Here is a 237858-nt window from a genome sequence, read left to right as displayed (position 1 = left end):
ACTCTAAAGCTGGCGCCACTAAAATGAAGCCGAATAAAGGAATAAAAATTGCATGCTCCGTATGATAATATGATTACACATGAGCGTTACCCTATAGCGTGTCCCCAATGTCTATTTAATGGGGCTAAACAGCTTCTGGTGGCAGTGTAAAAACCAATGGACCATTGTTTATAAATTTAGATTCCCGTCAAGTTTACTTCCTCGAGTTCCATCACTATACGCTGCCGTGGATATATGATATTCAAAAGTGAGATGAAGGGGTGTGTACATGAGTGTTCATCTACGCCTTCGCTATGTGCTGCCGCAAAACTATTTCGAAAGTATAGTAGGAGCCTGCATATCAGACTGACTATAGCTCGGTGAGTTACATGTAATTGTAATGGTCATCATAATTATCATCAGCCTGTTTTATGTCCCCTGCAGGACGAAGCTCTCTCCCTGCGATCCCCAATTACCCCTGTCCTGCGCCAACTGATTCCAAGTAGCGACCGCAATTTTCCTAATTTCATCGCTCCGCCTATAGTCTTGTGCCGTCTTCGACTGCGTTTCCCTTCTCTTGGTACCCATTCTGTAACCCTAATGGTCCAACGGTTATGTAACCGGCACATTACGTGACCTGCCCAGCTTCATTTTTTTCTCTTGATGTCAATTCCAGTTGGCTCTCTGATCCAAACCACTCTCCTTCTGTCTCTTAACGTTATGCCTAGCAGTCTTCATTCCATCGCTCTTTGCGCGGTCCTTAACTTGTTCTCAAGCTTCTTTGTCAGGCTCACAGTTTTTGCCCCATATTTTAGTACTGGTAAAATGCACTGACTGTACACCTTCCTTTTCAATGATAATGGTAAGCTGCCAGTCAGTAGCTGACAATGTCTGCCGTATGCGATCCAACCCATTTTTATTCTTCTATGAATTTCCTTCTCGTGATCAGGGTTCCTTGTGATTAGTTGACCTAGGTAAACGTACTCCTTCGCAATATCTAGAGGCCGAGTGGCGATCCTGAACTCTTGTTTCCTTGCCTGGCTGTTCATCATTATCTTTGTCTTCTGCATATTAATCTTCAACCCCGCTCCTACACTCACTCTGTTAAGGTCCTCAATCATTTGTTGTAACTCGTCTGCATTGTTGCTGAATAGAACAACGCCATCGGCAAACCGAAGGCTTCAGATATATTCGCCGCCGATCCTTACTCCTAAGCCTTCCCAGTTTAATAGCTTGAATACTTCCTCCACGCACGCAGTGAATAGCATTGGAGAGATTGCGTCTCCCTGTCTGACCCCTTTCTTTATAGATATTGACACGTGTACTTACATTTATCGGGCGACCAGGTTTCGCCGCCTAACAAATCTTATCGCACAGCGCGGGACGCGCCTGCATGTATCCGAAGTTTCTGGAAAGTTATCGATGCTTCTATCCGCACTCTGTTGTCGCCGAACCTTGTGTTATCTGATTTATTCGCCTGACGCGAATGGTGTAGAACTTTGTGGAAGGCACGCGGGTCCGAACGATTAGTCTGGAACATTCGACGACTGTCCTTTAAAAGCCGACGCGCTTGACCCGCTGATCAGATTTCCGACGATCGCCGACCGTGTTCGCCGCTATCGTTGTGCTATAAGTGTAGCCTGTTTTTGTGGGCACAGGTTCGCCCAATAAAAGCTAGTTTTGTATTTCACCGTATTGCTTCTTTCTTCACCGTCACTACCACGTGACAATATCTTCCTGCTTTTCTTATGTAGAATTAAGGTAGTTGTGGAACCTCTGTAGATATTTTCCAAGGTATTTACGTAAGCGTTCTGTACTCCTTGATTACGTAATACTTCTGTTACATGCTCGTATATCTACTGAATCAAATGCCTTTTCGTAATCTATGAAAGCCATATAGAGAGGCTTACTGTACTTTCCGGATTTCTCGATTCAGTTTCAGTTATTAATGACATAGATGTGATCCTTTGTAGAGTATCCCTTCCTGAAACCTGCCTGTTCCCTTGGTTGACTAAAGTCTAGTGTTGCCCTCATTCTATCGGAGATTATATTGGTAAATATTTTATATAATACTGGGAGTAAGCTAATGGGCCTATGATTTTCCTATTCTTCAACGTCTCCCTTTTTATGAATTAGTATTATGTTTGCATTCTTCCGGTTTTCTGGAACCCTTGCAGTCGATAGACACTTCGTATAAAGAGCCGCCAGTTTTTCAAGCATTATTTCTGTTCCATCTTGGATTAAATCGACTGTTATTCCATCTTCTCCTGCCGCTCTTCCTCCTTTCATGTCTTGCGAGGCCCTTCTGACCTCATCGCTAGTTATAGGAGGAGTTTCTGTATCCAACTCATTACTGTTTCTAATGGAGTTATCCTGACTCCTCTGGGTTCTGTACAGGTCAATATAGAATTCTTCCGCAGCTCTTACTATATCTTCGAGATTGCTGATGATATTACCCTGCTTATTTTTCAGTGCATACATCTTGGTTTGTCCTATGCCAAGTTTCTTTCTCGCTGATTTCAGGCTGCGTCCGTTTTTTACGGCTTCTTCAGTCTTTCTCACGTTATAGTTTCAAATTATCACGCATTTTCGCCTTGTTGATCAGTTTTGACAGTTCCGCGAATTCTATCTTATATCTTGAGTTGGACAGTTTCTTTCTTGGTCGTTTCTATATTAGGTCCCTTGTTACTTGGGGGAGCTTGCCTACTTGTTGCCTTGGTACCTTGCCTCGGACTTCAATTGCTGCCTCTGAAGTCAGCCTAGCTACAGTTTCATTCATTATCTCTATGCCATCATCATCTCTCTGTTCTGATGGATTTGTTTGCAAGTACCAGCCTGAATTGTTCTGCTTTTACCCTTACTGCCTCTTGGTTGACCTGTTTCTTTTTGACCAATTTTATTCTTTCTCTCTTCAAATTGAGGTGAATCCTGGCCCTCACTAACCTACGATCACTGCACTTTACCCTACCCATCACTTCTACATCTTGCACTATGCTGGGATCAGCAGAAAGTATGAAGTCAATTTCATTTCTTGTTTCACAATTAGGGCTTTTCCAGGTCCACTTTCTGTTGCTACGCCACCTGAAAAAGGTGTTCATTATGCGAAGCTTATTCCTTTCTGCGAATTCCACCAGCATCTCTCCTCTTGCGTTTGTAGAATCGACGCCGTAGTTGCCAATTGCTTGTTCACCAGCCTGCTTTTCCCCCACTTTTGCATTGAAGTCGCCCATCACTACAGTATATTGAGTTTGCACTGTTCTCATCGCTAATCAACATTTTCATAAAACTGATCTACTTTATAATTATTGCGACTGGATGTTGGAGCGTAGGCTTGTACTACTTTACTTTTAATCTATGCCTCTTATTAAGTTTGATTATGACTACAGCTACCGTCTTATTAATGCTGTATAATTCGTCAGTTTTGCCCGCTAGGACCATATGGATTAGGAATCCTACCCCGTAATTCTTGTTATATGGGAGACCTCTACAGCAGAGGGCATGACCGTTATTCAGCAATGTATAAGCCTCACCAGTTCTTCTAATCTCACTAAGGCCGATGATATCCCAAACAATGCCTGATAGTTCTTTAAGGAGTCCTGCTAAGCTAGCTTCACTCAACAGAGTTCGGCAATTAAAGGTTGACAGGGTCAGTTTCCAGTGGCGGCCTGTCCGGACCCAGAGATTCTTAGCACCCTCTGCTGCATTGCAGGTCTGACCGCCGCTTTGGTCAGGTGTTCCGCCGCTGCTGGGGTCTGAGGGCCATGGGTTAATTGTAGGGATTATTTGGGAGGTAATGGCCGGATACTGCACCAGGGAGGCCAATTCCTGTTCTGGTGAGGGAGTGTCTTTGTTGAAGCTGAGTGGGCCTTAGTGAACGTAGTAGTTCTGTGGAAACCCGCAATGTGGAGAGAAGTAACTGATGAAGGCAAAATACGGAAACGGAAAATGAGGAAACCCTACAAAGGGTTTCCTTTGTAGCAATTGCTACGAACGGGTGGATGTCTGATTTTCCCTTTATAATTCAAGATTCATTTATTTCTCCAAGAGAAAAAGGCCGGGGACAAAAAGCGGCCTTGAAGCAGCTTGACGGGGTCCGGGGCCCATTTACAAAATGGCAGCAGTGAAGGGAAAAAAGTACAATTTGATATACATCATGAAACAAGGAACCATACACAATGCAGAATTTGAATTAAGCTTAATGCAATACAAAGTAAAAATTCAAATATACAATGCACTGAGAAGTAACAAAAAGCATAATACAGCGGTATAGCAGAAACAGAAGGAGTAAAACGTAATTGCATTTCAACATTACGATATAATATATCAAGTTCAAACAATAAATAGCAGCATTTCTTTTTATACAATGGAAAGAAAAACACTATTAGCCTAATTTGGGTCAGAACCCACCACATGCTCAAAAAATTGCTGAACAATTGTTTTTCTGTTTAGGTTCATATTTTCTGTGTACCATTTGTTTGTGTTAAGGGTGTTCGGAACCAGGAAATGCAACATTTGGGAGCCATACGTCGTGCGAAGTCGAGGTAGATGCCATTTCTCTTTGCGTCTGGTGCTTGTATGAGAGTGCGTTTCTGTCACCGATGAGAGTTGGATTATGAACTTAGCCCGAGGCAAGCTGAAGTTATTCAAGGCGCGAAGAATGGTAAATGACACTAGATGATGAATGGGGGATATTCCATGTTTAATAAACAGTGGTCTGGTGTGAGCTAGGTAATCTGTGCTAGAAACTATGCGGATAGCTTTTTTTTGCAGAAGTAGTAGTTGGTTTAGATGCACGCGAGCCGCAGTTCCCCCACACAAGATGGCAGTAGCTTATTTGAGAGTGAAATAGTGAATGATATATGAATTTTTTAACTTTCACGGGAAACAAGTCGCGACCTCGTGAAAGAGCTCCTACAGATTTCGACAAGCTTAAAGAAAGACGACGGAAGTGATCAGCCCATTTAAGATGTTCGTCAAATATTACGCCAAGAGATTTATATTTACTTACGATTTCGATAGCGTAGTCTCCAATAAGCAGTGGGATTGATATGGTTACTTCCCGATTTATCGAACGAAAAATAACCGCCTTTGTTTTATTATGATTAATCTTTAAACTGTTTACATGTGACCAGTTATGGAGGCTTTCCAATATGACGTTCGCTTCAAAGAGGAGTTCATTCGATGAGTTTCCAGATAAAAATAAGCTAGTGTCGTCGGCATATATTATAAATTCAGCCTTCTTGGAAATATGGACGAGATCGTTTATATATACGTTAAAGAGGAACGGACCTAAGATACTGCCCTGCGGTACTCCGCATCTTATATACACAAAACTGGAGCTACAACCATCAACACATACGGATTGCTGCCGTTTTTCAAGGTATGACTTTATCAACTTAAGCGGATTGCCTCTTATACCGTATGCATAAAGTTTATCTAAAAGAATGTTATGATTAATGCAGTCAAATGCTTTGCTGAAATCGACAAAAATGCCTAATGTTAGAAGTTTATTTTCAATGTTTTGCAAAATTAGTTCTTGTTTAAGTAGCGCAGATTCCGTACATAAGCCTTGTCTAAAACCAAATTGGGAATCTGTAAAAAGGCGATTATCGTTAAAGTAAGTTTCCAAACGCTTAAGCAAAATTTTTTCTAGTGGTTTCGAGAAAATTGGCAGAATCGATATTGGTCGATAGTTGCCCATGTCTTGTGTCGTCCCAGATTTATGGATAATAATCACTTTGGCTAGTTTTAGTCTGTCTGGGAAGGCAGATGAAGATATCGATAGGTTAAATATATACGATAAGTGAGGTGCAAGAAGGTCAGCTACAAATTTTATTGGTTTTACTGACAGACCCTCTGCGTCAAGGCTGGAGATGTTCTTTAAGGCCATTAGTGTAGCAAAAACTTCGAATGGGTGCGTAGGGGGGAGAAGAAAGGAGTCAGGTGTCTGTACAGAAATTAGGCAGGTAGCATCTATGTTGTAGTCTGTTTTAGGGAGACCAATAAAATGTTTGTTAAAGCTATCCGCTAGTTCAGTACCCATTAAGGTTACACCGTTCATTGTAAGACCTCCTATAGAATTGGAGGGCTTGGGCCTGTTAAGGACTGCGTTTATTGATTTCCAAACTAATTTTGCGTCACAGCGGCCGTCTTTCTCAAATATATTCGTATAATATTCCTTACGTGCCTTGCGCAACTCGCTGTTTAATTTATTTCTGAACTGTTTGAAGGCAGTCAGATCGGCCAAATCTCGGCTGGATAAAAATTTTTGAAACATCTTGTCTTTCTTTTTTATCTGTTTATAAAGAGACGGCGTAATCCATGGTTTTCTCATTTCTTTAGATTGGCGCTTTGTGGACCACGGGAAACATGCATCATATATTTCACGAAATTTATTTATAAATATATTGTATGCTTCATCTGCACTTTTATTAGTATAAATTTCGGACCAGTCAGCACTGTTTATCATTTCTCTGAATTTATTAAGATTTGTGTCATTAATTGACTGATAGGTAGTAAGGGCTTTTCTAGTGAAAGTTGAAAGTTTTTGTACAACCGACACAAAAATTGGACAGTGGTCGCTAAGGTCGGACGACAATGTACCAGCGTATTCGACAGTAGTGTCTGCATTCACGACGTATAAATCTATAGTTGTCTGGCTGGAAGCCGTAATTCTTGTGGGAGACACTATTACGTTTGTAAAACCATTGGATTCAATTATGTTGGCAAGACTAAGTGACGTGTAATTATCTTCAGCTATATTTATATTGAAATCGCCACCCATGACCACTATATAACGGTTACTCGAACAGAATTCTAGAAATTTGTTTGCATAATTGAGAAAGTGGGCACTGTTCCCGCTCGGGGCCTATACACTACCGATAAGATTTGATGGTTGTGACGTAATGTGAGAATTTCATAGTCATTTGTTATAACTGAAAATTCATCAACAAGCTCGAATGCGTAACAAGATTTAATATAAACTGCCAGGCCGCCCCCGCGGGTCCCTCTCTTCAAGAAAAAGCGCGAGAATGATTCCATCGAAATGAGATCATTTTCTTGTGCGCACCATGTTTCAGTAAACATAAAACAATCAAAAGATACCGGAAGATTATGTATCAGCTGATCTAGTTGTTCGTGTTTATGCCTCATTGAGTGAATGTTTAAATACAACGCTGAGAACAAGCCTTTCTTTCTCATACTAGATCCCAGTTCACAGGGGCAAACACGTTCAAAATACCGATTGACTGTCATCAAGAAATGATAAGAAGAATAAAGTACGTGACCATACGGAAAATGGCTGGCAAACGCAACATGTTTAACTGCAAGGCCGAGTTCTTGATGACATATGCAGATATCCCTGGTACAGTAACAATAACTACGTGGGATTGTTAATTTGTACGATATAAACTTGGGCAATCAAACTGGATACTTCATCACGACTGAAACTGTTTAGTGCCACAACCTTAAGCATGGCGACACAACAACGTAACACGACGCAATTCATTTTGGGTATAATATACTCACAAGGGATGTACGAGGGTATGACAAAACTTCTACAGAATAAACATGTCGCACTGTAAATGCGCTTGGTTTCAGAAGCATATACATGCGACATGTTTTCAAACGTTACCATTTCTGAGCCAGTGACACCTTTTGCTTTAGTCACTATCTGATGACGCAGAGAGCCTCGCAATGTCCTCTCTGCATGCAATTCTGATTGTGGGCGTATCGTCGGTTTGAAGAGCAAAGATTTTACCCTTGCGCACCCAAGCGTGCTTCCATTTGGCTTGGCGCTTCTGCGCAGTTGCCTCACCCAGAATGCGCTTGAGTTCAGGGCAAAGGTGCTCATTAACAAAAATTCGCATGTCAGAATCAAGACCAATGTCAGAGCATACCAATTTTGCAGCGCGCGCTTTCTGAAGAAAAGCGTCACGGACCCGCCTCCGATTGAACTGCACAAGTATATGTTTTACTGCCGAGTTGGCTGTCGGGACGCGGTGAATTACGTCAATGTCAGTTGGCAAAATAGAGGCATTCACTTTTGCTGCAATTCTACCTATTATCTCGGTTAGGTTCTCTGGCATGTTGCAAGGAACACCTTTAATTTCAACATTTGTGTTTCGAGAGTATTGTTCGGCATGGAGGAGACGACTTTCATGAGCCTTCAACTGCTGTGCAAGGTCACTGCACCGACTTTCAAGTTGAACGTTCGCCTCTTTCAGTTCTTTGTTCTCCACTTTCGTTCTATCATACTCTTTACTAATGAACGTGAGGCTGTTCTTCACCTCCCTCATTTCTTTCCGAAAATCTCTCAAATGTATCTCTAAAATCTTTGAACTCTGCATGAAGTTCATGTTTCAGTTCCTCGAAAAGAGCCCTGATTTCTTTAGACATTGCAATGCAAAATACACCGTGGCAGCAGCAGCAACAGCAGGAAACCAAACGAAAAATAAATTCAGTAAAACAGTGCAGCACAGACCTGCGTGGAAGAAGCACACGATTGTGAGTACGTCGTCGCTGTTTTCCGTTGCCGCTGCTACCAAAATGAACCTTGAGCGGGAGCGCTCGCAGCTTTTGTAGTAGTCTTCTCCTCGAAGAGCCAATGGGAATTACTGTCCAGGTTACGTCACAGGCCTCCAGCAGCACGTGTCATACGGCCAGGTGACGAAACTTTGCTGATATGACGAGCTAGGTGATCAGCTATGTTAGGCCGAAGAAACTTGATGTAGAACAGGCCTTGAGCGGGAGCGCTCGCAGCTTTTGTAGTAGTCTTCTCCTCGAAGAGCCAATGGGAATTACTGTCCAGGTTACGTCACAGGCCTCCAGCAGCACGTGTCATACGTCCAGGTGACGAAACTTTGCTGATATGACGAGCTAGGTGATCAGCTATGTTAGGCCGAAGAAACTTGATGTAGAACAGGCCTTGAGCGGGAGCGCTCGCAGCTTTTGTAGTAGTCTTCTCCTCGAAGAGCCAATGGGAATTACTGTCCAGGTTACGTCACAGGCCTCCAGCAGCACGTGTCATACGTCCAGGTGACGAAACTTTGCTGATATGACGAGCTAGGTGATCAGCTATGTTAGGCCGAAGAAACTTGATGTAGAACAGGCCTTGAGCGGGAGCGCTCGCAGCTTTTGTAGTAGTCTTCTCCTCGAAGAGCCAATGGGAATTACTGTCCAGGTTACGTCACAGGCCTCCAGCAGCACGTGTCATACGGCCAGGTGACGAAACTTTGCTGATATGACGAGCTAGGTGATCAGCTATGTTAGGCCGAAGAAACTTGATGTAGAACAGGCCTGCGTGGAAGAAGCACACGATTGTGAGTACGTCGTCGCTGTTTTCCGTTGCCGCTGCTGCCAAAATGATTAATTACTTTCTTCTCTCCACCTTACGGGTTTCCGCACAACTACTACGTCAAACAATTGCCTTTGCTTCGTGTTGTCGACAAATTCGACTTCGCCCTGCCATCTGCTAGCCGCCTGGTTAGCTCAGATGGTAGAGCGGGCTGCCCCGGAAAGGCGGTGGTCCCGGGTCCATGTCCCGGACCAGGACGAATTTTTCTTCAACTCTGAGGCTTTTCTTTCGACGAACCTGTATGGGTTTCGTTTGTAGCAATTGCTACGTACGGGTGGATGTCTGATTTTCCCTTTATTAGCATACAGAGCAGCATGCATTTCAATAAAGAACAAGCACAAAACAAGCTTGCGAACCACATAATTGTCGATAAGGCGCTCCTGATAACAATGCCAAAGACAGCGCTCCCTGCGTACGTTTCCCGGTAAATATTGTGTTGAGGAAGCTGCCGCGGCGATGGCAGCTTGCGACGTGGAGAGTGACGTCACTAGCTCTTCACATATAAAAGAAGCAGGCCAGCAACTGATTTCATTGTTGTTGCAGCACCGCTACGGGTAGGCAAAGCGCGTAGTTAGCACTCCCGAGGAGGAGCGTGAATACGAGGAGCGGAAAAGGGAAACGGCAATACGGGCAACGGTGGCGTGCTGTCGAAATTACCATTACTACGCTTTCTCTAAAGCACTGCATGCCTACCCGCCTCCCCTCAGCAGTTGCAGTTTTCAACAGCTTCGCTGGACATCCACTTTCGCAGGGTCGGAACGGCGAGTCGATCTTTTTGAAAGACTCCCGTAGAGTCAACCTATGATTGCTATCTTTGCAAGCGTTTGTCAGCATGCCATGTTATATACAGCTAGGGTGTTTTTTATGTATTACACAATTTTTTTATAAAACAATACTGTAAGCGCAGCGAACGTGGCGTTTTACATACTACTACGTTTTACATACTACATACATACTTTGCTGCCGTGGGATAGGTTTTCTTGCCGGATATCTATCCAAAAAATGTGGGCTGAACTCCTCAAGGTAGCGCATTCTAACAACCTTTAAGTTATCTCTGAAGCTGGGTGGGAATTTAACCCGAGTCACACGGGTTCCTCAAGCACAGCAGCCCAGCGCTTTGGCGCACTGCCCCAGTTTTTTTCTTTATTGGCGTCGCAAATGCCCACGGAGAGGAAGGAATTATTTCCAAGTGTTCGCACGCACCGGCGCGAAGCGCATTTCGGAGGCCACGCCCGGACTCCGCAGGTGCGCCGATCAATGGCGCACCGTGTCCAGCGGAAAGCGCGACACAGGAACGCGGCTGCAGCACAGTGTAGCCGCGTGCATGAGGCGTGTCGGGTATTCACACACTATGATAGTCATCGAAGATTAGTTCGGCCCAAGAATTTTCTATGCCTCTAGGTTTAAATAAATCGGGAGTTCCAGATCTAACATAAACCGGAACTGAAACGCGAATGCGTGAAACGAATTGAGACCTGGGCCTGGTAATAACTTGGGCGGGGTGCCGTTCGGAACACTGACAAAGAACGAAAAGTAATAGCGTTGGAGTAAAATCGTTATATTGTCTCGTCCGAGCGCCTGTGTGTGATCGCTCGAAATCGTGATACATTATATGTGGTGGTAGCCCTGCTGTTCGCACAAAGTTCGGCATCCCTCGAGGAATCAATCAGCGTCTCACGGACATAACTACGTAATACACGGGCAAAAAAAATGGAAAAAAAAGAAAGGAAACATTTCCCATCTTTCTCCATATTTTTACTCTGTGTGTTTAATGCTTCACGCATCATTCTTCTGCCAATACCTGCAGCAGCGGTAAAAGCGGCCGTGAGGTTCTGCTGCTATAGACCCCAATTTGATGATGATACTTAAATACTTAAAGCACAAAATATCATAAAATAGAAGCAAACACATCTTAGAATATCTTAAACACTATAACACATTTATGGTGCCAACGCGCGCAGTCTGCAGACCGCGCGTCGGTCGCATAAAGAGTATTTGTAGCATTTATGATATTCTAAGATGTATCTACTTCTATTTTATGATATTTTGTGCTGTAAGTGTTTGTTGTGACTTTATGATGAATACGTCCTGCCTTTGTAGCGGTCCTGTGACTGGTTATACTTTTCAATGTTCCTCACGGGACCGTCTTCTGCTGTCGGCACTATCTCCTGGTGTCAACGTCTCCTGATTTAGTCGTTGTTGCTGTTGTCCTTAGCGGCTGTGGCAAATACCCGCAGTGGGGGATTGGCCATGAATCGGGTGGTTAAATTATGTGTATAAAAAAACAAAGGAGTTAACAATTTGAACGTCGGAGCTTAAGGAAAGTAAGCTTTCTGTGTGTGAAAAAAAGAAACAATCAGAAGAAAACCGTGTATAAAAAATCTAATAATAGATAATAAATAAAAAAAAGCTATAGTGGGCAGGGAGGACTATCAGTCTAAGATGGTAATCGATTGGTTTCAATTCGGTAATTTTGGATTGCCAAAGAAACATTTCTGTGACTGAAACCAATAATGGAGGCTCCAAAAGATAGAATCACGCGCACTGATAAATTTCGGCCAATATTGCGAAGCGGGATTTCGAATAGTTGTTTTCTTATCGACGTAGTAGTTCTGCGGAAACCCGCAAGGTGGAGAGAAGTAATGAAATAAAGGAAAAATCAGACATCCACCCGTTCGTAGCAATTGCTACAAAGGAAACCCATACGGGTTCCTCGAAAGAAAACGCCTCATTGTTGAAGAAAAATTCGTCCTGGTCCGGGACCAGGACGAATTCGTCCGGTCCGGTCCTGGCCTGGTCCCGGACCAGGACGAATTTTTCTTCAACAATGAGGCGTTTTCTTTCGAGGAACCCGTATGGGTTTCCTTTGTAGCAATTGCTACGAACGGGTGGATGTCTGATTTTCCCTTTATTTCAGTTGTTTTCTTATAATAGAAGAACGCCCGCAGGACAACAAGAAATGGTCTATTGTCTCCGCTTCGTCACAGAATGAGCATAATGGTGAGGAGACCAGAATAGACCTGTGCAGGTAGAAGTTCAACGCAGGTATACGGCAGCGCAGCCCCGTGATGTACACTTCACTTTTTCGCAAAAATGTCTGTGCCAAGGGTATAGAAGATGTCGGCAATCCACAGAGTTGGCAATTGCGGAGCCTGATACTGCTTGCATAGTGACACTCCTGCGAAACCTAGCAGCAGTAACATGAGCAGCCAAATGGCAATAAGGGAGAATCGGGCCACTTATTGATGCCCTGACAAGAGAATCAGCAATTTCATTTATAGTTAGTCCTTTATGAGCAGGCACCAACTTGCCCTCCCCCCACCTCTCAAAGGGGGGCGGGGCAAAGTGCGTCATTTGCCCCCCCCCACTCTCAAAGACGGGCAAAGAGTATGTCATTTGATCCACCCCCCCCCCACACACACACACAATTTTGAGAGCGGGCACAGGTACTTGCGGCTGCGCGCTGGAAAGTCTATTAAAACTACAGCTGAAGCTAGATTTCCTTCTTGGTCGAGTGACCATATAGGTAATGCTTTTTGTTTACTACGCTTACCTCTGTTTGGAGAACGACGATTGTTATTGGGCGTGCGCCCCTCTAGGGACGCCCTGTAGCGGACGCCGCGCGTGATTCTCCATACACGCTCGCGTTGCGGATAACGCAGCTGGCACAGGGCAGCTCCCGCCGTGACAAACTGTCAGCTTGCGCAACTTGCATCCTGCCCAGTTTTGGGGGACCGCTATATCCGTGTTCTAAAACACTATCAGCTGGTTACATTCAATCAAGTTCGGATAAAGTGTTATAATCAACCGCGCCCAACGACTGGTGTGCCTTACGGCATGAAATCGTTCGGTTATCAGATGCTGGAACTATTTAATCTCTGTCCATTGCAACATTGCAGTCTCAGTATCTTATCAAAATCGGAAATCTGATCAAGCCTCTAACAGGTATAGCTGTTGAATTTCATTATGTAATCACGACTTATCGTAAATACGCTCGTGAAAAGAACCTTGGTCGAACTCGCAGAGTCATTTCAATACCAACAGAACACTGACTTGATTTTTTTTTCTAAAAAGATGGGTCACTTCTGACTGTAGATATAATTTTCAGGCCGTTTATAAATAAGAGCTACACTACAACTCGTTTCCCGACACGAGCAAACAGAGCAGATATTTCGTATTTTGAAAATATGAAGGCCACTATTTGGTGATGTGTACCGAAAATTTGCACTGTGAAAGTTGCTTATGTACTCTGAAAGCAATAACTGACTGGTCGCTTTATCCAAATTTTTATGCGTTACGCACGGCATATCGTTGTTTTTGCCCATTATTAAAATATGCGGGGCACGGTGCTTATATTTATTCGACGTACGAAACAATGTTCCGAGTGACGCCCGATTTATGTTTACTCTTTGTATACGTCCATTACGGCCTTTGCAGAAAGTTACTCATTGAAGCGTTCCTGGGTGTCATACTGCCGCTAATCTATAGACGTTTTATAGACTCCTAAAACAACGCACAAGATACGGTCTTGGAATTCCGCGAACATAAGAAAATGTGAAGTGCAATGCGTTGCGAAACTTTCACTTTCTTGCTTTAAATGCGAGCGTCGCAGATAATTACTAGACCCTCGTTTTTTCATGTATTTTCGTGAAATACCTTCAGTCACGAATTACGATCGACTGATCGATAAATGCGTGAAATTTACATAATTTTATCCCAAGGTGTTCAAGACTCCATAAAGAAAGCAAGTCGAAGTGGGGGAATGACTGTGCATTTTATAGTGACCGATCATATTTACATAGGAATTAAATATTCATTTATTGTACAGACAGTCATGCTACGTTTCTTCATTGAAAATATTGAATCACCCGCTCGAATTACATGCACAGGCTAATTATTGGGCACAAGCATTACAACCAGCGAAGAAAAAATCTTTCGCGATTACTACCGAAACGCCCCGCTTCAAACCCGTCCCGTCGGTGGTGCCTTCGCGAAAGCGGTTGTGTGAAGCGATACATTTTGCTTAGAAGTGAAACGGGTATACTTTGAGAAAGCAGAATGTTCAATTCACTCAAAGCTTAATGTTCGTTGCCTATTCCTTGCGCCCACTGCACAGTAATGGCAGAGTGAGTGAGTAAAGACTTTATTTGAAAACAAGGTATTGACGGGTGACCTTGTTGTTAGGCAGCCACGAGCCCTTGAGCCCGGGCGGCTTCTTCAGCTCTCTTGAAGACCTTGGCCTGCAGATCAGGGTGGGAGCTGAGCAACACGGCCTCCCACTGCTCAGCATTACTGATTTCGTGATTTGCGTGATTTTCCGCTGGGCACTACCGCATAATATGGAACAGATTAGCTTTTTTCTTACAATGGTTGCATGTATTAGGGTATTGGTCCGGGTAGTAGTAGTGATAGGCTATGTGTTCGTTTGAAGTAATGGCAAAAATAAGTCGCGTTTACAAACGTGTACGCCGTCACTGACGGGGATATTACGAGATTCGTAGTTTGTTTCTCCGGTGTCCTCGGCGAGCTAAAGAAGGCACCTTGCTTATATCTAGAGAAAATTAGAGGCATGGTATGGATAAGGTGCAGGCAATGTTCCAAAGGGGTGGGTTAAATACGCATTTTCCAGCAGAATACGTACGCAAGTGGTTCATAGCGTGATTAGTCTATTTTACGAGCAGTGTAAGGCTTGCACGGATGCGCTGGCATAATTACAACAACAACGGAGGCCAAATTTTGCGAACATAAGGGGAATAATGTGCTAAATTTATGTGTGATAGTAAATACGAGTTGAGCAAATACGGCGCTAAAAAAATTGTAAGCGAGTGTTCGAAAGTAGCAAGGTGCTGCTACTATAACTAGGTTTCCCAACGTCCCAAGAAAACTCTGTGCTTCAGATATTTTATACTTTGAAGAAATAGGCAGCATTTTAAGGGCAAGGCGTCGCGTAGTTTTAACTTCTTTTACCTATTTAGAATCGTTGCGAACAATTATTGAACCGTCATATTTTTTCTTCATACTTTATCATGCGTGACACGTGAACTTCGTCTGGTGTCCTCATTGAACTAAAGGAGGCATCTTCGTTATGTTTGGTGACTGTAAGGACAAGTCAGTGGGTGATGTGGAGGTGAGGTTCAAAACGTATGGCGTAATTGGGGCTTTCACGATAAATTACGTATGCTAGCACTTCACAGTCTTCTAGCGTGTCTAACGAGCGGTAAAAAAAATTGAGCCCATTATAAAAGTCGCCAAGACCAAATTTAGCGAACATTGGTGGTACATTATGGAAACTCTTTGTGCGAAGTTAAATGCGGTTGGATCAAACACAATCTTGGTAAAAAAAAAATATTATTTGAGTGTTAGAGCATGTGATATGGGCTCTATCGGCTATGCTTCCCGTTGTCACGACATAACTGTAGTTTATAGCAGGTTTACATTTTGTGGAAAAGGGAGGGGGACATGGTAACTGCAATGTGCTACAAAATTTTTACGTTCCTGGTCTGGTTAGAAGCGTTGCGAATAATTAATCAGCCGCCGTTTTTTCCCCCCTATTTTCAGGCGTCATAACACGTTCCGTCTTAGTTTTAGCGATGTCCTCAGTGAACTGAGCAAGACATTTTTTCTCATATTTGGAGAAAATAAAGGGCGCGTCATGGGCAATATCCAGGTAAACTTTGATGAGGGACTAATTAAGACATTTGTAGTAAATCACTCATGTAAGCTATCCCGAGCTTTATGAATGTGTTTTGTGAACAAAGAATTTATCCCGTTGCCCTGGAAGAACCGTGCGCAGATATCACATCTAGCGGAAATTGAGGGAGGTGTTAGAAAGTACTAAATCATTGCATACCCCCCCACCCCCCCCCCCCCCCCCTCAGCAGCTGTAGTTATGGTTTTCAACAGATTCGCTGGAGATCCACTGTCGCAGGACCGGGGGGATGGCGAGTCAATTTCTTGTGAATATTGCAAGTAACTTATGTTGATTTTACTTCGCTGCGTATAACCTCGACAATACTATTACCTAAACTAGCGATACATTTATGCTGCAAAGATGCAAGAGATAAATGCAAATTCGCAACATTTTTCGGGCCCCCATGGTTCACCATGTGAGTGATAGGTCCCTGTATGTTGAATATAACAGAAGAATTTTCAGATAATTTATTTATAGAAATAGTAATTCATCCTCTCTCTCTCCCCCTCTCTCTCTCTCTCTCTCTCTCTCTCTCTCTCTCTCTCTCTATATATATATATATATATATATATATATATATATATATATATATATATATATATTATATATATAATATATATATATATATACAATATATATATATATATATATATATTGACACGTGTACTTATATTTAACGGGCAAGATGGGGGCGAAATGCGAAAACACCCGTGTGCTTAGATTTAGGTGCACGTTAAAGAACCCCAGGTGGTCAAAATTTCCGGAGTCCTCCACTACGGCGTGCCTCATAATCAGAAAGTGGTTTTGGCACGTAAAACCCCAAATATTATTATTATTATATTTAACGGGCGACCACGCTTCGCCGCCTAACAAATGTTATCGCACAGCGCGGGACGCGTCTGCATGTATCCGAAGTTTCTGGAAAGTTATCGATGCTTCTATCCGCTGTCTGTTGTCGCCGAACCTTGAGTTATCTGATTTCATCGCGTGACTCGAATGTTGTAGAACTTTGTGGAAGGTATGAGGGTCCCAACGATTAGTCTGGAAGATTCGATGACTGCTGTATAAAAGCCGACGCACTTGACCCGCTGATCAGATTTTCGACGATCGCCGACCGTATTCGCCGCTCTCGTTGTGCTTTAAGTGTAGCCTGTTTTGTGGGCACAGGTTCGCCCAATAACAGCTAGTTTTGCCTTTCACAGTATTGCTACTGTGTTCTTTGAAGTCACGACCACGTGACAATATATATATATATATATATATATATATACATATATATATATATATATATATATATATATATATATATATATATATATATATTGTGCTGCGTCACAATATATATATATATATATTGTGACGCAGCAGTTATCACGACGTTTATTCCGCGTCAAAGACTGGGCGAACCGACCACGCCCACAGCACGTATCACACTCGAGAGCCAGCCCCACAAGCGATGATGAAGAAGAACCCCATATGAACCCCACATGATGATGATCATGTACAGATGACAAAGAATAGCTTATAAATTCCCACACTAATGTCCCCTCGCGCGAGAGCTGCCATCCTGGCCGCAATTCAAAGGGGCGGTGAACGTGTCGTGAAAGGCTTCATACGGGAAACGTGGACAATCTCAGCGGCGCGGCAGCGGCGGTCATTTGGAACAATAACTGGTTCCACGCGATAGTTAACCGGAGAAGTCTGCTCCAAGACTTTGTAGGGGCCGATGAACCAAAGCTGAAACTTGTCACACAAGCCAGGAGTACGAACTGGTGTCTGGAGTAGCCCTTCCTCGCCAGGGCGGAAGCACACGACGCGATGAGAGGCGTCGTACTGCTGCTTGCGGTCCTGTTGCCGTGTTTCAGTGTTGATGCGGGCGAGCTGGCGACAACGCAGAATGCGGGACACATATTCTTCGCAGGAGGAAGGCAATTGATGGACAGTTGGCGCGAAGAAAGAGACGTCAAGATAGGAAGAGGGCGAACGACCATAGACAAGGTAAAATGGCGAGTAACCGGTCTTGCGTTGAACGGCGGTATTATATGCAAAAGTCACGAATGGCAAAATTGCGTCCCAGTTTCTGTGATCCGGGTTGATGTACATGGCTAGCATGTCTGACAGCGTGCGATGAAATCGCTCTGTGAGGCCGTTGGTTTGCGGATGGTAACTGGAGGTGGTCTTGTGGGTGGTTCCGGAGGCTCTGAGTACTTCGTCTAGTAGTTGCGAGAGGAATGCTTTTCCACGGTCGCTCAGGAGGACGCGAGGAGCACCGTGACGCAGCATTAAGGATTGAAGTATGAATGCAGCAACTTCAGAGGCTGAGGCAGAACTCACACAAGTTGTTTCGGCGTAGCGTGTCAAGTGATCAACGGCTGTCACAATCCATCGTTTACCGGTGAGAGTCACAGGAAGAGGACCATACAGGTCAACGCCAACGACCTCAAATGGTTGCGACGGACAAGGAACCGGTTGCAGTTGTCTGCTTGGAGCTGATGTAGGGAGCTTTCGACGCTGACATAGGGCGCAGGAAGCGACATATCTCGCTACACTGGCAGACAATCCAGGCCAGTAGAAGCGACCTTTGATGCGGTCATAGGTTTTCTGAAAACCGAGGTGACCAGCAGTCATGTCGTCATGAGAAGCATGCAGGACATGAGCACGTAGAGAGCGTGGCAGGACAGGAACCCAGCGTTGACCGTCAGGGTGATAGACATGACGGTATAGGACGCGGTTGTCAATCTTAAATTGCGTCAGCTGCCGACGAAGGCGGGCGTTAGGCGGGCGCGAAGCTCCTTGAAGGTGGTCTATGATGCGCCGACAGTAAGAGTCGGCAAGTTGATGAAATTGGAAGGATTTGTTGTCGTGTGGAGGCATCTCGTCGACAGTGGCCAACAAGAAAGCATGTGAGGAGGGATCGTGCGAAAGCTTGTCACGGATGGTAGTTGGAGGTCCATTGCATGGTGTCGTAGGAAGCGGACAGCGAGAAAGCGCGTCTGCATCTTGGTGTTTTTTTTCGCACTTGTAGGTAATAGTGAAGTCGTATTCTTGCAGACGAAGAATCCACCGACCAAGTCGTCCAGACAAGTTCTCCAGCGTTGAAAGCCAGCATAATGCATGATGGTCTGTAACGATCGTAAAGTGGCGGCCGTGAAGATAAGGTCGAAACTTCTGCATAGACCAAATGATAGCTAGGCATTCCTGCTCCGTGATGGTGTAATTCTTTTCGGCCTTTGTCAGAACGTGACTTGCGTATGCAACGACCCTCTCACATAGAGTGTCGTCTCGCTGTAGGAGAATGCCACCAATTCCGTGACCACTAGCATCCGTATGCAGGAGGGTAGGAGCAGCTTCATCAAAATGGCGTAGTACTGGTTCAGATGTGAGAACGCGCTTCAGATGGGCGAACGCAGATTCACATTCGGGAGACCACACAAAGGGAACATTAGAACCCAGTAATTTGTGCAGAGGTGACGCTATTGAGGCGAAGCCTCGTATGAATCGGCGAAAATAGGAAGCGAGGCCTAGGAAACTACGCAAATCTTTGGTCTTTTCGGGACGAGGGAAGTGCTGAACTGCCGAAATCTTGTCAGGATCAGGACGAATGCCATCCTTGCTCACAATGTGACCTAGTATTTTGATCGCCTTGCCCGCAAAATGGCATTTCTTGGTGTTTAGCTGAAGTCCGGCTTTGGCAAGGCACGTGAGGACTTCATCCAGACGTTGCAGGTGCTGAGAGAAGGTTGACGAGAAAACAACAATATCGTCCAGGTAGCACAGGCAAGTCTTCCACTTCAGGCCACGAAGAACGGTGTCAATCATGCGCTCGAACGTTGCGGGCGCATTGCAGAGGCCGAATGGCATGACATTAAACTCGTAGAGCCCATCCGGTGTTGAAAACGCTGTTTTCTCCTTATCGTCCTCATGCATAGGTATCTGCCAGTAGCCGGAACGCAGATCGATGCTGGAGAAGTACTCGGCACCCTGCAGGGAATCCAAGGCATCGTCTATTCGCGGCATAGGGTATACATCCTTGCGTGTGATCTTGATAAGTGCTCGTTAGTCGACACAAAATCGAACAGAGCCGTCTTTTTTCCGAACCAAAACAACGGGGGAAGACCAAGGGCTAGCAGAGGGGCGTATTATGTTTCGTTGGAGCATGTCGGTGACGTTCTCGTCAATGACTTTCCTCTCGGCTAGCGATACGCGATACGGTCTACGGCGCACGATGGATGTGCCATCTGTCTCTATCCGATGCGTCGTTATCGAAGTCCTTCCCAACGAAGCTGAATGCGCATCAAAAGAAGCTTCATGTTTTTGGAGCAAAGCAAGCAATCGTTGTGACTGCGAAGGTGTGAGATCGCAACTGATGGCAGCTGCAAGAGCTGAAGAAGATGCGGCCCGTCCGGTACAAGGAACTTCAGAGGAAGCTGGTTTAAAGGAAACGACAGATATAGACTCCGATTCAGTGGCGCAAGCCAATGTAATGCCTTTAGGGATGAGAATCTTTTCGGATGTCGGGTTTGTAGCGTAGCGAAGTGCAAAGCCATGATCAAACCTAACAAGCCCTGATGCAAAGGCTATCCCTCTTGCAAGACAGCGTGCAGATGGTAATACGAGCACGTCGCCGCAGTCAATGACGTCAGACGTGATGGTAACGATGCTTTGATGGCGAGGAGGTAGCGCGGTATCTTCTGCAGCAAGTGAAGAGGTGCGTCATCTGCACGAAGTGAATAGGTCGTGTCGGTCATATGGAGAACGCGTTGCCCACAGCAGATGGAGGCGGAGGCCGTAGAAAGAAAATCCCATCCCAATATGAGCTGCTGGGCACACGAACTTAGCACTGCAAATTGTACGTAATGCAGAAGTCCATCGATGGAAATACGAGCAGTGCACATGGCGATAGGTCGAATGGAGGCCCCTTGAGCAGCGAGTAGCATAGGTCCATCATAGGGGGTCGTAACTTTCCGAAGTCGCGAACACAATTCACGGTGGATGACTGAAACACTAGCACCAGTGTCTATTAAAGCTTCTACTTGTACACCTTCCACTACAACCAATATCACATTGCACGGACGCGATGGAGGAATTTGTACTGTCGTTCGATGCAGCTTTTCCTCCAAAAACTGCATAATTTAGTTTTCCGGACGACGCTCGGTGAATTGAGAAGCAGGTCTCAGTGGGGACGTAGAGCGGCGAAGGGGTGACGGCGAGCGGCGTCTTGCAGGACGGTACGTCTGAGCCGTCTCGGATGTTACAGTAGGCGATGGAGAGCGTCCGCGCAGTGGACCATAAGGACGGCGTTGGTCATGGAAGCTCCCTAGACGTTGGAAAGTAGCTCCGGGCGAAAAGTCATCGCGTTCGTATACGTCATATCCGCGACGCTCGTCTTGCTGGCGCTTGCGGCAAAAACGTGCTATGTGGCCACGATAGCCGCAGTAGTAGCAGATGGGACGAGGAGGACGACACTGCGGATAGCTGGTTTGGGTAGGTGCGCTGGTAGTCATGGAAGCGATGTGGGCCGGTGTTGGTTTAGGAGGCATCGGTGGAACGATGACTGGAGTAACTGCGGCTACTTGTGCGTACTTTGATGGGGCCCTAGGGGTTAGAGGGTCCGTGTACGCTGCACCAGCCATGGACGCCAATTCCTCCTTGATGACGTCTCGCAGATTGGTATCGGAGGCATGAGAAGACGTGGGCCCTGCGGCTAAGCCAAGATACTGGAGCTCTTCTCGAATTATTGCGCGTATCATTGCTCGTAATGTAGGGTCGTCGGCAGTTGTGTTTGCAGTGGTGTCTGGCTGCAACCGTACTGATTCGAGTTCGTCAAGGCGCTGGCAAGTAGCGACGCTATCAGCGACGGTAACAGGGTTCTGGATGGCTAAAGCATTGAAAGCAATAGCTCCGATGCCTTTGATGACGTGGCGAACCCTGTCGAATTCGGTCATGGCCGTGTTCACGCGTCGACAAAGAGCAAGCACATCCTCGATGTACGACGTATAAGATTTACCGGGTTGTTGCTTGCGAGTGTCGAGCGTCTTTTTTGCGAGGGCAGAACGAACAGCCGGTGTGCCGAAGATTTGGCGGAGCTGTTGTTTGAAAGCGCCCCAGTTCGTGAAATCAATCTCATGGTTGAAAAACCAAGTCTTCGCTACTCCTGACAGATAAAAGGCGACGTGACGTAGCTTGGACGCATCGTCCCAACGGTTAGCCGAACTCACACGGTCATAGTCGTCCAGTCAATCCTCGACGTCTTCACCGCGAAGTCCAGCAAACAGATGGGGATCACGCTGGTGCCCACTGACAACCCAATTCGGAGAGGCTGGGGTAGCAGAGGCCGAGATGGTGGAAGTAGAAGTGCCTGTTGGCTCGTCCTGCGACATGCTGGCGGACAGCTGGCACAATCAGCGACTCGATCGAAGCTCCAGGAGGTTGAGCGGGGAGTCAGAGGACGGAGGACCGAAGAGCACACTCCACCACTTGTGACGCAGCAGTTATCACGACGTTTATTCCGCGTCAAAGACTGGGCGAACCGACCACGCCCACAGCACGGATCACACTCGAGAGCCAGCCCCACAAGCGATGATGAAGAACCCCATATGAACCCCACATGATGATGATCATGTACAGATGACAAAGAATAGCTTATAAATTCCCACAATATATATATATATATATATATATATATATATATATATATATATATATATATATATATATATATATATATATATATGCATTTTTAAGTGCGCTATACTGCTGCTACTGGTCGGGATCGGGGACCTCTGCCGGCACTCTTTTCGTTTTGTCCTTGTATCGTCTTGAGATTTTACGTAGTTTGCAAGAGATAAATGCAAGGGATATAAATATATATATATATATATATATATATATATAGAGAGAGAGAGAGAGAGAGAGAGAGGGAGAGAGAGAGAGAGAGGCGAGATCGTCTGCGGTTTGCCCCCCCCCACTCTATAAATACTTGATATGCCACTGGCCACATTGGTTCGTCAGGGCACTCATCACTGGTATGTGTATAGCACACAGGGTCCACTCGATTCCAGCTGGTAATTAAGGTTCCCAGTACTTTCAAGACTGCTTTAATTGATGAGGCCGTAAAAGGTTTTCTCGCGGGAAAACAAGAGGCAGCACGAAGCGTTCGGTTTTTACTGCCGTCGCTCTTCGTCACGGCAGCGTTGTGACATCGAGTGCTCGTGGTCATCGAGTGAGACATGTTTATATTGGCCTGTGCACCTGTGAGGCCATGCTTATCATATCCTTACCGGGCGGAGGGCAGCATGCCCCCCTCCCCTCCCAGAGTTAGAAGAAGGAAAAAGTAGGACATTTGCTTGCCTCTCACACGCCCCCCCCCCCGCACACACACTCACACACGTTCGAAAGCGGGCACTGTCGGCTGCATATTGGCCAATTCAACAAAACAGCTGGTGCCAAGCTTTCTATGAGAATTGCGCCCACATAAGTACGATTCTGTTATTACGTGTCCCCTGCTCTTGAATGAATGAATGAATGTTTGATGTTTTATGGCGCAAGGGCCAAGTATGGCCAAAGAGCGCCATGTCCGTGGTAATGACTTCGCACTGTAATCATGAGTTCGATGAAGTTGGTGTGACGTGGCTGTAGAGGGGCCTTAAAAATAGTCGCGCTAAAGTGCGTAAAATCTGTATAATAAGATTATGGCGATGACTTATGACGTGTGCTATGAACATTAAGATGCATTTAAAAAGAATGATACGATGTGTAAAAATATATAAGGTTATAAGATATGCTAGAGCACTACTGCCTCCTTACAGCCCTTGAAAAACAAGGGCCTGGAGGCATGTGCTACGCAAAACTGTTATCGCAGTGGCATCCTCTGGGGCGAGGATGCTCTACGAATTTAATGGGCGTATAACGTGTAGAACTACATCCTTTAAGAAGTCGAGGACTGCCTTGGTATTAAAAAGCGGTTCCTTACCAAGAAACATAGCCGGGTGTAGAGGGATGTAATAACGGTATGCAAATGGAAAATGTTTCTTTCTTTCAGGTTCGGCTTTCCGACACACCAACAGGACATGGAGGACGGTCAGCCTCTCACCACATCTACCACAGGTTGGAGGTTCCCGTCCAGTAAGTAGAAATTGATGGGTGCCAAATGTGTGTCCTATTCTGAGGCGACAGAATAGGACATCTGTTCGCCGAGATTTTGTTGGGGAGGGCCAGAAACCTAACTGTGGCTTTATAACGTGTAGTTTATTATTTATTTCTGCGTCCCACATGCGTTGCCAGTGGTTTCGCAATTTTTTCCGTATGTAAGGTTTCAGATCTGTGAGAGGCACCAAAGCAGTATTATTACCAGCAGGGGGTGCAATTGACGTAGCCATCTGGTCTGCCAGAACGTTACCTTCGATTCCCCTATGGCCAGGGACCCAGCATATTATGATATTCTGGTTAGATGAGTACGCTTTACACAAGACCGAATATAGTTCATTAAATACGGGATTTTTATGTTTGCTGAGTGACATTAAGGCCTTCACGACGCTTAGAGAGTCTGTATAGATCGCTGCTTTTAAAAGTTTCGATTTTCTTATATGCTTCACAGCAGAGAGTAATGCGTAGGCCTCGGCCGTAAAGATACTTGTTTCCGGGTGCAGTACATCGGATTCCGAAAATGATGGGCCGAAGGCTGCATAGGATACCCCGGTATTTGACTTCGAAGCATGTGTGTAGAACTCTGCGCAGGAGTGCTTGTACTGAAGTTCTAGGAAATGCATTCGGATTTCGGCCTCAGGAGCGTGCTTTGTAACTTTTGTAAAGGATATGTCACATTGAATCACCTGCCACTCCCAAGGAGGTAAGAGCTTGGTTAGGTGGATTAAGCGATGTTCGAGGAGTGGGACATGCATTTCGTCGCTAAGCTCCTTCACACGCAACGAGAAAGGCTGTCTTATAGATGGACGATTGCGGAAAAGTGTAGCACACGTCATATCGGTAACGGTATTAAAACATGGGTGTTCAGGATTGGAGTGCACTTTGAGGAAATATGTAAAGCTGATGTATGATCTCTGCAAGTGGAGCGGCCACTCATCCGATTCGGCATATAAGCTTTCGATCGGGCTTGTTCTGAAAGCGCCAGTGGCTAGGCGGATACCTAGATGATGAACAGGATCCAGCATTTTTAGCGCGCTCGGGGCGGCAGAGTTATACACTACGGCGCCATAATCCAATCGTGACCGTATTAGGCTCCTGTAGAGATTCATTAGACACTTTCTGTCACTGCCCCACGTAGTCTTAGATAGAAGTTTCATTATGTTCATTGTTTTTAGACATTTTCCTTTCCGATATTTGATGTGTGGAATGAAAGCGAGTCTATCGTCAAGTATAATACCTAGGAATTTGTGCTCTTTGTTTACAGGTATCTGTTGTTCACGCAGTTCTATGCAAGGATCTGGGATAAGTCCTCTCTTTCTTGTAAAAAGAACACAAGAGCTTTTGTTAGGATTGATCTTAAATCCATTCCTGCCTGCCCACATTGACACTTTGTTCAGGCCATGCTGTACCTGTCTCTCGCAGACTGCGAGGTTACAAGATTTGAAAGCTATTTGAATGTCGTCCACATAGACAGAGTAAAAAATGGCCGGTGGTAATGAAGCAGGAAGCGTGTTCATCTTCACGATAAAGAGCGTGCAGCTGAGCACGCCTCTTTGTGGTACACCCGTTTCTTGCGTAAAAGGAGGTGAGAGTGCATTGCCGACTTTTACCCGGAAGGTACGATTGGACAGGTAGCTTTCTATTATGTTAAGCATATTACCGTGGATGCCCATTTCTGACAAGTCTCTTAAGATTCCGTAACGCCACGTTGTGTCATACGCCTTTTCCATATCGAGAAATATCGATAGGAAGAACTGTTTATGTATAAATGCGTCCCGGATATTCCCTTCAACACGTACGAGATGATCGGTTGTGGAGCGTCCTTCTCGGAATCCGTACTGATAAGGATCAAGCATTTTCCTCTGTTCAAGGAAATGAATGAGTCGCCGATTTATCATTTCTTCAAACACCTTACAAATGCAACTTGTGAGGGCTATCGGGCGGTAACTTGCCACTGAGGAAGGATCTTTGCCTTGTTTCAAAACAGGGACCACAACGGCTTCCTTCCACGCGGTTGGAAGGTACCCTGCATCCCAGATGGTGTTGAAAAGTGTGAGTAGTGTAACTTGCGTGTCATTGTGTAAGTTTTTGAGCATTTCATACATGATTCTATCAGATCCTGGTGCGGAGCTCTTGCATGCGCTCAAGGCAGCTCTCAATTCGGCAATACTAAAAGGACGGTGTAAGGCTCATTCTCTCGACATTTTCTTGTTAATGGCTTACGTTCTTCTATTTGTTTATACTTCAGGAAGGATTGCGAATAATGATTGGAACTTGATACGCTCTCAAAGTGCTCCCCCAGTGAGTCTGCCTGATCTTGCAGTGTATCGCCCTGTGTATTTACTAGAGGGAGTGAATATGTCTGTCGCCCTTTAATTCTATTTACCCTGTTCCAGACTTTGGCCTCATCTGTATAGGAGTTTATGCTTGATAAAAACATCTCCCAACTTTCTCTTCTAGGCTGTCGGCGGGTTCTCCTGCCTTCGGACTTTACTTTTTTAAAGTTGACAAGATTTTCTGCAGTGGGAGAAGCGCGTAGCAACACCCATGCTTTGTTCTGACTCCTACGTTCGATTCTGCATTCATCGTTCCACCACGGGACATGCCGTTTGCATGCCGAGCCACTTACTTCACGTATGCATTTAGATGCAGCATCTATTATGAAGGCTGTGAAGTACTCCACAGCAGCATCGATTTCTAAAGAAGACATGTCATCCCATGATATACTAGTTAAATTTCGGAATTGCTCCCAGTCTGCTGTGTCAATCTTCCACCTGGGAGCCTGTGGTGGATATTTGTTTTCTTTAAGTGTTCTTAATAGTATGGGGAAGTGGTCGCTTCCGTAAGGATTGTTCGTAACTTCCCATTCGAGTTCAGGCAGTATGGACGGCGAAACTATGCTCAGATCAATTGAAGAAAAGGTATTGTTTGCAAGACAGTAATTTGCAGTAGTTTGCAGACAGAAGACAGTAACAGTAGTTTGCAGACAGAAGAAGTGGGTTTCTTCTTATTCAGAAGGCACGCACCAGAAGAAAAAAGGAACTGTTCAACAAGACGACCTTGCGCATCTATACGAGAGTCGCCCCACAGGGAGCTGCGCGCATTGAAATCGCCAAGAACTCGTCACCATTTCCTCGCTTTACGTAGTGTGGGGGTACGTAAAGCGAGCAAATGGTGACGAGTTTATTTAGAAGAACAGCTCGAACCGCCACTGCTTCAAGGGGCGTTTGTAGCTGTAAACGCTGACAGGCGATACTTTTATGAATAAGAATGGCAACACCGCCTGATGATACGACAGCATCATCGCGATCTTTGCGGAACTTGACATATGGTCGGAGAAAGTTTGTCTGTTGTGCTTTTAGGAGTGTTTCCTGTAGACACAGCACTTTTGGATTGTGTTTTTGGATAAGCTCTTGCACGTCATCAAGGTTCCTAAGAAGACCTCTAACGTTCCATTGAATAATTTGTGTATCCATATTGAAAGTAAATAAGTGCTGTGTATATGGAAACGGAGGTGATGCCTTAGGTTACAGAGCTCTTTCGAGGCCCTGTAACGGGAGTGCTGCCCTTTTTGGAGCGTTCGAGGGAGCCTCGCCGCTCCTTAGGCGCTTGGCGCCCCTTGAGGATAGGTGTAGTGTCCATTGCCTCTTGTGAGGCGCCGGACACGTGCTCTTGCGAGCTAGAAGTTACCAGGGAGGGTCCTGCCTTCGAGGGCAAGACCCCTGCGCCCACCAGCCCGGAGGTCGATGGGGCTCCCTGGGGGATTTGGCTGCGCCGGCCGTTGCCAGCGCTGGAAGAGACCTGGGAGGTTGAGGCAGCCTCGGCTGCGCCCACCTTGGGGGTGGATGGTCCCTTCTCCTCGGTTGACGTAGCAGCGCTAGCTGCAACCGCCGCGGGGGCAGGAGGCGTAACTGCTGACTCAATGCTTGTGGGTCGGACAGCCGCCGGAGGCCGTTGTGACGCTGCCCCCTGACGCGCCACATCGGCAAAGGTTTTCTTGGGCAGGTATGATACCCGCCTGCGTGCCTCCTTGAAAGTTATGTTTTCCTTGACTTTGACTGTAACAATTTCCTTTTCTTTTTTCCAGGAAGGGCACGACCGCGAGTACGCGGCGTGCTCCCCATCACAGTTTACATAGTGGAGAGCGTTCGCACAAGCTTCAGTGCTGTGTTCGTGGGCACTGCATTTCGCACATGTTTGGCGGCCGCGGCAGCTCTGCGAACTGTGGCCGAAGCGCTGGCATTTGAAACATCGCAGTGGATTTGGCACGTACGGCCTAACTCGGAGCTTTATGTACCCGGCCTCGATTGTCTCGGGTAGGACACTTGAATTGAAGGTGAGTATTAGGTGTTTGGTTGCAATCTTTTTACCATCCCGCCTCATCTTTATTCTTCTCACATTGACAACATTCTGCTCGCTAAAGCCCTCCAAGAGCTCTGCGTCTGTCAGCTGAAGCAAATCATCGTCTGAGACAATGCCGCGGGTAGTGTTCATAGTGCGGTGCGGAGTCACTGTCACTTGAACGTCCCCGAATGACACGAGACTGGGTAACTTTTCAAATTGTTTCCGATTATGGAGCTCCAAGAGGAGATCTCCACTTGCCATCCTTGTTGCCTTGTAACCTTGACCAAGAGCCTCAGTTAAAGACTTTGAAACTAGAAATGGGGAGATTGTGCGTACTTGTGTGTCTGACTTTTCCGAGTGAATCACATGAAATCGTGGGAAGTTGGGTCTTTGTCGTCCAAAATACCGAAATACATCTTCGGTGCGCCCTCTTTTCTGAGGGCGATCTGGGAGGGGAGGGAAGGAAATAGCCATAGAATTATGTAATGTTCGGCAATAACGCCAGCCACCTACCGTGGAGCCCTACAAGGGGACGTTACAGGGACTGTAAAACAGGTCCTGCAAACGCCAGCTGTACGTTATGACTATAACCAAATATGAGATAACCTAGGTTGGTTTTTCACACAAGGTTAACCCCCTTGCTGCCAGGAAAAACTGGAAGTAAACGGAAGCTAGGAGAAGATAGGAAAGATGAAAAGTGAGAGAAAGACGAAGGCTAGAGGGAGAGAGAGACAGGAAAGGGCAACTACCGATTTCCCCCGGGTGGGTCAGTCCGGGGGTGCCGTCTACGTGAAGCCGAGGCCAAAGAGGTGTGTTGCCGCCGCCGGGGGGCCGTAAAGGTCCAAACACCCGGCATTGGCTCAACCCCCAGGATCCCCTTTTCCCCGGACACGGCTAAGCCGCGCACGGCTACACGCGGGAGGGTCCAGCCCTCGTGTGCTCGTGTACGTGGTGTCGCAACACACCAAACGCCTGCTGACGCAGACGCCCCTGCGGGGTCCCCTGCTCTTGTAGCTATAGGATCGTCTTACGAGCCTCGCCGCCACGTGCTGCGGCGAATGACGCTCAGCCGGCCGCACCAAGCAGTTGAGAGTACGGTACTTTGCGGTGCGAGTCGCCTGTTGGACGCGCCTTGCAAATGGGCAGTTCGAAGCAAGTTTACCATCCTTTGCATCATCCAGTGCTTTTTGGGGCCGTCTAACCTAACGATCTTTGAAAGCACATCAGATTTGTTTTAATAACTTACCTATATTTAATTACTGTTGCCATTCTAGCGATGTTGTTAGATTTAGTGACGTTTTTGTCTGTTTATGGCAAACGTTTCTACTTAGTATTCAGCGACATATTTAGTAACTTGAATGGACAATTGGCGATATTTTACTGACTTAAAAGCTAGAAAAGTTGCTTCAGAAATGGCCTTCTAGAACATCGTTTATTATTCAAAAGCTGCATGTATGCGGCCAAAACTTGCTGTACGATGCATAGTTAGTAACCGAGCTTGCAAAATTGATGTTTCTTGTACCATTTATAAAACCTATTTGAATGCGTTTAAATGCGGCAGGTTCAGTGGTGTCCCTAATGCATTTGATTGCATGGTGGACGCGCTCAAGCGTGTCAGTAAGCGAATTTACCAAAACCAAATAGAATAAATTTTATGTTCAGATTTAGAACACAGCATGTGAATAAGGCATATCAACTACATAAAAAAGGCGTAGATATCGGAACAGTTGAGCTCGTTTTCGCGGGTTTGATAATATCGCTTCCGTTTCTCATGTATTCGTATTCCGCGGGTCTGATAAATGCTTCCGTATTTCATGCCACGAACGTCGAGAACCACAAAAAAGTTGAGGGATATAATATGCAGACTAAGCGCATTTTCATGCTAGGAAAACTATATAACTTGTGTTCTTTTAAATCGAGCCGTATTTGTAACCTGCTTATCTGATCGTAACAAAAATTTAAGCTGTGATCATTTGTTATGTAAAATATGGGGTTTTAAGTGCCAAAGCCACTTTCTGATTATGAGGCATGCCGTAGTGGGAGGCTGCGGAAATTTGGACCACCTGGGGTTCTTTAACGTGCACCTAAATCTAAGTAGACGGGAGTTTTTCAATCAATCAATCAATCAATCAATCAATCAAATGTTTTATTTCCAACAAACTTGTTGGAGGTCCTCCAGGCGAAAAGCTGCGACATACAGCTTGAATGTGCCTGAAGGCCCTCACATGGCAGCAGTACAAATGCAATATACAATGCAATGGGTTACATTTACAATAATTACAAAGATCACATTTCAAAAATTTCTTTACAAAAATATGCCCTAAGCTGTTTTCGAGTCAAGGTATTTCTCATAACAATTTCTTTCCCAAATTTATTAAACAGTGAAGGTAGCGTGTGTCTTAGCGACTGCATGAGGTAATTTGTACGCCTGTACGGTACTAACCACCTGTCTTTGCTGCGGGTACGCGCATCACTTTTGTCATATTCAAGTCGTGACGTATTTTTTAAAAATATTTGAAACTTTTCGGAGCCGACGCAAAAAGAATACAGTAGCCTGTATTCGTAAATGTTAGTTACTTGTATTATGTTATAACTTTTTTAATATTTGGGGTTTTACGTGCCAAAACCACTTTCTGATTATGAGGCACGCCGTAGTGGAGGACTCCGGAAATTTTGACCCCCTGGGGTTCTTTAACGTGCACCTAAATCTAAGCACACGGGTGTTTTCGCATTTCGCCCCCATCGAAATGCGGCCGCCGTGGCCGGGATTCGATCCCGCGACCTCGTATGTTATAACTTTCAAAAGTTGCGCAGTAGAATGGAAATAAGGTACATTCGCTACATGTCGAAGTGCTCGTTTTTGAAGTTGAAGAAGTGCATGAAGATTACGTTTCGTGGTGGTAGCCCATACAAGCGCACAATAATTCAGATGTGATTGAAACAAGGCATAATATATGTACAACTTTACTTTCTCTGGGAAAAAATGACGGCAACGGAACAATGCACCTGCGGCAGATGACAATGATTTCATAATTTGTTCAATGTGATATGTCCAGTTCATATCTTCTGACAGCGTCACGCCCAATACTTTGTATTTGGTTACAATCTCAATGGGCGCGCCATCCAACAATAATTCTTCATTTAAGTAAGACTGCCTGCCTCTTGCCTTGAACAATATGGCCTTTGATTTGGAGCTATTAATTGTTAGAGCGTTATCACGAGACCAACTCAACAATTTAGAAAGGATACTGCGCGATCTTTGTAACAGATCATCAAGATCATTGTCAGAGACAAACACGCTCGTATCGTCAGCGTATAGTACAATACATGTGTCACTTACTATTTCAGCAATATCGTTAACATATATATTAAACAAAATCGGGCCTAAAACGCTACCCTGGGGCACACCTGATTTAATTTCCCTATATGAAGAGCAGTATTTTTCGATAGCAACGCACTGCGTCCGCCCAGACAGATAAGATTGAAAGAGCTGATTTGCCACGCCACGGATACCATATCCTTCTAGTTTACTTATTAAAATTTGATGACTTAAACGATCAAATGCCTTGCTATAATCAATAAATATACCCAACGTTAGTTTTCCCGCATCAATATTATTAATTATTAGTTCTTTTTGGCGTAACAAAGCTGTTTCGGTTGACCTGCCCGAGCGGAATCCGTGTTGACATTCAGAAAGAATGTCATTCTTCGCAAAGAAATTGTTAATGCGTGCAGAAATCAGTTTTTCTAAACCCTTAGAAAAAGCGGATAAAATGGAAATAGGCCTATAATTCCCCAGGTCATTTCGGTTCCCACCTTTGAAAATAACTGACACCCTTGCTTTCTTCATATTTGTTGGAAAATGTCCCGATTCCATAACAAGGTTAAACACAAATGCGAGATGAACTGCGATGACATCGATTACAAATTTTATAGGCCTGATTTGAATGCCGTCTGCATCAACATTTTAAGCCCAAAAATATACGACCAATTTCGGCATCGTCAGTCGGCTCGAGAAAAATGCTGTGCGTACATCTCTTAACAGTAGTACCACTGACCGTGTTATTTGATGATGTCGTCATGTTCACAAAGTGTTCATTGAAACGTTCGGTTAAGAGGATGCCCGACACCTTTTCATTATTCACGGTTATCTCACGTAAACTGCGATTCACATTCCCCTGTCTGATTGCATCATTGATAATTGTCCAAGTCTTTTCTGGATTTTTTCTCTGCACGGCTGCAAAAAGGCTCTCGTAATAGAGTGCCTTAGCTTTTCGCAGTTCTTTATTTAGTGTATTCCTTAACTTCCTAAATGCAACGAGATCACTTTGCTGACGCGTACGCAGAAATTTATTGAACATCCTATTTTTTTTGTTAATCATTCTAACATGCTGTGGTTGCACCCACGGCTTTCTAATGCGTTTTTTTACCTTTCCTGTTTTAAGCGGGAAAGACAAATTGTATAGGAGACTGAAAATGGACAAATTCATCGTAAGCTTGACTAGCATCTTTATTGTTATAGAGAGAAGACCAGTCTGTGCGCAAAGCAAGTGCGCGAAAGTGTTCCATATTTTCGCCTGACAGGCATCTGTAGCTGAACGTGGTATCAGGTAAAGTTCTTTCGTGAATATAAAATGAGCATATTATGAATATCGGACAATGATCACTGATATCATAGATGATAGTCCCGGCTGTGTAAATCTCTGCACCAGCGTTAACAATGAAATTGTCGAGACCTGATTGACATGGTGTCACGCGAGTAGGTGTCGTAATAACGCTGCAGAAAGCGGAAGAATTGGTTACATTAGTCACTGCACGAGTTGGAGCGCTTTCATCAAGCACGTTAATGTTGAAGTCACCACCAAGAAGCACTTTGTAATTGTGAAAAGTAGCATGCTCTAATAGCTTTTCAGTAAATTCTAAGAAATTAGATATATTACCAGTAGGTGGTCGGTACATCACAACAAACAGGTTATTGTCAGATTTAACGCTTAGCACTTCGTAATGTGGTGTGACGCAGGTGAATTCCTCAAGCACATCACACTGTATGCCGCGCTTGACATGCAATGCTACACCGCCCCCACGTTTATCGGTGCGATTAATAAAGAAATGTCTGTAACCATCTATGATCAGCATTTCACTGTGTTCCTGATACCACGTTTCAGAGAACATGATAATGTCAAATGGAAAAGTAAACTCGGCTAGAAACATAGTTAGTATGTCGTGCTTATAGGCAAGTGAACGCGCATTCACGTGAAGCGCGGAAATGTTTTTTGCGTGTGCGGGCAGAGCAATTTCGCTTGGAAAGCTATACTCACGATACATCATGTAGTCAAAAGAGAGCAAAGTTGAAATTCTTTAGACGCTGCAGTTTAGGCGATCTTTTGAAGGTCAGTCTCTGAGGCAATGTGGACAACACTACTGGCTTCAGTCTTGCGTGCAAGTACTTTCCCATTTCGCGTCCAGACAAAGCGCCACTTACATTCGCGCTTTCTTGCTAATGCCAGCGAAAGAAGACGTTTCAAGGTCGGACAGAGGTGCTCATTAATAAATACTCTGGTATCATCAGGAATTCCAACCTGATTGTTTCGCAACCTAGCCTTCCGCGCTTTTTCCAAGAACACTGTTCCTCTTCTGTTTGCTCTTAAACTGGACAACTATATTAGATTTTCCAGCTTCTCGGGTGGGCACACGGTGACAGACTTCAATGTCAGAAGAAGTTATGGGCTCAGCTAGCGCATCGCCAATTTTCCCAACAAGTTCAGTAACGCGTTCATTGTCCTGTTGCACAAGTCCCTTAATTTCTATGTTGGACCTGCGCGAGTATTGGCGGCGAGGAGTTACGGAGTCGCCATCTATCGGAAGCGCCTCGCTGGCGTAGTATGAGGGATCACGTGGTGCGCTCCTCATAGGTTTTGCTGTCAGCGCTCACTGAAAACACCACGCGCGAGCTCTCCCGGACATTTCTGTAAGTACTTTCGAAACGAGAGAAGTTTCTTACTGTCTAAATAATAATCTTTGGCAAACTGAAAGCACACAATCGTTTACAGACGCTATCTCTTTACCGAATACGTACAGTGAACGCCACTGCGCGCGGTCGCCGCGATGGAGTCTCCTGAACCGGCTTCTTGCGTGAAAGGTAGGTAAACGCTGAGAGCAAATTATCTGAAATATGTTGTTATAGTGTTTGTATAACTAAATGGAGCGTAATAGAATGAAGCCTCAATGAAGCGATCGCGCAGATTCGCAGCGACCGACTGCGCGTCTGCATGCTTGTCCGCGCACTGTTTCGCTTTCTCCGCGCGCGCGTTTTCGCACCGTGCCATGAGCTTTAGGCCGCAGAATATGAGCATTTGACAGTATACAAGCAACCATTGTTGCGTGGGCGCTATCAGAGCTGTTCAAAAATAATTTCATTGTAGAGACTTCGATGCCTACGGGGACTGTGATGTGCCGTCGCGACGATTCAATCTTTTTTTTCTACTAAATTCTTTGACCTTTCAATACTATTTCTCGAGTTGCGTCGCACTGTATGTTTATCGGTGTTCTCAGCATGCAATTCCCCGCTGCTCCTTTTTGTAATCCAGTGCATTATTTCATAACACAAACATGACCATATGCCATGCTTTTTTTAAATGTGCTCCTTACCGCTGCCTTTCCACTCCACTGAACTTGCCAGTATCTATAGCGTCGACAAGTTCATAGACCAAACTGTCATGACATTAGTCGGGCAGCGGACTCGGGCGAGCGTCTCAGTGCGCGTTTTCAGGACATTGCAGATGGGGCGCCGTAGCAGAAATCTTCCTCGCGTCTGTGCTTGCTGCATACCCGAGTTGTAGCCGATGACTGTTTGCCGGTTTTATGTTTCGCGAGCCAAGCTTCACACAGCTTCTTGTCCTGCGGCTGCGTGTGAATAAGGCTGACACCGTGCTCCGTTGCGTGCGTCCGGCATTGCGGCACCGAGCAGTAGCCTACCATGTTGTGCGCCTTCAAAGGCAGCCACTACTTATTGTAGTGCTTTCAAGCGTTGTAAAGGAGACACTCGAAGCGGGCAAATCTCGCCACTAAATGAGAACCGCAGCGCACGAGGGAATTTATATAAACTCTCGTTTTCAGCTCGCTTCGGCGCGCCCGAAGCAGCCGACGCGGCCGCTATGTCCACGTGATCCCTCCTAGCACGTCACGCCGACGGTGGCGCCAGCTTTTCCAGTGGTGGAGCTCGAGGACAATTGCTCCGATTGAACAACTCTCTTCTGAAGTTGTTGAATAACGTTTTCATTTTCCATGCACCTAGCACATAACTTTTCATTCGCCTTTCTCCAGGCTTCCCTATCTTCTGTGGCTTCTCTAAGCTTCTTTTTCATGTCCTCAAATTGATCGCTCATAAATTTAACACTGTCCAGGAGAGACTTCATTTCAGCACGAAGTTCTCGGATTTCGCATCGGCTTTCTCTTTCAGCTGTAGATTTGGTCATGTTTTCGCAAAGGAACAGTACCAATGGACGGAAGGTATAATAAATATACAATAGATACACAGCAATACAGAAAGGCAGCAGCGACAGCATAAACTGTCTAGTTACAAAGCATGTATAATTTGGACACCAACCTGCAGTACAGGGATCAAGTTTTTAGCGTTGCGCCGATCAGCTGTCACTGCTGCCAAGTGTTGGTCCAGCGAAGGCAGCCGGCTTTTGTACCGCTTCTCCTGATGACGTCCTCAGCGGAAGAACCGTCAAGGAAGTGACGCAAGCAGACCAAGGCTCCTGGTGGTCAGCAAGATTCGCGATATCTGCAGTACAGGGATCAAGTTTTTAGCGTTGCGCCGATCAGCTGTCACTGCTGCCAAGTGTTGGTCCAGCGAAGGCAGCCGCCTTTTGTACCGCTTGTCCTGATGACGTCCTCAGCGGAAGAACCGTCAAGGAAGTGACGCAAGCAGACCAAGGCTCCTGGTGGTCAGCAAGATTCGCGATATCTGCAGTACAGGGATCAAGTTTTTAGCGTTGCGCCGATCAGCTGTCACTGCTGCCAAGTGTTGGTCCAGCGAAGGCAGCCGGCTTTTGTACCGCTTGTCCTGATGACGTCCTCAGCGGAATAACCGTCAAGGAAGTGACGCAAGCAGACCAAGGCTCCTGGTGGTCAGCAAGATTCGCGATATCTGCAGTACAGGGATCAAGTTTTTAGCGTTGCGCCGATCAGCTGTCACTGCTGCCAAGTCTTTTGCATTTCGCCCCCATCGAAATGCGGCCGCCGTGGCTGGGATTTAATAAATATTAGATGTGGGCGAATAGTAACGTTTTCGAACACGAATCGAATATGGAATGGACAAACACAGGCGCACATTTATTCAGCATGGATATTTATTCTGGTATAATAAGGTAACATGCTTGTATATACTGAATAGACAGTCAACTATCACGGACAATTAGGACCGGTTTAAGCTCGATGTCACTAAACCGCCGTGGAATGAACTGCAGGAACAGCCGCTTGACACCGTTAGAGCCTGGTCGCCAACAAGCTTTCCAAGAATGACAAGCTGCTATATGACTAGCTTTCCAAAAGCGCTACCTAATCAGTTGTTGAAAAAATATCAGAAGTTATCGAAAAGGAAAGAAAAAGAACTAATGGGTGTACTGTGTGTCGTAGACAAAATACAGGGTCTGTTATACGGAAATCATCAATGGTTGTAACGTACAAGATAAAAATTCAGCATGACTAGACTGCAAGAAAGACTAATTGGCAAACGAGAAGCAAAAATAACCGGTTGCCGTGTAATGGATGAGAAGAAGGGGAACGGAAGGACCTGATTCATTGTTAGTGACAACCATATAAGCCATTGCATATTATGAAGAAAGGAAATGATTAGAAGAAACTACATGTAGTTTTTGACTGAAAAGTAAAAATTAGAAGATAAATGGAGGAAAAAACAACTTGCTGACGGTGGGAGCCGAACCCACAAGCTCCGCGTTACGCATGCATTGCACTACAGATTGTGCTACAGTGACGACGGCGGCTCTCACGTCCATGTGTTCCTGGGCATTGATGCGTGTGCTCATGACGTCACCCCAAGTAATGTTAGGCAGCGCCACACTGCCGCCGCAGTGCCGAAAGCAAAGCGTATGTTACCCGTTTTGTTTCTGCATTACTCTCAAAACTGAGCAGAAGGGTTGAAATCTGGGCCAGTTGGTTTATTATTTATTAAGTTTATTAGGTGATGATTAGTTTATTAGGTGATGACTGCGTTAGTACAACCTCGGTGCGCTTACTTGAAAAAGAATTTGAATTTCTAAGTCGGTCACGATAGAAGCGTTTTCTGTCTTTTCATGCTATGTGATAAGCGATGATGCAGTTGCGCATGCTCTGCTGGCCTTGCTGGGACTACACCGATTCTAATAAACCTCAGTTGATAGTCCAGTCGTTGTGGTGTGAACCTCTCCTCTTGTCCTTTGTGTTTTTGACTGGTTTTTTCTCTCAAAACTGTGCCGTTCTTGCGATAATTCGCGATACTTTGTTCAGCGGGTGGGGAACAGTAACTTGACTTTAACAGTCGGTTGTCGCGAAATGCTCGGTTAGCGTCGATATTGGAAAATACCGAATGGTTTATTTTCAAACACAAATAAAATATTACTCACCAACTCTTCGTGTTCGAAGCATTTAATATTCGCCCGCTTTATGGTAAATACATCTGCGAAGTTAAAGTCCTCTATAGCCTGCTGATAAATTCACCATTTTCCTTCACCTTCACGGACATTAAACCAACGTGGAACGTCTAGGTAAGTGATTTAGTTCACGTTAATTTATATTATAATGTCCCAGAATACCTATGTTCTTAAAATCACCTTGACAATTCTAGTGAGAATTATAGTGAACTTTTCTGTCTCACTTGAGCGACACGTTTCAGAAAATTTTGGCAACCGAAGACTGGAATGGTTCATCATGTGTGATTGATGACCAGATCTGTCCGTGTCAAAGACAAGTTTCACTCAAGCATTCTACGGCCTTTTATTTTTTATTGCAGTGGTAATCAGGTGCACGACCGGAGATCGCGCCGCAGGTAAGGGAGGCTATCTTTGCAGTACGTGCCGCCTGAGCCCGGTCACAGTATGTTCCGTCCAGTCATGAACATAAACTTCTGTATAACCTCCAATGAATGTCTTACAATGAATCTATGTGTCATTAGCACATTAAACACGTGTCCATTAGCAAATGGACACGTTGTTGAAGGCGCCCTTGAGGTCGAGGCCGAGCAACGCTTGTGTGTCACGTGCGTCGCTCGGTTCGATAATGTCTTCTTTGAGCCTTAGCACGACATCCTGACAAGAAAGAGATTTGCGAAAGCCAGTCATTTCCGAAGGGAACAAGTGATTATGTTCGATATATTTTGAGAGGCGTAGGTGGATTACGTGCTCCAAGATCTTCCCTACGCATGAAGTGAGAGAAATTGGACGGAAGTTATCAATGTGAATTGGCTTATTCGGCTTTGGAATGAAGATCACTTTGGCTGCTTTCCAGTGTTGAGGTATCTCCCCCTCTTCGCGACAGTGGTTGTAATACTCGGTGAGTTTGCGTATGGATTGCTCATCGAGATTGCGAAGCGTTTTGTTGGTCACAGAGTCCGAGCCTGGTGCCGTGGTGGTTCGCACTTGGTTGAAAGCATGTCGAACCTCCGCTTCTGTGATGGGACTGCAAAGCTCCTCATTGGGTTCACCAGCATGGTCGGGCGTGGGTATTTGCGTAGGAGGGGGCATATATTTGGAGGCCAGGTTGCTGAACATGGTCGGCAGGTCGGCTGCATGTTCATGCAGCAGTTTATTCATCTGGTAGTTATTGTGCGTCCTAGACATGGTGGGGTCGAGCAGGTGCCGGAGCAATTGCCATGTCTTTTTAGTGCTGAGATTACTATGCGCTCCATCGCAAACCTGAGTCCATTGCTGTGCCGCCAATTTTATAGCGTGTTGTTGGATCTGAGAGTCTAATTTGGCGATTCTGATTCGGAGTTTGTGCTTGTAACGTGCTATTAGGCATTTCCTAAGTAAAGCTTGCTTCGCTTCCCACATGTGTAGTAGCTTGGAATCAATTCTGGCCAAGGGTGCGTCTAGCGGGTGAGTGGTGGTATGGGCCTTGCATGCAAGGCGTTCGCCCATGGCTCAATGTCGGTAATGGTTCCTTCGTTAGTGTTGCAGCGAGATTTTTGAATTCCGTCCAATTGGTAAGCCTTAGTGGTTTCGTGGCTAGCGGTCTGTGCTTAAAATCTACACGGACTTCGAGGATGTAATGGGCGCTTCCCAAGTTGTTTTGGAGGTTTTGCCACGTCGCATGAGTGATGCGGTGAGTTAGGGTGAGGTCAGAGGATGGATCCCTACTGACGCTATTTCCTAGCCGGGTAGGAAGAGTAAAGTCATTTTAGATGGTGAAACCTTGATTTTGTATGTGCTTCCATAGAGCTCTTCCCTTAGGAGTGAATGCGGAGTGGCACCACATTTGATGGAGGGCATTGAAGTCGCCCGTTACGTCTAGCGGCTGTTTATTGGCGTTAGCTTTGGCCTGGGCAATCATGTTCTCAAAGCGGTGTTGTCGAGCATTGGGAGGGCTATAAACATTTAACACGCATAGGGTGGGTTGTGTGTGGCTTTGAGGTAGAATTTTGATGAAATCGTGGGGGATTTCAGTACTGCTGAATGTGTCCCGTTTAACAGAAAGATTTCGCCTTGCAAGTATGGCAGTGCTGGGCTTGTCTATATGTGAGGGTCTTGAAACGTGTTGTATCCAGGTAGCGTGACTTTCCCGTGTGTTTCCTGTTTCCTGTTTCCTTCCGTGTGTTTCCTGTCAGGGAGCTCGTTACGACTCTGTAGAAATAGTGTTAGACATGCGCGCTTGTTGCGGAACCCCCTGCAGTTCCACTGCCAGATGACTAGACTATGGGCTGGCTTCATCATTATTGTCGTTTTAAAGGATGGGAACTTGTGACGTCGCGGAGCGTCTTTCCCAGTTGTCAATTAGCTCTTGGAACCGGCAAAACTGTGCAGATGTCTCACAAATAAATGCATCAAGCTTGCTCTGTAGCGGATTTTCAAGGGCAATAAGTTTGTTTTCGAGGACGTCCATGCGGCCAGTGAGTACAAATATGGCGTTTTCTACGGTGATCTCGGCGTCTGTTATTTCGGAATTCTTCCTTTTTGCGGGTGGGAGGTGCGGGTGTGATGAAGGCGGCATTGGAATTGCGGCTTCCGTCGTAGCAGTGGATGCAAGAGTGTCCATTTGTTCTGGCAGAGGACTTCTGAGTGGTGGCGCAAGCGTTTGTGGCAGTGGTTTGGAAGTAGCAGCAGGAGCGTCACTAATTTCGATGGGGGGTGGGGGTGGAGCATTGCTTTCAGCTGCTTGATTTCGTTTTTAAGCATTTCGTTCTGATTTAGCAAGTATTTGATGAGAGAGCTATCACCATTTTGTGAGGAGCTGCAATTGTGGGAGACTACTCCTGCCCAGCTCACCTTTGTATGGTTGATGGGCGGTCTTTCCTCGTTGCGTGGAGTCAGCGGAGGCCAAGCTTGCTTCGATGATGGGAGCTGCGCCGCTTTTGCATTGTTCTTGCGGCCAGAGCTGCTCTGCGGCTTCTCTTGTCCAGTGCGTTGATTAGGGGCCTGTACAGTGTTCCTGGCCGGAAGTGTCAATTTAGACTCTGGAGGTGCGGGGGGCGGTGTCCTTGGTTTGTAAAGAAGTTTGCACTCTGAGGAACCAGTCTCGTGTGTTCCGTTGAAGCTGGTGCGAGTGGGAGTACAGCTGTGGTCTTGAGGAGGATCTGGCGTGCCGCATTTTGGGCAGAGACATATGGTTACATTGGGGCAGACGTCTTGGCGATGGCCAAGCTGCCGGCACTTACACGCCTCCACTTTTTGTCGATATGGTCGGCAGCGGAGGTCTGTGCGGAGGTAGTCAATGCAGAAGGTGACCTTTGTGCCTTCGAAAGTGACCAGGATGGAGTCTGTAGAGCCCATTCTTCGAGCAGCAAGGATATGGATTGCTGGATTGGACTCTCGAAGGTTAGCCAACACGTTCCCTTCTACCAGGGAGGCCGGCAGCTTGAGGATACCCCTACATGAATTTTTGGGGTCTGCCACGTGCGTGGAGATTTGGTAGCTCTTGCCCATGATGGTGAGGATGGCGATCTTCAAATAGTGATCAACCCTGTCCATGCAGGGAGTTCTTATGATGATCGTGTTGTTAATGTCGTTGGCCCGGAGTCGATCTAGCGATGCTGCAGCCGTGGAGAGACCAGTGGACTTGATGACGATGTCGCGCAGAGAGACTGGATGTATGTTGGCGCAGTTGACGCCACCGTGTACACGAAGAATTATTTTGTATTCTGCGGCTGGAAGTGGAGGAGGACGAGGCAGAATGTGACTTACTTGCGCTAGAGTTTTGAGGGAGCTGGGCGAGGTGGGCGAAGGCTGCTTGGTGTCGGAGTAAATAAATTTCTCGCGCCAATTGAGGATCTCCTCCGGAGTCATGTCGACGCTGTCGACGACGCCGTCCTGACTCATGGCTGCTGCAGCTGCTACCGCCGACGCACGCTGCCGGCGTTGCGAAGCAGGGGCGCGGGGGTTCGGATGTTTCGAATAATCGGCGATGAACTGAAGATGACAGGTCCGATTTCCGCTGAAGAGGTGTCGTTCGACAGCGTGTCGCTTACAGCACCAGTGATGCAAAAATCACAAGAGTCGCGGCAAAAATTTGGACACAGCACACGAAAAAAGACGGAGCCGATCCATCATGCAACCACAGCGTTCCACAGCGAAGAAGCCCCTAGTCTGAGAAGATTTAACATAAAAGGCATGCGCTGTCGGTGTTTCGTTTCAGGGCATTTGTTTGTGGGCTGCAATTCCCAAAATCACGAAGAATGACTTTGTATAAAGAACAAGACATGCTATGAGCAACTACAGTGATAGAACAACTTCAGTGCTGTATAGAATATGCGTGTTTCGGCCACGGACGCCGGTGCGTACACCGACAACGCCAACGCCGACAACGCCGACGCGGGATTTTCTGCGACACGGGCTCCTTAACGCTATCGCGTTAAAATGTAGTCGATTCGCATCCTCGGGTGCAGGCTGCAGCAAGCGAGTGGCAACGACGGGAGCGCACGGACTGGCACAGGTCTTCAGGATGGATGGATGGATGTTATAAGCGTCCCCTTGGGAACGGGGCGGTGGGTTGCGCCACCAAGCTCTTGCTATTATACTGGTTAATGTCCTACCTAAGTTAAACAATAAAAAAATTGGAGGCTTATCAGCGTATCCTTAGGCTTAGCGTATCCTTAGCGTTTGGAGGCATCTTGACCGCATACACGCCCGGTGCAAAGACGCTGGCGCGGTTGCGGGCACAGAGACTGACGCGACGGCGGGCGCGCGCCGCTTCATCCCTGGCGTGACGTCACATATCACGTGATGCAGCGATGGTGGCGACGGCGTGAACCGAAGCGTGGAGGCCTCCGCCGGGCAACGTCCGACGGCGCGATATGAGGCCCCATCTGCAGCCGGTTTGACGTCATCACGTGACGTCACATCATGTGATCTCACTTCAGGGTCAATGGTGGCCACCGCCGGGAGGCAACCGACGGCGCGACATGAGGCCCCATCTGCAGCCTGTGTGACGTCATCACGTGACGTCATGTCACGTGACCCCACTTCAGGGTCAATGGTGGCCACCGCCGGGCGTCGCGCGAAGGCCCGAAACGTACGTTAATATGCTTCGCATAAAAACACTATGAACTCCCACAAACAAATTTTCTGATCCCCTATTGCGAACTGTGCTTTTGTACGTCTCCGTTTTTTGTCGTTTCCCTACTTTTCTTCCACCAATCCTTTAATCACCTCTTACAGGACCGCGGTGGAACCAGCTCAGGTGGAACCAGCTCCAGCGCCCCTAGCGGCGTCCGCTAGGGGCGAACCGGTAGGCCAAACATACGCTGACACGCTAAACTACTTCAGGGGCGCCAGAATGAGATACCCGGCACCAGACAAACAACTCAACAGAGAAGAAGCCGTAATCTGGCGGCAACTACAAACGGGCACATACCCGAACTTATACATTCTAAACAAAATTTACCCTACCCAATATGAGAACACATGCCCCTGGTGCGGGGACAAGCCCACGCTATATCATATCACGTGGGCCTGCCAAAAAGCAAAAGAAATAACCGTAATAGAAAACCCGAGTGCGGAACAGTGGGAGAGGATGCTTTCCAGCGACATCCTGAAAGTCCAGCAAGGGCTAGTAAGGCGTGCTCGCACGGCAGCTACCCTCAGTGGGGCCCTGGACTAGGGGCACCAACCCTGCAAATCAAGATGGAAGAAGCCATCTGACGCACCGCTAACTCCATATGTAAATAGAGCAAATAAACGTTTTTCACCACCACCACCACCTAGCAGCATGTACATGGTGAGGATGGAGAGGGCGCTAGAAGGAAGTAATATCGGGTTTAATCTATCATACAAACAGGCAGGTACAGTAATAGAGCAGCAACTCCCAGGTTTATTTTATGCGGACGACATTGTGTTGCACGCAAACAAGCAAAGTGATTTGCAACGTCTGGCTAATATCTGTGGGCAGGAAGGCAACAATTTAGGTTTGAAATTTAGTGTTAGAAAATCAGGTGTTATTGTATTCAATGAAAACAGTGAACAGACAGTGGAGATACAGAGCCAAGAAATACCTCGGGTAACAGAATATAAATACCTTGGTATATGGATAAACGAAGGCAACGGATATATGGAAACACAGAAAAAAACCATAACAGTCAAGGGGAAGAGAAATGCAGCCATAATGAAGCACAGAGCGCTATGGGGATACAATAGGTACGAGGTCCTCCGAGGTATGTGGAAAGGGGTAATGGTTCCAGGACTTACTTTTGGAAATGCGGTTGTTTGCTTTAAATCAGGGGTACAATCAGGACTCGACGGGAACCAAAGGTCAGTGGGTCGCCTCGCATTGGGCGCTCACGGGAAGACTACAAATGAAGCTGTGCAAGGGGATATGGGCTGGACTAGTTTTGAAGTGAGGGAAGCTCGCAGTAAAATTGAGTATGAAGAACGGCTGAGGAATATCGAGGAAAGTAAATGGGCTGGGAGAGTGTTCAGGTATCTGTACAGGCAAAACATTGATTCACAGTGGAGGAAAAGAACTAGGAAGCTTACCAGCAAGTATGCGGCCTGTGGGGTGGGCAACACAGCAACAAAGAAGGTCAAGCGGAAAGTCAGAGAGGCTGAATTAATCTCATGGGTGGCGGCAATGGAAAAGAAACCTGCCATGAGTAACTGCTTAAGGGGAAAAAACGAAATTAGGAAAGAAACCATTTATGATAACTCAAAGGGAAGCTCATTACTTTTCGAAGCGAGATCGGGATGCCTTAGAACACGCACCTATAAAGCGAGATATAAGAAGGAAGAAGAAGCATGTGCTTGCTGCGGTAAAGCTAGGGAAACGACGGAGCATATTTTATTAGAATGTGAAGACGTCTATCCAGCGGTCGATTTAGGCACCACTGGCCTCCTTGAAGCCCTTGGGTTCAGCGGGAGCAATGGTAAAGCAAACAGGTCCGCAATAGACATCAGTAAGAGGCGATTGGAGGATTGGTGGAAGAAAAGTAGGGAAACGACAAAAGACGGAGACGTACAAAAGCACAATTCGCAATAGGGTATCAGAAAATTTGGACGTGGTAGTTCATAGTGTCTTTTTTTTTGTTTCTCATTGGTTAACCTAGGTAGGATATTAGGCAGCATAGTAGCAAGAGCTTGGTGGCGCAAGCCACCGCCCCGTTCCAAAGGGGACGCTCATAACATCCATCCATCCATCCATCCAGCTTCAGCTGGAAGCGTGCGCCGCATAGGGCAGAGACACTGCCCTACACTGCCAACGCTTGGCGCGCCATAGGCGCCAAAGTCGGAAGTAATGGCGTCTACATGAACATCCAAAGTCAAACTTGAACTGCGTGCCACGGTGACGTTAAAGGGACACTAAAGCGAAGCAATAAATCAGTTGAGACTAATAAAGCATTGTTTTAGAACCCTGCAGGCAGTCATTTCAAAGTAATAGTTTGATTATTAGATGAGTAAATGAAGGTCGAATATCAGTATTTGAATTTGGCGCGAAACCCCTACGCCGGTACGTCAGTGTGACGTCAGGGATTCCAAAGTATGTTTTCCCATTAGGGCCACGTTGGCTGAGTAAAGGTTCCCGAAACTTGCCATGTTTAATATTTGGTTCCTTTAGAACACAAGGTAGTCAATCTGTACCGCTACATATTTAAGTAGGCCCTAGAAGACCCCTTCAATATCCATGACGTCACAGCGACCAGGTGCGGGAACTTCAAGGAGGCGTCGCCACCCGTCTTTCGTTCTTGCGCTTTTTCTGGCTTGCCGAGCGTCTTATCGTGGTAAGAGTGATGTTTTTGGTGTCATAGAAAGGTAATATACTGATACGGAACAAATATTTTTTTCTCTTTAGTGTCCCTTTAGCTAGGCGGAGCATTGTGGTCACGCTTCGCTTCACCGTACCCTTGGCAGTGCAAGTCATTCAAGAAGTAGTGGAAGCACCACGAATGCTGTGTTTGAGCGCCAACAACTGCGCTTCTGCTGAACGCATTGAAGTATTTTTTGCGGCAAAGTATTTCTGAAATAGCCTAATGTAACTTCAAATGCATTTCTCTACTTCGATAAAAAGTGGCTCAGGGCCCCTTTAATTCTTCTAGTAAGTACTAAAAACATCCTTCAACATGTCTGAAGATGTCGAGGGATGCGAGAGTCACGCACATGAGACAGCGTTTGGGAAACGATAGAACACAGACTCCACGTATATTATTTGGCAGCAGACGAAGGCAAGTATGCAAGTCTGGGTCAATGCGTAAAGGATGGCAGGCGATAGCCTAGCAGTGTCCAGCCGACAGCGGCGCCTATTGGCAGAACCAGGAAGGAGACGAATGACAGGAAGTAGCCTACGGAAGGCAAGTGCTTCTCCATGAACGTGTCCTCGAACGGTATCTCGGGGATCACCTGCAGGGTAACAAAATATAGCGAGGCGTGTCAAGACAGTCACCTGCCTCCGCACAGAGGAGGCAGGTGGCACTCGAAATAAATGCTGTGACAGAATTTTTCACACCATTCATGGGTTAACTATTGCGAGCACGGAAGGCGACGCAAACAGGCAAAATGATACGAACGAGCGCTGGCTTAGTTTATTTTACATAAGTCGATCTAGTTGGTAGCACACATAGTCAAGTGTTCGACGAAAACTCGTCTGCAGTTGAAGGGACCAACAACCGAGGACGAGACCGTTGCAACACAGGCTACCAACTGATCTTTGTTCATAGACGCACACGCCTTATTGCGCGCATTCTGCCCTACTGGCACAGTCAACTCGAATCACGACGGCATAGTTTAAGAAAATTTAAGTATGATTGATAAGTAAGGAGAGATACCTCAAGGAAAAATTCTGCTTCGATTGAAATGCGGTCGCACAAAGAAGGACAACAAAATTAAGAAGGATCGCCAAGCATTTGGGAAATTGAATTATTTCAACTTCCGGCAGTTAGGGGCCAACTTCAACGAAATTTGGAACCACGTAAAAAGGTTAGCTTAATATAGTGTAGATAAGCCTATGCCTCGATCGGCACAAAACTTGATGTTTGAAAGACGAACGGGAGCGCCACTACAAGTTCTCATATACAGGGTGTTTCTTTTTTTTAGCTGCACCAAATTTCTTAAACATCATCTTGGATTGTAGCGCCCAACTCGCCCAACTTTCTATCCTTTTGCATTACATTTCTTAAACATTGTCTATGGCAGATAGACCAATTGATCTAAATTACTCGATGAGGCGGCCATTACTTCTACGAGAAACCAAAATGTTCAATTGAATGATTAATCTAATTACGCTAATTGCCGTTTTTAATTAATTACCTTAAGGCACATATTTCAATCCACGAATTATAGCCGCTGAGTTCGCACGGCGTATCCAATTGCAACGCATTCTGTGGACCACACCAGTTCCGAGGTATTCATTTTCAAAGCCTCCGACGAAATGCATTGGCGTTCCAGTCACATTTCTTCTTAACTGCTGTTCCATGCATTGAAGCACAAAGTAACTCGAGCACCAATGCATTCCGACAGACGCTCTGAAAATATCCCGGAATTGGTACTGGCCATAACACTTGGCCATAACAGCCCAACTGAGAGCCCGAAAGAAAATTTACGTGGCGGCCTCTGTGGTTTCGACAAGAAATTCAGAAACAAAGTTTGGTCTGAATTTTTTTCTACTATTTACTGATCATTTTGTCACAGAATGAAAAAGCAGTTCTGGGAGAATACCATTGTTGACTGCTTTCAAGTGGCTCGCAGAAGAGAATCTATACTTACGACTGCTCCATTCCCACTATCTCGCATGTCTAAAGGCGCCCACACGTTTGACCCATAGTTCTTTTGCGATCGCGAACCCGCAACATGTAATTGAGCACGCCACAGCCGCAATCCGAAAAACTAAACACCTCCAGAAGTGTGCAGACAGTGCACTGGCGTTCCCTACCTGTAATAAAGCGCTGCTCTCACGGTCGCTAGATGAAAATTCTGAAAGCTACGAAGAAAAAAAATAAAAAGGGGGCAGGGGTTCCTTGTTATAGAACGCAGACACCTTGCCGTCACTTTGGAAACTCGTCTTTGTCGTGCACTCTCGCCTGCTACTATTCATACTCCCCTCTGCTTTAACAGGTTAGGCTTTTTTTCTCAGGCTTTCTAAAATTTTCGGAAAAGGAAAACTAGCTTTTTTTTTTCGTGGAACACTAGGGCTTATGAAAAGGAAGCGAACGTAGAAGAGAAATACAGCTCTATATTTTCTTTTTTCTCAGTTGTTTTTTCAAGCTTCCAAAATTTCCGGAACATTTAGATCTTTACCTATACTCAAGTGATCTCGTTCGTTGCGGATTCGCGTTGCCCAATAACTGTGTGGTCCCTATTCTAACGTTTCTCAGCAACTACAGATAAACGTCGTTTCCCCAAACCACCCTTGTAGTTATGATTTCCCTTTCTTGATTCTTCTTTCCGTCTTAGCGCATTTCAGAAGCAAATCGCACGCTTTCCTCAAACTTACGCATTCGCATTGTGAGATTTCAACGCTCTAGATTGATTCATCATCATCATCGTCATCAGCCTGGCTACGCCCACTGCAGGGCAAAGGCCTCTCCCATACTTCTCCAGCTACCACGGTCATATGCTAATTGTGGCCATGTTGTCCTTGCAAACTTCTTAATCTCATCCGCCCACCTAACTTTCTGCCGCTCCCTGCTACGCTTTCCTTCTCTTGGAATCCAGTCCGTAACTCTTAATGACCATCGGTTATCTTCCCTCCTCATTACATGTCCTGCCCATGCCCACTTATTTTTCTTGATTTCAACTAAGATGTCATTAACTCGCGTTTGTTCACTCACCCAATCTGCTCCCTTCTTATCCTTTAACGTTACGCCCGTCATTGTAGTTTCCATACCTCGTTGTGTCGTCCTCAGTTTAAGTAGAACCCTTTTCGTAAGCCTCCAGGTTTCTGCCCCATAGGTGAGTACTGAAAAGACACAGCTGTCATACATGTTTCTTTTGAGGGATAATGGCAACCTCCTGTTCGTGATCTGAGAATGCCTGCCAAACGCACCCCAGCCCATTCTTATTCTTCTGATTACTTCAGTCTCATGATCCAGATCCGAGGTCACTACCTGCCCTAAGTAGATGTATTCCCTTACCACTTCCAGTGCCTCGCTACATATCGTAAACTGCTGTTCTCTTCCGAGACTGTTAAACATTACTTTAGTTTTCTGCAGATTAATTTTTCGACCCTTTGTCTCTCCAGGTCCGTGAGCATGCAGTGCAATTGGTCCCCTGAGTTACTAAGCAAGGCAATATCGTCAGCGAATCGCAAGTTACTAAGGTATTCTCCATTAACTCTCATCCCCAATTCTTCCCACTCCAGGTCTCGGAATATTCAGTCTGCGCTTATAAAGTATACGCGTCAGGCCTGGAAGGCACCCACTGGCGATGAACTCACATCGTCGACGGGCGGTTCGGGCTCCCAGATGCGCTCCTCGCCGATCAAGCCCTGGGCGTGGAGCACCTCCTTGGCGGCCCGCTCGCCCGCCTGGACCGCCCCGTTGATGTAGCCCGACCACTGGCTCGCCGTCTCGGTGCCGGCGAAGTGCAGCCGGCCAATCGGCTCCCGGATTAGGCTGCGCGCGCGAGAGAGAGGAGCGGCAGTCCGCACACCGGAGTCCACGTGCGTGCGGCGATCAGATTTTCACGTGATCGAGCTCCAAAATTGGCGCAGCATGTGGGCAGAACGAAAAGTGGGGGCAAAAAACATTCATTTTTTGTTGCAGATCGCTCGATTTTGATTCGTTTGGTTCTTTCTCAACCAGACACGCATCTCTACTGAATGTTTATCTTCAACACGAGGGCAATGAGGATATACACACCCTGCGTGCCGGATCTAAAACGGTTGTCCTAGACGAATTTCGTGCGGACTCGCATAACGAACCAGCGCATGCAATTTCGCGTTGATACAGCTCACTGGTCTCACTTGCTCAACGACATCTTTATTATAAAAGGAGACTGCAGTTTCGCACAGAGTGCGGAGCATTAAGACAGACGCAAATCGCCACCTGTCGCCCTTCACTTCGTGGTTCAGCTGCGCTGTTGATGTTTAAACGGCGCACCATATCAAGGTATATTGTTTAGGTTTTTCCTGCGCTATCGTCTTCTTTAGCGCATTACGATTTCTTCAACAAACACACGGGGGAACGAGAGCTACCTGCATACTTATAAAACAACACCTAGGGTAATTGTCGATAACTTAGATTGTCGATAAATTGTCGATAAAATTAGACAGATAAAATAGGTGTTCCGTCTTCCTCTCTACTACATCTATATACAACGTTTTTAAAAAAGTTTCGAGGCCAATAGTGAAAGCAAACAGTAAAAACTGGCGTCAAGCCTTGTTATATATGGCGCTTTTGGTTCGAATCTCACAAGAGGTAACAACGCTGTCCCTCTGAACCTCAGAGTCTCCGTCGCAAAGAGATGTGCGGGGTTCCCTTACGAGGTCAAACGACAGGTCTTGCCGCATTTGCAGGGACTTGTAAATTTCCGATATTGTCTGTAGCCATGTGCAAGAAAGAGTACAACGGATGACGACTTACTTTCTGAAAGTGGTGAGAAATCCGGGCGCCATCATGCACGTGTAGCAGCCTCCCGCGTACTGCTCGCCTGCCCAGTTATACTCTTCGTAGTGGATCGGCTGCATTCAGGGAGAAGGGCGTGGCTATAAAAAAACCTTTTACATCCGATTTAGCAAATTTCTGATAAGCCAAAAGCCATATATACCGCGCTAACCCTCAAGAGCATCGCACACTTTCCTCCGCAAAGAAAAACGCGCGCCAGAGCATCGTCTACGACTTTCCTCGAATATTGATCATACGAGCTTTCGAGCAGAGCGTATACGTAACCACGTTCTCTGCGCATTTGCGAACGGTGTCGAAAGATGCCGGCGTTTCGGTCGCACCCGCTTTACTCAGTGACCACAGGGACCAAATTCTCTCCGGGACCACATAGCACCCATTACACGCCAATGCCGAGTCGAAGATGCTGACTTATAATGCTTAACTCCTCAAAGTACAGGGATTAATCTCGACCACCTCGGTTTCTTCGACGTGCGTGCCTGCGTCCCTGCGCACTGCCACCCATCGGGATCGGACGCCTGTTCTTATATGTGGGCTGCTGCTTTATTGTGTGGACTAACTGGAACGCGAAGCTGGCTATTAGAGCAGAAATGGTAGCTGTCGGGCGAATGCTATGCTAAAATGCTCTAAATGGCTCTCTGCATATAGTCGGCGCTCCTGTTCATGCAAGTTCGGGCACATACAGATCTTTTCAAAAGGGAGGCATGGACTCACGTGAAGTGCCTCGTCGGTCTTCATGGCAGCAGCGTACGCCTTGATGATCATCTGTTTCCGTTCTTCAGGCAAAAGATTCACCAGGCTCCTCGCCTTACCGGCAGGCAGAAACCTGCGGCAAGCATATATGGCGCGTGCACCACTGACACGCGAGCTGCTCGGTGGTGCTACGGTTGGCGTGTAGCACCCCGTGCAAAAAGGATGCTCTACCACCATGCCTCGTCGAAACGAAGGGTGCATTCCCAATTTGTTGTGGTTGTCTCGAGTGGATGCCGGTCAGGTGGGCGCCCCGCAGTGCTCACGGGTCCCATTGTGTGTGCGCGCGAGAGCCCTTTTCACAAACGGTGCGACTCAAAGAGGGACCCCTTCCACGAACTGTCAGAACTTTCCGAGAACCAACGTCGCCTAGAAGAAAGGCCCACCGAAAGTAGAACCAGCTGCAAAACCACGACGAATACTTGCAATGTCACGTGCTGAGTGCTACCTGTGGAGGCGAGCTCGTCTAGGCTCACCGGAGAAAGTGGGAGCAGCCACCCGTCCACAACGAGACGCAGTGCGGGTCACGTGACGTTGACGTGAGCAAGGTCCCGCCTGCAATTTTAGGGGGCCTATTTAAGGGGCCCCGCAATGTACTTTTCACTTCCTTCTCTTCTTCTTACCTTTTACCAACCATTGAATAAACCGTGCAAGTTCCGCACTAGAAATCGTCTCGTCCCTGCCTGATCGCCATGGTCTACAGGATGACGGCAGCCAGCCGACAACGCCACGCTACCCAATAGTAACGTCGGTCGAGATTCGATAAACTGGCTTCGCAAGAACTAGGCGGCAGCGGTGAGGTACGCTACCCTGGAGAGCACAACAGTGGGCAAGCAACACGTTCTCATCAGACACACGTTCTGCACAATCAGCCTTTGGTGAACGTGGAACCGCCAGGCTGAATTGCGCACTTAAGAATCTTAATGGAAGCTCTGTCGCTTTGAATACTCCAATGCAATAATACCTCACTACGTAGAGTGAAACGGAGTCACACGTGTTCAATAGCAAGTAGGAAACCAGAGATTGAAAGAATTCTCAATATACATCACGGTTTAAAAAAATTCCTCTTGGCTGGTGCGAGCTTTCGGGTTCACGACCAAAATTTTAGCCAAGCAAAGTTCGGGACAAAGAGGCCAGTGTCGAGCGAAAACGACTTTACGGTTCCGTTAGAACGTTCTTGCAGCCCTCCTACAGTCTGTTTATCGCCGGCCTTAACGTGTGATCGGTTATAACTAATGCTCCCAAATTGACACTTCTGGAACATTATTATATGGTATTTCGAAAATTCCTTGCTCATTATAAGAATATGTCTGCTAATATAAAATTTCTCCATTACATCTCTCCCACCACGAATTTTATTTTTTAATGTTGACAGGCCTTAGAGCTCTGAGGCACCATTGTCAGTATCTTTGTAATTTTTTAACAATGTCCATAATAACTGCACATATTTATAGCTTTGCCAGTACATTACCCTTGACATGCCCAACGTACTCCCTAAATTTTCTTGCGCTATCTTGAATGTCCTTTTCGAAAGAATTACCGTCGTCATTTTGAGCGGGCAGAATGTTCGCACGTTTTCTATGGCATGTGGACGCACTGCCGCTATACAACTCAACGAAGGCAAGTCTTCGCGACTGCTGCAGACACATAATAGATTCACTGATGTAATCTATCGACTGACGCAGCCTGGCCAGTTAGTTAGAATCGCCAAATAGAGAGGGTGCAGACGCTCACCCAATGATGGCCGGAAACTGTCCGTCCGGTTTCGTGTCATCGATTGTGTAGACGACGGGGCAGTCTTCAGCCAACGTGAACAGCATGGAGCCGGAGTAACCTAAGGGGAAAGTGAAAAAGTAACAGGCCGCTGCGCTCGGTAGTTCTTTCGAACGAATAGCCTTTCGAAGCGGACATACGTTGGGCACACTGATGAAATTTGTTTCTCACTGATTTATTTAGCAGCTTGCGGTTCGAATAAACCTTTTAAATTGAGTGGTTAACATGACGAGCTGTGCTATGCATACCCTGCGTTGTATCTGTATTAATGATTAACATAAATGTCGCGCATACGTCGCATCGAAGCTGTTCTAAATGTATAGAAAGCAAATGTGAGCGTCACAGAGAGCCCGAATATTCCCGTGCGAGCAAGATTGCAAGTGGCTAGCCCGATCAAAAAGCACGAAATTCTAGCGGAAAAAGATCGCACGACGAACATTTACAGGGCAAAGGACATTTACAAATGACAAAGGACATCTTCTGGCCGGCAGTGTCACGTGGTAGAGTGATTGCCGTGAGATGTGCCGAAGCATTTGGCATGTATCGCTGTATGTTTCTTACTTCTGTGAACTTACACGTCTACTTCCCTCACCAGTCGCAAAGCGCGTCGTATTAGCCTGCAGGTCATTGAAGCACCCACGTCGCATAACTGTGGGGTCAGGTGAACTTGTGTTTGCACTCAAGTAAAATGTGTAAACTTAATTTACATAGGTTGAAAATAATATGCAATTGCACGCATCTTGGGTCTCTTTGAACGCCATTTAATTAAAACAATTAAATAAAGTTTCACTTAGCGTCGATCCCAACAAGCACATTGGATCTAACGGGAATTTTTTTCATCTCTTGCTTTCTCTGCTTTCTTTCCAACTCATTTTACCTCATGCCGGTGCAGCTTAGGAAACCAGTAATCCTGATCTGGTTAACCTCCCTGCCTTCCCACTATATCTATTTCGCTATCTTTTCATCAGGAGCATAAAAAAAAATTTCTTGGACTTTCGCAGCTGCACGTAAATGTATTATGAAGGAACAGCACCAACTAAAACGATCACGAGAGGGAGAACGACACAGGACAAGCGCCTGTGTCGTTCTCCCTCTCGTGATCGTCTTAGTTGGCGCTGTTCCTTCCCAATTCAAGTAGTCACCATCTAGCCCGAATGAATGTTGTCCTGAACGTAAATTTTTGCCAAGCATGATTTAACACTACATTATCGACAAACACGCTTGTTAAGATCATTATATGTCACGGTCATGAACTATATGTTGAAAGACACATGTTACGTCGCATCATGCTAGACGTTGATCGAAGTGTAACATTATTATTTTTGTTTGTAAGCTGCGAATTCCCCAGGTGTTGTATTGCAGGACTAATGCTCCGCAGACAGAGAGATAACTTTTCATTGCCCGGCCATGGCGGCCGCATTTCGATGGGGGCGAAATGCGAAAACACCTGTGTACTTAGATTTAGGTGCACGTTAAAGAACCCCAGGTGGTCGAAATTTCCGGAGTCCTCCACTGCGGCGTGCCTCGTAATCAGAAAGTGGTTTTGGCACGTAAAACCCCATAATTTTTTTTAAACTTTTCATTGATGAAACAAGTCTAAACTTTCAGTTGTGGCTGTATCCTCTGAGGTCAAGTTCGCAAAGCTTTTCGTTCGCAAGTGTTCTTTGCCACTGGCCGGTTATCGTCGCGAATGATATGTCCATCAGCATTCGGTGACATTTTCTCTTACAAAAACTTCTAGCGTAATATAATTTTGTGCATGCGGGCCCTGGTTCGCCGCCGGAATTCCTGGCAGCCAAAATTTAAATTTTAATATTGATCTATAATGCTATGATCCGATTTCACATAGCAGTATAAGTAAATAAATAGATAAATAAATAAATATTCGCAGAGTTGCATTAAATCATACAAGAAAAATAAATGCTAACGAGTGTTCTTAAACGCTGCTCGAACACGTCCTGGTCCCCTCATAACGATTAACGGAACCAGACTTCATTTTTCAGTGGCGTCACCATGCTTCATTTTTGGTGTCAGCGCGCACAAACAAACATGAACACTGTTGCGATTGTCAGCACGTCCAAAGTTCCGTGAGGTCAATCCCAACGCTGACTACCACTGTTACGAAGTCGGGGGTCCGTGCGGTCAACGAATTTTTCATTGGTGGTGCCGTGCCACTAGCCGGGAGAAAGCGTTCCGAGCAACGTTTTAAGAAAATGAAGAAAACGGAATATATTGAAAAGGCACATGATTGAGATTACAAAACGGCTCCAACCATAGGAGCACACTATGGTAGCGTCTTAGCATGTCCAAGCATGGTAGCATGTCTGAGAGTCCCTCTCAGCCATCCGGATCAGCTTTTTCTGCCTGCGTCGTCATTGTTCCTGGTTTCCACCAATCCGGCGTCAGGAGACCAATCCCGGCGGTGAGCTGGTTGCGCCTTTCGGTGCGCCCTGTCGGAAACGAACGCCCCTCCCTGGGCACCGAGAAGGAAAGTAGGAAGAACGCACGCTGACTCCGATCCCCGGCGTGGTCATGCCAATTTGGACTGCTGACAGGCGTGTAATGTCGTAGCCGTGCACTGACCTTCACTCCGGCGGGGACAGGCCAATTTGGGCTGCTGACAGGTGTGACGAATGGAGGCGTGACAAGAGCATGTTGCAGGTGTAGCATCTTCCCCGATCTGGAGTGCCTCCGGGCACCGGAGGCACTCGTCCCAGCCGCTGGCCCAGCGCGCTATCGCCACTTCGAGCAACAGAACAAAAGCAGAGAGCTTTGCGTTGCACTGTCCCACTGCAGGTTATAGCAACTGCTCTTGGAGTGAAACCAAAACTGCCAAAAAATACTTGTAGACTAGTTCGCCAGTCAACAGAACGCCAATCCGTAGCCTGTACTTCCCATTATTCCCATGATGGTCGAACGATCGCAGCGCCAGATTTTCCTCTAGTTATACTAATATGAAACTCTATTCCCGCTAGGCTCCACCCACCCTCACCGCGTCGCTATGCTGCGCCATGTTACTTTTATACCCTGCTTTAACTTTCTCTCTCTCCCAGCTAGGCGAAGCTGCGAATGTCAAGAGAAACCCAGCGAGGTTCCAACAGCTCCACTGTAAAATGCGGTTGGAGTGTCCATATGAATGCTATCGCAATAAAAGGTTTCAGCAGGCAGGGAAAGTCACGCTACTGCAAAGTGCACAAGTTCTTTTTTCTTGGTGCCGCCACTGTACACGCAAAGCGGCGGGCCCTTGACTTCACAGAAGGAGGCTCACTCACCGATCTTCCTCCAGAAAGCCTCCTTGTAGTAGACGAGGCACTTCCAGACGGAGCCCATGGGCATTCGCTGTAGCAGTTGGTTGCGCATCGCAGGCAGCGGGGGAGAGTAGTGGACGCGCATTTGCATAGGGGGAGCCATGGCCATGATCACGTGACTGCCCTGCAGTTTCAACGACAGGCAAAACATAGGCACGGCCGTAGTAAAGAGCCTTAGCACAATTTTGCGGGCAATGAGATGGCTCGCATGGAAAGTCAATGTCGTCAGCTAGGAACACTTATAGGACACGGTGAGACACGGGACTCTCCGCATGCGAACATAAACATGTCCTCCGGACGCAACGATACCATGTTGTAGCAAAGCTGCATGTCATTTCGTTGCGAAGCCTGCCTAAGCGTACAGGTTTCACCAAAAGGCTAATACTGGGAGGCACACATATTTGACCCTCACGTGATACCACGTAACACGTTGAAAGAGATGTCCTACGCAAGCACGTGCAGGAAAAACTGCACAGTCGGTATATTTAAGCTACAATAAGTTATCCATGATGCAAAAAGCGCTAATGAAAACAGTAACGCTTTTTCCATCATGAACGTTTACCAACATGCCCACTTGACAGCTATCCTAAAAATAAGTTATCCCTCATTTGTGGACCGCTGACCAGAACGCTACAGTTAGGGAATTGAGACATTTTAGGAAGCGGATACCTATAATTTAGAGAAGCAGAGGGAGCGGGACATCACGTGTTAATTGCTGACATCGAATCAGTAGCGTTGGTTAAGTGGTTCATCTATTAGGCGGACATTTCTATTTAAGATGCCAGCCTCTCATCCCCCCCCCCCCCCTTTGTGTTTGTTTCGCGAAATTGAAGCATTAATAAATTAGGAGTTTCTCATGTTCACCTTGTATTCTTTGCCGTTGAGAGTTTGGACGACGACGCCCGTGCTGCTTTGCGTGATGCTGACCACTGGAGAATTGAGCTTCACCCTGTCTGAAAACACGGAAGGTGAGACCACGGTGAGTCGGCGCAAATTACGGAAAGGTTTACAGCAAATCGCAGTATCGTCCCTTAAATTCCCGCTTTACGTCACGTGCTGCAGCGCCGCACGGCAGAACTTCGCGGGCCGAGCAAATTCTGGAATAAGTCGCTTCTTAGTTGAGACGAGGCGTATTGAAATTACGCCGGCACTGACAACATGAATGTTCAGTGAGCCGCCCTTCCCGTTTCGCTACATCGACCGACAAGCGCCTTGTCGCGAAACAGCAGCGAATGATCGAGGGGTCGAAAAGGACAGGACGCGAATGCAAGGCTCGATGATCGCATTCTCTCAGCGATGCACGACCTGATTCGAAGGGATCTCTTTAAGAGGGCCACTAAAGTAGCATGTAAATTAATAAAAAGTATGAGTGGCGATACAGAGGTAAAGGCGAGCGAAATGCGTTTGATCTCCATTGTTCCCATATACCTTCTCCTTATATATATATATATATATATATATATATATACCGCTTTTCACCGGATGACAAATGTTAAACCTCATCGCTCGGCGCAGGCCGCGCCTGCTTGTATCGGAAGTTTCTCGAATGTTATCCATCCGTGTCACCAAACCTTGCGTAATCTGATTGTACGCGCAAAGCGAATTGTGCAGTATTTCATGGAAGGAACGCTGGCCCTAGTGATTAAGCTGGAATCTTCGCCGAATCATGTATAAAAGCCGATGCGCTTGACCCGCTGATCCGGTGTTGACGATCGTCGACTGTGCTCGCCGCTATCGTTGTACTTCGAGTGTCGCTTGCATTCGTGGGCACAGGTTCACCCAATACACAGTTTTGCTATACTGCGTTGTTCATCGTCACTTCAACGTGCCAATATATGACTAATAAAAATCGGGCAATTCGGTTTCCTTTTTTCTCGTTCATAGCGAGGGTCTCGAATCTGGTAGTTTTGGCATAGCGAAAGCAATTCAACAAGAGGGGACACTCGGCGAAAACTGGCAACAGGAAGCACGCCATGACTATAATAGTGTTAATCCCATCCGTTAGTTGACGCGAGCACCGGGAAAATAAAAGAATGTGAAATGAACTTACAGACTTTTTTTTTATTCTTTCCCGCTAAAGCTACAAGGTTTTGCGTATACACTAACTGATACTTTGCGACTCACTTTTCTTGCGTTACCTAGCAACAAGCTAACGGCACGCCAGGCGCGACAGATGCCTGCGTCATGCGCCAGACCCGAAGCCAGCGAGGCCGGTTGCGCATGTGAAGTTCGCCTGTTCGGCGACCCGTCTCTTTTGGATGTAGCGTGTTTGTTGGGCTCCCCATAGGCTCCCGGCGTATTCTTGAGCTCCTTCTGCACATCGACATGGCAGCACTGCAATATTGGACTACGGCAAGGTGAGAAATTTTGATTGACAGTCTGCGACGCATTTCAAGAAATTTTGGCTTTTACGGCACGGAACTGAGACTTGTGACGCAGTTAGCGAAAAACAGTTTTATAACTTATTTCGGTAGTTAGCGAAAAGCACCTCGGCCATGTGAGGCAATTTCGCGTGTACTGAATCTTACCGGGACAAGTTTTGCCGCTTTCTCTGACCCACAACATTATTTTAACTAATTTCGTTACTTTTCGGGATGCTTCTTATGCACAGTAAAACAACGCAGTTAGCGAAAAGCAGTTCGGCAGTTAGTTTCACATGCACTGAATCTCACTGAGACGTTAGTGACGCATTCTCTGACCCCCTGAATTATTATAATTAATTTCGCATCTTTTTTGGGATACTTCTCAGGCACGCTCGCCGCGCCTGGGGTTGTAAACCAGTTAGCAGAAAACAAGCCGGTCGTGGTGACAGTTTGGCGTGTACTGAATCTTAGTGAGACAAGTTTGTGACGCCTTTCTGCGGCCCCGCAACATATACATTCGGTAATCACGCTTGTCGAACACGGGACGAGCGATTGCCAAGACTGATAACACTGGAGTGTGTTGCTTGCACCGGCAGAATACGCAAAAGATAAGGCCGATGAGCTCAAAAACGAAGAACTCGAAAATTCTATTTTCCGGTCAACTCAAGATAGGCTTTGCACCCACGCATTTCTCTCGAGTGCGAGTAGAAGGCATTCTGCGAGTCTCTAGCATGGTCTGGCTGAGAGCCTGTGTTGTGGCTACCTATGTATGTAGCATACTATCGGGTCGGCTGGTACCAATTCGTTTTAGAAACGCGCAGTCGCACATGCATTTCTGCTATTAAAGTGCAGGAAATTATGCCCGGGAATGCATGGGGGAATGCTTGTAAATCAGATGTTTTCTTCATAATTTATAGTGCGGCTTGGAATGGGGTCGGGTATTTTCGACGCCATGTATGTAAAAGTGAATTGCTTTTGTTTTTAATGTCACCCATTCATCACTTTCGCACGTTTTCTCTACACGCAGCATTCCATCATCATCATCCTCATCATCATCATCATATTCATCATATTCATGTCCACTGCAGGACGAAGGCCTCTCCCTGCGATCCAATTACCCCTGTCCTGCGCCAACCGATTCCAACTAGCACCCGCAAATTTCTTAATTTCGTCGCACCATCTAGTCTTCTGCCGTCCTCTACTGCGTTTCCCTTCTCTTGGTACCCATTCTGTCACCCTAATGGTCCAACGGTTATCTCGTCTGCGCATTACATGACCTGCCCAGCGCCATTTTTTTCTCTTAATGTCTATTAGGATATCGTCTGTACCCTGTTTGTTCTTTGATCTAAACCGCTCTCTTTCTATCTCTTAAAGTTATGCCTAGCATTCTTCGTTCCACCGCTTTTTGCGCGGTCCTTCAGTTGTTCTCAAGCTTCTTTGTCAGCCTCCAAGTCACTGCGCCGTATGTCAGCACCGGTAAAACGCACTGATTGTAAACTTTTCTTTTCAATGATAACGGTAAGCTCTCAGTCAGGAGCTCACGATGTCTGCTAAGGCTAAATACCAAAATGACACATGCTTGTAATTTACTTCTTTCAGGTGATGCCGTAAGGTGGAGTTTCGTACGGGAACTAATTCTGCTTGCCACAACGTTGGATGAACGCACAAAATGCCCGGAACGAGCATTTATGTAGAGCGAAATAAACATTTCCTCATTTAGAAGCCGTTCTGCGTCTACTTTATTAAATTGCACGTGCCACGGATTCGATGAAGGCTTGTAAAGATCGTTCGCAGTCATTATAATCAAATACACGATTCCTCACTAGCATTGCGCGCGACTGAGCATCAGAAGCAAAAACGAAGAAAAGGTGCCGAGTAGCGCAGCCGGCGTAGCGCACGCCAGCTATAGTTTAAAACGCGCGCGCCCAAAACCGAAACCGGAAGGAGTCAACACCATCCGCTTGGTGTGCTACAGTCAATTCGGCCGCTGGGCTCTATGGGAGTGTCCGCTCTTGTTGAATGTCTTTCTTTGTGGTTTTGGTGCCTTCAGGTAGCATGAGTGGGTTTGTTAACCCACACATAAGGGTCATTACACCAACATGGCCTTCACCCAAAAAGTTCATGTAGACGTGACGCATGCGGCAGAAAGGATGTTCCACGTCTGCCGCCAAACCCGTGAGTAATGGCGCTGGCTAACATTCCCAGGGTTAGTCCCACTAGATAAATGCCCCAGAGAGTGTATGGGAAAACGGCGCCAAGGTAGCTCAATTGGTATAGAGCGTCGCACGTATAATGCCAAGATGTGGGTTCGCATCGCATCCGCGGCAGCTGTTTTTTCATCTACTCGCATTTCTATTTATTTATAATTTCTTTTGTTAAGAACTGCAGATAATTTCTCCTATGCTGTCTTTGATGCCATTGTTTGTAGGCTTCTTATGATATATGACTAATATAAGTCGGGCCCCTCGGTTTCCCTTCTTGTCGTTCCTTATATATATATATATATAAGCTCTCCCGTCTACTCTCTACTACGTGGTCGGCTTCCCACACTTCGTAGACCTTTTTCCACTTCGACACTTCTAATGGCAAGGCAGTAAACATGATTGTGTGCATTCATGAAATTGCGAGCATGTCAACCTTACTGCGAGCGAAGATACCAGAAAAAATACATACAGACAGGTGACCCTGAAACAGTCGCAGGCAGATATTCGCATTTTGCTTTCTTTTTCAGACCGAGCGTACATGGATTTACGAGAACATATTAAGGGGATATTCCGCTATCTGCATTTTAGGCTGCGATTATTATTTTATTATTGGTTCACATCACTAGAATTTCGGAACTGTTCATTTCTAAATTTCGGAACAGCGTTTTTTGTCTCCTTCAGCAACGCTGGGCAATGCGCGATTATTTACTTTCGTGTTCGTGGTCGCGTATCTCTCTGCCGGAAGACCAAGTGGCTGAAGCTTGCCGGACCAATCCTGCTCGAGCCCTCATTTGGTCACGTAATTCGGTACAGGCCTCCATCCGAGATGCCCTGAGATGGCCGCGCGCGTGAATTTTCGGACGCCTTCGCTATCCACAAATAGCACACTCCGCATTCCCGCAAAATTATGTACCAAGCTCCATCACGCCGTCAGAAGCGCTCCTGAAAAAAAAAAATTATTTGAAAGGTTATGGAAACATTGGTCCGAATTCTGAGAACTTGTCTTACATTAGAGCGTTTCCAATTTGTTTGACTCTCGGCCATCTGCCGATGACGTGACAGGTATGGGAACGAGACGACGACGATGGCCAATCACGGGCGGCATTTGCGTAAGTTAAGGTTCGTCAATACCAGCCTTGCTGGGCATATTTGCGATTAATAACTGTTGCTCTATTTGTATTAACTGTATTTTCGTTAGTTTCGCGCTAATACGTCGAATATTAGAAGAGAAATTAAAATCAACGTTCATTTTTTTTAAATATCGCTCAGAGACTCCAACGCCGATATAGGTCAGTGTAACGCCACGGATTTCAAATTATTTTCTGATTTTGGGCCGTTGCAGGTCAGTAAAAGTTTGTGAAACTTGCTAAGTTAAGTCTCTGGCTGTTTGAGAGTCCTGCTTTACCGATGACAGATTAATTATGCCCTGGCATACGCCGTCGAAGTACATGATGTCACGGCGAGTTGTTGCCGGAAGGGGGCGTCAGCAGTCACCTTTCGTTCTTGCGCCTTTTCTGGCTAGTCGAGGCTCTTCTCGCGTCAAGAACGGCTTTTCTGTCATCGCAGTGGGGCAATTTACTAACACAGCCCGAATAATATTTCTCAGTACTGTACCTGTAAGATCGAGCAGAGTGTAGTGCTTTCATTTTTTCCCTCTTCTCTTTTGCTTTATTCTATTATTGTAAGTTCCCTCAACCTCAACATCAGGCTCCCTCAACCTTTATGCACAATTAAGATGACTAGCCAACTAGAACGAATATTCGCAAATTATTCTTGGTGGAATGGTACCGGGAGTAAGTGAACAGAGAGGGCAGGCGTCGTCGAGCGCTCTGCGCGACATTCTGAAACTGCGGTACACCACGTGGGGGCGCACGAGGGCTCCACGTCGTGCACAAGCTGCACGCGCGTGCGGCTCACCAAGCTTGGACGGAGCAGTTCGGACGTATCGCGTCAGTGTGGGCCGTCACGGGTACGCCGCGGGGGCACGCCAAGCGAGAGACAGTCAATTCAGGGGAGTGCGTGTGCTGCGATTCACGCGATGCGGCGTTAAATAACACAGGCGCCAAAGCTGCAATAGTATTGAACTGAGCTAGTTGCTTCATGGATAAGACGATGTTGAGCAGCTGAAGGGGACAAAGGGAGACAGACGACGTCTTTGTCGGTCTCCATTTGTCCCGTGTTCCAGTTCAGCTGTTCGTCTGCGCCGAAGCTGCTCTCAGAAGGGCAAAGCGTTAGAAAAGGCGCCAAGAATCCTGATAACTAAGCAAACGAACGAACTTTTACCAACCTCCCAAGGACTCGGCCATCTTGAGGCTGATCTGCATCATGCCACCCTTCATTTTTCTTTCCTGCAGAAATCACGAAATAAACGATGGCGCTGAAATATGAATTATTTCGGTTGCTTTAGGATTTACGACTAGGCGTGCAAGGGATGGCACCACAGAAGAATTGAGATCACGAAGTTAGAGACGAATACATTAAATAAAGGTTTAAGTATCTGTCTCTCCCACACACTTTATTTTCCTTTTTCTTTTTACTTTTCAGAACACCCGGCAAATAAAAAACAACAAAAATGCTGGTCCATTGGCATATCCAGAGGACCTTTCTCCCCTCCCCGTCCCATTGATATATGTAGAGCATAGTGCACGAAAGCACAAATGACTATCGTTAACTGCAGAGCCCCATTATCCATCCAAACACTTTATTGGAGCAGCAGGAAAAGGAGGAGGAAAAGGATGGCGCCAAGTATACGGGTGGATTTAGCCTTGTAAAGGCATGACAGTAATTTCTCCATCCTAGTGTGTCCTTTTAAATTGCGATGATCAGTATGCCATCGGGTTAAATGTAGTGTGAGCGGCTAGGTCGACGTAGGTCTACCAGGACAGACTAAGGTCTATAAGGAGCAGAGGTCCAATCCGCAAGTTTTTGCTGTACTCAATGAAATTATCTACTACATCAAGTGACTGGTAACGCTCAGCATAACTTGCTAAGCTCACAACTCGCTGAATAGATCGACATAGGTCGACATAGGTCGACATGCTCTTGCAGAACAGAAGCAAATAAGTATCCGCTCCATTGTCTCGAACGCTTTGCACAAATTGCGGTCTGGCGAGCGAGCGCGTGGAATAAGTAGCTAATAAATAATTGAACTATATAAGAACAGCACCTGTCCTCCATTCTTGATGGAGATTATCCTCTTGACGCCTCCGCACTGCTTCACGTACCAGAGCATCCAAAGAAGAGATCCCTCGTACGACTCCGACGTCACATTGATGGCGATGAAAAACTTCGCCATGGCTTTGGCCACGCTGCGGCGAAGGAAAAAGCTAGAAGCCTTGTTTTTTTTATGGATTCAGTGATATTGTGGGTAATTAAAAAGTAACGTAGAACATAGCAACATAGCTAAACATCTCAGTGGGCACAGGTATTTTTTCCAGAACCAGCATGGATTTCGCCAGGGCCTCTCCTGTGACACACAACTGGCTGAATTCCATTTCGGCATTGTGTCTGCAATTGATAAAGTATTGGTGGTGGATTGCGTATTCTTAGACTTCACGAAAGCGTTCGAATAAGTCAGTCATCGTTGCTTATCCTACAAGCTAGCCCACCTTGGTCTTCCTTAAAATGTGTTTAAATGGCTTGAGACCTACCCTCCTTTCTTCTCGTAGTCAGCTTACCATTGTCAACGGTTCGAAATCGTCATCAGTTGCTGTCACGTCTGACACACCGCAGGGATCGGTGTTAGGCCCTTTGATGTCTTTAATCTTCATCAATGACATATCAAAAGGAATTACTTCGAAAATACGGTTGTGGGCAGATGACTGCGTTGTTTATCGCCCAATGAACACTTCAGCTGGTATCGAAATTCTTCAATCTAATCTGAATATGATTTCTGAATGGGGTAGCACCTGGCACATGGCTCTGAACACAACTAAATGCAATTACATTCGTTTCTCGAGGAAAAAGCTAGACTCGCCAAACTCCTATGTTATCAACAATGTCAGCTTACCGCATGTAAAGGAGGCAAAGTACCTTTGTGTATACATTACGGATACCCTTTCATGGAATGAACACATAAGAAAAACCGCAAATAAAGCCAATAGAACCCTTGAATTCTTGGCTCGCGCTTCCCACGCGTGCTTTGAAGGCGTGAAAAAGGTGCTGTACACGTCACACGTTCGCCCTATTCTCGAGCGCGAGTTTAATGTGGGATCCTTATCTACAGAACGTGATAAATTTGCTAGAGCGCGCACAAAGTCGAGCAGTCAGGTACATCGTCGGTGACTATCGCCGCACAACTAGCGTCACCGCTATGACGACTAGATTGCAACTGCAGACTTTGAGCGATCGTAGGCGTTATCTTAGGCTGAAGTTCTTCCATAACATTTCTTCACGGGCGCTCTGGCACAGATAAAACGAGCTACATGCTCGCAACACATTACATTTCGAATCGCCGCGACCATGCTTTCAAAGTTCGGGAGACAACTTCCAGAGGCAATTTGCTGAAGTATTCATTTTGTCAGCGAACGGCATCTGAGTGGAACAAGCTTCCTGAAACCGTTGTAGGTATCGCATCGAATGCTCAGTTTTATGTGTGTGTTCAAGCTCTATAGCGCTGCTTTTACCAGATACTGTACTTGTTTTGTTTTCTGCGCTGTACTTCTGTACTTGTTTTATACGGGCATGATACCTAGATACTAGCGATCTATTGCTTTTGTTTACCTGCTTTATAAAGCCTTGGTTCGCTTGTGCGACACTGTGTTTTCTCTTCACATCCACAAATGTGTATATATGTGCATACCGCCGCCCCCCCCCCCCCAGTAATGCTCTTGGAGCGAATGCGGGTTTTTGTAAATAAATAAATAAATAATGTGAAGGATATATATATATATATATATATATATATATATATATATATATATATATATATATATATATATATATATATATATATATATATATATATATATATATATTCATTACCTTATTTTATTTCGCTACATACTGTCAGTCTGTTTCTGGGGCTTGCAGGAGGCGGGTAAAAAGGTTTCCTTTTATTTAAATCTGTTTTGTGGCTACACCTATATGACTTTATGTTTATTTTTCTCTGCCTCCGTTATAGTTGCTGCACACGGCGCGCACTGCATTTACGCGTTTGGATTGAGTGTTGTGCATCGAGGCCGGAGTAAGCCACACTGGTTCTCGTTGTTTTTTAGAGGGCAGCTCCCAATAGCGCGTTCCTGCGGCGAGCGTCGGCATAACCGAGGGAACGAGCGCCGCGTAGAATGAAAGCGAACGCGGAGCGCAGTGGGAGATGAAAGAAGGCCGATAGCGAAGAGAGAATTAAAGCGCAGGAGGAGGGTGCAACGGAGCCATGAGGCGGAAAGCGGAGGAGGAGCGGAGGGGAGACGGGCTGCGCCAACACCCTCTAGTGACTTAGAGTACTGAAGTCACTCTTTCAACTCACCTTTTTTTTTCTTTTGTGTTATTCCCGCACTGACGGCGTACTCGTCACTCTTTCAACTAATGTTTTTTTTTGTCTTTTGTGTTACTCGCGCACTGACCACCTGACCGGCTCTTCTAAAGCCACAATAATATGCCGCCAACGACACCCCTCAATGCTCCCTGAATGCTTCCTGAATGGTACCGGGTTCGGGACTCGAACCCGGGACCACCGTCTTTCCGGGGCAGCCACTCTACCATCTGAGCTAACCAGACGGCTAGCAGATGGCAGGGCGAAGTCGAATTCGTCATCAACTCCAAGCAACGGCCACAGTTTGATGTAATAGTTCTGCGGAAAGCCGCAGAACTACTTCTCTTTACCTTGCGGGTTTTCGCAGAACTATTACATCAGTGCTACATGTGTGACTGTTACTGCTGGCTGTGATCGGTCGTGACGTGGCCAAAAGGATTCCTGCTCACTGATTTCGTCTATTGAGTTCTTTTCTGATGCCACCGGCTCTGCTCAAGATCTCATTGCGAATACGTGATGAAGGTCTGAGCGCCACTTTCCCTTAACTTTAATGCGCTCCTAAATTTAATGTCTTTGTGTCGTCTGCGCTTCACTGACCCCCTTTAACAAAACATAATTGGCATTGATAGACACACTGTGAAAGCGAAAATGAACGAACGAACGAATGAATGAATGAATGAATGAATGAATGAATGAATGAATGAATGAATGAATGAATGAATGAACATTCTCGACGTGCTAGTGTTAGATTCAAAAGTGACCGGGCGCATGCTCCCCACCTGGTCCAGCAGGTGCGATCGATGAAGTCTTGGAATGACATCTTGTCCCACTCCTCAGCGTGCGGTGCGTCCCAAGGTGCGTCGATTGGAATCTGGGACAGCGCATAAAAGCAGGCTGCCTGGTGACTCTCATTGGAGCTACTGTACAGCACAGGCTATGAGCGAGAGTGAATAATTATTTGTCCCCTGTTATTCGTCCTTCGTCAGTTTTTGCGCTGTGTATAGTCGCTTTTCATTGGCAATTGGCAGAACCATGGATAAGAAACACACAAAACAGAAAATATCAATGTGAAACACCAAGAGAACGTAATTAAGACTTCAACTCAAACCGCACCCATGCCCACACACGTATTCATTAACGTATTTGCTCTAAAGGCGCCCTTCAGATAGAGGAGAGGTAATGATGCACTCGATAAGAAAAATATGTCAGGTGTACCTTTTCATGAGGAACACTTATGAAAATAACTCTCACATAGCCAAGCGGCCCCGCTATATAGGTAGACATCAGCAGCACCAAAATTTCTCCTATAATGTCCCTGATTAACATATTGTGCTAATTCACTTTTTATTTACTAACATTAGCGCACATGTTATATTTTCGAATTTGAAGCCGAGGAATAGTGAAGTCATGTCTGCTTCGCAAAAATCTCAAGACTATAGCACCACTTTCGAGAGATCTGCCCCAAAATCTGGTTAAAGAATCCTCAACGTTGTAGTTAAGGTCCTCCATAACTGTTAGGGACATGCATGTTGCAAAATATTGACTGGAACACTAATGTATATTGTAGCACATCCTAAGGTCTCACATATGCAGAGTGGTGCTAGTGTTGTGATGATTTCTGCTTAGCAGACATGACTTCACAACTGCTCGGCTTCAATTACAGTATGTCCTCTAAAGCTATCAATTAAAATTTAATTCGCATAATCTAGGTCATTAATGAAACCACCGCTGAACTTTCTTTTGCTCTAATGTCCGCCTAGTCACGTAGAATATCGTAAATACGGCAGGGAAACTATATGTGACAGATTGTGTGTGCTCAACATAATATCAAGCACTCAATTGGTATAACCGAAAATCAGCACGTACTCGGGGTCTCTTATTTTTAGTGGAACGAGCATTGAGTAACACTCTTGTTTCTTGCGCAGCACTTCAGGTTCACCTCGTGAGACGACCGAGGAGGAAATTCACAATAAATTAGAAAAATATAGAAAAAAATAGTGTAGTACAAGATTCACTGGTTTCATTATAAAATTATATTAGAGCATAACTTTAGTTACAAGTTTAGCTACTGAAGTGTCTGGAATAATTACAATTAATTAGAAATCGCTGATTACGGCCCGCCAAAGCACAGAATCGTAGACTTTAGAGACCCGCCAGGTGAGCACGACTTTGACGAAATTCCAGGAAACCCTGAAGTATAAAGCGGAAGTAATGAGGTCACTAATGACGCCAAACACAAGAAAGTGGCATGGTATTAAGCCGGCAAATAATGGGAAACAGTTCCGAGTTCGGTTCGCGCATTGCGCTCGCCTACAGTTAACCTAAAAAACACCAACGCCGAGGTGCGAGTGCCGCTGAGAGACACCTAAGTCAAAGATTAGGGTCGCGTACCATATTTTTTTGTTTACACGCTAGCGTTGTGTTCAACAGCGCTAATATTATGGTCCCGTGGAATGTAAACAAGACAGAAAACTGCAGAAATGCGTTTGTTGTTTTGGAAACGTTGGAAATGCATCCATGTGTCAGTGGTGATTCAATTTCACAGATGCATATTGCCTGCTTTTTTGACAGCTTTGTTTTAATACTGCTCGCAATTGGCTGATAAGAAAAAAAGTGAAATATTTAGAAAAGGAAGTAAAAGTTGTTGACATGCTTCCCTAAATTTCCTGCGCAGCGAAGCACTCATCGTTCCTTCAATTCTATTATATAGTCGGCAGTGGACGTCGGGCTTGTCTACTTTTTTTTTTTCCACATAGCGTCGGTCCTTTTTTTCGTGTTGCTCCTTTCCCTGTCTGTTTAGCTGACGTATATACTGTTCCATTTCTCAATGCACCATTGTCATTTAGCAAACCACTAGTACAGCGCCGGCGTCACTCTCACCTCTTCTCCCATCTTGTCCAGACGGCGAAAGAAGTTGTTGACGTCCATGTTCACAAACGGATTCCAGAAGGAAGGGAAGTCTCCGCCGGTGGTCACGTACCGTCGACCCTGTCCGCGAAACGAAGACAGACGCAAACAAATGCTTTAGCTTGGTGGCAGATCATAAAAAGAACTCGCTGCGCATGAGTTGTATTAGGATGATGCCGTTGTTGGTTACTTATCGACCGAAACTTTCGCATGCCGTTGAACGTGGAACGGTGCCCGATGCCCCATAGATGTACGGATATTATCTTAGAGGGCGTCAGTAAGGGCTTTGCGGTCCTGTTTGTCTGATACAGAAGACGGGTTTATAAGATAAGCAAATAATTTGCAAGGTTGTCTGTAGGCAATTAGGTTGACGTTAAGGTGGCTCGCCGGTGAGCTATAGGTTGGCACCTTCAACTTGGTTGGAAACTTCCAGTGTGCGTGCAGCTGGTTCTCTCTATTTCCTTCTTTTCATTCCTTTACCCCCTTCCCCTAGTGTAGGTTAGCAAATCAGGCCTGTGTCTGGTGAACTTTCCTGCCTTTCTCTGCCTGCCTGCCTGCCTGCCTGCCTGCCTGCCTGGCTATCTATCTATCTATCTATCTATCTATCTATCTATCTATCTATCTATCTATCTATCTATCTATCTATCTATCTATCTATCTATCTATCTATCTATCTATCTATCTATCTATCTATCTATCTATCTATCTATCCATCCATCTAATCTAATCTAATTTTTGCTGCTTAGGCACGAGAATTCATACAGGACGGCTCGGCTTAAACCTTACGACCTCACAAGCTTCCTTGTTGTGCAGTGCGAAGCTCGCAAGAAATTGAAATGCTCCATGAAACTATACAGAGTGATACGGCACAATTAGAAAGGCAATTATGTTTCAAAGATACGTAAGTGCTGCAGAAAACCGCCCTTTTGATAGCACGGTTACCAGACGATACCTGCACAGCAGACAGATAGAAAGAAACTGAATTTAGCGGCCCTGCAAGACATAGTCCAGAAAAAGCGTAAGACTGTATCTAAGAAACCGAAAATTCAGGCATATATTTCAACAAAAATTATGCTGGCGCAGAAGATATCCACACATATCGTAAGAGGCCCTAAAACACTTCTTTAGCGTGATAATAATAATTAAAGAAAAACACTGCCGAACGGTAAACGAGACACTTGCATACATGCGAGACAAATATTATTGCATTGCATGCAGTAGAGAATTTACAATCTCGTGCCAAAACCACTGTAAGCTTGTGCAAATATAATTTTTCTAGTTCGAAGCGTAGTCGCAGCGAATGTTAATTGTTGTCGAATAATATTGAAGTAAATAGTTCAAACAGTTGTGGAATTCGCGTAAGACGTTCACAAAAGAAAGAGCCACAGAGGCGGACAAACGAAAAAAAAAAAATTTTTCGTTTACTTGCCAAAAAGGAAACAGGTTCATCTCTGGAGTCAATTTATTCTTTGTCGTTATCCGCATTATTAAGATTTTTATGCAACATTGCAACTTCAAGATTTCTTACAACTGCAGCAGGAGGAGGAGGAATAAACTTTATTTGTGCAGAGCAGGTTTGAGATTTAGGCCTCTCTACCTGGATCTCGAGCCCTTGGGCCCTGGCGGCACCTTGGGCCTGCTGGACTACAGCAGCACCGAAAATTTGTTTACAGACGCTTGGTCACTGTGTTACGCTTTTAGTCCGTGGCCGAGGTGACAGCCGAGTGACAGTGTTTTATGACTCGCTGCTGCCATCCCGTTCAGGCCGGAAGCGAGGAACGTGGAGATTCAGAGAAACGCAATGGCGTCGCCTAACTATAGCGCTTGAAATCCCACGACGTCTGCATTGATTGTGCGTTCCCTTGACGCACTACTCTTTGCTCGGACTGGGTTTGGGAGAGTTCATTTTTAACGCGACAGTGTTAAGGGACCCGTGTCGCAGAAAATCCGGCGACGATGTCCGTATAAGAAAATTCATCCCGATCCACGCAGGTCCTCCGCGCGGCGCAAAGGCGTTATTGAACTAACTGGATTTCTCAAAGTAAAATGCGTCAGAAAATTCGAAAACACAACCTACAGACATGCTAGCGTTGTACTGTAATTTGAATATACGAGAAAACATAATTTTGTTGCACAGAAACTCAAACGCGAACCCATTTCCCAGCTGCCGTTTCAGGTCCGTCATACGGTTACATAAACTGCTGTTTCAGGGAAATTTGAGAAGCAGTCAGGGATCTTTGAATGGAATGCCCTCCACAAGGCGTCGGACGTCGCGTTGGCAACAAGAATTTCGGAGCAAGTTCCGAACCACGCATACCCAACCACTTCTCTACCACCAAAGTTGCTCATACATTGTCTTGCATTCTTTACAAAGTTATTCCTCGGAATTTCGAGAACGGCAGCCTTCAAACAAGTTTAATGAAAGAAAGCACCGACAGCGCATGTCCTTTATGTTAGCTCTTCTGAGACTGAAATATTAAAAGTGCGAGACAATAACAGGTGATCGATCCGCGAAAGAAGTCGCGTTTCTACCAGAAAGCTCGCCTTCGTGCATAGCGTTCGCAGCCAGCGTTTCCCGGTAAACATTACAGTTATAAGCTGCAGTTGCCGGGAAGCATGAAAAGCAGTAAGGAGTCTTTGATCGCTATCGCTTTCAGCTCTTAAAGGCGAAGCTTAAGCGTCCTCCAATTTTTTTCTTTACTTTATCCCTCGAAGGTGTTGTGTTCTCCTTGCGCGTACAGGCAATGGATGCGGCGCACCTGGATGACGTACCAGGATTGTGAAAACGGACCGGTGCTCGTAGTAGACGCAGTACAGGTGCTTCTCCAGGCCCAACTCCTTGAGCACGCGTAGCAGGTGCCGTTGAGTGGCGCCGATGTACGCGCCGCCGATGTCCAGGTAACCATAGTGATCGCCCTGCGAGTGCCCGAATAGCGACCAGAGGTCACGCAAGCACGACTCCGTTGCACGCCTGTCGTTCCCACGAGTCGCAGGAGTAGACGTTCATGTCGTAGTCACCCTCGGGCATGTTCTGTCGTGCTGTCTTGAAGTTGAAAAGGGACCTTTGAATGTTCGAGATGCTTTAAAAGCTTGAAAAGTTCGCACGGTGAGTACATACCCTGGTGGGGAAGTTTGGTGCTTTCTTTTCACATTTCAATAATCAGCCGAAATTTGGCGTCAGCGTACGTTTATTAAATAAAAAAATAAATAATGTTATATAATTCACTCATTTATCAGTTTCGTAAATATTGGCAGCATATATGCCACTGGCTTCTGCACAACATTCAACAGAAAGGACAGAAGAGAAAACGTTAAACAATAAACTGCTATGTACATGCGCACGTTTGCCGTCCTGTATATGCGCCCTGGAACTGCCACTTCTGCAAAGGAATGCACCAACTATAGCGAGTGCTTTTTTTTAACAAGGTAAAAGGTTTTTAAATATTGCCTGTGGCAGATAGGACAATTCAAACCCTTGATCTAAATTGCTCGATGAGTCGGGGCCATTAGTTCTAAGATAAATCGAAACGCCTCATTAAATAATGAACGTAATTGCGCTGATTTACTTTTTAATTAATTACTTTACCTCACATATATTTCAACTTACAAACTATAGCCGGTGAGTTCGCAAGGCGTATCCACTTGGAACGAATTCTCAGGACGGCACCAGTTCCGAGGTATTCATTTTCAAAGCCTCCGACGAAATGCGTTGGCGTTCCAGTTAACAAGACACTGTGTTATGCACTGAAGCACTAAAGTGACAGGGACACCAAATGCATTTCGTCGATGAAGTGACGGAACGTAGCCGGCGGGTAGTGGCAGATCAAAGAACGCTTTATTGCTTGGTGTTGCAAGTTTTATAACGAAACAGAAAAGGGTCACATGACTGGACATGATAGCAAGAGTGGGACACGTGTAATCTGTCTTGCTTATGCTATACATCAGCACGCGGGCTTGATAACGTTACATCACGCGTGCTTGACAACACTACATCCCTTCCCCCTAAGCTGGAGTAAGTGAGACGATCTGGGGGCTTCCGTAGGCGAGTCGAACGACGTGGTGGCTGTTGGTCTTCGGCTTGAGAGCCGACATCCCGTGCGTCCGAACCTTCATGAGCTGCAGCCTGCTCGGCGCTACACTGAGCTTCGCCGCCGGTCTGGACTTCGCTCGGCTTGCTGGGTGACGACCCTGTGCCAAGCCGTGGCCGGAGTTGCTCTACGTGGCGCCGCTGTGGTCCCTCCGGTGTTTCCAGTGTAACCATGCGTGCTCCCGTCGTGGACACTACTGTCGCCGGCATCCACTTCCGAGCAGACTGAAAGTGGCGTGACCATACTTGCCTGCCAGGTTGATACCGTGTTGGTTCTTTCGCTGCTCCTAAAACAGGTCATTTCCTGACACCTATTTGTCTGTCAGTGAAGCTGCCAGCCTGGTTCGGGGACGGAAGCCCAACAGTAGTTCTGCGGGCGATTTTTCTCCTTCCAATGGTGTCGTTCTATAACGAAATGAAAACTTGATTAGTCGCTCCTACAATGTACCTGCCTGATTCTTTCGAAGCCCTTCCTTTACTGTCCGTACAGCCCGTTCCGCCAACCCATTTGACTGAGGATGGTATGGGGCTGTTCTGATGTGGTTCGCTTGGCTTTCGTTGAAGAAACTGGACATAGTGGCACTTGAAAACTGTGGTCTGTTATCAGATACTAAGCAGTAGGGCAGGCCAAAACGTGCGAAAATACCTTGAAGTACTTGAATGGTCGTCTCCGCTGTGGCGGTCTTCAAAGGTATGGCCTCAATCCACTTCGTCTCGGCATCCACCAACACAAAAACTTGGCAGCCACTGATAGGGCCCGCGAAGTCCATATGCAATCTGTACCATGGTTTGTTGCTCGCCGGCCACGGAGACGGAACTTCAGCAGCCGGCATGGGCCAACATTGTATACACTGAGCGCAGCTTTTAACCAACACTTCGATGTCCCTATCTAGTCCAGGATACCAAAATAACGCTCGCGGTGTGCGCTTCATGGCACTGATACCGGGGTGACTTTCGTGCAGTTCCTTTAGCATGCATCCTGACGCCGCCTCTGGCAGCACTACTCGATGGCCCCAGTAAAGAAGATCCTGGCAGGCCGTGAGCTCGTTACGGCGAGAAAAGTACGGCATCAGGTGTTGCCGTGCTACCGATAACTGCCGCGGCCAGCCATGTGTGATCCACCCCCTGATCTGACGAAGCGTATCGTCCGATCGGCTCAGGTCCGCTAATTGCTCAGCGGAAAGGGTCATGGAATTTAGGCTCCGCGTATAAGGTACGTATTCCATGGGTTCTTGCTCTCCTCGGTCACCTAAGCACGGCAGTGGTAGGCGACTGAGAGCGTCTGCGTGAGCATTTGGATGTCCTTGGCGATACTCGAGGTCATAATGATAAGCCGACAGTAGCAATGCCCACCGTTGACTTTTCGCTGCTGCCATGTGCGGAATCGGCCTCTCCGGGTGAAACAGTCCTGTCAGTGGTTTGTGATCCGTCACCAGAGTAAAATGCTTCGCCAATCAGTAATCTCTAAATTTAGTAACGCCGAACACCAAGGCCAACGCTTCTTTCTCCAATTGCGAGCGATTCCGCTCAGCAGGTGTCAGTGCCCTCGAACGGAACGATGTGGGATAGTCTGTGTTCCCAATTCGGTGTGACAGCACTGCGCCAACTCCAACTGGCGAGGCATCGCATTCAAGCTGCAACAGCTTTTCGGGGTCGTAGTGCAGGAGTAGTTCCGCTGCCACCATAGCGCGCTTGGCTGCATGGAAGTCTTTCTCGTGTTCGGCTTTCCATTGCCATCGAACTCCTTTAGCCAGCAGCCTATAGAGTGGGGCTAACGTGGTTGCAAGGTTAGGCAAAAACTTGGCGTAATAAGTGAGCAATCCCAAAAAGGATTTTAGCTGGCTCACCGTCTCCGGTCTTGGTGCGTCGGTGATGGCTTCCATATTCTCAGAAGGGTGTAGGCCAGTTGCGTCGATCTTGTGGCCCAAGAACGAAACTTGCTTCTCGCGGAACCTGCATTTGTCACGGTTCAACTTGAGTCCATTGTCGCGCAGCCGCTCGAGGACTTGCCGGAGAGTTGAGTTGTTCTGCTTTTCGGCTATAATGATGTCAACCAAGTACACCTTGACGCGAGGGAGGCCTTGCAGAACGGATTCGAGGCGGCGCTGGAACAAAGCCGGAGCCGATGCAATTCCGAACGCGAGGCGGTTGTATGCAAACAACCCTTTGTGTGTGTTCAACACGGCCATTTCTCGTGCCTCGTCGTCCAGTGGAAGTTGATTATATGCATGCCGCAAAATCAAAGTGATGAACAACTCCCCCCCCCCCATACAGAGATGCGAAGATGTCCTCAATTTTAGGCAATGGGTACTGTTTCAGATGTGTCGCCTGATTAACGGTTAGTTTGAAGTCGCCACACCGTCTAATATCACCGTTTCGCTTCACTACGGGCACGACGGGCGTAGCCCACTCGGAAACTCTCACTGGTGAAAGCACTCCCTCCTGTACTTGGCGGTCAATTTCTGCAGACACCTTTTCCCGAAGCGCGTACGGCACTGGTCGAGCCTTGAGAAAGCGTGGTACAGTGGCCTCCTTTTTGTGTAGTTTCACGGGCGGCCCCTTACAACACCCCAACTTCTCGAAAATTTCTGGAAATTTAGCCAAAAGTTTCGCTGTCGCTGCGTCGCAGTGAACCAAATTTACGCTCTGCGGCGCGCATACTTCTAGTAGCGCCATGCCAGCATTCCGGAAGGCTTTGATGGTGTTCCGGCCGCAAAACAGAGGCCCGTCGCAATCTACTACCACCAGCGAGCTGTCTACTTGCGTATTATCGCATTCGATTTTCATGGCCACTCGGCCAAGGACCGGCAGAGGCCCCAGGAAGCATGTCAGCCGCAGTGAAGTCTTCTCCAGTGTCGGCCACCATTCGCGATTGTTTTCGAATACCGTCCTTGGAATTACGCTGATAGCGGATCCTGTATCCACCAAAATGCGCAGTTTCCGGCCTTCCCAGATGAAATCCCTTTCGGATGGCCGTGCGGACTCGTTACTACTGTAGCTGTGAGGCACCAAAGCGTAGAGCATTTCTTTTCCCATTTCGTCACTGCCGTCTAGCTCTTTCACAGCGTACGTTCCTGAGGGGTTAGCGCAACCACTAGAGCACATCCTTGCCAGGTGTCCCTTCCTGCCGCACTTGTAGCACGTCGCTTTCTTGTGTCTGCACACTTCCGAAACATGGTTCGAGCCACATCTCCGGCATTGAGTAGCCTCGGTCATGAATCCAAGCCCACGTCCGGACTTCTGCGGATTTATCCTGTGCTTTTGTATGAAGTTCGCAGCACCATTGTCGTTGAAGCTCCTCTCTTGCATTGCCCGGACATTTGTTTCTGCGGTTTCCGCTGCTAGAGCAAAAGCTTCTGCCTCCGCCAAAGTCAACTTCTTCTGAGACATGTGTCGTCGAGCTTGTTCGTCACGGATTCCGCAGACATTCCGATTCCGCAACTTGCGATCCAAAAACTTACCGAAACTGCAATCTTTTGCAAGACGTCTCAGGCTGGTTATGTAGTCCCGTACCTTTTCGCCTTCCGATTGGTTCCGCATGAAAAAAGCATAGCTCGCTGCTATCTCATTGACTTGGGGATCGAAGTGGTTGACCCGGTGCTGCACGACGGCCTCATAGCTCAGGTGGTTCACCGATTCTGACTGGCACTGGCCTTGATGTACGCGAACCACGTTGTCACTTAGTTCTGACACAAGAAGCGCACGCTGTTTCCCTGGATCTGTGATGCTGCGGCCCTCAAAAAAGGCCTCCAAACGGACCCGGTAAGGGTTCCAGCTACTGGTCGTGTCGTCGAACTCAGGTGGCCTGGCTGTCATCGTGCAGCCGGTCCTGACCCACCCTCGTCGCCACTGAAGTGACGGAAGGTAGCCGGCGGGTAGTGGCAGATCAAAGAACGCTTTATTGCTTGGGGTTGCAAGTTTTATAACGAAACAGAAAAGGGTCACATGACTGGACATGATAGCAAGAGTGGGACACGTGTAATCTGTCTTGCTTATGCTATACATAAGCACGCAGGCTTGATAACGGTACATCACGCGTGCTTGATAACACTACAGTCGCACACAATGAAAATTAATATCTCGAAACTGGCGAAGTCCAACGAACTCGTTCCAAGCAGATACGCCTTGCGAACATATTTAAATCTACAAATTATAGCCGGTGAGCCTATAGCTCGTAGATTTGAATATGTGCCGAAAAAAATAAATAAAACGTTAGAGTAATTATGTTAATGCTTTATTAGGCATTTTGATTTCTCGTGGACATAACGGCCGCCTCATGTAGTAATTTAGATGAAGGGTTTTTAATTTGGACCTTCTCAAAAGTACACCTGGTATGTAGCGTGGAAACGAGTTATCTTGAATCCCATAGCGGTCGGTTTATACCCGCATGTGTCAGCGTATGCATCTAGAGCACCTTGTAGTTCATCGCTGGAAGATGGACAGCCAATAAAGTTGGCACAAGAGGCCCATACGCGAGAGCCACATACATCGTGCGCGTAATCATTGCATCGTGTGTGCTCCGAAGCAAAGCGGTGACCACCGGCCCCGATTTTGCCTATAGCTACGACATCAGTGCGGTTCGGTCTTTCCATTCACTCGTTGCATCTGCCACTTCTGCGCTCAACTGTCATGTTTACTCGAGTGAACTGTAAAATTCGCTCCAGACGATGAGTTTCGATGTACGAGCATTATACACGACAGCCTCACCTGCACCGTGTACGTCCGTCCGCCGACGCGGTCCCTGGCCTCGAGCACGACGACTTCCGCGCCCTCCTTGCGCAGCTGCCGAGCCGCTGCAAGGCCTGAGAAGAAAGAGGGAGAGGAGGTCTTTCGCGGTCGCCTCTTGCGAAAGCTGGCGTTATCTGCTTCGGCCACCCGTGCGTTCAAATGAAGGAGCCTGGTGCAATTTGCCCATTCAAACACATGTAAAACGTGACATTACGGGACAACAACTGGGGGGGGGGGGGGATTTGAATGAAATGTGTTGTTTACGAGAGAAAACATTGAATTCTACTCACTAGGATGGCAGCGCAAAAGGTACGGCGATGTAGAGAAAACAAGTACACAGGCAGATAGCTGAATGGTTGACAGTTCATTGCAGACTGTAAGAAATAAATGCAACAAGCCCGCCTGTGTGCGCACACTCCTACTGCTGGCTTAAGGCAAACCTTAAGCCAAACCAAGCCAAGATGACTGACTCGCACTCAAGCAAACTGACAGAACGAAATGATATGCAAAATTCATGGTTTCTCTTTATATGGAAAGCATCTATAAGTTCAAGTGCTGTTTGATTCGTGTGCTTGGTTATGACAAGTTTTTTTTTTTTTTTAAGATATGACTTACAGCCACATGAACGTGACGGCGTGCCTTTCCTTAAGGCAGGCTTCTCCCGTGTACTTCTTTTCTGCGTTGCCGTCCCACTTGCGATGCCGTCGTAATGAACCCGAACCAACTCGCCCAATTTTACACCCTTCTACACTAGCGACTCTAGGAAGCAGAATGATGATTTAGGAGCTCGAATTGTTCACAAATATTGTCGAAAATCACCAAATGAAAAAAAAATTACTAGCCCGATGTTTACAAATCCGTAACTCAGCACGAGAATACATATGTCGCAGTACAGTAAACTGCATGGGTTAGATTATCTAAAGCGGATAAATGTGATATATGAACTTGCCGCTTACGTGACAGTGTCACAATGTTTACAAGGGTTTTACAAAATTCCCACTCAAAACTGAGATTTATTGCAGAGCGGTATATAATGTATATTAACTAATAAAATGATTTTGCAGTCTTACATGCCTGAACTACGATCTGATAAGGAAGCAGGTGGCAGTGGGGGACTCCGGATTGACGCTGACCACCTGGGGTTTTCCAGCGTGCTCGTAAATCCAAGAACAAGAACGTGTTTTGCATTTCGCCCTCATCGATATCCGAGATCGATCTCACGACCTCGCACTCAGCAGCGCCATCGCCACTGGATGAACGCGGCGGGTGCACGAATTTCGTTTGCCTTGGATGCGCTGTCTACAGAACTGTGGTATGACTTTCCTCTTTTTGGTTGTTTAATTTCTGACTTACAGAGTTGGAAACCTGACTCATGAGCACTTTGAAGCTTTGCGATTTTCAAGAAATTTTGTAATGTAATCACTCTATGAATTAAAAATCCGCCTGCTACAGTTAGATTTTAACTTTCTCCTTTAAGCGCAGCAAATGTCATCAAAGTCGTTGCAGTGGTTGCCGAGAAAAACAGTTTCTCCGTTCCGATGCACCTAGACAGGCGCCCCCAAGCTAAATGCGAGGAGTGCGAGAAGGTGGAAATCTGGGCTCGTTGGTTCATGATTTCGGGTTGTACAGCGCAGACGGAACGACCACAAGAAGCAGGACAAGACGACACACAAACTACCACCGAAGGTAAATTTTTTCAGAGCACAATTTCATACGCTCTTACAAAGTCATCGCACGTGCGCAAATAATTACCTCCTAAGAAAAACAAGTCCCTTATCGGAGTGGTTAACAGATGGGATGCTTATGCACTCTGGACCTAATCTCAATATATCTTCAGCCTCAGTGATTTCTCCTGCGAGCTTTTCATGCTTCACTTCTTCACTTCACTTAATTTTATTACCTTAAAGACCCCCGTTTAGGGGGTATTACATAAGGGATGGGCTAACAAATGAAGGTTACAAATAAGCCTTTATGCGGAACAGTCTGCTGTAACAATTTCTGTAAAACTGGATGGGCACGTGATTGCTGCAATCTCTTGGGGAAGGCCATTCCAGTCCACTGCTGCACGAAGAGAAAAATGAGCCAGCGATGGTGGTAGTGCGAACACGTGAGTGTGCAGTTTGATACGGATGGCTAGTGCGGTGGGAGATGCGCGTCGGTGGGATGGTGTAGGGCGTGCGATCAAAGAAGCTGTGAAAAAATTTGTGAAGCAGACAGAGGCTGGCGATGCGGCGACGCACAGAAAGATTTGGAAGACCAGTTTCGCATTTGAGGGATGATATGCTTATGTCATATGAGTATGAAGAATGAATGAACCTATTTGCACGATTTTGTTCAGATTCTAATTCGTTGATTAAGTATACCTGTTTCGGACTCCAGATGGGCGCCGCATATTATAGTTTAGATCTCATTAGATATTTATGCACGATAATTAAGCTTTATGTCCTGTGGGGCGTGACGCAACTGACGCTTTAAAAAAACCGAGAGATCCGTTCGCTGATGATATGACATTGGTGACATGTGCGCGCCAGGAAAGATCGCAGGACAAGGTTATAGGATTGGACTTGTTCAACAGCGGTGTTAGAGATTACGTAAGAAAAAAGCAAAGGATTGTGCTGGCGTTGAAATGAAACGAGTTTGCATTTAGTAGGATTAAGTGTCATTAGCCAAAGATCGCACCACTCCTGTACACGGTTAAGGTCATTTTGGAGCTCATTTTGATCAGAAAGGTTAGAAATTGTGCGATACATGACGCAGTCGTCGGCAGAGATACGGATATGAGAAGATACATGGTTAGGGTAGGTCGTTAAATATGTTAGGAACAGAAGGGGTGCGAGGACAAACCCTTGAGCGACGCGCGATGTTAGTGGGAGGGAGCTAGAACGTTTATTTTTAGTAGAGACGAACTGAGAACGGTTAGTAAGAAATTCTGAAATCCATCTGAGAATGTGAGGGTGCAGGTTCAACTGGGCAAGTTTTAGTAACAGGCGTTTGTGTGGCACTTTGTCGAATGCTTTAGCGAACTCCAGAAATATGGCATCACTCTGAAGGTTACGATCAAGATGGAAATGTAAGTCATGAATAAATGTTGCCAGTTGAGTTTCACAGGATAAATATTTACGAAAGCCATGCTGGGAACAATAAAGAAATTTTTCGTGTCCAGGAAGTGCATTACATGAGAGTATATGACATGTTCCATGATTTTGCATGGGACGCTCGTTAGTGAAATGGGACGGTAGTTCAAAGGGGATTGTTTGTTACCTGATTTGTGGATCGGAAGGAACTTTTCCACTTTTCAGTCGTCTGGTGAAATTCCTGTTTCAAGCAGCAGTGAGAACAGTATTGAAAGATGCTATGCAATAATTTGTTTAGTATATTTTAACGGTTTGGAGTTAATCTCAACTACAGCTGATGATGAAAGTTTCATTTTGTCGATGAGGGACGAAATGCCAGCAAAAGAGATTGTCACTGGGGCCATCATTGGTAATGTTGTAGCAGGTGGAGTAGGAAATCGTAAATCAGCTTCTTTAGTAAAAACGGATGAGAAGGCTATGTTAAACACTTCAGCACAATGAGCGTCGCTCACCTCCTCGCCATTATCGTTCGTAAGTTTAATGTCGTGTGGGGCTTGCGGGTTTATGACGTCCCAGAATTTTCTAGGGTTACTTGTTAGAATTTTAGGTAAGTCACTGTGATAAAACGTTTCTTTAGCGTTTCGGATTGCAGTATAAAACGCGTCTTCTGCAGCATAGTACCTATCCCATGCGCACATATTTCCATTAAGTTTCGGAATACGTAAGATACGTTTCTTCTTGTTTTCTTGTGTTTTTAAGCTTCTTGAAAACTATGGTTTGCTTTCATTGGCAAGGAAGTTTACCTTGGGGATGAATTTATTAGTTAGCTAAATTATTTTGTGCTTAATAATTAGTCAGCTGTTATTAAGACTTCGAGAATCGAGACTGGATTTAAACGCAGGCAGGAATTGTTCTAGTTACTTACTAATTGCGTCGTAATCGGCCTTATCGTTAAAAAAGTTCTTTTGCTGAAGATGTGGGGGGTTTGGGGGGCGAAAGTAAATGTAGTATGAATTACTTTGTGATCCCTGATTTCACGTAAGTATGCAATAGATTTCAAGCGCTTTGTAAGCATTAGGTATAAAATGTTCGAAGAATAATTAGTGACGCGTGTTGGTTTGGTTACCAGTCGACTAAAGTTGAAGTTCAGGCAAACATCGGCAAATTCCCTTGCTTCAGTATTTCCTGTGATTGGTGATGTTTGATTCAGCCAGTCAATGTTAGGGAAGTTAAAATCACCATAGAGGAGAATATGTGTGGTGGGGTGTTTATTAGTAAGCTGAGATAATGTTTCATTAAGTTCACGGGCGAAATCTGGATCTGTACGATGGGGCCTGTAGCATACGCCAAGTATTACTGTATCGGGTGGGGCACGGTACATTAGCCATAGTGATTCAATTTGTGAAGCAATGTTGATGAGAGAGCATGATAGCTCTTTGTTAGCAGGGATGAGTACGCCCCGCCACGTGCGTTTGTGCGGCCACGACGAAAAATATTAAAGTTCGGCAAGTCAGCCAGGGCCTCTGTATCTGAAATGTCGTCCGTAAGCGACGCTTCAGTCAATATTAGTATAACCTAGTAGTTCTGCGGAAACCCGCAAGGCGGAGAGAAGTAATGAATTAAGAGAAAATCAGACATCCACCCGTTCGTAGCAATTGCTACAAAGGAAAGCCAAACGGGTTCCTCGAAAGAAAAGCCTCATAGGTGAAGAAAAATTCGTCCTGGTCCGGGACTCGAACCCGGGACCACCGCCTTTCCGGGGTAGCCGCTCTACCAACTGAGCTAGCCACCTGAGCTGAGCTGAACATCTGAGCTGCTAGCCGCCTGGTTAGCTCACATGGTAGAGCGGCTGCCCCGGAAAGGCGGTGGTCCCGGGTTCGAGTCCCGGACCAGGACGAATTTTTCTTCAACTATGAGGCTTTTCTTTCGAGGAACCTGTTTGGGTTTCCTTTGTAGCAATTGCTACGAACGGGTGGATGTCTGATTTTCTCTTTATTCATTACTTCTCTCCACCTTGCGGGTTTCCGCAAAACTACTAGGTCTTGCCTTTGTTTCGTGTTGTCGACAAATTCGACTTCGCCCTGCCATCTGCTAGCCGCCTGGTTAGCTCAGGTGGTAGAGCGGCTGCCCCGGAAAGGCGGTGTCCCGAGTTCGAGTCCCGGACCAGGACGAATTTTTCTTCAACTATGAGGCTTTTCTTTCGAGGAGCCCGTTTGGGTTTCCTTTGTAGCAATTGCTACGAACGGGTGGATGTCTGCTTTCCTCTTTATTCAACATTAGTATATTACTGCCAGATGACTGCAATAGATTAGACAGAAGCATGCGCTTAGGAAGAAAACTACGTATGTTAGTGTAAATACCAGAAAACGGAAGGTTTGATCTAGCGCTTTTACGAGGCTGATACCTAACTGGCAATTACCGCTGCGCCGTCAAAGGTGTATCGCTGAGATCCAATGTGCAAAGCCTTGAAATGCAAAGAAAATGGCACATATTTGCTCCTAGCAAAGGTAACGAACTGCTTTCGCGCAGCTCGAACGGGACGAGTGAAATCTTCGCCAATGCTGAGCTTACCTTTTAGTTTCGGGCCGTTTGAAAGAAAAATGCCTGTTGCTTAGCTGTGGTTAGCCCTAGTTGAATTGCGAAAGCAAAAGCTGCATGGCTACACTTGTGGTGTTAGCCTGTGGTTAAGCGTTTGGTTTAGTTATATTGTATAGACACGACAAGACACACTGTTCAGGTAACGACTAGGCTTTTACGACACTTCTCGAGTCATGCGGCACGTTCTTCTGGTGTCTCTTGAGCCCGTTGTCTCTTCCTCGCTTCGTTCTGTCGTTGTTGCATCTCTTTCGCGCTCTCCATAACGACTAAATACACTGAGGCGAAGCGCATATATATATAAACCCCCCGCGAGGCGGCACCTCCTCTCCCTCTACCCCAGCGGAACACATCTGGTGGAGCGAGTAAAGCTATTTAAGTAAAACCCCTTGATAATTTGAAAGTAGCGACACTCTCCTCCTCACGCGCTTTCCTCCTCGATTATCCTCGCCCGTCGGCTGCGCACGGCGCGCTTTTCCTTCTGGGCTCCCGCGGACGGCCGCAGGATTCTATGGAGGCGTGTTATTTTAGGCCAGTTGCGCGCCCCAGTGGGGTTGAGAATTTTGAGAAATGCTAATAACAGCATCGATAATGCTGGAGGCAACGTTTATGAGGAGGTTGGTTTTTTCTTAAAGCCGTATGAACGGGGTATACCGATGTAAAGGGAGGTTTGAGGAGAGTTCTATACTCCAGACAATTTTTCTGCCACATGATCAGATGCTTTACTTGGTGCGTCTGATCTAGTGTTGCTTGTGACACATCCCTTTATGCGTGGCTTATTAAGCGAAAGCCTTAGACATCTGCTTCAAGGTGCCGTTTTGAGCTACAGAATATATCACGTGACCGAAGGAAGGCGGGAAGCGAACCAAAGCATGTGCAGCCACGTATAAGAGATGATTAATGATTAGCAAAGTAATGATTGATTAGTGATTGAATTAAGATGAATTCGGGAGTATTAAGGAAGATTAAGGTGGATTAAAGTCGATGAAGGTTCATTAGGGTGAATGAAGGTAGATTAAGGTGCATAAAGGAGGACTAGGTTGGATTAAGGTCGATGAAGGTGGATGAAGCTGCGTTGAGGTGCATTAAGGACGATAATAGTGGATTAGGGTGCATTAAAGTGCATGAGGAAGGATAAGGGTAGATTCAGAAGGATTAAGATGCGTTAAGGAGGATTATGGTCGGCTAGGGTGAATTAAAGTGAATGAAGGAGGATTAGGGTGGATTAGCGTGGACCAAGGTAGATGAATGTGGATTCGGCTGGATTAAGGTGAATTAAGTACGTTTATAGTGAATTAGGGTGGTATAAAGTGAATGAGGAAGCATTAGAGTTGATTAAGGAGGATTAAAGTGCATTAAGGAGGGTTATAGTAGATTAAGGTCGATTAAGGTGGATTAGCGTGCATTCAGGAGGACTTTCGTGGATTATGGTGGATTAAAGTGAATGAAGGAGGATTAACGTCGATGAATGTGGATTCGGTGGATTAATGTGCATTATGAGGATTATGTTAGACTAACCGGTCTTAACACTCAATGAACGCTAATTCATCTTAGTCCACCCTAATCCACCTTAATGCTCCTTCATCCACCTTAATACAACCTAATCAACCTGTATCGTTCCTAATGCACCTTAGCCTAACATATACGCTCTTAATCCTCCTTTAGCAACCCTAATCCGTCATAATCCGCCTTAATCATCCTTCATAAACCTTAATCCTTATTCATGCACCTTAATCCAACTTAATCCTGCTTAATACCCCCAATCTACCTTAATACACCCTAATCCACCTTAAGCAACCCTAATCTATCCTAATCGGTCTTAATCCTCCTCTATCAACCCTAATTCACATTAATACACATTAATCGACCTTAATCATTCCTTATCCACCTTAATCCACCCTAATCGGTCTTAATACCCTTTCATCAACCCTTCACCTTAATCCACCATAATCCTCCTCCACCCACCTTAATCTTTATTCATGCATCTTAATACTTCTTAATGCACTCTAACCTACCTTAATCTTCTTTGATGCGCTCTAATCAACCTTAATCCGCCCTAATCCACCTTATGTGAATCACTAATGATTCATTAATTAACTTGGACAATCATTCTGTTATACAAGAGTGGATATGCTTTGGGTCACCTCTGGCCTTCCTTGGGTCACGTGATACTTCCAATTTACAACGCGAACTTGAAACATAGAGATCTAAAGGCTTTCGCCTTAAAACTTATAAAAAGAAACTCAATGTTGACTAGCGAACGCGCATCATGCTGCACTTCCGACTGAATAACGACAGATAGCGACGTGCGAGGTGATGGAGCCGCGCCAGAATATTAAGCATACTGAGGACAACCGCAACAAAAACGCTGGTGAGCAGGCCGGAATAATGAAAAAAAAATGCAGCATTACGGGATGCTTTGCTTCGAGCTATAAAAAAGACGCCTCAGCTCGCAAACAACACTGTTCTTTGTCGGAACAAAGTTCTTTCGGCCAATGTCGCGCAACCACTGCTTACTGCGCAAGCCATCACGCTTTCCATGTGGTATCATAAAAACAGTATAACCATCTTCAGGCTTCTTGCTGCAGTTGTATGCGCAATAGCCAGGCATGGCCCTAGCACATAGAGCAGGAAACGCAGTGTACAACGTTCGCTACGCCGAGCTAAAACGCCGAGCCAGCCGTGCTCAGGAGGAAAATCGCGCGAACGAAAAAGAAAAACACAAGCAAAACTCAAGATCCGCGCGTTTCCAAGGGCAACGGCAGGGAGACCAATCGTCCTGCAGAAAAACGGGGGCAAAACTGGTTGCCGCAGGGGAATGGGCAAGGGGCGAGGAGGAGGCGAGGAGGTCGCGCAGCGGCGGCAGAGTTCAAAGAGTGTCGCTACTTTCAAATTATCAAGGGACCTTAGGAGCGAGCGGCGACGGCAGCGCCATCTGCTGGAGCGCGGCTGCGGCGTTGCTAGGCAACGGCGGCTCAAGGTCATTCGTCGGCCACGGCATATGACATACGGCATACGGCTGCCTGGAGAATGGAGAATACCTTAGTAACTTGCGATTCGCTGATGATATTGCCTTGCTTAGTAACTCAGGGGACCAATTGCAATGCATGCTCACTGACCTGGAGAGGCAAAGCAGAAGAGTGGGTCTAAAAATTAATATGCAGAAAACTAAAGTAATGCTTAACAGTCTCGGGAGAGAACAGCAATTTACAATAGGCAGCGAGGCACTGGAAGTCGTAAGGGAATACATCTACTTAGGGCAGGTAGTGACGGCGGATCCGGATCATGAGACGGAAATAATCAGAAGAATAAGAATGGGCTGGAGTGCGTTTGGCAGGCAGTCCCAAATCATGAACAGCAGGTTGCCGTTATCCCTCAAGAGAAAAGTATATAATAGCTGTGTCTTACCAGTACTCACCTACGGGGCAGAAACCTGGAGGCTTACGAAAAGGGTTCTACTCAAATTGAGGACGACACAACGAGCTATGGAAAGAAGAATGATAGGTGTAACATTAAGGGATAAGAAAAGAGCAGATTGGGTGAGGGAACAAACGCGAGTTAATGACATCTTAGTTGAAATCAAGAAAAAGAAATGGGCATGGGCAGGACATGTAATGAGGAGGGAAGATAACCGATGGTCATTAAGGGTTACGGACTGGATCCCAAGGGAAGGGAAGCGTAGCAGGGGGCGGCAGAAAGTTAGGTGGGCGGATGAGATTAAGAAGTTTGCAGGGACGCCATGGCCACAATTAGTACATGACCGGGGTTGTTGGAGAAGTATGGGAGAGGCCTTTGCCCTGCAGTGGGCGTAACCAGGCTGATGATGATGATGATACGGCTGCCTGCATATGGCATACGGCGCGACGAGCCGAAATGGCTCGCTGGCTGGCGTAGTAAAGCATTCGCTTGAATAGATTCGTCAGTTTTGAAGGATGAAAGTTTCACTATTATGGGTCGTTAGCGGTTAGTAGTGTGCCGCCCTAGGCGGTGCGCACGCTCTATATCTTTTGGTTCGATTGTAAGGCCAAGGCGTTCATGGCAGTGGTGAATTATTATTTGTTCTGATTGAGCGTATGTTTCCTTGAGATTAGTGTCCGAAAGACCGTGAAATATTAGATTGTTACGGCGGGGGCAATTCTCGAGGCCGTCAAGACACTCTTCTACGTCACACACTTGGTGAGCTAACTGAATGGTCTTAGTGTTTATGGTTTCTAGTTCTGTTCGGAGGGTTAGAAGATTTTGACAATGATTTTCTAAATCAGCAATGCGCGCCCTAAGATTAGCGATAGTTTGGTTTGTGTTCGCTAGCTGGGTTTTAAGACCTTGTAGCACAGATATTAGTGTCGATTGGCCGGCGGATAACTTTTTCAACTTGTGCAGGATAACTTTGCCAGGACCAGGGTTTGTCTCTACATCCCCTGATAGCATTTCCAAGGCGCGCGTGACATTAAAACATTCAGTAACAAGTAAATAGCAGCACTGTGGGCTCGGCAGCTACACCAAACAGTAATCACTTGATTTTTTTAGTAGACGTATGGTACCAGCTACAAATCTGCATGATCAGGATGAACGGGTTAGAGGTCTGTGTAGTGGCACAGCTGCGAAGCCCGTGAAACATACAGCGGTGCATGCGCTAAACAATGGTTCACATCCACAGGATTTACAGTGAATTACGAGCCATCCATCACGTGCATTTTTGACACTGTTATTGTGTGCTCTAAGTAAAGTACTAAGGCAGCTGCCCGTCTGTCCGATATACTCCTTACCACAAGAGAGGGGGTTACTATGAACGACATTGCTAGCGCAGGGGACAGACGTGATCGTGTTTCACACTCATTTGGTCTCCTATCGCTGTCGTTACGATGGCAGAGCCCAAGAAGTCTCCGAGGGACATAAAGAACTACTTTTATTTTTGATCGTTCTGCTACTTTCTCTTTAGATTATGCGATACATTGTCGTATAAGTGGACTTCCTTGATTCCAATAACTTTTTCCATCTATCACAGCACAGCAGCTGTCATTTACGAAATTGCACTCTTCATGTTAAACTCATTGCACACAAGTCTCTAATTCGCCCTAAACTCGAATACGCGTTAGAAGTTTGGAACCCTAATCAAATTTATCTTATAAGTGCACTAGAGATGGTGCAGAATCGCTCTACTAGGTTCATCCTCTCATCGTATGCATTAAAGGCAGAAACAGGTCTGCCACCCCCCCCCCCCCGCCGCCCGCCACCCCCATCACTGTCGCCATCGCATCGCTAGTCTATCCCTAATTCACAAAATGTATCATAGTTATCTCAATCAGATACCTTACATCTTACTGCCAGCTCGTATATCACTTCGTACAGCCCATTCCCTAAGTATTACTCGCCCCCGAACCCATGCTCTCACTTTTTCGTCTTCTTTTTTTTTTTCCACGCACCACTGTAGGCTGCAACGGCCTTCCCCACGTCATCGTGGCCATCATCAACCCACACGCCTTCATTGACGCTGTAAGAGCTCACTATACTCATCTTGAATGGTCAACGTGTCTTGCTTTTTGTACACCCACCCCTTATGTAATACCTCCAACGTGGGGCCTTTAAGTTAATAAAGTGAAAGAACGTAAAAGTAATGCGATGTAAACAGCTACCTTCGGTTTATCCGCTACAGGCTGGTCTGCGGTTGCCGAATGCCGAATTTTCTTGAGCAAGGCTTAATTTGCTGACACTGTATTCATTTTTCACCCTAATAGTTTTTGCTGGCGCTATCAGAAACGTTGTAATAAGCCCAATCTGCCGTACACCTCGACGCAATCTAAATTAGTAAACAAGGTCATTGTTAACCTTCCCCTCCGTAAGACTCCAAATTATGTGAGCATGAATTAGCAGCTAGCCTAGATAAGCAGTCAAACCGGCTATCAGAGCCCGGCTACACTTTGCAAATGCAAACTTCAGTTGCTAAAGCCTTGCGCGAAGAACTTCGACATCCGCCAACCACAGAGCAGTCTCCAGCTGATAAAGAAAAGAAAGTATCTGCTATACCGTATTACCACCAAGATAACCCATAATCTGAAAAAAAAAAGTTGCAGATCGATCAAAAATAAAAGTAACTTTTTTGAGACCCTCGGAGACTCCTTGGACTCTGTCATCGTAACGACGGCGATAGGAGACCAAAATAGTGCGAAAAGAAACACGAGATCACGTTTGTTCCCTGCACTAGCGATGTCGTTCGTAGTGTCCCCTTCTCTTGTGGTTAGAAGTATATCGGGCAGACGGGCCGTAATGAGAGACTTAGAAAACACAATAACAATCTCAAAAATACACGTGATGGGTGGCTCGCTATTCACTGTAAATCCTGTGGATGTGAATCATTGTTCAGCGCATGCACCGTTGTACGCTTCATGCACGCCAAGCTCGCAAGAGAAATCACTGAGGGTGAAAATATTATGAGATTAGATCCGGAGTGCATAAGCATCCCATCTTTTAACTTTTACGATATGGAGCTTGTTGGAGGTAATTGATTGTTCACGCGTGATGACTTCGTACGAGCGTATAAAATTGTGCTCTGAAAAAATAAACCTTTGTTGGTAGTTTGAGCTTTGTGTGTCGTCTTTTCCTTCTTGTGGTCGTATCGTCTGCGCTGTACAATCCAAGGAACGAGGAGCGCGACTGATCCTCTTTAACGCGTCGACGGTAGTTTGCTGAATAAGTATTCAGCCAGACTGAGAGATAAGCACGAACAGAACAGAAATAATAAGAAAGAGAAAGAATGAAGTGAAGCTGCAGGATTGCGAAATGATGCTCCTCCATGGAGTTCATATTAGTCTTCTTCCCAGCAGTATCATAAAAGTGTGACGAAGTCGCGATTTTTCATTGTGTGGTTATGTAACTAAGTAGTTCATTGCGGATTGTTACCGGCCGCCGTGTTCTTCTTATCTCTCCGCTTAATGAAATCGTTGTTGTACTTTCGGCGACTCCACCATGCATTGCCTTCTACAAGAAAGAGCGAAATGCAGCGAGCCAGTTTCTGCCATGTCCTTTAACATTGAGGCTGCGAGAAGATGGTGCTGCTTTACGCGCCAGGTGGGCTGGGCGAATATTTGTCGACGCCCCGTTTCAAAGGGGATGCCAATAGGTCATCATCATCATCATCATCATCATCATCATCATCATCATCCAAAAAATGTTTCCGTGGAAGCTGCGGTTGCGCAATTGACACCATTATTCGGCTTTTACCTGTGGGAAAAGCTAAATTGGCGAACAAAGACCTTAATGCTGCTCCAAGGAAAATAATGCCAGAATTTAAACGTGCAAGTATGCCATGTTATTATTATTATTATTATTAGTTTGTATAGATTAAAAAATTCATGAGCCATTCCACTCTGTGAAGGTGGATGACCAGCGTAGTTGTGCAGCCCACGACAAAGAAGTGACACAGAATTTTGAACAATGGTACGAACACATTTATTGTTTTGATCGGTGGTTATTGTGATGGAAGGTACGCAAAAGATTTATTTTTATACATTTGCGCTCATTCATGTTATAGATTCGTTGTACACATTCGTTGTACACATTCGTTGTACACATTCGTTGTACACATCCGTGTTTTCATTTCGCGATATGTTGAGGCAATGAATTTGAGACCGAAATCACCGCACCGACTGGCAGTCGATCAGTGCCGTCAGCTCCTTCGCAGAGGGAGCGGCACTATGGGAACGTTGGCATGGTGAGCATCATCGGAGTCAGCTGTTGAGGACAACGACGACGAACGCGCGAGCAGTGGCACGAGCCACTGCCGATGATGATAGCTTTTGATCTCACACATGAAACTTTCGCGGAGCCCTAGCCATAAGCAACGTTGCTGTAAAAAAAAAAAAATCGTCGTGACTGATGTAGCGTTGTTACGTTTTTTAAGTCAGATTCGTAAAAGGAGCGGAAATAATATGCATCAGAAATCGCAATGTACAGAGGGATAACTGAAAAGATTCGCTAATCATTAAGCAAAATTATTTAAGTAAAGCACAGACAAACTCGCGAACTCTTCCTTTCGAGCAAAAGCAACTGCAGTTGCCTCCGCGATGCTGAAATTTCTTAAGAGCACGTGATGTCTAAAAGGTCTCGTTGCACTTATTAAGCGACCTGCAGGCTATACAGAGCAGTGCTTGCATGTAGATGCCGCTTCTACCTGTCCTAGAGAAATCTACCTGCGCTCAGTTTCTGAACCGACAAAGCTTCGTCAAACGCGGCCGCCATCGAGAAGCGAATGATACCCCCTAATCGAAGCTGCAGTGAACAGTTACAAGGCACTCCTGAGCGCACCTGTCAGTCCTCAAACTTGTCGTTCGTTGCCACACCGACTGCTCTCTAGTCACGTCGTGTATATCCAGTACGGCAGGAGCCTGTTCTCGGCACTATCGAACAGGGCTATCGTTCGGCTGCTCCCGTTGTCATGGTATCGCCTCCTTTGTGACATTGTCTTCGTCTTTGCTGGGAGCGCTCTTGCGAGGCCGCCCACTTGGGGCGAGCAAACACGGCCTACTTGACTTGGGCCGAGCCAGAGTCCTTGCGAGCCAATAAACAGTCGGCGGTGGTACGGGCTCATGACCGCAATGCGAGTCGCAGGGTCATCGGCACCGTCCTGCGGACCACCTATGAGACATGCAGCGCTGTTGTTTATTCCACTAATCTCCGTGCCTAAGGTGCACAGAAGGGCACAATAACTACAGAAAAGAATCTGTGGAACAACCAACATAGATGATGCAACTCTGGAGCATGTTGTTTCAGAGTTGTGTATGTTGCATGTAGCTCGCATGATTGGATGCGGACTGAACAAAAAAAAACAATAAAATGTCAGACCGTAATTTTTCGTTTCTCTGCTTATGAAGCGATTTGCTCTCCTCACAACACGATACGTGCGTAAAATAAGTATGCACACCATGCGTCGTAATTCAATTGGCCGATGAAAAAGAGCAGAAAATACGAGTTGGACTCTGTTTCAAATGTGACACGCCAGCACTAAATACGTATGCCCCGTCTAGCACTTCTCCCCACTTCGCAGAGAAAACGACCATGATGGAGTGAAAGGCGTGAGGAAGAAAACTATGCTGCTGCGGCAACGTGCACCAAAAACTGATACGTAATTGGACGACATTTTGTTCGGTACCACAGTTATGAAGATGTACCGACTCGCCCAGCTAGATACCGTACAAATAAGGCACCCAAGTACAATATTTCAATTTGGTTGATAGGGAGTCACTGTCGAAGAACTATATATATATATATATATATATATATATAGTTCTTCGACAGTGACTCCCTATCAGCGGACGTCACATATAACGATGTATTTACAGTATTTACATCAAGAGATGCAACGATGCATAAACAAGATGACTGTCGAGATCGATTCCGCATCCACACGTCAAATCGTCTTCCGTCGGGCGCCACTCCTGGTTGCGCCGTAACTATATATATATATATATATATATATATATATATATATATATATATATATATATATATATATATATATATATATATATATATATATATATATATATATATATATTGTGAGCATTATTCATACGCTTCATGTTCTAACCTGTACATACTCATCATCACCGTTTTGGGGCCTGGTGCTGGGGCTCTCACTCGAGAGAATAAAGAAGCGACTGGCTGCCTAAACCTCGTCTCACAAGTGGTGGAGTGTGCTGTCCGGTTCCTTCGCCCTCTCGCTCCCAGTCTCTCTCCAGCTTCACCTACGCTACATCCCTGGAGCTCCGCTCGGGTCGCCGCCTCTACCAACTGCACTCAACCATGTCGCAAGACCAGCAGACCAGTACCACGACATCCACCTTGCCTACTCCTGCGGGAACCCCTTCTTGGACAGTCACCACGCCTCAGAAGGATCCACCGGTATTTGCTGGGCTTCCAGGTGACGACGTTGAAGACTGGTTGGAGCTATACGAGCGCTTGAGTGACTTTAACCACTGAAACGAATCAGCAATACTTGCTCACGTCGCCTTCTACCTAACCGGAGTTTCGAATACTTGGTTTTACAATCATGAGCTCGATTTGGTCAACTGGAGCATCTTTAAACACCATCTACACCAGATTTTCGCGAACTCGTCTGTCCGCTCCGATATCGCTAAGAAGAAGCTTGCTGAGCGTGTTCAGCACTCAGGCGAGTCCTACACTTCGTACATAGAGGACGTCCTCGCCCTCTGCCGCCGCGTGAACACCTCGATGGCAGAGAGTGACCGTGTACGCCACCTGCTCAAGGGTATTGGGACTTCGGCATTCAATGCTCTTGTAGGTCTGACTCCCACTACCGTCGCCGACATCATTAGTAGGTGTCAGCGTCTCGATGAGCTTCATATGCTCCGCTTACACCCTGACACATCTGATTTCAAGGCGTCTAACGACAGCGAGCTACGTGCCTTGATTCGCTCCATCATCCGTGAGGAACTGCACGCCCAAGCTTCGTCAAACCCTCCTGAGGTCCATCTGACGCCTCCTGGTGGCGGCCTACGCCATATCGTGAGGGAAGAGATAGCTGCCGTGACCTACCCGCAAATCACGAGCCCGCACCCTATGCATACACCATCGTACGCTCAGGTTGCCTCTATAGTGCCACCCTCCCAGCAGCCACCACAACAGGCACCTGCACCGCACATGTCCCTGAATCCTATCACAGCAAGACCATCGCCTGTTCCGTCTTATAACGCATGGAGCCCACCTCGACCGGTTTGTTACTACTGCGGCATCCGTGGCCACATTTCTAGGTTTTGCCGACGCCGTCAGCAAGATGAAAGACGTGGCTATGACGGCTTTGAAAGGGATCAGTTTTCTGGTCCTGTACCACGACGTCGGCCTTCTGACTACGATTATTATCCACGCCGTTCCCCATCTCCACAGGCCTTCAACGCTGCCGGTTCATTGCGTTTCCCGCGTCGTCGCTCTCCATCCCCGATGCGGCGCTCTCCTTCCCCTCTACGACCGGCTACTTCGTCCTCCGATCACCGCCCGGAAAACTAAATGGTGCAGCTTCAGGAGGGAGAGCTGCATCTTTTGGACAACGTGAAACTCCTCCGGAACGCCCGTCAAATGTACTTTTGGTGTGTGTTGAAGGTGTCTGAATCGAAGCCTTGGTTGACGCAGGTGCATCGCTTTCCGTTCTTAGTGCTGACTTGTGTTCTCGATTGCGAAAAGTGAAGACACCGTATAATGGCCCTCCCCTTCGTTGTGCTAATGCAGTTCTTGTTCAGCCCTCTGGTGTTTGCACTGCGCGCGTTTTCATTGATGGCATCCTCCACCACATTCAGTTCGTCGTGCTGTCTTCGTGCACTTACGCGATGATTTTGGGATGGGACTTCCTGTCCTCCGTCTCAGCTTTCATCTCTTGCCGTCAGCGAACTATTCATATGACGGACACTGAATCTTCGTCCGCTGTCAATGCTGATAGCCTGCGTTTTGTCACGTCTACCGACTGTTTCATTCCCGCGGGCAATGAGCATATTCTGACACTGACTTCCGACACTATTATTAATGGTGATGTGTTCCTTGCACCGAGCGGTTATTGCATTTCTGGTGGGCTTAGCCTTACTCCTAGCCTAGTACGGTTTCAGGACGGTAGAGCTTTAATCGCCGTTCATAACCCTACTTCTTCGCCAGTTGTGCTCTCCCAGGGCTCTGCTGTGACATGCTTTACTGACACCGAACCTCTTTCGCTGGTACCGCATCACACCGAATCACCCCACCACAACTGATTATCACACTGCTGCCGCTGCTTTAACGGCCGCGATAAATCCCGATTTGACCACTGCGCAGAAACAAGACCTTCTGGCACTCCTGCACAAACACAGAGCCTTATTTGACGTCCACTCCAAGCTTCTGGGGCGCACTTCCGTCGCAGTACATCGCATCGAAACCGAAGGCAGTTCGGTTGTACGCCGCCGCCCGTATCGCGTGTCTTCCGCAGAACGGAAAATCCTTGCGGATAACGTTGATGACATGCTCAAAAGAGACATCATTCGGCCATCCTCCAGTTCTTGGTCGTCTCCTGTAGTGCTGGTTCGCAAGAAAGACGGCTCTGTAGGATTCTGCGTCGATTATCGAGCCCTTAGTAAGATCACGCGCAAAGACGTATATCCGATGCCAAGAATTGACGATGCCATTGACTCCCTCCAGGGTGCAGAATATTTCTCTAGTCTAGACCTCCGATCCGGATACTGGCTAATTCCCATTGTTTGGATCGGACTGCTGGTACGATCTGTTGGGAACTCGGCGCTGACGCCCGTGGTTGTACCTGGGTCGCAAGCCCCAAGGGTAGCGTTGGCCTGGCGGCCTGGGGTACAACTGGAAGCATCCGGAGGTCCCGGCAAAGCATGAGTCGACTGGTAACAACGAAACAACTTGTTTATTTTAACATCGCAAAGAGTTGGCGGTCAGGTTTGACCGTAGTAGAGAGACGGGAGAGCACTTCACTCAACAGAAGAAATCGGAGCCCTCCTTTTGGCGTCCGGGGGCAGCTGTTTTTATACTCTCGCAGTTGAGGGCAAGAAGGAACCCCTCAAAAGACGAGCACGTGAATGTACAATGGGCTAATGGTGACGCACACTGTCGTAGCGATGCCGTAGCACCATGTCGAGCACGATCTCGTAGCACCCTGTCGTGGCGCTGCCGGTCGGACACAATGACTGTAATGAGAGGATGGTCCCTGCTTTGGCCTCGCCTGTTTCGGGCACAATGACTGGAACGAGATCCCTGCTTTGGCATCGCCTGTTTCGGGCACAATGACTGGAATGAGATCCCTGCTTTGGCATCGCCTGTTTCGGGCACAATGACTGGAATGCGAGGATGATCCCTAGGCGGTCGCATCGCCGCAGTCGCGCCTGGAAACACCTGGCGATGAGTGTTGCGGCGACGACGATCGGGCCAAAATGTCTGCCGCCCCGCCGCAGTCGCGCCGGCAAAACCACGTGTCGCAGGCGAAACGCAACAGACCGCCCCGCCGGGGGAAGGAGATCCCGATGGACAGGGGACTGCATCCGCTGTCCGGAGGGATGTCGCTCGATGATGCTCATAACCGAAGTCGGGCGTCCCTCGACGTTTCTTGAGCGCAGCGCACAGAGAAGGCCTCGTTCTCTTGTTCAGGTTCGCACGGGACACTGCAAAGTGACTTCGGGAGAGTTCACATTTTTGTTCTCGTTCCCGGCAAGCGTTAGAACCACGCTGAAACTCAACCGCTCAGTCAGCAAGCACGGCACAACCCTCACTAAGCCCTGCCAGGCTCTTTCCCCTTTTTATACCACTGCCTAGTTCCTTACAGTAGTCTAGCATCACTCAGAACGCGTCCACAAATTGAAAACTTGCACTAGAAAGCATATCATCACTTTGAAACACTAAACAAAAGCAATATGTTAAAAAAAATCCTGCCTCAGGAAAAAAAACATCAGTAACAAACAATTTTGAGGCTGATTCCTACGTTAGGGGCTTCGACTTAAGCCATCGGCGTTACCGTTGAGACTCCCCTTTTTGTAACGCACCTCAAAGGAATATTGTTGTAAAGCGAGGCTCCAGCGCAGGAGGCGGCCATTTTTGGGAGAGATGGTCTGCAGCCATTGGAGAGGGCAGTGATCCGTCTCAATGATAAACCTCGAGCCGGCGAGATAGCATGACAATTTCTGAACGGCCCACACGAGACACGCACACTCTTTCTCGGTGGCGCTATACGCCTGCTCACGACTGGTCAGCTTACGACTAGCATACAGGACGGGGTGTTCTACTTCTCCATTTTCCCGTTGGCACAGTACAACGCCCATGCCTCGCTCACTAGCATCGCACTGAACAATGAACCCTTTTGTATAGACTGGCGATCGTAGCACAGGCTGGCTTGTTAGGGCACTCTTTAGGGCGCTAAAAGCTCTTTCCTTGGTCTCGTCCCAGACGACTGTTTGAGGCTCTGTCTTTCTTAGAGCATCCGTCAGGGGAGCCGCGATATCAGAGTACCTAGGGATGTACCTCTGATAGTAGCCGGCGACACCTAAGAACGACCGAATATCGGTCTTTGTGCGCGGTTGCGGAAAGTCTCGCACAGCGGCCACTTTTATTTCAGAGGGGCGGCGACGACCCTGACCAATCACGTGACCGAGGTAGACAACCTCGGCCTGTGCTAACTGGCACTTAGGAGCCTTTACTGTCAAGCCTGCTTCGCGCAGGCGGGTTAGCACTGCCCGCAAGTGTGTCATATGCTCAGACCAGGATGCGGAGAATATCGCTACGTCGTCTAGATACGGTAAAGCGAATTCTTGCTGTCCCCGCAACACTTTATCCATGAGACTTGAAAAACAGTATGGCGCGTTCTTCAAACCAAAACTCAACACTTTAGGACGGAATGTTCCCATTGGTGAAATGAACGCCGCATACCTACTAGCCTCTTCTGTAAGTGGAACCTGCCAATAACCCCTGACAAGGTCTAGGGTGGAAATAAACTGAGCGCTACTAACTTTCTCAAGGCGCTCCTCGATGTTAGGGATCGGATAAATTTGATCCTTAGTGATGGAATTAAGCCTGCGGTAGTCGACGCAAGGACGAGGTTCCTTGCCCGGTACCTCAACTAAAATCAAAGGGGAGGTATAATCACTCTCACCTGCCTCAATAACACCGAGCTGTAGCATTTTCTTTACCTCAGCCTCCATAATATCGCTCTGGCGGGGTGACACCCGATACGCCTTGGATCGTACTGGCTCTGGGGAGGTAAGTTCTATATCATGAGTAAGTACCGAAGTCCTACCAGGCCTCTCAGAGAACAGACCTTGAAACTCTTGTAATAGCTGGTGTAGTTCGGTTTTCTGCTCGGGCGACAGCGGTGCCTTACTGATAAGGTCACTAATGACTTGACCGGTGTCTTCCCTGTTCGTCACTGAGCCTAGTCCCGGAAGCTCGACCGGAAGCTCTTCAGGAACGTTTACCATCATGCACACCACTGCTTCCCTTTGTCTATAAGGTTTGAGCAGATTACAGTGGTAAACTTGCTGTGCTTTCCGCTTTCCTGGCAGACTTACCACGTAGTTAACGTCCGACAGTTTCTGAACAATTCGCGCTGGGCCCTCCCACTGCACGTCTAGTTTGTTGTTTAGCGATGTGCGCAATATCATGACCTCATCGCCAACCTCAAAACGACGGGCCCTGGCTGTCCGATCATAATAAACCTTGGCCCTCTGCTGGGCCTTTGTCATTGCTTCACCTGACAACTCCTGTGCCCTTCTTAAGCGTTCGAGGAGCTTAAGCACGTACTCCACCACGACTGGGTCGTCGCCCCTACCTTCCCACGATTCTCGAAGCATGCGAAGCGGAGATCGAAGCGAGCGACCGTACACCAGTTCAGCTGGCGAAAACCCCGTAGCCGCATGCGGCGCGGTCCTTAAAGCAAACATCACCCCAGGCAGACACAGCTCCCAGTCAGTTCGATGTTCAAAACACAACGCTCTCAACACGCGCTTCATGACGGAGTGGAGCTTCTCAACGGAATTCGACTGTGGGTGGTACACTGAGCTGTGTAACAGCTTTACCCCACACCTTTCGAGAAAAGTTGTCGTCAAAGCGCTAGTAAACACTGTGCCCTGATCTGATTGAATTTCTGCAGGAAAACCAATTCGCGCAAATATGGACAGTAGTGCATTAACTATCTCAACTGAGCTGAGTTCTTTAAGCGGCACTGCTTCAGGGAACTTTGTCGCTGGGCAGATCACAGTCAAAATGTGTCTGTACCCCGTGGCTGTTACCGGCAGAGGTCCCACAGTATCAATAACGAGCCGTCTAAAAGGCTCCGTAATGATAGGTACCAATTTCAACGGCGCCCTCGATTTGTCCCCTGGTTTGCCCACCCGCTGACAAGTGTCACATGTCCTCACGAAATGGTCTGCGTCCCGAAAACACCCTGGCCAATAGTACTCTTGCAAGAGACGGTCCTTAGTTTTCTTAACTCCTAGGTGTCCGGACCACGAACCCCCATGTGACAAGCGCAACAGATCCTGACGATAGCATTGAGGCACGACCAGCTGATCGAACTCCACTCCTCGGCGGTCTAGATACTTCCGGTACAGGACTCCACCTCTTTCCACAAAACGCGCAGTTTTCCTGGCGATACCTTCTTTGACATTGCAGCGCACGTTTTCCAGGCTGCCATCCTTTTTTTGCTCGGCTATCAAAGCCGTCCGGCTGACTTTTAGCAACCTATCAAGTCCGTCTGACGTAGGCGCGATGAGCAAATCAGTAGATAGCTCTTCTAACTTTCCCGCGTCGGGCGTTTCCTCTCCAGTATCTGGCGCCTTTAACGTTACAGACTCAAGTTTATTCAGTTCGGGCGTGCTCGGAATATCAGCTTGCTGCGCCTCTGACCCTTTTTCGTTGTTTGATAACGTCGGCCCCGCAACTACCGCCTTTGCAGCGAGCTCCCGAACCTTCGATCTGGTTAAGGCCTGAACACTAGCTTCACCAAACAAAAGCCCCTTCTCGCGCAGGAGGTGATCGGACCTGTTTGAAAATAAGTACGGGTACTGGGGTGGCAGCATAGATGACACTGCCGCCTCCGTCTCAAGCGCTCCGAAAGGTCCCTCAATAAGCACTTTTGCTACCGGCAGACACACGCTATGAGCTTCCACGGCTTGCTTGATCCATGCGCACTCGCCCGTGAACATATGGGGTTCTACATAAGACGGGTGAACTACATCCATCGTTGCTGCGGAATCGCGAAGCACTCGGCACTCTTTCCCGTTCACGAGGAGGTCTCGCATGTAAGGCTCGAGAAGCTTCATGTTCTCGTCAGTGCTGCCTATTGAAAAAAACACAACTTTTGGTGTTGTTTCCGGACACTGCGCCGCAAAGTGACCCGGCTTCTGGCACGTATAACAAACGCCCGCTCGCCTCATCTCGAACCGCTTTCTGCGTTCGGCTTCGGCTGCCGCCGTCTCCTTAGGTTCGGTCGCACTGCTTCCACTCGCATCCGCACTACGCGTGTTCCCCTTTGCTCTCATGGGTGTGAACTTCGGCCTCTCAAACTTCGAGCCAAATTCACCCTTTTGACCGTCCTTAGCTCCGCGAGCTCGACGCGTCACAAACTCCTCGGCTAGCTCAGCGGCTTTAGCCACCGTACAAACGTCTGGCCTATCCAAGACCCAGTATCGCACGTTCTCCGGTAACCGACTATAAAACTGTTCTAGCCCGAAACACTGCAGAACTTTATCGTGGTCACCGAACGCTTTCTCTTCTTTGAGCCACTCCTGCATGTTTGACATAAGCCTATACGCAAACTCTGTATATGACTCACTTCTGCCTTTCTCATTTTCCCGAAACTTCCGACGGAACGCCTCCGCAGACAGCCGGTACTTTTTTAGCAGACTCGATTTCACTGTGTCGAAATCCTCTGCTGCCTCTCTATCCAAGCGAGCGACTACGTCGGCCGCCTCGCCGGGTAACAAAGTGAGCAAGCGCTGTGGCCACGTTTCCCGAGAGAACCCCTGCTTCTCGCACGTTCGCTCAAAGTTAACCAGGAACAAACCAATGTCCTCTCCAAGCTTAAACGGCCGCATCAGGTCCGTCATTTTGAACAATACGCGTTCTCCTGCACCGTGTGCCTGACTTCCATTACGAGCGCGTTCCATCTCTACCTCAAGACGCTTCATTTCCAAAGCGTGTTGACGGTCACGCTCTTGTTGCTCTCGCTCTTTCTGTTCTTTACGTTCACGCTCTTCTTTTTCTTTTTGCTCTTTAAGTTCGCGCTCCTGTCTTTTTGCAGTCTCTCTCTCTTCAATGGTCTCAAGGCATTCCGACAGCTCGTCATCCTCAGCCTCTAACTCAAGAATAGCCTTTATCAGTTCCGGTTTTCTTAGTTTGTCTGAGACATCCAGACCCAACTCTCTTGCAAGCTCCAACAATTTCGGTTTGCGCAACGACTTCAAATCCATGGCTGCTCTGAATGCTGCTTTCTCTACTGCTTACTATTGTCTTGCCGCAACTAACCCGGCAGCAACGACAACCACAATTACCAGCTCTGTTTCTAACACTAACAAAAGCCTGGCAAAGCTCAGAAGAAGAAAGTCCCGCACTCACCAAACCTCGCAGGCAGGAATTCCGCGCAGTCGTTCCGCTGCAGGCAACCAGTCGTCACACAGGGCTCGTTGCACTGCTCCCGGATCGTCGTTGAGCTGCTCAGCATACAGTCAACTGCATCTCTTCGCTGCTGGCCTCCGTTGTCGCGATCTCACCGCTGGCAGACAGTTGTTTGAAGTCGGAGGCGATCCCACCGCTGCCACCAGATGTTTGGATCGGACTGCTGGTACGATCTGTTGGGAACTCGGCGCTGACGCCCGTGGTTGTACCTGGGTCGCAAGCCCCAAGGGTAGCGTTGGCCTGGCGGCCTGGGGTACAACTGGAAGCATCCGGAGGTCCCGGCAAAGCATGAGTCGACTGGTAACAACGAAACAACTTGTTTATTTTAACATCGCAAAGAGTTGGCGGTCAGGTTTGACCGTAGTAGAGAGACGGGAGAGCACTTCACTCAACAGAAGAAATCGGAGCCCTCCTTTTGGCGTCCGGGGGCAGCTGTTTTTATACTCTCGCAGTTGAGGGCAAGAAGGAACCCCTCAAAAGACGAGCACGTGAATGTACAATGGGCTAATGGTGACGCACACTGTCGTAGCGATGCCGTAGCACCATGTCGAGCACGATCTCGTAGCACCCTGTCGTGGCGCTGCCGGTCGGACACAATGACTGTAATGAGAGGATGGTCCCTGCTTTGGCCTCGCCTGTTTCGGGCACAATGACTGGAACGAGATCCCTGCTTTGGCATCGCCTGTTTCGGGCACAATGACTGGAATGAGATCCCTGCTTTGGCATCGCCTGTTTCGGGCACAATGACTGGAATGCGAGGATGATCCCTAGGCGGTCGCATCGCCGCAGTCGCGCCTGGAAACACCTGGCGATGAGTGTTGCGGCGACGACGATCGGGCCAAAATGTCTGCCGCCCCGCCGCAGTCGCGCCGGCAAAACCACGTGTCGCAGGCGAAACGCAACACCATGCACGAAGCGGACAAGGACAAGACAGCCTTTGCAACACCAGACGGACTTTACGAGTTCAATGTCATGCCATTCGGTTTATGTAATGCCCCTGCAACATTTGAACGCATGATCGACACAGTTTTACGTGGCCTTAAGTGGAAGACCTGTCTGTGCTATTTAGATGACATCGTTATTTTTTCTACAACTTTTCGTCAGGACCTTGAGCGCTTGGACGAAGTTTTCACATGCATTTTCAACGCTGGATTTCAACTCAACACAAAGAAATGCCATTTTGCCAGAAAGAACATCAAAGTGTTGGGCCATTTTATCAGCAAAGATGGCGTTCTACCAGATACCGCAAAGGTTGCTGCCGTGCTTCGCTTCCCTCGCCCTGAAAATCAAAAGCAATTAAGAAGTTTCTTGGGCCTGGCATCCTACTTCCGCCGCTTCATCAGTCATTTTGCGGCCGTGGCGTCGCCGCTACACAAGTTGCTCACGTCGGGCACTGCTTTCCCTTGGACAGATGACTGCGAACTTTCTTTTCAAGCCCTCAAGCAGGCATTAACCACCGACCCTGTCCTCTGTCACTTCGATGAGAACGCACCAACTTGCTTGCACACCGACGCTAGTGGACATGGGATCGGTGCTGTACTTTTACAGCGTGATACCATCTCACGAGAGAGAGTTGTTGCCTATGCCAGTCGCGCACTAACAGCTGCCGAAAAGAATTACTCGATCACAGAACAGGAATGTCTCGCAGTAGTTTGGGCGTCGCCGCTACACAAGTTGCTCACGTCGGGCACTGCTTTCCCTTGGACAGATGACTGCGAACTTTCTTTTCAAGCCCTCAAGCAGGCATTAACCACCGACCCTGTCCTCTGTCACTTCGATGAGAACGCACCAACTTGCTTAAACACCGACGCTAGTGGACATGGGATCGGTGCTGTACTTTTACAGCGTGATACCACCTCACGAGAGAGAGTTGTTGCCTATGCCAGTCGCGCACTAACAGCTGCCGAAAAGAATTACTCGATCACAGAACAGGAATGTCTCGCAGTAGTTTGGGCGATCCAAAAATTGCGACCATACCTTTACGGACGCCATTTCAAGGTCATAACCGACCACCACGCCTTATGCTGGTTGTCGTCAATCAAAAATTTGTCCGGACGACTTGGTCGCTGGGTGGTACGCTTACAAGAGTACGATTTTGACGTTGTATACAAATCTGGGAAAAAGCATCAAGATGTCGACGCTCTCTCTCGCTGCCCGCTGCCATTATTAGCTTCGAGTACATCTCTCCATTGCTCGCCACTTGATGATGAGACTAAGTCGTCACTCCCATTATTACCGTTATTACCTCTATTGGCTACTGACACGTTATCTTCCAATCGTGTCAGTCACCTCGCCTCGTGTCAACGTTCTGACCCCTACTGCAACAGCATTATCCAACACCTGTGCGGAACTACATCTGCACCAAATGCCAGATTACGTCGACAACTGCGACTATTTAAGCTTGACAACGATGTGCTGTACCGCTACATATACAACTCCGCTGGGTACCTATTCTTCCACGTTCGATGCGCACACAAGTCCTTGAGGCCTTGCACGACGACCCATCTGCTGGCCATTTGGGATTCCACAAAACATACCACCGCGTTAGGAGCCGTTTCTTTTGGCCAGGCATGTCTACCTTTGTGGCCAAGTACGTCGCTTCTTGCGTTCAGTGTCAACAGCGGAAACGACCGACTTCGCCTCATGCTGGGCTTTTACAGCCCATCCCATGTCCCGAGACACCCTTTGCCATCGTTGGGATAGACCTAGTCGGCCCTCTGCCCATAACGCCGGCAGGTCATCGATGGATCGTGACAGCTGTTGATCAGCTCACACGTTACGCAGAGACCGCTCCTCTACGCTCTAGTTCGGCCTCCGACGTTGCCACCTTCTTTCTAGATGCCATTGTGCTGCGCCATGGTGCAACTCGTGTACTGTTAAGTGACCGCGGCAAGACTTTCATGTCAACAATGCTCGCAGAAGTACTCGGAGCTTGTGGCACAGTTCATAAGACGACATCCGCATATCACCCACAAATAAATGGCTTAACCGAGCGATTTCATCGCACACTAATAGATATGATATCAATGTATATCGGGCCAAACCACGACAATTGGGACAAACTTTTACCTTTCGTGACTTTTGCTCACAACACGGCTATCCAACAACTACAGGATACTCACCTTTCTACCTAGTTTACGGCCGTTCACCGACATTCACCATCGACGCCGCTTTCTTCAATGCCCCAACTAACACCTCGGCCAGTATACCCGACCAGTTCGTCTCGAGACTTGAGGAATGCCGTCAACGTGCTCGCTTCAACACAGAAGTCAGTCAGCTAGATCGCAAGCAACGTTACGACATCTCTCGTCGCGACGTCTCCTTTCGTCCTGGAGAGGAAGTGCTCCTTTGGACGCCCATTCGTACACCCGGTTTGTGCGAGAAGTTTGAATCCCGCTTTCTTGGACCCTATATTATTAATGAACAAACATCCCCCGTGAACTATCGCGTTACTCCCGTAGACGTTTCTTCCAACCATCGTTGTCGTGGTTCGGAGATCGTTCACGTTTCGCGCCTAAAACGATTCGTTCGGCGTTCCCCTCCTGGCTAAGTCGCGGCCTGGCTGGCCGCTTGCGCGTGCGGGGAAATTAGTGTGAGCATTATTCATACGCTTCATATTCTCACCTGTACATACTCATCAGCACCGTTTTGGGGCCTGGTGGTGAGGCTCTCACTCGAGAGAATAAAGAAGAGACTGACTGGCTGCCTAAACCTCGTCTCACAATATATATATATATATATATATATATATATATATATATATATATATATACACACGAAAAGAAAGGGGGTTAACCGAGGGAGGACCCGATGTTTATGTCATATCATAAGAAGCCAACAAACACTGACACCAAGGACAACGTAGGGGAAATTACTTGCGCTTAATAAATGAAATAAAGAAACGATAAATTATTGGAAATGAAAGTACATGAAAAAACAACTTGCCCGAGGTGAGGAACGATCCCACAACTTTCGCATTTCGCGTACGATGCTCTAACAATTGAGCTATCGCGGCGCCGTCTGCCCATCTACTTTTCTTGAAGATTTATATTTCTTAGTAGAACACTGGGAGTGTTAGCCAGCGCTCCCACTCGCAGACCTTGGCGGCCGATGTGGAACACCCTTTTATGCCGCAGGCGTCACGAGAACGTGATCTTTTTGGGTGAAGGCAACCGGTCAATAAATCCACACATGCTACCTGAAGGCATCAATGAATTAAATACGAATAGTAAGTATCGAATGCCGGTTAGTCAAACGCAGACGCACACATTTGCAGCAGGAATATTACGCGTGTATATACTGTCATGTGCAAAGAGGACAACTAAATATCAAAGACAAGAGATCAGTTTTGACCATGACATCGCCAATTATTATTAAAAGAACATGTATTAAACTTCGGTACCGTCACTCTTTTATAATGCTCAATCGTTTAATTCGCGCTCACAATTAGCACGAAAGGGCTCGCGTATACGATGCCTCGAGTGCGCGACAGACCGGGCGGTCGGCGTCAATCGGGAGCCCGCCGTCCCGTTGTGCCTAACAGCACGCTTGCTGCTTTGGCACCTAATCTTCTGGTGTGGCACCGCCCCCACGCCACCTGCTTCGCTGGCAAGTTCACCGTTAGGTCCTATACCGAGCTAGATAACGCCTTGCCTAATTTATTGTATGGGTGATTGGCAAGGCTTATCGGCAGATTGCGACCATCTAGGGTATACATGGCCCGCTCTTTCATGCGCTGCGGTCTTGCTGAACGATGTTTGCTCACCAAAGCGCGCTGCCGGAGCTTTCTCCGAGAACGCCGATGCAGCGCCCGGGGAGCCCCCTCCCTCTTGCCGCTCCAGTGAGTCTTCGCGCCGACGGCACTTAATTTGGCGCTTCGTCGGTCCATTGTTTGCTTGCAGCAACGTAGTCAGGAGCCTCCTGCGTTTTATGTGTTTCTGCATCGGGTGGTGTGTTTGCCTGCTTCTTCGAGCTGCCTTTTTTCCTCCGACACGAACTACAATAGCGCGTTCTGGCACTCTGCGCATGGCCGCAGGCGGTGGAAGCGTGCGTGCATTGCTGAACTTCTGCGAGAGCGAGCTTCCCTGCATGCGAATTACCCGCGCGAACACCTGATCACGTGGTTCAGGTGCGAGAGCAGCTGCGCCAGAACAGGAGAAACGAAAAGCAATGAATGAATCTGTGAGGCACCCCCCCCCCCCCCCCTACGGGGTGCCTCACAGATTGTGAATTTGGCCCGTACAGCCCCATAATTTGATTAAAGTGTAAGACTTCTTCCACGATGCGATACGCGCCGCGTGAGCTTATCTGCTCACAATGCTTATCTGCTCGCAGGCTATGAACGATGGCAACGGCCTCAAGCGAGCACGTCTCGCTGTGCGTCATGTGCACTACGTTGACAAACACAAGTGGTGTATGCAATGTCACGTGTACCATCAACTCTCGTATTGCACTAACGCTGAAGAATTTAAATATTTCCCGATCCCCATAATTTTTTTTTATAATTCAGTAATTAGTGAAGTGTGCACAGTGATAGGATGCTGCTTTCGGAGACAATACGCTAAAGAAGATGGCGCCTTGCAGAAAGCTGAAGCAAAGTGTTACATTGGAACAGGAACAGTTCTTGGAAAAGCTAACTCACAAATTAATAAATAAAATCCTTATCCTCAAATTGATTTTGGGGAGCGTAGGGGCTTTATAAAAACCGCAAACAGAGTACTAGAGCTAGTAGCGTGGCGGGGGCCCGAATGGAACTCAAAAGTAGGAGCATTCCGACTTTCTTTCCTTCTCCCGGATTCCCTCTCGCGGAGAGCCGATTGGTTCGCATTAAGAAGGCGCTTAACTCGAGGGACAACGTGAAGAAGGCAAACAATATCTCCCTGCAGGGCTGGCTCTTCTTGAAGGGCGGTCAGCCGTTGTATGACTACCGCCCGTGCATCCGCCGGGCTGGCTTTCCAAGGATGGCGAACTGCGCCTCGCCTTAGTTCGAAGCAACCGTCAACTTTACCAATCTAAAGTCCACCGCAGGAGAAAGGCTTCTCCCGGATCTCTGCGGCTACCCCCCCCCCCCCTTTCCAGGATCCGCTGCCGTTATCTGCCGGGCTTTCGTTTCGCCACGCAATGAATGCCATCTAATGCTAGCGGCTCCGGTGCGACCAAATCAAAATACAAGAAACAAACAAACAACCATAGCCATGCGACACTGGAGCTACTCATTAGCAGCTAGAACCCAAAGTCACCAGCGTAAAAAAGAATAGAACTAAGACAAAAATACAAGCCATTAGGATAAATTAAACACGTAGAACTGAGGTAAACAACACCAGAAATCCACGCTAACACATGCCTTAACGCGCACATTTGGGATAAAAGCATCGACCGACGAAACTATAACAGATACACAATGACATCGGACACAAACACGAACAGCGAAAATAAGAAAACATCAGACAATCAGTGACACCGAAAGAAAATACCGTAAATACTTCAGAACACATGCAACGACAGAAAGTCCACGCGAAAAATCTCTCGGGAGTCGAAACACCAGGCCCGCTTGCCACGCGTGTGGCTTTACGCCACTTGAACAGCGTCCAGCAACGGTCTCTGGGGCCGGTGCTTCTGGCGGTGCCTGCACCACGGTCATGACCCGCGGCAAGCGTCGTGACCGCACAGTCCATGGAGGAAGGAAAGCATAGGAGAGGCCCCGGCCAGCACGGACGTGTGGGAGAAAGTGTGGCGGTAGTCACGTGCTGTTTTTCACAAAAGAGCACTGGGAATGGCACCCCGAACGGGAACATTGCAGTAGCAATCGCGCTCCTGAAGCTCTCGCTGCTGCTCTGGGCCTCTCAAGAGTGAGGTAAGTTTTTCTCGGCTCGGGTCTTTCTCGCAGCACATTCTGTTCGTGAGACAAACTGACTTTGGAGCGTTGTGTGTTGGAGTTGTGTTTTGAGTCTGTGAGTGGGAGTGTCAATCAGCAACAGACACATTACGGCGCCGGTCTTCGTCGTCTTCTTCAACGTGCCACGGGAAAGCAAAGGAGCGCGTCTGCTTCACTGAGACTGCTACAGAAGTTTCGTAGGCGTTCTGACTCACGTCAGCAGCACACATTTCCGGCGTCTCGTAATAATGTAAGTTCAAAGCTCGCGTCTATCTGCACCGGCGAGCTGATTTGAGGCGCAAAACGAGATGACACGCCAACAAGGCTGCACTTCCGGCTTCAAAAGCGTGACGTCAGGGCCACTCCTATTTCGTTTCTTTCCTCCATGGCATAGTCCGATTCGCAGCCTCGCCGTCGCCATGCCTCCGTCCAGGCCGGCATCACCCGCTGGCGGAGCGCGGCAGCGAGAACGCACGCGATACGTTCTCGGAGCGCAAGACACATACATACAAATAAATAAATTACATCAAAGCAAGAAAAAGCATACCCAAGAAAACAGATACGCAATAATCAAAAAGAAGCGGCTAGAGAAAACACAGACGCAAATGGTCTAGCGAAGAAAAAATAAACAAGGGCAAAAGAAAGATGGAGAAGGAGAGCAGCCTACCTTGGTGCCGCGATGTGTATTACCGAGGACGTTTTGAAAAGAAATGGTCGGCTAATACAAAAATGTGAGGTCACATAGACAAGCCTCATTTCTCCGCCTGAGTTCAGTCGGACGCAGTAAACGTGGTGTTCACTAGCGCGAGGTCATATACGGACTTCGGCGCCAGCGGAGACGCCTTCCACGGACGCCCGTCGCTTCACGCCGGGCCCAGTAACCGAGCGAATTGATTTTACAGAATACCTTGGCACTGTAATGACTGGCCGGTACTTGTCGGAGTGGTGCTTAATCACGCTTCTCCGACGCCGGGGGTTTCCATCTTCCACGCAACTCTCATCGCATTGGAGGGCTTATGGGGTGGCATGCGACTTTGACTGAGCTCGTTGTGGCCCCGCAGAGAGAACAGCAACGCACGTTGTTTCCGGCGTTGTTTCCATCTGGCACGCACTCGCACACGTACACACTCACTCACTCGCACGCACGCTCGCACGCACGCACGCTCGCACACGCGCACACACACACACACGCGCGCGCGCGCACACACACACACACACACACACACACACACACACACACACACACACACACACACACACACACACACACACACACACACACACACACACACACACACACACACACACACACACACACACACACACACACACACACACCTTTGAACCTTACTGATACGGCATAGGGCACCACCATTAGCTGGTCTGCCTAATATTTGGGAATAGTTTCCAATAATGAACAGCTGCTATCACAATTAGTATAAAATGATGTTCACATCCCGGTATTCTTAAAGTTAGCAATTTTCTTTCCTTACGTAGTCCACTAAGAAGCGTTGCTTATTGGAAGCTCAAATGGAACACTAGGAGCAAACAAGTAGTTTCTTCACATGCGCAGACCTCTTCAGAGAGTGCGAATGATCGCTGCAAAGCCTGCAAAGTATGGCTACCTAAGTGAAGTAGCCTGCTTCGCTACGCAAGTTTTCATGTTTTGTGTCTATACTATACCTGCGGGTGTGAAAATTTACCCTACTTTTGCTGCAATTTTATGTTTCTTTAGGCGCAGTTGACGTTTTGAAATATTTGCTAAGTATTCGAGAAGTATTCGCATTTACGAATAGGGCACTATTCGTTTCGTTATTCTAATGTTTCGAATATTTGGACAACCCTATTCAAAGACATTTGCTTTCTTACAGCTGGGAAAACAAACCTGCGGCTACAAAAAGGAAAAAGGAAAAGCGAGTGTGCCACTCATGTTTCCAAAAAGAATAAAAGAAATACGCCCACACCTAGTCACGTTCCTGCTGAAATGAAAAAGATGTTCAGTCGATCGGGATCACCTGCTAGGGAAACGTTCCTGCTGTTGTCCCTGGTTCCTGCTGGCCTCGACAGAGCGACCGTTTCGTTGACCTGCAGTGGTGTTTTGGCTGAGTATCGGGTGGTTTAAGGTGTCTCAATAACCGTATTTTAGTTCCTGGTTGATTAGCATTCCTTGCGTCAGCTGTTTTGAGCTGATGTCGACCAGTTCCCCTGGCCAGGCGCGATCCGCCTGGTCAGCATCCCTGCCACCTAATGAATTGCCCATAGATTTATTTTTTCGCAGTGGCGCCAGCACCATTCCTGTGGCGCTTGTGCCTACCAATGGAGGTTCCATCAGGATCACGAATCCACAGGCTGTCCAGAAGGCACTTAAGGCCACGTCCAACCACTTCCAGACCATCACTGATGAGCGAGCGTTGGGATGGGGAGGTATAGTGTGTCGTTCACCCGACCAGACCTGTGCAGAAGACCTCTTGAAATGCGCTTTATGCGCTTCCACCCCGGTGAGTGCTTTCATTCCGCCTCACCTTGCGTGCACCAAGGGTCTTGTACGGGGCGTAGACTCCCATTAAGTCCTACTGAAACCCTGGACAAGCTATCCGCAGCAGGCGTCATTGCCATCTACCGTTGCAATCGACTCGCAAATAACGAGAGGGTTCCGACAGAATCTGTTACTGCAACGTTTGTGGGCACATCATGTCCATCTGAAATAAAGGTGTGGCCTCTTGTGTTCCGTGTAGAGCCGCTTGCGTCACGTCCAATCCAGTGTAAGAATTCTTGGAGATTCGGGCACAGTGCAGGAGGATGTAAGACTAGCTTGCGTTGCCGCACCTGTGGCGATGGTCGTTCTTCAAGTGAATGCTCTACTCAATCTCAATAGTGCTGCCTCTGTGGGGGAGAACACCCAGCAGACTATTCGAACTGCTCAGCTCGCGCTCAAGAAATACAAATTTTTGAAATCGACCACCGTCGCTGCTCCCTAAGAGATCCAATTTCAGTTATCAAAGACAGTGCCTTCGGATACTCTGGTGTTACAGCACGCAACACTCCAAGCATGGATCTTAACCTCTCATAAGCAATTGACTCTGCTGTGGAAAAAGCAATGGCTAAAGCTATGGATAAATTAATATCCAGTCTCTGATTGCTTAGCGCAAATCATTTCCAGTCACATGATGCAAATAATGCAGCCCACTAAGACACCAATGCAGTGCCCAGTATCTAACGCCACACCTCGAATGCCTAGCAACGAGGTAGAGACGCCTTCCACAGTTGCAGAACATTCCACAGACACCACTTCGCTAGTCCAAACACGCGAGGACGAGCCCTGTTATTCAGACACTGTTAGTGTCACAGACATGGAACTTGACACTCGAGCTCCCAAGCGTATGGGGTCCCCGATTTCAAAAACTATGAAACCAAAATAAAAAAAGAGTCAACCAACTCCTGTGCTTACAGAAAGTATTCTAAGGGCGGCAGTTGCCGCTGCTGTGCCAACACCATTGGACAGTTGAAAGCGCTGCAGTGGAACTGTTGTTCTATATTTTCAGCTTCAACAGATTTATCTTGCCTATCTATTCAATTCAATCCAGATATCTTACTTCTTCAAGAAACGTGGCTTTCACCAGAGAAAAAATTTCATTTAAAAGGTTTTCGGTCCTTCTGATTAGACAGAGACTCGCGAGGTGGAGGATTAATGATACTTGTTTCCAGTAAAATTTGTCACAAGGCAAAAATTTCTTTTCAAATCATGGACTGCGACTGTGAAATTTTGGCCATAGATTTATGTCTCCCAGGATACCATCCATTTTCAATTATTAATGCTTATTTCCCCAGCGGTGTGCAAAGTACACGTCAACTTGATAGGGCTGTGGCTGCCTGTAGAAAAGAAATTTTCTTTGTAGGGGATTTTGATTCGCATCACGTGTCGTGGGGGCTAAAAACAGATTTGTGTGGTAAGCGACTTTGGGAGTGGTCTATTGATAGTCACCTTTCATGTCAGAACACAGGACAAGTAACGTTTGCTTCCGTTTAGGACCCTTCCGTTTAGTGTTAGATTTGACATTTTGTAGCGCTGGCATCAAGGTTTTATCGTGGGTAGCAGTTGACTCAGCAACCAACAGTGATCATCTTCCTGTGCCATTTGAAATCAATTGTCAAATAACATCTAACTTTAGAATACCAGGCATGCACATTTATAGACCATACGAAATTTAAGACTTTCTTGCGTTCTGCCATTTCGAAACTTGCCAATGCCAATGATAAGGAAATCGCTTCAACCATTTGCTCAATTCTAGAGGATTCCCGGAAGCAAGCTGAATTTGTCATCCCTTCGGCTAAAGGCACCGCTTGTCATTGGTGGAATAATGAGTGTACGCGGGACTATAGAAAAAGAAAGGCCGCTAGGAAAATGCTTCTGCATAACCAGTGCCCGACAAATCGGAAAAATTATCAGTTTCATGCTGGTGTATTTAAGCGTACTGTTAATCGAGCCAAAGAGGAGTACGATATTAGACATTACGATTATCTATATAATTCAAAAAATAAGCGTGCTTTATTTGCATTCCTTCGTGCTAGGAAGGTGCTACCAACGCCCTTAACATTAGATTCAATTGTTTTGACCCCGCAGGAACTGAGCGCCTCCCTAGAAGAGATTGCCGAAGGCTTAGAAAATAGATTTACGGCCAGGCTTCCGGCTATTCATTCTACATTAGATCCTTGGGATGGCTTTACTCCAATTACTTAGCTGAACTAAATGAGACTGCACTATGTTTACCGAATTCAGCCCCTGGCCCTGATGGCGTCACAAATGCAATGTTAAAATATTGTTACAGGAGTCGGCTAACGTTCTTTTAGACCTGGTGAATTATTCAATTAAATATGCTTGGATTCCGTTGCACTGGAAGCTCGCCAAAGTAATATTGATGCTTAAGAAACAAGAAGGAAGGTATGTATTGGAGAACATTAGGCCCATTGCGCTTACATCAAACGTAGAAAAATTCATTGAGAGGCTTCTTTACCGTCGCATCATGAAACTTATTAATGATAATTCCATTCTTAGTCCCTGTCAGATTGGTTTCAGGGCCGGCTGCTCCATCTGGCATGCCCACGTCGACTTAGAAAGCCGAATACAATTCGCTCGACGTCATAAGCAATTACGCTGCCTTAGTGACGCTCGATATCGCTAAGGCATACGACACTGTGGAGCACACTGTATTGATCAATCGGTTAACTTCCTGTGGTGTTCCTGGGTATATAGTATCGTGGATTCAGTCACTCTTAGGTGAAAGAGAATTCTATTGCTACGAAAGCGGCGTTTCTTCTTCTAAACACAAACAAACGAGAGGCGTACCGCAAGGCTCAGTTCTTTCCCCGGTGCTTTTTAATATTCTCATTAGCACACTACCTTGTCATCAAGAAATAACTACTTATGTTTATTCAGACGATATTGCGTTTTTTGCATCTGCAAACGACATCCACACGCGATACCAACGACTGAAAACTCACCTTTATGATCTGGAGAGGTGGTTAGATGCTAATGACTTTATACTCAATGCCAGCAAATGTGCTGTTCTCGTTTTTCCGATACGTGACATAGTGCACATTTCATTGTCTTACCACCTTCAAGACATACCACAGGTGGAATCTGTTAAATACCTCGGAATTATTTATAACGCCTCTCTCAACTGGCGCTCAGACATAGATCATGTGACTGGGAAAGGTACCCGTGCAATTGGCATATTGCGTAGGCTGAGCAGTCGTCGAGTAGGATTGAGAAGAGATACACTACTAATGATATATCGTATGTACGTTCGCAGTGTATTAGAATTTGGTTGCGTGCTCTTCTCTGGAGCTACAGCCTACATGTCCCGTCCTCTAATCCTCTTGGAAAGAGAAGCACTACGTCTGTGTTTAGGCCTTCCTAAATTTGTTGCAAATTCTATTCTTTATCTAGAATCCTGTGTTCCGCCACTTTCGTGCAGGTTCCGGCTTTTGACGGTGCAGACGTTCTTAAGGATTTATGAATCACCACTGCGTCATCCCCAAATAATCTTTATTTCACAACCTGCATTGTTTTTCGGTGTCATCTGGACGCGACTACATAATCCGCAAATTATATTCGTGCAAAAATTACTTGACTCCTTGGGCGTGCGCATATGCGATGTACTTCCTATTACCGACAGAGCTGTTGCCATGGATATTCAATTCGATGACATCTTTCCTAATAATGCAAAATTACTTCCACGCCGTATTCTAGACGGTATATTACAAGATCACCTGAAAAACCTTCAACCTTCAAACAAACGTTGCAATTGCTACAGATGCTTCACAATGTGAAGAAAAGTCAAGTGTAGGAATATTTCCCCGATTCTCGATTGGACATTTTCTCTTCGGCTGCCAGATTTCATACCGATCTTCTTAGCCGAATTCATGGCCGTGGTGCTGGCATTACGCAAATTAGGACCATCAATTACGTCAGCCGTAATAGTCACTGATTCGTTATCATTGTGCTCATCCCTTACTGCTTCTAGTGATTCTCGCGTGATGAGGACATTTCAATCATCGGCACCTGGTTACTTGAGAAGCGTGCGTTTGATTTGGGTGCCTGGCCATAAAGGACTAATCATTAATGAAATTGCCGACTCTCTAGCCAAGGCATCGATAAATGGCCCGATTCTCTCTTGCTGCCCTTTGACTGCTTGTGTTACTGCTGCTAGATTTCGCAGGAATATCATTATACAGTCAGTATCAGGCTCCGCAATTACTAACTCTGTGGATTACGGACATCTCCTACACCCTTGGAACAGAGTTTTTGGCCGAACACGGAAAATTGAAGTGTCCATCACGAAGCTGCGCTGCCGTAAACCGGCATTGAAGTTCTACCTCCACAGGTCTGGTCTGGTCCCCTCACCATTATGCTCATTCTGTGGCGAAGCGGAGACAATCGACCATTTTTTGTTGTCTTGCAGACGTTTTTCTATTATAAGAAAACGACTACTCGAAATCCCGCTTCGCTCTATTGGTCGAACTGTATCAGTGCCTGTGATCCTATCTTTTGGAGCCTCCATTGTTGGGTTCAGCCACAGAAATGCTTGCTTGGTGATCCAAAATCACCTCATTGAAACCAATCGATTTCCATGTTAGATTGATCGTTCTCCCTCCCAACCATAGCTTTCTTTTATTTCTTATCTATAATTATATATTATTGTTATTATTATTATTATTTTATACCCGGTTTTCATCTGATTATTTCCTTTTTTCTCCAAACACAAAACGTTTACTTCTAAACTCACACGCTCAAATTGTTAACTCCCTTGTTATGATTATTATTTTTATGCACCTAATTGAACCACCCGATTCTTGGCCAATCCCTCACTGTGGGTATGCGCCACGGCCACTCAGGACAACAACAACAAATTCCTGCTTGGAACGCTGGCGACGCTGGTCAAGTCAAGTACGGTTTTCTTTTGCTCTTTGTCTTTTAGCTAATTGTTTTTGACCTTTTGTTCCAATGCCTGTTAACTTTCCATAGTAATTTCCTATTTCTCTGCAATATCTCTCTCATCGCCAGGCCAGGAGGCTTCCCCCTGGTCGGCTTCTGTTCCTCTCTCTGATTTGCCGGTGGAGCTTCTCTTACGCGGAGGGACGAGCAGCGTACCTGTGGCTTTGGATCCGACTGATGGCGGAGTGATTCGCATGAAGAATCCCAAGGCAATTCAAACCGAACTACGGATGGCCTCGGACAATTTTCAACAGATCACCGAGTTTCGACAGATTGAGCATTCTTAGCTGTTCGTCAGACCAGGCTTGTGTTCAAGATTTACTGAAGTGCAATGTTTTTGCGACACATCAGGTGAGCAGTTTCATTCCTCATTACTTTGCATGTACCAAAGGCCTAGTCCGCGGTGTCGATATAACTCTATGTCCCACAGAAATTCTGGAAATGTTTTGAGCGGGAGGGATGATTTCTGTGTATCGTTGCAGCCGTATCGTTGATAATAAGCGCATGCCCACAGAAACAGTCATTACTACATTTGCTGGAATGAGCCGCCCATAGGAAATCAAGGCATGGACACTTATATACCGAGTTCAGCCTCTATCGCCCCGCGTCCTTCAGTATCTAAAATGGTGGTGGTTTGGGCACTCCATAAAATGTTGCAGGTACAACACACGATGCCGGATTTGTGGAGAAGGCCATAATTCAAATGACTGTTCTTCTTGAAATGGATCCTGCAGCCTTTGCAGTGGTGCTCACCCTGCAGATGAGCCTAACTGCCCTGCAAGATCAAAAGAAGTGCAAATGCTCGAAGTAATTGATAGACGTCGATGCTCTCGGCGCGAGGCCATTTAAAAATTTCAAAGCAGCATTCAAGGGTATGCTGGTATAACGGCTCGTCAAGCAATGTGTATGAAAAATTCAATGTCTCAGGCTGTGGCAGCTTCCGTAGAAAAGGCGTTGGAGAAAGCAATGGAGCGCATTGTGACAAATCTCACCGACTCCTTGTTCAAGTGATGTCCTCACAAATAGCTCCGTGGCTTCAACTTACTAATAAAGCCAACATTGACGATCAGGTGCCGGGTCTACCGCGGAATCCACCTAGTGAAATATCGACGGCGTAGCCATTGACCATTCATCAAAGCCATCAACTTGTGAGAAAGTTGACCACATCTGTTTCTCCGATATAGATGGCATGGAAAATCAAGATATAGATAAGGACCCCGATCTCTTAAACGAACAAGGTCACCAATAGAGAAAAAGTCAAGCTGTCCCACCCAACTCCAAGGCATAAAAATACGTGAGTGAGATTCTGACTAAGAAGGACTTCTTAAAAGAAAGCCTTTTAGACCAAGCAGTCTCTGCCGCTCGGATTTATTCACCATAAGATGTTTAACAGTAATTAAGTGGAACTGTCGTTCTATGCTTTCTGCTGCAACAGATTTATATCTTACTTCCAAATATTCTCCAGATATTATGAATTAACAGGAAACTTGGCTTGTTGGTGGTCAGACTTTTCATCTAAAAAATTTCCCATGTTTTCGATTGGATCGCCTTTCCCGAGGCAGTGGTTTAGTTTTTTTTTTGTATCATCAAACATCTTCCATAAAGCTACTATAGTATACCAGAAAATGTTATCAGACTGTGAAATAATGGCATTGGATATAATATTTCCTGGTTTTATGCCTTTTTCTATAAATAACACGTACTTCCCCGCTGGACTGCAAGATACCCGTTATCTCGATACCTCTTTGCTTGCAGTCAGAAGAATATCATTCTAATGGGCGATTTTATTTCTCATCATGTAGCATGGGGTTTCCGAAAGGACACTTGTGGCAAACGCTTGTGGGAGTGGGTTTTATCAAATAATTAATCTTGCTTAAATTCGAGAGCACATACTTTTGTTCGGGGTCTGTCGCGATCCGCCCTAGTCTTGCGTTTGCTACGTCCAGCATTTCTGTCACCTCCTGGAATACTGTCGATTCCGGAACTAACAGTGATCACTTCCCTATATTTTTGAACTGTTTACTCCACTAACTAGTTTAGATAGTCATGTGAACACTTTTGTTAATTGCACAAAATTTAAAAATGCGTTAGAATAAGCTTTAGACGCTCAGGACGGTATGGAGAGGAATATTAAAGCAATGAGCCTGTGTTCAAATCTAAAACAGTCATAAAAAAAAGCTCAATTTGTTTTACGATGTACTAAGGGTGGGTCATATTGTCCCTGGTGGAATTCTGACTGCGAGCGAGATTTTAGACGTAGAAAAGCTGTGTGGAAAAAACTTGTATATAACCAATGTCCTGTTAATTCGGCTGATTATACGCATGTAACTACTTCATTTAAGCGCACAGTGTCAAAATCTAAGGAGAATTACGATTCCAAGCACTACACATATGTTTCGAAGTCTAACAATAGAAAAGCCATGTTTACATTTCTTCTTGTTTGGTGGCTTCCTATGATATGATCCCGTAAAGCTTTACCGGCACCCATGAATATCGACTCTGTTGTTCTATCAACAAAACAATTATCAGAGTCACTTGAAAAAATTGCTCAAGGACTTGCGCGACATTCACGCATAAATTGCCGACAAGGCTATCGAAACCGCTCTCGCAAGATGACTTTGTAGAAGTAAGAGCGACAGAGCTTGAGGGCACGATCGTTACCGGCGCAGGCCCCAGGTCCAGATGGCATTACAACAGGAATGCGAAAATTTTGTTTGATTATGCGCCTCAGGACCTAAAATTGTACCTCTGTTGAAGAAAAAAAGAACAGATGGACTTGACCTAGACAACATAAGACCAGTTTCACTTACTTCCAATGTCGGTAAATTAATAGAAAGGGTTGTTCATAGCTGTATAACAAATTTTGTGCAGGATGATACACTTCTCAGTCCCTGTCAGATTGGATTTCGTCTCGGGCACTCCATAAGGTGCGCCCATGTAGATCTAGATAGCCGCATTAAACGTGCTCGCCGCAAACGAGAATACGCAGCTTAGGTGACGCTAGATGTTGCAAAAGCATACGACTTCGTAGAATATCATATTCTTTTCGACCAGCTTCAACCCACGAATTTCCCGAAGTATATTGCCCCTTGGATCTACGAATTTATGAAAGATATAGAGTTTTATTGTTATCAACATGGTATTTCGACGTGTAAACACAAGCAGAAAAGAGGTGTACCACAGGGTGCCGTTCTTTCCTACATCTTATTTATCATTTTGCCAAGTACAATTCCTTTGTCTCTGGAAGTACATATCAGTGTTTATGCGAACGATATAGAATTTTTTTACATCCGCAAATAATATACACACACTACACCAGTCGTTGCAGAATTACTTAGGAAGGCTCGAGACATGGCTAGAGGGGTTAGCAAAAGTTCGGTACTAGTCTTTCTGTTAACTGCATAAGTGCATATATATTTGCAATACCACCAGAAAATCACTCCTCAAGTTTACGCAGTCAAGTACCTTGGTGTTAGTTACGACAGCAAGCTCATCTGGCGCAGTCACATTGAACATATTAAAACAAAGGCAGAACGTGCCGTAGCTATGCTCCGCCGGCTCAGCCACCGTCGCTCTGGACTACGCAGGGATACTGATGATATATAAGATGTATGTTCGGCCCATATTAGAATTCGGATGGGAATTATTTTCCGGCTGTTCCGTCTACAAAAGTAAACCTGTCATACTTTTAGAAAGGGAAGCTCCACGATTATGCCTCGGGCTACCTAGATTAATTGCCAACACTGTTTTATATCAGGAAGCTAATATACTCACCCTCTATTGCAGATTCCGCATGCTTACAGTTCAGACATTTTTAAAAAATTTATGACTTTTTAAAAAGGCGTACCCAATATGTATTTATCACTGAACCGTCTGAGTTTTTTTGAAGTATCGTGGTCGAGATTAAACAGCCCAAGCACATTTACAACAAATGGATGTGTCCATACCTCAAGTTTCCCATTCGAATGATGCCTTACCAGGCCGCAAAATTGAGTTCGAGGACACATTTACAAATCATGCTAAACTATTACCAAGCAGACATTTAATTAACACCTTAGACGACCGCCTACATCAGCTAGCCATTGACAACGTAATAGCTACTGACGCTTCTGTGTGCAATGAGAAGGCAGGAGTGGGGATCTTCTCTGAATCTCTTCAATAGTCTTACGGTCTTCGCCTTCCCGACTTCAAACCCATATTTTAGGCAGAATTATTAGGGAGTATATTAGCATTACTAAAGCTTCCCCAAAATGTCTCATTAGCTGTTCTTGTGAACGACATGCTTTCTGTATGCACATTACTTACTGCATCTTCAAATTAAAGAATTCAACTAACATTTTGTTCTATGGTACCTCCATACTTACGGAAAGTATGTTTGCTTTGGGTACCATGACATCGTGGGTTGTATTTGAACGAAATGGCTTATTCACTCGCACGAGCATCCCTCAATGGCCCTGTCACATCTGTGTTGCCGACATCAGCTTATGTCACCGCGGCTAGGTACAGAAATTTCTCATTATCGCAAAATTCTGCAATATCCATGCTAACACCGTCTTGGCTTTCCATGGAATGATAATTGGTGTCCTTAAAAGCGATTGGAAGTTTCGTTTACAAAATTGAGATGCTCATATGCCGCCGCAAATTTTCTTTTCTACAGGTCTGGTCTCGCTGTGTCCCCTTTATGTTCTTTTTGCAATGCACCTGACTCTATTGAACATTACTTTCTCTCGTTCCATCGACTTTCTAGACAAAGAAAACTCTTGGAAAACTCATTTAGCAAACTTGGGCTATCGCTAACCCCGCCAACCATTCTTTCATTTGGGGCGAATTCACTGGGATCCAGCCATAGAAATGCTTTTCTTGCAGTTTACAATTTTATTAGAGAGACAAAAAGAGTACGTTGCTGAATTTATAAAATTACAAATTATTTCTATTATTTCATTTATTTGTGTTAACTTAAATATTTTTGTTAAACTTCTCAATCGCATTTATTCAGTCCCACACTCTAGTATTGAAATCTAGTTTTGTTTTAATTCTAAACGTACGGGAAACGGCCTGCCTCTTGGCGAATCTCCTATCAGTGGGTGTGCGCCAGTGTTTGGTAGACAAGAGAAGATGTATCGCGTACTCAGCTGCGAAGGAAGCCGACCAGCTGTTCCCGTGAGTGGGTGATTGGCTAGGTTTTTCGTTACCTCAGTTGGTTTATGAGCTCTTCTCTGTGTATTGGGTAGTTATGTCTGTTAACTCCACAGGGGTTAACAGATTCGGCAGTCTTGTTTGCCAGCTTGCCGGTCCAAAACTGTCCCCTGGAATGTTGCACTCGGAATGGCTTGCATGACATACCCGTGGTGTTCATGCCAATTGGCAATGAGGCCATCAAAATAAAGAATGCTAAAGTGATTCAGGAACAGTTGCGCACAGCTACTAGCCGCTGTCTTGAGATTTCGGAGGTCAGATCGTTTGGCAGAAGGAGAATTGCCTGCGAATCTACAGCTCTGGCTTGTGTGCCTGACTTGCTCCGATGCACAACCTTCGCGTCGTTGCCGGTAAATGCCTTCACCCTGGAGCAACTGGCATGTACAAAGGGTATTATTGTTCGTGGTGTGGACCCATCTTGCTTCCCCAGGAATTACTAGGGAACTTCCAGGAAGCTGACGCGGCGATCATTTCGATGTACCGCCGCAACAGCGTGGTGGACGGCGCTCGAGTGCTGACAGAGTCCACAACAGCAACATTTGCTGGAACATCCTGCCCTACTATTATCTCTACGGTAGATCGTTTGCAACCGCGCCCGCTTCAGCGCAACAACTGTTGACGCTTGGGACACAGCGGCAAAGCCTGTAAATCGGCGACGCGCTGTCGCAACGGCAACGCGAATCACGCATCAGAATTAGGTCTGCTCCTCGGAATTGCCAAGCTGTTGCCTTTGCCAGGATGGTCACCCAGCGGATGATCCACAGTGTCCAAAAGGGTCCGATGAGACTATGGAGATTATGCCTCGCAACAGGTGTTACAGAGCAGACGCATATGCACTTTTAGAACGGAAGGAAACATACATACGCTCATGCAATAAGACCATCTGGAGAAATTCCAGAAGAACTACAACGACATCAGTAGTCGCAGCTGTGGGGAGAGCACTGAGTGGCGTACTAGATCTGACCGCCTTTTCTGATGCACTCTCACAAGTTCTTTCGGCCAAAGTGCATGTCCATGAATTTTCTACAGTTACAAACTCGCCTTGCCAACCTCTTTTACCTTCCTACGTACCACCCGCACGCCTACATTTCGCGTGAATCACTTAGAATGATGCCAATCATAAATGACCTCGCTAGCACATCTAAATCAAACGTTAGCACTGATGTGGAACTGGCGAATGCGGGTCAAAAGTACAGGGCTTCTAATGTCTCGCCAACTAAACATGACCATTCTCAGAGAAAAAGCAAGAAAGATTCTCTGAGCATGAAACAGATTGATGTATTGAAAAAGGCTGTTGCCTCTTCTTTCTTGGAGTAATCGTGGCTGAGTTGAAATTTCTCCAATGGAATCGCTGTTCTGTATTGTCTTATTCAATTGATCTTCAATGCCTTATTTTTACCTATGACCCGTGATTGACCTAACTCTGGCAGCTGCTGGAGCGAGTGTGACAACACGGACATCTCTAGATAGTGGGGCTTCCAGTGATCATTTCCCTATTCTTTTTTTCTATCATGTGTTCCCCACAGAGAGTAAGTTATAAAACGTTGAAATTTGTCAACAGCGGCACACATAAAAAGATTGTGAAATGTGCTATTAACTCATTAGCTTCGCCTGATAAGGCAGAACACGCGGAGCAGGTTCTAAAATACCTGATTGATGCAACAGCACAGTCCACATTCACTACAGGAGTTTCTACTATAGAAATAAAAAAGGTTCCCCGTGGTGTACTGAAGAATGTGAAAGGACATATCGTCTTGGGAAACCTGCGTGGAAGAGCCTTCTTCATATCCGGAGCCCCCTAAATTGGACTAACAACAAATTTTATGTGGCCTCACTTAAGCGGACAACTGCGAAAGCTAAGGATGATTATAACGCCGATGCAAACACTTACTTCTCTGACACACACACAAAAAAAAACAGGAGAGCCCTACACAGATTCATGAAGCACAACAAGAAACATTCTATCGGCCATATTATGAACTCCGTTGTCATTGACCCTATGGAAAGCTAGGACTAATCTTGATTGCCTAGCACGTGGCCTTGCGTTGCGATTCCAGGTACAGTGCTCAGATGTGTTCAAATGCCCACAGAGTGCAATGACTTTGAAGAAGTCAACTCGTCGAAACTTCTATCTGTTGTAGCTTGTATGAGATTAGCAGCTCCTGGTTATGATTGTATATCTGATAGCGTGCTCAAATTCTTGGCAAATAAATTTGCGGGAGAGTTGCTAAATATTGTGAACATTTCCCATGAAAAAACTTGGCTACCTGACGACTGGAAAATAGCTAAAGTTATCTTGATTTTAAAAAATACCAGAAAAGGGCTTAATTTGGAGATCATTCGGCCAATCGCTGTAACTTCTTATAGGGCAAAATTAACTGAAAAGAAAAGTTGTTTATAATCGTCTATTAGAGCACATTTCTAAAATTAATGTATTAAGCCTCGCTCAGATTGGATTTCGAAGCGGCTGTTCTATTTGATTCGCACACACTGATTTAGAAAGCAAGATACGCTTAGCTAAAAGAAACTTAGAAGTTTCGGCCCTCATAACATTAGATGTTGCAAGAGGTTATGACAGCGTAGAGTATAGCATTCTACTGAATAAACTTGCTGCCTTAAACCCTCCATCGTATATCATCGCTTGAATCAAGGATTTCTTGCAAGGAAGAGCATTTTTCTGCAAGGATGGAAAGCATCATTCTGAGTGGTTCTCACACACCAGAGGTGTACCTCAGGGTTCAGTGCTTTCCCCACTATTGTTTAACATACTACTACATGATATTCCAATAATGCAGGATGTCACGGTACATGTGTATGCGGATGACATTGCATTCTGTGATTGCGCTAAGAATATTCACATGCTTTACCATAAGTTGCAAGCGTATTTAAATCTCCTTGCGGTCTGGCTGGATAATTTGCGCATGGTCCTTAACATTAACAAAAGTGCCCTTTTTGTGTTTCCTACGCATAATCGATTTCCTTATCCCTTGTGTATCAGAATCAACTGATTCCGCTGGTAGACACTATAAGTTACCTGGGAGTCATTTACGATCCTGACCTACATTGGCGTCCTCATATAAAAAAGATGCTGTAAGAAAAGGTGAAATCGCCCTTGGTCGGTTGACGACAAAATGCAACAGGAAGTTTGGTATGCTTAGAGATATTCTGCATTTATCGCGCTTACGTAAGACCCGACTTGGAATTTGGTTGTGTGCTCAAATCTGGCTGTCCAACTGACGAGTTGCAACCTTTATTTATGATACTGAGACGGGTCCTACGTCAGTGTCTTGGATTTCCTAAATATGCTGCGAACTCTGTGCTGTATTTAGAAGCAAGCATGCCAGATTTAGCGTCAGGATTTCAGCTGCTAACGGTAAAAGCTTTTCTTAGAACCTACGAACATGTTCCCGGGACAAGTTGCCCGGTGTTTGTCGCACAACCGGCACTATATTTTGATTCTATGTGGCCAAGATGCAAGCTCCATAAAATCGTGTTTACGCAGAATCTTTTAGCGAATATAAACGTTAACCTACGATCACTTCAATGTGACACTTCATAAAAACATGTAATACGTAAGTTTGATAACGTCTTTCCAAAGAATGCTAAATTCAAAGCCAAACAGACACTAGTCGGACTCTTGAATGAGTATCTGGAAAATTTTCGCTATGCAATGTTGTGTCGACGGACGCCTCACTAAAGGATGAGAAATCAGCAATAGGCATTTGCTCTCAAACATTATCACGGGGCTTTGCTATCCGTCTTCCCAATTACACTCCAATTTATGTGACTGAATCTATGGCCATATGCGTGGCCGTATATAAAATTCCGAAAAATTAGTCACGCATAATATTGCTCGCAGACTGCGTGTCAGTTCTTATGTCGCCAGAAAGCACAAATAATTCCTCATTGCACCGATCGCTGCACTTGTTTTGCACATAATGTTAAAGAAATTCGGTTTTTGTGGATACCTGGACATTGTGGACTAGCACTTAATGAGATGGCAGATCACTTGGCAAAGGCAGCGCTTGGTGGGCCAGTGAGTTTCTTTTTATCTAGACTTACTGTGCTAGCGGTAACAAGATTTCGATGACGACAACAAGTTCTAGGCAGAAAAAAATGAGACCCTCCTTGCTGCAACGGATTACGAACATTTAGCGTTCCCCTGGAATGTCCGGTCCTGTCTCTCTCAACAATGCGAAGTTTCCATTGTACTATTACGATTACGAATTTTTATCTACCGCCTTCCCCGTGTTTTCCCTTACCTTGTACCACTACCTGTGCCTGTAAAGGATCCGCTCCTATCAATTTCTTCCCTGATTTTTTATATACCAATACTCTAAACGTTTCTTGCTTATCTCGACTGATGGACGGTTGATTCTTCCATCCACTTTAAATCCAAGCGCTTCTGGAAGATGTTTGTTACCTGCGGTCCTCGCTGGGTGAATCCCTTCGCATACCATTAGGATGTGCTGAGTAGTCTTCGGATTCTTGCTCAACAGACACACGTCTGATCTTGTTGCGAATATTTGTCCCGACACGTTCTTGTCGCTAGGCAACCAGCCCGAGCCTCAAATTCTTCTGCTTTGTGTTCTCGTACAGACTTTCTCTTCTAATTTCTTTCTTGCCATTAGTGTAAATCTCCATGGTCTCTTTTGTTTCCATGCATTGCGTTCAATTTAGTGTCTTTGTTTTGTCACTTTATTTTTGATGACTCTTGGTTGTCTCTCTGCACTCTCAATTACCCTGTACTTGGTTGCCAAGTTTCTCGACCTCCATTGTGTTTCCACGCTTTTAAGGTGCAGATACTTGTGCGCTTTAGCCGCCCATTTATTTCGATCCGTGTTCCTGAATCTTTCTTCAAAACTGATGTTCCTCTGCGCTTCTCTGACTTCAAACGAGGCCCGACCCATGTCCCTTGCACTGCCTCATTTGTGGATTTGCCGGGTGCTCCAAAAGACAACCGGCCCACCTATCTTTGGTTAACTTCCAACTCCAACAAGATATAATATTTTAAGCACAGAATCACATTTACGAACGTTAGCGCAAGCAGAATTAATTCCTTTCCCCATTTCACGTACCGCCTCATATGTATTGTAGCCACAAAGTGCAATATATTTCATTATTGCTGTATTCCGCTTCCCTTTATTTTCATGGGTGCTTGATGGGTGCTTGAGTAAGGCTTTATTTCGTTTATATTTAGCCCAGGTATTTATGTTGCTCGACTATATGCGTATGACTTGCTGCTGAATTGATACCACGTAATTACTCATCTCTTGATTAAAGATCATAATTGCAGATTCCTCTGTGCTAAACCTAAGGCCTAGATTTATCACTAAATTACCACACTGCCACGCATATTCACGAGTCTCTAAGTCTTGCATTCTCCGATAGCAACCCTATGTCGTCTGCACACTTCAGACCAGGGACCTTCTCTTGCACCCTTCGCCCACTACGAACGTAAGATAAATCTTAATTCACTGTTTTCCACTCGTCTCTCTATGTCCTTAACATAAATCGCGAACGACAATTAGAAAGAGAACATCCTTGCCTAAATCCTTGGTGAATTTCCACCAATCCATTGCATTTACGGCCTTCCAATACAATCTGCACTCGGTTGTCTGTGTCCCGCAGCAGCTCCGCGAAATCGTCTGTGCCCCTTCGCGCTTGAGGATATACCAAAATAAACCCTGACTACGTGGTCTTAGGCTTCCTTAATATCTAGAAATTCTATTCATAAAGGTATATTCTTCTATGGAAAACTTTATGCACTGAGTAAAACATTTTATCCTCTAAGCGTCTGCCCGGTCTGAACAAATTCTGTAGTTCCCACAGTGTATCATTCTTCTCCACCTACTTGGACTGTGGCCTGTACAGGCCTGTACGAGCTTGTCTAATCCTTGTCACCTTTGCCTTTGTAGACGAGATTCATATTGCTCTCTCGCCAGCAAGACGGAGTTTTCTTCCTTTTAATCACTTTGCTCTATGACATTAGTTATCAGTGCCTTACTCTTTCGACCCAGCTGTCTGATTACCTGTATTGGGATTTGATCAGATCTTACGGCCGCATTATTATAGACATTTTCTTCTGCTGTTTTCAGCAAAAGCTTTGTTCGCGGAATTTTCGTCGCTCAGGCTTCTATGTTGTTGATGGATCTGTTTGAGTTGGGATACGTTTTCTTTCTTGCCGAAGTTATACCTAATAACATCTGTTATGTACCGCAGCGCATCGTCTATTTCGAAGATGTTACCGCCTTTATTCTTTATAGGGGTTTGCGAATTTTTATTTGGAGCTCCGAGTGCCCCTACATGATTCCGGAATCTTTTTGATGCGCCTTTGTGGATGCATTGATGGATGTATGCTGTGGGGGCCTCTTTGAAGCGGGGCGGTGGGTTGCGCCACGAGGCTCTTTTTCTTATTTTGCCTAATGTCTTGCCTATTTATTTTAAATACTAAGAATTCCCGGCACCAAACTTTCTGAACCATTATTGGGAACTTTGTTTTTGTACGCCTCCGTTGCTTGGTGGTTTCCCTACTTTTCTGCCGCCAAACGACTAATGTCTGTTGCGGACATGTTTGCGTTTCCTCTGCTATCCCAGAACCAAGGATCAAGGAAGCCAGCGTAGCCTAAACCGACAGCTGGGTAGATATCTTCAGTCTCTAATAAAACATGCTCCATCGTTTCCCTAGCTTTACCGCAACAAGAACGAGCTTCTTCTTCCTTTGTGTATCTCGCTTTATAGGTGCGTGTTCTAAGGCATCCTGATCGTGCTTCACAATGTAAAGAGCTTCCTTCCGAGTTACCACAAATTGTCTTTTTCCCGTTGTTTCCTTCCTTTCAGTTATCATAATTTGTGGATGGTTGGATGTTATGAGCGTCTCCTTCAAACAGGGCGGTGGCTTGCGCCACCGTGCTCTTGTTCTTATTTTGCCTAATGTCCTACCCATCTTAAAACACACATACACGGTAATTCCTGTCATCAAACTTTCTGAACCACTATCGGGAATTTCCTTTTGTACGCCTCCGTTGTTCGTGGTCTCCCTACTTTTCTGTCACCAAGCCATTCGCCTTTTACTAATACCTGTTGCGGACGTGTTCCCTTTCCCGCTGCTATTCCTGAACCCAAGTGCGTCAAGGTGGCCAGAGGAGCCTAAACCGACAGCTGGGTGGATATCTTCTCATTCTAATAAAACATTTTCCATCGTTTCCCTAGCTTTGCCGCAGCAAGCACATTCTACTTCTTACTTGTTGTACCTCGCTTTATTACTATGCGCTCTAAGGCACCCTGATCTCGCTTCAAGAAGTAATTAGTTTCTTTCCCTTTTCAGTTATCATAAATTGTCTCTTTCCTGATTTCGTTTTTACGTCTTAGTTACTCATGGCACGTCTCTTTCCCATTGCCGCCACGCCGGAGATTGTCTGAACCTCTCTGGATTGCGTTTGACGTTCTTTGTTGTCGTGTTGCTTACCGGTCGCATACTTGCTCATAACCCAAATTTTTTTTCTCCACTGTGAGTCAATGTTCTTCCTGCACAAATACCTGAACACTCTCTCAGCTCATTTACTTTCTTCCATATTTCTCAATCGTTCTTCATAATCAATTTTACTGTGAGCTTCCCTCACTTCAAAATTTGCCCAGCCCATATCACCCTGCACAGCTTCATTTGTAGTCTTAACGTGAGCGCCCAATGCGAGGCGTCCCACTGACATTTGGTTGCCATCGAGTCCTGATTGTACCCCTGATTTAAAGCAAACAACCGCATTTAGAAATGTGAGTATTGGAAGAATTACACCTTCCCACATACCTCGGAGCACCTCGTACCTATTATATCCCCATAGAGCTCTATGTTTCATTATGGCTGCATTTCTCTTCCCCTTTACTGTTATAGTTTCTTCCTGTGTATTCCATATATCTATTGTCTTCGTTTATCCACATACCAAAGTATTTATACCCGAGGTAATTCCTGGACCTGTATTGCCACTCTCTGTTCACTGTTTTCATTGAATACCATAACACCTGATTTTTCTAAAGCTAAATTTCAAACCTAAATTCTCGCCTTCTTGTCCGCAGACATTAGCCAGACGTTGCAAGATCACTTTGCTCGTTAGCTAGCAACACATAAAACAAACCTCATAAAACAAACCTGGAAACTGCTGCTCTACTACTGTACCGGCCTGTTTGTATGGGAGATACACTCGATATTACTTCCTTCTAGCACCCTTTCCATCCTCACCAAGTACACGATAAACATCAGTGGGGATAAAGGGCACCCCTGCCTCAATGCCTTGCTGATATCAACTTTTTTCCTCGCTGCTGATCCCTTCCCATTTAACACAAACGGTACTTTCTAGGTCAATCTCTCTCAAAAGCTGCAGACAATCGTCGCCTAAGCCTTCCCTTTCCAGAATATCCCACACAATGTTGCGGTCTACGTTGTCATACGCTCCTCTAAAAAGGCCGTATATAACGGTCTGCTTTCTACTCTTGATATTTCAATACACTGAGTAAGAAAAAATATGTTATCATCCATACGCCTACCTATTCTGAAGCCGTTTTGATGCTCTCCCAAAATGCAATTATGCTCTGCCCATGCTTGCAGCTTTAGTTTGATTGCCTGCATTGCTAACCTGTATGTTACCGATGTAATGGTCAACGTTCTATACGAGTGAATTGTTTCTCCCCCCCCCCCGCCTTTATAAATTAAATTCATTCCACTTTTTCGCCAAATGTTATTCCTGCATCTTTTAAAGTTTTTTGCACTGCTTTCACCAGAACTTCCTTACTTTTTTGGTCGTACTCCATTAATCAGTCTAACGGGAACCTCCTCTAGCCCGGTGGCAGATGCGCTTAGGAATGTTCTCTTCGGCTTTCTTCCAGTTGAAATTTGTCAGCACCAGCTCCTTTTCCAAGTGGTTCTCTTACGTGCTCTTTTTGTCTCTAGCGAGCAGGGCGCCATCTGGTGGCTCCCAGAGACCAATCCCAGTTTTGCGGCCTGCTGGTGCCGGTCCGCTCAAGCGAAGCCGCAGACGAGCGTTAGGGCTGCGACCGACGCCGACTGCCTTCTGGGAAGCCGCCCTACGGGGGCCATCGACTGCAGCGTCTTTGCACGGGGCAGCGAACAGCTGCTGCCTTTCGAGCTTTTCATCATCATCATCATCATCATCATCATCATCATCATCATCATCATCATCATCATCAGCCTGGTTACGCCCACTGCAGGGCAAAGGCCTCTCCCATACTTCTCCAACAACCCCGGTCATGTACTAATTGTGGCCATGCCGTCCCTGCAAACTTCTTAATCTCATCCGCCCACCTAACTTTCTGCCGCCCCCTGCTACGCTTCCCTTCCCTTGGGATCCAGTCCGTAACCCTTAATGACCATCGGTTATCTTCCCTCCTCATAACATGTCCTGCCCATGCCCATTTCTTTTTCTTGATTTCAACTAAGATGTCATTAACTCGCGTTTGTTCCCTCAACCAATCTGATCTTTTCTTATCCCTTAACGTTACACCTATCATTCTTCTTTCCATAGCTCGTTGTGTCGTCCTCAATTTGAGTAGAACCCTTTTCGTAAGCCTCCAGGTTTCTGCCCCGTAGGTGAGTACTGGTAAGACACAGCTATTGTATACTTTTCTCTTGAGGGATAACGGCAACCTGCTGTTCATGATTTGGGAATGCCTGCCAAACGCACTCCAGCCCATTCTTATTCTTTTGTTCCTAGCTAAAAGGTAGCCCCGAAAGGAGATCGACGAACCTTTGACCTTATTTTGAGGTAACGGATGGCCTTCGAGGTCAGATGCACGCGGACATCACTAGGAGCTCGGGATCATTCCAAATCGCCAAGGATGCCAAACTGCTCTTGAGTAACAAGTTGCGCTTCATTGAAATCGCCGTAACAGAACACCGCGGGCCAAAATAATGAGTTTCTAGATGCCCACTCCGTTCTAGAATTCAATGTTATCTCGACAAAACCAAAGCGCACAGATAATTATTATAACTCATGAAATAATAAATACTTATTTGGTAATTATTTCACATTTATAGGTGCGTCTGCACGTATAAAGGTCAGCATATGCTCACCGATATAGTTTCGCCATATGCATATGCTCACCTATATAGGTGAGCATATGCGTTTTTATGAGGCGTAACATGCACGGGCGCCAATTTGGTATTGTTTCTTGGTGTGCCCGCCTTTATACTCCGGGAGTGAAATGGTGACGTTACCCGTGGCCTTCGTTAACGACTTACTTGCAATCTGACGAACTGAATTGACAAAGAAATTGAGTTCTGACAGACCAAATAATACTGCATATAATTGTCTACCTGATTGATTGGATACACTATTGTTTCACACATTTATTTGTTCAACCACTAATACAGTATGAATGAATGAATGTTCATAGTGATATGGTAGCTCTACACGGTCATATTTTCTGGTTATGGTCAGCAGCTTGCCTGTGAGATCATTGACTGTTTCCGTACCAGAAACGGCCAATGTGTCAGTAACTGTGTTCACCGCTCTCAGTCACGAAGAATTTGAGCATCTCGTCAAAGTATCTGGATTGTTGTTTAATTTTCATGATACGCATTCATGCTCCTCGTGTGTATCTTTCTTTGCTTTTGTTGTCTCTATCTGATTTCATACCTGTCTAAAAAGATTGTTAGTTGAGAGTGTCAGCGCATATTTTTTCTTGCCTTATGTCTTCGTTTGCGTAGCGCTGCCACATCACGATGACTGGCTGACTGACTGTTGATTGAGTGATTAATTAATTAATTAATACATTAATTCATCGGTTCATTGATTGATTCATTAAATAATTTGTTAATTCATGGTGAGGCGCACGGACAGGCGGCCAGGAAAACTGAATGATTGTTGGAATGGGGAGGGGGGGGCAGCCATTTCATTCCTCGAGCGTTGCGCAACCGATCGATTGTGTCGCTAAGTGTGAAAGAAGCGGCTGTGGCCGAGTCGCACCGAATTTTCGCGCTTTTCTTTGGCAGCTGCCGGCGCGGACCGGGCACACACGTCAGGCAGACGGCCACTTTGTCTCGGACCACAATTGATTTATCGACCGGCGGTCTTCGCGCGTGTGTGCGTGGCACCGCGGTGCCTCTCAAGGCGACAGGTGCGCGCCACCCTTTTCGGCCACTCCTGCCCTCCTCACTTCGCAGCGCTGCGCTGCACCGCATGATGCAACGCACAAAGCACGGCGCGCCACGCCAGGATCCCGGTCTCGCGCATCGCATTATGCAGGCACCCGCCGCTCAGCGGCTGCTCCGGGCGCGTGCTGACAAGACTTACTGTTACAAGGACTACATGTGTCACGTGGTGCAACAGCACTCCTTTAGAACAAGCTCCTGCGTTGAGCGTCGGCTTCCCTCGGGGTAATCGAGCGAACGAGCGCAGGGATGGATGAAAGAGCGAACGCGGGGCGCAGCGGGGGATGATAGATGGCGAGAGCGAAGAGAGCGCGAGAAGGAAACCGGAAGGATAGGGCATGGCGAAAGGATGAGGAGGAAGGCTGGGTGACGTACGAGACGTGCTCCACGGCGGCGGCGAGCGCGTCCACCGATACCACACATGGAAACAAAGCGGTGGCGTGGGCTTCGGACCCACTGCGCATGCGCTACTTCGCCTGCGCCGCCGCCCCCAGAGAATGCGCTCCGCGCGAGCCACGCGTTCCCGTGTCCACGCTTTTTTTTTTCTCAACAATGAGCGACGCAACCGGTGGAAATGCTTCGTCTACCACTGCTGCTAAACGAACTGCCCGACCAGAAGCTCAGCGCTTCCACCGAGAGGACCCTGTCGTCCAGAATCAAATTCTGTGCCACAATATATCGCAAATTCAAAGATCCTATACAGCTGCGCTCAAAATTCGCATTAAGGGTATCGTAATTCTCGGTGAATTTTTTTGCTGGTTTGTCTGTTTCTGCAGAACTGGAAACGTCCAGGTACCCATGATTTGCTTACATTTCTGTGTTTCGCGCCATAGCTGCTGCTGCGTCGCAGCTAAAGTGAATCCGTGGCTATGGTTAGCGATAAGAAAAATCGCAGTTCTGCCACATAGAAGCCGAGGTATAAAATAAAAGATAAAGAAAAACTTGCGGATGCTTTGCACGCTAGTGCTTAATATAAAATATGGTTTATGATATATGCTTGTACTCGTATAAAGCTATGCAACCTGGTGCGGCTCGGGGCAAGACAGGAAGCAACCCACTGAGCACGCAGGCGAACACTGGCGCTGGTATAGATTTGACAGCTGCGGCCATTGCGGTGGGCCTATCTATACGCTATATATTGTATACGCGTGTCAGGGTTTTCTTATTACTTGCTTTCTGAGCGTTGCTTGTTTTCTTGTATGCCAGTTGCTAAATGTATGTAGGCCACCGAGATCATTCACGCAGTGTTCGCAAAAGCCATAGTGAAAAGCGCGTGATTGCTTTCGTTCGCTTTCGCAAGCGCTAGAGAAACGCGCCTGCTTCCCGTCGCCCTGATGTCGCTCTTAACCTGATCTTGAACCTTTTTTAGTGATTATGGCCACATCAATTATCACGCGACCTTGGAAATTTGCAATTATTGCTTATCTTGAGCCAACTGGCTGTTTTGCAAACTCGAGACCGCTCTCCGAGTAAAAGATACTCGGAACGTGGCCTTATCCGTGACTGGCCCAAAAAGCGATACGAGGGAACTGAAAAAATATGCAGGCACATTACCGTGATTTATTGTTTCATTGGGCAGAAAAGAAATGTGCTCACAGGTACTACCTTGTCGGTGAAAATACCATGCCGTATAAGGTTTGCTTGGGCTTCGAGTGTCTGTAGCACAAGCTGTCGAAGTGCAGCGCAAGCGTCTGGCAACCTGCACGGCTGTGTTGGTGCGGTACCTGTTTAATTCCACGTCAAGTGTTTCGCAAAACCTATTGCTTAAAAGCTTCTTGTATCGCTATGGCTTCATTCTTTGCAAAGTGTTTCCCTTGTCATGCATGAGGGATGAGTAGCCGGAGCTTGCGAGGCACTTAAATCTCCTGTATACGTTTAACTATAATAATTCTAGTGTGCAAAAGAAAGAAGCTGGACCCAAGAAGTGAAAAATACATACTGCTCAGTACGAGCCTTAGCAAACTGCAATACAAGAAATGTTGCCAAATTGAGAAAAAGCGCAGCTTCTCGTTGCAAATAGAAATTTAGCAGTTAGACGATATTGTTGCTTCGAACGAAGAATTACCGCACAACTTTCTAAAATACCCAGCCGTTCTACAGTAATGGCCTCAAGGCAAGCAGCAAAGTGATTCAGACGCAATACCATCGCCAATGATCATCGGTATGAAGAGACAGCGATGCGCGCACGTCAAAAGAGCGAGCCCGGGCATCGATCCTTCGGTAGTCATCTGCACAATTCTTTTCTAGCCAAGTAATGAAGTACAAGCAGAATTTCGTTCACTTATGAAAACAACACTAACGTTACGGTTGGTGCTCGTTAAGGGCGAGCCTCACCAAGCCAAGCTAAGGTTTAGCATGACGAGAAAGAAAAAAAATATAAAAGACAATTGAGAGCACGAGCACAGCAGCTTTTCCTTGAACAGTAGAGTATAGAGAAAGAAATTCAACAAGAGGGGACAGCCGGTGAAAACTGGGAACAGGAAACCCGTCACCCTATATTCATATCAGTCATTAGACGACGGGAGCATTAAAAAAAAGTGAAATGAAGGTAACAGTGTTTTATTTTTTGTATTCTTTCCCGCTAAAGCTAAGAAGTTTTGCGTATAGATGACCTTATACTTTGACACTTATTTTTCTTTGGTTGCCTAGCGACAAACCAATGACACGCCAGGTGCATACGCTAGACACGCCACCGAAGCGAGCGAGGACGGCTGCGCATGTGAGCGTTCGGCGGCCCGTTCGTATTTATTTCATGTACAGCTCCAGTCACTTGCACTCCCAGCGTATCTTTCCGTTTCTGCTGCACATCGACACGGCACTCCTGCGTCATTGAAGCACGGCAAGGTAAGACATTTTGTTTGAATGTCTGCGCAGCATTTCAAGCAATTTAGGCTCAGGGCACGGCATCGAGCGTTGTAACACAATTAGTGTAAGATAGCTAGGCCGTCGTGGCGAGTTTGTTCGGACTGTACTGAGTCTTAACGAAACATGTTTATGACGCTTTCTGTGGACCCCAACATTACTGTAACTTATTTCGGTACTTTTTCAAGTACTTGATGGGCACGCTGCCCGCACAGGGCGCTGTGACGCAGTTAGCGAAGCACAATTTGGCCGTTATGGTGCAGCTAATTTTGGCGTGTACTGAATCTTATTGGGACACATTTGTGATTCTTTATAAGGACCCCAACACTTTTGTAACTTATTTCGGTACATTTTGTGATACTTTTTGGGCACACTGGCCACACAAGGCGCCGTGACGCAGTTAGAGAGTCTGTTCGGTCGCTGTGCGCAGCTAGTCTAACGTTGGTTAGTTTCGCGTGGACTGAATCTTGCGGGGCCTAGTTTGTGATGCTTTGAATGCCCCCCTCCCTTCCCCCCAAACAACGTATACCTTCGTTCGGTACTCACGCTTGTCGAAAACGAGACGAGAGATTGCCAATAGTGATAACACGGAAGTGTGTTGCTTGTGCCAGCAGACCGCGCCAAAGATAACGCCGAAGAGCGATCTCCGATCGCGCCCCAGGGGCGCGATCGGAGATCTTTGTTCGATACCCGTTCTGTTCGATTGCTGCAACGTCACACAGTGGCAGTATGCAAAATTTGCGACAACGGGGCGGAGAGAGCAGCCAATCGGCAAGCGGTGAACTCCCCGTAAGTTTACTTCCCTCGTTTGTCGTCTGCTTGTAGACAGCATACAACAAAACGAAATGTTTCTCGTCTTCCAATGAATGGGACAATTATCTAAAAATGAATTTCTTTCTTCTCAAGCTTAAACACGTTTTCAAATAGTAGTAGGTGTGACTACTACAATTTATAACTATTTGTTTCTCTGCGTCGTCCCTAGGTGGTGTAGCGCACAGTGAGAAAAAAAAAGGAAAAAACGATGGGAACATTGGCTCAATTTTCAAGAGACAGCAACAACATTCCAGCGACTCGCTGGCATCCTATGATGGGATCGATTTCGCTGTACAACCAACGCACAATTTGCTTCGAGAAGCGAAAGCGACGCTGGAATTCGCTTTCTGCCATTTCTTCAAACGCACTTCCCAGCTCCACTCGCTCTTCTCCCTCATCGAGCAACGCCACCGCAACAACCGAAGTTCCCAACGCAAGCGCCATTTTCTTGAATTAAAGTGTGGATTGGATCCAAACGTGCCATTCCACAGCCGCAGCCGTCGGTTGGATCCAATCCAATCCACCAGACACGCCACGCGAAGTCGGTCTCGTAAGGAGCGATGATCGCTCCAAACTTCTCAACACCCGTCGCGTTCGGCGCCTAGCAGACGACGTGCTCGGTGGGAGGATGATTGACAGGAACGTGTCGTCATTTCGACGTCACCAAAAACGCGGCCGCGCCCCGCGGCTGGCGACGTCGGTGTGGAGTTGGCCAATCGCGCGCGCCGGTAACCGAACGAACGCGCCGAACAACCATTTCCGATCGCACCCCTGAGCGCGCAAACCCGAAATTGGGAGGCTGCAGCGAGCGCAAAGCCGCGCCCTTTGAAGCGACGTTTTACTTACGTCAGCCAGTGGAGGGCAGAGAATGCCGCGACTTATGAAAATGGTAGCGAGCGCCGTATTGTAATCATTGTTACGAAATAAAGCGTCCAGAAAAAGGTGAGGAGCAGGCTTCCGTTAAAAAAAAATGCGTTTGAGAGAAAGGCGGCTTCGAGCTCCACGGGCCACGCACCCCTGCAATATTTGGCTGAGATGTTCACAGCAGCGTATGCTATCCGCGGACTGTGTTTCATTCACCAAGCCCGCGGCGTGGTTCAGGGCCCCTTCAAGGTATCCATAGAAACATCTGGTATATGGCTCATAGTTGTCTCGAATTTTTTTCCAAGACAATTTAGGAAACATATCGCAAACGTGTGAGCAGGTCGCAGTTGGGCATCGGTGCTCGTGATGGCAGAAAAGCTTTGGCTGTAGTTGGAAGAACAGTTGGGAAGTCGGAGCAAGCCTGACGTCATGCCGGTGTCCGAAGGTGCTAATTAGTGACGTGAGTAAAGTCGTGCAAGGTGCACGATTCATGACGTTATTCTACGGTATCAATCAAGGCGCACCCTTGCCGGGCTTTTTTCCTTCGACGTGGCTCACAGGCGCTTACACTCGAAATGCTCAACGCCCATGTGCGTACGGCGCTGATATTCGCTGCAGATTGCGGCAATGTGGGAGTATACAGCATTGCATGCAGGGAATGTGGGCAATATCGTGTCACAGTCGCTGCATGGGCTCACTGAAAGTTGCGCAACTCTGGTCTCCCTTCTCGTTAAACAGGCCATGCAGCGAGTGCAGATCCGCACCTGCCGAAAGTGGCCAAGTGCTCGAAGACAGAACACGAAGAACGCATGAAATTTAGTTTCTTTTTGTTTATTCGAAGGCAAAAATAAGATGCCAAGCGCTGTACCCCGAAGTATAGGAAAGCTCAGCATAACAGACAAGATCACTACGCACACAGACCTACTAAGGTAAGTGCAGAAATTTGACAGCGTACCTGATCAGCACAAGCACCGTTTAGTCCTAATCGAGTTACAAAGTCCTCCATAATGTTGTCTGCACGCTGCCGTTTAATGCAAACAAAAACCGCATCCAGAACCTCAGAAAATATCGCGGTATATAAAACGCCCTGTCTGTTCTCTCATTGCGCGCGTACTTCTCAGCTGACCGATGGGCCCCGTATACGGATGTGCGCTCGCACACGTGTTCCGGGTCCCTGCAATAAGCCCTGCCGCGAATTTAAGCACTAACGTATCGTTACCTTGCGATCATAGCGCGAAACACTATCGGTACACACTGACAGCGGTGCTTATTTACAGTACTAATCTGCATGTGGTGTGGAAACTTGTATATAGGATAACAAACAACGATAAAATGAAGCTATGAGCTGCGCAACGAGCCATTTCACTAAACATGCATGGTAGGCGAAACGTTGAGGAGGTATGACAATTTGGATTAGAGGGTAGTTGTTAATATAGTTAAAATTAAGTGCAGGGATGAATGGACTTAGGCATTCAACGCAATGAACTTAGCAGACAGCCGGCAGCGTAATATTAAAGTAACCGTGTCGGTGCGACGGCAAGGGAAACGCAGCCGAAATGGAGTGATAAGATTGCGAAATTTGACGGCGAACTGCAACCGGCTATTTGGCCGTCGAGGCACAGATGTAGATGGAGATCATACATGCACCTAAACAAGTTGCCGTCCACTGAAGATGATGACAGCGCCGACTGATGACAATATGCGGCAAGTTCGCTGCATTGCATTGATTTTTCTCTTCTAGAAAATGACCCTCCTCCTGCCCGGCACCACTGCAATGCATGCGGTTGCTTTGTTCGTGCACCTGACACCGTGTTCGTCTAACAACCTAACCTTGCGTTAGAGCGCAGACTACAACCGATTAAGTAGAACCTGCAGACAACCGCGAAGCTCACGCCAAGCATTCCATGACGGATGAGAGCATGCTGGGAGTGACTGACAATCGGCAGGCTCAACAAGCCGCCGAGGACGTTCGCCCGTCGTGGCACGGATACTTGCTCGTGTTATTGCAGCCTCCCCATTTGGAGATAAAAAAAGGACTCTCGAATAGGCTGCGCTGCTGGCCCAGTTCCAAGGAGCCACCGACGCCAGCAGCTCGCGGCGTCACGCTGGGTGAGCGTCTCGACCATTTCCGCCTCCGTTCGCACCGGCTCCACAGATGCCCTCTGACAGGTCGACGTGACGCGTCGTGCTTGCGTGTGGCTCTGTGCGCGCCTGAAAGCGGCCGCTGTATGCGGTGTACTCACGTGAAACGCCTCGTCAACGTCTCTTGTCAGAGATCCATCCGTACGTGTTTAATAATAATAATATTTGGGGTTTTACGTGCCAAAACCACTTTCTGATTATGAGGCACGCCGTAGTGGAGGACTCCGGAAATTTAGACCACCTGGGGTTCTTTAACGTGCACCTAAATCTAAGCACACGGGTGTTTTCGCATTTCGCCCCCATCGAAATGCGGCCGCCGTGGCCGGGATTCGATCCCGCGACCTCGTGCTCAGCAGCCCAACACCATAGCCACTGAGCAACCACGGCGGGTCTTACGTGTTTACGATGTTGAATCTGATTTTATTTCAAGATATTGGTGCTAGACGAATACGGCAACCTTGGTTGTTTTTAACTGGCTGTGTTGCCATATAATAAAGCGGAGATTGTCTCGTCGCTCTTCGCCACTTAGTGGGCGTGCTGGCTGCTGCTGTGTTACCTATGGATGGACACTCTGCTGGGTATGTGTGGCCGAATAGACAATTTGGTGCACTGGGTATGTGCAGCTGGGCATGCAGACACTCTTGGACAATCTGGGGCCCATAATGAGTATGAGCCATTACGTCCGAATCGACAAGCTGACTAAGAAGCAAGAAGTCGGCTGTAGTGAAGTGACGAAGTCGGCATCAAAAGTAGACGAGTGTGGAGAAAGTAAAGGGATGAAAATGGGACCAGAGCGTGCATTGAGAAAGTGCCATCAAAGAAAACTTGGCACATAAATAAATGGCCGATTCTCACACGGTCGTGCTATGCACCGATTGTATTTTCATGGTCTTTCTTCTAGTGGATATCTTCATTGTTCGCTCGCAGCGACATCGTGCGACCGTGGTCTGTATAAAAGACAGCCTGTTGCTTTCATGAAACAGTAGTTGACGATTAGCAGAGCGCACGTATGTATACCATCCGCTATAATGTTGCTTGTGTGTGCAAGTGCGTGTGCGTGAGTGTGCGCGCTTCATAACAGAACAATACAAATGAATAGACTGAAGTTCTACAAATGATTGCTTGCAAGCAATGAAATCAGTTTTTTTTTTGTCTGCCCGTGGCTACTACGCAACTTCTTTGAATCTGCTGCCGCGTTCAGTTGCAGAAGTCCGGGCACAAGATGAAGTGAGGCACCAAGCAGCAGCGCCACTAGTCGCTATTGGAACCGGCTCGCGGGCTTCCGCTGCTTCAACCAATCGGACCAGTCTCCTCGCGGATTCTTTACATCAGGACGGGAATCAAAACATCGATTTACTCTTTGTTGTCTTTTTCTGCACATTATTCTGAAACAGCGATCAGGTCTTTCAAAAGAGAATTATTCAAGGTGTATATATATATATCGTTCCTGCATGGGCCCGAGGAGGGCCTGCAAAATATTGTAAAATAAATAAATATATACAAAGTCGTCTGAACCCCCCCCACCCCCACCTTTTCTTTTCCCTACACGTCTAACCATTCAGACTCCAGCTCTGTAGCGATCGGAGGAATTCGAACATGAGCCGGCACACGTATCTCCTAAATATCCAGCGTCTTCGTGGGAGCAAAATGTCCCTTGCCCTTGTGTGAGAGGTCATTCTACGCTTGAGTTTATCGATTAATCATTCGCTTTGTGTATCAAATCCAGGATTTTTTAACAGATAATAGCCAACGTCACCAAGAGCTTGAAACTGCACGTACGACCACGACGCGTTTAGTCCTGTCTTGCACCGCCACGCTGGAGTTTGAGCTCACCCTGTGCAGCAAGGAAGCAGTGGCGTGCGCTTGCCTGAAATTCAGAGCGTGAAATGGACGTTTCACTAACCTAACGTAAAGTTTTCTCCGAGACAGAACAGTCTGTGAAGCAGGGGATAATACAGGCGATAGCAATACACGGGGAAGGCGGGAGATGGAAATTCAAGATGATGAGCAAAACGAGAACAAGGTGGAAGCAGGAAGGAGCCAGCGTTTCGACAGGTGGACTTGTCTTGTTCAAGGCAATCCACTAGTCGAAACATTGGCTCCTGCTTTCACCTTGTTCTCGTTTTGACAAGGAGATAGGAATGAAGCACAACGAGAATGAGAATAATCGTACTAAACGGACTGTTCTCTGAAAATTATTTCAAATATTTCGGCTTTCGCCTTACTTTACAGTGGACAATCAGAACTTGGCGAAGAGGTTTTTTTTTCCCACGCCCTTGGCGCCTTGATTCTTTTCCAGCACTAGAGTGGAGGTGCCACGTACGTAACACCGACGCGTGTGTATTGTGCATCACTTTATCTCGACTGCAGTTGCCTGCCGGTATACAGCAACCCCGGCCTGACAAGCAAGATTAGTGTTTATTGGCGCACATACAAGATATTGATTGAAAAGAGCTGCGATGGGTGTCTCCGCATACACCTTACGATTTTTTTTACGATCAGTATTTTGTTCCGGAAACTAAAGCTTTGGCAAATACCGCATATACTCGTGTGAGGGCCGCACTTATTTTTCACAATTTTAGCGAGTGCGGTCTTTAAACACGACCGAACCTTTTGGTCAAAATGGTGTCGGTTCAGCCGGCGACTACTGCACGCCGGGTTGTCAAAGGCACGACTGCGTCCGCGGTCGACGCACAGCTCCGGCCGCCCAGCCGGGGCACGCGGAGGAGAACTCGCGACACGCGCCATCGGGGCTCCGAACGAGATCGCTTCTACGGCGGAAACGTTTTTCTCCAAATTTCGGGCTGCCAAGTTGGGGGCGCAGCCCTTACACGAGTGCGGCCCTTGTACGAGTCTATAAGGTTGTTAGGCTTCATTCTTTTGTTTTGCAGACGACTTGGCCTGCCTTGAGCGGCAATTCCACTAGGAAGCGGAGGCACCACTTGACGTCTGTCGCATATGCAGCCGCTCTCTGCCACGGCCGCTTAATCCAAAAGCACCTTGCTTTGCATCGAGCGGCCGTGTCTTTGCATTCTCTCGTTTTCCCGCCCCTATTGCGAGAAGCGCAAGCACAGGAGCTTGCAGTGACGCTTGCAACGCACGCGATGGCTGTGACACACGGCTATAAATTACGCAGTCGCGCGGCACCAACTTATGTACGATCACGGTCTAGCCCATTTCCTCGACTGAACCTATTTTTATCTTGTTTAATTCCTCTATTTAAATCATGAGTTTATTCGGAATGAACGAACAATTGGTTGGATTGAATGATTGATAGGCCCCTACCTCCTGGCCATTGATATTGAATAATTGCAAGTTTCGGCGATCATTTGATTGCCGAAAGTAACAACAGTGACATGCGAGAAAAAAGAAACTGACGAATGACATTCTAACAACATGCACTAATCGTACACGTGTCGCAGGCGGGTCCGGTGAAGGACGCGCAATGTCGGCGACGTGTGGCAGGTGCACTTTTTTGGCATCCGCCCCGTCGGTGCACTGGGGAACGCGTTTCGCATTAGCGCAAGAGGAAACTGGTCGACGGCAGCTGTTACCTTCAGTGACGGATAAAAAGACGCCGGAGCGGAACCGGGGCCACGAGAGAACGCCAATTATCGAAACGCTGGAAACGAGGACCACGAGTGATTTAGGGCGTTGTTAACGCTGTCGAAAACCTCGTGCGCCTAACTTCGTCGAAGCTCGGACTCTTAGCCATTGCTTCTGTTTTTATGTCGTTGAGAATTTCGCGCGTTCTTTTAGTTTGATCATTTCGTTGGTCGTTTGCTTTCCTACTTCCTTGTTTATCTAGCGCCCTCGTAATTCTGCCAGTTTCGTTAGTTCTTACATCTGCGTGCTTTTAATGACGAACGCTTAAAGAACATAGTAAGGCGCACGCATAAACAAACAGGACCTCAAACATCTCAATCTGTAGAACCCTCTTCTCACTTCTTGCTGCATTCACAGCAATGTCGGGCCTTCGGGACTAACCTATCGATCGATCCATATGCGGACGCAAAACAGCCCTGGCAGCCGCTGTACTGCCGGAAACCCCAATGGCCGCACTCCAGACAGCTTGACAGGCGTTGCCAAGATAAGTAGGCCGTATTGCACAGCCCTTAAGTGGGTAGATATATGGCTGGACGGAAAAGAGAGCAGACGTGGAAGAACATTGCCTGCGAGACTCTACTGCTGCCGGTTATCGCTCCGATATGGACACTACAGTAAGAGGGCTATTTGAAGGCGAATCTCCAGACGAATGTTCACCCGCATGCGAGTGTGCGACCTTTCCAGTCGAGCACATGCCGTTTGGAGAGCTGGGATTGAGACGTGCTGATTTCAGGGCCTTCCATTCTTATTACCTTGCCCGTTTTGAGTGTCTGCGCACCCATGGATGCATTGTATTATGTTCTGTCAAGGCTAGTACCGAAAATTGCAGCTAGCGACACACTCGGTGGTAAATGAATAATACTTAGGTGTGTGCGAATATTCGAAATTTAGACTACGAATACAATAGTCCCTTCGATTCATTTTCGATTCGAGAGTTCGCTATTCGAGGTTGTCGAATATTCGTTTTTTTTTTCTCGAACATATAAGAGATAAAAACACATCGGAGTCTCGAGGGAGACAGAGCGACGGGTGCGAGGGTTGTTTCGAATGATTGTGCTGCAGGATAGATGCTGTTATTGGGCAAGGGCACGAATTCCTGAGTGAACGCAAAGGGCAGATGAATGTTTGCTCAATAATTTCCAGTCATTCAATAAGCATGGCCCAATTTTAGGCAGCCTATATAAGAATGTGCTCTGATTTATTATTTGGCTAGCCTCACCATGTTTGCATCCCTTTCAAACAACGTGCGGTGCTGTAGTATCAGCCTTTTATCCTTCAGCGAACACAACACTGTACGAGCATCTGGTAACATACTGTTTTCATGTTTCATCAATGTAATTGCCGTGGAGCTTCATATATATGAAATCATTTATTTATAATTTACAAGTTATCCGGACGCTTAATTGCGAACGGTACTGCATGCAAGCGTCAATCTAAATAAGCCAGATTTTTCACCAAACGTGCTTCGAGCAAATTGCACATTTCACGTTGCTTTACAAACGCCAAAATTTTATTCGATACAATATCCGGGGCTCACTTGTCTTGAATATTCGTATTCATTTCGATTCGGATATTTAATTACACCGGTAAAAATAAATAAAAAATTAAAAGTTCTGGTCAGTCTTGGCGTAGAGAGGGGAATTCAGCAAAAGAACGACTCAGCGTAAATGGTAACCTTGGAACACTGCATAGAAAGTTATCACATTGAAGGGTGATATATTTTTTACGCTTAAGTGATTGAAGTGCCTCTGGTAGGAATACATGCGCACTCGTGATACGGGCCTCCGAGAACTTTCTTTTCTTTTTTTTTTTCTTTTTTTGCAGCCCTTTCACACTCGGCGAAGTCGGCCAATTCTGCAATATGAGCGAGAAAAAACTGTGCCCGAGAGAAAAAAAGAAATAAAACAGAGAGAAGAGGGAGCTTAGCAGTCTCCAAGACACTATTCTGCAGCCTGGCACACCGTAATCTCGGGGGCCAGTTTTTTGCGCCATTCTGTGCGCTCGCTTGTTCACAGGCATGCAAAACCTTGCTGCTAACGAGCGTTGGTGCACGGAAAAAAGTAGTCTGTTCTGCAGCATTGAATATGAGTCGAAGGCGTGGCTGCCAGTTACTTTATCATAAACAACTTCAAGGCCCAGCGAAGACGCGTCGTTTGTGGAGTGCTGCCAGCTAGCCAGGGCGCCTACGCATAGCGCTAAACTCTTTCTGCGGTTCGCATTATTTGTCTCACTTTCTTCTGGTGTTCGACAACATCGCTGCACAAAAGCTTTCTCCCGCGGTCAGACAGCGCGCACCAGCAGCGTTCGCCGTATGCGCGGTCACGAGGTTCCGTCAGAACTCGCGCAACCTGTGCTGTACGGCTGGGCGGGTGCGACGACAATTCGCGCGGTCGCTTGTGCTGCAGACACGTCTCGACGATGTCGACGCCACTTCCGCATCTGTTCGAAAACAAAGTCCGAAAACAAACAAATAAAAAAAATAGAAGGCCGCTCGTGTAGCAGTGGACAAGTCTTCTTGCAGAGGTGTGCTGTCGCGATTCGCCGCCATAAGTACACAGAATCGACGTTAACGCAGCCGTGTGTACGCTGCGGTAAGTGGACGCTTTCGCGCGAGATGGGACGGGGACAAAGAGATGTGGGAAATGAGCGGGAAAGCGGGGCACTACGAAGCGTTCTTCCTGCCCTCTGTATTGCTCCCTGCATGGCGCGGTTGCAGAAGTTCTTCTGCCTTGTCGCGAACAGTTTCATATGCGTCCGCTGGTATTGTCACTGGTCCCAGAAAAGCACAGGGTCACCACAGGAGGAAAAAAAAAAGATAAAAAGAGACTAGGGAAACGTCAGTGACACTTTTGAAGCCTAATCGCACGCACGCACACGCACGCGCACGTTGACGCGCACACGCGCACAAATATACACAAGGTGGTTCGGTGGTTAGTTACCACAGAGAAAGAGGGTGATTCTCACGGAGGCGGTTTCCTTTGGAGGGTGTCGCTATTTTTCCAAGTTTAACCTTTAGGGGCGAGACATATAAATAGCCAGAAAAATGTTTATTTTCTATCTAAATCTGCAAAACACATCAAGAATAGGCATAATGAACAAAAAGAAACATTCTTGTGGAAATTTTTTCAGCTATAGGGGGAAAACCCCAGACTGGAGGCTGGAAGTAGGCTTCACCCCAAGCGGCCTAAAGTTTCGTTTTCAATTTTTATAGACACCTCTCATCATATGTGAACCATACGTCTACATTTCATTTGCTTTAGATCACATGTGTGACACCACTACAGCTGGACATCTTGCATCGGACTGTCTCCTCTGACCTTGCCTTCAAGAGACAGTGAGTCGCGTGCCAAACTTCTTCCTCGTCCAGTTTTCCTGCTCTAAAGCAACAAATGACGCTTGCTGCCTGTCATTCAGTGTTGGCCGAAGACATTTACCAAGAAACTTCGTACTCAATGCTGAAACTCGGCAAAAAAAAAAAAATCTGCTATGTTGCCTGAAGGCAACACTCGTCAGTAGAAGGTTAACGGCCTCTAGCGCTGTTCTAGACCTCCGGAACTGATATGACACATCAGTCCTGTGGAATTCCGCAAGGTGAATGAAGGATCGTGAAAGGAAAAAATGACATCCAGCCGTATGCAGCACGAAGCTACAAAGGAAACCCATACGGGTTTCTGAGTAACAAAGCTTCGTAGTTGAAGAAAAAATTCGTCCTGGTCCGGGATTCGATCCCGGGACGGACCAACGCCTTTCCGCAGAGGTCACTCTACCATCTGCATTGTGAGTACTTCTAAATAAGCGTGGTTTAAAAAAGCAATGTTTTGCGTGTGCGTGCTCATTGACTTATTTTGTTTATGATGATGATGTACCCAAATTTCCACCTATGTGGGGATTTGTGATGATATCCGAATAGATATAAAACGAAATTAAGATAACTCGCCACCATGCTGTTTCCCACCGCGAAATTATTTTTCACCGTCTCGTGCGATTGTATCGCACCTTTCTCGAAACGTACCGGCATACTTAATTAATTTTTTCCCAAACACAATCGATCATGGAATTTATTACTTGGTACGACTTGGGTCATTATCTTCTGAATGCCTGAATGCTCCAGCACACACAACAAATGTTTAACTAGACATCTTAACCATATTACATTGTTTTCAACCAAGTTTGTGTCGTTGTTTCACTGCCTGGCATTTTCATTTTATTTCCTAATAACTACGTAAATTATCCGGTCTCACTCACTTCGGAGCATTAGGATTCAGTGTGTGGGTTTGTGTTGTACTTGTCCTCTTCTGCTATAGCCCAACATGACTGCAGTATAAATATGTGAATAAATAAATGAATTGCCGTCCACCGGTTTGCTTTCTCACCTTACGCAGGCACACGCCGTGAGTGATTAAATGCCAGCAAGCGAGTTTGACACTGAATATATATATTGCTACGGAACAGCCGCCACAGTGTGGCTGCACTGAGGAGAAGGAAGACGACGTGGCCACCGCTTGATATAGCGTCGCCATCATTGCCACCGCTTGTCTACGTGTAAATATATTGTAGACTCGTACGTCAGCTACACGTAACATTAATTTGGTGGAGGTGGACGTTCCCCGTACCCGTCATGGAGCTTCGCAGCGGTCGCAACGGCGACAGTGCAACTTCGGCTCCTGCTGGCGGCACTTCCTCTACGCAACCGTCTCCGCCTGCAGCCCCGACCTACGTCGCCATTTCCCCACCTCGGGATCCTGGTGTTTTCAACGGAGTCGGCAGTCCTGATGTTGACGACTGGCTCCGCTTATACGAACGTGTCAGCACCAGTCACAGGTGGGATTCCACTATTATGCTCGCGAACGTTGTTTTCTACCTCGACGGAGCTCCACTTACATGGTTCCAGACTCACGAAGAGGAGATCTCGAGCTGGGATCTCTTCAAAGAGAAGCTCCGCGACCTTTTTGGCAATCCCTTCGGTCGTCAAGTCAATGCCAAGAAAGCCCTAGCCACACGTGTACAGACGTCGACCGAGTCCTACGTGTCCTACATTCTCGACGTCTTGGCCCTTTGTGCCAAGGCTGACCCGACCATGTCTGAGGACGATAAGGTAAATCACGTCCTCAAAGGGATTGCTGACGACGCCTTCAATTTACTGGTGTTTACCAACGTCACCAGCATCGATACGATCCTCAAGGAGTGCCGCCGTCTTGAGCATGCTAAAAGCCGCCGGTTCTCCCAGCACATCACGCGACTTCCCAACACAGCTGCTACGTCATCCTGTGACGACCTCTTCCACCAGCCGTCGCGATGTGACAATTTGACCCGCATTATTCGTCGTGAGGTCGAAGCGGCACAACCGGCGGCCCCTTCATTTCCGTCACCTGATCATTCTCTGGTGACAATCTCCTTGATCCAGGCCATCGTCCGTCAAGAGTTATCCAACGTCGGCCTGCACTCCATTCGTTCCGCATGCTCGGAACCTCTCTCTCCACGCACGGCCCCACCGCGCCCTTCTTACTCTTATGGACAGCGCAACCCCTCCGAATGGCGAACCGTGGACGACAAGCCGATCTGTTTTAACTGCCGACGCATTGGACATGTCGCTCGCCACTGCCGCAGCCACTGGACTTCCCCCTCACGCTATTCTCCTAATTACCACCCTCGCCCCTCTAGTGCGTCCTTTTCCTTCGCCCCTTCTATGCCCACCCCATCATCTGACCCTGCGACGCCTTTGACACGACCCCGCTACTCCCGCTCGCCTTCTCCCTCCCGTCGTCAATCTCGCTCGCCCCCGTCTCGCCGTGCTCCTTCTCCGACCTACTCGCCGCACCCCCGACCGGAAAACTAGACAGCGCAGCTTCTGGAGGTGAAGCTGCAAAGACGACATTGGCTCAAACTCCTCGCTTCACCTTACCGACGAACAAGAATCTTTTGGACGTTCTCGTCGACAATGTTCCTGTGTGCGCGTTGATTGACACCGGGGCGCATGTGTCCATTATGAGTGCTGCTCTTCGCCGTTGGCTCAAGAAAGTTCTGACGCCTGCCCCGAACCGATTTGTACAAGTCGCCGACGGAGGGACTGTCGCTATTGTTGGCATGTGCTCTGCCCGACTCACCATTGCTGAGAGACACACCGTCGTGCTCTTCACCGTCATCGAGCATTGCCCTCACGAACTCATTCTCGGTTTGGATTTTCTTGCCCATCATTCTGCCCTCATTGACTGTTCGGCCGGCTCACTTCGCCTTGACTTGCCTCTTCTTGCCGACCCTGTGGACCCGCCTCCCAGCCATCTGAGCTGCATAGATTTTATTCGCCTACCCCCTCACTCTATGACACACGTAGACTTGTCCTCACCAGCTGTACCTGACGGCCATTACGTGGCCGCACCAATTCCGGCCGTTATGCTTACACATGGTGTTATCGTGCCGCACACTGTGCTGAAAATTACTGGTAACCGCACCTGCCTTCCACTCGTCAATTTCGCGCTAACCGCGCAAGTTCTGCCTCAGGGGATCTCCTTGGCTATAATTCGCGCTTTGCAGGATGATGAGGTCGAGCCATTCACAGTGGAAGATCGTTACAGCTCAGCCCATACCGTGACGTCATCACACAGTACTGACGTCGACATGAAGAAGATGGTCTCCTCTGACCTTACACCTGCTCAAGCTGCAGCCCTTTGCCGCGTTCTTGAAGGCTATCGCGACATTTTTGACTTTGACAATCCACCCTTAGGTCAAACGTCCGTCGTGACCCATCGCATACACACTGGCGATGCGAACCCTATTCACCGTCGTCCATATCGTGTTTCTGCGTCAGAACGAGCTGTTATCCAACAGGAAGTCAAAAAGATGCTTGCAAAGGACATTATCGAGCCTTCCTGTAGTCCCTGGGCTTCTCCCGTCGTACTTGTCAAAAAGAAGGATGGAACGTGGCGTTTTTGTGTAGATTATCGCCACCTGAACAAAATCACAAAAAAGGACGTGTACCCTTTGCCACGTATTGATGACGCTCTAGACTGCCTGTACGGTGCAACTTATTTTTCTTCTATCGACTTACGGTCCGGATACTGGCAGATATCCGTCGACGACATGGACAGAGAGAAGACTGCATTTGTTACCCCTGACGGCCTTTATCAGTTCAAGGTGATGCCTTTCGGTCTCTGTAACGCGCCCGCCACCTTCGAACGAATGATGGACTCTTTGCTTCAGGGGTTCAAGTGGTCCACCTGTTTGTGCTATCTGGACGACGTCATCGCTTACTCACCCACATTTGACACGCATCTAGACCGCCTTTCAGCGATTCTTGACGTGTTCCGCCGCGCCGGTCTCCAGTTGAACTCGTCAAAATGTCACTTCGCTCGCCGCCAAATCACCGTCCTTGGACACCTCGTGGACGCCAGAGGCGTGCGACCTGACCCGGACAAGATTCGCGCCGTTACGAATTTTCCTGTTCCGAAGTCTACCAAGGACGTTCGTAGTTTCGTAGGGCTGTGCTCATATTTCCGACGCTTTGTGAAGGATTTTGCGACCATCGCCCGTCCCCTTACCGAACTCTTTAAGAAATACGCCCTATTTTCTTGGGGACCTGACCATGCCGCATCTTTTTCGCAGCTCTCTACTCTTCTTACCACGCCTCCAATTCTGGCCCATTTTGACCCGCCTGCTTCAACGGAAGTTCGAACTGATGCCAGTGGTCACGGCATAGGAGCAGTATTAGCACAACACCAGCGTGGACATGATCGCGTTATAGCCTATGCCAGCCGACTTCTATCACCCGCCGAGCGCAATTATTCAATCACAGAGCGCGAGTGCCTCGCTCTTGTGTGGGCTGTTGCCAAGTTTCGCCCATACTTGTACGGACGCCCCTTCTGTGTCATCACTGATCACCACGCGCTCTGCTGGCTATCCTCGCTCAAGGACCCCACGGGACGACTCGCTCGCTGGGCGTTACGCCTGCAAGAATATACCTTCTCCGTGGTATACAAGACGGGACGCTTGCACCAGGATGCCGATTGTTTGTCCCGCTACCCCGTCGACGACCCGGCTGATGCGGACACCATCACTTGCGTTTTCTCTGTGTCCAAGTTGCTCGAAATCGGCAATGAGCAACGCCGCGATCCTTCCTTACGAGCCCTCATCGACCATCTGGAGTCAACGCCTGGCGACGCCTCTCTCCGGATGTTTCTCCTTAAGGAAGGGACACTATACCGCCGCAATCTCGATCCACACGGCCGTGACCTTCTGCTCGTAATTCCATCCCACTTGCGGTCGACTGTCCTCCAACAACTTCACGACGCTCCCGTGGCTGGACACTTGGGCGTCTCGCGCACATACGACCGTGTACGCCGTCGTTTCTTTTGGCCGGGTCTCGCTCGCTCCGTGCGGCGCTACGTTGCCGCTTGTGAGCCCTGTCAGCGCCGGAAGAAGCCCTCCACACCTCCAGCTGGATGTCTCCAGCCGATCGACATCCCACCGGAACCCTTTTTCCGTGTTGGTCTGGACCTTCTTGGACCGTTCCCTCTCTCGGGCTCCGGAAATAAATGGGTCGCCGTCGCTACTGATTATGCTACGCGGTACGCAATCACCAGAGCCCTCCCGACAAGTTGTGCTACTGACGTTGCTGACTTTCTGCTCTATGACATCATTTTAGTGCACGGTGCCCCGCGCCAATTACTCACTGACCGTGGCCGCAGCTTTCTGTCGGCAGTCGTCGAGGACATCCTCCGCTCCTGCTCGACTAAGCACAAGTTCAGCACGTCCTACCACCCACAGACCAACGGCCTCACGGAGCGCCTCAACCGGACCATCACCGACATGCTATCCAAGTACGTCGCGACCGACCACCACGACTGGGATCTTCACTTACCATATGTGACGTTCGCGTATAATTCATCGCGTCACGACACCGCCGGGGGTGATGCTACGGAACAGCCGCCACAGTGTGGCTGCACTGAGGAGAAGGAAGACGACGTGGCCACCGCTTGATATAGCGTCGCCATCATTGCCACCGCTTGTCTACGTGTAAATATATTGTAGACTCGTACGTCAGCTACACGTAACAATATATATATATATATATATATATATATATATATATATATATACCCAGGCTTGAATTTGAAATGGGCATGAAGTTGCGATATTGATTAGAGGGCGACATTTCGCAAGGAGGCGCTTACAATATTTTCGCGGGTGTTATAGCCCGTCTTCACCGTCGCAGACACGAGCCGAAAAAAAAAGCGCAGCGCTCAGCTCTTGTCGAGAACGCAGTGCGTATCTGAAATCGACCAGCGTCGCAACAAAGACAGCTCACTGGTGACGCGTGCACACAAACGCTGGCAACGAACGCAAATTTCCCGCCACGCAACAAGTGACGCGCTTCGGCAATCTGCCACCGAAACGAGCTTTCGGATGGCGGCGACCTGTTGACGTCTGCCGGTGCTTTATTAACGCGACAGCGTTAAGGAGCTCGCGTCACATAATACCCGACGTCGGCGTCATACATCGTTTACTCAACTACTCAATTTACTCAACTAATCGAATTTCTCAAGCTATAATGCGCGGAAAAATCGTGAACTACGTCTGCGGAAATGCTGCGGAAATGATAAGCTGCGGAAATGATAGCTCTCGCATTGTGATTTGACTATACGAGAAAAAATAATTATGTTACGCGAAAACTCAACGAAACCTTTAATACACACAAACCGGCCGCAGCGTTCACAGACCTGCCGCGGCATCCGCCATTTTGCACGCGCTGGCGTGATGGGTGTCGCGGAGGCTACAGAGCGGCGCGCCCTGTTCTTTGCAATACCTCCAGCTGGCGCTCGCCTCCGCCGCATCACATGGCATCACGCGCAAGAGGCCGTGCTCCCACCGCAAAGTTCGTCTTCGTGCATAGCGTTCGCGGCCAGCGTTTTCCGGTAAGCATTACGGTGACATACGCTCCAGTTGCCGAAGAGCGTGAGAAGCAGTCGGAGATCTTTGAATGCTATCGTGTTCCACTGTTAAAGGCGAAGCTTAAGCGTCCTTCAAAGTATTATTATTATTACTATTATTATTATTACTAATTATTATTATTATTATTATTATTATTATTATTATTATTATTATTATTATTATTATTATTATTATTACCGCGATCTCTGAAAACTGTTAAAAGAGACTGCTCTTGGACGCTTGTTTGCTTTTTTTCATTTTCTATAAATTCGCGCATTTGGCATTCATACAGTCGGCGCTCGTAGTATCAGTGGTGAGAAATGGAATCTGCCGTCGGTGCTTCTATCCGTCTGAAAACGTACGCTCCTACGTTCAAAGGAGAAGCGTGAACGGCTCGTGTGGCGACCGTTGCAGACGCTCCACAGGGCCAGCGTCTCGTGTGCCGCCTCCACAACCTCGAGGGCTCGGGCATGGGTCAGCATGCCACCGACTTCAGCACCCGCATCGCGTCTCTGCCGCAACTCCTTCCCTTGCCGCCATCGCCGCACGCTTCCCCGCTGCTTGACGTTAACATCAGCGTCCCGGGCGTCACGAGCAAGCGCCGAACAGCACTTTGTGCCATGCAGCAGGAGACGGCTGCATTGATTCACGAACACCTACGCGACCGCCTCCTCGTCTACACTGACGGCTCCGTTTCCAGCGATGGTTCCGCTGCTGCCGCGTGCACGGCACCGGACATTTCTGCGTTCCGGCAGTGCCGTCTCCGTTTCCCTGCCTCATCGACAGTCGCCGAGCTCGCGGCCATCGACCTCGCGGCTGACCTTCTTCACGAGTGCGGTGCTTCGTCTGCTGCGATCCTGACAGACTCGCGCGCGGCTCTGTCTATGCTGCAGAAAGACTACGCCGGTCTCCCACTTGTGCAGCGCGTGGGATCGAAACTGCGCCACGTCGTAGATCAGGGCTGCGACTTGGTTTTGCAGTGGGTCCCCGCCCACATTGGCCTCCCCGGAAACGAAGCAGCCGACACCCTTGCGAAGCAAGCTCTCCCGGCTCGCTTCCCCCTCGCCACCTCTGTCACTCGCTTCGACGTGGCGAAGACGGCTATTCTACGCACCCTCCGCGCTCATCATCCTGACTCACGTGTTGCTGCGGGGACTCCCCCTCGCCTCCTCTCCCGCGCCGGCCTCTCCCGCTGGGACCGCTCCTTTCTCCTGCGGTTGCGCGTCGGCTGCTACAGCACGGCCGCCCGATTGCATAGACTGCACGGAACTGGCAGCCCCGCATGTGTGGAATGCGGCGAAGAAGAGACTCTCGAGCACCTCCTGTTGCATTGCCCATCCTTTGATGTTGAGCGCACTGCGCTTTGTGCCTCGTATCGTCGCGTGGGTCTGCCTTGCGACACGGAGGGAGCCCTTCTGTTTCCCGCAGCGCACGCCTCTATCGTCAAAAGAGTGCTTGCTGCCCTCCTTGACTTTTGCTGCGAAACGCAGCTGAGAGCGCGGCTATAAGCCCCGCGTAGCTCCTTCTTCAACCTTGTCCTTTTTTTTTTTGCCGCTTTCTTTCCTTCTCTTCCTGATCCTTTTCTCCCCACCCCCCTTACCCTGTGCAGTGCTGTTGAGGTGTCCTCCTTTGAGAGACAGTTACGGCACTGCACTTCTCTCTTCCTTTCTTCTAAAAATCACTACACACACACACACACACGTGAACGGCTCGATAGTTGCGTCTCCCATAGCCGAAAGCGCCGTGGTGTGACCAGCATTCTCCCACGCAGGCCATACGACTCCTTCAAAGGCTACATAAACAGCGCTAAGCTAACCGTGCAGTTATTCCCGTGAAAAAAAAAAAAAGACCACAGTAAATTTAAAGGTACATCATAAGGAATGCCTTAGCATTACTTCGCACGTTGCAGATCCATGATTTAAACCGCGTTCACCATATTACAAATTGTTCTTCAGGAGCTGACTCGGCCCATGTTGAGAAATAATGTGCAACTGACGGTGACGGGGTCGGGAGCAGCACCGCCGTCAGTTGCATTACGTATATCGTCGCGGCTCACTGTATACAAGAGCGGAGAGATGTGTGTGACGCAGATCGTTGAAAAAGTTCGGGCTTCTTCTGGCAGCTCGCTCGTCGTCGTCGTGGTCGGGCACAGATCGGGACGCGTCCTCCCCCCAGAGGGAGCATCGTCCCGTCGTTCGGCGAGTAGCGCCCGGTGTCCAACAAACTAGAAAGAGTCCATGTCAGTCAGAAAAAAAAATTACCGACGATTACGTTACTTCCTAATGCGAAATTTGAGCGCAGCAAATAAGCTGTTTCACCTTTTCGATAGATTGAGGCAAGGAAATCGAGCAACACATGTATGCGCTATCACAGAATTTTTTTTTTATTTTTCACACGTATTCCTTTAACAAAGACTCCACTAACAGTTCTTGACAGTCATGAAGGAAGCTTTGTGGTCGGAGAAATAGACTGATATATGTTCGACTTGGTACACCAATGCTTGATTCTCAAAGACGAGATCTATACAAGTGCCTCGCGAGGTTGTCACAGCCGTGGGACGCGTTACGAGCGAGAGGAACGGGATGTTCTCCCGCATAAGTGTTAGGAAATTGCTGTTTGTCTTTATGTCAAGCCGCCACCGATCTGGCTCTCTGATTGCCACCGCACAGGGCGAACGGCAGCGGCAATTTCGGCTCGGGCGGTGCACATATACAGATCCGCCGCCACCGATCTGGCTCTCTGATTGCCACCGCACAGGGGTTGCATTGGAGGAGGAGCGAAGAAAGGAATTAAGTTCGAGCCGGCGCTTTGACAACCGGAGACTCGCAGGAAGAGGGGGGAGGGGGGCGGCGTGTACACCCAGCGGCAAACGATGGGGGCAGAAGCGCGCGCAGCAAGCGGACAACACGATAAAGGGAGGAGGGAAGAGATAGCAGCGACTGACTGATGCCGCTGACGCCGATAGTGAGTCAACCCCAGCTGCGGAGTTGGTTTCAGGGACAACGCCGCCGATGCCGACACAAACAATATGATACCCTCGCTTCCGCAGCGCTAAGAACCAGGTCTAGCCGTGGGAAGGTGGTCACGTATTCGTCGACGTGCCGGGGCCTACGTGAAATAACCGGCGCGTCGGCAACTGAAGAGCACCTTATCCGCCACACAAGAACAGGGGGGGGGGACCCTTTCCTCCTCTTTCTGCATGGCGGCGACGGTGTTCTATGCAGTCACGTTATCTTGACTCTCTAGCGGCGTCAGCGGCATCCAGCGGTATCAGTCGGTCGCTGCTAGCGCTGGGGGGATGAAAGGGGGGCGGAGCTGGTTACGAGGCCGACGACAACGCCGACGACGACGCGAAACCCAGGAACGGACGCCAAAGAGCTGCGCTCTAAAACAGGGTTTCCTGCGTAGCGCATGTACCAGGCAGGTCTTGACGGCGCCTGGTGGGCTGTCAGGAACGGCTTCTCAGCTAACATCGCTAAGGCGTCGTAGAACCTTGTACCTTCCGAAGCATCTGCGTACAAGTTTCTCTGGGAGGTCTCGGCGGCGTACCGGAAACCGAACGAAGAGTAGATGACGTATCGATGGTGTTGATTGCAGCGCCGGGCGTCACGGTCTTGCTGGCTAGTTATGCGAACGCGCGGCAGCTGTCTTGTTTAATTCGCCGCGCTTCTTCGCCGCGCTCTGTGAAGTCTGCGGCGTCAGTCTTCGAATCGCTAGAATTGTGAGGCAGCATATAGTATTCAGCATTGCAGTCACTTCTAGACTACGGAGGCGACTGAATGGAATCGTGTTCGTTGCTGCTTTCCGAGCCTGGTTGTATGCAAATGTTACGCAGATGATTATTTTGTCCCAGTTCTTGTACTCCACATCGACATTCACAGCATGTCTGCGACAGTCTTGTTGAGGCGTTCCGCAGGGCCATTGATTTGTGGGTGATATGCTGTCTTCCTTCTGTCGGCCATGCCAATGGGCATGAGTACACTTCCCAGACGCTCAGCCATGGGCTCTGTTCCCCTGTGGGTTAGGATCACCGCTGAAGCTTCGTGCCTCATGTCGTCGTTTCAGATGAAGAATTTAGCGGCCTCGGCTGCTGTGCTGCTCTGAAGTGCCTTGGTTTCCGCAAATCGCGTGAGATAATCTGTCGCAACTATGATCCACTTATTTCCGGTAGCAGATACTGGGAATGTGCCCGAAAGGTCCATTCCAATTTGTGCAAACTAAGCTCCCGCCACTGGAACGGGGTGTAATAGCCCGGCAGGCTCGCAGATGGCAGTTTGCGTTGCTGACATACAAGGCACGTTCGAACGTAGTGCTTCATCTGTGCTGCGGGCCCTGCCCAGTAGTACTTCTCTTCGATCCATCCTATTGTTCTTCTGTAGCCTAGGTGGCCTGAGCTCGTGGCTTCATCGTGACAGGTTAGCAAGATTTCGTCGCGAATAGGTTTAGGGTCGATTAGTAGAGACTTCTGTGCTGTTGAAGAAAAAATCGTTGCCTATGCAGAAGGATGACAGGCCCCTTGAGAACACCCCAGGCCTGTTTGTGGGGCGGCCTCCTATGAACTCAATTAGTGAAGCAGGCTCCTCGTCGTCTTGTTATTGTTGAGGGATTGTGGCGGCATCAACAACTCCTGAAAATCCTGCGGATTCATCATTATGTTCGCCTAGAAACTTGATGGGCGATCCGGAGAGGCAGTCAGCATATAAGTGTTAGATGTGCGGCGATAATGTGTTAGATGTTTATGTTAGAATATGCGGCGATAATTTGGGATCTATTTACTAAAACGAACATTAATAAAATTGAAAAAGTAAAAAAAGGAAGCAGTTCGTTTTTACAATAACTATGACGCACATCAGTAACTGATCTGTCAAATAGGGCTGGTTTGATATCTGTATCCGAAAGAAATCGCGTTTCCCGGCTTAAGTTCTTATACCAATTAATCAAAGGTCATTCTCAGATTATTATTGACGGACTAATATCCTTCTCTTCAGGTAACACTACAAGACAACGTCATAATCTCACAATCACCCCTTTTCGTCAGCGTAATAACTGCTTTAAATATTCATTTTTTCCAGGAACAGAAATGGAATGGGATCGACTTACTAACGATCAAATACTACAGCGATCTCTGACGTCATTCACCAGAAGCCTCAGTGTCCATCAACATCTATTTTCTGTTGTATTCATTCCCTGCTGCCCACATAGTTAACATGCAATTTCTTATTGTTATGAACTTTATGCCCCTTAAATTTTGTACTACTATATTACTCAATATTTTATGTTCCAGAATAATTACGATATGCCATAAACCTTACAGTGCTGCTATGTTTACTCCTATGTTGCAGTCTCATCATTGAACTTTGTTTTCTCAAATGCTGATCCTTTTTGTTTGTTCGCTAATCATTTGCGGCCTTTTTTTTTCTGGCTTCTTTTGTAAATATTTGACCAGTGCTTGTATCTGTACGCTCACCCTGCGAAAATCCCTTCCTGGGATTGCAGTATCATTAAATAAAATAAATAAATAAATAAATAACTAAATAAACAAATAAAGTGCTGCCGTCTCGATTTGTAACAACACCACTGTCATGTGGTACTCTTGAAGCCGTGTATATATATATATATATATATATATATATATATATATATATATATATATATATATATATATATATATATATATATATATATATATATATATATATATATATATATAATGACCCGGACTTCATCAGAGTGAACTGGAATAGTGCAGTCTTCGTGGCGCACCTCAAACAGTGAAAATGGCGGTGTGCCAATCACTAGTAAGACCGCACTTAGAATACGCGTCAAGCTTGTGGGACCCACATAAAAAATGCCTCAGTGATAATGTTGAAAGCACACAGAGATGTGCGGTGAAGTTTATATTAAAGCAATATTGTGTCACACAAATGTCGGCTAGCATTAGAATCGAACCTCTTGACAGAAGGCGCTAGGAAAACCGGCTGAAGCTAATGCGTGCAATTTAGAATAACTCAACTCGTATGGACAAACTTCAATATATCAAGCCTCCCCACTACGTCTCAACCAGGAGGGATCCCAGCGGTAAAATTAGAGAAATGAAATCTGCAAATTACACGAAATTATTTTTCTTCGTAACAACATTATCTGAATGAAACACTTTACCAGCGGAGGTGGTCACAGCTCACGGTGGCTACTTCGCTTAACTTAATTATCAATAATTTGTAATTGATAGTAATTCTTGCACTTGTTCTTATGGCTTGCGTAACATATTCTGAAATTGCGAATGCGTTGTTTTTCATCATCCCTTCAACTGTTTTTCTGTTTACTTATCCGTATAGCTTTGTTATTTGTATCCACTCTCCAGCTGTAATGAATCGGCGCTGCAGGATATGCTGTAAATAAAAGGCCCGTTCGCATTGATGAAGGTCCTTCGGTAAAGCGGTATATCAGTCGCCCATTGTAGACACTCGCTTGTGGCCAACGCGCATTTCATCCTTCGCATTCCTTTCCGTATTCATAACAAGAGAAAAGCATCGTTGCGGCGCGAGCAGTTGGCGCGAGAGTCACGTGGTGAAATCGTGATTTTGTTACGCCCAACCCGCCTTGTGAAGCGCGAGTAGGTAATCGGCGGCTGCACATACAAGCACCGAGTCCCTGCAGCATGCAGCGAGGTCGTATGCAACGAAGGCCGGGCACCGTAAGTCTTCTAGAAACACGGTGGCCGTTGACCTGATGAAGCGTTTTAGTCTAGGTTATTGCGATATAATATGAACCTTTCACTTGCCCTAATCGCAGCTATTGTATGACGCCCCGGTCACTTTGCCATTGTGTACGTGTGCGACTTGGCTCCTCTGTGTATGGACATAATCGTCTTGATAAGACAAACCTGAAGTGGAACTCCGAGCAGTTTAGTAGAAACAGTGCATGGTTCGAAGGATGGCGAGCAATGAATCAGTTTTCTTTCTCTTTTTTGGAATCGCAGAAACATCACTACCAATAACAGAACCCGACGTAGTCTTTGTACAAGTGGCATATTTACTGGGATCACGTTTTTTGCAACAAGTGTTCAGACGCCCGACCCGACCCCGCGAAGGCCGAGACAAGCACACTTGCAAATATTGGCTGTCGCGTGCCGTGTGTGCGGGGCTCCTCGACGACGGCGCTGTTGGGCTTCCCTCTCTCAATCATTGGTCATGCTTACATAGTGCGTTCGTTTTCGCCCTTTCCAGCACTCGGGATTGCGACTTTCGTCCTAGCTCAAACAGTGGAAAAGTTTGAGGTATCTCTGCTTTCAGCGGCAACTGGCTTATCTTAGCGAAGTTATAGCCGTGTATCCCACAAGAAATAATGAACTTTGAAAGTACGAACATACAGAACAACGTACGGCCAACAAACACAACAAAACAAGTTACCCAGGATACTAAATACAGTATTACAAAGAAACAAGCTTACTTTAGAGAGCGTAACTTTCAAAGATTGACGCATTCATTTCGAACCCCCTTAGTATCTTCGTTTCTTACTACTGCAACAATCCGTAGATGTGACATTAGTTTTGTTAATGTTTTTTTTTCGTTGCCAAGAATGTAAACCTTTTCCGTTTTTCTTCTTATCCCTAAAATTCTCGCGATTCCATATGTACCTGCGCATTATTAAGAAGTTTCCGTAAACCCACTACGCTTTATGTATACGGCATCACATAGCTGTGCAGCCACTATTTCGTGGGGGCTTGTGGCTTCAAGCTGTCTGTGTCGGCAGCTCTTTCCGTTGGCCTCCAGCATCATGTATGCGCTTGATGCAAATAAGCTTATTACTGATGCGAAAGCATCAAATGGCCCATTGAGCGAGAAATCCGGCGTCTGTAGAAGCGAAACGGCCCCTAAATTCCCATTGGCTGCGACGCCACGTCACGTGCGCAACTTGACGGAGCACAGCGAGTGAGAAGGAACAACTGCTGTCGCGCCAGGTATCGCGTGGGGGAGGGGGCATCATCGCGATGACACGTTCCCTGCGCTCTCGGAGGTCTGTGTTACCCGCGCGTTCCTTGTCCGCGAAAGCTCTCGCCTGCATTCTAACTTCGCCTCGGTAGTCGCTATAAAGAAATTAATATATAAAGAACAATAAAACTAGAAAGAAAAAAAACAGTGAGTTTTGAGCTCAAGACCCTACGCTCAGAGGCCGAGTATCTTACCCACTTGGCTAAACCAACGTCCCCTAGATAGCAGGTCTGCGCCCTCTGCTTTATGACATCATGCTACTTGGACCGAAATTTCCATTGCCAAGCGCGGCATGACGAAAGTGGTGACGTTGAATCACTACAGCTTGCTCGTAAGCGCTCCCATAATTTTCTATGGCAGTCCGGCAAAGTGGCATGACGTCACGGATAGAACCGGCATTTTGCTATCTGGGAGGTGTTGGCCAAGCGTCTGAACGCACTCGCTTAAAAAAAATTATGGGGTTTTACGTGCCAAAACCACTTTCTGATTATGAGGCACGCCGTATTGGAGGACTCCGGAAATTTCGACCACCTGGGGATCTTTAACGTGCGCCTGAATCTAAGTACACGGGTGTTTTCGCATTTCGCCTCCATCGAAATGCGGCCGCCATGGCCGGGATTCGATCCCGCGACCGCACCCACTTGTCCGCGAGGAGTTGGTAACTCAAAGGACCGCTCAGTGGCGTTCACTTGATCATTAATGATTTCGCATTCACAGCTTATAAGAAGTGTGCTTAGGTTTCCTCGCATTCTTATTACGTCATCTTAACTGACGTAAATGTGTCGACGGGATGGTGATGACACTACTTCTAACACGACAACAATAGGCAGAGGCTCGCTGCAAGTGCCCTTCGCGGTTTTAACGCGATAGCGTTAAGGAGCTCGTGTCGCAGAAAAGCCGGTGTCGTCGGCGTCGGCGTCCGCGGCGTTGGCCGTGAGCGATAAATCACGGCAGGCACTTCATAAATAAAAAGCAACTTCCAAGATGGGCTGGGTGGGAATCGAACCAGGGTCTCCGGAGTGTGAGACGGAGACGTTACCACTGAGCCACGAGTTCGATGCTTCAAAGCGGTACAAAAGCGCCTCTAGTGAACGCGGTGTTACCTTAGAAGGCTCAGGCGTGCGTCGCTTGCTGAGGCGCGCATTTCGTTGTCGCGCCGAACGCTGCGCTGCTTGACGCTCACCGCGTCCGATGCGGGGCGCGTTGTCGCTGCGCCGTAGCCCAATACCCCTTGGCGGGTCGACGGGAACGCTGTCGCGTTCCACTCTTGAAGGCGAAGCTTAAGCGTCCTCCAATTTTTTTACTGGAGACTAAAGTTACGTACTGCCGCGCAAGTGGCATGACTGTTTGATCTTCTACATTGTGGTTCTTCTTTAACGAGCTGATCTCGCGGTGGTATTGTCCTTACATGTGTACTCTATTAAGATACTTGTGTGGAGTGCTTCACCTGACTTTCTATACTTGACTCTGCCTTTGGTGCTGATGCCCGTAGACGACACAATCTTCGTGCACTTGTGTTCCTGGGTGAATCGTGTTTCTTGATATTTTTCTTCTTTAGTTTACTTTTATTTTTATTGCGTAACAAATCTGGGCTTTCGGTATAGCCGGCTCTGACGTAGCCTGCCTTCCCTTGCTTCTGCATCTAAACAAAACAACAACGCGAAGGTACAGGTCCCAAAGCTTCACAGTGACTTGTGTAGGGCGCCGTATAGTAAATGGCTTCGGATTAAGTTTGGCCATTTCAAGCGCTCCAAGGCGCCCTCAATTCTAAATATGCCACACGAGCCTTTTTCGCATTTCGACGAAATGCATCGCGGAATCGATCTTGTGCTCGATCTCGCGCTCGATGTTGTGCTCGCGGCGGGTTATTACGAAAGGCTGACACGCAGGAGAAGTGGCGACAGGCATGATCCAGGTGGCGCTCGACTTCGCTTTTCCAATACGCGTCACAGCTGCAGTTCCTGCTGTGCTTGTCACGTGTATATGAACTACCTCCTGGGATAGTTCACCATGCGGCTAATTACGCGCTCCACGCAGAGACGCCGAGTACAGCTGCACGTAATCGTGGTTATCCTCCTCTGAAAGTTCACGGTGATGTCGATTTCATCGCTATGGACAGAAGGAAATCGTGTTCATAGGAAATTCCTCTACCAAGAGCACATCTTGTATTTTGGAAATCACTTTAAGTGCACTCGGATAACGGCTGGTCCGTAACCGCATGCAAGTTAGACACGACTGGTTCTACCGCTACGAAATCGAGGGCCTCACGGAATCCCGTCTGGTCGCGGATGGGATTGCGCAACTATACTACGAACTATATTAACGCGAATTACGAGAACAGAAAAGAAAGGGGATGTCACTTTCTCGTCTGTTCTGGGACCTTCGAACAGCGGGAGAGTGGTTAGGCGGCTTTGCATTTAGCAATGTTCGTCTGTTTATTTTTAAACAACCTTTGAAGGAAACATGTGCGCTTAAGTATGATAAATATCCAATTTCGCGTTAATAGTGCAACGCGGCATTCTGATGCGCCTCTGGGATTAAAACGTGCGACCTCTGGGATTCTCCGACGGCATCGCTCCTCCATGCAAACTGTAGGCAATAAATGCACTCTGAAGTATGTGCTGGTGCGGTTTGATAGCTACCTCAGTTAACTAAAGCTTGCGAAAGCTTATTCTCTGCTGCGTTATTCCGTGCGACTATATTTGACAATACTGTAGAGGAAACAAGCAGAGAGTAGGGCAGCGGTGCAAGGAGAATATGAAACTAGATATTATGCAAGTTCCATGCACTGTGGAAATACGTGCTATGCAGAGAATCCTTTACGGTTCTGCAAAGTGCTACCAGACGGATCAACGGGTTTTCATGAACAACTGATTTTGCAGCGCAAGAATGAATATGATGGCAGAAGCAAGACAAAAATAGCATGGCAGCATATATAGAAATGTATACATAGAGGAAATGTATATAGGACAATCAAAGATAGCGCGCCAAGTTCTTTGAGAAACACTCTACACTTATACATACAGCAACTCTGTCACTGTCTCATTATTCCATCATTAGTCATAACAATAATCTTCATAATGGTCATCATGACATACCTAACATATTTGTTTATTTTACCCTCAGGGTTTGCAGATTGGAGGGGCACTCATCATAAAAAATAATGCTAACAGCATTTAGTGCCACCAGTCACCTCCGAAAGATGGATGCGCCGCCAATTTTGTAATCCGGCGAGGAAACGTACAACGTGGACCGATCCCAAAGGCGGCACAAAATGACGGAGACTGGCGCGCTCTCGCTTTTGTCTTGTCGCTGAGCGACGTTACACATGCGAAAGGCAGATGACCAGGTTGACAGTTATTTATGCATTCCATTCCTGCGTCTGTGTCCTGCGCGCGCGGTGTTCTTGCTTTCTTTAAGGACGTTGTACGCGTGCGCGTGCATGCATGCGTTTGTGGCCTAATGGATAAACCATCGCGCTTTTTTCGTGAGGGTTCTTGTTCAATGCCACCATCAGACGCATAACTTCATTTTTGTTCAGAGGTTTGCATCAAAGCGACATATGAACTGACAATTGCATACGCGTAATTGTATACGCTAGCCGCGTTCTCTCGCCCACAGAACGGAAGTTTTCTATCAGAGAACGCAAGTGCCTGGTGTTGGTTTGGGTATAGTAGCCAAGTTCCGCCCTTACTTATTTGGCCGCCCATGTGTCGTTATCGCGGATCACCATGCCCTGTTCTTCGTTCCTGTTCTGCCGCGCACAGACTATCCACCGCATATCATCCGCAGACCAATGAACTAATTGAGCGGCTCGACCGGACGTTGACGGCGATGCTACCCATGTACGTTTCTCCGGACCACAGCGACTGGGACGACACGTTACCGTACATAACATTTGCTTATAATTCGTCCCGTCACGAGACCGTTGGTTTTTCCCCCTTTTATTCGCTGTTCGGCCGCCACCTAACTTTGCCATTCGATACACTCTTTCCACCCACGACCGACATTCCAAACGAGTATTCCCGCGACATCTTCGCCATGGCTCACTCAAGTCGCCAGATTGCCCGCTCATGGCTCACAGGTTGCCCAGAAGACGAGTTAGGACACCCACCACTTTCATTTCTCCCCTGGGTCCCTAGTTCTATGAACACCATGTCGCCGCATCGGACTGTCCGGAAGGCCTCTCCCGCCCTACACAGGGCCTTATACGGTCCTGTGCATGCTCGGTGATGTGAATTACGAAGTATCCCCTATGGACTATCGTTCATCGTCCGCCCCTGTGCCCACTCATGTTGTCCACGTTTCTTGGCTGAAACCCTACTTCACCGCTATTTCGCCCCCATCAACACCACCGCCGAGACGGCGGCTTTCCGACCAGGGCGTGATGTTACGGAGCAGTGCGCATAGTCATAGTATGACTATGAACAAAGACGATTTGTCGAGAAGAGCGTGCGGCTGATTCGAGCAGCCATCTTGTGCATCTAGTGTTGCTGCAACTTGTATACACTCGTAAAAACACCTGCGTTTCACTAATCCTGCCCCGTGGAAATATCATGAGGCGAATAAACGCTTCGATATTTAGTGTGTAGGTCAGTGTTGAACACAGGCCTCAAACAATTTGCATGCTGGGGTGTCGGAAGCCGTGTCTAGCAAGTACGATGCAGCGCAACCTATACTATAGCACTGGTACTAAGCTTGAGCGGAAATGACGCTTAAATACGCCACGAAGCATGGGGCGGTTCCATCTTGATAGCACATTTGGCACAAATGTCATCCTATAATGCCACACTACCTTGGTAGTACAAAAGTGTCTGCTCTCCGAGCTCTGTGTCATTCACGTTACACATTGCAACTATAGTATATAGCCCAAACAAATAAAATGGGCAAAGCAAGAAACGTACCATGTCACTCATTGCGCTCATGCTGTTGTCAGTTCAGGCTTGACAGCGGAAATGTCGATCACCTTGTTTGAAGTACCTGCTCCACACAATCAGCTTCGCGCACTAGCCTTTTGTTCTTTTCTAAAACACACTCCCACAGCAACGAACAACTCAGGAGGTCCGTGGTTCAGAACATAACCTTATTTGTCCACCTGGCACAGTTCAAAGTAGTATTATAAAATACATCTGTTCCATGGAACATAAGCAATGAAAGCCGAGCTGCATAAACGCTTTGTCGAGGCCCACATGTTTTGCAGAAATCGCAGACGACGACCAGGGCTTTCAGCGGCGTGACATCGCAACCGGCCGCGCACTATGTTTTGCAAAATGAACACCGTAAGCGCGCATATATTTTTAATATGTATGTATTCATTAGCATGACCATTTCTATTGTGTGTTTATGTATTGTAAACAATCACTGTACTTCTGCTCCTGCTATATTGCTATAGGGGGCAGGACCTCCGCCAAGCTGTGGTATACCAGCTTTTTGTCTTGTCTCCTCTTACAAAGGAAAATAAAATTGAATTGAATGCGATAGAAAAAATCAGCCTCTGAACTTTGAAGCTATTGTCACATAGGACCACCGACACTGACCGCCCAGTGGTTGCGGCGTTCCTGCAAGAGATCAAGAGGTTGCGGATTCGAATCCTGGTAGCGGCGGGAGCCTTTTGATGAGGGCGAAATGTGAATACGCTGGTGTACCGCGTTTTCCTTGTGCATTTAAGAACACTAGGTGGTGAAAATTAATTCCAAGCCTTCCACCGTGATGTCTCACGCAGCCCCTGTATTTCCCTAACACTGAACCCCATTAATCAGTCTCCGTCTCATAGACAACGTGAGCTTCAGAAGGAGTCAAGCACAGCGGTGAAATAACCAAAGCAACAAACCGAAGAATGGAATGAACTGGAGAAATAAACATACGTTTTCGTGAAATTAAACTCCAAACGTTATATATAAGGTATAGAGACAAGGTATGCGAATTTAAACTTATAATAGAACGTCTCGGCACTGATCATCAGTTCCTCGCTCAAGAACACTGTGTATTTTTTTCGTACTGGCGGCTACAAAAGCCGGCGAACAACGTTAACACTACCTACTTAAAATATCTATCTTGTTTGTGCTAGAATTGTATCACATTGAGAAATCCCTGCATCACAGTGAACTTTGAGAAATCAATGTTCACTGCAGTATATGGTGGACATCATCGCTATTCCCAGGGTGTATATATGCCTGGAGTACGGGTTGCGATTATCACGACTGAGGTTTCCGTGAATCTTTTGCGGTCTTCATTCCATCCTACAAGCAGTTTCTTCGGCTACTCCGAGGCATGCATATATATATATATATATATATATATATATATATATATATATATATATAAAGACAGTGCACAGCTTTGGAACCGACAAATACGTTCTACACCGTTCTATATCTTGCAAAAGTGTCCTTTAGAGTTATATTATCTGTCTGTTCGTGCTATTGACACATGAAACTTTCCAGAAACGTCCGCTCCGACACTCGCCATAGATGGAGTACTGCATATAATAGCCAGTTCGAGTGTACTCAACCCGGGCAGAAGCGGCACTTGCGTTGGCGTCTCCTGTTTATAACGAGTCGTTAACACTGGAACATACATTCTGCAAGTAGAGAGTACCATTAAAAAATTGTGTGTGCACGATTGCTAAATTTTTTGGTGCCTATCACATATACAGCTGTTTAAATGCAAACGAAGACAATGTATAACGGAATAGCGCAAATGTTCTGATGCAGCGCGGCTTCGTAAGCAACACGAGTTTCGGCAGCACGTAATTTCAGATGCGCGCAACGACAAACGGTACGAGTTGATCGCGGCCACCGAACGTAATTACGTGCAGTCGGTTGCACTAGCGCAACGACTCATAGGGCCGACTAGCCTGCACGGGAAACCTTCCGGGTCCTCCATACGAGTGCCTGCAGTGTGCCTGGCTCGCACGACAGTCACTGAGCTGTAACGAAGTGGTGTAAGTAGAATATCGTTGGTTACAGCAGCACATGGTGATACAAACTATGCAAACGATTACCACATTTACATGACGCCTCTTCGTTTGTCGATAGTTTTCACCTCCTTTAAAGGGGAAGCCGATAAACGCAAGGCAACTCTTGGCAGTCAGCTACAGGAAACGTCCGCCGCCGCCATTGTCCTGTCATGCTGTCGCTCTCGAGGAAATGAAGTGGCTGCCATGCCGCGTCGTGCTATGTCAATAAGCCAACGACGTTCGTGAGCGAAATCATCTTCCCAAGCACGTTGCACGCAGTCGCACGGAAAAGTCGGCACCGCAAGAGTTCATTTGTAAACGTAACAAACTCATCGCATCATTATTGCAGAGTATGCGTTCTTGTGCTGCGGTGATCCCACTGGAACCTTTCTATATTTTGCGGTTCATTTTATATATAATGCGCCTCGGTTCAGTTACGGTGTTAAAGCTTTTTTAACTGTGGGTTCGTCACTTCGAAGTCAAGGTTTTTAACTTTTTCTTCTATTTCAGTACCTATGTCCGCGTGGTTGTGGCATAGCTTATAATTCGCAGACCCGAGTTACGTATGGCAATATCTTAATCGAAGAACATTAAGGGGGGGGGGGGGAGGTGCGCGTCACAGCTGGCAATGTCCCTCTCTTTCACACGCACGCACGCACGCACGCACACTCACACAGGAGTGCTTTTTTTGCGCACTTTAATTTCCATATGATTTATTTTCTACACTTCAATTGGTACAATTAACTTCCCCGATGGTTCCCTTGGCTTCACTGTGTGTGAGCTTCATATAATTGTGATTAAGAAAAATTGGTCCGCTCTGGTCCCCTTCTTATATATATATATATATATATATATATATATATATATATATATATATATATATATTATTCGCGGTACTCTCAAACCTAATCAACAAGGAGAAGTACAGGATATTCGAAACTATAAAGTGAGAAATACTAAGGAAGCAGTAAAAAATGAACGCAGCCTGAAAACAGTGATAAGGAAACTAGGCATCGGACAAACCAAGATGTATGCGCTGAAAGATAGACGGGGTAATATCAGCAATCTCGAAGATACAGTAAATGTAGCGGAAGACTTCTGTAAAAATTTGACTGTCTCCAAGCGACGGCAAAGAACTTTACCTTGGTTCTGTCGACCTACGTGGCATTCGCATATATTTAGTCTGGCTAAAGTTAGGTGGGGCACCCTGTATAATTGCATAGATGAGATTTAGAAAGCCCGGACTGTTTAAACAGAGTCATCATGTATTGTGCATAAAACCTCTTACATTTGTGCAGTGTTCTTGGCAGAATGAGCGGACGGATAGATTGACTATCTGCTTCTTGTTTACTGTATTCTGGTGGAAACGATAACTTTCCGCTGAGACAATCTGAACATCATCCCTGTGCCGTATTCATCTAGCTCTGTGAAGCTAAGTCCAGTAGTGTTTGTCGCGATTGGGTCGATGTGTCGTGAGGCTTTCACGCCGGCATCCAGTGGTGGCTGCCATCTGATTTCACCGCATCAAAAAATGCTGCCTGCATGAGGCTCTCCTCTCCTCGCTCAGAGAAGGCGCAGACATCTTCCGAACAGCAGCGTCACCGAGTCTTCGCAACGTCTGGGCTCTGATGTACCAACGTAGAATTATTGTTCTTCCCCCAGCGTTCGCCCTGGCTGTGCACCTTCATAGAGAGGTTTCCTTGGTTGGTCAGTATATCTGCGCATCTCTAGATGCGTAATCAAGCAATAAATCCCAGTTAAAACCTGCGCATATAATGTCGGCTCAAAGCTCTGTATAAAGTACAAATAATATTATTAGAGTAGTGCACTATAATCAACGGCTTCTTTGAATTTCTGAAGTTACTTATATTTGGCCTATCCCATTTTTGGGCAATTGGGTATGTTCTTTTCTCTGGCCAATCCCCACATCGGGTATGTGTCATTGTGACATGAGGAGCAGGCACGTACCCAGGGGCAGGCGGCGCTACACCCCCCCTCTCAAATTAAGCGGCATACTCCCCTCCCCCCCCCCCCCTACGCCACCACTCCTCAACCATATTTCTAAAGCGCTGACAAATCAATCTTGAGACTTGACAGCTATTCGGCGGTCAACACTGGGCTATTGTTAAAGTAGTATTACGGCCGAGGCATACAAGCGATCGCTGATCGGGTCGAGGGAAAGGCCACAGACGTGAGGGGTTGAAACAGCTTGATATCTTCCCAGCTAAAATATGGCAGAATGTTTTGGCCTTTCTCATTATTTCGATGTTTGTTTCGAAATGTCAAGATGCTGCCGCTGGAAAGGCCCCACTGAAATCTTTTCAACGATCCACGTTTGACAGCCATCCTAAAATTATTTTCAAAATTTCAATGAAACCCTGCAATAACCGTTGAACCCATAAGCAATATGAATGTCACCCATTACGTCGCCTGGTTTTTCTCCTTAATTGTAGAGCACGTTTCGTGCAAAACTGGCAACGGGAGAAGAGAGTCGCAAGAAGTTGAAAAATTCAGCGATCTACTAAGGGAGGGTGCCGAGGCAACAGCCAAACAGGAAAGAAAGCAAAAATTAACAAATTTAACCATTGTTTGTGAAAATATTTAAGCACGAAAATCCTTTTATATAAAACGGAAGTAGAGATAACGCCGCCGGAAGTGGGGCATGGTTCCCTGTATTTTGAATGACGCTTCTACAGTTATCCTTCGAGCCGCCTGACGTAGCCACATCTCTGCTGTGCTTATGTGGATGTTTTTCTAACGTTCCGCGGCGGGGCGTCCTGCGCTCTACGCGGTTGTACGGGACTGGCGGCCGCGCTTGATTACGCAACTTCCCAAATAACAATACGAGTCGGTTTTGGCCCCTACCTTAGTAGAGCAGTAAACGAGGAATACAAAAGAACTGGTATTATGTTTTAGGAAGAGTTGTGCCTAAGAAAGAACGAACACAGGAAAAAATGACGTGGACGAAAAGAGCGCACATTTCGTTCTTTTGGTCTACCTCGTCTTTTCCTGTGTTCATTCTTTCTTAGGCGCAACACTTTCTAAAACATAGCCATGCGCCAACTAGCCCAGAAAATAGTTCTTCTAAACTAAAGAACTGTGACTGTTCCGCAAATATATCTTTCTCGATAACTCTTCCAGAGCTAATTAGAAAAACACTACTAGAAATCTTCCTTTGAGGCTTTCATTTGTTTACTTGTTCTTGGTTGTGTCCTTCCCGTGTTCCTTTCCTGCACGAGTCAACTGGATGTGGTTCATAAAGAGAAAATCAGACATCCACCCGTTCGTAGCGATTGCTACAAAGGCAATCGATGTGGTTCCTGGTTTGCCAAGTAAAGGATACGTGTATATCACAGGCGTACTTGTGAGATACAGCTTATTTCATTTGTCTTTTACGGATTTACGCGTCTGTCTTTGTACCGAACGGTGGGAATTATTAACGTTTGTAATAGTAAAATTACACCCTCCCCCATCATTAGCATAGAAAAGTTATCTTGGGGGTTGGGTGGTCCCCCGAAAAAGAATCCTATAGGTACATGTCTGATGAGGAGTGTAGAAGCCTCAAACGTATTTGCGCGTGTGTCGTGCTTTTCTATGTATAGACATTTCATCATCATTCTTTCCTGCGCAAACATCAAACATCGCCCTCGGCATTTGGCCATATCGCTGCGTTTACCTTACCAGTGTTCATTTGCACGATCCGACATTTGAATTTCAGCTTAGCTCGTGAACGTTGTAATGCGAACATAAGCATTCCATGAGATTACACATCATATTTCGTCGCGAATAGGGCTCTCTTTCTTTATTTTTGCAACTGTTGGGCCTTCCTCGAGGTGGGGGCAGAGACAGAGGTCCGAGAAGTGGGACCACGATAACCTGCGGTTCGGGTAAACTTCGCACGCGGGAGTTGGCACCGGTGGAGGCAGCTGGCACCTCGGGCTTGTGGCCCGCTCACGCAGTCGTACATGCACACAAAACACTGAATAAATCTCGATCCACCACTTGGCGACTCCTTCAGACACGAACTTTTCCGTACCCCGTGCTTTACAACCGCATTTACCCCGATGCATACTCCCCACTCTGCAAAGCGTGCGAGGCCCGCGCTGACCTCGATCATGTTATCTGGCCACACCCAAAGCCACACCTACCAACACCTCCCGCACTAACACACGCATCATAACTACGGCCGAGCAGTGGGAGACATTGCTGCTCAGCTTGGACCCAGAGGAGCAGCTCTGGGCCGTCCGCATGGCCGAAGACGCCGCCAGAAAGCAAGGACTGGCCGCCGTCTGAGGAAGGGGGGATTAGGGGTTAGTCTCCCGACCCCCGCCACCCCTGAACCCCAATCAAGGACATAATAAAGCTTTATCTCTCTCTCTAGAGCAACGGCCACTTCTTCAGCCTCCATACCGTGCAGTCTTGTAGCGAAACACTGGTTCTCTCTCGTAGCGCCGAGTGGACCATCGCTGCTGCTGAATTCTTGCTTCGCCTTTGTCAACTGTATATGGCTGCGTCCACATACACCGTTGTCTTTTGGGGAGCGCAAGATTTCTGGAGATATACGGCCCTTCCCTCCCTGCGACCTTTATAGAGGTCGGGGTCCATGTTCCTTGGGATTGGTGCTATTTTAAGCGTGCTTCGGTACTCGTCGGGGATAGCTTCTGTCCTCGAGATTTCCCGTATCTGCTCTGCCTGTGGCTGCGTAGTCTGCACATTTGGGCCGTGAGTTCTGCTTCTCTTCGTTCTGCGAACGTGTTCTTCAGTCCCAGGGCTAGGAGCTTTTCGGTTGAGGTGTTTTAGGGTAGTCGGAGCGCAGTTTGTACGCCTTGCGCATTATCGAATCCGCCTGTTAGATTTCGGTCTTGATGTGGCTGTGGTACGGGTCGCAGTTCAGGTCGTCCGAACCCGTGAGGAGTGCTTCGTGACTTACATTGTCGAATGCTCCTTTGATGTCTAGGGCCATTATTACGTTTTCTCTGTACCTGGGAACGTTCTGGACTACTTCTTCGTTTATTTGAAGGAGTACGTCTTGTGTTGATAGCTTAGGTCTGAAGCCGAACATTCTGTGGGGAAATAATTCGTTATCTTCCACATCGTTTTGTAGCCTTTCGGTTGCTACTCGCTCATACAGCTTCCCCAGGCATGATGTGGGCGAGATTGGTCTGAGGTTTTGTATTTGGAGTTTCTTGCCTGGCTTATTACCAGTTCAGCATGTTTCCACTCCTCCAGGACTGTTTCTGCTTTCCAATGTTTGTTGATGAATTCTGTTCATTCGGTAACCATTTCATCACTGAGGTTGCGGATTAGCGTGTTGTTTATCCTATCTGCACCTGCAGCCGTGTTCTTGGTGGTGTTTTGCATGGCCGCGTAGACCTCTTTTTTCGTTATGGGTCTGTCCAGCTTAACATTCTCGTCGCCCCGGTACGTCCCTGTGTAGTTTGGCAGGTTTGTATTGCCAAAGCACTTGGTTCGCACCTTCTCTAAGAGTTCTGTGTCCGGTCCCTGGTATTGGTGGATTAGCCGGTATATAGCTTTGTTTTTTTCTGACTTGGTCTTCGTCGGGTCGATGAGTGATCTTAGGAGATGCCAGGCCTTTGCCGTGCCTAGCGTTCCCTTGAGCGAGTTAGTTGTTCCCAGTTATGTTTCGCCAATCGTGTGGCGTATTCTTCGGCTTTTGCCCCGAGCTCGGCGATCTTGAGCCTCGGTTTTCTGTTGTATTTTTGCTTCCTCTATCTCCTGGTGAGGCCGCGCCTAGCTTTTCAGAGCCTAATTAGCCGTTCGTCCATCTCGGGTATTTCTGCTGTTCGGTTTACGTTCTGGGTTTATCTGTCCCGCGTCTCCGTTAGCATGTTTCCCCACGCTTCTAGCGTTTGTATTCCGGCCTGGTTGCTATTGCATGCTTCTCAGAATACATTCCAGTTCGTTATCGTTGCCTTGCTGCTCATCTGGCGCCTCATCCTGTCTGAGGTTACCCGGGTCCAGAGTATGTAGTGGTCGCTACCCAAATTTACTATCACTGTTTCCCACTGCGAGTCTCCGCTTCCCCTTACGAAAGTGAGGTCGGGGCAGCTGTCGACGCTGACGCTGTTTCCTATTCTTGTAGGGTTCGATGGATCGGTAATTAGGTCGCAGTTTAATTTCTCCGCTACTTCTGCAAGTGTTTTGCCTTTGGCGTTGTCCTTTTGGTACCCCAGGTCTTGTCCATGGCGTTGAAGTCGCCAAGTATAAAGAAGAATTTTAGCATGAATTTATTTTTTTGCCTCGCGCAGAAAGATACAGAGGGCTTCACAAACGTTCCTGTGACTGTAACTTAGTATGGTATCCCCAAATAATTACTGGAAGAGTCAAATTAAAACCAAGGTATTGGAAGGGTTGTCCTAAAAATATTTTTCTTTTAATAATAAACCGGCGGCACGACACAAAAGCGTTGTAGGGATTCACTCTCATTGCATAAAGTACACAAAGGTGATATAGCCAGACCAGACCTGTGGAGGTAAATGTTCAGTGGGGGGACTTGGCACTGTAGTCTCGGAATCATAACTTCAATTTTTCTAGTGGAGCAACATTTATCGTTCCAAGGAAAATTGAGATGCGGAAAATCAGATGATGTAAACAATGATTTCGCGAAGTTATTTGCAGTAGCACATTTTCTGGATCGCGCCGCAGTGATGAAAGCTGACGTAGGTAAAATGGGGATTATAAGACCATCGTGGAATGCTACTGCGAGTGTAGCTTCATATTCATTTAAGGCTCTGTGACCTGTAACCAGTGGCGTAGCCAGAAATTTCGTTCGGGGGGGGGGGGGGGCTTACTTTGCAGCTCGGCCTCCCCTTATAGAATTAGTCGAGGAATCAATATATATATATATCTGTCATTCAACAACCTTGTTTACATTTTCGTACATATGCAACGACCAGGGGAAAATCTCAATGACGCTGTCCTTTGTTAGAATGTATTGCGCAGGAGCAGCTGTCACCGGTTGTGTATTGCGCGTAATTGCTCGGAAATTATAGTCGCAACAGAGAGCACATATAAAAAGCAGGAGTTCTGCAAAATATACGAGGGCGAGTCAAATGAAAGTGAAACAGTGCGAATATATGACACACGGGGTACTTTATTTAAAAGTAGTCACCATGAGTATTTAGACACTTGTCCTACTAACGAGTCGCGTTATTCCCGTCTCATAAAACTCCTTGGATTGCTGCCTCAAAAATCTGTAAATGACTAAACGTCATCTTCCGACACGAATCTGGTTCACTTGAGCAGTTTCTTCAAATTTTACCAAATGTGGAAGACGCAAGGCAACAGGTCTGGGCTGCATGAGGGATGTTGCAGCGTTTCCCACTTGAACTTTGCCAGATTTGTATTAACCACATCAGCGGCGTGGGAACGGGCAATGTCGTGAAGCAAGATGTTCCCAATGCTCAATTTTCCACCTCGTTTATTCTTGATTGCGACACGCAGCCGATACGACCTTTCACAATATCTGGAACGATTTAGAGTCTCTCCAGGTTTAGAAAATTCGATCAGTAATGGCCCCTAACGATCTTAAAAGAAGTCAACACTTCTCCGGCAGAAATGACGGCCTTTGTTTTCCTTGGAGTGGTGAATTCAAATGTTTCCACTGTAAGCTTTGCCGTAATGTTTCAGGCTAGTAGTAGCGGCACCATGAGTCATCCCCGCTCACAATTGCAGACAAAAAGGCGTCACCCTCATCTGGGGTTCTTTGACGTGCACCTAAATCTAAGTACACGGGTGTTTTCGCATTTCGCCTCCATCGAAATGCAGCCGCCGTGATGGGGATTCGATCCTGCGACCTCGTGCTCAGCAGCCCAACACCATAGCCACTGAGCAACCACGGCCTTTTCAATTGTGTTGGGGGTGATTGCACAGTGTCTTTGGCCCGGCCATGGATCGTCTTTGTAACTTTCATGTCCTTTGAACAGTTTGCTACAACGCTTCACAGTGGCCAATGAAACGCAATGTTCAAAGCATACGGCAGCCATACGGCGAATAATTTCTTTTTGGGAAACATCTTCATTTATCAAAAACCTCACGACACCAAGTTGTTCAACTTTTGGAGTGTCCATTATGTCACGCAACCATGTTCAACCCAGTGTATGAGAGCATTAAAGAACCTTTACCCTCACCTCTGCATGTCACTTGTAAATGAGATGCGCATGTGCTACGCGCATGCCTCGAAAATAATGAACCGAACCATTATTGCGCGGGGCGGGTTGTCTCACTTTCGTTTGACTTGCCTTCGTACATTAGATATGCGAGGATACAATGGAATATACAAATGTGAAGCTACAGCTTGATACAGGGCAAAAAATTGTCAGTGGAAACAAAGTTCACTGCGCATATACACAAAACCTCGCAACAAGATATTTAAATATACGTATAAGTCTCCAATAAATCTACGTACCTAAGAAAAAGTCACTATATATAATGCGTCAAACAAGGCAAATAAACAGGTTGCGCAACCATAGATTCACAGATCACAGCATCCCCCCACTCCTTCCACTCCCAAAATGTATCGCGTGCGACGGAAGGCGGCGCGCTTCCTCCCCGCTTTTCTCCCTTGCGCACGCAAGAGTCATCGTCGGCTCACCCCCTCCTCCTCCCCCCCCCACGCTTTCATTCGCACATAGAGCATGCGGCGCGCGGTCACGATGTTATCGCCCTTGGCCTTTATTTATACGGAACATGAGGGCAACGGCAGGAATGCGCCTGGAGTCTTCATATAGCTGCTATTGCAATAATATAATAGTATCCGGCAACTGAAGCGTCCCGTGGCCCATTACTTTCCGCAAAAGAAGTAACAAAATCGAACTTTCACCATGCGACAATTCGCTGCGCCGCAACACTGTCTTTCTTTCTTTTGTGGGGCGGGGGGCGGCGAAATAGAATAACGCAAAGGAAAGCATGTGGGCTACAATCGAATGCCTACTTTGGGCACCTAGTGTGGCTACCGAAGGAATATCGAAGAAAACGTGTGACGCTTGGTCCACAGAAAACCATACGCATGCTGCTCGGTATCCTACACCGGCGAGACAAAATTTTCCGGAGAGGTTGCGCTCAAGCGAACGCGTTGCAATCCGTCGAGTCCCCGCAGTGCTGGCGGCGAGCGACTATGCATTGTTTCTTTTTCTCGTCTGCTAGCCAGAAAGCGTCCAAAACTCTGCCATGCGAAAATGCAGTCGGCCAGAGAAAAACGAACGCGCATCCAAGTGCGCAGCGCGGTTGTCGATGCAGCACGAGAAAAACGCATGCGCTCTGGCTGGATCGGCAGCCCGCGGGTTACAAGAACAAAAGAAAAAAAAAAGAGAAAGAGGCTCAATGTATCCTCGCGAATAAAAGTCTAGGTAGAAAAATAAATAAGAACTTAGTTACAATGGTGGATTTAGTGTCTTGACATGGATGCTTTGGCGCAGGTGGAAAAAGAAATGTTCATATTCTTTTCTGTGACCTGACGGCACAAATGAACCACCACAACGCTTTGTCTCATCGGACCTCGCTGCGTGCTTTGTCAACTTGTCTGATAGTATGTTGATTTGGCCTGTCTCGTTGTATGGCCAGATGTGCGACTTTAGAAAAGTCGGTGCACCTTTGGCGTCAAATGTTTACAACAGCTTTAAACCCACAAAGTTCCGTAATTGAAGGTCTAAAGCACGACTTTGGAAATGTCAATGCACCTTTCGCATCAAAATGTTTTGAGAACTTTATACCCACAAAGTTTGAGACTTGAAATCCAAGCGCTCCGTAGATTCCGCGGCCTCCGCGAGATGCCGAGACGAGCCCGCTTGCCATCAAAGCGCCCTTGAAATTTTGTGCTTGGTGGGGCTCCTTGCGTTACGATATGTGACTCCCGAAGCATGGGCGTTGCCGCGAAATCCAGCCCGATTTGGCAATGGTCGCGCTAAAATGTCTTTTCGAGCGTGAATTAAGGTCATTCTCGACAAAATCGAGCATGATTTCCGGCGCCGGGAGTTTTTTTTGGTCGGCGGCGCATGACAGCACGAAAGAATTTCGGGGGGGCTGAAGCCCCATAAGCCCTTCCCCCCCCCCCCCCCCTTGGCTACGCCCCTGCCTGTAACTGAGTCTGCCGAACCCTACTGTTCGTCGTCGTGCCCGTCGCTCTGCGCTAGCCTCTACGGGAGCGGAGCCCCCTTCATCGTTGTCTCTCTGCTGAGCTGATGCTACTGAATGTAAACGTGTGACTTCGCTCCAATACGGTGAAAATACAAACAAATGTACGCATCACACTTAGTTATATAGCATTTAATTAACCGCTTCATGGTAGTTTAGCTTCACACGGGCTTCAACAAGCCTTTTGGACCAGCATAAAATGTTTCTATGGGATATGCGGTCCCACCCCCGTCGAAAATGAGGGATAGCTGTGAACGATGCATATAATGAAGCGACATTTATTGGAACACGAAAACAGACACATTCACGTGCTTCCGTGTTTAAGTGTTGTGACAGGCGGCGTACAGAATGACACCAGATTCTGCCTATGGCGTTTTCTGGAGAACCACTCTTTCGTTTCGCACTTCACCCTATACGCTAGCCAATAAGCAAATCTTGAGTGAGTTACACTGAATTCGCATTAAACTCGGCGAAATGTCGGAAAAAGGAAAGCTACCGATCTAGCTTGCGATGTATTTACATCAAACGTTACTGTTTTAACCAGGTTGCGCAAATAACTTTGTGTTCAAATGCTTCATCTCTTGTATACGTTAGACGGCTCACACTGAGACTACGGGAACATAACAGCTGTCGCAGTTCAAGTTCAATCTGTTGCTGGGTTTCATTTGCGCCGGTCACAGGCATCAATAAAAATTCTGAAAGCATGTTTTCATTGCTTGATTGCAAGTCTTTAGTCTCATTACCCCCCCCCCCTCCACACACACACAATATAGTTCCGGTTAGCTTCGCGTTACATTCCGGTCGAAATATTGTCAGCAACGCGCGCAGCTGCACGAAAGCGAGTCCTGCGTTTCAATCTGCAGCTGAATCCGCAAGTTGCGAGTGAATACAAGGGCACACAGTTGCGTGAGAATACAAGGATATCCTTGAATTCAGACATAGTAAGGTCTACAGACTGTCAAAGCGAGAAGGCAGATCGAGTCAGCCAGCTGTGCTTCTGATGAGCAGCGGAGTGTCGGTGGATGCACAAACGACAGAGAATACGCAGCAATGCGGCGGACTGACTGGTTTTTCTGGCGAGGCTTTTTGTGGACAACACAGGGGACTTCAACCGCCCCAGTAGGTTTGGCGCCTGCGACCATGGCGCACTGATCAAAGGATCGAGTCGGTGTCCAGGCTTCTTGCCTATGAAGGTGTTCGTTCACTCCATAAGACTTCCCATAGTCCTTTGCAGCATGTGCAGAGGATGTACATATCACGAAACGTACCGAAGAGGTTTGCAGGCGGACTTGCGGTTTGTTTATATCAACGCACACTTTCTTTTAGCAAGAATAATGTGCTCACTTAAGGGAACGATTGGCATGCATATTCTGATTGTATAACAGCACGATTTGATTACTAAGTAACAACCAGAAAGTATCAGTCGAACATTATTAACGCCAAATGCAGATGGCTGTTTTCTCGCCGTTGTGTATGTTGCTCGACTGATTTATTTTTGGGTATGAAGTGGGAAACGATCACATACATGAAACAGGTATACCATTACAATGAATTATTTAAGAAAGAAGCTTCAAAACAAAAGGCATATAGGAAGAAATATTTCAAGGACAACAATAGGCAGCAAAAATATTTAGGATAGAGCACCATTCTTGCAATTGTGGCAGCACAAAGGGTGGGGAAATAAAAACCATGTGCCATCCTTTAAGATGAACCTAAATTGAAATTCAAGAACGTTTTGGCACTCGGCAACATCGGTATGCGGCCGCCCCGGCCGGGAATCGAACCTGCAACCTCACACTCGGCCGCTGAACGTGACATCCATCCGATGACTGCTACGACAAACTTACCACTTACGCCGGCGCCGACGACGATTACGGGACCCCCGCCGTCGCTATCAGCCATAGCTCGTCGCGTTGCCGAGTGTCTCGCTCCTCGCTGCGTCGACAGCGGCCGCCGTGTGTGCTGCCGCGCATGTGGGCACGAGGCAGCACGCGATCTCTCTCACCCGTGGCCTGCCCTTTCTCGCCATGGGCCGACCGGCCTGCGGGATCTGAGCTGCCAGCGACTCCTACCGGAGCCGGCAGGAATCAAGCCGATGATACTGTCAGCAATTGCTCGGGTCTCTACGCTTTCCCTTTACAGGCTGCCGATCCGAGCCGTTCCGAAGGTGCCGTGCGATGGGGTAGCGGATGGGTAACGCGTGGGTCTCGGGCGTCCAAGCCCCCAAGTTTTCATTGTCAGGATTCCGTCGACCACATTTAAGATTTCTTTTGAGTTGTATCTAAGTTTCACCTGTTAACTTCTTCAACCGGCTATAAAAGCTCGTTATAGCACTCTTGGTGCAGGCGTGCTCAGTGTTTTGGTAATTCCTATGTTAGCCTAATTTGTGTGAATCCTGATAATAGGGGGAAAGCTGCATTAGCTGAACTGACGCCGGACTTCTCATCTGTATATATTAACCTAAGCTTTCCTTTATTTTCCCTTCACACACAGGCACACACACATTCTTTATATATATATATATATATATATATATATATTTAATGTACTCATGTGTACATTCTTTTTTTTTTTGGTTGAAGTGCTTGCTTGCTCTAATTCTCTCGGGTACACTCTGTGTTTGTGTATCTGTTGCATTGCAATTTTGTGCTGTTGGCTCGCACCCTGGCCGCTTCCAAAGAGCGCCTGCTTCAGGAAGGCGGTGGCCGGATGCTGTTCGGCGAAAAATGGAGCGGCAATGGTCTCGCGCACTGGTTCTGGCGAGCGCCATAAATCGCGCAGCGAGCTGCTGTAGCGGCATCTGGAGAAGGGAGTCCTTGGGGAGTGTTTGGGTAGGGCCGGGCGGCTCGGGTACTTCGAGCGGCAGCCACCGCCGGTGTGAGTTACGCAGCCCGGACACATGGTCCCGCGGCTGGGGGTGAGAATGGGCGCGGCTGAGCGGGCAGTGTGGTCTGAGACTTGACAGACAATGGACCGATCTCGTCAGGTGCCCGATCGGAGCGACGAACTGCTCCGAGGCCTTTGCTCAGCCGCATTTGTATATATGAACCTTCTTTCCTTGTTTACTATACATACCCCGTGTAATCGCTAGTGTCTGTCTGCAAATAAATTCAGATGAAATTATTGCGATCCAGCATCTTTAGTCCCGGAATACCAAAGCAGAGAACAGAGCAGCACCTTAGGAAGAGCCGACAACGAAACGAGAACACCAAGAAAGAAGAACCCGGCGGAGGAAGAAAACCTTACTGGCGCAGCCGACAGGATATCTGTTCTCGGTAAGCCTTCGGCGGACAGCAGCGGCAGACAGGCGGTGACCGATCAGAACTCACGAAGGTGACAGAACTGCGACGACTCCTTCACTGTGCCTGGTCAGGCGAAGAAGTGGAAAGCGAGGGTGCTGCTCACGTGAAGGCGAGTATCGAAGATTATCGTCAACGGGCCAACGGACCGAGCCCAGACAGTGCGGCGACGGACTGACGCACGGGGAGCGCTCACTAATGGACTTGTGAGTGCGCATCGGACAGTGCAGCCCACTGATGGACTAGTGGCCGCACTGCATTACCCTCTAATGGACTAGAGGAAATCCATGAAAACCTTCGTAGTGCATGAGGACCGGGGAAAAGCGACCCCTTTCATCGGCCTCCAGGGACTGGAAACAAGGTGGCTGACTTCCCTGCACGGTTCGCAGAGACCACTAGCTGTAATCGGGGTCTGGTGGGTGCTGATGATGAGTAGTGACGGGGAAGCTACGGGGCCGAGTGATGGCGTGATGTCGGGCACAGGTGCATACAGGCAAGAACTAGAATTTCAACATGAAACTCAGATAGCCTCACTGGAATTGGAACGTTTGAAGATTAAATTCCAAATTGAGCAGCGCGTTTGTTGTAATCTGGGCCATTCATAAATTCGATCCGTGGGTCTACGGCGCACGAATAAATATCGTGTCTGTTCACAACCCCCTAACCTACCTAACTACTACGCACCCCACGGGCGCGAAGCTTGTCCGCTGGGCGCTGGCACTACAACGGTACAACGTCACTGTGAGCCACAGAAAGGGCACGGAGCACGCGAATGCCGATGCGTTATCGCATCTCAGAGGAGCCGATAGGGTGTCTGAGGAAAGGTGTGCAGGGGACGAAATGCAAGAGTGGTTTACCCCCCGTGGTCTCTGCGGGCTGAGCCAGGGAGTCACCCGGAGAGACTGTATGTGCTTTGATATGGAATGTACATACTTAGCAGTGCCTGATATTATGTCATTACGGTGTGTTTCTGTTGTTGAGGTAACGGTGCGCATACACACCATATTCAATGCCGTGTTTTGTGTTTCATACTGAACCTTTCTTCATGCTCCCAACGGTGCTTTCATGTAACCAATTCCTCACTTCTAATTTAAGTATTCCTTTTCTTTTTTAGTATTGTTTCCACTTGTGTGCATGAATAATTCACGACGACACCTTGAGTTAATCGTGCATTACAACCAGTAGGATTGTAATAACAATCTTGGGTGCGGGGTGCGAGGTCGTTGTGAATGTTCGCCTTGGTTAAACTCATGCGTGCATTCTTTCTTGTTTGGTTGAAGTGCGTGTTTGTTCAACTTCTCTGGGGTTCACTGTGTGTTTGAGTAGCTGTTGCATTGCAATGTTGTGTTAATATTCTTGCACGCGGGCCGCTTCCAGAGAGCGCCTGCTTTGGAGAGGCTGTGGCCGGACGCTGTTCGGCGAAAAAAGGAGCAGCAGGGGTTCTCGCGCACTGGTTCTGGCGAGCGCCATAAATCGCGCAGCCAGCCGCTGCAGCGGCATCTGGAAAAAGGAGGGTTTGGGTCGGGCTGAGGCTGCGCAGGCGGCTCGGGTGGTTCGAGCGGCGGCCACTGCCCATGCGAGTTACGCAGCCTGGACATGGTCCCGCGGCTGGGGATGAGAATGTGCGCGGCTAAGTGGGGAGTGTCGTCTAAGAAATGAGACAACGACGGGCCGATCTCGTCAGGTCCCCGATCGGAGCGACGGACTGCTCCGGGGCCTTTGCTCAGCCACATTCATAAATGTGTACCCGTTTTTCTTGTTTAGTATATATTGAAAGGTTCCAGTGTGGGCTGAGACTTGAGAGACAACGGTCCGACCTCGTCAAGTGCCCGATCGGAGTGACGGACAGCTCCGAGGCCTCCTGCTCAGCCGCATTCGTAAATGTGAACCCGTTTTCCTTGTTTAATATATACTGAGAGATTCCAGTATGGGCTGAGACTTGGGAGACAACGGGCCGATCTCGTCAAGTGCCCGATCGGAGCGAAGGACTGCCCCGAGGCCTTTGCTCAGCCGCATTCGTTAACATGAACCTCCTTTCCTTGTTTACTATATACTCAGTGTGACCGTTAATGCCTGTCCGTAAATAAATTATGTTCAAATTATTGCCATCCAGCATCTTTAGTCCCGTAATACCAAAGCAGAGAACAGAGCAGCGGCTTAGGAAGAGCTTAGAAAGCACCAAGGAAGAAGAACCCGACGGAGGAGGAAAACCTTACTGGGTGTTTCAGCGAACACTTTCAGAAATCTTTAAAGGTTGCCTGTGGCAGATATCACAATTATAGTTCGTGATCTGGTCTACTCGACGCGGCGGAGAATACTTGCGCAAGAAAATGAGATCGGAAATCGACTAATTAATAATAATTCACTAATTAAGTTTTTAACTGATTACATTATGGCCCATATTCCAATTTAGAAATTCCAGCCGTGGAGTTCGCACGCGGATCCACTTGGAACGAATTTTCAAGATGACACCAGTTTCGAGATATAAATTCCCTAACTCTGCGGAGAAATGCATTGGCGTTTCAGTTAATTTGTTTACAAAACGCCGTTTCATGTACTGAAGCACCCAAGTAAGATAATCGTGAGCCTTTCCACTGTGTGAGGGTGTATGACCAGTGAAGCTATCTTATAGCATACGACACCGAGCTGACACAGAATTTTGAACATAGGTATGGCCTTATTTACCGAGATCTTTACATACATTCGCGTGGACGACGGGACCGTCGGCCCGAGGAGCCGGAGGAAACTAAACGCGTGACGTTACAACGGGACCACCACCACGCGAGAGCGGAAGGAAAGGAGATGCGCAAGCGCTTGGAACGCCGACAAAGAGAGGGCGGCGCGAACTTGCACATGGCCGATGCAGGTCAAAGTGCAGTATCTGTTCTTATTAGCTTAATATTTGATACGGTTTTTATTTGGACTTAAAATATTTAACTTATTTTTGCAAGTTGGAGAAGTGCTTAAAGCCTACTTCACCTCCGCCGCAGGTTGTCCCGGTATTGCACTATCTTCCGGATCGGCTCAAGGTTTTTGGCCTACGGACATCGATCCGCTGGAAACTGGCCATGTACACCTTCGCTGTAAAATCGGGACCTTCGGTTTCCTTTTACATGCGTAGGCATTTCTATGTCTGCCCCACGAGAAATTTGTCCGTCACTTAAGACAATGAATGGCTCATACCCTCTTAAATAATGGCTGATACACCCGTAAGCAAGCAAAAAATGCAATGGCTCATATCCACGTAAGGCAGAGGAGACAAGAGCTCAGCAAATGGAAGCAAGCAATGCTTACATTCATTGAAATCACCCATACAACACACAGAACAGCCTACGTTTCAATGAAGAACAAGCCCAAAACAAGCATTCGAACTATCAATGAAGCACTGGAACTTCACCTAAATAACACCAATGGTCATGGGTTCGAGTGCCGTAATGAACTCTAGCTTAATTAGACCTGCCTTATCATGTTCGCTATGGAACACGATAAGCGAACGACCCATAAGGTTTGATATGGTCGGATCAAGTTCCACAACACTGACAATGACACCGGGCTGCGTGGATATGAGCAAGTGGCACAACGCTTACGCATACGTCGACAAATCCAAGAGGAGTTTCTGCGTGAACTTTCTTCTCGTTCATTACATAGCGAGGGCATCGAATCCGGCAGCTTTGGTGCCTTCAGGTAGCATGGGTGGGTTTATTGGCCAGTTGCCTTCCCTCAGTAAATCATCAGCCATTCCACTCTGTGAGGGTGGGTGACCAGCGAAGCTGCTTATCACAGGTGACACAGAGGTGACACAGAATATTGAACAAATGCACCGGCGGTCATCGCGACGATAGGCACGCACACACATTCTCGTGTCACCTCTGTTATTGTGATATTAATTCTAACATATTCGTGTGTAGTTTGGACTCCCGCGGAGCAACGCGCGTACGAGGAGCGGCGGCAGGAACAGGGACGAGAATACAATCGTCGCCGGCGCGCGGGAAACACCGCCGATGAAGATCGTGCACAAAACGCCACGCACATGCGGGACGCCGCTCTTCGTAAGCGCGTTGCTCCTCGAGAGTTCCGACTATACGCGGCCTTCCCATTACGACGACGACAGAAGTGACATTCAAAACGGGGAACAGCAACTTGTCTTTCTCGTTCTCCATGTATATTCGCGTGGACGACGGGTCCGTGGTCTTTTATTTCCGCGGTCCCGCTTTCATTTCCATTCATTTTTCATTTCCTTATTTCAGTTAATAAGTACATGTAATTTTAATTTCCCCTATGCTGTCCTTGCTGTCCTTGTTTGTTGGCTTCATATCTATATATATAAAGAAGAGAGGAAGGCAAACAACGACCAACTTACATTTAAGAAAGAGGAATGTAGTAAATTAACCTTCATTTCTAATGCTAGGGATGGCTTTTGCCGAGCGAATAACTATGTGACAAAATGTCTTGTTGCATCTACAATTGCTTTGAAAGATTTTGAACACATGAGGAAAACCTTCAAACTTCAATGGTTCCTCCGGCGGAGTCATTCTTCAAAAACGTGCAAAATGGACATTAGTGATATGTACTTCAATATTATTGATTCTTTTTCGATCGGGTAATGCTAGCGGAAGTAACTTAGTAATTAGTCACAAGGTTTATGAGCTGTGAAAACATCGCCACTTACATACACAGAGAGTGGTAAATATAGAAAACTCGACGGTACTACACGATACAAAAATCATTCAGACTCACTGGGCGAACGGGCAGACAAGCATCATTGTTACATAATAGGCTACGCATAAAAATCAGTTCTTCGGCTGGGATGACACATCAAACACCAGAAAGCTACCGTCTGTGACGGGTAGCTTAGTACGTGAAAGTTAGCGATTGGATTACTAACAAATATGTTTTCTACCTCCAAATGCTAGGAAAATTGTCAATGAAAAAGAAAAAAGACTAGAGAATATATTACTTTTGTACGATCCACATATTCAAGGCGTCACTGACACTTTGCGACATGATGGTATTCGGATGAGTGAGGCAATTCCACCTGGCTATAAATTTACAAACGACATAGGGGCTCTAGAGGCGGTGGTGTAGCATGTTATCAATACGAATTGTATTGACTTGTCCCTTGTCGAGCAAGTTGAAACATGGTAGTTTACTCCTAAAAGTTTTGTTGCAACGCATGGCCTTTTTTGTGTATGTTGTGTGTAGGTGCTCCCGACGCAGATGATTCCTTTTTTACAAAACTCTGATTGTCTCCTAAATAATCGTGGGAAAAACGTAACCTTAACAGCCGACTTCAATCTGCGTGCCTTTAACTGGAGCTCTTTTGTATGGTACGTCAGCACCTTGTGGGACACCTTCAAGATCACGGTCAGCCACCATCTAGGACAGATTGTAGAAGAGCCAACCTGCAATAGCACAAGTTTAGATATATTGTTTATTAAAGGAAAGCGTTAAAGATGCCGCCGCTGTCTCACTGCGGCCAAAATGAGACTTACAAACGTACCCTTGTTGGAAACTTTTGACGGGCTGATGACCTTTCCATCATTGATCCTGTGGGAGGTGGTGGGACGAGATAGCCGCCCTAGCCACGGTTTACTTGGGACGACCAGCCATGGTGCAGTGGGATCTCGGGAGTGGCCGACACCGCGGCCACTCAGGTCGAGCGCGCTAGCGTGTGCTATTCTCGCGCTACCTGTGCGTGAGACCATCTTCTTCTTCGCCTGCTCTGGAGGCGACAGTCGCGCCGCTACTGGGCCTCCCTCCTTGTGCAAAGTGCGGTTGAAATAAAGTCCAATGGTAAAGTCCAGTGCTAAAGTCCATTGCTAAAGTCCAAGTAAAGTGTGCAGATGGTGTCGTCATTTTAGTGTCGGTCGGGTTGACGCAATCCGAGAGATATGTACCAGGCAGCAACGGCAGCCTAAATTGTGAATGAGGCGCACCCACAGTGATACCATAGTGCGTAACCGCGACCTGCCGCAGGTTCTAGCAGACGCCTGGGCCTGTAGAAATCGGAGCTCCTAAAGTTGACCGTCTGACAGCTCGTGACTTGCGTGGAGATAGTGCAAGTGTGGGTCACTCATGTTGTTGAAGTAGAAGGGATTCTTGAGTTGAAGAAACCAGATGGCAGACCTGCTCCTGCGAAACTTCGCTAGTCCATGCATCCGCGGAAGGTGTGAGCACAGCACGCCGGAAAGCTCGCTTGCTGCTGATTGCGGTGAAATTTCAAATGCCGATAGCATCAGTGTTGCGATGGTGGCTGAATCCATCGCGAAGGTTTTCCTTGTGGCGTGGCCTGGCCGTGGCTGTGAAAGTGAAATATGCGCCTAGTGGAGCGGGCGGGAAAGCCTCTGTATCGGTGACGAGTGAGGTGCCCCTGAACGGAAAGCGGGCAGCTTGCCGGAACGTCCAAGGAAGGAGAGCGGCGAGCCCTAGACTAGCTGAAATCGCTTACGTTTGGCCCAGTGAATTCCTTGGAAAGAGTCGTCGCGCAGCTGCGTTTGAGCTGGAGAGGAGGCTCGCGGACCGAGTAGAGGTCTGATGCTGGGGCCGGAGCGCGCTGACGATCAACATGGGTGGACGCAGACGATGCGGGACGACAAGACGCGTAGTGACGCGACGGTTTAAATGGCCAGAGGGGTTGTGACATAGCACTCTAGTTGTCATAGTGAGCAAGGACGGCTACTCGCAAGTCGCCGTAGAAGTCGGGGCCGGGGGCTGGCAAACGGAGTTTGGAGCGCAGCCGGAGCCTAGAACCTTGTTGAGAAGGAAATGACTGTCCATCTGAATGAACCAGATGTCCGGCATGCCGATGTAGAATTCCCGGACATCCTACAACCGCGGGACGTCTGCCAGACTGCATGAGGCCACGTTACATGCCTTGGTAGAGTCGGTGCGCATACGATGGCATGGCTGCGTTCGGTCGTCTAACAGTTCTTAATGAATAGAAACAAAGATGGACTAAACAAACTGTCGTTGAAACAAGGCGGCCTGAGAGGCTGCCGTTCTCGTAATTACGACGTTGAACGTGTCGCACGTCAAGTTGAGGGAGTGGCACGTGAAGCAACCCGATGGTCTTAATTGCCTCGAGATTTTATCGTCACGTGAGATGACGTTTTAGGTTGTGTATACCCATATCATTCAGTCTGCGATTCCCAATGACCTACGAGAGTCTTCAGCAAGGAGTGTGCATAAAGACATGTGCGATTGACAATAACCTTCTATCAAACGAGCGAGGCAGATGTTCCACACAAATTTCGCGATCAGGTATGTGCATGTCCAACGACATGTCCTCCAGACCAGATAGTATCAAATTAAAGACAAGAAAAAAGAAGTTGATATCGAACTGTACTTCGAGTTTTCAATATCTTTCAAAAAAGTGGATTTCAGCATCCTCATTACCTTACATTACACAGTATCACCTTTTTTTCACTGATTACAAAATTCAAGATTCACATCCCCTAAGACGCTAGCCTTGTATATCAGCCTAGAGCAGCCAGGCCTTGAAGCGGCTTGAGTAGTGGGTCCAAGGGGTGCAGCGCTGCCATTGTATTCGTCGAGAAATGAGAGAGAAATGCCAATGATCCAAAGCTCAAGGTGTGAACAGGCGTTAAGGTAGACGCCGTTAACGTTATTCGTTGGGAGGTGACGATACAAACACAATGCCATATGATGATAATGATGATGATGATTTACTTCAAAAATAGTGCAAACCTCTGTGGGAATCAAGAATGCCGTTTGTACCATCTTTGGAAACAAGAAAAAGCGCTCTGAGTAAGTGGGTGAGTGAACTTCACTTGAGATATCAAGCTGTTGTTGCCTGGAGATGGATGGTTACCAAATTCTATGCAGCCATGGCCCTGTGCTAAACAGAATAGGCCTTTTCGTCAGCCGTAGCTGGTCCTTAGGACGTTGGTTTGTCAGCTGGGCCTCCTGCTGGTCCTCTGTTGGTACTTGGAAGGGCGTTATCAGTGTAGTTATGTGCACGGGGTTTTGCGACTTTCAACAGCGTCGGCTTAGATCTCTAACAAGGATGACCATCAGAGGGGGTTCGGCATGGAAGATGAGGTGATCTAAAAACAAATAACAGAAGTTTAGTACATCATTACAGGTGAGCGGTGCGCTCAAATAAAAAAAAATACTAAAACGTTCAGCGTGCGTGCACCTGCACGCAAGGGCAGGAAGATGCGAACACTCGTGGCAGCTCACTGGCTTTCTTATACCCTCCACCATCCGGGCATCTTCATTCTCTGCTGCCCCCTGGTAGAGGGCCTCGTCGGGACACGTCGGGTCAAGCCACTCAGACAGCATTGGAGGGAAACCGCACCTTCGCGTAGAGGGGTTGAACGTAGGGCAGAGGGGAGTAGGATCTGCACATTCCGCGCATAATCCCGTCGCACACACCCGACGGACCAGTCTTTTCATGTTGACGAGCGTGACGATTAGGCGCGCCGTGTCCCAGGCGTTTGACATGTGTTCCATTCATTGCCGCACAAATTGAACCGTGACAGTGGTTTATTGCCGCATTTTCAGACCATGTCAGAGAGTCTTGGCCTGTTGCAGAACTTTGTCTCCTGTAGACGTTGAGGGATACACTGCGTGTAGCAGAATGCCATAGAGGTGCACGCAGATATCTAAAAATTTGGCCAGGTAATCTAACGCTTCAGTGTTTTCACTTCTTTTCTTTATATGGGCTTCTAAAATTCTTATTCGACACCGCGCCTCTGTAAATCTAATTACCTAATTACGCTTCATTTATTCAGGTTCATTTCACATTCTCAAAATCTCATCTCCACTCTTGACCATTCATGACGCCCGATTGTTCGACGTCCACTGTAACGAGTTGCGCTATCTCCCAAGGGTCAAACCAGCAGACTGAGAGCGACAGACGAAGAAGACGATGACGGAGCCTACGAAGGATGGTGTGCTGGACGACCTGTCCCCGAAGGATCTGTATTGGGACCCTCGGTACAAGCAGTACTTTTTCGTGGGCAACCTGAATCCGCTTCCCGGTGACGCGCACACTGGCGCCACCGAGACGAGCAGGGCCGACGCTGCTTCGACCGTGGAGCTCGTACCGACCGCGCGTACCCGCAAGCCTTCCATCCTCGTCACGAAAGAGCGGCGCTCCGAAGTCAGGGAGAAGAGACGGCGCCGCTCGCGGCTGCCGGGCCACATCTCTTGGACAGCGTACATGCGTGGACAGAGGGCGGGACAGGGGGCCGCCTACCCGCAGGACGTCAACGCGTCGCCTTCTTCGAGCCTCTTGGTCGCTTGCTCCTGCGCAATGTGCGCGTTCACGCTGCTTCTCGTGCTCACCATTGGGATGTGGGTGTCGGGTGCACTGGATGACGTCGCCCGGGCCGCCAAGAACGTCGACACGGTGACGCCGGCCGAACCCGAGGACAAGCACTCCGTTGCCGAACGCTATCCGAAGGATTCACGCTTTTCGAACGGCAGCACGAAGCTCGGAGTGTGTGTTTCCTCGAAAGACGTCGCAAGCTTTTCTGTGGGCAACGCAACGACGCCTCTGGATGACTCGCACGACATCACGAAGTCAGTGGATGTGAGTGGGACGGCAAAATGAAGAGTGTAGCTGCTGCCATGCCCGAACTAATTTCTTGGGGGGACACGCAGCTTTTTGTTCGCGTGACAGTTTCACGCATCCTTTCATGTTGCGAGAAAGAGTACAGGAGCTGTTAATCGCTGCCGCAATTAGCTCGTCTGTGGCGCATTCCGTTTAACTGAAAGTTAATTAGAAGATATAATGCTAATAAACACGCACGCCGACGAACTTCACGCCGCCGGTATATACCCCGAGAAACCGTAGCTTATCGCATCACACAAAACTGCCCTCATTTCCGTACGGAATAACATCTGTACCGGAGGGCGTGTATTTTCATACTTTTCAGAATAGAATATGTTTTTTAGTTCATGAGCTTTTTTTTTCTTTTTCTCCACGAGCACCATTTTAGATCAATGAAGTGTAGAAAGTTGGACTAGTTCTTTCGAACTCAGCATTGAAGTGACAGTGTAAAACACGGGACGACCTAACACGGACGACACAGTAGCTATAAAATGGCGCTCTTAAGACACTTGAATGCGGAATTTGTTGAAGACAAAGGCATGGTAACACGGTATCAAAAATCAAGATGTTATTTGAAGCGCTTCGCCATTTACTGATAGCTAGGCCAGCGAACAAAAAAGTCTTAAGTGAGCTCTTAGCATACTTTTTATCAGCCCATGCCAAGCTGGTGAGACGTGACATTGCCATCGTTACCCTCATGGGTGCCTTGTGTAGGTCTTGTCTTCCTCAAGTCCGGCATAGTCTTTAGTTGCAAATTCATCAGTTGACTTTCACGCTGTCTCAAACTGTCTTCGGCAAAGTTGTCAAGCAATGGACCGTCAGTCAACCTCAATAAATATTCAAGCGAGAAAAGCCTATACATTTATTTGCGCTCACGTCCAGCTGTGATAATGCCTATACTGTGTCCTAAAAACTACAGAGTAAGTAAGTAAATACTCTTCTAACTTAACGAAAAACAATTAACTCTTGAAGTGCACCAAGAATCGCCATAGGGCTTACAGTCGTGTAATGACGAGGATCACCATTGAGTGGCTGCTCAGCAAAAGTCATGGGCTAAGGGAAGCGATGGCCTCACTAGGAGTGTTCGGATAGCATATATTTTTTTAATCGAGTCAAGTATACGAATATGCCGCTATCGCGGGCTTGGCAGACCGATTAGCTATGGCGGTATCTCATGCCAAACGTTAATGGCGTTACCGACGCTGCTATGTACTAGGGTAAGGATCCATAACCACGAAATAACTCAATATACGGAATACATAGAGGCAGACACAAGACGGGCGCTTTCCCGAGTCACCAGTAATAGTATAGTAGTAATGACTTTTTGCTAGCTTGAGGTAGCACAGGAGAAATAGTCGGGCCCTCAGCCATGTCACCGCTGGCCTCCACTGTCCGCCTCACCTGGTGTCACCAACTTCCTATTTGCCGCTACTTTCGTTCACTCCGCTACATCACCCCTGGGTTGTAAGAGTATCGCAAAAACCACTTTTCATTACAGCACAAGGAAAGGATCAGCCTACACTCCAATAGGGGCGTTTAAGACTGGCCGTGCCACTTCTCGATGTTGCACGGAGTGCGACAAACTGGCCAGTACAGACTACTTCATGTAGTCCTGCAAACTCTTCTGTTCTATGTAAAAGCATTCCTCTCAGACAGAACAGCTACAATAGGTATAAACTATACCCGCACAAATATTTCCCAAGTCCCCAATAAGGGCACACCCAAGGAATCAGTAATCTCACCGTTGCTCTTTAACATAGCCATAATCGTACTTGCCCGAAAATTAGAGAACATCCCAGACATCAGATATGCAATGTAAGCGGATGGCATTACCATTTGGATCACCAAGAGCTCCCTGGGAGAAAAGGAAGCAAACCTACAAGATGCCTCCAACTGTGTCGAACAGTAAGTATACTACAGAAAGGGGCCCGCAATGCTCAACGGAAAAATCCGGGCTACTGAGAGCCTGGAAGCACAAACTAAATAGGATATAGTACCCACTGTCTCCGCCTCAACTTGTACCTCGAGGGCCAGGAGTAACCGAGAAGACCATTAAGAGTGCTGGGGATGTGGCTCCAATCTAACCAACGGAGCAACCACACCCAGACGCTCCTCAAAAATACAACGCTACAAGTTACCAGAAGGATTAAGAGAATCGCCACTCGTCTGACAGGACAGCGGGAACAGGACATTGTATTTATTTGGTTACTTACGTATTTATTTATTTATTTATTTATTTATTTATTTTCTAAAGGTGTTTATCTGGCAGAGCTCGGAGCAGCGCAACATCGACGGGCAGGGCAGTCACAGCTTCCGAGCACGAGAGCCGTTGCTGAGCAGGAGCGCTCGACCCACTAGCGTTTAGAGCCAGTAGCACTGAACCCACTAGCGTCTCTCTTCGCTACAGTCACCCCCCCCCCCCCCCAGGAGCGAGAAGGGAGACGCCCGGCGACCTAACAGCTCGTCACGATGAGCGGGTCGTAGTAACGCTTTAAACCGTCGACATGGACAAGGTCTCGTCCACGGCGGCGCATGTCTGAAGATGGAAGCATATTTAGCGTCAGCAAACAAGCGCCAGTGAACCTTGTTTGCTGGCCGTTAAATATGCTTTCAGTTTACCAACACGCCCAACAAATGGCAAGTCTGAAGATGGCTCAACTGGTTCTATGACATAGTTCACAGGAGATGCGCGTTCATACTTCATACTTAGGGACCAGTTTTGATGAGAGGCCAGGGGCAGTTAAAGGGACTGAGAGCCGCACGAGCGCTTCCGGATCGAAGGTGACTGTGGCAGTGGCGTCACCGCGAGTGCTCCTCTGGCGCTCTTGATCATCGGAAGTAAAGGCCCGTGCGAGGTCGCGGCACTCTTCTGCATGGTCTGACCATGGCAGAAATAGGCACGCACTCGGATGCATCCGGCCGGTACGGGAGAATGGTGTCGATGGTGTGCGAAGGGTGTCAACCATACAGCAAGAAATAGGGTGAAAATCCAGTGGTGCTCTGCGTAGCGGTATTATGCGCATAGGTGACGAATGGCAGAATGGCGTCCCAGTTCGTGTGGTCGGAGGCAACGTACATTGAAAGCATGTCGCCGAGCGTACGGTTGAAGCGTTCTGTGAGGCCATTCGTTTGAGGGTGGTACGCCGTAGTCATACGATGAACAACGTGGCACTCTTTGAGAATCGCTTCAACTACTTCCGACAGGAAGGCGCGTCCGCGATCGCTGAGCAGTTCTTGGGGTGGACCATGCCGCAGGATGAATCGGTGAAGCAGGATTGATGCAACATCGCGCGCTGTAGCTGCTGGGAGAGCGGCGGTTTCGGCGTATCGTGTAAGGTGATCTACTGCCACAATGGCCCAGCGGTTACCAGCCGACGTCAGGGGAAGTGGCCCATACAAATCGATGCCAACGCAACGGCCGGGTAGGGCAGGGTAGAGGCCGCAGACCAGCTGGCGAGAGGTGGGGTGAAGATTTCCGGCGCTGGAAGTCGGGGCATGAGCGAACGAACTTTTGAATGTAGTTGTACATTCCTCGCCAGTAGTAGCGTCGTCGGAGGCGCTGGTAGGTTTTGAAAAGACCCGAGTAAGCCCACTGTGGATCAGAGTGGAACGATGCGCAGATTTCAGAACGCAGGCTTCGAGGTACAACTAATTAGCAATGGCGGCCGTCAGAGGTGTAATTGCGTCGGTGAAGCAGGTTGTCGCGAATGGCGAAATGGCGAGCTTGACGGCGCAATGCACGAGTGGTTGGCTGCGATGACGGATCAGCAAGGCAGTCTATGATGGAGGCAATCCAGTGGTTCTTGAGCTGGTCAGGAGCGATGGTCCCAGTGTCGACGGAAGAAACGTCAAGCTGGGATATTGCGCAGCAGGCATTGTCGTCTGGCAAGGGAGAACGTGAGAGGGCGTCAGCATCAGTATGCTGGCGTCCGTTGCGGTACAGTACGCGGATATCGTAATCCTGTAAGCGAAGCGCCCAGCGGGCGAGACGGCCTGAGGGATCCTTCAATGACGGCAGCCAGCATGATACATGGTGGTCCGTGACGACATCGAATTGGAGACCATACCAATAGGGCCGGAACTTGGTAAGCGCCCAGATGATCGCCAGGCATTCATTTCCCGTGACGGTGCAATTGGTCTCGGCTTTAGTAAGCATACGGCTTGCATATGCCACAACATATTCAGGAAACCCTTATTTGCGCTGCGCTAGGACAGCGCCGAGGCCAACACCACTGGCACCTGTGTGTACCTCAATAGGTGCCGTTGGGTCGTAGTGGCGCCAAATGGGAGGGGACGTCAGCAAACGACGGAGCTGAGTGAACGCTTCGTCGTACTCGGACGACCACGAATGGAGGGGTCCGTTGCTGCCAAGGAGCTTCGTCAGGGGCGCTATGACGGCGGCGAAATTGCGAATGAAGCGCCTGAAGTAGGAACACAAACCTACAAAACTGCGCATTTCTTTGACGGACATCGGTTTAGGAAATTCAGCTACGGCACGAAGTTTGTCTGGATCGGGGAGGATTCCATCCTTCGAGACGACGTAACCTAGTATCGTGAGCTGCCGCGCTGCAAATCGGCACTTCTTTAGGTTTACTTGGAGGCCAGCGTTTGCTAAGCACGTCAATACACGCCGTAGGCGTTGAAAGTGCGTGGTGAAGTCAGATGCAAAAACAACAACGTCGTCGAGATAACATACGCACGTGTGCCACTTCAAACCGCGGAGAACTGTGTCCATCATGCGTTCCAAGGTTGCTGGCGCATTGCAAAGTCCAAACGGCATGACGTTAAATTCGTATAAGCCGTCGGGTGTGACAAAGGCTGTCTTCGGCCTATCGACGACAGCCATGGGTACTTGCCAATAGCCGGAGCGTAAATCTAGAGATGAAAAGAATTCTGCTCCTTGTAGGCTATCGATGGCGTCATCGAATCGCGGCAGCGGGTATACATCTTTGCGAGTGATCTTGTTCAGGCGCCGATAGTCTACACAGAACCGTACCGAGCCATCTTTTTTCGTAACAAGGACGACAGGGGATGCCCATGGACTGTTCGAGGGTCGGATCACTTCGCGGCGACACATATCGTCCCCTTGCTCATTAATCACACGACGTTCTGTGGCAGAGACGCAATATGGTCGTTGCCGCAATGGCGGTTGGGAGTCAGTGTCAATATGGTGCGTGACAGCAGACGCCCGGCCCAGGGAAGGTTGCCCGACATCAAAAGCAGAACGAAATTCTTCTAAGACACGTAGAAGGCGCGAACGCTGAGGTGGGGTGAGGCCATCGGCAATAGATGAATCGAACACACCTGTGGGCAAAGGGTCGGACGTAGAGAGAGAACCGAGCGTGTTGTAACTGGCGCAGGACGTGTCTTCGGGAACATCCGTAATTTGTACGGCGTGGATCACTTCCACGTGGCCAAGACATTCGCCTTGAAGCAGCATCACAGGGTATGAGAACGGGTTACAGACAAAAATAGCTGTGGTGCCCTGTTTGACGTTCACAGTCGCAAAAGGCAGCAGCAGACCTTGTCGAGTATAAAAGCGGCCTCATGGAGAAAGTTGTGCGATGGCGTCAGAGAGGCTGCTGCAATGCATTGATACAATCACTGACGAGTTGGGAGGAACGTTGGTGTCGTGCCTGACGAGTAGTTTGTTCGCAAAAGAAGCATTATCGGCAAGCGTCATATCTGAGCTCGGAGCAGCGCAACGTCGACGGGCAGGGCAGTCACAGCTTCCAAGCACGAGAGCCGTTGCTGAGCAGGAACGCTCGACCCACTAGCGTTTAGAGCCCGTAGCGCTAAACCCACTAGCGTCTCTCTTCGCTACAGTTTATTTATTTGTACTTACTGCAGCGCAATAAGTGCTATAGGGGGAGCGGGTTAACAGAGGGAAACTAGACGCAGAAAAATACGATACAACGATGAGACTGTTGTGCTAGGACCATTCATCTTGGATGGCAGATACAAAACTGCGGAGTGAGCAAGAGCGAATAGACCCATGTAAGGAATTCTAGTCTTCTATAGAACGAGGGAAAAGGCTGAATCTAAACATACTAGTGGGCGTGCAAAGTAAGGCATCAAGTTCAAGTTGTGATGTCGTCTCGTCGACGACTCTGGCGTCAGGTTAGTATAGTTGTTTTTGACAGTCGAAGGGAAGAATTGACGATGCTGTGCAAGAAATCTAATCAGGCTTTGCGGCGACGAGAATAGTGAAGTTAAACTTAAGGAACGAAGTGGAGGAGATGAAAAGTTACCATCATAACGTTGACATATAAATCTTAGTTTTTTTATGAATTGCCTATACCCTGTTAATGTCACACTCCTTATAAGGGTTTCAAACGACAGCTGCGTGGTCAACAAAGGGCGTCTTAGCGATTTATATAACAGTAGCTTACTCTTTTGGAGAGTTGATAGTGTACGACGTAGGTAACCTAATTTCTTTAGTACTTTGTTACAAATGTGATGAATATTGTTACGGGGATGTTGGGAGTATAGACAGACTGTATTTACATATGTACAGGTAGAGTCCAGGGGCGTAGCCAGGGGGGGGGGCTTATGGGGCTTCCAGCCTCCCCCCCCCCCCCCCCCCTCGAAAGTTTTTCGTGCTGTCCATGCACTGCCGACCAAAGCAAACCCCGGCGCCGGAAATCATTCTGGATTTTGTCTAGAATGTCTTTTTCACGCTCGAAAAAACATTTCACCGCGAACATTGCGAACTCGCGCGTGATTTCGCTACAACGTCCATGTACCGGGAGTCTCATAACGCCAAGCAGGCCCATCCGAGCACAAACTTTCAAGGGCGTTCTGATGGCGATCGGGCTCGCCGCGGCATCTCGCGGAGGCCGAGGAATCTGCGGAGCCCATGGATGACAATTCCGAAACTTTATGGGTATAAAGTTCTCATAAACTTCTGATGTGAAAGGTGCATTGGCATTTCCAAAGTTGTGCTTGCGATTTTCAATTGCGGAACCTTGTGGGTTTAATGCTGTTATAAACATTTGACGCCGAACGTGCATTAACTTTTCTAAAGTCGTACATCGGAACATACAACAAGGCAAGCCAAATAAACACACTATCAGACAAGTTGAGAAAGCACGCAGCTAGGTTCGATGAGACGAAGCGTTGTGGTGGTTCATTTGTGCCGCCATGTCACACAAAAAATATCAACATTTTTTCTCACCTACTCCAAAGCATCCATGTCAAGAAACTAAAGCAAGCAAAGGTAGCTATTTTTTCTACTTTGACTTGTATTCACGAGGACACATTGAGCCTCTCCATTTTTTTTTGTTCTTGCTACCCTACCCGCGGGCTGCCAGAGCCAGCCAGAGCGCATGCGTTCTCGTGTTGTTGTTCTCGTGTTGCCCCGACAACCGCGCGGCGCACTTAGGTGCGCGTTGGGTTTTCTCTGGCCGCGTGGATTTTCGCCTAGCAGAGTTTTTGGACGATTTCTGGCTAGCAGACGAGAAAAGGAAACAATGGTCGCTCGCCTCCATCACTGTGGTGACTCGACGGATTGCACCGCGTTCGCTTGAGAGCAACATCTCCGGACAGTCCTGTCCAGCCGGCGCAGATACCGAGCAGTATGCGTATTGTTCTCGGTGGACCAAACGTCTCACGTTTTCTTCGATATTCCTTCGGTAGCCGCAAAGTAGGCATTCGATTGTGGCCAAGATACTTTCCTTTGCGTTTTTTTTTTCATTTCGGTAGCCCCGCCCCACAAAAGGAAAAACAAAGACATTGTTGTGGCGCAGCGAATTGTCGCATGGTGAAAGTTCGATTTTGTTACTTCTTCCTTTGCGGAAAGGAAAGCAATTGGCCACGGGACGCTTCACCTGCCGGATACTCTTATTATATTATTGCGATAGTAATTATACGGACACTACCGGCGCATTCCTGCCGTCGCCCTCATGTTCCGTATAAAATCCAAGGGCGATAACATCGGCACCACGCGCCGCATGCTGTTTGTGTGAGTGAAAGCGTATGGGGGAGGGTGGCGGCATGGGTGGGCCGACGATGGTGGCTCAGTCTTGTGTGCGCAAAGGAGAAAAGCTGGGAGGAAGCGCGCCGCCTTCCATCGCGCGCGATACATCGGAGGGAGCGGATGAAATGGGGGCGGGATCTAGGATTCCATGAATCTGTGATTGCGCAACATGTTTATTTGCCTTATTTGATGCATTATATACAGTGGCTTTTTCTTAATTACGTAGATTTATTGGAGACTTATATGTATGTTTAAATATCTTGGTGCCGAGGTTTTGTGTATACGGGGCGTCCCAGTCGCGGTGATCGTTGGAAACGCACATCGACAGCATCGCTGTGAGTGTTCGGTTGAGACATTCCGCAAGACCGTTCGTTTGTGGGTGGTAGGCGGCGGACAGCTTGTGCTCAGTGTCACGAGCGGAGGAGGTCGTCCACAACTGGAGACAAGAACGAGCGGCTACGGACCGTAAGCAAATGTCGAGGTGTACCGTGCTGGAGAATGACGTCGTGAAGGAGAAAACCGGCGACGTCAGTTGCGCAACTAGTCGGCAACGTCTTCGTTATCGCGTAGCATGTCGCCTAATCAGTAGCGACGGCGATCCACTTATTCCGTCCAGTCGTCGTCGAGAAAGGGCCAAGCAGGTCAAGGCCTACGCGAAAGAAAAGTTCATAGGAACTTCAGTTGGATGGAGTTGCCCGACAGGTGGCCGGGGGAGTTTCTTCCGGCGCTGACTCACTTCTCAAGTTGCGATATAACGACGAACAGAGCGGTAGAGACCCGGCCAGAAGAATCGACGTCGTTCGCGGTCGTATGTACGCAAAACGCCAAGGTGTCCCGCCGTCGGTGCATTGTGAAGTTGTTCGAGAACGACGGATCGCAGATGACGAGGAAGGACAAGGAGCAACTCAGGGCCGTCAGGGTTGATATTGCGGCGGTAGAGAATGCCGTCGTGCAGCACGAACATGCGGCAAGTGCCGTTGGTGCTGCCAGATTGCACTCCGGCTATGATTGACTGTAAGGATGCGTCACGTCGTTTAATGTCAGTCAAAGCCATCACGCAGGTGACCGGATCATGCGCAGCAGGATCGGGAGGATCCACGGGGTTACGAGAGAGGCAGTCAGCGTCCTTGTGCAGACGTCCAGACTTATCATCATCAGCCTGATTACGCCCACTGCAGGGCAAAGGCCTCTCCCATACTTCTCCAACTACCCCGGTCATGTACTTATCGTGGCCATGTTGTCCCTGCAAACTTCTTAATCTCATCCGCCCACCTAACTTTCTGCCGCCCTCTGCTACGCTTCCCTTCCCTTGGAATCCAGTCCGTAACTCTTAATGACCATCGGTTATCTTCCCTCCTCATTACATGTCCAGCCCATGCCCATTTCTTTTTCTTGATTTCAACTAAGATATCAGTAACTCGCGTTTGTTCCCTCACCCAATCTGCTCTTTTCTTATCCCTTAACGTTACACCTATGATTCTTCTTTCCATAGCTCGTTGCGTCGTCCTCAATTTAAGAAAAACCCTTTTCGTAAGCCTCCAGGTTTCTGCCCCGTAGGTGAGTACTGGTAAGACACAGCTGTTATAAACTTTTCTCTTGAGGGATAATGGCACCTGCTGTTCATGATCTGAGAATGCCTGCCAAATGAACCCCAGCCCATTCTTATTCTTCTGATTATTTCAGCCTCGTCATAAGGATCCGCAGTCACTACCTGTCCTAAGTGGATGAATTCCCTTACCACTTCCAGCGCCTCGCTACCTATCGTAAACTGCTGTGCTCTTCCGAGACTGTTAAACATTACTTTAGTTTTCTGCAGATTAATCTTTAGACCCACTCTTCGGCTTTGCCTCTCCAGGTCAGTGAGCATGCATTGCAGTTGGTCCCCTGAGTTACTAAGCAAGGCAATATCATCAGCGAATCGCAAGTTACTAAGGTATTCTCCATTAACCTATGGCCGATGGTTTTGGGGCACTACTACGCAATACAATTATACTAAACTTATTACTTTGCAGAAGAAAATTCTGCGCAGTTTTGAATCTTATTGTGGTAATGCACAGGACTTAAGAACCGCTCCTCTGTTTAAGAAACACGGCATCCTAAAGGCAGACCAGTTATATTATTTAAAAGCGCTGCAAGTAATCCATCAGAAGAAACTATACAGAATTATGGACTCTGAAAACGCTGAATACCTTTTGAGGCACCGAAAACACTGAACACCAAAAATCCGAACAAATTATGGAAGGCAAACAATGGCGTATCAAATACCTGCGATCTTAAACAAATTTGAAGGTAAGCTAAACTTTGAATGCAAATTAAAAGCATTTAAAAGCCAACTTAGGGAGCTATTGTTATCTTGCCAATTTAACTATAGCCAAAATCGAAGTGTTTTTCATATTTTACCGTCTCCTCACAAAGGATACATAAAACTCTATATAACACAAAATGACTCTAGCAGTTGCTCTTATCTTACTTTTGTGTCGTTTCAAGCAACATTATTCAGTTTCACTGACAATTATATTTCATTTGTATGTTTCTGTTCAACAGCTGTTTGTGCTGATTTATTCAAGTAAATTGCTTAGCGTACTATTATGTATGATTTGTTATGTGTCCTTTGTGTGCAACAGTATATGCAATACGTTTGTGTACAGGTGTCAAATGCTGCGTTTTTTTTACTTTATTTCCTTTGTTTCTAAGATTTGTGTTGTATCTGTAACCGCTGTAGACTGTTTAGGGTCAGAGGCCTCGTCAGGCTCCATCAGCCTTTAGCTTCTGTCCCTGCATCAGGCTCTGTTTTCGTCTGATGCTGAAATGAAATGAAATCAATAAACAGACTCTTATCCCCAATTCTTCCCAATCCAGGTCTCTGAATACCTCCTGTAAACACGCTGTGAACAGCATTGCAGAGATCGTATCTCCCCGCCTGACGCCTTTCTTTATTGCGATTTTGTTGCTTTCTTTATGGAGGACTACGGTGGCTGTGGAGTCGCTATAGATATCGTTCAGTATTTTTACATACGGCTCGTCTATACCCTGATTATGCAATGCCTCCATGACTGCTGAGGTTTCGACTGAATCAAACGCTTTCTCGTAATCAATGAAAGCTATATATAAGGGTTGGTTATAGGTGACAATAAATGAAAATTCCTGGAGACGCAAAGGCCAGCAACGAAGTCGTCCTGTGGGGTCGCGGAGGGAACACAGGCAGCAGAGCGCGTGGTGGTCTTTAACGACCGAAAACGTGCGGCCGTGCAAATACGGCAGGAACTTGGCGACAGCCCAAACTAAAGCCAAGCACTCCTGCTCGGTGATGGATTAATTTCTCTCAGCAGGTGACAGCAGGCGGCTGGCGTAAGCTATCACGCACTCGGTACCATTCTGCTGTTGGGCGAGAACAGCGCCGATACCGTGGCCGTCAGCGTGGACTTCGGTCGGTGCAGATGGATCAAAGTGGGCAAGTATGGGAGGGGTGGTCAGAAACCCGATGAGAGCGGCGAACGCGTGAGCTTGCTCAGGGCCCCATGACAACGGCGTTTTTTTAGATCTGTCAAAGGCCGAGCAACATCAGCGAAGTTTTTGACGAAACGGCGGAAGTAAGAACATAGGCCGACGAAGCCGCGTACGTCAGAAGCAGAACGTGGCATAGGGAAACTGCGAACGGCGCGAACTTTTTCCGGATCTGGGTGTACAACGGATGCGTCGACGAGGTGTCCCAACACGGTAATCCGACGGCGCCCGAATTGACATTTCGTGGAGTTCAGTTAGAGGCCGGCTTATTGGAAGACCTCAAGAATTGAAGCGAGTCGGGTGAGGTGGTTGCCGAACGTGGGAGAAAAAACAATAAGGTCGTCATGACAACAGACAGGCAGTCCATTTGCAGCCTCGCAGAAAAGAGTCCATCATACGTTAAAATGTCGCAGGAGCATTGCATAGGCCAAAGGGTCATAGGCCAATGCATAGGCCATTGTATAGCCATCGCATAGGCCATCGTCCTCAGCACCGCGTCTCGCGATAACGCAGATGCTTATCTAAAAATGAATTGCATCACCCTGGGAATGAAACAGTACGAACTCAGCACTTACGAAGCCGCGCCGCACGCCACGTGTAAGGGTGTCATACGTCAAATTGATGTGTCGGAGAGCCAGGCCGACCTGGACAGAAGCATTCTCAACGAGAGAAATCCGTTAGCCCTGGGAGCCAAGCGAATCAAGAATAGCGAAACGGTAGTAATCGTTTTCGACGGCTACAAGGTCCCCAACTTCGTGTTCTACGGCTCGGCGCTAGTCAAGTGCTCCTTGTACCTCAGGCAGCACGACTGCTGCTATGCCTGCGGTAGACTAGGCCACAGAGCCGACGTCTGCCCATCGCCGGAGGACAAGCTATGCAGGAAGTGTGGGGCCAACAACCCCGACGACAACCACACCTGCTCGCCTACTTGCAGCCTCTGCGGGGGCCCGCACGCCACAGCGGACAAGATTTGCAAGCAAAGATTCCAACTCCCGTACATCGTTCGGCGGAGGAGAAGGGAAAGAAATCCGGAATCCAGGAATCGAGACCCGTCACCAGCACAGACAAGCGCCGACAGCGAACCGGCTAAACCTTCCAGCAGGCGCTCCCGCTCGAGAAGCCGCTCGAGGTCCAGGAGCTGTTCCCGGTCCAGGTCCAGGAGCCGTTCCAGGTCCAGGTCCCGGGGCCGCTCAAGATCGGGAAGCCACTGCCGGGGCCCACAGAACAGGGTCCGGTTCGAGGAGCCAGCCTGTGCTGGGAAACAAGGCGCCACTTGGGCAGACAGGGTGCGGAGTGGAGGGAGAACTGCCGTAAAGGTAACTGGGGGTGCGGCGCCAGAGCATGGTTCGTCTGAAATAGCCCAGCTTAGGAAAGAAAATGCCGAGATGCGCAGCATAATCTTGTTAATGCGAGCCGAAATAGCTGAGCTCAGAAAGGCTAATCAACCTCACCACGTTCCAGTCCCTAATTCAACTCCCTCAGGAATCCCTTCGGTGACCCCCTCTCCCCAACCCCCTCGGCGACCTCACGCCGCTCCAGTCCCTAGTTCATCGCCCTCGGGGACCCCCTCTCCCGAAACCGCAGACGTTCCCATGGTCGTGGATGCAAGCCACTCGGGCAACCCTGCCAAAAGAAAGGCCGTTCCCAGCATGCCCGAAAATGTACCGGCTAAAGCCAAGTCCGAAGTCAGAGAAATGTTGAATTCAATCTGCTACGAGATCAAGAAGATCACCGAACGACTATCTGCAGTGGATCAGCGACTCTTGGTCGTGGATCAGAAGTTAGATGCGCAAAATGTCAAAATTCAATGCTTAGAAAACAGAATGCCAGAGATAGAGTCCAAGGTGCAGGAAATGGACATCAGGACGTCGACCCACGTACGTCCCGTTTACTTCACGGATGCCACGTTGGTACCTACGCCGCCACCACTGCACATGCCCGGACCGATTAATAGAACCATCTCCCTCGAGACCCTAGTAGCAACGCCGGAAGGCACTCTATACAGCAAGGATGGCGCCACACACCCAATTTAGGATTTGGCAGTGGAACTGCAGGGGACTCAGCCATAAAAGATGCACCCTGCAGCAGTTTGTTCGCACTCACACAGAAAAGCCACATGTTATATTATTACAAGAAACGATGACTGATCAGGTTTCACTCCAGGGATACAAAGCTCTTGCTCTCCGTGGGGACGGCAGAGGAATCTGCACATTAATCAGCAGCAAGTTCACCTTCGTCGCACACGATCTAGGGGTCCGGCCTAGCAAGACGGAGACCTCCCTAGTAGAAGTCATCCCAAGCCAATCCAACATCTCTAGCATTTTTATACTTAACGTATATAGCAGCCCGAGCGATCACAGACAACGTTTCAAAACCATCATCACTAGGGCGACGAAACTCGCCCGAAACTCTCCACTGGTTGTGGCCGGCGATTTCAACGCCCCCTTTCACGCGTGGAACTACACGCACGACACGGTCAAGGGCAGAAGCCTGTGGCAGGAGGCGGGAGATGCGGGACTCTCTCTATTGACGGACCCAGCCTTTCCCACCAGACGGGGCACCTCCTCAACCAGGGACTGTGTCCCGGATCTCGCCTTTGTTAAAAACGCTGGCTCAGCCATGTGGTCGAATCTGCTCATAGACCTCGGTAGTGATCACTACATCACGGTCACCAGCTTACAAGTGGAGCAGAAACGAAAGAAGGCGTTCTCGGTGCCCGACTGGGACAAATTCCGTGAGATTCGCAAGGCCCGCGCCGCCCGTGGAGAAAAGCCGGAGAGTCTCGTCCAGTGGTGCGCACTAATTGTGCAAGATGTCTGCTCCACAACCAAAACCATAGAGACGGATCTACAGACAGACAAAATGGATAGCAGGCTAGCGCACCTTCTCGAGGCTAAGCAATCACTTCTCGAGAGGTGGAAAAGCCAACGCTTGAATCGCAAGCTCAGAAAAAAGATAGCCGAGATCAACAAGCAGATCGACGAGCACTGCCAAGCCCTGTCTAGGCAGCAATGGGACGACATTTGCAATTCAATTGATGGGCAGATGCGCACGGGAGGGAAGTGGAATCTTCTCAAACACTTGCTCGACGACTCCGGCACCAAGTCAAACCAGAGAAGTGTCCTCGCTAAAGCGCTCCACGAAGCCAAGAAGTCGTCTTCGGAAAAGGACATGCTGGAGATGCTGGCTAAGAAGTACCTGCCGCTCAAAACTGTGGCCGATGAGGCGGCATACCCAGTATACAAAGGGAAGCCGAACTCCGCGCTGGACGAACCTTTCAAAATCAGTGAAATCCGCCGCGCCCTACACGACCTCAACGGTAGGTCAGCACCCGGCCCGGATCACATTAACAACAAGGCTCTCAGAAACCTGGAGGACGCATCGATCGAGTTTCTTACAGATGAGATAAATCGGATTTGGGAGCAGGGAATTGTACCGGAAGAATGGAAGTTGGCGAAGGTCATCCTAATCCCAAAGCCCGGTAAACCGCCGAGCCTGGACAACCTCCGGCCAATCTCACTGACGTCATGTGTAGGGATAGGGAAGGTGGCCGAGCACGCAATCCATAACAGAATTGCCGAGTATATCGAGACCAACGACCTTTTCCCTCACAACATGATAGGTTTCAGGCCAGGCCTCTCCACCCAGGACGCCATGAAGCTTATCAAGATCCAAATCTTGGAACGCTGCACTCGGGACACGAGAGCCATCCTTGGTTTGGACCTGGAGAAGGCCTTTGATAACATCCGTCACGAGTTCGTTCTCGACGCCATCTCCAAACTCAACCTGGGCTCGTCCTTCCATGCCTTCGTCAGGTCTTTCTTGAACAAACGATGCGCCATCCTCAAGGCTGGAGATTTGGAATCGGAGAAAATGGAGCTGAGCAGAAGAGGCACCCCCCAGGGGTCAGTCATCTCACCACTCCTCTTCAACATCGCAATGGTCGACCTCTCAAGGTATCTAGGCAAGGTCCAGGGCATCGGTCACACGATCTACGCGGACGACATCACTGTCTGGTGCGCGGGTGGCAGTGACGGTCAAGTCGAAGCCGCTCTCCAAGAAGCTGTCGACACTACAGAGCGTTTTCTAACCGACACGGGACTCCGGTGCTCCCCGAAGAAATCGGAGCTCCTACTCTACAGCCCAAGTAGAAAGGGCCGCAAGCCACAGAACTGGAAACCCCCCTCTGAAATTGACATTAATCTCTACACCAATTGCGGAGATCCCATTCCCAAAGTCGCGTCCATTCGAATCTTGGGAATGACACTCGAAGGGGCGGGCTCGAATAACATCACCATTCAAAAACTAGCAAAAAAGACGGACAGCGTCATCGGTCTAATCAGGCGGGTAGCTAACAGAAGGAGAGGCCTGAGCGAAGAGAATCTGTTAAGGCTAGTCCACGCTTTCTTGTTGTGCCATTTTACGTACGTAGCGGCCATGCACGTCTGGAAGAGGGCCGAGCGAGACAAGCTAAATGCCATGATAAGGAGGGGGATCAAGAGCGCGCTCGGACTACCCAACTACACACGCACCGACCGACTCCTGCAGTTGGGTATTCATAATACCCTGGAAGAGATTGCAGAAGCACAAGAAAGGGCACAGATTCTCAGGCTCTCGGGCACCAGGGCGGGCAGACGACTCCTAACTGAGATGGGCGTCCCCCCGGCCACTGTCGAAGATGCCTACCAGGGCCTTCCGAAAGAGCAGAAAGATAACATCATCATATCGCCCGCCCCGCGCAATATGCATCCCCAGCGCAACGCGGAAAGAAGGAAGGCCAGAGCGGTAGCGCTCCTACGCCGCGCAGCCGAACTCCCTGGCGGCAGCTGCTTCGTTGACGCGGCCCAGTATGCAAACAGCAACAATTTCACGGTAGTTTCAATCAACCACAGAGGTTCGACCGTTAACGCCGCTTCGGTACGAAGCACGTCGTCGCATGCGGCCGAGCAAGTGGCCATTGCCTTGGCCCTCCTGGACGACGGACATGCCAATATCTTTAGCGACTCCAGGGCAGCCATCCGCGCCTTCAGCGTTGGCGCCGTGTGTAAGGAAGCCTGTCGCATCCTCGAAGGCAAAAGCATCGCCACCCACACTCTCACGTGGTTCCCCGCTCACATGGGATCCATCATGGGAGGCCCCACAAACCTCAACGAGCTGGCCCACTCCAAGGCGCGAGGTCTCGCTTTCCGCGACCATGGAGAACTCCAACGCCGGCCCGCAGTGGTGGAGAATAGAGATCAACCGACCACATACAACGAAATTGCGCAGCACTTTTATCTCGGCAGGAGAGACTTTCCCCTTCCCGACAAGAAGTTAAATAGAGCGCAGGCATTGACCCTCAGATTATTGCAAACAGGTTCATATCCCAACCCGGCTTTATTCCACAAAATTTATCCCGACACCTATGCCACTAGTTCTTGCAGGCACTGCAATGACATCGCTAGCCTAGCCCATATGCTCTGGCGTTGCCCCTCGTTACGAGGCACGGAACAAATCAATGTGGACAAGTGGCTCTCCGCTATCAAGAGCCCCGATGCCGGGGCGCAACTATGGGCTGTCCAGAGGGCCCACGATGCGGCGGTCGGGCAAGGCCTGACTGTCCCAACGTGGGAGCGGCCCGCAGCGCGCTGAGTCGCGTACCTCAGGACCTTATTAAAGTTTTGCATCCATCCATCCATAGGCCATAGGCCAATGACTCTGAACTTATATAAGCCATCCGACGTGATGAAGGCTGTCTTCTCGTGGTGCATTTCATCAACTGATATCTGCCAGTAGTCGGAACGAAGATCAATGGACGAGTAGTATGTAGCGCCGTGCAAGCAGTCCAAGGCGTCATCGAGGCCTGGTAGTGGGTATACGTCTTTTCGCGTGAGCTTGTTTAAGTGGCGATAATCGACGCAAAAGCGCCAGGTACCATCTTTACAGGTACCATACCTGTTACGGAAGGATAAAAGAAGAGAGAGAAACAAGATCGCGAGACAGCGGCTGCTGCTTGTTGCTAGCCAGCCAGCGAACCCCATTAACTCTGCTTGTATAGACATTGTAAATACAGCCTGTCTATACTCCCAACATCGCCGTAAGAATATGATTAGACCATGACATGTTATGTGCAAAAGTAACACGGATATCCTTATACTCAGATATCCTACACACAGTGCGGTTATTCAAGGAGTAATGAAAACGTGAATTTTTTTAAAGAAGGCCTAAGGACAATTTTATCAAAGTTATGCTAATTTGCCAGCTCTTACACTGCCACGAGCTGAAGTAAAGAAAAATAATAGGGAGAAGAAGGAACAGGAAGATGGTTCTCATGTAATAATAATTAGTTTCGTTCAAGGCAAATGGAAGTTTCTTTTACAGCATTGAGATGTCGTATACCTCCTCTAAATTTTTACTTACACAGTTCTGGTCTCGCTATGTCGCTTCTAAGTTCTTTTTGCAGTGCATCTGAAACTATCGAACATTATTTTCTCTCGTGCCGCCGCTTTCTAAGGCAAAAAAAAAAAACTATTAGAATACTCATTTAGAAAACTTGGGCTATCGCTAACCTCGCCAACCATTCTTTCTTTTGGGGCGAATTCATTGGGATCCAGCCAAAGTGATGCTTTTCTTGCAGTTTACAATATTATTAGACAAAAAGAGTACCTTGCTGAATTTCTAAAATTATCAATAATTTCTATTATTTAGTTTCTTTAAGTTAACTTATCTTATCAAAAGTCTTAAAGTTTCATGACATTTCTATATTACAGTTCTATTGTCCCACGTTCAACTATTCAAATCTAGTTTCACTTTACGTCTAAGCATACGGAAAACCGCCTGCCCATTGGCCAATTCCCCAGAGTGGTTATGCGCCACTGTTGAGGACACAAGACAAGACAAGGCTGATGTGGCCTGGAAGGAGCGAGGTGGGAAATGGGAGAACACTGCTAGAGGAGAAGAAGGAAGTCTGCTGGTGCAGATGCGGGGGTGCATCTACACCCCTGCTCAGGAAACACTTAACGGGAAACCTCGCGCTTGGTGTTTGGATCACAACAGTGAGCTTTCGGGGTTTTGGCTTAGTGTCGGGCGGATTTAGTCCAGTTTTGTAGATAACAAGCAGGGATTTAAGATAAATTTATATTGTCTTATACGGAGATAGTGCCACAAATGTCGAAAAATTCTCCAGGGGACGGCACGGGGCGATCTCCGCCTTGGTCGGCCTCGCTAACACCTGATCAAATGCCTCTTGAAGCTTTCTTTCGTAGTGGGGTGAGCAGCATTCCTGTGGCGCTGGCGCCTCTGCATGGAGGAGCCATCCGGCTCAACAACCCGAAGGCAGTGCAGGTGGAACTTCAGGCGGCAACGCATCACTACTTGCACATCACTGATGTGCGACAGTTTGGCAGAGGTGGGATTGTTTGCCGTTCGCCAGAACAGGCGTGTGTGTACGACTTAAGTGCTCATCATTTGAATCGATGGAAGTTAGTGCCTTCTTTCCCCTGGATCTTGCCTGCACTAAGGGGATAGCTCGTGGTGTAGACTCCTCCTTAAGTCCGGCAGAAACACTAGAAACCCTCTCCGCGGCCGCAGTAATTGCTGTTTACCGGTGCAACAGAATGGTGGACAATACACGTGTCCCAACTGAGTCAGTAATTGCCACGTTTGCAGGTACGTCTTGCCCTACTGAGATTAAAGTATGGCCTCTAATATTCACAGTGGACCCGCTTGCCTCGCGTCCATTACAATGTCGCAATTGTTGGCGCTATGGTCACAGCATGGGTGGTTGCAAATCCAGCCTTCGTTGTTGCGTCTGCGGTGGGAGCCATTCCGCTAGTGATCGCTTGGCCGAGTCGGACTCTTGCTGCCTCTGCGGTGGAGCCCACAAAGCTGATTGCTCAAACTGCCCTGCAAGAACTCAAGAAGTCCAAATAACGGAAGTTATGGACAAAAGGCGCTGCTCACGCGAAGAGGCAATTGCGGCGGTAAAAGAAAGAGCCCATGGTTATGCGAGTGTGACAGCACGACACCAAGCTGTCGTATATGGAAGCCTGTCAGAGGTAATCACACAAGCTATTGAAAAGTCTATGGCTAAAATTATGGAGCGCATAGTAGAAAGCGTCACGAAATGCTTTAATGGACGGGTATCCTGAATGTTAGAAAAATTATTACCGATCGCTACTGCCCTGCCATTATGCTCTGACATGAATGTTTGTTTAACCCACTCTCAGGAAAATGGGGCAATTGCTTCCACAACCCATATAGAGCAGGTCAGGCCTGTTCCTGGTTCCTCAAACAAGGCACCTAATAGCCCAGACAACTCTGATTATCAAGATACCTCAAACATGGAAATTGACGTGAGGGCACATAAAAGGAGGTGTTCTCCCATTGAGGCTACCACTTCACACTCAGTTAGTAAATCCAAGAAAATCCTCCCTGAAGTCAAACCGAAAGGAAATATATTGGAGGAGGCTGTGGCCTCTGCAGTGCTCTCATCACTGGAAGGTAGATGAGGGTGTTGCAGTGGAACTGCAGATCAGTATTCGCTGCTTCTACTGATTTAAACATTCTATCTTCTCAAATATCCCCAGTTGTAATTCTACTGCAAGAAACCTGCTTATCCTCTGAAAAATAATTTTCTCTGCGCAATTTAGGTCCTTTCGCCTAGATCGCCCATCTAGAGATGGGGGACTGTTAAGTATGGTCTCAAGCAAGTTTTGCCACAGGGCAAATATATCATTCCAGCTGATGTCTCCAGAATGTGAAATACTAGCAGTAGAAATTACTCTCCCTGGCAGTAGGCCTTTCTCGTTAGTCAATATATACTTACCTCGGGTGTGCAGGATACAAACCCACTAGACTCGGTTATGGCAAAATGCGGTAAAGATATAGTTTTGCCAGGTGACTTCAACTCTCATCATCTATCATGGGGATCCAAGACAGACCTGAGCAGAAAGCGTCTATGGGACTGGGCAATCACAAATAACTTTTCGTGTCAAAATTCGGGATCAGTTGCGTTTCTTCGCCGACAGGTTAGATCTGTGCTGGATCTTACATTCTCAGGTCCAGGTCTTGCCACATCCGCATGGGAAACGGTGAATGTCGGGACAACCAGCGATCATTTTTCTGTTGTGTTTGAAGTGGTAGGTCCGCAGTCCACCGTGGAGGCTCGAATGAACTCTTTTGTGGATTAACGTACATTTAAAAAATGCTTCCATACCACTTTCAAATCAATAGAAAACTCTCCATTGAGAGCTGAGGATATTTGCTCAATCATTGATACTTCGCTCAAAAGATCAGAGTTCCAGTTAAAGGCACGCAAGAACACTACTTCTACAAATTGGTGGAATGAAGATTGCTCGCGGGAGTGCAAGCGACGTAAGGCTGCATAGAAACAACTCATGCATAACCAGTCTCCGAAAAACTGGAGCAACTATAAATTTATTGCTGGAACATTTAAAAGAATGGTGTTTAAGGCAAAAGACGATTACAATGTCCGACATTTCGAATTCCTTTCAAAAGGAAATAATAAGCATGTCTTATTTCTGTTTTTAAGATCCCAAAAAATGATTCCACGCCCCTTGAACTGGGAGTCGGTAGTTTTAAGCATCAGTGAAAAAGCTGACTCCCTAAATGTAATCGCGCCAGGGTTAGAGAGCCGCTTCGCTACCTCTCTTCCCTTCTCTCCTCACGGACAGGGCACTTCAGAAGATTTCGAAGAGTTTTCTATGGCAGAATTGTCCCAAGCCGTTTCCTGTTTACCAGCTGCAGCCCCAGGTCCCGATGGATTTACTATGAAGGTGATTAAACTTCTCTTTGAAGTCGCTCCTAACGGCTTGTTAGATGTTGTAAATTACTCAGTACAATATGCGTGGTTCACAACTATGTGGAGAATTGCGAAGGTGATTCCTCTGCTGAAAGACCAAACCAAAGGGTATGTCCTAGACAATATTTGGCCTATTTCTCTAACATCCAATTTTGTAAAATTAATGTAAAGATTATTAAACGCACGTATGGTAAAGTTTGCGACCACAAGAGAATTGCTGAGCCCCTGTCAAATTGTATTTAGACCAGGGATGTCCATTTGGTGCGCATATATCGACCTAAAAAGCCGAATTCAGTTGGCTCGTTACCAAAAACAATATGCTGCCATAGTTACAATAGACATCTCTAAAGCATACGATAGTGTGGAATACCCTTTATTAATAAAGAATACAGGATATTGGATTGCATGACTACTTCGTGACGTGGACTGCAGAGTTCTTGCAGGGCAGGGAGTTTTACTGTGTACAAAGTGGAAATTCATCGGGAAAATTCAGACAAACGCGCGGGGTTCCTCAAGGCGCAGTTTTGTCCCCGCTGTTGTTTAACATCCTACTCAGCTCCATTCCTTATCACCAGAATGTAACCACGTACGTTTACGCTGATCGTATAGCGTTTTTTTGCTTCAGCAAGTGATATTCAGTCACTGTACGAATGCTTACAGGAATACTTATGCGAGCTAGAAGCATGGCAGGGCAGTATTCGCTTGTCCCTTAATGTAAATAAGAGTGCCGTTCTTGTCTTTCCCCTACAAGACCCAGTTACTATATCCTTCTCATACCGTCACTCCACTATCCCACAAGTGGAAAAAGTCAAGTACCTTGGAATTATTTATGATGGAAATCTTGATTGGCGTCCGCATATTGAACATATAACTTCGAAAGCTTCTCGTGCAATGGGGATATTAAGAAGGATAAGCAATTATCGATGGGGCATGCGCAGAGACACACTCATTGATTTACCGCATGTATATCCGACCTATACTAGAGCTCGGCTGTGTGTTATTCTCCGGCGCCGCGGTTTACAAGCTACGCCCACTAGTTTTGCTGGAAGGGGAAGCACTTCGCTTATGTCTGGGGCTGCCAAAGTTTGTAGCCAACGCTGTGCTCTACAAGGAATCACGATTACCTTCCCTTGAAATGACATTCAAAATACTCACCGTTCAAACATATATAAGGCTTTATGAATCACCACTGAGAAGATCCCAGTCCATCTTCATCAAACAATGAGCCCAATTTTTTGGAGTCAGATGGCCACGGTTTCACACGCCACAAGTCATATCACAATCGTTATTGAATTCGTTAGACGTAAATATATATGATGTAATCATGGAAAACAGCATCTCAAATTCACTAGATATTACTTATGATGACCTATACCCAAATAATGCAAAGCAGCTTCCCTCGCATATTCTTAACGGCTTACTCCAGGATCACTTGAATCAACTCCACAGTAACGTAATTATAGCAACGGATGCTTCGCAGAGTGAGGGAAAGGCAGGAGTTAGAATTTTTTCATCATCATTGGACTGGTCTTTTTCTATTCGGCTTCACGACTTCACTCCAATATACCTAGCAGAATTCCTAGCTGTTGTCCTAGCTTTACGAAAGCTACAATCTTCCAGGACAACCGCGGTAATAATCACAGATTCTTTGTCGCTGTGCACCTCACTTACTGCTCCTGGCGAGTCACACATATTGAAAACTTTGTACGCACTGGCTCCAAGTCATTTGCGAAGTTTACGATTAATATGGGTACCTGGGCACAAAGGCATATTTATGAATGAGGTGGCCGACAGCTTGGCCAAGGCTTCTATCAGCGGCCCGGTGCTTCCCCTTTTTCCAACGATGGGTTATATCATGTCCGTCAGGTTCAGAAGATAAATCTTTTTAACATCACCATCAAACCTTAAATCATCCTTGGAACTGCACCACTTACAATTCCCTTGGAGCAGGAAATTTCGCAAAACAAGACAAACGGGAGTCACATTAACGAGACTACGTTGTCGAGTCCCATCTCGAAATTTGTACATGCACCGATCTGGTCTGGCAATATACCCATTGTGCCATCTTTGCAACGCATTAGAGACAATTGAGCACTACTTACTGGAATGCTGGCGTTTCTCCTCTATGAGGAAAATGACATTAGAAATTACAGTACGACAGCTTGGCCTGCCATTGAACACTCCGGTACTGCTGTCTTTCGGAGCGTCTGTGCTTGGGCACTCACACAGGAATGTGTGCTTCACCCTAGAAAAATTTATTATTTAATCAAACCGATTTCATTGTCCACCGTATTATACTTTTCATTCCTCCTCTATTGCCTCATTTATATATTATAGATAATTTTTTATATATTTTTCCTCTTCACAGCATGACAATCTACCGATCCGCTTTGATTTTTCCTCGCTTAGATTTATGTAACAAAATTATAGGTTTTTACCTTCATTTTCTGAACACATAAGCAAAGTCTGCCCAACTCTTGGCCAATCCCCGTGAGTGGGTAAGCGCCAAACTCATCAAGGACATCATCACCATCAGCGAAGAAGGCACTGAACCAAGGACGTCGAGACTGACGAGTTGAGCAGGAGGAGGACGCCGGTGGCTCTGCACCAGTCTGATTTGATCCTCCACGCCCGCGTCTGTGCACCATGTTCGCCAGCAAAGGCTTGGTCCGAGGACAACGGCCCCGTCCTATGCTACGGAGACAACCTCGCCCTCATCGACGACTACGCTCGACAAGCCTATCCTATTCTACGGAGACAACCCTCAGCAGAGATGCAAGTAGTCCACCTGGCAATACGAAAGAGCTACACCGACTCAGCGCCACATCATACGTGACTAATTAGGACGCTTTAAGAACTTGTGAAATGATTTGAGAACTCGGGAACGATATTAGTGGGAAGAGGAGAGATCAAACTCAGTGTAACTATTTTTACGGCTGTATGTAGATTTGACGGCGACTTATCGGTGTGATAAATTATAGATGTGCTTTGTGGGTCGGGTCCGGATTCACGTCTCATGCGCCGGTAACCGTGACATACACCAAGTGCAAAACCTAGCAAATGACTATTGGAGGCGGTAACCATCATTAGGACAGTTTATAACTTCATATACAACACAATCATCGGCATGAATGTGAATGTTAAAAGAGATGTTAACATGCAAATCATTTATGTAAATTAAAGAAAGCACTGGCTCAAGAACAGAGCTTGGGGGCACTCCGGATGTCACATCAATAGCAGTAGAGTCGGTCGAGCTGTATAGAGACAAACTGGGAACGAGCTGAAAGAAAGCTTGAAATCCAGTTAACTAGTTGAAGATTATTTAGTACAACGTTAAGTTCAGCAAGGAGTTTGGAATGTAATACTGTGTCAAATGCCTTAGATAAGTCTAAAAAAATATCTTCAACCGGTTGACAACATCAAGGTCAAGGAAAGTGTCATGCGTAAACCCAACTAACCGTGTTGCCGTAATAAAGCCGTGCCTAAACCCGTGATGTATGTTAGAAAGCTCATTATTTGACTCCGGGAAAAGCATGATTAGGTTCTGAGATTGTGCATGACTGTGATGTTATTGAAATCGGTCTGTAGTTCGATAAAGGCTGCTTATCACCGGATTTATAAAGAGGAAGCACTTTAGCTAACTTCCATGAGGAGAACAGTGTCAGATGATAAAGATTTGTTGAATATGACCTTAGATATGTTGGTGACCAAAAGAAGTAGCGAACCAAGATTGCAGAGAGTATCCCGTCCGGGCCGGTGCATTTCTTGGTATCCAAGTTTAATACGAGGTTAATAGTGCCTTCATTGTGAATGCCAATGTCAGGGATTGCTTCAGAACAAACTATACCGGTCAGGGAAGAAATTAAGTTGTTATCGGGTACAAATACGTTCTTAACATATCAGGCAGTTGAACGCGAAAAGAAATTCTTGGGCCATTTTCAATTTCAAATTAAGTTAATTTTTGTCTTGTGAAAACTGTCCACGGTTATGGGATCGTTGGTTCATATAGAGCGCCGAAGCCTAGGGACACGACGAGATAAATGCAAGATATTGCGAGTCATCCAGGTAAGGTTAGCATTACTTTTCTTAGTTTTAATGGGCGCAAATCGTTGGATACATGACTTGACAAGATCCTCAAAGTAATTAACAAGATAATTTACATCCTGTCTGTCTGACAGAGAGCAAAATGTATCGAAATGATCAGCTAAAAGATCAGTAATGGAATTTGTCGTCCGCACGAGTGAAGTCAGGGAAACTAGTAAACGTATAGGGTGATTCGGAGGTTGGACGAGAGGGCGATAACATAACACCTCTATGATCAGAGAGTTCCACAATTACTTCGCAAGAGAAATCATTTTTCGCTAGATCAGCGCTTAAGAAAACCAAGTCGAGGGTGGAATTTAACCTATTGGCACTAGAAACAACTTGAGTAAGCTCAAAGGACAATGAAAAAATATTTATTAATTCATTACAAATTGCTACTTCACGACCTGTTGTATTTGCTGATGGCCAGTGGATACCAGGAGCGTTGAAATCACCCATGCAGATAAATCATGATGAAGCAATGTTAATCAGGCACATTAAATTTGCAATAGCATGAAGGACATCAAGGGAAGAACCGGGCGGACGATATATAACGCTAATTACGATACACTGATTATTCAAGAAAATTTTACACCACATGCTTTCTGTATCCGAGGGCGATGGCAAAACAGAGAAACCAAGATCCAAATGGATAAGCAGTATGACGCCGCCACCAGTGGCGTGATTCCTGTCTAGGCGCACGGCAATAAAACCGGAAAACTCGCAGTCATAAATATTTAGTAATAAATAAATACTATTTCTCCATGACTCAGTGATGCCTACAACATGAGGGGAATAAATAGAAATAAGAGACAGTATGTCTGGAAGTTTTTTTAACAATACTGCAAGCGCTAATGTTCAAAGATGAGGTTATCGAAATGACCAGAACAATGTCAGGCAGTCGATGAGTCGGGAGTCGAAGGCACAGGCACGCGAGGTAATGGTTGAACCTTTAACTAATGTGTTTGAACTTTCATCCCAGTTATAACGAACCTTGTCAATGGACGCATGATCGCATCGTAACTTTACGACAGAGTCATTGTTGCGAAAAGGAATTGACGTTTCCAAGATTTTTTTCCCAATAGATTTTTTCCCAAAGCTAACGTTCCTGTCTTTTCCCCTCTTTTTAAATGTGTAAGCATTTCTCTGCCTACCCATAGAGAAAAGCGTCCCTCCGTCCGTCCCGTAAGACAACCGCTTTTGAGCAGCGAGCGGACTCGCCTTCGTGCGGCGTCTCGCGCCAACGAAGAGAGCACGGCGCTCGCCTCACTCAGTCTCGCTGATCGCTCTCGCGGTACGGGCCCGCACGTCTTTCTTCAACGCTACGTAAGCGGCGAGAACACAGCGCGGCAAGCGATCAGCAGTCGACACTCTTTGTCAGCACTGAGGTATCTATGGGGGCCATAAATATGGACAGAGTCGCGCATAAACGACACGGCCACAAGAAAGAACGATGGGACGCACAAGGCGCAACGATTTTATTTCTGAAAGAACGTGACCATTTTATACACTCTCTCCAACACCGCGCATGTCCTGAGAAATACGTTTACAAAGGTGTTCATCCACTCAAAAAAGCTAGCTCTTTTGCTGACAGTACAATTCACGCCTCCCTGATGCACCTATCTCCTAAATTACAATATTATGTGCTTAGATAACCAGTGAACCATTAGGGTTACAGAATGGATGCCAGGAGAAGGGAAGCGCAGTCGAGGACGGCGGAAGACTAGGGGGGGGGGGGGGTGATGAAATTAAGAAATTCGCGGGCGCTAGCTGGAATCGGTTGGCGCAGGATAGGGGTAATAGGAGATCGCAGGGAGAGGCCTCCGTCCTGCAGTGGACATAAGACAGGCTGATGATGATGATAATCATGCATCGACCTGATTGTCGAACGTAAAAGCGTTGTCATGGCAGTGGTATGCGGTAGACCTAGCCCTCAATGCGCGCTACACAACTAGTGCCATGTCACCGGTTACAGTTTCTTTTCCGTTTTCTGTGTCCGTCATTTTGCATAACTTTCCCAGTTCATCGGGAGCAGAGAACAAAACTTTTACGTCAACACGTTGGGCTACCTTTTTTAAACTGTGCAATACCCTATGAATATAAGGAACTACGGTAATATTTCCTTTTTCTTTGTGGGCTGGACGTATAATATCACTGGTAGCCCTTATGGCCTCGAGAAGCTTTTCTGCTACAGAAATTAACATCTGTCTCGGATACCCTGCCTCTAAGAGACGAATGCATTGTTAGCTCAAATTAGTATTCATTAGGTGGGTGCACGATTTTTGCAAAGCATTCTTGAAGCATAGGTTTATAATCGCCCTCTTAATTAGTTTGGAATGTGCGATGTTAAATGCTAGGATGGTTTTTTTAGCTCGTGGCTCGTAGCTCCAACACAAATGATCATCATTAAAAACGAACCTTATGTCTACGAATCGGATGCTTTCGTTGCTGGGTAATTCGTGCGTCATTTGCAGGGGCTTCAGCCATTTTCCTACGATGGACAGAACTTTTGCGACTTCTGAGTAAAAATCGGATGGGTGGCATTCTAAAAGAAACAAAAAAAAACATCGACATGAAAACCTTTGCATACCTTTGTTGCTAGTAGTTCGGCGGTGAGGGTTCTGTTCAGGTGTGATAACAACAGATCGGTCAGTATAGGTGCAATACATGACCCTATGCATACGGCCGTCTTTTTTAAAAGGTGCCTACCATCACACTTTATGAATGCCAATGTAAGTTAAAATTTAGGAAGCTTTAAAAGATTCCCGCACGTAAGTGCAGGAATTCGTGAATAGCTCTTTCTAGCTATCCGAATTCGTCAATAGCTCTTTCTACGCAGAGAATAATGTCGCCTAAGGTAAAGAGTAGTAAAAATAGGTAATGTCGATTGAAAATGCTTTGAAATTCTTTTCTGGGTGTGAGCTTATGAAGTGTAAAACGTCGTATGAATTGTTTATAAGAAATAGGTCATTGACAGGTCGGAGTCTTAGCTTTTCCTGTAACATCAAGGATATTGGCTTCTGCCAAGTATCGCCCCCTGAAACTATAAGCCATAGAGGTCCGTGAATTTCATGCGTTTTCACTTAAGGAACACATTTAGATGATCAGTACTACTCTTTTCTATACTTTTCTGCAGTCTAGGAAGATTCAGTCGCGCACATGTTTTATTTGCCTCACGTTTCAATTTCTGCAAGGATGGCAATTAAACGCAGATCGCTTTGAATGTGCGGCCTGCCCCGCGGTGCCATACAGAGCGGCCGCCCGAGATCAGTGGTTCCGAACGTCATCTGCGCACCTGGCGGCCCCGTCCGCACCCGTTCGTGTCGGCACAGCGCTGTCGTTCGTGCTCGCCTGATCAAGTTTCCTAACATTGCCACCGGGCTGCGTGAAGATGAGCAGGCGGCACAATACGCATACCTAGACAACTCCCAGAGGAATTTCTGCGTGAATTTTTTTTCTCTCCCTGTATTTTCTCCGTCCAACCTCAAAATTTCCCTTTATTTCTCGCATAAAGAAATTTATTCACAAAATATTTCTAAAGCACTGGAAAAGTGGGTTGTTCGATTTCCGACTTGTACCTAAAGAAAAGGTAGTTTCAGAGCACCTTATACGTTGAATTTTCACAGCTTACCTAAAAGAAAGCTGAGGCACATTATCTAGCGAACAGACATGAGTGAGTTCCACATATGCTTATGTGCGGACCCTGGAAGTCTGTAGAAACACTTAGAAATCATGTAGAATGTGATCTTTTTTCTGTAGGCAATCCGTAAATACATACATAAGCATGTCTCGAGGATCAAAATTAGCCGCCAAAGGGAAACATAAACATTACTCAAAGTTCGGTGTTTGATACATGACCACGTCCTTACCAAATATAGGCCGACGGCACAAAAACGTATGACACTACTGCAGCCGCGGCCTTTCATTGGAGCAAGTCAATACGTCAACGAAGGATGCTACAGCGAACCTTGCTGTAATTTCTTCCAAGATTTATTTTACCTGCGCTGCGATCGCCAGAAAACTATGGCTGCTCACGCGAGCCTAAGGGAATGTCCGTTTTTGCAACAGTCTTTGCTGCCACAAGGTTGATTAAAACTCACCTCGCGTAGGACGCTTGAATTTTCCAAACTATGCAAAACGGCATCCGCGTGAAGGTTTGGGCATGTCGAATTGACTTGAATTCAAATGGCTGCTCAGAAAAGTAATGATTGGTGCCACTTTTGGCTCTCAGTAGCACAAAAATAGGGGCAATAGAACACTTTTACTTCACAAAAATGTTTTCCGAATTTCACATTGCTGAAACGTAAATTTTCCTTATTCCCTGGGCTCCCCGATATTTCCCATTATGTGGGGAAACTGTGGGAAATTTCCCACGATTAGGCAACACTAATCGCCGGCCAAGTCTGCCAGGCTAACCACGCCTGCACCGCCACCGCTACATACACACCCGTGTTTGCTTGCCTTTGTCATGCTCCATGATTCCCTGTGGCCCGCGTGTATAGTTCTCTCGTATGTTCGGGCAAACTTTGCCACAGTTGGTGTTGTAGCGAATCGTGTGGAGTGTGCTTCTGTGTGAGCACCCCTGGACCTTTGCTACCAACAACAGAGAACCAGAAACTATATTGTCTTTGCATTTGCATAAGTAGTAAGAACGACAAATGCGCTTAATACTGAAATAAAGCAAACAAATTTGGAGTAAGAAAAATGTCATGGTGCTGTAAATGTCCGCGATAGAACGTGTAACCTGCAATCCTGTGATCCCGAATCTGACGCCATATTCATATGCCACGTGAACGGGGCCACGCAGATGGGAACAATTTTACATAGATACAAACGCTTTTCAATAGTAGTTGTTCAGCTCAATTTTTACAGCGAAGCTGTCTATGGCTACGTTTCAGTTTCTTCCGCGTGCGTAGAAGAGGTTCGCGTAAGCCAAGAAATCGATATTATATATATATATATATATATATATAGTCATATCATAAGAAGCCAACAAACACTGACACCAAGGACAACATAGGGGAAATTAGTTGTGCTTAATAAATGAAAAAAGAAATGATAAATTATTGGAAATTAAAGTGGATGAAAAAACAACTTACCGCAGGTGGGAACCGAACCCACAACCTTCGCCTTTCGTGTGCGATGATCTACCAATTGAGCTACCGCGGCGCCGTTTTCCCATCCACGTTCTTGGGTATTTACGTGTCCTAGTAGAACCCTGGGAGTGTTAGCCAGTGCCACCACTCACAGACCTTGGCGGCGGACGTGGAACGTCTTTTTTGCCGCAGGTGTCACGGAAACGTGATCTTTTTTAGGGTGAAGGCAACTGGTCAATAAACCCACATATGCTACCTAAAGGCATCAATGTTGCCGGATTCGAGACCCTCGTTATGTAATAACGAGAAGAAAGGGGGTTAACCGAGGGGGCCGATTTTTATTAGTCATATCATAAGAAGCCAACAAACACTGACTAGCTGGAGATACGGGGCGGAGTAGGTAACCCGCGACACGACGAACGCGCGTACCAGGCGCATGGCTTCGTCCTCTTTAAGGCCTCGGTTTGTGTTGGATACCCTCCGATTCAAACCAAGTATCTGTTCGGTTGTAGTCTTGATTTTTGTGATGGCGGCCTGTGCCTCTCCGTCGTTCTGAAGTAGTAGGCCGCGAATCCTAATCTGCTGTGTTGGCTTGACGGTCCTTCCGGCGATCGTGATAATCACGTTCGGCGGCAGCTCCTTCTTGGATTTTCCCGGTTGGATCATGAGCAGCTCTGATTTCTGGGGAGCGCAGCTCAGTCCGCACGACTTTGCGTACTCGTGCACGGTCGAAGCCGCCCGCTGCAAGACTTCCTCCATCCAGGCATCGGATTCGGCTCGGGCCGTCCACACCGTAATATCGTTGGCGTAGAACGTGTGGTCCGTGCCTTCGATTTGCTTGAGTAGATCGGGCAGAAGCAGCAGGGCCAGATTGAAGAGCAGGGGCGACAAGACCGATCCCTGAGGGGTGCCCCTATCACCGTAGCTCGACAGGGTCCGACTTCTCCTCCCCTATCCTGATGGTCGCCGTTTAGTTTGACAGAAAATCGAGAGTCTCAATGAAATCACACGCACATATACACACGCACACAGATACATTTGACGAATAATGTCTCTTTACTATGGTCATAGTATGGACTAGCAAAGTCTAGCGTTGGTCATGTGCGCCCTTGCTTCGTCAGCCAACTAGCCCAGCTGTCTTATTTGATAAAGGACGAATTGTCGAGCAAGTGGGTGTAGTAAATTGTGTGGCTTCGAGAGAAGCACGTTTGATCAGTTACCATACTGAATAACCAACTTGCGCTAACACGAACGCGACTCAATACAATTATACCACGGTAGCAGTGACAAGGCATCCGAGAGCAAAGCCAACCAGCACGTCCACCCAGAAGTGCTCGAACTTCGAGACGCGGCCGATGTACCAGACGAGTGTCGCCAGAAGTGCTTGTAGCGTAGAGTTACCGTATGGACCTTCTCAATATAGGCTCCCAAAAAGGAGCCTATCTCTACTACAGCGCACACCTCAGCACCATGGCACGGGGTCCTCACCGTAGTATGCGCCAAGAATATAAATTTTCAAAATAAACTGCGTAAGTTAATCTAATGACTGCGTATCTTTGACGCCACAAAACCATTCTATAAAAGAAGGAAGAGTCTCCCAGTAACTTTTTACACGTTAATAATTGGATTCAACGTTATCTCCCCATTTGGTTTTCACACTTTGGCGTCATTTGACTATTACTCTTAAAGAAATGTGGTTCACTTTTGAAATATGCGACATATTTATTTTATACGATGTCTGTAACCTGATATAACAAAGATACACGTATTTTTTAAAGCCACGGAACTCAAGCTTTCCGTATGAATAGGTTTAAACTCACAGAAAAATAAGTTATCTTTTCCTGCTCACTTTAATCCAAGCGCCAGCTGAAATAATCCGAGCGCCGCATAAACCATGGAAGCGCCAGATCATTTATTCCAAGGGCCAAACATTCCTTTCATGGCGCCAATGTATTTAATCCCAGCGCCAGCCCAAATAGGCCGCGCGTCAGCGAATTTAATCCAAACACGGCCATGTTTAATCCGAGCGCCGGCAGCAATAATACCAGTGATAGTAAATTTAATCTATCCAAGAAAAACACCAAGACTGCAAGTCAAAACTGCTGAAATGCCGAAATACTGTTACCGCAAGACGACAGCGTTATTTTGGGGGGAGCGACGATACTGCGACGACTGCGAAGCGGCGAACGTTTCCTTCAGCACGAGCACGATGGGTGGCGCCTAGATGGGCAATCGAACCGCACAGACATCACGCACACACTTCTCAAATACCTCACAAGGTCACCGGTCCTGGCCCATCCTGAGCCAGAAACTAAGCTTGCGCTATAGGCGACATACAGGAAGCTGGACAAAGACACATATCCACAAAATTATGGCCTTGCTCTTCCATGGTTTCAGCTATGCCGTTGCTTCACAGCGTGCGCATATTCCCCTCGTGTTTCGCCGAGAGTGTTTGCTTAGCAGCAGCAAGTGAATCTGCGTCACGAATTCCTGACTTGCACTTCTTTACGAAAGCCCTGTGGCCGTTGCAAGCACTCTGCGTGCTGGAAGCGCTCGCAACAAGCGAGGTTAAGACGTTCTGCCGCAGTTGCTGTTACGCGACGGCGAACGCCGCAGAACTAAGCCATCGTGACGGCGACCAAGCGATAAGCCCGGGCACATGCGAAGTTGTCTTGCCACGCCACGTATCCTTCTTTTCACAACGTTTCCTCGATCCTCGCCGTAGCGCATACGTACTACACACGCAGAGGCGAGAACGAAACCGTGAGTTTTCAGCGTGCAAAGCACATTTTGCGCGGTGCTTTGGCTCACGCAGAATCCGCAGTGGGCGCGTTAAAAAACTGCCATTGATAAAGGCTCAACGCCACCCGGAGCTCGGAGGAACACGAAACCCGCAAGCACCGGGCACCCTCGATCTGGCGTGCTTTAAAGGAGAGCGCTGGCTGGAACCACTGGCCCTCCTCGCTTGTGTGATTCGGTTCAAATGCTTGCGTCGGTAAATCTCTGCTTCTGTCCTACGCAACAGAAAGCGACAATATCCTACGGCTCATCCCCGCAAGGGCTCTACCTTACTGGACTGCCCCGCCGCACAAGAAACAAGAGATTTACCGGAGCATACGGTGCCACCAGATACGAGAGGTGAACTTCACTACTACGCGTAATGATCTCCCTGTGGAAACACAGAAACGAAGTCGTTTTCTATCATTCGGGGCAATTCGGCAAGGGACTGACGGACTCATCAGCGGACTGACGATTGGACCCCGGCAGGGCTTAATCTCCCTTCAGAGGAAGAGGGGTTCTCATTACTCGCGGCGACCACTCACACACACGCAATATTATATATATATATATATATATATATATATATATATATATATATATATATATATATATATATATATATATATATATATATATATATATATATATATATATATATATATATATATTGTCGCAGCCTATTAGGAGACGGATAGCCGGCGTAGAGGACGTGTAAAAGCACTTTTATGAGAGCAGTCAACGCGACGTCGTTGTCTCTGTTTTTCCACTCGCGCGCCACTTCAGCGTCGTTCTCATCGCCTGGCACATACCCGCGGCGACCATATAGGATGTGGCATTTGCCCCCCCTTTGAAAAAAAAAAAAAAGGCATCGTCCCGATGCACCAACCGCCGAAGGCTGTGCACAGACAGTGCAAAGTTGAGGTCACGAGGAAATGTAGGGCTTCATACGAAGCACGTGCACAACCTCGGGCAGATGCCGCCGGCGTTTGGAGCAGTTATGGCTGTCGGGGACAACTTCATAATTCAAATCGCTGATGCGGCGCAGAACTGTGTACGGGCCGAAGTATCTTCGCAGGAGCTTCTCAGACAGCCCCCGCCGACGAATCGGAGTCCAGATCCACACCTGGTCACCGACGTTGTATGTGACGGGTCTGTGCCGAAGATTGTAGTGTCGGGGATCGTATTCCTGTCGTTCTTGGATTCGCAAACGCGCAAGCTGCCTGGCTTCCTCGGCGCGTTGCGTAAACTCCTCGGCACCAGTCTCATCGTCACCGCACTCGTGTGGCAGCATTGCGTCCAACATTGTTGTCACTTCGCGTCCGTAAACGAGGTTGACAGGCGTCACGCGTGTTGTCTCTTGGCGAGCCGTGTTATACGCAAATGTAACGTATGGTAAAATCTCGTCCCAGTTCTTGTGGTCGACGTCGATGTACATACTCATCATGTCTGCCAGTCTCTTATTCATACGTTCTGTCAGCCCATTGGTTTGGGGATGATAAGCCGTGGTCTTTCGGTGAGTGGTACCCCTTAGTCGCAACACGGTATCCAGAAGCGCAGCCGTGAACGCAGATCCTCTGTCTGTTATGACCACTGCGGGAGCGCCATGCCTTAGGACGACGTCTTCGACGAAAAATCGCGCTGCTTCGGCTGCTGTTCCACGTTGGATAGCACCTGTTTCGGCGTATCGAGTAAGATAATCAGTGACGACGATTATCCATCTATTTCCGGCAGTAGACAGTGGAAATGGACCTAAAAGGTCCATGCCAATTTGTTCGAACGGCGCTTGCGGTATCTGAACAGGATGCAGCAGTCCAGCTGGCTTGCCGGGTAGGGCTTTGCGGCGCTGGCAATCTAGGCATGTCTGTGTGTAACGTTTCACGATCGACGCAAGTACTTTAGCCTAATTCTTGCCAATGTGCGGGTGTATCCCAAGTGACCAGCGGTCGGCTCGTTGTGACAGGCATGTAGGACTTCGTCGCGAAGAGATGCGGGAATGACGAGTAGGTAGCTGCTGCCATTAGGTGAAAAGTTTTTATAGAGAACGTCGTGGCGTAAGCAAAACGAAGGCAGCCCTCTCGCGAATAACCTCGGCACGCTGCTTGTTTTTCCCTCTAAGTAATTGAAAAGAGGAACCAGTTCTGCGTCCTCGCGTTGGTGGCGTGAAACGTCGACAGTATCTAGCACGCCTAGAAAACCCGCGTCATCATCGTCGTGGACTGCAGTCTCAACAGGAGACCGAGAGAGGCAGTCGGCGTCGGTGTGTCGTTTCCCCGATTTGTACACAACCGTGAAGTCGAACTCTTGGAGCCGAAGACTCCAGCGCGCAAGCCGACCAGCTGGATATTTTAAATGAGTCAGCCAGCAAAGTGCATGATGATCACTGACAACAGTGAGTATGGCCGAAATTTCAGGACGGCCCACACCAGAGCGAGACATTCTTTTTCTGTAGTGGAGTAGCTAGCCTCCGTCTTGGATAGCGTCCTGCTGGCGTAAGCAATCACTCTTTCGGTGCCGTCCTGCCGCTGTACAAGCACTGCGCCGAGGCCGACATTACTAGCGTCGGTATGAAGAATCGTAGGAGCGTCTTCATCAAAGTGTGCGAGGACGGGAGGCGCCTGCAGCCGTTGCCGTAGGTCATCAAAAGCCCGTTGCTGGTCTTCACCCCACACAAAGGGGACATCTTCTCTGGTAAGATGGGTCAATGGCCATGCGATGCGTGAAAATTCCGCAATAAACCGTCGGTAGTAGGCACAAAGGCCCAGAAAACGTCGCACGGCCTTTTTATCTGATGGCGTAGGGAAATTAGCAACGGCAGATATTTTATCAGGGTCAGGTCGGACACTTTCACGACTAACAACGTGACCGAGAAATTGAAGTTCTTCAAAGCCAAAATGGCACTTTTCAGGTTTTAAAGTTAGACCAGCTGAGCGTATTGCTTCGAAGACCATCTTTAGTCTCCGTAAGTGTTCCTCGAACGTTACGGAGAAAACAATCACGTCGTCGAGGTAGACCAGACAGGTTTGCCATTTGAGGCCTGAGAGTACAGTGTCCATTAGTCGTTGAAACGTTGCCGGCGCAGAACACAAACCGAAGGGGAGCACCTGAAATTCATAAAGTCCGTCGGGCGTAACAAAAGCGGTCTTCTCACGGTCTCTCTCATCAACTTCTATTTGCCAGTAGCCGCTTTTCAAATCCATCGACGAAAAGTAACGTGCGTTTCGTAGCCTGTCCAGTGAATCGTCGATACGCGGTAGCGGATAAACGTCTTTCTTTGTGATCAGGTTGAGTTTTCGGTAGTCGACGCAGAAGCGCAGGCTACCATCCTCCTTTTTCACCAATACGACAGGCGATGCCCAAGGACTCTTAGATGGCTGAATAACGCCGTCGTCAAGCATCGTCTTCACTTGTGTCTGGATTGCCTCGCGCTCTTTCGGTGCTACACGATAAGGATTCTGCCGAATTGGTCTGGCGTCGGCTTCGGTGACAATACGGTGCTTAGTGAGCGGCGTCTGGCTAACTCGTGACGTGGATGAGAAGCAGCTCTTAAACTCATTGATGAGCTCAAGAAGGCTGCTGCGTTCGACGGGCGATAAGCTGGGACTGATATCGACCACAGGGGCAGGCGTAGCCCCAGTGAACGTCGCGTGCTCCACTGAGAGGCAGTCCTGTATTGATGTAAATTCGTCGAAGTAAGCAACAGCCGTGCCTTTAACAATGTGTCGACGTTCCCCGGTAAAATTCGTCAGCAGGAGTTCAGCACGTCCGTCGTGTACGTTAATTACGGCCCTGGCGATGGAAACGCCTTGACTCAGTACCAGTGCGTCGATGTGTTCAGCGACGCCAGTGCCAGTGTTGAAGTTGTCGCAGATTACAGGCGCGAGGGAACAGCTTCGCGGCGGAAGCGTGACGTCGTCGTCGGCGATACGTAAGCGGGGTCGCTGGTGCTCCGCGGGGTCGACGTCGTCTGAACTCGTAGAAAATGTGACGACGAGGTCACGGACATTAATCACTGCACCATACTCTCTCAAAAAATCCATCCCCAATATAACTTCTTTACAACACTCAAAGAGAATGACGAGGGTGGCGACGAAGGTTGCGCCGGCGATTACTATTCTGGCTGTACATTTTCCAATCGGCGTCATCGACTGGCCACCGGCAGTTCGGATGTTGGGCCCGGTCCACGGCGTCTTCACTTTTCGCAGCCTGTCGGCCAGCTTTTGACTGATTATCGAAAAATGCGAACCAGTATCGACGAGAGCGGCCACTTGGTGGCCATCAATGCAAACGACAAGATCGGCGCTGACGGCGTCGGTTACAGGAGGTGTAGTTGGAGTCGTCGGAGTTGTAGAGTCGTCGATCGTCGGAGATGGGGGCTCTTGGGTAGCTAGCCGGTTTGCAACCTCACCCCCGGAGGTCGCTGCGTCTAGTTTCCCCGGCGCGGGCTAGGGGACCTGCCCCTAGAGGCGTCAGAAAATTCGCGACGGGTCGGTGGGGTGTAACGAGCCGGAGAGGGGGAACGCGATCGAGGCGTCGTTGAACCTTCTGGCCGAAAGTTTGTAGAATTTCCGTCGCGGCTACGTGCAGCATCAGACACAGGGTAACTGCAGCTGGAAAATATTGGATACCCAACCGCGCGGTAGTGGCACGCGCGGTAAACATGTCCTGCTTCGCCGCAATGAAAGCATAGCGGCCGGCGGTCAGCGGTGCGCCACAAATCGGTCTTTCGAAGCGGGTAGCCGGCAGAGGATTCACTGTAGAAACGAGGCGCAGCGATCGACTGGCGGCGATACGGCATAGTTGGCGGCGCCTGTGACTGTCGAAAATAGGGCGTCGGGGGTGGCGGTGATGGCTGCGTCGTAGTGGTCGACGGTGTCAGCAGCATCGAAATGGCAGGAGGTGGACGGCAGACAGCTTCCGCGTAGGTCAATCGTCGCGGCACCGCCTGACAGTCGGGCGACGAAAACGCCTCTCGAACTTCCTCCCGAACGATATCAGCGACAGAAGCCACCGCTGGTGCCATGGGAGAGATCCCGAGCTGCCGGATCTCCTCTCGCACAATCTCTCTGATGACTTCACGTAGAGACGTGCTGCAGCTCTCAGGTAGAATGGAAGCGTTCACCGGCGAGCTCTTGCGATCATATTGGCGGTACCGTTGCTGTAGTGCCCGTTCTATAGCGGTAGCCTCCTTGGTAAATTCGGCCACTGTCGTTGGTGGGTTCCTCACGAGCCCGGCAAAGAGTTCCTCTTTCACTCCGCGCAAGAGATAGCGCAACTCCTTTTCTTCGGCCATCTCAGGGTCTGCTCTGCGGAAAAGGCGGGCCATATCTTCTGCAAACATGGCAACGCTCTCGTTTGGTTTTTGAATACGGGATTCAAGCAGGCGCTGCGCGTTGTCTCTTCTGTCGCTACTAGTGAACGTGTCTAGCAGCTGGGTGCGGAAGGCATCCCACGTGGTCAAATTTCTCTCCCGGTTCACAAACCACGTCCGCACACTGTCTTGAAGCGCAAAATAGACATTAGACAGCTTTTGCTGGGAGCCCCAGTCATTATAACTGGCGACACGCTCAAATTGGTCAAGCCAATCTTGGACATCCTCAAAAGCGTCGCCGTGGAAACTTTCTGGTATCTTAGGATTTTGCAGCGTCACCTGCGATGGAGTTGCGGTAGCCATGGCGGAAGTAGGTTGACGCGTTCCAGCAGGGTCCTGCAAAGGGCTGAACTCGGGCGTCAGGCCTAGCAGGCGGCGACTGTACCGGTGAACAGGAGTTTCGATGAACGAAGGTGATTCCGCTTTCGAGGTATGGCTCCGCGAAGGGGTGCCGAGCATGAGACAATCCTGCCCAGCACCTCCACCAGTGTCGCAGCCTATTAGGAGACTGATAGCCGGCGTAGAGGACGTGTAAAAGCACTTTTATGAGAGCAGTCAACGCGACGTCGTTGTCGTCTCTGTTTTTCCACTCGCGCGCCACTTCAGCGTCGTTCTCATCGCCTGGCACATACCCGCGGCGACCATATAGGATGTGGCAATATATATATATATATATATATATATATATATATATATATATATATATATATATATATATATATATATATATGATGAGAAGCTAACAAACAAACACACCAAGGAAAACACAGGTAAAATTACTTGTACTTACTAATTGAATTATAGAAATGATAAATTAATGACAATGAAAGTTAATGAAAAAGCAACTTGCCGCAGGTGGGGAACGATCTCCTCAGGCTTATCAATGCATTCGTACTATGTCACTTTACGTACACAATTTCTATGCATAACTGGCTCAGAGCGGAGCGAGACAAACTCAACGCTCTCATCCGCAAAGTGGTCAAGAGGGCTCTCGGGCTACCCATCAGGACCCATACCGAGGATCTCCTTAGGCTGGGGGTGCATAACACTGCCGAGGAGATTGCCGAAGCCCAAGAACGCGCGCAACTCACTCGCTTGAGCACCACAGCGGCAGGTAGACACATCCTCGAAGAGCTGGGTTACCAACCTGCGGGATTCCCGATGGTCAGTACCCCGATCCCCAGGTGCATTCGAGACAAGTTCGAAGTGGCCCCTATGCCCCGAAACGTCCATCCCGTCCATAACGAGGGCAGACGCAAGGCCAGAGCAGCAGCCATCCTCAAACAGATCAAGCAACGAGACATTAGAGCAGGCTTCGTCGACGCCGCGGAGTACAGCGATGGGAAGACCTTTGCCATCGTTGTGGTCGACTCCAGCGGCAAGATTTCCAACTGCGCCTTCATTCGCACTTCAGACCCCGGTGTCGCCGAGCAAGCCGCCATCGCCCTCGCCCTGCTAGACGGTCGTGGATCCGAGATATATAGCGATTCCAAAACAGCAGTTAGGGCTTTTCAGAAGGGTTGCATCGCCAAGCAAGCTGCTCGTCTTCTTAGCAGCTGGAGTCGAGATGCTCTCACGCATCATTCAATCCACTGGTTTCCAGCTCACGTAGGGTCGGTCGAGGGTGCTCCCCCGAACCTCAATGAGTCTGCTCACGGGGCTCTGCGTGACCTCACCGACCGCGCTTCCTCTGCAAGAAGCGCCGACTCCCCTCCTCCCTACGGCCACAGGGACGCTCCCACTACTCACAACGAGCTTATTAAATTCTTCTACATGTCTAGAAGGGTCTTTCCACCCCCTCACCCCAAGTTGAATAGGGCGCAAGCCGTTTCGCTTAGGCTTCTGCAGACCAGTACGTATCCGTGTCTGTCCGTTCTCCACGAGGCTTACCCGGACGTGTATCGCGACGACGCCTGCCCCTCCTGCGGCCAGACCTCCACTCTAGCGCACATGCTGTGGGAGTGTGGGTCGACATACCCCAAGTTCATCAAGGAGGAGTGGGACTCGCTTTTGCGTAGCCCCGCTCTAGAAAAGCAAATCCTGGCCGTCCAGCGTGCCCGCGACCGGGCCGGTGGGCTAGACCTGCCGGTACCGACGTGGGACTAGCCGGGTGCGCGACGAGTTCGCGTCCTCGCCGGACCTACAATAATGTTTATTCACTCACTCACTCAACGATCCAAAGCGTTCGCATTACGCGTGCGATGCTCTACCAATTGAGCTACCGCGGCGCCGTTCTCCCTTCCACTTTCTTGGGTCATCATCATCATCATCAGCAGCAGCAGCAGCAGCAGCAGCCTGGTTAAGCTCACTGCAGAGCAAAGGCCTCTCCCATATTTCTCCAACTACCCCGGTCATGTACAAATTGTGGACATGTCGTCCCTGCAAACTTCTTAATCTCATCCGCCCACCTAACTTTCTGCCACCCCCTGCTACGCTTCCCTTCTCTTGCAATCCTTTCCTGGGTATTTATGTTTTACTTCTAGAACTGACCCTGGGAGTTCCAGGGAGCGCCACCCCTTCCACTTTCATTCACCACATGCACTTTCATTTCTATTAAGTTATCATTTCTTTAATTCAATTCGTAAGTACAAGTAATTTCCCCTATGTTGTCCTTGGTGTCATTGTTTGTCGGCTTCTTGTGATATATATATATATATATATATATATATATATATATATATATATATATATATATATATATATATAGGGTGTTTCAGCGAACACTTTGAAAAATCTTTAATAGTTGCCTGTGGCAGGGATCACAATTCTAGTATATGAGCTGGTCTACTCGAAGCGTCGGACAATACTTGCAGAAAAAAAATGATATGTAAAATCGACTAATTAATAAAAAATCACTAATTAAGTTTCTAACCAAGAACATTATGGCCCATATTGCCATTTACAAATTATAGCCGTGGAGTTCACAAGGCGGATCTACTTGGAACGAATTTTTAAGATGACACCAGTTTCGAGAAATAAATTCCCGAACTTTGCGGAGAAGTGCATTGGCGTTCCAGTTAATTTTTTAACAAAACGTTGTTTCATGCACTGAAGCACACAAGAGGCGGGTATGGCGAAAGCATGAGAAGAAAAGCGCAGTGCAGCGACGACGGCTACGTCGTCGCTGTGCTACGCTTGCGTGAGCACTGCGTGAGCGGATGTCCGTCTGCGGCGGCTGCTGTGAATCACGCCCACGTCCCACCCACGCGCTGTCTCTCGCGGTGTCCAGAATAGCGAGGCGGTCGTGCCACACTGCGCTCCGTCTGCAACGTGCCGCACCAGACATTGTCCGCGCCAGTCAATGCATCGCGAAATGAAAACACATGGCAGACATGGTAAACAACCAGACATGGTAAACATGGCAAACACATCACTTGGCAGCAGCGGTAGCGGCCAGATTGCAGCACGCTAACAGGACGTATTCTTCGCACACGCAGATTTCCCTGCATGCCGGTTGCCTCCGTCGGGCCGATAGTCCGCTGTCTGCGCAATTCACCGTGGCTCTCTTCATCGCAAAGACTACCTGAAAGCGATCATGCCAGTGACGTGAAGCAACGTGACCCCTGCACTCCCATTGGTCCTTCATCAGCTGCTGCGGATATAAATCGAGGAACCGACTGACCACCGATCACTTGGCAGCAGTGGCAGCGGCCAGATTGCAGCGCGCTAACAGACGTATTCTTCACACACGCAGGTGTGTTTTTTTTTTCATTCTTTGTATTTCTTTTTGCTGCTGCTTGCTGCTTGCTGCTGCTTGCTGCTGCTGCTGCTGCTGCTGCCGCCGCCGCCGCCGCCACCGCCGCTGCTGCTGCTGCTGCTGCTGCGGCCGCCGCCGCCATGTGCTATCTTTGCTTTTCACTGAACCGCTTTCACCATGTCTAAGGAACTGATTGCTCTTTTTGAAGAATTTAAGCGGGAACTGAGGGCGGAACTGAAGGAGTTCCGGGACGGCTTTGATCGTGATCTCCGAAAAGAAATGCGAGTAATTGAAGCTAGCCTGGCAAGTATCAATAAGGCGCATGAGGAGGTGATTGCCGAAAATCGGCTCTTGAAAGAGACTAATACCAGGCTTGAAACACGCTGCAGTAACCTGTCTGAGCAGGTCAAAGAGCAGGAAAACAGGCTTGTCCAGCTTGAGCAATACTCCCGTGTTGCAAACCTTGAGATTAAAGGAGTGCCTTTCCATAAGGGAGAAAATCTTATGGAAGTAATCCCTAAAATTGGCGAAGTCATTCAAGAACCCGTAAATCCTGCCGATATCGAAGTCGTTCATCGAGTTCCTACAGCTAAGAATCCCACTACAAATAATATTGTCGTGCAGTTTGCCAGTCGCAAGACACGAGACCTGTTCCTTGAAAAGGCCCGCCCTACTAGACTTACAAGCAGTGCTCTTGGTTTTGATTCACAAGCTCCGGTCTTAATCAATGGGCATTTGTGTGCGTCTTTGAAACGCCTGTTAGGTCAAGCAGCTGCTCGTAAGCGCGAAGTCAACTGGAAGTATGTGTGGGTGCGCAATGGAAAGATCTTTGCCCGGCACTCCGATAATGCACCTTGCATTAAGATTCTACGGAGCGAGGATCTTGCCAGAATGTCGGCGCATGCTTAACGGCACGGCAGGGTGATCCCACTGGTCCAGGGTCAGTACAATTTGGGCCTCATCCTCCTGGTCCGCTTCGTCCTGTAACGGTTAAGGTAGGCGGCTCAGAGCATCGGCATTGCACATGAATTTTCCAGGCTTATGTTGCAATCGATATCGGTAGGCCCCGAGTATGATTGCCCATCGCTGAATGCGGGCAGCGGCCATAACCGGCGTTTGCCTGTCCGCTCTTAGGAGACCCTACAATGGCTGGTGGTCAGTTATTAGTGTGAATTGCCTACCCAGCCGATAATCTCGGAACCTCGTGACACCGTAGACGAGCGCTAATGCCTCACGCTCGATCTGCGAATAATTCTTTTCTGCGGCAGTGAGCGTCCGAGATCGGAATCCCAGGGGCTGATACTGTCTTGCGATGGAATAAGGCCGCTCCCACGCCGTAGGGTGACGCACCAGCCTCCAAAAATAGCTCTTTTGCGGAGTCCAAGTGAGTCAGCACCCGAGCGGGACACAAAACGGCTGTAGCCTTCCGGAATGCCTCATCCTCAGGCACTTCAAAAGACCATTTCGATTTCTTTTCCAGAAGTCGGTATAAGGGGCTGAGGAGCGTGGACAGATTAGGCAAGAATTTGTTATAAAAAGTGAGCATGCCCAAGAAGGACCAAAGCTGCGCAACGTTTCGAGGAGTCGGAGCCAGCTTAATTGCCTCGATGTTCTGCTCTGACGGGTGCAGCCCTGCGGCATCAATTCTGTGTCCTAGATACGTAACGGAAGGTTCGCCTATTCGGCACTTGTCCGCCCGGTGCTTGATGTCGTATTCCCTGAAACGCTGCAGAACTGCCTGCAGATTCGTATTTGGCTGATCCTTCGTATCTGCTATTAAGACATCATCTAAGTACGCTTGAACCCCTGGAAAACCTTGCAGAACATACACAATCGTTCATTGAAAAATCACAGGTGCAGACGCGATTCCAAATGGCAGTCGATTATAGCAGAAGAGGCCCTTGTGAGTGTTTATAACAGCTAATTTACACGAATTTTTGTCTAGGAGAATTTGGTTGTATAGGCATCGCGTAAGTCCAAGATGCTGAACTGCTGTCCCCCGCGAAGCGTAGCGAAAATGTCGACTACGGGTAGAGGATACCTTTCCATTTGCAAACTGGGTTCAATGTTACTTTAAAATCTCCACAGATGCGAACTGTCCCATCGCTTTTCAATACGGGAACCACCGGGGTGGCCCATTCTGCATAGGAAACAGGCGAGATAATGCCTACGGCCACGTGTCGGTCTAACTCGGTGGAGACCATGTCTAACAGAGCGAACGGAACGTTTCTTGCCTTGCAGAACCTTGGTGTTGCTCCGTCCTTTATATGCAGCCGTGCGGGTGGCCCCTTGGTGAGTCCCAAGCCCTCCGTGAAAAGATCAGCGTACTGCTCCATCACGGGTGCTGCTCCTTGGCTCTCCAGCTTCACTTCGGTTGACTGCGACGTGATCTGAAGAAGCGGCGCCCCTTATATTTCGAGTTTGTGCAGTAAGTCACGGCCACAAAGGCTAGGGCCTTCGCAGTTCAACACTACGAGATTGCAGTCAACGGTCGCAGATTTATAGGAAGCTTGCATTTGCAGAATGCCCAGCACTGGTAGCTTTCCAAGGTAACATCAAAGAGTCAAAGAGTTTTATTCAGACAACGTGTGGTACAGTTACCTAGGGCGCAGACCAAAAGGAAAGTGGTTGCCTGACAAGGAGTCTGCGCCCTTGCTCCCATTCGAGAGCACAAGACATTCAGCGCATAAAATAAACACTAAACGAGATGGAAATACAGAGTGGTTGGTAACATTGAAACGAGAGTTATTTCATATTGAATATTTATGTACAATTGGGAAAAATGCTGTAAGAAACAACAGAAAAAAACAAAACAAGAGGAGTCGTTATGCCTGCAGTGACAATAGATACATAGTGATGTTTTTTTTTTTTAAAGCTTTGAATGATTTACTTTCTTGGATAATGTTTACAAGGATGGTGATCGTTTAAAAAACTGGAAATTCTGTAGCTAAGTTTCTGGGTGCCGTAGTTTGTACGTATTTTTTCCTTATTGTAACATATGTGCCGGGTGTTGTAGGTGTGTGTTTTCGTTAGATATTGTTGAAAAAATGCCGTAGGATCGGAATGCATTAGTAGGTAACTAGCTAACGCTATCTTTTTGTTTATAACATTCCACAGTGTAAGCAGTTGATGTTTTCTAAACAGTGGGGCAGTGTGGCTAAGGTATGGTGCATTATCTATTAGGCGCAAAAATTTCTTTTGTAATAAATATATGTTTTCTATGCTTGTTTTAGGTGCTGTGCCCCAGACAAGAAGACAATAGTGGAAACGCGAATGTACCAGTGTGTAGTATAGTTGTTTCTTTAGCCAGATAGGCAAAAGGCTCTTTATTTTATACATGATACCAATGGACCTAGATATACCAGTGCGAACTTTTTCAATGTGAGGTGACCAGTCAAGTTGCTCGTGAAAGATTACACCAAGAAATTTATGTGTTGGTACACGTTCGATAATATCATCGCGAAATTGGATAACTATTTCTTGTTTTATACACTTGTTACGAGCGCGGAATATAATGTACTTAGTTTTTTTAGTGTTTAACTCTAATTCATTACCGTAGAGCCACGTGGACAAATTTTCCAGCCATACATTGGTTTCTACTTGGAGGACTTCTAGGTCTTGTCCGCAGAAGAATACATTGGTATCATCAGCGTACATTATTATTTCTGGTGTAGAGGGCACGTTAATTATATCATTTATATAAAGCAGAAATAACAGCGGCCCAAGGATTGATCCTTGTGGAACTCCATAGTGTATCTGACCAAAGCTGGATTTTGCATTCGTAATATTCGTGTACTGGTGACGATTTAGGAGGTAATTCTTTATCAATGTGAGAGCCGTTCCTCTAATGCCATATCTATATAACTTGTACAGTAAAACAGGGTGCTTAATGGAGTCGAATGCCTTTTTAAAGTCTAGGAAAAGACCTATTTTATATATTTTCTGCTCAAAGTTGTCTATTATCTTATCCTTAATTTTTATTAGCGCCATTTCAGTAGATTTCTCTTTCTGGAATCCGTATTGCTGCTCGGCGACGATATCGTTTCGCTTGCAGAAGTTTAGTAGCCTGATGTTTATAACTTGTTCAACTACTTTCGAGAGGATTGGTAGGACTGAAATTGGCCTATAATTATTTATGTCATTTCTATCACCTCCCTTGTGTATGACAGAGATTTTTGCAATTTTTAATTTATCTGGAAATATTCCGGTACTCAAAATCAGGTTGCATATATGCGTAAGTGGCTGACTAATCATGTGACTGATGGATTTTATAGGTTGAACTTTAATATCATCAGCACCACATGCATTGTTATTTTTCAGGTTTTTGATTATGAAAGGGTTAGCGCAGCCTCACTAAACGGTGGCCACTTATGACGATGAGCTTCATATATTGCTTTAGGCACCACGCATACAGGTGAACCGTTGTCGATTATCATCTTCAGCGG

At 47.4% G+C, this 237858-nt stretch overlaps 1 protein-coding gene and 1 pseudogene across 2 annotated transcripts; one reads left to right on the top strand and one right to left on the bottom strand.

Annotated features, from left to right (window-relative positions):
- Positions 1 to 46326: 46326 nt before the first annotated feature.
- On the bottom strand, positions 46327 to 180227 carry LOC142582210 (amine oxidase [flavin-containing]-like). Of its 2 annotated transcripts, none has more exons than XM_075691629.1 (14): positions 180073 to 180227; positions 78345 to 78439; positions 72323 to 72466; positions 69524 to 69631; positions 67423 to 67514; positions 64337 to 64478; positions 63458 to 63518; positions 57468 to 57556; positions 56568 to 56727; positions 53257 to 53356; positions 51487 to 51598; positions 50734 to 50831; positions 49587 to 49764; positions 46327 to 46555 (listed from the first exon to the last, which is right to left on the bottom strand). In XM_075691629.1, exons 1-14 carry the CDS (start codon positions 180125 to 180127, stop codon positions 46400 to 46402), a joined length of 1590 nt encoding a protein of 529 aa, XP_075547744.1. In that variant the 5' UTR covers positions 180128 to 180227; the 3' UTR covers positions 46327 to 46399. The 2 variants fall into 2 exon arrangements, with proteins under 2 accessions (XP_075547744.1, XP_075547745.1); XM_075691630.1 differs by having other exon boundaries at positions 72310 to 72466; positions 180073 to 180116.
- A 4150-nt stretch (positions 180228 to 184377) lies between these two features.
- On the top strand, positions 184378 to 184557 carry LOC142583837 (U2 spliceosomal RNA; annotated as a pseudogene).
- The last annotated feature ends 53301 nt before the right edge of the window (positions 184558 to 237858 follow it).

The sequence above is a fragment of the Dermacentor variabilis genome, chromosome 5 (assembly GCF_050947875.1).
Source record: "Dermacentor variabilis isolate Ectoservices chromosome 5, ASM5094787v1, whole genome shotgun sequence".
Classification (NCBI taxonomy): domain Eukaryota; kingdom Metazoa; phylum Arthropoda; class Arachnida; order Ixodida; family Ixodidae; genus Dermacentor; species Dermacentor variabilis.
The sequence above is the reverse complement of the archived record's forward strand: the minus strand, read 5'-3'. Positions and strand labels throughout refer to the sequence as shown.

Coding starts and splice junctions, on each gene's coding strand:
- LOC142582210 (XM_075691629.1), bottom strand. CDS start 180,127: ATGGCTGATAGCGACGGCGGGGGTCCCGTAATCGTCGTCGGCGCCGGC. Junction 72,467..78,344: donor GACGGACGTACACGGTGCAG/GTGAGGCTGTCG, acceptor GGGCACTCGCAG/GGCGATCACTATGGTTACCT. Junction 56,728..57,467: donor TCAACGGCAAAGAATACAAG/GTGAACATGAGA, acceptor TTGAAACTGCAG/GGCAGTCACGTGATCATGGC.